Source organism: Musa acuminata, chromosome BXJ3-11, assembly GCF_036884655.1.
Source record: "Musa acuminata AAA Group cultivar baxijiao chromosome BXJ3-11, Cavendish_Baxijiao_AAA, whole genome shotgun sequence".
Classification (NCBI taxonomy): Eukaryota; Viridiplantae; Streptophyta; class Magnoliopsida; order Zingiberales; family Musaceae; genus Musa; species Musa acuminata.
The window spans coordinates 31,193,332-31,401,187 of NC_088359.1; the positions used below are offsets into that span (position 1 = coordinate 31,193,332).

Sequence of the window (207,856 nt, forward strand, 5' to 3'; positions counted from 1 at the left end):
GACTGTTTCCCAGGATTTACTGCATGATCGTTACCTCTCTCTCTCTCTCTCTTTCACGCAGACTGATACAACTTTCCCGTGCGTGGTTCGATCAAAAACAACGGGTGTCGAAACCATCAAAAGCTACAGGAGTTGACGATCTGCGAGGGAGGTCGCTGTGCAGTTGCAGCAGCGATGGGGACTGGGGGCCAAAAATGCATTCATGGTGAACACCATCACACCTCCGGCGGTAACGATGGCACCTTATCCACTGCAGAATCCTCTGTGACGCGGGCAGTAATACTGTCACGGTCGTGAATAGAGGAACTCTCGAGAGGGGGGCTGCGGCTGTCAGCCATTAACGGTGGTCTCCATCGTTACCATTCTTTGCACCGTAATCAATATCATCGTTATCGTTATTGATGTGTATCTTTTTCCAACTAGTATAGTTTCCGCTACCACAATTAATATCCACCTTCATTATCATCAGCTGACAGTCTATGTCATTGTTGTACCTTAAGTAAGATAATAATTACAATAAGACTCGCGTGATATCAGCTATCATGTCTTTATTGACCTGACATCACCTGGTCAATACGGACCGAAAAACGTCTATCAAGACACATTAACACCTTGCTCAGGCTCGATCCCTCACGTCACGCCAACGACGATATCAGAAGCTACCAAAAGTACGATCCTACTCCCTGCGGGACATACACATCAAGCAACGGTAATCCTCCCTATAAAAACCCTCGCGCTCTAAGGAAAAGGGGAGGGGTGGAGGGAGAGGACACCAGCATAGATAAAAAAACCCCTGCAATTATTCACTAACTTGATCGTCGGATGGGTCGAGCCGAGCTCCCCCGACCTGACCTTTGTGCAGACACGAAGGCGGAGGTCTCCCACTAAACACTCAAGCGAGGAGTTTCTTCCCAGAGGAAATGATGATTCCTTCCCGATCGGACCACTACGATCAACCACCTCAACCGTCACGAGGATCGTCCCTGGAAGATCCCCCCTCATCCGGACCCGAACCAAGTCACATCAGCCTCGAGGCCACGACTTAAAGTTGTTTACATCAACACTATTATTATTATTATTATTGTTATTATTATCATTATCATTACCATCATCATAATCAATATTATTTAAAATAATAATAATAATAATTCGTCAATAATATTTTAACGAGTCAAGGTTACATGTAGCATTCTTCTGACCTGTTTCACAGTTGACTTAATTAAATTAGGTAAGCTAACTACGTGTGTCTTTTATCTAATGAATCATGCGCAATTTTAGCTTGATGTGGATTGCATGATGTATTCCTTAATCAGGTCAAACAGGCTAAGACAAATTATCTTCTCAATTATGGATATATTTTATATATTACATGTCAAAGAGCTGTGTTGAAAATAATAATGTGGTTGGTTTGACAACTAAAATCAAACACCTAAAAAATTTCTCAAACACAAAACGACAAAAAACTATATAGTTATAATATTTTTTTTAAATATTATTAGAAATGTTATAATTGAATCGATCTGTCTTGGATTTATAGGAGAAGGGAGGAAAAATAAATAGATGATTGAGAATATTTTAGATACGAGATTAATATATATATATATATATATATGACTGTATAAAAGATTATAAATTAAGTGCTGGAATAAATTAAGCAAAAAAAAAACCCGCAACTTTCGCTCGACCGGCAGCCGAAAGCATCGAGAAGACAAAGGAGACAAAGAAAAGAAACGGTGGAGCTGCAATTAATGACAGGCTAAATTGTGGGTTGTGCTCAGTGGTTTGGGTGTTGGAGTCTGCGCTGGCACTGTTTAGGAGACCGGACCGTCTTTAATCCGGCATTAGATTAATGGACGCTTTCCCCAATGGTGGTGGTCTTTGGACACTGCGCGCTTTGTTCCCCACAACATGCGTCGCCCGTTGGTCTCAGACGCACTTCCGGGCTCGCTATCATCATCATCGCAAGCGCACACCGCTGAGAATGACGAAATCAGGATTCCGCTAGAGCAAGTACAAGCAGAGTGTACTGCCAAAAGTGTGGGAAGAAAGCATGCAGTAAAAGTAGGAGCTTGCTGGGTAAAAATTAGAGTTTGCCGAGGAGGAGGGGAGAGAGAGAGAGAGAGAGAGAGAGGGGGGGTTGGGGGGCAGGCTCATCTTTGTCCTGTCAAGAGAAGAAGGCGGCACCCACCTGATGTTCCCGACCTTTGAGCGACCAGAAAAACAAGGGAAGGAAGCCACTTTGCGCTACAAAAGGAGGAGGTGGATCTGAAGCTATCTTTCCGTGGATGTCGAACGGACGTGCAATGGTCTACTGTACTGCATTCAGTGTTTGAGGATCTTAATTAGTGGACAGGAACAAGGAACCAGAAGCTGGTTAGGTGGATACTTAGCTAGGTAGGTGTCGGAGTCGAGTTAAGGGGCTGGACGTGTTTAAGGTGCCAACACCTTCACGAGATCTACTGAAGACTCCACAGGAGAAGACTCCAAAAGAGCCCGAGAAAAAGAGCGAGTGTTCTACGGAAGAAGGGGGAGAGAGAGAGAGAGAGAGAGAGAGAGAGAGAGTTTGGGTGGAGGAAATGGAACGTAGAAGGCAATAGGGGAAGTACCGCTCGTTAAGGAATCCTTTCGATTGTCTCCGCCTTGGCTCTCCTCGCAAGGAGGTGTTAGCTTAGGGAGGAAAGCTGGCGAACCGGTGGTGGGCGGGGAGCGTGGCGATGGGCGGAATAGACCCCGTCGTCGCCACCACTCCCTCGACCCCTTCCCTCCATGTCCGCAACCCCAACGCCCAACTCAGCCCCCACCGCCGAGACCTAGCGGACAACCCCGCTACCCCGAACAGCAGCAGCAGCAAGAACAACAACAACAACAACAACCATGTCAAGGACGACGACGCCGGCACCGGAGACGACCACTCCGGCGGTGGTGGTGGTGGCCTTGACATGGTCGAAGCCGGATCAGGCGGGAGCGGAGGCGGTAGCGGCAACTCCGGACGCCGCCCTCGGGGCCGGCCGCCCGGGTCGAAGAACAAGCCGAAGCCGCCCGTCATCATCACGAGGGAGAGCCCCAACGCGCTCCGCTCTCACGTCCTCGAGATCGTCAGCGGCACCGACATCATGGACGCCATCGCCGTCTTCGCCCGCCGCCGTCAGCGCGGCGTCTCGATTTTGAGCGGCAGCGGCGTCGTCACCAACGTCACGCTCCGGCAGCCCGCCGCGCCGCCAGGCTCCGTCATCACTCTCCATGGACGGTTCGAGATCCTCTCTGTGTCAGGCGCATTCCTTCCGGCGCCGTCGCCCCCAGGCGCCACGGGGTTGACCGTGTACCTCGCCGGTGGGCAAGGGCAGGTGGTGGGTGGGGTCGTGGCCGGGGAATTGGTGGCCTCGGGGCCGGTGTTGATCATAGCAGCCACCTTCGCTAACGCCACCTACGAACGGTTGCCGCTCGGCGACGACGAGCCCGAGGCGGCTGCAGCACCACCGGGATCGGAGGAAATGCAGTTGCTACAGAGCCCAGGAGGAGATGGAGCAGGTGGTGGTTCGTCGTCACACCAGCTGCATGCCGGATTGGCGACCGACCCCCCTCTCTTCAATCCACCGCCGAGCCTGCTTCCCAATGGGCAGATGCCGCACGAGGTGTTCGGTGCGTGGACCTCAACGAGTTCGCGTCATCCGCCATCCTACTGAGTACCAAAACCTCTCTCTCTCTTTCACATACAACATACATTTCTGTAGAAGGAGAACCAATAGTCATGCTGCTTGTTCCATCTACATCATGCCTTCTATCTTATTACTCTTGCATCATTTTGTGAACTTTTAGACGTGTACTATTGTTAGCTGCAGTTTCTGATGGTTATTTTGGTTTGTTTCTTCTTTCTTTCTCACCATTACTCTTCAATCTATATATTTTGCCCGAGAGAGAGAGAGAGAGGAGGATTTCTGATTAATGTCCACTGGTCGACTGCATCTTTCCTGAGTCGGCTGTTTCCATTTCAAGTTTGGATGAGGATGTTGGGGGGTTGGAGTGCATGCTTCAATGCCAACAAAGGGTGATGTGCACCCATGCTCTATTAGGTTTGGTCTTTTCTAGGTAAGAAAAAGAACCCATTAGAGACAATGGTGGTAAAACGTTAGGTTGCAAGTTGCAGGAATGGCATAGTGATCCTCTTGTTCTCTTTTCCCTATCTGCCATCTGCGTGGCGTATGAAACTATAAGACTATCAGTTGACTTATTACATTTAGTTTTCTGTTTTCGCTGGGAATCAAACTTTGAGTTTGTATTTATCAGAATTAGAGCTTCATGTTCTGAGAGATTGATCTGAGATCAACTATTGTTATCTCATGTAGCCATCTCGCTTGCTACTGAAGTCTATCCTTCTGAATTGCACAAGCAGATAATCGTATTTAGTTTTCAGGGTCGATGGCTTCAGTGAGGCTACCATTAGATATGAATTCGCTTGTTTGCGATTGTATTTGAAACTAGATTGATATATTTTTCAAATGACATCGAAAAATAATTGCTTATGTTTCTAAACAAACAGAATTATCCAGCTCATAATAAAAAATTAATAACAATTATTTTTGCTCTAAGGATTTGGAGACATTATTTATATGGACAAAATCAAATTCATCCGAAACACAGAGTTGTTTTATGATTTAACCTGCAATTTACATGTGATTGAGTTTTTTCATGATTTAACCCGTACTTTACACATGATTGAGTTTTTTATGATTGTCATTTTATAGGAAAGCTTAGATATTAAAGATTATTCCAAAGACTAAATCAAAATAAATTCACTCTTTCGGTTTGGAGATAAACAAGTCATCACGCAGGAGCCTTGTGCACCGGTAATCTTGCCGGTGGGCAATGGCAGATTGCATGCATCTCCAACCATTTTACACATAATTGCTTTATAGGTTTTCCGTATGTTTATGTGCTAATATCGTGTGAATCTTTTAGCATCATATCTTATAGTTTACATGATCATATTGGTCTGCCCATATACAGAAATGTGTAGATGATGATATGAACATATGTATTTTAACAACTTAAGCCACTTCCTATGACAATGTAGAAGAAAATGATCCAAATTCATAATTGGATAAACCATTTCCTATGACAGTGCCTAGCTTTCCCTATATTATTATTAGCTCCATTCTTGAACTATTCATAATTCAAATAAGTACTTGACCAAAGCTTGTGTTTATTTATGCTATGCATGTAGGTAGCAGCAGAAAGATGAAACTCCAAATCCATGTTGTTTCTGCTACGGAAACATGAGTTCAATTTTAGGCAGCCTTCATCTGTGTCTACTAAACCATTCCTTTCTCAATAAAATACTCTACTAAACTCAAGTGCAACCTTCGTGTTTCTGTTTTCTATGTTTCATTTATCATTTGGTTGCCTATTTCCAATTAAGAGTTGTATACTATTTATTTGCAGTGATCTATATATATCACAAGGTATCATTCATTTCCCTTTGACAACTATTCATGGACGATTATTCATGCCAGAGACGACTGACGACATTCATGCAGATAACTGGTCAAGTAGTTATTTGATGAACAAGAACCGAGTATTACCTGGAAACCATCTGTGGAGGTGATGTTAGATGCAACATCCATTTGCATGATCCTTCGTGGTTGCAAATGAAGAATATGAAACCTGCTCACAGGCAATTGACGAACTCTATTACTAACAAAAATATCAACAAAAGGAAAACTGATGACTCTTCTTATCGAGGGGTAAGAGTAGTTCTGAGTCACCAGAAACCTGTTGTCTCAGTCGTCTGTGGTCAAAAGGCAATCTCCTGCGCTGCTGTCTCAGACCTTATCAAAACAATGTGAGGACAGTCGGTGGAGCTTCTCATCTCTCTTCGCTCGGTTCATTTCATCACATGGTCTCACCAAACCTTCTTTTCTGAAACATATCCTGAAAAGAAGAAAGAAAGCTAATTCATTGCATTTGTTTTGCGGTGTCATTATCAGAAGTTAAATTCAAAGGGTGGGTAAACAATAAACTTCCAACTACAGCAGTCGAGAGTCAAACCAGATGCACCCTTATCTTATGAGCGCACTTTGTCAACGAAGTTAAATACGGCACTGGTTTAAGGAATTCTAAGTGAATTTGATGTTCCAATTTATGCCACTTTGGTTTTGATATTCCACTTTAACCGAGCTGCTCTCAGTATGGCCAAGGACAAGTTTACTTCTGTAGGAGATGATAGGGCTCCCATCGTCCATGTTCTATCGACTATTTAGCTTCCCACTCTCTCCTGGAGCGTGTGTGGTGTAGAACACAACTGTACTTCTCATAATACCAACAACCTCTCTGGGTCCTCTCACCCTGTTGTTGTGAAGCAAGTCCCTGGTGGTGCTGGGGAGCAAGAGAACAGGGAGACGTGATATCAAGTAAGTACCAACTGTGTGTATAGGGATAAAAGAAAGGAAGTTGTGGTGAAGGGGCAAGAGACGGGACCTTTCCACACCACGTGCTTGCAGAATCTTTCACATCATTGAGCACAATAAAGGGGGGGGTGTCGACATCCGGCGCTTGCCGCTTTCTTATCCCAATGTCCGGTTGCATGCATCTTCACGGCAACTGCACGGCAGAGGAGCGTTGGCCCAATCTGCGCCTCCGACTCGCCATCAACTCGCCCTTTGTCCTGTCCCTGTGGTGGGCCGCCATCTCTGTTTCGGCTTTGTTGTGCTGACCTCGAACAGTTATCGAACGTGTGTAGTTTATCCGGATTTGTGTTGGACGGAGAGAAAACTCTTGGCATGGCAGATCCGAAAGGTCTCGTTTCCTCGTGAAACAGGTACAGCCACGGATTCCATTCGTTGCACGAAGGGAACATAATTGCAGTGAACCTGAAAGCATGACGATAAGTCTTTTAAGTACGATAGCGAAAATTCATAGAATTATTTGTGATGTAACTATGTATCGGCTTGCAAAGACAGGTTTGAGATACTTTAAGTGAAAAAGAGCAATTAATTTTTTCAAGTACTAACACTTACCAATGAAGTTACCTTTACCCATTTGGGATCTCAAGAGTTGCGATATGACTAGAGCTTTCGATTCTCAATACACCATATGCACCACAAGGTCACTTTTTCCTGAGGATGTTATCGAATACCAAATACTGAAGAAATATCATGCCGAGGCCCTCGCAGCTTATGATGGATGAGACTTTGAACTACAAGGAACTAGCATATAGATCCTAAAGGAAGTATCAAGTACAAGATGTGGCTAGTCGAAGCAAAGTTAAAGCCTTAAAGTAATTCAAGCTCCAACAGAAGAAAAAAAAAAAAGGTCTTTATAAAGCTATATATAAATACCAAGAAGATATAGCAGTCATGTGTGCCAAAGTTGCACCACAAATTCAACTCAATGGCATCCCTATTTTGCCACTTTAGCTGACAAAGTAAAATAGAATGCATCAAACAGTACGCTATACGAAAAGATGTGCTTAATCCTTACGGTGATTGTCTAACACAAAGTGGAGGTGATGGAGGAAAACTTTATCTATGGAGACAAACATTTAATGCCTAATGGCCTTTAATAATTAGGCATATCGGTCTCTTCAGAATCCTAATGATACCTATGAATTTGACAACATGACTCTCTGTATACCATCACTAACCGATTTATGGCATCAAATACAGAAAGTTCCACATAAGAGCTTTTAAGGACCAGCTTATTAGACACTTCTTTGGACACAGATGCATCCCATGTGGTCATCTTGGACAAATGTCATTTATCATGAGAAATACCATTTCGAATGTTCTTTACCCTTCCGTGACCATATTCCGTTTTGTTTGAAGATCCAGCAACTTGTTTTGTACATGTCTTTTCAGAAGATCCAATTGCCTATCAAAAATATGATTAATAAACATCCATACAGAAACTAGGTAGAATGCGCCATCAGCGATTAATGACTATTTGCACAAAAAATCACGAAAGCAAATAAAGAAAAAGGAGCACATCAAACTTATTTACAGTCACTAACTCAGTGATATCAAGAGCAAAGTTGACTGAAAAACATGAAGGGCAAAAAGATTGTCGTTGTAGAACTTATAAATATGTGATTCACAACAAATAAATTTATCCGTATGCAACTTTATCCATGCAGCAGTCTTTTCACCCTATGCATTTATGAATATTGGTTGAAATAAAAAGTGGGACCCATATGAAAACAAGAAGTGACTCCCAAGAATTCAATTGAACATACAACCAGCATAACCGAGTCCATCCCCAGTCGATAAACCATGTGGTGATTCAAAGCAATATGTACAGATAATTAATTCCATGGAACCCACACCAAAAATAGTGCAGCACATGAGATGGGGATGGGAAACTAACCTAAACATTTCATTGGCTAGTCCACGTTCATACAATGAGCTGATTCCGATGGAAATACAAACCTCAACCAATCGCAGTCAACAAACAGACTCGGAATCGGCAAGCAATCGGTTAAGAGAATTGGAAACATTTTACAGAGAGCTGCTGCAGCTCCCGTCTTCACATTTTTCTTTTTGCAGTTCAGATTTCTAATTGTTGCACCAAAGACTTAACAGGCTGTCTCTGCTACCTGTTTTATCTATTTTATAAAGGACCCACATGGTAATTCTTTAGAGTCATTCGAGTCACTCTACTACTTTTTTTCACTTCGCACTCCACCTTCCATCCTTGCCATGTTCAGACTTTTCCACAATAGCCATCTTATTTTCTTGCTATCCCAGATTTCTGCCATCAATTCCTTAGATCTAGTTTTCTATGACTTCCTTCTGTAACCTAAGTCTAGTGAGACCATCTCCAATTCCTTTTTTTTTGTATAAAGATCACAGTTCACGGATTCTAGTGAAATAATTAAGCCAGAATGTGTTAGAATTTTAATATACTTGCCCCCTGTTATAAGTATCATATCAAGAATATTTAAGAGAATATTCATGTCTGTTATTAGGGTTTGAAAGATTCAGGCGGCATATATCGGGTTTGATACATAACTTAAGAATCTTAATCTTTTGGATTAAATTATTGTTCAATTTCATGTATATTAACATTGGCTAGTTTGACTTTAGATTCATTGTTAAGTTCAATATGATATCAAAATTCAAAACCAAGATCCTCAAAGGAAAAATAAGTGAGTAAAAAAAAGAAAGCTAGATGTTGACCACAGTCAAGTAAAAAAAAGAGAACATGTCTAATCGCTCTTTGATATATTCTTATGAATAAAGGAAAGATGTTAAAAGAATATTTATGTATGAGGTGAAGATTAAAAGGACTAGAATAGCCTTGCATAATTAAGGATTAAAAAAGCTGTATGATATATTAGGTTTGGCACATAACTTAATAAGCTTAAACTTTTTAACTGAATTGATTTGTAATCTCATACGTGTTAATTTTAACCAGTTTGACTCAGACACATCATTGATACAACTTATCAACTGAATGATTTCTTTGAAACTATAATAACTAATAGAGTTATGTCATCTCAGAATTTGTAAGTGGTCTATGATCACTTCAATTAATCAAAAAGTTAATTGCTTTGCTGTATAACCAAAAAGGGAGATAGGGAAATTTGTTCAAAACATAAGAAAGATGTAACAATGCAATTGACAATAGAATAGCAGAAGTAAAATGTTGATCACCTCTTACGTTGAGTTTCCTTCCTTTTTAAGCTCATGTTTGCAGAATGACCTCAGGAGCCTGGAGACTGATCGACAGATAATCCATCAAAAGAATACTCTTCACGAATGAATTCATTAGCATGGGTCCTTTGCTTTCTCATACCTGCTGCAGAATTGTTACCATTCATCGAAGACACATTCTCCCCGAACATTAGAATCAGCATGGATGCAGAGATAACTTGAGAATCAAGTTTGACATTAGAGAAGATAAAAGAATGAACTTAACCTGACATGGCTAGCTTGTTTCCCCCAAACATTTGTTATTGGGCTGTTATGCCACCATTCGAATTGTTCTGTGAACTGAGCAGAAATCCCCAAAGCTCCTCAAGAACTTCTTTTCCAGAAATCCCGTGAGTTGGATCTGAATCCGTTTCCCATCCACCACCTGCATAACAACTTAAAACTAAGCATCTGCATTCTGCACAACAGTGATATACTTAAAAGCATAGACAACGAGAAGTCCATAAACGAAAGCCAATGAGGGCTTCATCCTCAAACCCAAGAAGGTCGCCCTACTCGCAATCCTTGGCCTTATCACAGTAAATCCATTAAAGACCGAATCGGTTCCTTCGATCGCGAGAAAGAGGATTTCGCCCGGCGTCTTCTTCCCCTTCCTCTAGGGCTTCGATGCGAGGGCCACGAGCGGGTGCGAGAGCGCAGGCGGCAAAGATGGTTTCGAAACGCAGAGATCGCGCATTTATAGTTGGGCTCGCGCGGGGAACATCGCCGTGTGTTGGGCCTCATATTGGGCCCACTAGTGGATTAAACGGGCCAAGAGAATGGGCTGATCCGTAGAAGTAACATAAGCCCATCGTTATCTCCTAAGGACCTCATAGTCTAAGAATACGACTCTTCCATGTATTTGGCATTACTGTCACTCGGGTTGGCTATACGACCAATAATAGATTCGAATTAAGTAATAATAATCATATATTCCCATGTTTTTGGACATATGGTGACTTATTTTATGACATAAAATAGAAAAAAAATGAAATCATATTATTGGTGATGAGATATTGATCGAAAAAGAAGAATTCATCATTGGTAATGATCTTATAATTGCATATCTAAGAGTCCATATAATAGGACAGATGATCATAAAAATTGAAAGAGTATCTTAAGAATCAGGGTTGGAGAATCACATATTGTTAAGTCATCAATCCGAAGGTGTATACCACATGTTACTGAGGTATCGACTATATATCGTTGTGTCTCAATTTTTTTTATTTCTAATGGTTATTTCTTTTTATTTTCATTCTTAAGTTTATAATAGTATAAGACAGCTTTCTATATACTCCTCACTTGCTCCTATCATTGCTTTCAACTGCAATCTTCATAGTGGATGAAAGGATAAGTCCAATTTAGAAGAAGCTCTTCGTGTTGAAGTGGCTAAGTGTGGTTTGGTAGTTCAGACAGCAGGAGGAAAAGTAGAGTATGATGTGCACCTTCTTGTTGATTTGCATGTCCTTCTCAATTGTTTTTAGCTTAGCTTATCATCCACCCACTGTTACTGAGCCAGATTGAAGTTGAAGTCCCAACTCTTACTAACTTCACTGGAAAGCTTCAATAGAAGAACCTTGAAACAAAAGCTTTCTGGGGAGGAAGATGGAGAAAAATTGTTAGGACCTTTTGTGCCATTTCGTTTGCTGACCACACAGATTTCTTGCAAGAATTCCTGGCTCTCATTTCTTCCTCAGGCTTATCATCTGCAGCTTCTTGACCAAGTAAGAGAAGACAAAGTTTTGGTGTCTTGTGATTCTGAGGATTCTAATTGGTAGTAAGGCAACCAATCAAATTTTGTGTTGCCACAGTCCTGCAATAATGACAATTGTTTTGCTGTCATGGCCTTCCGAAATATTTTGCACTCCATTCAATTCTTTCGGGAGGAAAAGGATGCACAAGAAAACATAGGGCCTCTGTTTTCTTAATGCCTTCTCTCTTGCATTTTATCTGGTGATGAGCACCCAAAGAACATCGGGTGGCAAAGAAGACATCTGCGCTCACAGCCACACTCCGCTCTCTTCCTCCACCGAAGCCACACGCATCTGAATGTTCTGATCCGGACGCTGCTCACGTAACACAGTGTTATCGGCTGCGGCGGCGACGCGTGTCCCGACCCTAATCTCGAGCCTGTGGCCCTTACAGTCCATCAAGACGATCCACAGGATCATCATGAGGAAGAAAGAGCTCGGAGATTGCACTCCACACCATGGTTCAGTCCACAGCTTCCCCATATAAAATTGCTCCCACTTCCAACAAGTTTGGCATTCGAGTGGTGCGGCTCGTCTTCCTCGATCTCCGTCCGTCGAAGCTTTTCGTCTATCTGTCTCGCTCTCTCCCTCGGCTTCCAGATGGCTGCCGCTGTCTCCACCGTGGGAGCCGTCAACAGAGTGCCGGTACTGCTGTCTTCCGCCCACCTTTCTCTTCGTCCTTGTCGAGAATTCTTGGTTATGTAGATCTGTTTCTTGCTCCAGTTGAGCCTGCATGGCTCCAGTTCGGGAGCCCCGGTGCCGAGCTCGGCTTTCTTCGGGAGCAGCCTGAAGAAAGTGAACTCCGGTCCGAGCCATGGGAGGAACTCCACCGGCACTTTCAAGGTCTTGGCTGCTGATCTCGATGAGTCGAAGCAGACTTCCAAGGACAAATGGTCTGGGCTTGCCTACGACGTCTCCGACGACCAGCAGGACATCACCAGGGGAAAGGGCCTGGTCGACTCGCTCTTCCAAGCTCCCATGGGCGACGGCACTCACATCCCCGTCATGACCTCCTACGAGTACATCAGCCAGGGTCTTCGCCAGTAAGGAACCATTCGATATCTTGATCTATCATAGCTTTCAGCCTTCTTCCTCGTCGGTATCCACTGAACCGTTTGGTCTCAGATACGAGTTCGACAACACCAAGGACGGCTTCTACATAGCTCCGTCTTTCATGGACAAGCTTGTCGTGCACATCACCAAGAACTTCATGGCCCTCCCGAACATCAAGGTAATCCCATCCTACCTCATCTCATGCAGTCGCTGCCATTGATTTCTGGTTGATGTGGATTCTAACTGGGCGGTGACAGGTTCCCCTCATCTTGGGTGTCTGGGGAGGCAAAGGCCAAGGGAAGTCATTCCAATGTGAGCTCGTGTTCGCCAAGATGGGGATCAAGTGAGTGCTTCCTTGAGTTCATGACATGTTGTTACGGCTCAGAGGTCTTTGGTGTCTCTCGTTCATGCTCCGTGTCGAACACTTGGCAGCCCTATCATGATGAGCGCCGGAGAACTGGAAAGCGGCAACGCAGGTGAGCCAGCGAAGCTGATCAGGCAGCGGTACCGTGAGGCAGCAGACATCATCAAGAAGGGGAAGATGTGTTGCCTCTTCATCAACGACCTCGACGCAGGAGCGGGAAGGCTCGGCGGCACCACCCAATACACCGTCAACAACCAGATGGTGAACGCCACGCTGATGAACATCGCCGACAACCCGACCAACGTGCAGCTCCCGGGAATGTACAACAAGCAGGAGAACCCTCGCGTTCCCATCATCGTCACCGGCAACGACTTCTCCACTCTCTACGCGCCTCTCATTCGTGACGGCCGTATGGAGAAGTTCTACTGGGCGCCGACCAGAGATGACCGCATCGGCGTCTGCATGGGCATCTTCAGGACCGACAACGTCCCCACGGAGGACATCGTCAAGCTCGTAGACTCCTTCCCGGGGCAGTCCATCGGTAAGCTTCCCAAAAACACAAGATTCACATGATCTGTCACCGACTCATCCGATCGCATGTATCTCCATGGCCAACGTGCAGACTTCTTTGGTGCTCTTCGGGCCAGGGTCTACGATGACGAAGTGAGGAAGTGGGTGGGAGACATTGGAGTGGACAAGGTTGGAAAGAAGCTGGTCAACTCGCTCGAAGGGCCACCAACCTTTGAGCAGCCCAAGATGAGCTTGGATACGCTGATGGAGTATGGCAACATGCTGGTGAAGGAACAGGAGAACGTGAAGAGGGTGCAGCTGGCCGACAAGTACCTGAGCGAGGCTGCGCTCGGAGACGCCAACGCAGATGCCATGAAGACTGGCTCTTTCTACCAGTAACTCCATGATGGTTGCAGGCAAAGCAGCCCATCCGTCTCTTACGATCCTCGATGAACGCAGAGCTGCATGCATAAATTCCAGGCTTGTAGTTTGTGTGGACAAGTGGGCGAATATTATTATCAGCCACTGTATCGGTGATACATATATTATGTGCATTTTCCTCAGTTTTGGAAGGCCTATTTGTTTGTGATCACAACAATGCATCATCACGGAATCCATCTGCCGCCCCCAATTGCTTGTATGATGGTAATACTAAATAAAATCACATTAAAGTAATGGAGGATTAATTCCATCAAAATTAGCCCAACAACAAGCAATCGATGAAAAGGTAGCAATGCAAATCAAGGCTGATTGGGTCTCCAAGTCAATTTTTCTTCGAAGCACAAATCTCAAAGAAAGACACATCGGAGAAGCACACATCTCAAAGAAGCATCCGAATTTGTACCGGGCCTTAGCGACAATAACGTCGGCCCATGACCCGGCTCGGGATCTGACTCGGCGGTTCAGCACCCCATTCGGAAATTTAGGTCCAGCCCGGTCGATGAACGAGTCGGCTATAACGATCGCTTCGGTCGCCGCAGATCGACGCCTTCGCGAGACTCAGGTTCGGTTTCTCTCCACTCTGGCTCATCTTTCTCCCTTCTCGTGCTTGCCGTGTTCATGTTTCTAGGGTTTGCTTCGCCCGATCGTGCGCTAGGGTTTCGTGGTGTCTTTGTGGGGAGTCTGTTGGTCAATTTGTCGTCGTTGTGACGGATCAAACGAATGGAATGATTAGGTTTAGCAACCTTTTGGCTTCAGATCGTGTTGTGTCTGCTAAATGTAATATGCTTATTCACTCTATCGAGTAATTGATGATGGTAGTGTTAGATCATTGAAACCTTCACCTGTAAATGTACACGGATATTAGGATATTGATTAGGGTATGTTGTTTATAGTTGAATCTTTATTAGAGTCTATATGGAATTTCAATAGAATTCAGAGATTCTTTGAATTCTTCAAAGAGGATTGTTCTGGTTTGGCAAACTGCAGCCTTCTATAGAAGCTTCAGCTGAAATTTATCAGTGATTTTATCAACTACGATAAAAGCCTATTTTCTTAAGTATTGAATTAGCTGTATTGGAAACCATGTTGTGAGTGCTAAAAACTTTAAGTTGCTCATATGGTTTAATCATGTTAAAGTGTCCCCATTCATGTACTCATGCTGGATGCTGAATAATTTACAGAACTAAGCGCATATTCTCAAGAAAAACAATAGAGATAGTCTCCTTTGTTCAACTAAGATTGTTCTATACATCAGCATTGATGTCAATGGGTTGGACCATTTGCCAGTCTTGTATGTAGTTATTTCTTCTGTCGCCTCGTATGCTTAACTGATTTAAACGGAGAGAATTTAACTAATACCTTTTTATGATATTCTTGTGTCACCACCTTGATGGGCAATGCTCTCATTTTTTATTCCTGGAGCTTAAACGGTCTGATGTCCTAGACCAAGTTTGGCTTGAATGCCAAACCTATAACAGGATTTGATGAATATTTGGTGCCTAGAACCTATAGTTTTAACCGTCAGACAATCTTCTAAACAAATGACTGTTCACCTATTTGGCAATTGACTCGACACTATGCAAGTGATTACTTCAGGTGGAGTGGTGTCGCATATCTCAATGAAAAATACTTAGAAAGTTAGAAATATGGTTATTCTATAGATTTCAAGCTGTTGTTGTCTTCAGCTAAGCCGTGTAAACCCATCATCTTGACGCATGTCAGACATCGAAGCTTCTGAAGATGCATACAATCAATTCTATCATTTTAAAGATGCATAGGCATATTATAAAATGAGGCGAGGCAAACTCATGAGAACTATGAAGTGAGAAAGAGAATTACTGTACTATGAAAGCTTGCAAAGGATGATCTTGTAAGCAATAGCTCTTAGGCTCAATCTTGCTAAATGAACAAATGTGCTACCACAGTTGGCGTGGTCTTACCCTCATGAAAATTTAAGACATTTGTATATGATGATACCCTGCTACGGATGCTTCGTGCTCATTGATATACTGCATATCTACCTCCTCAGCTTGTGTATGCTCGAAGTGCCCTTCCATCTGTTTCGATGCATTTCGATGAAAACTTCCAACACTTTGGAGTCTAAACAGTCACTTAATATGTTGTGAATGTACGCACTTGTGCAATTTTCCTACCTGAGCGAGGATCAGCAAGTGGTATGGGCTCTTCCTTTGCCATTAAAGAAGAAACTGGTTCCTTCCTGTTTGATGCAATGCCAACATCAGCAAAGCTATGCCTAACATTCCTTGGGGTTACTGCATCGGTGATGACATCACGGAGTGCTTTGTCTTCCTCCCTGGGCTCCAGCTTTTGCATCAGATACTCTTTCATTGAGACTCCCTTATCCCATACTTGCTTTGCAGTAGTCTCATACCTTGGCCCTGATTCTTGGATCTTGGAGCTTAGTGCTTGGGTTGCCTTTGAAATCATGGTGTAGACCGGAGCAAGCGTCTCCGTTACCGTCTCGCTCAGGGTCTTGTCATTGTCACCACCATTGCTGACCGGTGGTTGAGGTAAGTACTTATCCTTCACCATTGTCTTTTCATTGGTTGGAGTTATCACCGTTGTTTCTGGTGGTGCAGGTATAACCTTTACGTCACCACCATGGTCCGATGCTGGTTGCCTATGCCCATCATTAGCTTGCTTCATCTCTATTTCTCTATCAAAAGCGCTGAGCTGAGTGATTGTTGAATTTTCGCTGGGACTGGGGTAGTGAGTTGTTGACTGATCATCCGAAGCCGAATCTTCATAACTATCAACTGCCATCTCTGGTTCGTACTCTGACGTCACAGGTAAGAAACATCTGATATGCTTAGATTAAGCCATTATGGTGAATGAGCCAAACACTAAGTTCTCTTAGATTTTGGTTTAAATGGTGCAGGGTGTGGCTAATTACTTGGGGCTCCTTGGTAATTAGGATCTTCCTCATCTGCCTCGTCCAAGCTAACTCCCCAGGGCGGTGTGACACTATTTTCTTTGCCTCCATGTCTTTTCTTCACAAGCATCTGCCTCCATTTCTTTGCCTTCTCCTTCACCCTCACCATGATCGACTTCTTTGCCTGCTGTTGGTGGTGACTGAAATCATCCTCATCGTTGTACAAGTTTACCAGTGTTGGTGTTGTCGGCGCCAACCAATGTCCATTTGGAGATGATTCACCTTCACATACATTGAATTGCAATGATGTAGCAAAATAAGAAGCAAACGTAGAGATGAGCGGGGAACTATCATGTCAAGTTTTGAACCTTTCCGGGAGCGTAGATTCTTGTTTGGAATAAGCTGTTCTCGTTGAGGGTAGACCGGATATGATCTGCTTCGTTCTGTTTGAGCCATCTGCTGTCCTTCCTCTCTTTCTTCACCCTATTGCTTCTGTTTCCTGGCTTCTCAGGAACATGGAAAGGTCTCAGGAACTGGCAAAGGAAGCATCCAGGGGATTGCTCTGCATTTAACCAGGGTGTGGTTGCAGAAGATCACCAAGTTTGTAGCAGATTTGATGGTCGGGACGAGGTGCAACTTCTTGACCACCCTTTGCTGAGGCGCCTGTAAGAGTGCCATATGTGTGGACCATTGGAGACCTCGCATGAGCTCAGCACCGTATCAAATTCGAATAGGAGTTTGCCATACGTGTAAGCTTGTATAAATCGTGAATGTGTTGAATAGGAGTTTTTCCCTTTTCTTGTGGGAGATCTTTGATTGAAGTTGTGCATTTTATTGGTCTTCTAAGGCACGACATGTTGATGGACTATTTATGAGAGATGAAAAAAAAATTATGGCTCCTCAAAAGAGAGGAAAATTCTATTATCGAGAAAAAAAAAGACATTGAAAATTGTATCGTTATTTATTATCATTGCATGATGGAACATATTAAGAAGTATGTAAAATAAAAAAAATATATTATATGATGATAGAGGAAAATATTGTTGAGGAGTAGGTTTTCTAGTCATACAAGTGGTGGGTTTTCTACTAGTGAGATTTTGTTGGTGAAGCAAGTGATGAAGTTCAAGTGTTTTCTCCTCCCTTTATGAAAGTTCGAGAAGAATTATCGCCTATGGTCTCGGACTTACATTCTCAAGAAAGTGAAGCTCAAATTTCCTTATGAGTTAAGCAAAAAGTTAATAAAGAGCGATTTTGACATGACTCATCGCGTACCATTTTCGTGTCGAGCCTTTTAATATTGTTAGGAAGGCATGACACATCAGGACATCTGAAGTATCATATAATGACATTTGGGTATGAAAAATAATGATGCGCTCCAACGGGTTGGTACTGCCATTAAAGGCCTCCAACGATGAGAGGCGAAAGTTGGCAATGATTAACTCCTCCTAAATATCTTGAGTCAATGACAATCGACCCGAGATAGTGTTGGCAAAGCCTTCCCTTTCGCATCATTGAAATTCTCATCGTATCTTCTCTAAATATTGGTTCATTTGCCAAAGTTAGATCCTCAAGGAATCATCCATTGAATTTACCGATTGGGTTTAGGATTCAGGTAGAGTAGAATAGTGGTGTGGTAGTCCGTTGAACTCCACAATTAAGGAGTAAGGTGCTTCCTCAATCAAAGATTCGAAAGGCCTTGGAAGCCCTTGAGATGTCGGTATTGCATCGAGTGGGAGGACCCCAATGGGTGCTGGTGCCTATGGCGATTGAGCTACTGATCGTAGCTGAGATGGTGGCATCACCTGTTATGATAGATGGGGCAAGAGTGGAGCAACACCTTGCATTATGTCCATTAGCATTTACACATGCTAGGTAAGGTTCAAAAACGATTCGATAGGGACGAGCAAGTAGCTCAAGGTCACCATGAGAACGAGAGACCCAGGTAGTTGAACGGACGCTAACATCGCATCGACATTTGTACCAATGTGGATTCATCCATGTGCGAAAAGAGTGGTTGCTATCCTTTGAGTGAAAATATTATTAGTCGAAGGCATGGCCTTCTCGATATTCGTTCATTGAAAGAGTCGATAGATAAACGCTCCTGTAACATCAAACTTTTCTTCTAGTATCAAAATAATAAAAATATATATTATTGACGTCTTAATCAGCTCGACATGGTTCGGACTCACATGCAGGGTTATTCGAAGTGCCTCCACGATGAAAATATCGAGTTTGCAAAGCACCACCTGTATGAAGATCAAAGTCAATGGAGGTTTCTCAGCTCAATCCCTTCGACGCCCAAGTTAATAATATGAAGTGTGTGAATACAAATATAGGTGATAAAAAAAAAGTCCCTGCTTATTGTGTTAAAGATGTCATTTTATACATGATTGTAGGAAGGTAAAATATTTCACACGAGGGCAAAGAATACTCTTGTAGAATATTCTTCGAACTTTTATCCACGTAAGCAAACGAATAGAAGATGATCATAACTCCATGTGATGATTAGTTAATAGATTATTTCGTAAGATATGATAATTATAAATGCAATGCAAAAAGTTAAGCCTTAATCTAATAAACTTATTTGATGCTAATTGCATAAATTATATTGCACGAGAATGCATAACCCTATACTTTTCCTTAAAAGGTTAAATTTAAAACCAAAAAAATGTTAATTAAAAAAAAACATGTCAAGAATGGGATTCAAACCCATGCCCTTGAGATGTCGGTATTGCATCGAGTGGGAGGACCCCAATGGGTGCTGGTGCCTATGGCGATTGAGCTACTGATCGTAGCTGAGGTGGTGGCATCACCTGTTATGATAGATGGGGCAAGAGTGGAGCAACACCTTGCATTATGTCCATTAGCGTTTACACATGCTAGGTAAGGTTCAAAAACGATTCGATAGGGACGAGCAAGTAGCTCAAGGTCACCATGAGAACGAGAGACCCAGGTAGTTGAACGGACGCTAACATCGCATCGACATTTGTACCAATGTGGATTCATCCATGTGCGAAAAGAGTGGTTGCTATCCTTTGAGTGAAAATATTATTAGTCGAAGGCATGGCCTTCTCGATATTCGTTCATTGAAAGAGTCGATAGATAAACGCTCCTGTAACATCAGACTTTTCTTCTAGTATCAAAATAATAAAAATATATATTATTGACGTCTTAATCAGCTCGACATGGTTCGGACTCACATGCAGGGTTGTTCGAAGTGCCTCCACGATAAAAATATCGAGTTTGCAAAGCACCACCTGTATGAAGATCAAAGTCAATGGAGGTTTCTCAGCTCAATCCCTTCGACGCCCAAGTTAATAATATGAAGTGTGTGAATACAAATATATGTGATAAAAAAAAAAGTCCCTGCTTATTGTGTTAAAGATGTCATTTTATACATGATTGTAGAAAGGTAAAATATTTCGCACGAGGGCAAAGAATACTCTTGTAGAATATTCTTCGAATTTTTATCCACGTAAGCAAACGAATAGAAGATGATCATAACTCCATGTGATGATTAGTTAATAGATTATTTCGTAAGATATGATAATTATAAATGCAATGCAAAAAGTTAAGCCTTAATCTAATAAACTTATTTGATGCTAATTGCATAAATTATATTGCACGAGAATGCATAACCCTATGCTTTTCCTTAAAAGGTTAAATTTAAAACCAAAAAAATGCTAATTCAAAAAAACATGTCAAGAATGGGATTCGAACCCATGCCCTTTCGGACCAGTACCTGAAACTGGCGCCTTAGACCAACTCGGCCATCTTGACCCCGATGTAAATGAAGCATCTCAAATTATAATATTGTAGAATATATTTCTGTCATTAACGACACATTCCAACGGACCAAGAAACAGGAAGCTAAGTCTGACTAATGATGAGAGAATGTAATGCTCTTTAACTATGCGGTGGACCAACCCTTGCTCGACTAATCCTAATTTGACATTGCTAGCTGAGATATTAACGCATTCATCTTCACCTTTCATTCTTCCCACCTCAAATAAACGATCCCAATCATAAAAGAAAGCACGCTTTCTCATGTAATGCGAAGGCTCTTAACAGCAGAGGCCGCCGCATGGAAGTAATCACGATGCAAATCCTGGATTTGACGTGATCCGAGGAGGAAAGCCATGGGTTTTGTGGAACCTTACTACTAATTAATGTGGAGGAGAGGAGTGTTGCCAAAGGAATTTTTTTGGGCCCCTCAGCACATTATTACAATTTCGAAAGTTACAGATCTATGAGGTTAGGAGGAATAATAAGAGTCATTGGTTTAGCATTTTTTTTGTTTTTTAACGACCTATCTAGGCAATACTTAACTGAACGTAAACCCACATCTAATTCAATGTGTACTGCAATAAAATTTAAAATAAAATATATTCCAATGTTATATATATAATTAAAGAAAAAAGTTCACATGTTATGCTATTAAAAGAACAAAAAAGCATCTTTGATAAATAATATTAAAAAAAATCATACTTAGATGGTCTATATAGTGGATCAAGAAGATCTAATTTTTTATAACTATGATTTTGAAATTAATGAAAAGTTCCAAGTCAGAAAAACATACATCAAAATTAACATGAAAATCTAAGCTTGTTAATCAAATCGACTGTATCTCGTCCTACTCTTTTAAACTTTATATACGTGAGACTATTCCCTTAAATCTTTTTCAATTTCTGTCTCTCATACAAAGGAATATTTGCTTTAACAATCTTTTATTTATAAGGTTAAGGTAAACTATGATTAGATCTATTTTTCTTCTTCACTCACTCGAGCAAGATCAACATTTCACTAGTTCATATTCTTTAACCTTGACTCAATAGCATGTTGAAATTAATCGTGAGTTAACATCAAAGTAGTTCAAGTTTTTCTCTTATTCTTTTGAAGTTCTAGATTTCTAACATTCTTTTGTTTCTTTTTCATGAACAAACGTACGAAAAAACCTTTCACGAACAACACCCATTATTACTCAGCTTGATTAGGTTCCTCTCTCTCCCTTCTTTAGTACTCTTTCTTAACAAGAGTTGAAAAGCTCAGTTCTCGTCTCCTATCAATCTTAACCGATCTAAGATTCCTCCGCTTAGACACTGTTGGCAGGAAGATGGATTATATTGGCATCTAACAACTGTGGACATGGTGGTTTCTCCATATTTGTTCTACTTTGTGGCTCTATATTTCCATGACCTGCATTATCTAATCTTGACAGCAATGTTTCTCTGGATGTGTAGCAATACCATGTGAGATTGGAACGAGCATCAACGGTTGCACATCACTGTATTTTATTCACACAAGAAGAGAAGTATGGGGAAGAGAGCGGAATAACTTCATGGAGGCCTCTCTTCATAGCCCAACCGCGTCTAACTCCATCTATGGCTTACCGGTATGGCTTCCCGAAACGTAACTCGTTGAGTGCATGCAACAAACAAGTGATATGCAATGCCATCACAACACCCGCTTTCTTCCATCAGCAAACTCTATCGATCCATTCGATGATATCAAGAAGAAAGAAGCAAGAGTCGATAACAGCGAAGCATATGGATCCTAAATGACTCTGCTGAGCAGCCGTGAGCTCACTGCTCATTGCAAAGTGCAGTGAAGCTGTGAGCTCACAGATCCTTACGTAAAACGTATACACAAAAGAGAAGAAACCTACTACTATTTAACTGTGTACTTCTTCTGTCAGTGGTAGTCTCGCCAGCAAACGAGCATCGTGACACAGCGGCGCATGATGTATAACCTCGCCCTCTGCTCCTTCACTTGGTTGGCACACCGGCTGGAGAAGGACCGCGACGTCTTTATCGTCGTCGTCCTCCGCCGGCCTTCCCTTGTGCTCGCCGACCGTTTCAAGAACGGCCCCCCTTCCTCCTCCGCAGCCGCCACCACTCTTCTGCCCCCGCTGCGGCTGTTCCTAATCTCCTTATTCGCCGCCTTCCACTTCTCGTCCATGTAGATCTCGACTTCCTCTCCCACCACGTCTACTATTTCCGATGGAGCAACTAGGGGTATATATAGAGGGAAGGAGGAAATTGGTGTGGATTCGTGGTGGGCAGTGGCCATCACCACCTGGGGTATCACATTTTTATTTACCAAAGAAAAATCTAAATATATGACCTCGATACTCTAATACAAACTGTGCTTTTGACATCAGCACAGAGAAAAAACAAAGATTTCAATCACTCGCCTCCTAAAATTCAGAAAATCTAATTGACCTTTAGTGCATACAAAAATGTGATAACTTGCATTCAGAGAAAAGGAATAAACTATCATGTTCAAGATCTTGCAGCATCCACTTCTAATTAGGACCTTAATTTGGAAGCACAATGCTAGTAGCCTATGAACTGTCCGGCTACAGCTTTCAAGATGCGTACATTTTGTTAATAATATATATTCTATGTAAATAGAGCTTTTATATATATATATATATGAATCATCATGCACAGAGGTTTACTGCGATGAGTTCAAGGATAAAGATTCCTCCCAAGGTTGACCGGTCAATGTTGGGAACCTTCTCACGCAAATGCATGAACATAAACAGGAGAGATGAGATTCCAAAGTTAATGCAGCCATGTGAGATTTAGGCTGGTCTGAATCATGCACTCTGTCAGTGCCTGTATGGAATCTTTGATTGCTTCCATATGCTTAGAAGTTACGAGTTCCCTGAACCATTATTGAGGCACAAGGTTTGAACCTCAGAATCTAGCTATCATGCATGTACTTTGGGAAGGTAATATAGCGGCAAACTAGGTTATAGATCATACAAAACTTAACAAATGTGATTGTACCTGATAAAGGGTGGCCTTCTCTACCTTAATTTTTTGGTTCACTTCAGCATAAACAATACTGTGTTCGCTCGGTAAAAAAAATAAAATCAAGTTATATTTGCGTATTAAATTTGAATTCTTATGGACATATTTCTCTATGGAAGAAAGCTCTTTTCCGACTTTAAGCATATAAAGAAATATTTGGTTTCTACATTGTTGAACCAAATTTCATCATTAAATAGTCACATTTTTCAAACTTGGAATATCTTAGAATGCTATTGTTTTTTTTTTTTGGTCTTTTTCATTTAGAACTCCTTTGAGATTCACTAAAGCTACAATAGCTAAGTATCTTTTAAAAAATTGAAATGATAATAAGAATTATTTTTCCGTCTCGCCCTTTCATTGTCAGCTTGTCATAAGGTTTGAACCCATCTAAAAGTGTTATCATGAAGCACTTGTTGGCTCCTCTGTGAGTTGCAAGAAGCATGAAGCATGTTAAATGCATGCCCTAATACAACTAGGCATAGTCAGGACATGAACTCTTTGAGCCACAACATGTATAAGCGAAGGGCTTCATATTTTATGACTGCTTTGCATGTGGCGGCCACGATGCACAACCTCAAAGCCAGTCAAATCTAATCAATTATATCAATTACTTTGGTCCTTAGATCAAGTTGTAGTTCTTAAACAATGCAAACGCATCACCCTCGGGGAAGTTGCTTGCTCTTCAAACAAAAATCATTTTCTATCTTCCATTTTACTTACTCTAGATTTTGACCTGCCAAACCCGTTGCAAAACTTAGTCTTGGGCCGATAGGGTTTGATGGCTTGGCTTATGCAATGGGCTTACAGACTCCAGGTTGACACAAAGAGCCTCTTTTTTACCTTACAAACCTGAACAAGTCTTATACAGGCAAAAAACCAAATAAGTAGAATGCAACTAAAAGCTTTTTGTTGTATAGGTAATCAAAATGGACATGCAATTTTCAGAACTTTGGGGTATAATTGGGGGGATAGACTTACGACAATTAGGCTCGTTTTAATAAAGCAGTAAATTCTTTTAGATTACCCATCGGAAATGTGAGACTAGCAAACATGATTTGGTTAAAATTGGGTTGATTCAAATAGTAAATGATCATCAAACGAAGTGCGGGTCTTTATGTTCCGTGAATTCTAAGGGGAATTAGAAACGAGAGCAGCAGATCGAATAAAAGAATATGAACACAACGAATTCTCAACTGAAGGCGACGAAACGACAAACCCTAAAATCCAAAAGGAGGAGAAGGAACTGACCTCGATCCGCTAGGGCTTCCTCCACGAAGGAGCGGAACGAGTGGAGAGAGTGGCGCGGCCGGCCTTCTCCGGCTGGATCTGGATTTCACGGCGCAGCTCCGCCATCCAGCCGTCCATGGCTTCCTACGGTCCTCGCGCAGCATTGCTTCGCCAACGAAAGACCACTTTGGAGAGTGTTTGCCGCTTTAAATTCGAGCCACGCCTCCCGGGAAACCCAAACGTTTACTGGAGCAGGTCGCAAACGGATCTTATCAGTGTGATCCGCATCCGAATTCCCCATTCCCATTGGCGTGCTCTACTATTGCAATTCTTAGATATTAAATGTGATGTGGGATTATTAGTCATTGATATTTTTATAATATAATAATAATAAAGAAAATAATAATAATAATGATATGATAATAAAAACTTTAATATCTAAAATAAAAAATGACATTTAAAATAACACTTTAATTTCATTTAATTATATCATTTAAATGAAATTAAACTTACTATTATAGAATCAATAAGAAATATATCATTTAAAATAAAAAATAACATCACATGACTCACACAATACGAAAAAAACTTAATTCATTGATTCTTTTTTATTATCTTATTACAATCCTTTGATCTTTTTTATATATTTTAAATAAAGAAGAAAAAATAATAAAAATACAAGCATATCAGAGCTAAGCAAATAAATTATTTTAACCTTCATCTTGTTAAGTAATTTTTTTTATATATTTATTTTTACCATAATCAATTTAAAAAATAAAATGAGGAATAATCCTGATGTTGGCATATGACAACTTACAAATTTTGTAGAATTTTCTAAAACAATAAGAAACATTTGAAACTGTCGGATATATCTCAACTTCACTCATCTTTCATTACTACATGACATATCTGTAGAAACCTAAACATCCATGTGTTCTACCAGATATTAAACATATATATGAAACCATGGACCATGAAAGATATCATTTGGAAGCTTCTAAGGAAATATTTAGTCCCTTGTACCTCAACACTAATCTTGCAAACAGTCTCAGCATATCATCAGATTTACATCTAGCACAGCACAATGATGTAAGAATGGAAAGGAATTTCTTGTTTCCATACACAATCATAAACATCTCATAGGTTACTTTCCGTAGATTATGATAATTAGAAGTTGAAACCAACAGGAAAGCCTCTGAAATAGTTACATGCACAATGTTGAATCATACAAAGAATAGATTTGTCCATGCTGGTGTCATGTGATTTACATAACAAGCACATCAGAGAAAAACCCGTAGTTAAGACATTTTACGATCCGAGTCGCTTTCGATGATTAGCTTAGGTCTGTTGAACCAGGTATACTCGACCATAAACCCAGCGCTTACCAGGCACCGTGAAGGATTGCTGCATTATAAAAAAAACCAAAATTACAAAGAATCAATAATTGAAAATGAGAATTTTAATCGTCACGGATCGCAACTAATGAAAGTCTAGAAAATGGATTTGGATGGTATCTAATGCTCTACCAACATTGCAGTATCTGTTGATGATCAGATTATCGCATGACCATCATTCTTAAAAAAGAAATGTATCATCAAGGAAACATAAAACAAACTGTGCTGTAAATATATATTATTGATCTCCAAGTAAAATGTTTTCCGTTCCAATAACTCCCTAATTACACATGCCAGAGCGTAAACTTTCAAAAAACATTACCATTACAAAACTTAATAGTCAATCTTCAGCTAATCAGAAGCTTGATATTCTGTATCAAAATCTAAAATTAGATGACCAGATACTCTTGTATGAAATGTTGCAATAACATGAATTTGAGAATCAGAATCAGATGTGTATTTGGATGTCTGGTTCAGCAAGGAGGGACAAAAGACATGGAGACATACGAATAAAGTTTATGATATAAATTAACTACATTTTAATTTTATATGATTGTGAAATCTCAAGAAAAAAAAAATGCCTTCAAAACAAGGGAGATTAATTTCCGATTTCATTATGGTATATCATCCTGATCATTATGATTGTTTCACTCACAAGTTGACATTCAATTTCTACATTCAAAAACATGGACAGGAATAAGTAAACCCACAAATGGATATGCATCTCACACATTTCGGGAGGGTTAATGCATCATTACATAACACCTCACATGATGATTCATATGATGGCAACAAGAAATTAATACAGTAACAATGAGAATAGAGAGTGCCAACAAGTGCATTTTCAGTTTAGAAGCACCCATTCATATGATACAAAGGGAAACTACATACCTCCACCTTTGTTTGAAACTCCAAGGAGCACTCGCATACATGACAAGCTGCACGGTGAGGACGTCCGGTCGAGTTTTCTGCCCTAACAAAAGTAAAGACCTGCAGAGCAATAAGATGGATTATAGCATTACATAGTTTTTCAAGCTAGCAGAGATTATGTATTCATAGACTAAGCAAATGATTTAATAGAACCCGACCTCCTCCCCACAGTTCGGGCATGAGCCTTTCATTGCAACCAGTTCATTCCTCCAAAGACCTTGCAATGCTTGGACTAAAATAAAGAACCAGATTTAGCTAGTAGCCTCCCAAACATTAAACAAAGAAAGCTGGGAATTTAATAAACTTAAATCATCTAGAAAGTACAAAGACAATGATGACTGACCTACTAATATGCATGACACATAAGAAAGCATTCGAGCAATGAACACTCTAATGCTGATGGATTTTGATTCATCATTACATGCTTTTCAAACAAGCTAATAAAGCCACAAAGAACAATTTGGTTTTTGACAAACACTGGCTAGTGTGTTCATTCTGTCGAGATACAGCAGGTTGACAAATGAATCCTAAATTTACATAACCTCATCCATCCAATTTCAATTTCATTTTTCTCACTTAATCAATAAATACTAGACAATTTCTTTAACACCTGTAAATATAAGCATTATATAATTATAAACACAATATTATAGATAAGAGAAATGTTATTGGAGGACAGGTTACATAATCAAAAGTTTATAACACAATCAAACAAAAAGGTTTTAACAGGTATGCTACACAACTTTGCACTCTGCATTACGATCTGTGCTTGAACTTTGACCGTGAAACATGCATCAACTTAATACTACCTAATATATGTAACTTTGGATTTTTTTTTTTTTTCAGGTTGAGGTGCACCATGTTGTCTGCAATATGCTGTTTTACGTATTGCATTTTTCACCATAAGTAGGATTGTCTCCCATCCCTATCAGCATCCATCTCGACCCTCCAGCATGTACAACAATGTTCGTATTTGGAAATTTCTGTAAAATTAACTTCTGATGATTGCAGAAACTTTTTTGCAACATCGCATAATTTTAATCTATACATCGCATAATTTTAAACTTTTTTGCAACTTACTTGAAGCAAATGCAAGAGGATAACCAACCAGATGTCCCAGTCCCAATATTAGAGTTTTGTTAACCATCATAAGCGATCCAAATGTCGATCTTTCACTGTATAAGTAATATCTTGAGTTAATCGCATCAGCAAAAGCCAGAGTGATGATACAAATGACAGGCACGAGAATTGCTGATGATCCAAATGCGAGTAGCACCAACCAAACACTTGCTAAAGCAAAAGCTTGTGAAGGATCTTCCTGCCCTAAACACAAGTCAAATCAAAACCTCAACCAAGTAAAAGGAAGTGCCCATGAACCAGAAATAGAGAGGGAAAAGGACACAGGCTAACAAGAATTTACCTCAGCATCTGCATAGGTTGATTGTCGCCTGAGGCTACATCGAGGATACTTAACAACAGATTTTGAACCATACAGCCGCAACTTCAACTGTTATAGAAAATACAAATGCTAAGCAAAAGATAGTGAAAATGGACATGAAGGAAAGACAGCCACTTGATTATACCTCAATTTTATCAAACATCGCATCAACAATCAAAGGTTTACCATTGTAATATGAATCTCGTGCCTACAACATAAAAGCAAGATGAACAAGTAGATGAATTTACACATCCAAACTTCCTAATTCTGAGGAGAACTTCCAAAGATCATAAATAATGGACATAACCATAAATAACGCTTTGCCCAATGTTTCATTTCTTTTGATCAAAATAAAAACAGAGCTCCAGATTATGACTTAAAGTGACTGCAACAAGAAAAAGTAGTTCAATTCATCTCATAGGCAAATTAATTGAATTTCATGCTTCCTGGTACAAAAGAAAAGCCAACGAAAATCATAAAACTAAAGTTCATCTACTTGCAGAAACCTATCAATTAATGAACTCCAACTAAAAATGGATGACAAAAATATTTAGCAAAAGAATGATGATATGACCAAACTTACTTAAATGTACTATGAGGCAGAAAATTATCGAACCATTTTGGAGCATGAAGGTAATTAGAAGCTTTATGTGGTTTATTACAAAAACAATGAAGCTCATGTTGCAAATTACTGATCTCCCTGATCTGTAGAGCTGAATCTGAATCCTATATAGACTACAAGATTTATAGTACTGCATGTTAGTAAATTTTACAAACACATTTAAAGAAAAGGGAGTTCCAAATATGCACATCAGTTCTTGTTCTTCTTTATTTAACATCTAGCACGTTTGAAGATTGCAGAATCTCTTCATTGTTATCCTCGAATAGTCCAGTGTGTTGTTTGCCTCTTACAGGATGGACATCACAACAAGAATGCTTTTACCTGCTGATAGAGGGCCTCCAGCATCTCCTTACTGGCGGTCTCGATAGGGCCGACGTAGAGGCAGGAGGGGGCATCCGCCGCGACCGCGAGTATCGGGGAGAACGACCTTCGGCCGCCGCCGCGCGGCCGCGGCCGGAGCCGGTCGTGCGCGGAAAGGGGGCGGGCGCGGAGGACGTGGAAGGCGGGGGCGGCTGCCGCTGCGGTGGACGAGGACGACGAGGAGGACAGGGGCATGAGGCCCGCTGGCGCCTCCGCGCGTGGAGGCAGCGGGCAGCGCGGTGTAATCGCGTCCGTAGACGCTGCGTTGTGGCCACCATTTAAGAAGCCACGTCTCTCGACGCACCACCACAAGACGATCGCAAGCGTGAGTGGATGTGTGTCTCTCAATGGATATTTCTCTTTCAGCTTTGCGCGGCCAATCATCGAATATATAAATATACATATAATAATATCTGTTGGTTTTGTCCAAAATAATATGTCCAATTAATCTGTGAAAATGATCTTATTTTGGTCTCCCATAAAATATATAAAAGATGAAATTAAAAAATTACCCCACACAAAGAAATTATAATAACCTTTTTTTTTTTTACTTTACTCAAGATATTAGGAAAACATACAAAGTGAATTATCCGATTTGCATCGAAATTATTAACTCATCCATAATTTCTTATCTCAAACGAAACAAAAATAATATTTTGTTTAAAGATTCATTTAATAAAATCTCACTAATATTTTAAATTTTGATTCTATATTAAATTAGACTACACTTAACTATGTCAAATCTTATGAACATGAATCGACTCAAATTCAATGCATGTATCATTAAAGCTATTGGAATTTATACACCGAAAACATGAGCAATATCAAGAGCATCTATGAAGAACAGATGATACTGAAAGAGAACTTGCAAGATACAAGATTATGCCTTTGTGTTATTTTTATCCCCTAAGTAGGGAGCGAGGAAGCCGATGGCCTTGGATGAGCAATCTTTTTATTCCCTACGTCTTCCCAGCTTCTCCAACGAGGCATGGCGGGCCGTTGGCCACTTGAGTTCTGTTCGGTCTTGGGGTTTCTCTCGGCATCCTTGCCATGCTGAAGCTGCTCCAATGCCACCACCACTTGATCCATGGTTGGCCTGTGCTTTGTTTCCATGGACAGGCACCTGTCTGCGAGACCGGCTATTTTCTGAGCTCCTGCCAGTGAGTACTGTGCTCTCAATCTGGAATCCAGGATGCTGATGATCTTCCTCTTGCTCGCAAGATGAGGCTTCGCCCACTCCACCAATTTGTACTCTCCGGTGGGGCGGTTCTTGTCGATGGCACGTCGGCCAGTCAATATCTCGAGAAGAACAACTCCAAAGCTATAGACATCACTCTTGGCAGTCAAATGTCCTTTGAAAGTTTATGATGCAAATCAACAAGTCAGCACGTCTCAAGCATCACTTTCATTAAGAATGTATGCTCACCAAACCTACCTTCTCCATGTAATGTGTAGAAGATTACAATCTATAAAGATGAGAGAGAAATAGTTTACCCAAGGTTACACGAAATGACTACTCGGAGGCACCCTTAAATAATATATTTATTTCCTCATTGACTTGACTAATATTTAGCTTAAATAACTCCAAGGCTCTAATCTCATGTAAATCACCAATATAGTAGTAATCGGAATGGCAAATAAAGGATGAAACAAGATGCCTAATCACTATATAAGCTACAAGGCCGACCATCTCCAACATTACTTGTTGATATTTCGCACAAACCAAGTAGTAACAAAAGTATTGTTTGAGATGATATGTGCTATTGCTTTTGTGGCAATAGTTTTAACCATCACCTTATGTGCAGATTGCATAATTGATCCTATTTAAGAGTGAAGCATTCTAAATAGATATACTAAAGCCATGAGAGGCCAAGTTGGATCAAGATAAACTAATGGTAAGTAAAATGATAAACGATATAATTAGTTTAATAGACACCTGACCAACTCATGTGTTCATGAGGAAATTGCAAATTTTATGTGACTTAAATGACTAAACAGATGAGGGGTTTTTGTGAATTACAAATCAGATGACAAGCAAAAGTATTCCAGGCTGTGAAGAAGACACATTCAGCATTTGCAATAATAAAGATGCAACAAAATTACCTGTTGCAAGATACTCAGGAGCAGCATATCCATATGTCCCCATGACCCTTGTAGAAACATGGCTTTTATCACCGGTAGGACCATCTTTTGCCAATCCGAAATCAGAAAGCTTTGCATTATAATTCTGTACATAAATCGGAAACATCAATTCTGAAAGTTGAATGAACGTCCATTTCAATGTTGAGAAACTAGATGACTACATACTGAATCAAGAAGCACATTGGAGGTTTTGAAATCACGATAAATGACTTTCGCCTTGCTGCTATGCAGAAAAGCAAGTCCTTTTGCAGCTCCCAGAGCAACCTTCATGCGGAGGTTCCAGGAGAGTGGCTGATAGTATGAACTCCCTGCATCACCATAAGAGCATACAAACTGAGATTCATACAGATTGAAGTAGAGTAACAGCAAACAGTAGCAATCTCTTAGAAAACAATTCCTTCAAGTAAAACGTGAAGAACACATCCGGTATAATATCAGATACAGTCCATGAAGAACATACTCCTGAAGAGATGATTCTCCAAGCTTCCCCGAGACATGAATTCATACACAAGAAGTCTTTGTTCATCCTCCAAGCAGTACCCAATAAGCTTTACAAGGTTAGGATGAGACAGCTGACTCAAGTAATTAACCTCCGCCTACAAGATTTAAAGAAGATGCTATTGAGACTACATGTATCTGGTAAGCTACAGAAAAGAATTTGAAATCTAAGTTACCAGCTCAATATACATATCATTCATACATGAGGTGGATCTCAACACTAAGAAATCAGAGAACAAAAGAGAGCAAAGATTTTGCAGGAATCAATACTCACCAACCATTCTTTGTGACCCTGGAAACCTTCCTGGTTGAGTTTCTTCACAGCGATAACCATTCCAGTCCCAGGCTTAGCTGCTGCCAACGTGTGCTCATTGATCCATCCCTTGAAGACTGAACCAAAGCCTCCCTCTCCCAACACACTGTCTGGCCGGAAATTCCTGGTGGCAGTTCTGAGTTCATTGAAGGTGAAGCTCTTCAGATTGGATGACGTCAAGATCTCACCCTCACTCCGTGGAGTCAGCGGCACGGAGGACGCAGACACCCTGCTGCCGGAACTGCTTAAAACGTTTCCCTTCCTGCTCCCATGTGGAGAGTCCTCTCCTAGGCATTCAAATACAGTGTCTTCTAGTAAATCAGACTCACAAGAAAAAGCCACAGACAAGGCTGTTATCATAAACTCTTGCATTAGCCAATTAATTGAATCAAGTAATACAACTTGGCACAATTCATCACCTTACTTAACATTGTGGAACAAAAATACGAGCAGCATACTTTACCAGATAAATTAGCAAAATTGAGCCTATGATTCAAAGGAATGACTGCTAATAGGCAATTTCCACAATGGAAAACTTACACGGGAATAATTCCAAGAGAAACACAAAATTCACTCTTCCAACACTATATATATGTGTGTATATATAAGGCAGTAAAACAACTCTTAGCGAGTTGATCAATATGCCGATCCTTCAAATCGATACCTCTTCCTACCCCTCCAATGACAAACTGAAATGTTGTTTGCCCTAAATTATTTCCAAAATTAGAAATTTAATGATCTCTAAGAACAGATTCAGAACAACTTACTCCCTTCAGGGATGACAAGGTGGGATCTCTGATGTGGTAATAGGAAATTGTGATATGTCACTGCCGTGTTAGCATGACATCAGATAAATGCCCCATATTACTGGTCCACATTAATTAATGGATGACATACCTGCATCTGCATGTCTCCTTGGTGCCAGGATCATTCATCGTGCCACCACTCATCACCTGCGCGGTAGCACATCTGACACCTCTTCTTAGAAGGTTTAACACTAGGCATTAGTGGACGACGGAAAGGGGTCAGGTAGGCTCCTCCGTCCGCCTCCGAACGACGACCAAAAGTGATTCATTGACAAGAGAACGGTGGATTCCCTAATCTACCATACTATCATTAGTAATCCCTCAGAGAAGACAGTTAAATATTGCAACTTTTTTCACTTAATCCACTTAAAAACCATTCAATTTCTATGGAAAACGTCCCAAGGTTATAAGCTATGATCGAACTCAGAAGCGGGATAAAACAAGATGGAACCTTTAGTACCTGAAGCGAAGACGTCGTGGGAGGGGTTCTCCGCCTTGACCTTAGCGCCCCAGCAATTACCCATCGGAGAACAACCCAAGCGTGACGACATCCACCGCCTTCAATCTACTGGCAACCCCCGAAAGCTAGGGTTCTCCGCGGCCAAATCTGTGACGCAAGAACCACCGGATCCGGCAAGGAAGCAGCCTTTTGGCGCAGTAATGCAGCAGGAAGCCGAGGTTAACAGCGATTCGGCTTGCTCACCAAGAGCGGATCTCCAGTTGCGGAGCTCCAAATGAAAGCTGGGATTCAGCGGCGAAAAGGAGCAAGCTTGAATCGAATGACGAGTGGAGAGGGCGCATAAAAAGAAGAGCGAAGAGGAAGAGAGAGACTGAAAGGTGCTTCTTTTTGCGCTTTTTGTGTTCTGTGTTACTTTTTATTAAGTCCGTCACGAAGGTTGACTTCAGAGTCGTAATCAATAGCGACACAAACTCTATATATATATATATATATATATATATATATATATATATATATATATATATAATGTCTGATAAGAGAGGAGACGAGTGTATGAATCTTCTTTCATTAATATAGTCCGATAATGGATCATTTGATCGTGATAAATTATTCACTTTGAACTAAATATAGGATTTAGAGTTTTTATTCTCCTACTCCTCAATCAATGTAGGACTAAATGATCTTATTAGTGCTCTCTTCCGAGGAGAGCCAAGGACAAGTTTGCTTGGCCGAGGTGCACGCATCGGATCCTCCTTTGATCGATCAATGATCCATAGATTCACGAGGAATTATCTGTTTTATGCAATGAGCATACCCGTATGGTTTGTCATTTTGAAAGCATGTGAGCTCTTTGATCGGTCGACTATTAGTATGGCCCGTAGGCTTACAAGAAATTATGACAATGAGCGTATCTATACGATTTTATCATTTTCGTATGAGTTTCGATAAACACTTCTAAAAATAAGAGAGACCTAACGGACTTATAAATTCTTATATTCTCATATTTCTTAATTAATATTGGACTAAATGATCACACACATATATATATATATGTATACATACATATATACATATATGTATATACATATATACATATATGTATATACATATATACATATATGTATATACATATATACATATATGTATATACATATATACATATATGTATATACATATATACATATATGTATATACATATATACATATATGTATATACATATATACATATATGTATATACATATATACATATATGTATATACATATATACATATATGTATATACATATATACATATATGTATATACATATATACATATATGTATATACATATATACATATATGTATATACATATATACATATATGTATATACATATATACATATATGTATATACATATATACATATATGTATATACATATATATATATATATATATATATATATATATATATATATATATATATATATAAGAGGAGAGGAGATGAGTGAATCTTCTTTCGTTAATATAGTTTATTGTTTTGGGGAAAAGAAAAAGGTTAAGCATGAGAATAATGAAGAAGATGAAAGGTTGAAAAGAGTAGCAGAAAAGCTTCAGCACTTGATCACTGTCCACAACTTTTCCATGTGGTTCATCGATCTTTCGTCTTTGATGTCAATTCCAGCCTCTATGCCAGTCTAGAAAGCAATAATACTTCACGTAAATAATGGCAGGAGCAGCTTTACAAGTACGATTACAGTGGATCTGCAATCTTATTTGAAAGCCTTGGAAGTGGGTTTACTCTCTGCTACGTGACACCGAGATAATATAAAGCTTGATAGGAATTGATATATAGAGGAGAGAGGCTTAAGGTTTGGCAACTGTGTTGTATCACTGTCTCCATTTATTGGAGTTTGCTCGGGGGAAGAATGAGGGAGGTCAAAAAGAGGGCTCTGCAACTTGCAGCAGCGGCACGAGATTTGGCTGTGTCCGCATGCACGTAAGTGTCGACCAAAAGCTGTGGTCTCAAACGAACATGAACACCTCACGAGAATGACATGAAGGATTCGGCCATGGTTGAAGTATCTGCAAATCATAATCTTAAAGATATCGAGATGACAAAATCCGATTACGTTCAGATGCAATGTCCTTGATAAATCCGATGAAAGTGCCCTATATATATGTAAGAGTCGTGAAGGAAAGCTGCGTTTGGATAGAAGTGGGGGCAGACAATAATAAAGAGGGGGGGGGGGGGGGTCGACTTCGTAAGAGGTTGAGCTGTGTCCCCATGTGAGGGAGCTAAACCTTTTCTTCCTCCCTACTGCAGAGAGGCGGAGGGAGGAGGCAGCCCCCACTTTGACTTGCTCGATTTCTAGATGACGGACAAAGAGCATGCACCATTATTACAAGGATGCTGAGCTGTTGAGATGAGATTGACGACTGGGGGGGGGGGTGGGGTGTGGTGAGAGGAGACCCCTTGCTGTTAAGAGATGAAGGATAACAAGGGAGGAGCATAGGCTGGGGAAGATGATGTGCTTCTCAAGGGGGTACGAAGTGGGGTGATGACGTCTCTAACGTGTCTTGGATTCGTCATACTGTGAAAGTAATGAGCAGAACATGTCAGACTACCTCTGTTGGGTCATATCAAATATGTTGTTGCCAGGGGAAATATATTACGAGTTTCCAACCTGTGCCGGTGTTTTTGAGGAATAAGTGATAAGCTTGCAAGAAAGAAATAAAGAGGCGTTTAAGAAAGGGAGAAATCACTGTCGTAGACATTAGCTATAGGTTAATGGTTTTAGGGTGGTTGAATTATCCAAAATTAGTGCGTGTTTAAGATCTAATTTAACTTATTCTACAGAAATTAATTCTTGCAAACAAATAATTAGCATAGAATTATTTGATATATAATTTTTAAAAAATTAAATTTGTTTCAATATAGTTACAGTTTAAAATAATTAACTTTTAAAAGTCGCATTTGGATTTTTAGAGTTTGAAATTAAAACAATTTAATCTCCAATAATAATAATAATAGTAATAGTAATAGTTAACATCATCAAATCCCTCCTCATAATTGCTGTCAGTGTGGAACAAACTCGATCGCACATGGCATCGAAGAAGGAGCTGTGGAACTCGAGGGTGGTTACACAGAGAGAGAAGGTCGACTAGCTTTGAATTACCTCAAATTTCATCTCCTAGTGTTTTGATTTTTGATGCAAAGACTTCCCCTGCTACACATATTTGCACGTAACCTAATTGTTCCTCTTTGTACCATCGATGAAGAACGTATAATTTTCCCTACAATTCCCGCATGCAAGAAACTAAACTTTCAAGTCTAATCCCTAAAGGCAACGAATGGAAGAAAGAGAAAAAAAACAGAGGGGAGAGTATATTATAATACATTAATTGTGAATTAAAATGCAATTAACTAAACGAGGAAACTATTTGCCATTACTGCATGTAAACAGATATAATAAGACAGTAATTCTCATGGCAAGTTATTTTAATGATCCACTAGCACACGTGAAAGATGGATGTGTCATGAAAGCATCTTATTGCTGTCAGCATTGCCAGCTAAATGAGGTAAAGAGCAGGTCTCCCAAGTGGTGGAGAAGCTGAACTTCCAATTAGTTGGAAATGATAATTATCACAAAGCAAATAAACAAGTTGTGCCGATTTTTGAGAGTTGCAGAATCTGAAATATGGCTTATTCATTCATCCTTGAGGTGCTTCCCTCACTCGGTTCTTAGCAAGAAACTACGAGAAAAACCCACGGATTCTCAACACAAAATTCAGAGGTCAATACATGAGCCTCGACTTGAGAGTTAGGATTGTGTCCTCAGGCAGACGACTTGACTGTAGCAGCATTGATGATGTCCACGAATTCCGGCTGTAATAAACAAATATAGAAAGGAAAGAATATGAGATCTATAGCCAACGTAACCAACAAATTTAGAGTCAACTTGCTAATTGCAGAAAATTCCAAAGCACATTCTCTTCAGTACTCATGTCATGTAGCCACCGTCTGCGACATGCCAGAGATAAAACATGCATCTAGCAAAGGCAATGGGACAGCAAGCATCTTCATAACGTGTGAGGATCATGAAGTCGTCAACTAGTAGATGACTGTTATTCATATTGTGGTTGTCAACCCAACCCCCAAAAAACAAGTCAATCTTAGTGCGAGTTGAAATCCAAGCAACTTTTCCCTCTGAAAAGGGTACCAGACATGTTTTTGTGGTCATTCTTCATGCCAGAAAAGTAAATTATCACTCTTGCAGATTTCAGATAGTGACTAATGACAGCCAAGAATATGTAATATATTTAAGGACATGCAATTCTAGACAGACATGTAGGAAATATAGACACATACCTTCAAAGAAGCACCTCCTACGAGAAATCCATCGACATCAGGCTGTGCTGCAAGCTCTTTGCAGTTAGCCCCACTTACAGAACCTGCAGGAATTTCATTTCTCATGTTAGCAAAAATTTCACAAGTAATATATAAGATGTTACTCCATACGAGTCTCATCAAAAAAAGGAAACACAAATAAAAGAAACACGTAAAGAATTACTCCCAGTTCACCATGCTCAGTGCAACTCAAAGTGATAAAAGTATATTCGTCTGGAACTTATGGAGACAAGAGGAGAAAGGAAAATCAAGTTGACAATGAACATTTACCTCCATATATGATCCTGGTTGACGCTGCAACTTCAGCACTCACGTTTGTTTGAAGCCACTTCCTTAATTCCAAGTGGACCTGAGAATCATTGGAACATGTGGCAGAAATGGATCATAATGAACTCTGAAAGAAATGTCTTGGGAAAAATCAGTATCACAAGACATCCTTGTGAAGCTAACATAGCTCCGCATGGAAAACATGTCCACTGGTGTAAGCCTTATGTTATCATAGTGCTGTTTTGGCACACCCCTGAACTTGGTGCCCCCGGGTCTGTACTAACAGGTATGGGTGGGCATGACCAACATATGAAGTCCTTGGTGTTACTGAGAAAAAGTTTTTTCTAAGCTGCACCATGCATGAGCATTAAAGATGTCTGATGTCACATATCTAGGAAAAAGAATAATTTAACCCTATGAAATTCAATTATACGTGGTGATCATATGTTGCTAAATATAAAAATGAACAGCATATTTTATTTTACAGGAACTTAGTGACCAATTATATTCGAGAAATGGTGGCCGGAAACTTTAAGCACATTTAGATTGTTAGGTTAGAGACTTATAGGAAGATCAAAAACTTGCAAATAAATAGGCTAGGTTCAAAACAGAATCACTTAGCAACAAGCCTGTATTGTGTTACTATGGCATCAAAAATGCAGAAAATCTTTAACAAATTTTTTTTGATATAACACATATAGCATGCCAACCTATTTTGGCCACTTTGGACTAGACAAATTTGACTAATGAATGTGAATTTTACATAAAATTTGACAAATAAATGTGAGTTTTAGATCTGCCGTTGAAGTAGCATATGAGACATCACTGTGATCTCCAAGGTAAAGACCTCATTGTCCCAGTAGTCTTAGTGAATATAGATGCAGATGATGGCATATTTTGGTAAATATTTTCCAAAACCATACACAAGCATTATGAAGTAACATCCACAGAACTCGAGAGTTGACATGGAAACATGTGCAAAGAACCTATACCTCCTGGGCCTGAGCTGGGGTAGCAACCTTTCCGGTTCCAATTGCCCAAACTGGCTCATAAGCCACGACCACATTGGTCCAGTCAGAAATCCGTTCTGTATGAGAAAATTTTAATTAGACAGGGTACCTAATAGTAAAAAATATTTGGTACAGATGTTTCATCCTACAAAATCAGTTAGACCTACTACATAGAAAGGATACATGACACCCAAGAATGACAGATGACCCTAAAACTTTTTACAGTTATTAAAGTTTATATCATGATTCCACAAGTACAAGAAGGTGCATAGCTCAATTGAACCAACAGGCAACAGCTTTAATTTATGATATGCAAAGCCATAAATACTGCTCTAGCTATATACAACACTAGGATGTTTGTTGTGTACTTGAAATCTATTATTATCACATTTTCTTCTACATAGGAAGGGTTAAATTGAACTACCATTATTATTTAAGTCAAAGAACATTCTAATTCATCCATCGGAGAAGAACAAAATTGTAACTCATGAGACATCCAAGTTATGTAGCTAAAGCATTTGCTTGTTGTGTCAAATTCAAGATTGTGAACATCATACAAAATCAAAGATGACAAAGAAGAATTGAATTCTTGGAATTTATTCTTCTACTAAAATATATTGACTGTGCTCCTATTTGATCTAATGCAATTTAGTCAGATAAGGGCAAGCTTGGGTACAACAATAAGATTGCTTCTTTGGGAATGGAGTGAACAAAGTTTGCCCATAAGGATAACGTCATGTACATTGATACACCCAGGATCCCACAGTGCCGAGAGACTGCATTAAATTTGCCCATAATTCACTCAGATAGAACTTTCCTTTTTCACACAAAATAAAGAAAAGTATACTTTAAAGTAACCAAAGACCTAAAACAACTACAATATTAACAAATACTAGCTCATGCTCTTCCTGGTTACATGCATCAGATCTGGACACTGATGACCACTTAAACATGTGGCATACCTAAATGTTAAATGTAACCATCTCTTATATAGAGTCACAATGTGATTGATACCTAAGCCATGACCTAGCAATAAACTTGAAACCATACTGGAATATGACTGAGACACAGTTACTTAAAACTTCCCATGCCAGCAGAATTGATGTAAAAACACATGATACAACACTTTCTTTTTACACTGGATGTGTACACAAAACTCAGCCCACAAGTTAAAGTGACAATAACACGAGGCATGCAGAGTACCTGCAATAGCTTTTGTTTGTGCAGCAACTACATCCATCGTGGCTCCTGACTCACGCTGCTCAAGTGTCTCACCAACACAAGCAATCACCTTCAGGCCTTTAGACAGTGCATATGCAACTTTATCTCCAACAAACTGCCCAAGAAAATAAAAAATGTGAATTAGAAGGTATTGAATATCTAAAAAATTTGATGACAACTTCAGCAAATTTCCTTGATAGGCATATTAATGGGGAAGACAGCTAAAATATATGAGATAAAATTCTAGTTGCTTGCTGGTAAAAGTGTATGATCATTTCCATCACAAGTTGTTAACCAAAATATACTAGCATATTCTACCAAATTACATTGTATACCAGAAGCTAATACAACTTCCTTTTGTTCCTATAAGTATGCATTATATCGTAGGCATCCATAGTTAAAATATTATGGAGAACAAGATCCTATAAGTATAATAATTTGATTAAAAACTAGCATAAAGCTTAATCCAGCACTTAACTGATTTCATCGAGTGATAAAATGTGCAACTAAATTTTCATGTCGATGCTAACTGCTGTCTTTTTTGGAACATGCATAGAAGTGTAACAAGATCCAGAAAGCAAGATATATGGCACTTTAGCAAGCTACTAGCTAATTGTTAATGCAGCACATGTAGGATTTGCATATAGCCTTTTAGAACATAGGCAACTTACCTCATTTGATTCACTCAACAAAAGCCTTCGTTCAGAGTGTCCCAGAATGACCCATGGAATGTCAAGGTTGACAAGCATCTCAGCACTGCACAAGGAAAAACAAATATATTCAAATTAGGAGTGCTCAATTGTTTTACAACATTGTTATAACTTAAAGATGTGCAAGTAGGCAATGAAATGGCCATTCAAATAAAAACACCATCAAAGTTGAAAAACCTAAAAATATACTACAGAATGAACCAAAAATAGAAACCTTAAAAATCAAAAGTTCATAACATAGTAAGAATTTGATGAAAAAAGGCCCATAAAATGTGATCCAATGATAAAAATATAAATAAGAGAAAAAGTTGTTCTTATTTGAACAGAGAGCATGAACAAGTTCAAATTCATCTAGGGACAAAAATGATACCTAATCTCACCAGTGTAAGCACCTCCTTTCTTAACCCAACAATTTTGTGCTGCGACATGGAATTCAGGGCGCAATGAGCTTTTTACGAGCGGAAGAAAAACAAATGAAGGGCTAACCACCACATCTGCAGAGATAATAATACATATAATTTAATGAGTTTACAGTGGTTGTACATCGACAACTAGCCTATCTAACAGTTATAAATAGATACAACATGTAAATGACAGCATACATATTCTGATTCCACAAGACAGTTTTGCAGAACATGTGAGTAACTGGAAAAGCAACTCAGCGGATAACACCAATGAGTATCAAGAACTAAAGGTTTAAAAGGCGAAGATATAATTCTATCTCTCAGTCAAATAAAATTGACAATCACTAAATCATCATGAATTTCTTGAGAATCTAGTCTCGTTAAAACTGAAATTTGTGAATCAGATGCCAGAGGGGAGGGAATAGAAATTAATGTTCAGAAACCATCTGAATAACGCACTGACTAAGTTTCACATCAAACCAAACAAAATTGTTGGTTACCAACCACTCATCTAACATCTCACTAATCAAGCAGCAATGACCTGGAATCTTAACTAAGGATCTTAGCAGTTAATACCGACGATATAAAAGACAAAAATATATGAGGAAACATTGAAAGAAAAAAGAAAGCTCAAGTAGATCTGACAAGCAAATGCATAGGATTTCATTCGTGATTAAGTCAAAATAGCGTATAATCCATAAGAGTCTAAACAAATAGAACAAACAGTATGTGAATATTTCCAAAACATATCCCTAAATATTCGATCAAGATCATAGGGTTCACAACCATACCGACAACATCAGCCGATGCAACTTTGCCATCGTTCAGGATGCTGACAATTTTCTTGACCTCCTCGCTGGTCCCATTCTGCGAATACGGCCCAAATAAAAACACATTTAGCATCAGAGTTCCATGATCTTATATTTTTTCCCATATTTAGTAGGCAATCAAAATCAAAGAGGGCTAGAGAACATGGAGTGGAGACATAAAAAAGGAAACAGAGGTGTCCGAATCCAGTATATCAAGAAGATCGACTCTAATTAGTTAAAATTAGTGGAAACGAATAAGATTAATATGAATCAGAGAAGAACGAGAGGAAGCAGCAACAAATCATGCCGATCGATGGGATCGGATAACTTAAAGCTGACGATCGATGAAAGACGAGTAAATCGGAGAGATTTCCAGCAACAAGGACTGGACAAGACCGCAAATTTCACCAGCCAGGCTATTAAGATCTGCAAAAGCGGCAGTAGGGCAAAGTACCAAGCGCGATCTAGAAAAAGGAAGAAAAGGGTAAATGCGACGATTACGCATTTCCAGTTGCCGCCGACGAAGAACTTCCTGGCCATGTCTGAGGAGATAGGCGACGATGCTCAAATCCAAAAGACCTTTCCCTTGGCTTGGTCGAATGGGAGGATGCGGAGGTCTCGGCACTCATATATACGGCGACTGAGACGAGAGGCGATGGAAACAAGGGGATGCATTGGCACGAATCTCGAACGTGCCATTGGCTCCGATGGGTGTCCGCGATCGATCCCGCCCGTCGAATCATAAGGATCAACGATCTGCTGTTTCCACTTGACGCAGCGAATAGTTTTATCATGGATAGATATCTAGACACGTAGATAAAGCTTCCGGGACAGGACCCACATACGTGCCGTCGTGCACAGCTGCCGGCGAGCTGACGGTGCGAGTCCTGCGTGGTGATTGGGTTCTCGGGACATCGATTGCAGCCCGTCGAGGGCAATATAATAAGATCCAGGCACTTGTAATACAGGAGGAGCCCATCGGATGGTACATCTGTGGGTTGGATGAACACAGCTCTCCACGATCATTCTATTATTATTATTATTATTATTATTATTATTAGTTAAGATCAAGATACAGTTAACATTTTTAGCAACTAAGCTAGTAAACACATCTTTAATTTCTTTTAAAAAATATATTAGATGATACTTTGACCTTTAATATTTGGTAAGAAAGTATAATATATCATCACTATATTAATATTTAAGATATTTATTGTAATATTAATATTATTATTATATTATTATGAATTTATGTATCGGATAAAATATTAAAATGTTCGGTTCGATGCATCATAATCAAGCAAAACATCTTATTGGGTATGATATATCGTGTATGATATATATATATATCTACAAGATACATCGATCCAAAATATAAGCATTAATGTATAGGATGAACCATAATTGGGCAAAGGATTTCTTATGAAAATTAGATTGAGAAGAAAACAAACAGGAAAAAGAATTTTTTGTATTGGGAAAAGACAGCTACTTCACATAACATAAAGCACCGAATACATCACTGCTATCGTATCCGGAAATCATACATACTTAAAGGTAAGTATGATCGACATCATCTCTAAGTCTTACGGAAGGATACTCCCTATTTATGAGCAACAACGCTTCAGCAACTCACGTCTGATATCTGCAGTTCCCGTAACCTGCCACAGTCAAATAATGATCAGCGCTGCAGGAATCAGGAAGAACAGAGAGGGAAAGCGTGAGATCAGATAAAACGCATGCGTCCACTTACTTGGGTCGGTCGAGGTGAGGACGCCGCTGCCGCCAAAGTAGCAGTTGAAGTCATGGCGGCCGGCGGCCTGGTAGTAGGCGTTCATGGCATAAGAGGCGTGGGCCAAGAGCGTGTTGGGGTCGAAGCACGCGCCGCCGTTCTGTATGGCCCCGCAATCCGCCCCGCCGCTGCCGCACGCGTAGTCGATGTTGCTCTGCAGCTCCGCTAGGCTCGCGTCCGCCGTTGCCACGCACCACCTCCAGGAATCACCCGCGGGTGCCGGCGCCTGCAGAATACCACCGTCACTCAAGTATCGAACGGAAGCAAAACTCATTTCTAGAATGGCTGTCCCAACCATGTTATCTAGCATGACCGTCCGACCATTATGTATAGTAATTTTTAGAATGACGTATTTACCCTCAATATAATACGTATACTCCCCAAAAAAACAGTGTTTAGTGTCGATTAATAACACGGATGTTTATGATAAATTTAAATTTAGAAGGATAAATACGAATACGTGTATAAGTATAATATACGCAATTTTATTCGAAGTTGAGGTCTCAAAAGTAAAGTAAAGAGGAGGACAGGACTCACATTGTCGCTGTCGCGCATTAGGCCGACGTCGTACGACGGGGAGAGGTCGGCGTTGAAGAGCCCAAAGTGCCGCTCCGCCGTCGGCCCGGGCTTCAGGTTCTCGTTGAACAGCGCGAACACGTACGTCTCGAACCGCCGGCCCGGCATCATCGGCGTTCCCTTCCCAGAGTTCACCAGACGTATCAGGTTGGCGTTGTAGGAGACTGCGTCCTCCACGCTCACACCGAGCTGGCCCGGGTCCCCGGCCGACGGCCACCCCGTCTCCCCCACGGCGATCTCTACGTCTCCATACCCCAGTCGCTGCATCGCCGCTTGCACCGCGTCCAGCTGCGCCACGAACATGTTGGTGTAGTTCACCCCCGTGGCCGGGTCGAACACCCCTGGGTTGGGGCGGAAGAGGGCGTAGTCGAGAGTGCGCGCTGTGTAGCCGAAGTAGGGGTAGGGGTTCACCACGAACGGGGTGCGCGTCCGGCGGTGGAAGTCAAGCATCGGGGCGAAGATGACGCGGTCGTAGCCGGGGCGGAAGCGGCCGGTGGAGGGCGGCTCGGATGCAGAGAGGATACCGAGGGAGTGGGGGGTGGAGACCCTGATCTGGGGGAAGCCGGATGCGGCAAGTGCCGCGGAGAGGGAGCGCATAGCGGGGACGAGATGGGCGATGAGGTTGCGGTCGGAGGTGGCGAGAACCTCGTTTCCGACGGCGATGAGGGAGATGTTGGTCGCAGGGTAGAAGGGGGCGACGTTTATGGCAACCCAGGCGGAGGCAGCAGGGGATGGGGCAGAGGAGCGACGGGAGGCGAGGGAGGGGATGTCCCCGTTGGGGACCGTGATCATGAGGGAGATTCCGGTGCCAGCGAAGGCACGAATGATGTCCGGGTTGGCGTCGAAGAGCTTCACGCGGTCGACGAAGGTGCGGTCCTTGAGGAAGGCGGCGACTTGATCCGGCGGCGGGAGATTGTCCGCGAAGGAACCGTAGTTGACGCCGACGGAGAGGGCCGCAGACAAGGAGAGAAGGTGGAGTAGGAGTAAGGGGAAAACGACGAGCTTCGCTGGTTTCGTTAGAGAAGCCATTGCCGAGGGATTTGGGGCTTTTGGTGGTGAAGCGAGACGGCGAAGGGGGGTGGATTTAACGAGAGAAAAAGGTGTGCGATGTTCCACTGACGCCTGCGGGCGCTGTCACGTGGCGACGACTTCGAAACGGGGAATACGAACGTTATGGTTTCAACGAGGGCTGCCGCGATCCACATTCAAATACGTGGACGGCTGATTGGGGGGGTCCAAACAATAGCTTTATGGACTATGATTTAGTGTACATAAAAGCGTGCGTTATAAAGATTACCAATTCATTTCCAACGCAAATAATCCACGATGATTGCAGATATTAAATATATAAACACGCAATTGTATATATATATTTGGTAATAATTAGGGGTTTCTTTAATTGGATTAATTAAGGTATTAATAGCAAAAGAAACAGGAGCAAGAGAAAGAGCTTGATGGGCCCAAAAGGAGCATTTGGACCTACCTTTTATGGGCTGTAGAACTGCTCGATAGAAGCCTGTCAAAATGTGAAGCTGACGAGAACCGTTAAACCCTAACCGGCCGACCGCTCCCTCTCTCCTCCTTCTCAGCGCTCCGTGCTTGCTGGTGACGAAGGTATGACCGCTACAGCTCGCTAAGGATGCTGGCCCGATTCGTTTCCCATCGCGTCCCCTTCCACTTCGTAGCCCTAACCACCGTAGCTTCCTCCCATGTCCGCCGCGCCCCGTCCTCTCCCCCTCCTCTCCGGCCTCCGCCCACCTTTTTTGGTACTCTTACTCCTCTCCCTCTCCCTCCCTCCGATCCCAATTCCACTTTCTTTCCGTCTCTGAGGTCATTCTCGAGCAATCGAGGTGACGATGACGATGGCGACTGGAAGTTTACGCCGCAGTCCGACGAGGTCGGCTCCGTATTCGGGGAGGAGGAGGGCGACCTTGCCGGGATCGCTGATGCCGCAGAGGGCGGATCGGAGGCGGCCGCCGCCGGGGCCGACGTTAAGGGCGGGGATCTGTGGGAAAAGGGTATTGTGACGGAGGGTAAAGGGGATATTTTTTACGGCATCGATCGGGAGTTTGTGGCCAAGGAGGGCGGAGTAAGAGAAGGGAATGAGGAATGGGAGACGGCGGAGGGGTACAAGCCGTGGACGCTTGGTGACGATGATGAGAAAGGGGACTTGTTCGGTGTCGTCGAAGAAGGGGAGGCAGGGATTGAGGGAATCGATGACGGTGGTGTCGAGGATTTGGATAAGGCAAGGGCTGATGAGCAGAAGCAGCTGGAGAAGAAAGAGGAAGAACTTTTAGCTGCTTTGAAAGGTAAGAATCACAGAACACATCTCAAGAAAGGATCTTCTTGTTTAATGTTACTCGATTGATGTTAATCTCAACAGTCAATGCTTATGTATGTACCCATTTTCTGCAAGCTGATTTGTAATTATCATTGATCTGGAATTTTCTATGTTGCAATATTTATTGAAAAGGTTTGAGCTTGTCTCTTCAATAATTTGAAGCTTATCCTAGTTGTTTGTTGTCTTGTACTGTCACCTGTGCTGATATTATGTTTGGGAAAGAAACTGCTTCTTTCTTTAGGTTTCTCACAAATGACTGGTCATGTTTATTGTTGGTTTGATGATGAACTTTCTTGCTGTATCGTCTCCCATTCCAATTGTTTTGGTTCTCAAAATGTCTTGTTCCTGTAGCAAGTGGCATGAATGACATATGGCAAGTAGCAGTCTCTATTCAACAACAACTAATGTCAAGTTGTCTTGCTCCTACAACATATAAATATGAAAAAAGCATGAATAATCTGAGACACAGGCTTTGCCATCTTTCTAATGTGTACACAAGAGAGAGAGAGAGAGAGAGAGAGAGAGAGAGGACTCAAAATATATTTTATGTGTTAAACATCTTTGTTCTATGGTTACATGTAAATCCATTGAAGTAAGATTATTGATTTAAACCTAATACCTGTGTGAAGGAATTGTATGTTTATCTCATCAGATAATGTTGCTTCTTAGTTTCTATTGTTGTTGTCTTTTCACTATTTCTTCTTGTGGAATGATATATTTCTATTTCATCATGGAATGCTGTTTCTTACCTTCTTTTGGTGTTATTGGTGCTCTTTCTTCTTGTGAAGTAAATATGATAAGATTATGAGAATTAAAATGAGAAATAATATATGTTTATTTCATCATAGAACATTGCTTCTTAGTATCTTTTGTTGTTTTCTTTGCTCTTTCTTCTTGTGAAATAAATGTGGCAATGTTGTGAGAATTAAAATGACATCCGAGGAAAACATAATCTATCTTGTTTTTAGCTCGTTTTAGCCCTTTTTTCTTTAGAGTGGTGGAAGTTCTTGATACTAGTTTTCTCTGAGAGATTTTACTCTTCTGTTTTGGTGATCGTGCTTCTTTGTCATCTTTGTTCTTTTGGTTATCTAGCAGAACTTTTTTGGTAGTCCAATTTCATATCTTGTTATTTTACTTCTTTCTTTTAATTTAAATATCCTGAAGATAGTACAGGATAACTGTTAGATAGTTGAAGATGTTTGGGTTCTGTTGTATTGTATGTTGGTACTTTCAGAGTAGGACCAATGAATAGATAAGAAGCTCCATTCATGTTAAAGAGACATTGATTGCTTGCATCTTGTGTTTCTCCTTAGTACACAGCAATGCAAACTGCTTAGGGCTAAATGTTTAAAATGGCAGGTCCAAATCGGGCATTTGGAGATCTCATTGCAGCATCAGGAATCACGGATGATATGATTGACAGTTTGATTCTCTTGAAGGATGTAAGCGATGTCAAGGGTTTGCCTCCCCTGACAGAAATTGAGGACAAAGCTATTGCAAGATTAAATGAGACATCAACAAGAGTTGAAATTGAGCGGAAGAAACAGGAGGAAGTAGCAAAAGCTCGGGTTAGAGTGGTGGATGAGAAGGGGAGAGCTTATGGAACAGGAAGACGAAAATGTAGCATAGCTCGTGTATGGATTCAACCTGGTGACGGCAAGTTCATCGTCAATGAAAAGCAATTCGACGCTTACTTCTCAATTCTTGATCATCGAGTACAACTTCTTCAGCCTTTCACTGTGACAAAAACTCTTGGTCTCTGGGATGTAAATTGCACCGTCCAAGGGGGTGGAGTTTCTGGTAAGCTTTATGACTACGAAATTATCTTTGTTTTGAGAATTATTGTAGATGAACGATCCAATTTTAAGTTAGAAAGTAACAGTGATTTAAAAGGGTGCTTGAGCGCTCGCCTAGGTCTCAGGCAAGACGAGACGAGGCTCGAGCCCCTCATTTAAGGGCCAGGTGGCGCGCTTCAAAGAGGCGTCGCCTGGGCGCTCGCTCCAAACTAGGCACCGGGTGCTTCGGGCAAGCGCCCGGTTTAAATAAGCAAATCGAACCAAACTTTTAAGTTTGGTTTGGTTAAATAACATAGTTTCTTACCTCAAGCCACCCTTCACGCTTGCACGACCCCAAGGAACCCTAGTGTTGCTTCTGCCTTCGTCGTCGACACTTTTTGTCGTTGCCTCCACCACAAATACAAAGGACCAAGCCTTCCTTTGTCGTCAACTGGAGAGTCCGACGCCCCCCGTAGCTTCCTTCCGCTGTCGCTCCATGTGCAGTTCCTTCCATTGTCGAGGGAGTGGATCGCAAGTTCCTTTGCCATCGACGGACACCCTCTGAAGCTTTTGTCGCTGCTGCTGTTGCTGTCTGTAACTTCCTCCATTGCCGTTGTTGTTGTTCGCAACTTCCGTCGCTATCACTGCTGCTGTTCGCAACTTCTATTGTTGTCGTTGCTGCAACAATTTTAAACTAATCCTCTGTTATTGTTAACATTTTTTTCTCCCCTCTAACTATTGTTAATAGTAAATAATATACTGTTAACAGTATATTTTTAATTTAATATCATATTTTATTTAAATATTTTTATTATATTATATATTTTTATATTTTAATATTTTATAGCATTTCGTTTCGCTCGGGTGAGCGCCAAGTTTTGGGACCTTGGTGCCTGACGCTTTTTAAATCACTAGCAATTACATGTGTCGTGAGACATACTCCAGCATTGTTATAAATTCTGTTTTTCTTAGTTGACGAACTGAAAGACAAAAATTACCTTTGGAGATTTAGAGAGGCTATCTTTTCTTGTTTTTAGCTATGGGACTGATGCAACCAACCTCTTCGCTATTGCAGGTCAAGTTGGTGCCATTCGCTTGGGAATCAGCAGAGCCTTGCAAAACTGGGAACCAGGGCTCCGGCCTTTCCTAAAAGCTGGTAAATACTCTTACCAAATTAGTATTTAAGATATGCTGTGATAAAATTTAACAATCCATTTTAAATCCTAGCATTGCAGTGTAACCTCATCCTCATTGTGCTTCTCATGAACCCCCTCTTGGATTTAGTAACCGACCTACCTTCATCGCCCGTGTTTAGATTCGAGTAGTGTGGCATATAGTTGTGGTACTTATTATCCAACTGTTGACATGGCTTGTGTGCTTCATTTAGCTGGCTATTTGACGAGAGACCCACGTGTAGTCGAACGGAAGAAGCCTGGAAAGGCCAAAGCCAGGAAGAGCTTTCAATGGGTCAAGCGATAACAGGTGTGGTTGTCATTCCCTTTCTCACTGGAGATACACTACCCTGTCACCATTTAGGGGCTTACGATGTTGATCTGGAGATGTATCATTTATAATGTGCAGGTTCTTGCACATCTGCTGCTCTCAGCTATTTGGTATCGCTGGCCCCAGAGTGATGTTATACCTCTGCTTGTTTTGTAGCCTGTAGCCCAAGAGATCTTACTACTTGCTCATCCACTTGTGATCATATAATTAATTTATTTGAGCAACTGTAGGCATCCATCTATCAATCTTTTGCTTGTCAGCTTTTATGTGGACCTTCTGTGTTTCAGAATAAAGCGAACCATCAATTTTTCGAAGAGACATCATTACTGTTCCAGAATTGAATTGAGGAAGGTAGTGATGTCTTGTTGTTTTTAAAGGTAAACGGTGTAAATCCTTTTATCAATAATGTTTCTTTAGAAAATTATAAGACCTGAAAGTGAATCAGATTATCAATTTATATTTTACATTGGAAATTGTGCAAAATGATATGTTGAACCTCATTTCCCTTCTATCCATCTCTTCCATTTTCTCCCATTTGACAAACTTATTGGTAATATTGATCTCAATTTATTTTTATATCTGAGTTAATGACCTGACAAAGATACACTTTTAGATTTATTTGGCGAGGATTAAAGATTCAATTATCTTTTTTGATTTATTTGGCAAGAATTTAATAAATAAACATTCAAATATTATCAATATTTTTTTATACCAAAAATATTGATCTTCTTCTTTATCTGCATAATCCACTTCTCTAAAATCACAAGCTCAGAACAGGAAAGCGATATGCATCACAGGAAGAAAACTTGCTTCTTTTTCAAGTACTAAACGACACACAACACTCGAAACTAACAGCAGACGCACACAAACCACAGACAACAAGATAGAAGCAAGAGAGAGAGAGAGAGAGAGGGAGAGGTCTGTTCTCTCTCTCAGCCATGGTGACGAGAACAACATCCTCCGAGGGAAGAGGGTTGAGACAGTAAGCCATGGCCTTTTATTTCCATCACCAAGTCCGAACACAAGTCACTAACCCCACAACACAACCACCGATGCTGCTCCTCTCCCTCTTCAAACTCTATCATCTCCCTCATTTGCAGTTGCAGGGATCGCAGGTGCAGTTGGATCCGCACTTGCAGCCATTCTCGGACCCTTCAGCTGCCATGTCCAACTCCTCAAAGTTCCTGCAACCAACCCCAAACAATGTTGTCCATCACTCGTACAGTAATCATGTCAAAGATCAACGTTTTCAGAGTTAGGAACAGACCCTTTCTGAGGAACAACCCCCATAACCATGGTTTGGGCGGTGGTATCCCTCTCGGTCAACAAGTCAGGGTACATCTTGCATCTGTCATCCACGATTCACAAACACATATATTAGGAATTTGATTCCGAGGAAACAAAATACAAGGAAAACAGATCTTCCTACCAAAATCAGAAGAAGTAGAAGAAGAAGAAGAAGAAGAAGAAGAAGAAGAATTCTCAAATGTTAGAAATATTTTATGAGATGGTGTTAACTGCTGGTGTTTCGTTACCCTCCGCAGCCGCTGCCGCACTGGCAGCTCGATCCACATCCGCAGTTGCCTCCGCAGCAAGACATCCTTCTTCTTCTTCTTCTACCTTCTTCTCCCCAAACAAAGCAAACCCCTCTCGACAGCCTGTGATGGGAGAGCGACACCACCGCGTCTGATTTATAGTGGGAAAACGAGACATCCACCGTTCACGTGTCGAAATCAAGTGGCCCTCGAGGTCCCCGCCGTGCGCGTCGGTCCCACCAAACCTGCATGCAATCGTCGTCTCCCACGTAACTCTATTCCCGTCTCACCCCACGCGAACTCCTCTCTCTTTCTCCGGTTTCTGCAGTTGGAGATGGCAGATTGCGTGGTCGACATGAATTGATGAGAGAGACTTCCTCTTCACGACACAGTACTGTCTGCACTCCGGAAAAGAAGAAATGGGCACCTCAATTATCCATGGACGATCGAGCGTGATGGAAGCGATCCGGCACAGTGAAGCCTCCGACCTGAGCTATCCACACAACTGTATCATACATCATCTGATAGGTTCAGCATCCTCCGCAACACAGCCTGAGAGAGGACTTGTCTCGATCTCATACGTCGAGAGACAGCGGATGATGGTGTGTGACACGATCTGAGACTCAAGCCACCAACACATCACTTCATCCGAAGACCATATCGATACTTGCAATGAGTGGTATCGTATTAATATGATACATCTATTCAACGATCATATCCTTTATAATTAGTACATATAGTAATCCAAATTAGGTTCATATTTCTTATTAATTCCAACATGCTATTCCACTTTTTCCTGTTCTTTTCTCGAGATTCATAGAAAATGCCACTCAGCTTTTGGTCCACATTATTGTGGGGAAGATGATCTGCCCCTGCATAGCACCTCGCGTCCTTTTTCTTTTTCGTTGCTGTTCTTGTCGCCTACAGTCACACCCACCAAAAGCTTAACTCGTCAATTTTATCTTGTTGGATTGAAGAGTTCAGAAGCCGATAACGTTGACTTAGATCCATTCGATAGATGCCTATCAATCACCTAATAATTAGAATATTATAGTAATTCGTTTAGCATCATCGTCGAGGACGGATGAGTCAGCTCAATTGATTCTTAATTAAAAATGTAGATCCCTTCTATTGGCTCCTCGCAATTGATGTGGAGAGTGGGTGTTATCGGTAGAATGAAGGAATATATAGGGATAGGCGGTTCACTAGGAGCGATCTAATCTTCGAGTAATGAAACTTGATTTAAGAGATGAGTGATCCCTTCTACTGGGTAGCCTCTTGGCCATGCCTCCGAGCTATATCGATGACCATACATAACAAGACTATGTCATGACTATCTGGCTCGACCCATTTGATGCTTAAATAAAAAAAAAAAACAAAAGGAGGAGAAAGACAATAGTATCGATTGTGTAATCAATAGAGTAAAAAGTCTCTTTTTGTCCGCTTATCTTGGCTTAGCCTTTGACTGACTTTTATACTTGAGCGCTATGTAGAGCAGATAGACCTTCATCAAGACCTCCTAATCCTACGTGGTGGACATTTAATGTGGGCGACTTGTCGGCATATGCTCCGAGGGACAACGTATGAAGACTATCGAGATGATACCTCCGATCTGATTTTCTTGCTTCCTAGAGTCAACCATTAATGTAGAGCCAGATATATTTTTTCGATTACGAGATCGATGAGTAAATTTTGTAAACTCATTTCGGAAAATCAAGACAAGTGACGTGATATCCTATCCTATCGACAGTTTTAGATAGTAATTGATTCCAAATTTTTATTTAGGTGTTGCTTAGAGGAAATTAAAAAGTTAAAATTAATATTTAAATTTACTAGTCCGTTAGCCATATAGAACTTTTAATTATCTTTGTGGTATTAAATAAAAAACAATTAGTAAAAACAAAATAAAAAAGCCTGCCATTTCTGAACTTTGAGGGAAGGCTTGCAGAGGCTGCGAGAGGTCTGTCCGCAGTGATGTGAATGGAGTGTTGAAGGATCGAATTATCTAAATGGGAAAAAGAGTTTATGTTGGTCCGTCTGATGGAGGGATTATATAATGTCTTTGGAGAAACTATTATTAATGAGGACCAATTATTTTGAGCAATGGATCAATAATTTCATTGGAAAGTAGCGAGGCATTGAATTCGATTCCTCATCATGTGCAGGAAGGCCCACTGTGAACAGTGAGCCGTCCTTCATGTTGCCCTGTTCGACAATGAAGAGTCGCTGAAGTCTAAAAAGCTTCGTGATATGATTAGATTCCTCCGTAAGCTGCTCATCTCTTGCCTGCTACGGCTGACAACAAGTTTTGTTCCTCTCTGGTGGCAAGTGGTGTGTGTGTGCCATCAATAATGGCGTTGGCCGCCCCCACCCTTCCTCTTCCTGTTGCTCGTGGAAGGTAGTGCCTCCTTTGTCACCGGTACGCTTTCGCCAAGAAAACCCCACCCCTTCGCTTCTGGCCCTCTTCTAATGGTTCCTCGCTTCAACGTGAGCTGGCCATTCCTAAGAGAAGAAACAGACGATACCGGAAGCAATAAAAATCTTTGATTTTTGTGCTTTTCTTTAACCATCAAATTTGATGATCAGCTCGTGTGTTAAGTTTATTTGAGACAAGAGAGTATGTTCGATGATAGATCATTTAACCTCATTTAACCATCAAATTTGATGATCAGCTCATATGTTCCGAAAGAATAAAATCGTACGGGTACGTCCAAAACGAATAATTCTTTTAAAACTGATAATTTTTCGATCAAATTATCCCTTATCAATATATTATCTTAAGTTCTTATTTCATTATGAACTATAAAGTTGTTGATATTTTAAAAATGATGCCTAAGTTTGATTAGTCTAATAATAAATAATATCTTAAAATTTAAGTTTGTTAGATTGTGGATCAAACCTATGTATCCATCTCGTTTGACTCATTCAGAAGATGATAATGTGAGAGACTATCTTAGTCTCTTTCCATCTTTGTCTCTCACGACTATTCCAACCTACCTGTCTACCTACCATCAAAATAATCAAAGATTTTGGACTGTGCATAACAGTTACTTGATTCCATGAAGGTGGCATTTTAGTACTCATACAACAGAGCAGCCATCTGCACATAAAAGCTACTGCCACCAGCCATGGAACCCAGTGAGATCACTGAACGAGTAGGCCTTCTGTTTGGCAACCCACAACTCAACTTCGATTGCCGATGGCTTCCCACAGTTGCACTGCGCATGCTATACAGAAGGATGTGGATGGATTGGTTGTGCACAATATACTTGGTGTTTCGCCAGACCACACAACTTCCCCCTGACCTGATCAAAGTGTTTTACGGAGACACGCATACATACAAAAGACCTGATGAGGTTCTTAGCAGGCAATGGGATAAATACCATATGGAGGACTCGAAAGAAATGCACGTATATGGCCTCCTGCAAGCACTGGCTCTGTTAAGCGGCGAATTGATCTGTTAACAACCTTTCTCGATTAAAGGAGAGATGGCGGAAAACATACCATCATAAGCTAGTCACTCACAAACCTCAGGACACTGATACAAATGGTGGTTGGCTGGTCCAAGAAAAAGAGAAAGCAAGGAACAGAATTCAGTGGGTCGGGTAATAGTATCCACCTGCAGTACCATCAAAAGCTGATGGCATCCCGTATGGCATTGCGGGGTTGGGCACGAAGTTGCTGTTGGGCTTGTTAGCTAAGCCGGCCTGGCCCTGCATCCCATCCCTGGCATACTGCTGCCACATGACCTGCTCCTGTCGCAGCAGCAGCCGTTTCTTCTCCGCGTCTGCTATCTGCACGAAGGCAGGCGGAGGGATGCTAAGCGACGCCGCGAATGGGTCCTGCCCAATGGTCTTCACGGTGCCATCAGGTGCAGGAAGGGCGAGCACGGGAGGGGCGCCGCCTCGTCCAGGCCCAGGCAAGGCCATACTGCTCGCGCTCCCTCCACTTGCCTGGGCGTTTACGTGTTGCCTCACCGCCCCTTGATCGTACATGCCGTTCAGTAGCAATGGATGGAAGCCTCCGCCTAATGTTGCCTTCTGCTTCGAGAGATTGCTGGCTGTCTCCACGAGCATCATCTCCCAGTCTGCTTTCCCTGTTTCGGCTGCAGGGTTTTGCCACGCGGAGGTCACTCCTGTCTCGCCATCGGATGATGGGAATGCTTCCCAGGAACCATCGGAGCCATTAGCTGCCACCGGGGCCTGGAAAAGAGCCAGTTCGAGATTGTCCACAGCGGACGCGCTATCATCTCTTAGATCCACCAGGTCGCCTTGCTGCTCGACAGGTTCCGCTGCGACCTTTGCTGGCTCCGGCGCCTCTTCCTCGTAATCGGGAGGCGCTGGAAGAGCTTTTATGCTGTTCATGGTTTCTTCGGGTTCTTCGTCCCTGGTCTCCGTGGGCGCAGCAGGGAGGGCCTCTCTAGGGGGGCTCCTCGTCCTCGTCGCTCTGTTCCTCGTGAACTCTTCCAGTAGCTCCAGAAGCTTGTCGGTGATGCGCTCCACCTCTGGGTACTCCGACGACCTGGCTACTCCTGTGTCCTTGGACCAGGCATAGAAGACACAAAGTTCATCGATCAGCTTGGCGGCACGAGCATAGGCCTCGAACGACTTGACGCAGTCATGGTAGTCCATGTCAAAGAAGCCGTCGAGAAGTATGGCTAATATCTCGGCTATGTCTGCATATAGCTGGAAGCTCTCGCTGAGGAGAGGATAGAGCGCAACGAGGATAATCCTGCTGTGCTGTGCATTGCCTCTGGGGCGGCAGCCGAGGAAGCTATCGAGCACGTTCAGCAACTCGTGCATCCTCCCCAGAACACTCTCTGGCTTCATGCCCTTCAGCGGTGTCCGCGGCTTCTTGTCTTCCCTGTTCCGCCTTCCTCTGTACTCGCCATTGCCATTACCCGGAGAAGATGAGTATGAGGAGCTCACATAATTTCCGTAGGCATATGGATCTGGCAGCGGAGATCTCTGGTTACCACCGCCTCGCTTCGTTTCGTAACCCATCCATCCCAGGCGTCGATCCAGATAAAGAGCGTAGGTGCGGACGAACGTAGAATGGTCCCAGGAATTGGAGTGTGCCTCGTCGCAAAAATGGGACATGCAGAGGAGGCGGGCACCCCTGCGGTTGGCATAGAGAATCTCATGTTGGAACGCAGGATCCCCATCAGTGAGAAGACGATGGACGAGCATGAGCGCCTTGAGGGCCACGACCCAGTCGCGCGTTTTGGCGAGCCTCCTCGATACAGAAGCGACGCAGGCAATGACGTAACTGCCGGAGTAGGATGTCATGTTGAGGATCTCCCTCAGGTACTTCTCGTCGGCGGGTTCGTCGTCGTGACTCGTTGCCTTGACGATGGCCACATCGAGCTCAGGGGCCACGTTACTGGACATCATAGCCAGGCCAATGCTGGTCTGGTCCTTCACTGCCCCCAGAGCCTTCCTGATGCTGGGTGCCATTATATGATCTGCAAATGCCAATCTCGTTCAGTATCAGAAACAGAAGGCCTAATCTGACTCACAAATCTCTCGAACAGAATTGACAACAACTGGTAAGCAATACAAGTTGATGTTGCTATCTATGATTCATAACTATTCAGACCAGTTGTAATGTTGTCATTGGAACAAGGAACTTCCCATGTTAGAGATAAAGTGACAATGTAGCAATTCATCATCATTATTATCCTCTACAAAAGATAAACTACGGGTTGAATTGATACAATTCAATTCATCATCATAAGAGATAAGAGATGTAGAGGAAGACTTAAAAATGACTTTGACTTTACATAAGAATTATAAATAAAATTTTATTCATTGTAACCCCAAAAAAAATTGTATATAGTCAATGCTGTATGGTTGAAACATCGTAGCTTATTATTGTATATCCTTAGGACTACGGTTTGAATTGTGGTTTGACATGGTTCAAATGCAGTACCATGTTTGACCAAAAATGTGGTGCATATAAACACCATTAGCATGACGAACCAAAAGTTGGACAGAACTGAATGTTATCTGAACTATGGACAATTTGTCGAACAGTTAGAATTCGTCAAAAAGTCTATTCTAGATTAGTCATCGCATCAATTTGGCATTCGAACATGTCATGCACATTTTGAAGGAACGAAAAGCACATAAATTTCGTGGATACGGCGCATCTACTTTTAGAGATACAACTGTGGACATTCAAACTGTGATGTGCTGATAACATAGCTTTGGAGTCCATGCAATTCGTCGAACACCTACAATGCATCTACAAGTTTATCCTAAATCATGGCATGCATCATCTCTTATCACAAGTCATTTGATTCGATTAAGATAGATAGGAAGATAAATCAGCAAGACTTGCGATCAACAGTGAATTGGACCAAGATTTTAAAGCAAATCGGATTCAGAACCGATGTTCTGCTCGAGTATCTTCCTACAATCTGATGTCAATCTTTATCTAGAAGATGGCCGGTGGAATCCAAACAACAAGATCTGGATTTTAAAGCTTGCCAACTCGATCTTTGAAAGATGACGATAAACCAATCGAATCAAAAGAAGAGATGCAAGTCACCAAATCGAAACAACTGACCGGATCCTCCTCCGCCGGAGCTACTCGGACGCACCGATCTGCCGCCGGTCCAGCACTCCTTATAGGTCTCTCAGTCCTCGCCCTCGTTGTCTGCTGCTGACGAAGAAGACGGAAAAGACTAAAGGAGAGGGCAAGAGAGAGAGGTTTCTCCTCTTTTCTCGCTTCCCTTCTTGTTGGATTGGAATCAAAGGCGATGGGGGCGGATCGGAACGAGAGATTTCGGCCGATAAATATCGGAAGGGAGAGAAAGAACGTTACGAGAAAGAGAGGGCCTTTTTTAATATTATTATCGTTATTACTTAACGCCCTTTATATATATATATATATATTTATTTATTCTTACAAATTTGGAAATTACATAATTGCTTCTATATATTTGATATGATGTGATCCCCATATATTTTTTCCTTAATATCATCAACCCACATGGTAATAAAAATATTAGGACGGTTCTCTTTTTAGATTTTTTTTTCGGATGATATTTCTTTTTATAATTTCTAAATAGTAATCTTAATTTCTAATATTTCAAAAATTATAAAACTATTATTTTTTCTTGTCTAAATCTTAAAAAAATTCATCAACTATTTATAATTTTTATATTAGTTTTTATCTAAAATATTGTGATAAGTAAAATATCATCGATCAATCGTCATTTAACATATGACCTTTCGCGTAATGTCCCCATGGATTTGTCCGCATGGACAATGATTACTGTATATTATGTCCTTCTCATATCGCTTACGTGAAACTAAAGTCAATAGTGATTGTCATAGATGATCGAAGATTATCACATCGTTCAATATTTTATAAAATATTTAATCCCTTTGTGACTCATTTTAGCGCAATAGTAAAAGATTATTTTTTGCTGCTTACATTCACATGCACCAAAATTGGAAAGCCTCTCATAATCTTGGTTTTCATTCGAGTAATACTTTATGAGCTCAATGTTATTACCTGGAAGGCATCTTGGATAATTTTATACATATAGGTCTGGATCATATTAGACTGATTCGAACATCAATGACATCTTCTCATAATAAAATAAAATATAATTTTAATAAAAATTTGTTAGATTTGAATGAGAAAATATATGATGATTTTCTAGGGATATTTTTAGAATTTTTAAAATAGGAGTGACTGTTTTAAAATTATGAAAAATGGGCATCATTAGAAAAAAAAAACCAAAAAAAAAAGAAATTTTCTAGCAATCACCCAAAATATTATAATCAGGATAGATTGATTGAAAAATATATAAATAGCTAAAATACTTTTAGTATTAATGTGAGTTGATATAAATGTTAATATACATTAGAACGGCACCCATTTCGAATGCGACTGTCTTATATAGAACATAACATTATTTACAATGTAAAGCCAATCCAAACAATTAAGAATTTTAGAATTTGCAGATTTATATTAGTTTAAAAAAATGAATAATCCATGCAATCAATCTCAAATAATTTAAACATGTTATTGTCAGCTTGAAATAATAAATTAGAAGTTTCTTCTTTGTTTACGTTTTTTCTGCGTGAGTGACTGCTACACTTATTTTTGTTTTGTGTGCTGATGTCGAGATAGAGAATGCATTCTTAGTTCTAAAGTTATATATATATATATATATATATATATATATATATATATATATATATATATATATATATATATATATATATATATATATATATATATATATATATATATATATATATATACTTTTTTTGTGTTTTTTTTTTGTGGGAATTCAAATCCTTCCATATTCAAAATTTTAAATTATAAAAAATATGCTACCTAGATTGATTAGTAAAGACCTTATTAAATCATTACAAACAAGTGGAACCAAATATCCATCTTACCATATTTTTTTTTGTAAAAATATTAATTATAAATTTAAATCAAATTGCTTAAAACACCTTTCTAAAATTATGAATGACACATGAATGTCGATATGACTCGGTCGATATATGTCACGTTAGTATCAATAGAAACCAAAAAATATTCTATAAATTAAAAATGATTGAAAGTATTTTTCTAATCCTAAGCACTGAATAGAATATTCTTTCCATCATGATCTATATGTTTTCCCTCTTTTTCACTCTTTGTATATATAAAAAGATTTATTCGACTACCTTTAACATTAAAATAATCAAATAAATAATATTTTGAGCAATCCTTACATAATTCAATTCAATTCCTAAAAACCTGATATGATCTCTTCAACCAAAATACATATGAATGATATATCTATTTTGAGCAAAAGGAATGATATATTTATGCACCTGATGCATTCAACTTGAGCAAAAGTATAGTCGCTTAATTTGCCGAATTATTTTCATGTATTCAATGAACCCCCAATATTATTAGAAAGCTACAAAATCAGTTGTTTAATCTATCATATCATCATATTACATGCATGTTAGTCTTGATTAGTTTCACCTAGGCTCACCCATTGCACTGGTATGCCTTTTTTGGGGGGAGAGGGGGTTCTCTACCAAATGGAAAAGTAGGTAATACAAGCTAATTATTTCTTTTTGTAAGGCTCAATAATGGTAAAAACAAGTAAATAAGTGAGCTGACTGATGAAACTTTATGAATTTGACAACCATAGTATATTTGTTTTCCCTTTGTTTTAGATACTACTTCAAATCCTTTTTAGATACTGAATTGACAGTGGCAACACTGGATGATGAGATGAGGCTTTTCCCAACAAAGGTAAAAAACAAAAATGGAATAGTTGACTCACACCAAATTGTCAAAAATGACAAACCTACATTGTCACCCATGGAAAAGTTGACCATGGTTTGACTTGTCTTCTAAATTGTGCTCCTGTCTCCGGCTGCTTGTGTGCCTCCACCTTGAAACATCTGATCTTAACATGGGATACTCTTTCTCATCAAAAATAGCCACTGTATGTGCTCCAAGAATCCGTGAAGCATAGCAAGTGTGTGGTGAGAACTTCAGATGAATCCAAGCATCAGAAATGTAACGAAGGATATGGAAACCGCAGCAAAGAGTCTCGATGATGATTGACATCGGCGTGCAGTCGATATGGAAACTGCAGCAAGGTGGTGAAATGATGAGTCGTGGTCATCTTCTTTCTCCAGAATACATGCAGTAGGAGTCCATCAGTTGTGCGGAGGGGGTTGAGGAAGCAGCGTGGCGAGGAATGGCACCACGAGAACTGCTCCTGTAATGGAATCCCGAGTCTACATCATGACATGCCTTTAGATGAACTCTCGGGCGGAGGAACTGATATGATCTTAACCGAACCAGTGCTACTTTGTTGGTCGTCGACTCATTCAAACACCACATGGCGAATCAATCGTCGAGTACTTCCTTTTCCTTTTTCCCCCGTCTTGAATTCCCTGCAACTTTTGCTTTTCTGAGACCAGCCAGATCTCGCAGCAGATGCAACCACAGGTCGCTTTGGACGCAAAGGGAATAGGCGATGAACAGCGAGTATGTGTGTGTGCAATGGCAAAGCGTTTGCTCTCCGTCTGCTCCTGTCTTTTCCATCTCCAGAGTGATCATGACTCCATGGAAATCCACTCGACCTTTAGACTCTCCAACACCAAGTATATGAATTGCATCATAGCATTATAATATGAATCACATGAGGTGCATGAGATATGGAAATTCTGATTCCCACAACCGATAGGGAATACTACTAATCGTCCCGAGTGCCTGAATTGGAAGCATCTGTGTCAGGGCTTGTGAAAACTATATTGTTGGTGTAGGCCAGTGGGGGATGATGCAAATGAGGCCAACCATGCATCATTCCGGTAAACAATGGAAAAGCTCACGCATCCCATCAGCTCCCACACCCTGTGCAATCAATCACACCGTGTGGGCTCCTTCCGAGCAACCCCAACATTCCAAGATTCCACCATCAAATCAAACAATGACAGCAGAGCTGTCCTAGGAGTCGATTGATATCCACTTGTCCACCTCTTCTTCTCCTCTCCTTTCTTCACCTCAGCACACACAAAATCTAGAGTTCTGTAGCACTAATTGGTACTGTCATTCACGGAAAATCCTTGTCATCTTCCTCTTGGATTGGCCATCGTAAAGTTGGCGGTGGGAAGAGTCATTAAAGTTAAGCCGGAAGAGTGGTGTGTGTGGGTCTCTGTTTGAGGAGTATTGCCTCTGCATACCGTGCCTTGGCGTAATCAAACTCAAAAGGTGTATTCATGGCGAAGGCTGTCTCTTTCAGCATCATTTTCTCAGTGTCCGGGTGCGGTTTAAGACGAAGCTGGGTTTATTGACTCGAGAATACTTGGAGGACTTCTCATGGTGGCGGCCTCTTCGCCCTCCACCACCACCACCACTCGTAAAGCTAAAGCTGCCCTCTCGTCTTTGCTCTCCCTCTCTCTCTCTCTCTCTCTCTCTCTCTTTCTTAGACACATATGTATGGCATTAGGATTGCTGGCCAAACCAGACAATTAAGGCTTGCACTGTTGACATACATTGTCATGCACAGAATTCCGAGCTCCCACACAGTGCACACCTCTACTGTGGATTGCACTTCTCGTGCTTGCCCTTGTGGTGCTTTTGCGACCTTGGCTTTCTCCATTCGCTCACACCAACACACAGTCTCTCTTAGGTTTCCACTTCTACCATCTGACAACCAAAACCCAGGGAGGCTTCTCTCTTTTCTCTCTTTTCCTTTTATTTGTACATCGTCTCAGACTCCCTTTATTCTCTTAAGGGCTACGAAGAGGAGGGGGAGACCGCCTTGGTCTTCGGGAAAGCGACGAGAACCCAGATTCCCTGAGGCATGCACCCCTTAAGCTAAAAGGACATGGATCTTTCGGCCATTTCACCCTTACACCTTCCTTTACCTCGCATTTTCTCCTCCTCTCTCTCTCTCTCTCTCTCTCTCCCTCCTTCTCGTTTTCCATCGTTTCAGTGCATGACTGCGTGCTCTTCCACTCTTATCACTAACGAATTCTTGGTGGGATGCATGGATTTTAGTGAGATCTTGGCTTCTTCAGCTTTGTTCTATAGCACAATCCTACATACATCAATATGTGTGACGCTGAGGAGTGCAAAAAAGGAGAAAGAGAGAGAGAGAGAGAGAGAGAGAGAGAGAGGGGATAAATAGTTGTGACGTGTTCGAGGAAGAACACAAATCAAATCCAACACCACACTGCGCAAAATAAAGTTCATGTCTCTCTGTCTCCCATCTGCATGCGTGCAGATGTTCATGGATCCATGTATGAATGAGAATACACATCAATGCATTGACATACTCGAAACATTAATATGAAAAAGATATATATATATATATATATATATATATATATATATATATATATATATATATACATACATATATATACATATATATATATATATATATATATATATACATATATATATATATATATATATATATATATATATATATATATATATATATCCATCATAAGATCACACATGTGAGAACCTATCATTTGCTGATACATAGCACTTATGACCACTGATTAATCCATTGAAATGCAGAAGTTAAATGGACAAATTCCTTGTATGGAACGATTGAGGTTGTCAAGCTTACAGTGGATGGCAATGCATGGGAAGACATGAATACACATGGATTCCTGCATGGAATGTTGGTCAAAAGCTGTTCTACTTGGCTATATCTCAAAAGGTGAGAACTAATGCTTCATAAGAGCTTTAATCTGAATGGAATCACACAGAAGTGCAGCAAAAGGCTTCAATTGGAAACACTGCCACTTTAAGCGATATAATAGATCTAGAAGTTGAAGAAGATGAGAGCTTCTCAATGGAATTTTCTTGGTTGTGGAGATCGATCATCCAGGTGTTGAAGTTCATGAACAAAAGCATTGTCATGAGTTTACATGTAACTTCATTTTCCATATCGACTTCTAGCAATGACATATATCATGGCATCTCTGTGCCTAAATGAAGTATTATTGTCCATGCCAACTCAGGATCGAAAAGCTTCAACACTTCATGCATTAAGATTCTATAAGCGGAGTGTAAGATACAACAGCACATTAATTAGAGAACATGAGGAACAACACCAATCCAAATAATCTGAAACAAGAAACCTACCTACCATTGCTAGAGCTTCTTTTACAGAGGTTTTGCTAACAGATGCATGCCATCCACCATATCACAAGTTAAACCGGTTTTTAGTACTCTACTGCTTCATCTTCTTCCTCCTCCAGTAGGTCTTCTTGAAGCCATTGCAAAAAAACTAAGCTTCCACGTTATAGAACCATCAGTGCAGAGGACATCGCATTAGAATATGTTGCTAGAAGAAGAGTTGAATCCGGAGAGATCTGTCATCCATCCTCCGGTGCTACTGCTGCTGCCTCCGCCGCTCCAGAATTGGTCGTTGCGAGAAACACCAAGATACGGTCTCGGAAAACCAAGCAGCTGTTGGCTGTCATCCATCTTCACCGAAGCCAGTTGGGTGATGAGTCCGGAATTGGTCGGTTTTGTTTGAGCTTGCCCTGTCGATGAACCACCGATGAACCCACCACCATCACCGACGAAAGAGAATAGCCCGGAAGCCGGTGTTGGCGCAGGTGCCGGCGGCTGTGGGAGGTCCAGTCCGCCTATCAGAGAAAACTGCTGCATTTGCTGAAGCCTCAGGTTCTCCATCCCGACGCCGCTGCCTGGGGCGCTGCTGCCGCCGCCACCTAGCTGGTAGTCCAACGTATCCACGGGTTGGATGCCTGAGAAGCTCACACCAAAGTTGGTCGCTGCGAAGTCGGGAAGCGGGTGCAACGAGGCCATGAACGGCAGCTGCGAAGCGAGCAGCGTGGTGGATGCGATTGCACCACCTACGCCCGACGACGTGGCCGTGGAAGACGAGGAGGAGGCACCGGTCTGGGTGGTGGTATTCGAGGACTTCGAGGAGCTACCACCGGCGGTGGACTTGGTCCTCTTGTTGCGCCGGCAACCGCCGCCGACGGGGACGTTTCGGAGGGCCCCCCCTCGCGTCCAGTAACGCCGGCATGTCTTGCAGAAATGGCGCGGTTGCGACAAGGAGTAGTTGTTGAAGTAGCAGAACTTGGTGTTTGTGGAGTCGCAACGCGGGCACTTGAGCCCTGGCTCCGGCTGCGGTATCTTTGCCAGCCGAGCTCGGTCCGCCATCGACCCAGGCCTCATCAGGCCAGCCATACCACCGTCAGGGCGCGGCGCTGCCAATCCTGGTGGAAGCTGGGAAGCCTCACCGCCACCGCGGCCGCTGTTTCCCTGCTGGTGAGCCTGTTGCTGCGGCAACGAACAAGCAGAAAACAGAAAGAAAGGGATAAAGCACCAAATCGGAGCCACCGGTGTATTCAAGCAGAGATTTCGAAGCAAAAGGATGAGGATTTTTGGGCTCTTTCGTTATACCTTTTGGACATGGAAGGCGTCGGAGGAAAAGATGAGACAAGGAAGAAGAGAGCTCACCTGGTTCCAATTAGGTGGATCAAGAAACACAGGAACTGATGGGAAAACCATGGTTGCACTCCGTTCCTCCACCACACCTTCTTCCCTGGCGATCTATTTCTCTTTTGTCAAAAGGTTGATGGGGTTAAGAAGTGGTGGAGGGAGTTGCAGAGAGCACAAAGGAGGAAGGGAAGGGAAGAGAGATAGAGAAAAGGAGAGAGAAAGGAAAAGGAAGGGTCTTATTTCTCTCCTGAGTGGCTTATATATTATAATTGTCATGGTTGTGTCTGGTTGGTAGAGAGAGATTCTTAGCCTTTAAGCTTTTAGGGTGATGGCATATGCAGGAAGGGAGAAGGAGGGAAGTGGTGGCCGCTTCATGCATGACAAAGGTGAGGTAGAAATGAGATGAGAGGGCTACATCCTCACTGTAAAAGAATATAATGGAGAGACAGATGGCTATTCTACATGTTCTAAAGAGAGAAAAAGGTGGGAGGGGAGGGGGAGGGGGAGGGGGAGGGGATTAAAGCTTGTTCTGTCCCTGGTAGTAGTAGTATCTGTAGGTAGAAGATAAATGAAGATGCAGGAGTCTTAAAGCTTGACATGTATATGTGTGTGTGTCTCCACATGTCATGTGGGTGTCAACAGCTCCACAGTGTAGATGATTGACATGCAGTCGATGATGTGTTCCATTTATTCCACCGTACATGATGGATTGCTTGAGTGATGAGCACTTCAACCTTCTCCGTCTGTCTCATTAAAGTGGATGGTAGAGTTTCTTGCGGAAGCTTTTAGGGTTATCTTCCACTTCCACTTTGCACATTCTATTCATCCTCTTGCTTGTGCTATGATCGATCCTTTTTTGTTGGTTCCAATTGTATAAGCTCAAAAAGAAAGTGATTAAATGACATGGAGAAGCATAAAAGACGTAGATTCGTAACTCATTTTGTAATATCTTATGATAAATATCTTATGATAATTTTTTTCTATTTTTTTTTATTTTTAACACATAAATAAGTGATTTTGGTATATCGAACTCACTTAACATGCCTTCACCACTTATCTTTTAATCATATTTTGACAAAAATATTTTTTTAATCAAGTTTGATAATATTTTTTTTCTAACGAATTAACATTATACTATTGTCTATAAATTTATAAGTTTCTCTGGATAAGTGTACTTGAATAAGAAGACGGTCGAAGAAAATAAGAATGATAAGAACCAAAATAAACCAAATAGGAAGAAAAATATGACTATTTGATGTTTTCTTTCCTTTTGTTTGGTTTTATTATAATTATAATGGGTTAGTGAAATCATAAGAGTTGGGGATCTTTGGCTTCTATTGTGTGACCTTCTAAGATTCATACATCCCATGATGTGATCGTATGTACCACATGCAGTTGATTGATCCTCCACCCACAATGCATGCCTTATCCGTAGTGATACCCAATTATGTGATCATACTAAAGAATCGGGTGATGTTTCATTGGGTAGATATAAAAAACAATTATTGTTCTTTTGTATTAGTGACGATAATTATTTCATTCTCAATTTCATTTTTATCGGACAAATTATCTTACGTTACCAATCTGTACAAATTGGAAAGACGTGGGGGACGACTCCGCCCAACGGTGGGCCCCACGCCGCAATTATGGGCCGGGCCCACGTTATGATCCAACCAAGTGATGGCGCCGCGTCCCCGCGGGGCCCGTGCGACGGTACGTACGTGCTGCGGAAGTAGTGGGTCGGCGGATGGGGTCCACTAAACGGAGGGCCAAGATGCACTGGAAAAGCACCCCCGGCTCCTACGGGCTGACCCGTACGTGTCAGGATCTTACGGTGATGATGACGTACATGTAGATTTGTGCACCAAGCAATCTCATCCGTCGGATTCTATTTTCGTGTACCGGTGGATTTTTAAACCTAATTCAAAATCTATTTGGAGTTTATTATTATTTCAGAAATTATCGTGATATATATTTAAGCAAACTAAAATATTAGATAGAATCTTTGAGTGATTTATCTAAAAAAAACTCTTTTTTTCTTTCTTTCCCAAATAATATCTTTAATTTTCTCAAAAATATCATATCTTTAGCCTATCGTCACCATCCTCCTTCCTCACCCATTGCCTTTGTCTCTTCTTTGATGCTCCTATCTCAAATGTAACGTCTCCATTGTGTTGCCTCATTTCACGCCCATCACCTTTCATTATGCTCGCTTATCAAATCCTATATATTGTTTTCATCATTTCTGTATTTCTTTATTTTTACTGATCAATTATATATGCTATCTTCGCCTTTACTCTTCTTTATGGAACAAAGCCGATTGAAGTGATAAGCGAAGAAGATAGTCAACACTAACGATATGAAGACGACAATGAGAAAATATATATATTTTTATAATTATAGAAATTAGAGATATTATCTTAAAAAAAATATGCTATATGATTAAAAAAAACAAAAAAGAGAGCTTTTTTTTTTAATGAAAATCACCCTTATATTTTATTATTTTCATATAATAAAAAGCCATATAAATCTTTGGTGGATTATGTTTTTTTTTTTATAATTTAAATTCAATTTTGTATTTTTTTTTCATATAATTTGAAACCCAAATCCATCTTATTTAGGCTTCGACGGGCGGGAATGCAGCTAACGCTAGTAGCGTCATCGTTCATCCGCTTACCAGACGAAACAACATATTACAGTGGACGCGATCGGGAAGAGCGAGTCGACGCATCATCTCCTCTGCTTCTCCGACATATGACCCAGAGAAACCCTAGACCACAGATCTCCGGAGCAGAGCTGTGATGGCGGGATTCCTTTCCAAGCTGAGACGGATCCACCACTCGGTCTACACTGGACCCTCTTGCTCGGATGGTAATCTCGATCTCTCGCCTTCATCCTTGTCAAATTTCTCATTGAATGAATTGGTGTCTCAAAGATTATATAAAAAGAGTCGCTTTCTTCTTATTTTTTTTCGTTAAGAGGTTTGGGGAGAACCTGGTGTCAGCGACCATTACCATAGCTTGGATCAAGATTATGTGTTACTTGGGCGTTTTTATGAGGTAATTGATTGAAGTCCTTTTGAACCTTTGATTTCCTATGAAGCACCGGCGAGAAGGCTTTTCTTTTAGGGGAAGAACTTCACTTTTCCCCCTTCTTGAGAGACACGGACTCATGTTCTTGTAATTGGTAAAATGGATTTGGTTATCGGTACTCATAAAGACCGATTGTTGTTAGTATTATTACTGAGATAGGATAAATGCCAGAAGAGCTTCTTCCCATGCTTATTCCTCTCGGCTCTTGACACATGGTAAAATGCTTATTTCTCTTGCCTTATGCACTACATTGTCCATGCCTTATATTGAGTTAGGTAATTATTCTCTGGTTTCTTATAATTAAGAACAAACATGTTACACTGGAATCTTGGAAGAGACAAAGGGCTAGATGGACTAAACAAGCTGATTTTGTCCCAAATAGAAATAAACATAAATCTCAAGTACACAGCGAGAGGATTTATGCTCTCTGTGTGATCCCTATGCTATAATATGCGTTCTAGGCCATAAATCTCATGTGGGTTAGTGCTTTTCATCCAATTTTGGTATTGGATTTTATTGTTGATCCTGCAGCTTGTTCTAAGGTGATTGTTTTGTGATCTTCAAATCAAATACATTCCATAGGGTACTTCGGATATTCATGCATACAAAAACCACATGATTTTAGCACGTCGTACCATGGACAAAAAAAATTTAGATTGACTCCACTGCTCATTGGAAATAGTTGTTTATGTATGATTGTCCCCCAACTTTCACCTTAAGAAACTGATGGATTTGTTTTCCTTTTTACCAATTTTCTACAATTATTGTCATGAGACATGAATACTCGAGTCTATTGGATAGGTATGCTTGGCCAACCAATATCGAGGTCAAGTTACGTGAGTGAGTAGGAGTAGGCGCTCATGTTATTTTCTGCATTCAATTTTTGTTGTAGATATTTGAGGGTGCAGTAAGTGTCAAAATTTTATGAAGATGAGAAAAGTGATGGAATGATTGAAAGCATTTGGGATGAGAAATTCAAAATTTGAACTGATGGAACACACACCATGTGGAAGAGTTTGCCAATATCATGATTATCAACTTTTTCGGATATGTAAATTCATTTTACTTTTGAGGTTGCTATTGCTGTGTAACCGAATTCCAAAATTTGATTATATTTTCTAACATATTGATTTTCTTTAGACATGATACAGAAACAATATGCTGCTACTTTAGTTCAGTCATATTTATCACGCTTAGCACAATGCAAATTCTACTTCACTTGACTGGCACTACGTTGTTCTTAAGCATATCAATAACACTAGTTTTCTTGAGCGTAAGTATTAGATTGTTCCGTTCAGTCTACTATAGCCACTGAACTAAACATTTTCTCCTGCACCATTCTCTTTACAGATCATTAGGTGTTCTTTCTTCTGTAAGCAAGAGGCATTTGGCTTTGCACCTTTCGGTTATTATGGTTTAGGTATGAAGTTTCCAGTTAGATATGATGTGTCAATCCCTGCCCCTGCTACACTTACATGATCTATTTATTTGTTATTTACAATGTCCAGGTACAGCACCTTTCAGTTACTGTGCCCTATTGGCATCACAAGTGAGGTTGCCGAATGCATTGCCTCACATCAAGGTACTCAAAACATGGGAATCAATTTACCTGTTTCAAGTATGTTTGTATCTTATGTCAATTTTAAATGTTTTCTACCTTTGAAATCAATACTTATTGTGTCACATCAAGATACTTAAAACATGGGAATGAACATAACTTTATAAGTCCTTTTAAACCTTTAGAATCAATATTCCTTGGTCATTTTTTGTACATGATCAAAGTTTGAGAAGTTATTGTATTAGGATACCCAACACATGGGTGCTGCTTGGTTTAAAGTAAAAGCTGATTACCTGTAATGCCAAATTTATGTACGGTTTATCCTAAAGCTAGACACATAAAATAATATTGATAGATCAGTAGTTCTCTGGCAACTGACATATACAGTGGAACTCCCAGAACCAAGTTTTAGTTTTTCTTGCCTTGTTGATTTTATATGCGTGGAAAAAAGATAAGAATCTTCTAGATAAGAATGAAATTCATAATAGGGGGCCTACTCTTGTGTTAAATAGGACTCTGTTGATTACCCTTTAGTGTCACACCGACCTCTACTCTCCTTGATTCTCACTTTAGTGGTTGTTATCAATATTCCTGTTGGTCTGTTCCTCATAGCTTGTTCACATTAGAAAAAGGCTAATTATGACAGGTTATACTATATGTAAACAAGACACAAACACACACATGAAAATCACAGACTTTAATGCTTTCAAATAGTATATCCAATTGTGTGTCATCAGAAGTCAGAAAAAATTGAAACAGAGAAGTTCTAGTAAATGAGGTCAATGTTGTAAAATTTACAAATAGCTATACATGGAAAACTTTGTTTCAAAAGCTTCTCATCACTCCCATTTTTTGCTGGAAGAGAGTGCTCTGACATTAAACAATATCCACAAGACAATGACTTTATTTCACTAGATATGTGAGTGTTCACATGACAGAGTAACTTCTGTCACTAGTCCAATACTAACGAGGCTTTTTCTATTTCTTTCTTCTTCTCGGGACATCTGGAGGTTTGAGAATGATCATCAGGGTTACAATTTTAACCAATTTCTGTACATGTTAAATGGTTTTTTGCTTTTTGGTTAGTGCAGGTATTGCCATTTGACTAGCTTCAGTAACACAAGGTTTCCACTCTTCTTTTTGCTGAAGAATTGCTGCATTATTTCTGCTTGCCTTGCGTAATTCTGAAACTCCCATCTTTTTCCCCCCAGAATATAGTACATTCCCGTGCCATATTTAAAAGTTTGGCATAATTTTAGACTGAAATTTTGGCTAGTAACAGACAGGAAAGAAGTACTGCTTGGTGTTCATCTGATAGGATTCTTGCTGCTTCCAGTTGTGTGCTATCCAAGGGAAGTAAAGCTGATTGGAAGATAAGGATTTGTCGGTTCACTGGCTCAATCTCATCACTGAGGACTGAGACAAAGTTGGTGGTGGCCAAGCATTTCTGTGGGCACTCTGTGTGTGGAGCTCCCACCCCCATGCTCCGCACCTTCCTGGTAATAGAGATGCGAGGTCATGGTCATCATACGTCTGGACTCTTGCAAGCCACATACAAAAGCAAGATAGTTATGTGGGGGAGCTCCACATTCACAGTCGAAACTAATCATGCACGGGCCCAGAAAAGTATCTGCAGAGACGTATTTGATTCTTCCTCTTCTGTTTGGTTTGCGACCTGCTCTGCTCATCAGGATCAGTAGATAACTGTACATGGGTGTCAGACGGCATATGCACTCGGAATATTCATCTTCATTAGCATATAGATATGAGTCAGTATCTCGATTACTTTTTAGTAGTATAATTCAATGGTTGCAACGTTCTCATCCACATATTTATTTGGCTCTACGTTTCAGATGCCCAGGACATGAAACACAGACGCTGCATGTAAATAATGGACGAAGTCTGCATCCAAATGTGCAACAACAGAGGGCAAAAAGGCAAGTGGTCCAGCAAGAAGCTTGTCAAGACTTCAAGTTCAACTTGTCTTTCCCTTCTGTATGCTTCAGCTGGTGGTATCTCAACTTTATGTTCTCCAAACCAACTCGGTGAGAGACCAATATGATCCATCATAAGACTTATCTAATAATAAACATCTTAATGATTATATTGACTTCCTCGTAACCATAAGCAATGTCATCCGTCAATTCATAGCATTACAAAGTGCACCAGACTATAAAGGAAAAGGACTCTGTTTCTGTTCCCTTCCATGTGTTGCCCGGTGCCTGCCCATAGTTTAGAATCCTTGGATCTAATATGGAGATACAGTCCAAATGAGATGATGTGGAACAAGTGGTCGTAGCCTTTCTTTTTTACCACTCTAAGTCAGTAGTCTCCTTTTAAACAATGACTTAAGGATAGGCTTTTAGTTTCTTCCCTTCTGGGGATATTGATATTCTTACATTGCACCTTTATTCATGGTCATTTTCTTGAATGCTGTGACTATTGACTTGTTTGGGGATGAACTGCATCCATGGATCTCACTGTGAGGAGTTGTTGGCTCTGCTTTTGAACTGTCAAAGCTGATATCCAACATGGAGAGTGCAATAGATATAGGTCTACTGGCTCTGAATAGCCTACAGATTCTAGACCGGGTATCAATTATTGAAAAGTGCACCAATGATTCACGAAGCTTTTTCGGGGGTGGATAATAATTTCAACTACTCAACAGTGATTGATTGATCACACCATCATCAGTAAGCTTTTTTGCAATCTTTCACTGAAGGGTCTCTACAGTCTTTTTTTTTTTTCACTAGTGGTGTAGTTCCCAGCATGTTCAATTTCCTGGGAAGACCAGATGACTTTTGATTCCTGTTTTCTGAATTATTCTTGTGTCTCTGAAACTCTGTGGAGATCTTATGAATTCATCACTTCTTAAACCTGTCCAAATTAGCTATGCTACTGATGGTCTTTTATACATGCAGTTACATGAAGAACATTCAACTCTGTTGATTTCTAGTTCTCATAAACTTAGATGCTCACAGAATTATGATTATGTCATAAAATTTTAGCATTATAGTGAATATGTTAATCATAGATTTCTCATTTAAGGTGCTGAGCCTTTGCTTCAACTTTGAACTTGCAGATTTTGTTGGATTAAAAGTAAGCTGATGTGTGCCCTTACAACTATTGCTTGCACTAGTTATCAAACTGCTTGTTGCATCCAAAAATATTCTTTGGTAGGTACAGAAGCACAACTTTGAGACACCAAAGGTTGCTAACTGCATGCAGCTTATCTACTTCGCAGTTTTCAGCTTATATAAGCAGCTGGAGAAGTTGGAATAACACTACAGGCATCTTAATATTCTACTCTTGTCTTAGACTGAGAGGACTGGTTCTCTATTCTATTTGGAAATATCTTATAGTTTCTATCAATAATGTTTAAATACCAAGGTTTTTGTTTTATTTTATTTTCATTTTGTGAATCTCCCTTGGTATTGTGTTGTGTTAAATCATTTATTTTCTTTTATGTATGACTAAAAACCGTGTGACTCGATACGAGTATTCAAATACATAAAATATTTTTTTTTCAGTATAAAATTAATCCTAATTTAATCATCATAGAAAATTCACTAAGCAAACATTCTAGGATTATGGATCATTTGCATCGTTAAAAAATTACATAAAAAATTTTCATCATAATTTGTGTCATGAAAATACGACATTCAACATTATTCTCTTATGGGATCATTCACATTGCATCAAAAATTTTTATTCTAATTCATACCGTAAAAATGAGAATCCTTATCCAACACTAGTTTTACAAGATCATTCGCATGAAAAGAAAAAAAAAATCTGAATTCATGGACTGATCATCAAAATTTGATACTAGCAGGATTTGAGTAGTATATGTTATTTGTTGGGGGTGTTTAAGAGTTAAGACCTCATCGCTCATATCCATCCTGCTCTACACTCCACCAGCATGAGTCCCTACCAGCGTATGAAAGCGTCCTATCTATTGCTCACATGCCGAGAGATAGGCACATTAGACCCATCTCTTTTTGACCAACACCTCTATAATTGAAGAGAAGGCCACGCAAACCGACCCAAGCCGGCGTCGCAGTGACACACAGACTCTCTCTCTCTCTCTCCCTCCCCCTTTGCAGATAAACCAAACAACGAGCGGAAGCAATAATAATAACTCCCCCCCTCTGATTTTTGCAGCACACCCCTCATATGGAGGCGGCGAGCGCAAAGGAAGCTTCAAGAGGCATCCTCCACCACCCTTCGCCGCCGCCTCCCTCGATCTTCCGAAGGTAATCTTCTGCGACTGATCACTCTAACTGAGGCGCGCTAGGGTTAGGGTTTGGGCCAGGCCTCCTCTCGATCGGTGGCTGGGAGAGGATGGGGTCGGATCTGATCCTACTTAGTCGGCTATTCCCTCCCGTTTTTGGAGGGTTCCGGGGGGTTTATTAGCGGCGGATCCCGGAAGTTGTCGACTTTCTTTGTCTTTTGTTCCTGTTCGATTCCTCTTTCCTTGTTCTAGGGTTCGCTCTTTTGATCGTGAGTGATAGTGGATGATAGAAAGGGTCTTCCTTTTTGTTTTTTCGAAAGGGAGAAATTTGTTATAGTTTTTTTTTTAATTGGTGGTGGGATTTATAGGATGGAATTGTGAGGATTTCATGTGGTTGTGGATCTCGAATCTTGATAGATAGATAGGAGCCGAAGAGGAGAGAAGAGGTGATCGAGGGAAGAAGAGACGGAGAGGGGCGAGCGAGAGCACGCCATGGGGGAGTCCCTTCTTACTGCTCTCTCCATGGACCATCACCACCACCACCACCACCACCACCCCTCGACCCTTCTGTCCATGGACCCCAGCGGCGTTTCTCAGCCGTCACTCGCTGCAGCTTCCGCCCATGACGACTACGACCATGAGCTTCTGGGCCAGCAGCGCCCGCAGATCACCCTCTCCGGCCCTCCTGACATCAATCTTCCACTCGCCGGTGACCGCTCCCCTCCCCAACAGTCGTGGAACCCTGTCTCCTGCGACATGTTGGATGTCCGCCTCGGAACCCAGGTGTATGACGCTGACACCGCGCTCAACCTCCCCAAGGTTGGGATCATTCCTGCTGGGGGGCGCAAGTGTGCCAAGCGAGGGGATAGCATTTGGGGTGCATGGTTCTTCTTCAATTTCTATTTCAAGCCTGTGCTCTCTGAGAAGTTCAAGGGCAAGATCATCCATGATGCAAATGGCTTCTCGGGTTTCGATAAGTCCGACCTGTGTCCTGATGTGTTCCTTGTTCAGCATGACATGGAGAATATGTACATGTGGGTGTTCAAGGAGCGACCGGAGAATGCACTTGGAAAGATGCAGCTGCGGAGCTACATGAACGGGCACTCGCGTCTTGGGGAGCCTCAGTTCCCATTCAGCGTCGACAAGGGCTTTGCAAGGTCACATCGGATGCAGCGCAAGCAGTATAGGGGGCTGTCAAATCCACAGTGTGTCCATGGAATTGAGGTCGTGTGGTCACCAAACCTTTCTATGGTTTCCGAGGCGGATTGCAAGAAGTGGGTGGATCTTCTTGGGAGGGACCTGAATTTCTCGATTCCACCGGAGGCTAGTGATTATGGGTCATGGAGAAATCTTCCGAGCACTGATTTTGAGCTCGAAAGGCCACCACCTCCTTTAAAGAATATTTCTTACCTTAATTCGAGGAAATTGCTTAATGGCACAGGCCTTAATCTGTCAACACAACCATCTCATGCAGGTGGAGATTGTATGGACCTTTCACCAAAATGCAGCAAACGCAGGAAGGATTTTTTCCCCCACGGGACAGATGAGGACTGCTGCTTGAGTAACAACTCATACTGCCAAGATATGGAAATTCGCCCTGCTGAACCGTCATGGGTAAATGAGTTTACGGGTGTTATGAGGCATGCGTGTGGACCGGTGACTGCTGCGAAGACAATATATGAGGATGAAGAAGGGTATTTGATCATGGTTAGCTTGCCTTTCTCTGACCAGCAGAAGGTGAAAGTCTCTTGGAAAAACAATCTTACTCATGGAATAGTAAAGATATCATGTGTCAGTACTGCTCGGATGCCTTACATAAAAAGGCATGATAGAACCTTCAAGCTGACAGATCCTTCCCCGGAGCATTGTCCTCCAGGGGAATTTGTGAGGGAAATACCTCTTGCTACACGAATTCCTGAAGATGCCAATCTGGAAGCATACTACGATGAGACGGGAACTGTTTTGGAGATTATGATCCCTAAACATCGAGTTGGATCTGAGGAACATGAAGTTCATGTGTGCATGCGCCCTCCTCATCTTGGATCCAATGAACTTCTGTTATCTTGAATACGGTAATGTGGTGTGTAGTTGTGGCTATGGTCAGTTTCATTGTCTACTAACACGTTTATGATAAGAGGAACCGATGCATTAAAAGTTTATCCTTAGCATGCATGCGGCCTTCTGCAACTGGCTTTTGCTGATTGACTTGGTGCTGTCTTTTGTTTGTTTGGAAAATAAACTGGGATAAGACTGGAGCTGCAGGCATACAGTATATAAGAAAAGTGGTATCGTCTAATTATAACTTTGTGGACTTCTCACGTCTGGACTGGGGAATTAAGACAGATTATGAATTCTTCTGTTTCACTTTGCCCCTTACCTGATTATTTTGTGGGTAAAGCTCTGCTTTTGGGGCTCGTCAATGTGTTTACATCCAAGTCACACTAGTCTCCACAGAACATGTTGAGTCAAAAACTGTATAGTTATTTGTATTCGGTACTTTAAGGTGGTAGTATTATGATGTTGATTCATAAAGGAACTATCTTTTGTATTTTCTAATTCTGAAACTGTCAATAGTTTGGTATCATTTAACAGAAACTTTTCTAAGTGAAACCACTGAGTATCACTTTACAGTATGTTGCTTGTTTCCTTCTTGCGGTGTTCATAAGTTTGCCGTCGTCGTATTAACCTTGGTACATGGACATAGGTTTATGATTTGCAAAAAGATGCAATTACTGTTAATCAGATCTGAGAACTCTACAGCACTTGCTAGCTGGAGTTTTTCTGTCATTATGATATATGATGTTCAGTTGCTGCAGCTTTCTTTTTTTCCTGTAGAAGTATGCCAAACCGGTGCCTGTAATTTGTGTGCCTTTTTCCTGTACAAGTGTATCAAACCAGTGCCTGTAATTTGTATGCTTCTTTTTTTTTTGGGGTAACCTTCCTGACTATTGTTTGGTCACTTGAGATTTCTTTATAGTTTAATGTTTTTGTTAGAATTGCTTGTAGTAATGACATGACTTGTAGAGACATTTCATTGTCAAATGTGAGGTTACAATGAAACATTTGCATTCAGATCTTACCTATACTTTGTATTCCTTATTAACAAACGAAGGATCAAACAAGTGCAGAGCTTTGTTTTGTTGTGTTTGGAATCGAGATAACTTGTCGATATTTGGGACCCAACAGATGAGTATCACCACCATGTTTAGTAGGGTCTATTTTCTAACTGTTATACTCTATACAAGAAAGCTTCCTTTTAAATATGATTTGGTATTTATAGTGTGGAAATTAGGAATGAATATAATGTGCCAACTCTCAAAGAATTGCTAATATTGCCTTTAGTTAATACATTGATTTGTTACATGTGAAATGCAGATACATTAACATCAAAAGTAGAATGATGAATGTGCTGGTTTAATGGTATGGAGGATATCATGGTGGAGCCTGACTTTTCTGCTTCCAAGCAGAATCAATGATATTTAGAAAGTAATTGGCAAGATGGATCACTTTCTTCATTTGCCTAGGTATGTGATCTTTTATGGTACAAGCTTTTAGTGTCTGGTTATTGGAAATCTTTATATTGATTTAAGATCAATGTAGTTGTGCTAATAAAGGTAGAAACCATAATCTTTATTTCTTTTATGAGTTTGCCTTGGAAGCAAACTTATGATGCCATCATGATGAAAATTGATGAGAAAAAGAGGGAGAATGGTTACTAAATTCTTAATTATGATAGACCACATAGCAACTGAATGTGGCTCTGCAGGTGAGCAAATACAAGTTTCATAAGTGCATTGGGATGGCTTGCAGTATTATGATCCGAGTTTGCTGGTCACAGGCAAAGACTTGTGTGGTCTCATTTTGGTGACGCAGTCTGAGATAAGATGGCCACCGAAGCTTAAAGATGGTACACGAGCAAGAAGGTTTGATGACATTTGTACTACTGTATGTAGGTTGTTTGCCATTGCCGGCTCTCATCCTATTTCTCATGCTTTGCCGTTCCCTGTCTGCCGTCGTGGCGCTGTTGTTTGTTTGCTTTGGATTACAGCGATGATCGTCTCTCCCGCTAGGACTGAGATTTCGAGAAGACGAGTGCTTCAAGATTCGTGAAAGAAATCATACGACTAGCGTTTGTGATGAAATCTGTTAGGACGTTTAATCAATACCCTCAAACAGTTAATCTTTTTTGAGATTTTGAGAGGAAAAGCGCTTCAAGATTCGTGAAAGAAATCATACGGAGCCTTTGTGGATTAACTTTGTTAGGTCGTTTAGTCAATACCCTAAAACAAGTAATAATTTCTTTTTCCCAAAGGATAGGTAGTGAAAATTTACTCTCCTTTTTCATGAATTTTGTCATCAATCGTTGATATTTTTTCATGAATATATATATATATATATATATATATATATATATATATAGAGAGAGAGAGAGAGAGAGAGAGAGAGAGAGAGAGAGAGAGAGAGAGAGAGAGAGAGAGGTTGGCATTTAGATGCAACAACCCTTCCAACTCAGATACTAATAGAAGTAAGTGTATGACCATGGATCAACCATGTATATAATCAATTTATCGTAAGGATTTGGTCTAAGTGGATACAAAGTAGGTAGATTTGATGTAACAAATCCTCCCAATTCAATGGAATATATATATATATATAAGTTGGTAGAGGATGGGTATCTCGTGACCTACCTTCCTAATGCCTCATGCTCGCTCGCTCTCTCTCTCTCTCTCTCTCAACTTCTCTGCTATAAATGACTTGCTTCCCTCGAATACATCTGCTGTGTTCCTTTCTTCCTCTTAATCGCTCCCCCTAGCTCCTCAACCCAAAGGCTTGCTTTCATGGGAATATTCTCACTAGTGACAGGGTTACCAGGGCCAAGCGGCTTCGGATCGTCTTCCACAGCAGAGCAGGTGACCGAAGGCGTCGACGCATCCAACATCACCGTCATCATCACCGGTATGCTTCCTTCTCTCCATGATAAGCTTCCACTGGTTAACCTCATGCAGGAAATTGTCACGTCCACAGGCGGTGCAAGCGGCATCGGCGCAGAGACCGCAAGAGTCTTCGCACTTCGCGGTGCCCATGTCATCATTGCAGCCAGGAACATGGAGGCTGCCACTGATGCGAAGCAGCTTATCCTAAAGACCACTCCATCTGCCAGGGTGGATCTCTTAGAGCTCGATCTCAGCTCACTGAAGTCTGTGCGTGCCTTCTCGGACAAGTTCCTCTCCATGGATCTTCCCCTCAACATCTTAATGTACTCCCCGTCTTCGTATCATGAGTTACCCCTCGTAGCTTTGATGTTTCTGGCACTGACTTCGATTCCGCACTGTGCTTGTAGAAACAATGCCGGCGTCATGTTCTGCCCTCACCAGCTCTCTGAGGATGGAACAGAGATGCAGTTCGCTACAAATCACATAGGTGCTCTACATCTTTTCTCTCAAAGCTTATCACAGGGAAGTTTGAAATGCTTTGTTCCCTCAATCTTTTGCCATCAGGTCACTTTCAGCTGACGAATCTTCTTCTTGAGAAGATGAAAAGCACTGCGAGGAAGACAGGAATCGAAGGTCGCGTTGTGAACTTGTCGTCTGTGGCTCACATATACACCTATGAAGATGGAATTCGATTTAGTGAACTCAATGAAAAATATGGGTATGTTAATTGGTTATTAGAATAATCTTTTCGGAGACGACTGATTTGGTAAATGGACTGTTGTCAGGTACTCCAGCAAGAAGGCATATGGGCAATCTAAGCTGGCCAACATATTACACGCGAATGAGCTCTCCAGGCGTCTACAGGTACTGTGGCGATCAAATGTTCTTAAGCCTCCGCATTTGGTACTCCAAAAGCTGAGCAGAGCAATCTGCTGTGACAGGAAGAGGGAGCAAATGTTACAGTCAACTCTGTTCATCCAGGACTCATCATGACGAACCTGATGAGGCACACCTTGTTCCTGATGAGTATGTTCTTATACCAAGCTCTCGATCATGTCCTCCTCTTTCTCTGAGCCGTCCTGTTTGCTTGCAGGGATGCTAAAGATGGTCTCATACATCCTGTGGAAGAACGTGCCGCAGGTACGACCCCGCGGATCGCTGAAGCCATGTAGGGACCTGTGGCTGTGTGCTCACATCGTTATGTTTCGGCGGTGCAGGGAGCAGCTACGACTTGCTACGTTGCGCTACATCCGAGCGTGAAGGGCGTGTCGGGGAAGTACTTCGTCGACTGCAACGAGGCGAAGCCGAGCTCGTTGGCCGGAGACGAAACCCTTGCGAGGAGGCTGTGGGACTTCAGCGAGAAGCTGGTTAATGCCAAAAGTTGTGACCGTCGGTGATGAGAGATGCAAACAGAGTTTGCGGTCTTCAACTATTTCGTGGGACTATAAATGATGACAACGAGATTTAAATGTAGTATAGGATCACCAAATCAATATTTCAAGTGTATATCCTTGTAATTATAACTGTGTGGGTCTAATATATTAAATTAAAATAAATAAATAATATATAAATTCTTGAAAAAAAAAACTCGTAAGCTTGAGAACTTTTTATATAGCATCTCAATCTTTTTTTTTTAATTTTAAAGATTATCATTTTGTTCTTGTCGATCATTATATCCTGTCTAATATTATGATTCTTACGTTCAGGATATCATTAACACTAGAACGCTTTGTAAGTGAGTTAGCATATGTGCGTTTGTACCCATTAGTCTTATAGAAACCCTAAGATGATGTATTCATTAGTTGTGACGATAAACCTTCTACTTGAGGTTCAAGAAGGGACACTGATACCTTCGCCCTCCCCGACCTCCCTCTCTCCCTTTCTCCTCCTCGCTAATCTTCGTCGTCCGATGTTAAGACTTATGTTTGGTCATCAGTTTAACCCAAATCCTATTTTTCCCTTCAGTAATGTATTACAAAAAAATAAATAGAATAAAACCCTTCATTAATCCATTTTCAGTCACTTGCTTAAATTGCGGTTAATTCTGATACGGGGATGACAAACCCATGAGAGCGAGAGACGACAGGCGGCACGAGTTCGAGACACGAATCACGACGACTGCCGCTGCCGTCCAGCGCTGGCCCTCCTTTCCCGCCGCGATCCAACCACCCTCCTTCTAAGATGCGCCGGCGACCTCACCATGCGCCAGCTACTCCAACTCCACGCCCACCTCATCACCTCCCCTCCGCCCCCGGACGCCGTAGACCCCAACGTCGTCGCTGTCAAGCTCATCTGCGCCGCTGCCGCGCGCTCCAACCCCCGCCATGCCGCCCTCGTTTTCTCTGCTCTCTCCGCCCCCAACCTCGTCGCCTGGAACTCCCTCCTCCGGGCCCTTGCCCTCCACCACCTCCACCCCGTTGCCCTCCGCCATTTCCGTCGCCTCCTCGCCGCCGGCTCCCCCCTGCCCGACGAATTCACGTTCACCTCCGTCCTCAAGGCCTGCGCTGGCCTCCTTTCCAGGTCGGACGGGGAGATGGCCCACGCCCTCGTCCTGACGCGCGGCTTCGAATCCAACCTCTTCGTCCGCAACTCTCTCGTCGACATGTACTTTAAGTTCGGCCGGCCCGACGATGCACGACGCCTGTTCGATGAAATGATCACGAAGGACGTCGTTTCTTGGAACACTCTGGTCTCAGGGTATTGCTCTTGTGGTGACATCGCCATGGCGCGGAAGGTGTTTGATCGGATGCCTGAGAGGAGCATGGTCTCCTGGTCTGCGATGATTGCAGGCCATGCTCGGTCTGGCGACTTGGGCGCTGCTCGTGAGGTCTTTGATCGAGCAAATGAGAAGAGTGTTGGTTGCTGGAATGCCATGATCTCGGGGTACGCTCAGAACGAGAAGTTCTCGGAGGCCATTGCACTGTTCCGCAGGATGCTGCAAATCCCGATGGTGCAGCCCAATGAAGTTACACTTGTGTGTGTACTATCAGCCTGTGCCCACCTAGGTGCCCTTGATTTAGGAAGGTGGATCGATGGATTCATCAAGAGGAGAGCCATGGGATTGAGCCTCTTCTTGGGGAATGCACTATCGGACATGTATGCCAAGTGCGGGTGTGTAGCCGAGGCAAGATCAGTGTTCGACAAAATGGCAGAGAGGGATGTGGTGTCATGGAGTATAATCATCACTGCATCGGCCATGCATGGCCATGCCGATGATGCAATATCTGGTTTCCACAGAATGTTAGAGAGTGGCGTGAAGCCAAATGACATCACATTCATGGGCATTTTATCTGCTTGTACTCATGGTGGCCTAGTGGATGCAGGGCTTTGTTATTTTGACATGATGACTGAGGAGTTTGAGATCATCCCAAAGGTTGAACACTATGGCTGTGTGGTGGATCTTCTCAGCCGCGCTGGAAGGCTTGATGAAGCTGAGGACTTGATAAATTCAATGCAGGTGGCACCCAATGTCATCGTCTGGGGTGCTCTGCTGGGTGGTTGCAGGATCTACAAGGACATAAACCGAGGGGAACGAGTAGTTCAACACATACTGGAGTTAGACCCTGGGCACTCGGGCAGCTATGTGTATCTAGCAAACGTGTATGTTTCGATGGGAAGGTTGGAAGATGCAGCGAAGTTTAGATTAATGATGCGAGAGAAGAGGGTGGTGAAGACACCTGGTTGCAGTTGGATTGAGATAGACAACATGGTACATGAGTTCTTCATGGGCGATCGTTCGCATCCACAATCTGAAAAGATATATTCAATGATCAGTACATTGAGCTTAAGAATGAAGCTCGCAGGATATGTCCCCATCACATCCTTGGTTTCACAAAGCATAGATGAGGAGGAAAAGGAGAATGTGCTGTCGATGCACAGCGAGAAGTTAGCTGTAGCTTTTGGGCTCATCAGCACAAAGGATGGTACCACAATTCGAGTTGTGAAGAATTTGCGGGTTTGTAATGATTGCCATGAAGCCATGAAGGTCATCTCAAGAATTGTCTCACGGGAGATTGTTCTGCGTGATCGAAGTCGGTTCCACCATTTCAAGGAGGGTCAATGTTCTTGTAAAGACTACTGGTAGTGATCCTTAAAGACGGGGCAACAATTTTCCACTTTGAAAGAGGGAAGTCAATTGCTGTGCCAGAAAGTTAAAGATTGTTCCAAATTTTGATGCCTACAGATGTCTGCAAAGCCACATTTCACGTAGTGATGAAAGTGATTACTGACTTGATGAAGGGAGTGCCAATACGGTTGAAGGATCTTTGAGAACAGCCATGGAATGACTGGAGTTAGATCCTGGACATTAGGGCAGCTATTTATTGCTGGCACAAGTGTGACTTGGGTGTATACTTAATGCAAGCGGAAAGAGTCACCAAGATACCTCCTGGTCGCAATTAGATCAAGTTAAGATAAATGCGGCACATGAATTTGTACAGGGATCTATTTATATCTCATGAAAAATGATTAGTTCCCAATATGTTGGAAGTTCCTCAAAGCATAGGCAAGGGTAAAAAGAAGGAGTATGCTCGATTTGGCTGTGATGAGAAGATCGTGTGGAGTTCCGGCTCATCAGCATGACTGCTGAGAGATGGCTACCGAATTGAAACATGAAAGATGTGTCAATTTGTAGTAATGACTTTGACGGTTGACTCAGAAATTAGTCTAATTGGAGCCTTTTGGTTGAGATCAGCTTTCAGCATCCAAAGGAGAGGGAATCATCCTGCAAAACGTTACTGGTAATAATTTTAAAGATGGATCATCTGTTCTACCATCAGAAAAAGCAGAGGAACTTCTGTTATTGTAGAAGATGTTTAACCTCTGAAGTTACACATCCATCAGGCAGTTTGGCACATCTTTACTGCTGCTCCTACGACACAGCAATGAACTTAGTGCTCGATTTTGTGATGAGAAGATGGTGTAGATTTCCTGCTCATCAGCATGATTGCTGAGAGATGGTAACAGAGTTGAAACGTGAAAGATGTGTCAAGTTGTAGTAATCACTTTGAAGGTTGACTCGAAATTAATCTAATTGGAGCTTTTTGGTTGAGATCAGCTTTCAGCATCCGAGGGAGAGCGAATCATCCTGCAAAACATTACTGGTAATAATTTTAAAGATGGATAATCTGTTCTACCATCAGAAAAAGCAGGAACTTCTGTTATTGTGAAGATGTTTAACCTCTGACGTTACACATCCATCAGGCAGTTTGGCACATCTTTACTGCTGCTCCTACGACACAGCAACGATCTTAGTGGTGGTATCTTCGGCCTCCGTTCACATCACGCATGGAAGACCCATGACCGACTGGAATATTAAATTAAACTTTATGATTATTAGTATTTTAATTTAAAGTTTTAGTCAAGATAGGTATCATTATCATAATTGAAATCATAACTTCGTGACCAGAGATTGTAATATGAGCCTCTAGTTTTCAATTTTTTTATTTTTCCTCTATAATTTCTTGATCTTCATGAACTTTTGGAGAAAAATTGACGAGAAATGGTAATATGAGCCTTTAGTTTTCAAATTTCTTTGTTTTTCCTTGATAATTTCTTGATCTTCATGAACTTTTCAAGAAAATTTTCAACATGATATTGGTACAATTATTTTTCCTAATAGGATGGATTTATACATCAAATCTTATGGCATCTTACCATGGATGGTCATAACGTATTCGGATCGTTTATTATTTTTTTATTTATTTATACGTAGGTTTGGTAATATGTTTTATCTTGTTTTTATGTGTTATTGTTTAAAAACTATAAGCAAAAATAGTTTGCAAAGCTCTGGAGCAACCGTTCACTATAACAAATAAGATTGCCTCAAAATAGCTCAATTTTTGTTTGTCATGATCTATTTTCTATAGGTTGCGAGGTAAAGAAAAACATCAATCATCTCAGTATCTCAAAACCCTTTAGGTAGTACCTGGATGGTGATTTGGGATAGTATTGGGCATTGGTTGAATTCACAAGGTTTCACGTTAGGTATGGAGCGTTCAAGTTATTAGTAATGCTTTTCAGCTTAACCAATGCTTTAGCCATATTATGCACTCTCATGGACCAATTATGTAACGAATATCTGGACAAGTTTGTGATCGTCTACTTGGACGATATCATCGTTTACAGCTAAACACTTGACTAACATGTCAAGAACCTTCGAATAATTTTCAATGTTTTTAGGGATAACACTTTTTTCATAAAAATGGAGAAGTATTATTTTGCTCAAATAGAGATTTTATTCTTAGAATATCGAATTGACGAAGGTTCCATTCGAATAGATAAATCAAAGTTACAACATGTGGTGGAGTAGCAAACACCATAAAAGGTACTAGAGCTGAGATTCTTTCTTGATTTCATTAACTATTATTTGTGCTAATGTAGCTGTGCGCTCAAAGTGCACAACTCTATTGATGAAGTTGCTAAAGAAGGAGTAGCCTTACCGATGCTTAAACAAATATGAAGCGACATTCTAAGACCTAAAGGTTATTGTATTGAAAGAACCAATACTCAAATTGATGGACTATAGGAAGCATTTTAAAGTCTATACAGATACTTTAAACTTTGCTATTTGGGGAGTACTTATGCAGAAAGGTCAATTGGTGGCCTACGAGAGCCGCAAGCTCAACGAGATCGAACGGTGGTATCCAATGCACGAAAAGGAGATAATAGCGGTGGTTCACTGTCTACAAGTTTGGCAATACTATCTTCTCGAAATGCAATTTGTGCTAAGAATGAACAACATCGTATTGAGTTACTTATAAACTCAAAAGAAGTTCTCCCTAAAGCAAGCATGGTGGTAGAACTTCATGGCTGAATTTGATATGACAATGAAGTACGAGCCCAAAAGAGCAAATGTGATAGCCAATGCATTGAGTAGAAAAGTGGAGATGATAAATGCCATGCAATTGAAAGGTGGAGCCCAAACAAGTTATCTATATCTAACTTCCTTGTAGTAACCCTAATGCAACTAATCAAACAAGATAAGTTATAACGATTTTGGGTCCAAAAAGGACTCATCTACACCAAAAGAAGTAGAGTTTCATTTCCTTAAGTGGATAATATAAGACATGAACTTTTGAGAGTGTTATAGTTTCCTTTTGGCAGGACACTTGGGTATTCTCTAAACATTTACTCTTGTAAAGAGGGCATTCTATTGATCGGAAATGGGGACTAATATGGAAGAATATGTTCAAGCCACTTATTAATAAGATAAGGCAGAGCGACGAAAGTTGATGAGACTTTTGGAGTCGTTGCCTATACCAGAAAGGATGCAAGAGAGCATTTCCTTTGACTTCATATCTAGCTTACCGACAATAAGGGAGAGTCAAATCGATACTCGTGGTGATTGATCAATTTTCAAAATATATAACATTTATTATTTAACTCCTACACTACTCAACAAAAAAGGTGGTTAAATTGATGATGAAAAATGCGATTAAGTATTGAGAGGTCCCACACAATATTATTAGTGTTCGAGATGTGTGATTCTTAGGGTGATTATAGATTGAACTATTTAAATTACTGAGATCTAAGTTATTCTTTTTCACAAATCTCCACCGGATAACCAAACTATAAAAATTAAATTCACTCTTTTGAGCAATATCTTTAGCACAATGCGAGTGCCAACTAACGAGATTGAGTGAAGCTGTTTGACATAGTCTAATTCTCCTATAAGTTGCAATAGAGATCTATATCTAACAATAGCCCTTTCGAGATCATTATGGGATAGCAGTTGTTGATTTTTCAAACCTTAGCCATCAGTTATATCGGAAGTAGTCTGTCAGCATATCACTTTACTTTCATGGAGAAGATGACTAAAAGTTGAAGAAGTGGGTATATTTAAGAAGGTCTATAGGGGTTTAAAGTCAATGACTCTTTTGAATTATCAATAGGGTAAGCAATGTCTTCTACAAGTGTTATTGAAGCTCCAATCATAAAGTGCACAAGGAACTCGTGCAATGACCCTTCTGAATTATCAATAGGGTAAGCAATGTCTTCTACAAGTTGTTACTATCGATGTAGCTCAAAATTCATAATATCTTTCACGTAAATGACTTAAAAGCCTACCACTTAGACCGACAAGATATTTCTCGAAGCGTTCCAACTTGGCTACCATCGACTTTAGCCGCCTATAAAAAGTGAGTTGAAATCATTTTAGTAGATCGTAAGACAAAGCTACCCAACAAAGCAAAGCAGATCGAGTACTTGATAAAATGGTAAAAAATTCCCCAAACAAAAGCTAGTTGGAAGTCTGAAGGCACCTGACCACATGAAAAAACTGTCATCAAGGACTACTAGTAAGTGTCGACAAGGGTATTGACAGTTTAAATGGGAAAAAATGTCACAGACGGTTATTGCACACCCATAATGCCTTTGTCAATAGATTAATTGTCGTTTTAATCTTGTTTTTATATGTTTTTGCTTGAAAATTATAAACAAGAAAAGTTTACAACAGTATAGAGTTTGCAAGACTATAGAGTAACCACTAACTATAATTTTAAAAAGCCATAAAATGACATAGTTTCATGCGAGCCTAAAATTATGAAGAAAAATATCAGTTATCTTAACAACTCAGAACCCAGAACCCCTGGCATAAAATGACATAGTTTCATGCGAGCCTAAAATTATGAAAAAAAATATCAGTTATCTTAGCAACTCAGAACCCAGAACCCTGGCACCTAACTAGATGAAGATTTGAGATAGTGTTAGGTGTTAATTGAAATCACACGCTCGACACCCGATGAAAAGTTTTCTTCTTTTTCTCTTGTATACTAAGTGTTTATTGAATTGCTTATAAGACTATCATCTTCATGATACATCAAAACTTGTGTATCGCTCATATTTGAACTACTCAATTTGCTCTTTCCATATCATACCTAATCTTTTATGATCCGATAATGTAAAATAACAATGCCAATACTTTTGGAGTGCGTGAACAGATCAGACAGACACCCGTTTGGGTGCAAATCCACGGGCTTCTATGATTGCATTAGGAGAACTAATAAAATCAAGATATCATAAACATCTTAGTTTTACTATTAATCTTGAAGATACAAGAAATTTTTTTTTTTCAAAAAAGGACCGATCTATAGGCAAATCAGAAACATCAAGAACAGATTGTTCCAAGCAAACCGCAAATTGGTGAGACATTAAGGTCTCCAAAACATGGTCCATGACCAAACAACAACATAAAGGCCTCGGTTCTTAGTTCCTGGAACTCGAAATCACCGTGGCATTCTCGTGTTCAACCCACGACAACAGGAGATGCAACCAACGACAACCACAGGCAAAGAGAAAATGGAAACCAACCGATGCATGCTTGCACTTGACATGCTTATTTATCTACAATCATCAGCAATATCTTGTGCGAAACATTACGGTGGCGAAGGCCTCTCATGTAGCCTCCGCCATAGATATATGCACTTTAGTAAGCGCCTCCCTCAAGAAGGTGTTCCCGCACTTGGAATCTTGCTTACTGACTGCATACTTCAAGACTTCCATGCTGGAATTGTCATATCCATTCGGCGGGGACATATCCCCAGTGCTTTGTGACCTGAAAAATATAGTGATTTAAATCTTAATTTCAAGAGCATTGATGCATAAATTCATGCCAAAGTTGTCATCATCTACCAAATGTAATCAAGAATTAACCTCATATCCACAGATTCAGCCATATTGCCTGCGCTGCTCCTGTTTGTACTCCTCCTCTCGGTATTGCTTCCCCGTGCCGATTTGCCCTTGTGCTTGTGTTTATTGCCATCTTTTTTCTTTGCTCGGGGGCGTTGGTGATGGCTCTTCTTTACAGTGTGCGACACTGTGGTGCACGGTGGATCATAAACCTCGGGGGCCCATTTTACACGTAACTGCACATTCGAAGGTGATCCATTCTTCGCACGGCTTCCCTTTACGGCAGAAATGAGTTTTGAAGGAGCCTGGAAAAACACAGTTCAATCAATATAATTAGGAAGTACTTCTACACGAAACATTATCATCATATGAAATCTTTTAAAGTGAACCTCATCCTAGAAGGCATCAACCAGAAAAGTAGGAATTTATATAACCAAGACAGCATTGTTTGAAATTGTATGTAGCGCCATCACTTGCATCTAACGCCAATCCTAATGAGACTACTACCAGCAGAACATTCCATAAATACATGAACAATCATATTTGCATGCATAGAGTATCTTCTCCTGGGACCAACAAGGAACCCAGTCCAAAAGGAAAAAAGTAATGACCTTTATCATCATAAAGAATTCTCTGCTAATATTTTCACCATATGAAAGTAAATTTCCTCAATATGATTGCTCCCTAGGAGCAATTTGTTCTTCAGTGCAATATTCAGGATGTAATGGCAGCAATAAATTGGCAAGTTTAGTAATGATACATCATCAAGAATGCTTGCATAGACTAGGACCAACTGATACTCAAATTATTTAAACAAAAGAGACTCACAGGGAGAGAAACTGAACGTGCATATGTAGGATTATTAGGTGCAGAAGAACACTCTTGTTGAAAAGCACTGCACGGCATCCCACAACCACCATCTATAGAGAGATCAACAGGGTCCACCTCCACTGAGGAAGGAAATGTTGCAGATTTAGTCAAGGCTTTCTGTTTCTTCACATCCGACGAAGCAAAATGATGTAACTCTTGGTAACTCTCAAGATGCTTTGCTTCGAGTACTTTCTCATCTGAGGTTGCATTATCAGATAACTGTGCTTGAAGATCACCAACAGGCAGAACCAAAGAAGGAGCAACATCAGCCTCTTGAACTGTTAACACATCATTTTCGCTAATAAAAGGATCACTCGGGGTCCCCTGCAATGTAAGCCTATCAGTTTCTTCTTTATTCCAGCAAACACACACTTTGTTTTCTACATTTGATTTCCCGTGGCTAAGGCCATAGACATATAAGCCACAACTAGTATCTCCAAGAGGTGTATCAGCATTACAGACACTGTCCATCCAGCTGCTATTGTATCAAAAGCTGACAAAGAGTTCATATTAATGGTTTCACCATATGTATATTTTATATCAAGAACAATAGAACTACTACAAGAAATTGGCAGGAATATTATGCTACACAAGTTTATTTGCTAAACATGAAGCATGGTGTAATGTACATACATTAACTCTCTGTTCAAGACTACAAAAACTCATATAACTACTATTCAGTGCAAAATTGATTTTTGCTTGGAAGAGATCAATATAATATAATTACATTTACTCATAGAAGCTCCAACACTCAAACCTCAATCAAATAACAGAACCAACCCTCACCTAATCGAGAAGATGCAATGAGCAACCTCAGAATAAACTGAAACATGTCAGAAATAAAATCCAGTAAAAGAAAGCAAATAATGTTTCTGTTAACCAAAAAAAAAGGAGTACATGGCGTTGATCAAAATCAGGCAACCACAAGACAGAGGCTTGTGACCGAATCATACTTCTTGTGTCTAGAACATCAAATTTACAACACATAGGACCATAATTTTACATGAACATAGCAAACTAGGATTTTAGAAAAAAACACAAATGACATTTAGTTTTGGTTGGTAACTCTGAGTTTCTTTGTCATGCACTAAATTATACAGGCAGTTTAGGCTGGACTTGGTCCAAACATTTGGCACAATGATCTGGGAGTTTCATTTGAACAACCCAAAATCCATTGTGCTTATTGTTTATCCTTTTCTGGCAACAGTTTATCATGAAAGTAAAGCTCAATCTTGTCCAAGTAGGAGAAACATGTGAACATTCTGTACTCAAAATGTATCTACTTACCACGCAACCTGACAGGATTTAGGCACACATGCTGACTAAAGTAAACAAGCATGTGAGAGAAATATCATAATTAAAAAATTAGACTGGTTTTAAACGCTCTCAGTCATAAAAAAAATCACTATATCATAGATATATTCACCAGACTGGGAAAACAGTATATTTAATCTATACTTCTCACTAACAAGATATCCAGAAATCACCTAGTAAGATAAACCAAAATCAAAGTTGAGTAAACTAACACATTTTGGAAAAAAAAAAAAACTGTAATAATAATATTGAAAAAGTTTATTTATCAACATCTTCATGTCTAATAAATGTACAAAGAGTAATTCATAACATGCATATGCACATATAATCAGTCACCTTATCCATCCCGGGATTTGCATCATCAAGTTTGATGTACTGATATCACAAAAGACCTTTCTTGAAGAATTAAGGGCAAGTTAGCAATGACTCTTCACACAATTTTTATCTTGGGCAACAAAACAACTCCAGTTGTTTAGTGTATCTGTGCATATTCTTAATAAACGAATACTAATAGACCCATGATGAACCATTGGACCACTGGAGGCCCCAGTGCAGTGACCCAGATCATTAAGTCGATCTCCTGTCCGAGGCTGGATAGAACACTTCCTCTTGAGAAGGTAACCTAACAGTTATTTTTCACATTCAACAGGACAGATATGCTACATACTATTTTTAAACATCACTGATCTTTCATATTCAATATATTTCATTAAAAAATGTATTGATTTTAGTGAAAAAAGATGTAAATATCAAAAATTATTCCTATTCAAGATATTTGACTAAATCTAGCTGTATGCTAAATACGACTATGACTAGCACACAAACATATCCAAGAATCAATTGTACTGGGAGCATCCTAATAAAGGACAGTTTAAACCAAAATAAAGGCAACATTCCAGTTGAAATAGCTGTCTCTTTGTAATTTATTTAAGTTAATGCCAAATAAACAAATGGCCAGTGGAAGATTAGCAAAAGAAAATAAACAAACAAAGTTTCATGCACATGCACCTTCCCTTTGTTGTGGAAAAACAGTGTGAGAAGTGAGTGTGTGTGTGTGTGTGTGTGTGTGAGAGAGAGAGAGAGAGAGAGAGAGAGAGAGAGAGACAGAGAGAGAGAGAGGTTGGGGGGGTGGGGTGGAGGAAGACAGTTTAATCAACATCATGAACCAGCTTGCTGAACATATCTTTTTACCTGTTGTCATGAAACAAATGTTTGCTAATTCCATTTTATTTTTATTTAGTTCTACAATAAGCAAGTCAACCAAATTCTTGGTAACAAAGTAATCATGAACAGATGCCTACTCAGTTTCAATATGCACCAACTACTTACCTGGATGCTGCACTCAGAAAGGCGACATTTTGCGTTTTGCCTCAAGGAAAAACGCATGTGAGAGACATTCGTTATAGAGAAAACAGAAACGGCCTAAACAACATACCTCAAATGGAGTGAACATAACTACAAGATAATTACATCAGTGCTAACAGAGTCTGACACCAAAGAGCTAAAATTGAACGATAAAATGAAGCCTGCCGATCATATATACCAAACAACAGCAACGAGGACAGATCATCTGCCGCGGGAAATACAAATAACCCGTAAACAATACAAAAGAAGAAAGATCAGGAGAATATCATCAGTTACCTCAGCCAAGTTAAGAATCCAGACCCGGTCAAACGCTCCTCCAAGTCAGGATTCGTCGCCGACAACCAGTATAGGAAACGATCCAAGATATGAAAGAAAACCCTTCCAAATCAAGCAAAAGGAAGACACCGAAAACGAAGAGAGCCAGGAAAGCAGAGAACAATGACCCTTAATCGACCGCGACGTCGCACTCGGACCCTACTATTGACTCAAATTACCGCGACGACTCCACTTCTCGAGCTGTTTAAGGCGATGAGAGCAGGAACCACCGTTGAACGAAGTAGCCGATGGGATCATGGCGGCGCGGCGATGGAGAAGCCCTCCAAGCACCGAAGGCATGGTCGATGCCCGCGGAGGGAAGCAACACTCGATCGAGATCCGACGAGCCCTAATTCGACGGCACCCGATCCAAATTAGCCCATTCAACGACAGACTGAAGCCGAAGGGATGGAAGACAATTGGGGCAAACTTTGTTATCTTGATCGACGGAAGGGAGCTTTTATGGCAGGCTTAGCGTCCCGGTCAAGACCACCGGCAAAATGGGGGATCAGCTGTTACGTCTGACCGACACGTAGCGTTTCGGCTAAGACGAGGAATAGTAATAGGCAATCCTGGAGGCCGAAGTCTTACACGTGTACGTTGCACCGTGGTGGCTTCTGCCTCGAACGGGTGTTTTCTCGGCCGTTGGTTTCTTGATGTGCGGCGGAGGTAAGACACGCAGAGAATTCAGATATTTTGGGATGGTGGTAACGTTTGACGAATCGAGATGGAACAGCGTCCGGATGCGAGGACGAATCCGGACCGACCACAGGAGATGGAGTGATAAGTCGCGGTGGGCCCCATCTGACGCTGCAGGATGAGGGCCGATAACAGCTCTTCTCCTCCTCCTTTGCCCCCTCAGCTGACTCTGAGATCAAGCAAAGCTTCGCGTATGTATCGGCGTCGATACCATGCTTCACTTAAAGTCTTACTTGGGGTGGCTGTTCTCACCGTGGCAACACGAAGCTTCTAAAAGTGGTCGCGCACCGCCGACTCGATCATCTCGAGCAATTTGGGCTTAGAGTGAAGTAGAGCTACAAAATAAGAACGAGGAAAGAAAAGATCGGTCTTTTAGCAGCCTTCTTGGGCGCCCGACTTGGGTTCCTCGGAGGCATCGTCCGTCTTCTTCGGCAGCAACACCTGGTTGATGTCGGGGAGCACTCCGCCGTGGGCAATGGTCACGTCCGCCAGAAGATCCCAGTGAAGACGAGAAGTCGAAGCTTCATGAATCCACTCATCTATCACATGAAACGCGAGACCGACGCGTTGGGCGTAGCGGCCGTCCGGGAACTGGATGCCGTCCTTGACGGACCGGGAGACACGCTTCTTCATCGGACTGCCGCCCCTCCTCCCACCAGCTCCCTTCTTTACTTTACGTATATGGTCGATCTCATATGTTGATCTATAAACTGATACACTGAGCTCTAAATCAAGCCTTCTTCACTTGCGTTAATGACTGAATCCTAGGATTAGGTTAGCAGGCTTATCTTGACCTTTGAACTCTTATCTGTTCATCAACTATCTATGACTTTGCAGAGCAGAAAACGTAGTTGACGCGGAAAGAGATTCAGACCACGTTTCCAGACCAGCAGCAGTGCGTTGTATGCATCGAAGAGTAGCGTCTTTGACGTAGGGGACAACACATCAACGTCGTGCATGCATGAGGCTGACGAGACTTACGATCTCGTCTTCAGAAGCTTTGTATGTGAAACGATGGAAAGGTTTTAGTTCAGTGCATGTTGTTATGTTCGTGAGGTCGTGCGACACACATCCAATTCCATGGCGTGTTCTGCTCTTGCATGAAAAGAGTGGCAGTGTGAATCCCGGTTAGGGAGGCAGAGGAGAACACAGCGGGAAAAGTCGCAGGCAAAGAACACATGCAACATTGCGTGTCTCTCAGTCATCACCAAAGAAACATTACACAGCAAAGTAAATGAAAGAAGCATAAAGATTCTATTAAAGATTGAGTCTGCTTACAATAACATTAGATGTATCTTTTATGCTATCTGTAAGCCATTCATAAACCCAATTAAAAGGCGGAACAGCAAATTTTACCTTTACATATCTCCGCATGACAACGAGTCATATATATGTGGCCATTAACAGTCAGCGAAAGCAAGCACCCGCCGTGGCTGAGTCCATGGTGGACTGATCTCAAACCCAAAGATCTTCTACCGGCAGTCGCGCTCGCCCTCGGACGGTGGCGCGTTCAGATCCAACCACAAGGCCTTCTCCTCGCGCGGCTTCTTCTCTTGGAGGCAGGAGCCCTGCGGAAAGCTGTTGGCCGTCGCCCTGTGTCTCCGCATGTGACCGCCCAAGGCCTGGCCGATGGCGAACTCGAGCCCGCAGACGGAGCACTCATGGACCCTCGCCCTTGCGAGTTCCTCGCGCCCGTTCCCGGCGAGCCGCGGCTTCTTGTGGCTGGCCCGGTGGCCTCCGAGAGCTTGGAAGGACGGGAACCGGCGGTTGCAGGTCTTGCACTCGAAAACTCTGTCTGCAGGGGATGTGCGCGCCGAGACGTCGACGATCTCCTCTCCGTCGCAGCCGCCGAAAGAGAGGAGAATAAGGACATTAGCCACGTTCATGCTCTCCGTCTCTCCTTCCTCCCCTTCTGTATATCTCTTCATATCTGGTTCTACTACTGTTCTCAGATGGAAGAAGGGAAAACAAGCAGTCGCTACTTATAGGCTCTACGAAGACGAACTCTTTCCCGTATGTAAGCGCTGACTATAGCAATTAAATAGGGAACACGTAACGATGAGATGGTGATGACAGCAGCATGGGAGACGTCTCTGTCCTGCGGAGTTAGATGGACGAGAGTGACGGCCAGCTAAGGAGACAACAAGCCAATTGGAGAACATAAGATTCGATTTGAACTACCATTACAATAGGAAGAAATATATGATTCATGACTCTTTCACTGAATTGAAATCTGGAACATGATCTATTGAGTGACATGATTGTTATGAAGCCATGCTTACCGCTCAGACTACAAGGGTTTAGCAGTCGGACATGAGAGAGAGAGAGAGAGAGAGATCAGACTGTGGACTTGATGTCAAAAGCAAACCAATGCACGCGACATCAAGCAGCTGGATATTAATGCCACGCCTAATCATGCTCAAAACCATCTAAAGATGTTTCTCGTGTTTGACATTGCGCCATTCCAATTATGATCCATATATACTGCACAATGACGACACACAATGGCATCAACCATGGAATCACAACGGTCGAACAAATGTCTCCTCTTCTCCATTAACCAATGAGATGGTTCCTTGCACTCGTGGGCTTCTCAATGCTTACACTACGGAAGAGGAAAAGATTCATCGCAGACTAAACGAACAGATTAAATGAATGGTTAAAGTCTTTTTATATTACAACCAGCTGGCAGATGCTGAAGCAGCTTCAGTTCACTGCTGCTGATGCATGTTGCTTTCTATTGGTACGACGACTCGGTCACCATCAAGCAAGTCTCTCTGCATTGATTCATTGCATCTCATCACAGGAAGTGCTGCAGGTGTCATTGAACAGCATCAGAGTAAATGCGCTTTCTCCCATTAAAGCACAATTTGACAACTTAGTCAACGGCAGCTGAGAAGGTTTCAAAAGCCAGGATGGAGAGGGAGAGAGAGGTTGGACAAGATAAATCTGTAGATGACATGACTGGAGGAATACATATGTGTGTGTAGGGAGGAGAAGCTCTGCACAACTTTGCTACTCTGAATTCTGTATTAAATAGGGGAATGTCAGCAGGGCCATATGGTGAGGAACAGATATTTCACATGAAGAATATGGTGTTACTCTCTTCCGATTCCTCGCCAACCAGCAGTAGGTAGCTAATCTTGGATGCTACCGTCCATCTGTGTCTTGATTCGTCATTCTTAATGCCTTCTATAATACAGTAATATCTGCTAAAAGGTTAAGAATGTGATCGAGATTCCAACATCACAAAATCGTATTGTTCATGTAAAATATGAGACATTTAGGTTTTGACTAAAAAATAAATAAAATGTTAAATAATAATTAAAAAAAGTGAAGTTTAGAAAAAAAAAATTGAAGATGCCTAAATGTTGCCTTAAGGCGAAATCTCGTATGTACATGTGAAATTATATCAAGATTTTCATCCTAAGATTCAATTTATATTATCGATCGTATGAATACGATCCCGAAGTGATTTGATTAGCTTGTTGGAAATCAAATAATAAAAATATATTTAAATTTAAAATTATATTATTTTATGAATTGTTGATTGTCTCAAAAGTCAAAGGACATATCTTTTCATATATAACCATCAAATTATAATATTAAAATCATTTCATTTATATCTTTTTTTTTTATGACAAAAGTCATTTCATTTATATATTTATGAAGACTATCATTATGTATTATATATTTTTTTTAATTTTTTGTTTAGCATCCATGATAAGAGTAAACATATAATCATAAATCATGCATTTAAATAATTGGCATACATACTCAAAATTTCAACAACAAATATGTCAACAAACGTGTAAACAAATTCATATATACCAATATGATATAAAAGTCACCCACATTTATAATGAAATTTAATATATCAAGAAAGTATATTACATGATATGCTTTGCTAATATGCATAACATTATTTCATAATGCATGATATATATATTTTTTAAATCTTGTAACAAGACTTTGATAGACATAAAAAATTATTAAAGTCCCCACAATTCTAGAAAAATTTAACATCATGAAATTAACATAAAACTCATGATATGCATTGCAAATGATATTTTTAACATTTTTCATGATTTTACAAATGCATAATATTTATCATATTTTCATATGTGTATGTGTATGATAATTTGTCATGAAAAATATTTATTTATTTTTATAGACCATGGTTCCCCACATTTCAAAGGGTTATTGTTAGAAAAATATTATAATCTCAATGCCATGCATCAATAATAATTATATAATTAAGAATATTGCATGACATCTGTTTCGCGAACCTTGGGCCGGGTGGCTGACACGGGTTGGTCCGACTGGCAACGTCTAGGATTATCCTAAGGGTGAAGATCTCGATTGTCAACCCAGTGATTAACTTAAGTATTCGAATAGAAATACTCTTGACATAATTTTACGATCTGTAATGTAGAACGAGATTGACATGAGACTAACAAGTGATTTTCAACTCAAACAATTAATTTTTTTAATATATAATTAATAATTTAATTGTCCTCTTTTATTTGAGATCATATATGACTTAAATTTATGTTTATAATTTATATTAAGAATAAATCATTTTAGACTGTGATTGTTCGAGGTTCATGAAGAATATATTTATAATTTATATTATTATTAAATAATTTTTTAAATAAATTGATTGTTATATCCCCAGTTAAATATTATATATCTTCTTTTTTATAGATTTTTAAGAGACCATAACAAATTTCGAAGATGCTGATAATTTATGAGCGGATAATAAAGATGTTGTACGAATTAAAAAAAATCAACTAAATCCGTAACAAAATTTTAATATTAATGAATATTAAATTAAATATTAATTTAATTAAAAAAATAATATTAATTTCATCAAGAAACTTAAATTTATTTATAGATTAAACGCTATCATTTGCCTAAGTTGAAGATTTAACTTAACCAACAACAAGCCGGAGAGCTAAACACCTAAAGAGAAAGAGACGGTGGTCACAGAGCAACAACGCGGTCGACCAATTCCATGTTCCTCGATGCAAACAAAAGAAACAAGTCATGCAAGCAAGCACATTACTTTTCCTAGAATTCCTCTCCGGTTGGCGTAACTACGTGCCTTCATCGGCACGGCAAACGAAAGCATTCACAGACATGAGACGAATGCTCCTCGGTTGCAGCCCATGTCTTCTTTTTAGGCCGATGCCCATCGTTTCTTTCTCATTCTTCTTCGTACGGTCGCTTCAGAGTCGTCCATTACTCCTCGTGGGGTTCGTCCTCGATCCGCGCGCACACGCGCGAGATGGGGACGGTAACTTCTCGCCGCTCCGTGGGGTTCGTCCTCTTCCTGGGGATGCATTTGGCACGTACGCCCTCGATTTCCTTCTCCGTCGGCTCCAGTTTCGAGCTCCTGATCGCACGTTTCGACAGCATTACATGCCGATTCAAAGAGATGTTGTTGAGGTGACGCAAGCTTTTACCTGCACGCGTTGTAGGAGGAGGACCTCTTCAGGGCGAGGAGCTCGGCGCGGCCATCGCTCGCCTTCTTCTTCGTCTCGATCAGGCTCCCGCTGAAGTACTCCTTGTCCTCCAGCCTGATCCCCGCGAAGCCATTGCTCGCCATCAAGCCGTCCGCCTCCAGATCGGACCCTCCACGGGGCGCCGCCCTCTCCTTGCACTGCGACGCCGGCTGCGTTGGCGGGGACAGCGAGAGCCCCTGCTGGTCCTTCACGTTGATGGAGCCGCAGGAGAGTAGGTGCATCAGCACCGCTGACGCCCGCATCCGCCCGCTCGCGTATCTCCCCACCGTCCGGTCGTGGTCCTCCGTCCCGACCGCCGCGCGCCCGTCCGCTTTGATCAGCGTCTCCAGGGTCTCCGGGCTCGACGACGACGGAGGCGGCGAGATCTCATCGCTATCCAGCTCCGTGATCTCAGCTCGGCCCCCGGCATCCCTCGTGGAAGCGGCCCGCCGTCTGATCCTCCGGTCGTCCGTCTGCGTCGACGCGTCCGCCGCCATGAGGCCGCCGGTCTGGGCCGGCACGGCGGTCTTGTAGACCTTGTATTCGTTGATGTCGAAGGAGCCCCAAGGCGCCTTTTTCCTACTGATCTGCAAGATTTCGGGGTCTTCATCGACGGATTTGCGGATCGACAGGGTCTTCTCGGAGGCAATGGTGTCCTGGGAGCTGGGAGAGGAGATGATCTGAGGGAGCTCCGACCCCTTGAGGACGTACTCATGGCCGTGCGCCGGGTGGATCAGATCGCCCTCGGAGAGATCGTGCCACACGAATCCGTTCTTGTAGCTCCTGCAACATCCCAAATCATCCAATGAGAAGAAGAAATTCCAAGAAAAGGGGGCCAAAGTCGTGGAAGAGAATGGCGCAACGGTACCGCTTGGAAGACCAAGAGTAGAGATCGGCTATTCCCTTGCCTCTCAGGAAGTTGAGACGATCGATCACATCTGTCGACGAGAGACGAGACGTCAACAAACAAGAGAACACCAAGAACAGGAAAGAAATTGGGTTTGTGGGAGATTTGGGATATACCTCTGAGGTAGAGACCGTCGCCGGTGGAGAGGGTGACCTCCATGAAGTGGGGGTGCTCCAGCTGGCCATTCCTGGAGAGGTAGTACACCACAGGGACCTTCTTCGGCTTCGGCTCCTTCCACACTTTGGTCCTCTCGGGACTCGTCTCCCGGTCCCTCCACTGCCGCATTGTCTCCATCCTCCCTCGCGAGGAAGCCACCGCCATCGCTGCTCCTAATGCAAATGTAACAGCACGAAGAGGATTCAGAGGTCGAACGCGAGAGGGAGTAACGAAGAAGAAGGGAAGAGTGACCCTTTTATAAGCATTTGGGTCGTGCACCTGTCGGGAGTTCGGAGAACAGAGCTTCGGTTGCAGTGAGCAGGAAGGAAGGGGAAGGGGAAGGAAAGGAAGAGGTATTATAAGCAGGAAGAGGGTGCGAAGGGAATAAGGATCTCGTGCACCACCGTCTCCTCTCCACCTTTCCCTTGCCCAAAACGAGGCACGAGGCGACTTCAACGGCAGCAGCGAGAAGCATCAGTTTGGAAGGAGCCGCCGCGACCACCGCGCATAAAGGCGGACGTCACTCCCTCCCTTTGACCATGGCCTTCCGTCCATTGAATTCTGCGGCCACCATTAAACTAGAAGACACTGCTGCCGCTTCAGCTCCGCGCCAGTTGGCACGTCGAAGCCTGCGATGGCGCTGATGGAGAGTCGGCACCGGTCTTCGGACGCTACTCATGTGGTCAATAGAGGGTCACATTGATACACACGGGGAGGAGAAGCCGATTGGAAAAAGGACCGGTCGGTAGTCAACGATGTCGGCTATGGGTCCAAGAAGTCGTCGCTGCTTGTCGGCGTCTCCATCTCTCACCTCTTCTTTCCCCCTGCGACACCGTTGACCGCACGTGGAAGGCCATCAACGACTGGCCCGACATACGTGCAACTATCCTTCGCTGCTTTGCATCCATATGCATGCAGGTGAAGTTTAAATAATAGAGTTGGAAACTGTAGAAATTATATGAGAGTGAAAATAATAGAATATATACTTAAAAACTAAATATGACAATTTATAATATCTCATTCTGTATTTAATTATTTACATAAAATATTATATGAGTTTTTTTATTATTTCTAATTATAAAATTGATTTAATATTCTAATAAGAGCATTGTAACATAAGCCGGGATACCTGTCCTAACGTAGGCCGACAGCCCAATCCAATATATGGCCCGGTAAAGCCTTCCATCCATGCCAATCGCGTGTATATATATATACTTTGTTTGATGTGACTTGGATTGGGAGGACCCTGCCATTAATGACGAGGCACGTGGCTCCGACTACAAGTCGTGCAACGCGCATCCCACGGCTCGAGACACACCATGTGGCCACACGACCCCGAGCCAAAATGTGGCACCATCAAACCCACTCCTGAAGCATCTCCCCGACCACGAAGTATGACGCCGATTGGGCAACGACGTGCGGAAGGTTGTACCTCCGTGAAGAATTCGTGCGTGTATGGCCAAGGGGGGACGTGGGTCCCGATGATAGAATGGACCCCACCGCACCGCGTGGCCATCGCCCGATCGCTCCTTAATCCAATCCGTAATTAGAACAGGCGTAGGGTTAGCTGCTAAGACAGAGACCGGTAAAGCCGTTGGGGTGGTATCATAACGCATGGGGATCGGAGATTAAGGAGGCTAACGTCGATTGGATGCATGAGGGGAGTTGGGGTGTCCTAAAAGCGTGGGGTGTGGTGGACCATTCGGCCTCTTTTTAGTGGGCGTGGTCTTGCGCTTTGGGGACCTCAGCGCGTGAGCCGAGGGACCATTGGATCAGTGGTTATCCTCCTTTTTGTCGTCGAGGCCCTACTGCTCATCGCACTCCAACGCTAGCTCGCCAAAATGCAGTATGGGCGGAAGTAGCATTGCAACAAACAGCTTGCGGGCAACATGGAAGTGTCAATATTTAGTTGGCATTGCAAAGACTTCCATCGTCATCTTTAATGAAATATATTATCTGCAAGCCAAACAAGCCATGACTCAGAGTGACCGGTTGTCGCGATTCGGTAGTTGAAGCATAGTATCGTGAGTTAAAGCTGAAACCATCAATCATCATCGCGGCAATTATCACACGAATCACCTTTGAATCAAAGGTGTGGAACAAAAAATATGACATATATATATATATAATTAATGCGTTAGTCTCCCATGCCACTGTAACATGCGTAGGTGCTATCACTAGGCTCCATTAAAGAGAGAGAGAGAGAGAGAGAAGCATCAAAGATGGGAAGATCCAATTAACAAGACGACCCGGGATCTGGATGTCTCACGAGGCTTGTCTTCTTCTCACCGGAAACTGGCCGCCGCCCTCCCCCTCCCCAACTTTACCCTACACATCAAGCCATGGCCCCAATGCAAGACAAAAGCCAAATAAACTACAGCCCTTTGTGTAGTATCTCATGGCTATTCGTGCCATATGAAGGCAACATAAGAGGGAAATATTCACTGGTGGGAAAAGTATAGAAATGCTACTACATCCACACCACACCATTGTTTCTTGTAGACATTGCTTTCCAGTATAAAGTGACCTAGCAATGGCTAGTTGGAGACCCAACCAAAAAGAATATGGTACTGGAGATATCAACTGGAGGATTAAATCTTCCTTGGACATAGTGGCAGTGTTGATTACCTAGTCAACAAGCTAAGGAATAACCTGATCTATACTCAACTTATTGATTGAGACAAAGAAGAGGTGAGACCTTGCCTACTGTGTAGACAGTGGAAGAGGTCATGTGTTCATATGTAGGGTGAGAGAACTCCCACATAACATAGTCACATACCTTATACGTTACATCTCAAAATAAAAGCTCTTCCCGGACGAGTACTACATATTCTTTTGGTCTGTGCAAACTTGCTGCCAGAGACTTCACATGAGCAACAAGAGGCCCACGGAGGGGCAGAAGTAGAGTGTACGAGGAGCAGCGGCAGATTGTGTGCATCCCTGTGACTCTTGAAGAGGTCACCATGGATGCAAGCTTGCCTTCTGTTTGGAGTTCCCATGAGGTCAGCCACTCTCTCTCTGTGCCTAACATGTTTTGAGACATGGGTTCTCTTTATTTTATGGATCAGTCCTTCTGAAATGGGATTTAGTAAGTGTTCATGGGGTTGCCTTGACATGGCCACCGGACCGGCGACGGAGGAGGTGCGATCTGCTGGCGGCTGGTCGAGCGGCTACAAGGGGTTCCCTTTGTCGTAGAACGCGCGAGTAGCCGCTGTTGCAGTGCTGTTTCGTGAGCTTTGACGGAGAGTGGAGTTTGGTGCTCAAGTGTTCGACCGATTGACCCCTAACTAGCAAACTACGAATCCCAAAACCTGTTAGAATTATGCTGGCATTAGCCGTGTGATGCCAACCGGTGAGTGAAACATTGACCTCGATCATCATTAGCCCGTGGCCTCTCTCTGCAGGAAAGATTCTTCCTATAGAACTATTCTATGTGGATGATGTGAACCTGTCGAACACCGTAGCTTTAGATATGTTGCCTGGTACAAGAAGTTGGTGCGAAGTCCCTTGTCATAGACCAAAATCCATGTTCTGCAATAGTTGCTTTGATTCATGAAAGTTTTCTTCTTTCAGCGGATATCTGTTCACATCACCCAACGAATGGATTTTGCTTGTTGGGTGATGATGAAGTCGAAGCATCAGATTAGAAAAGACCTCCACTGAGTCATTCTCTGCCATCTCTTCTGCTGAATCTTCTTACCGTACTTTCTTTGGTCAAACAGATCATGGAGGACCTCAAGCACAAGCTTCTGCTTGCCACCATGGAACTGGAAACGCAGCGGGCCAATGCCAAGGAAGAGATGAGAAAGAGAGAGGAAGATATCGGTCACTTGATCCACCTCCTTCAGGTGATCACCAGAGAAAGAGATGCAGCAAGGAATCAGCTGCAGCTTCTGCTCGACAGCATCACGCGGCCTCACACCGCGGAGCTCTCTCCGATGCTATCCGGCACTCTCCAAGAGGCAGCAACGGCATCCGATAGCCTCTCAGGAACTCCCACCCATCGTTCCTATGGCGCGTCCCCTGTTGCTTCTCCAGAACTGTCGAGCATGAAGATGGCCGATCCTTCCAACATGCCGAAGAACAATGGGGAAGCACTGAGAGCGAAGGAAGCTTCTGCGGTAATCGACGGCCTTGTCATAAAGAAACCACTGCCGGAGAAAGGGAAGCTGTTGCAGGCCGTTCTGGAAGCAGGTCCTACGCTGCAGACGCTTCTCTTGGCAGGGCCACTCCCTCGGTGGCGCAACCCTCCGCCACCCCAGCCATTTCAAGTACCCCCGGTGGGTGTCAGTGCCCACAAAGCTTCGTCACCCAACCCGAGAATCGCACCTGCCGTCGGCTTGTGCACGATCAAGAGACCACTGACCTCGCCATGCATGAGCAACTACGGCAACCTGGTGCTGAAGAGACAGAAGACTCGGTTCACCGGGGGGTACTGCACGATGTGAAGGAGACGGTCTTCTTCCGATTAGGAATTCTGTATCTTGACATGTTCATAATGCATGTAAATAGCACGAGTTATTACAGGTGAATCGAGTCGTGCTGTAAAGCTGCCCTGTTCTTTCATGGATCTCAGACTGCGGTTTGAGGGAGGAAAAGCTGCTGTGTGTGATTGCCACCACCTTCACGATTAAGGGCTGGATCGGAAGTGTCCTTTAAAGCAGCTTCTCGGCCTCATTCTTGTTCTTTTCTGCCTGCTTTCCCTTTTGCTTCAACACGCCTTTAGGCTCTTTTAGCTCCACGTCCTCCGTTGTTGAACTCCTTTTTGAGGGACCATGGCGGATGTAATCATTATGCAGCTCCCCAGCAGAAGGTGAACTATTCTTCTTTTTTTTATGTATTTATTGTAAATATACTTAAAGACGAAGAAGAAGAAGAAGAAGAAGAAGAAGGTGTACGCAGCATCTTTGCATCACTCCTATGGCGTGTCATATGACACACAACTCACGTAAAATAAAAGAAGACAAAGATAACTTGCTGCATTTTACGTAGAACCAAAACGCGCAGAGAGGCACGATAGGATGTGCACGTATATCGCAGGGCCTCATGGATGGCATGCATGCTCTCAAGGCACAGCACCGGCACCACCACCGTCTTCGGAGACGACGACGACACCTTCTTCTCAACTACGTGTCTCTACTTCTTGCATGCGTCCGCCACGCAAAGCATCTTCTTGTCGGAGAGCGAGTTGGCGTTGACTGCGTCAGAAGTCAACGCGAGGAATGACATCCAAATAACTGCTCGGTTGATTCCTGATGAAACAGCCGTTGATTGTTGCGTAACAAAAGATACACAACCCGAATACGAACACGCACACACAAACACGATTGTGAACGACTCTAATAGATTCCTGACAACCATAAAAGGAGCTCTTATTTAAGGTTCTACACGGGATAACGAAGTAGCTAAAAGGTGAGAGACAGAAACAAACAGGGGAACACGCAGCAGGAGGCCATATTCCTGACAAACACTACACAGATCAAGCAGTAACTTTTGGTGCCCATCCGGCAATCACGTGCTCCTCCTTTGCAGGCTTCGTCTTCACAAACGACTCCCGGTCGAAGAGCAGCTGCAGAAATGTCATTACCACAATCAATTGATACGACAAGCTTCTGATGTCTCATCAACAGTGTTAACAATATCAATTAAGTTCGATCTTATCAACCAGAGATCAAACAGCAGTTGTAGGTAAGTATAACCCCTTAAAGGAGCCTCTTCTAACCATGTTATCACTCACCTAAGCTTTCTTCTTTTGTTATCAACCTAATGTATCATCAATTTTCCATGGCTATGTGGAACAACACATGAGGGTCGAGTGATCTAAGATATGAACCATGGATCTCTTTTGCCATCCAGCAATTAGAAATGACCAAAAGAAAAGTGTACACCCCGTAGATGAATGGTACCATGATATTTTGGGTTCAAGGTTGTGGTGAGGTACTCTTCCGGCAGTAGAGCTAACAAAAATAGTGTTTAATGTGCATTTAAATTAAACAAATGAACTGGCTATTCACGCATTTGAAATTTAAATGCCATGAGAATAATAACAGGGCTTAAATTTCAAAAGAAAGATGTGATCAAATAATCAAGTTACGGTGCAATCTTCCCAAGTTGCACCTTCCCAAGTGAAACTATACGGTTGCCTGTGCATCAGCTACCAACTTGACATAATTATTCTACGTAACATGCTAGTCTCCGTGAATACTAATTTATTGTAGAAGATGCTTCAGAGAAAACCATTTTCCAATCAAGGAGGTAAGAAAACCAAAGCAACTTATCGACTGGTAGACTCCCCAAGCAACAAACACAAAGGCCTTGCAGTTCCCCATAAATCCTTCGAAATGTTCATCTTACAAAAATTGCTTGACTACTATAGAACACTAATAAGCCGAAAGAATCTAAGGCTTAGTCACACTAGAAATTCAATCTATAAAGATGCTAAAAAAGAGACACAAAGGTGAAGATTCTATAATCCAGTGTAGAAGAGAGAATAGCTTAAAATAGGGTGTAAATTGACTGATTAAATGCAAAATATCGGAGAAGCGAACCACACAAGATGAATCCCAACTCAAAATGGTTACCTTCTACTTTAGCACAACAGTATATGCAGAAAATGTCACATTCGAAACTGCAAAAAGAACACCTCAACGTAGACGGCAAACTTAAATTGTACCTTAATGTAAGCATGAACATAGGTAAGATTCTCTGGAACCTTCCATCCTTTGAAATGATCAAGCACAATTACGAGATGGTACAACTTAGGTGCCAAGCTCAAGTCCACAGCTGATACGTTCTCGCCATTGACATATGGGCCCTGCCAACAAAACATATTATCCATGATTTGAAGAATTAGAGACAAATATAATTGAATGAGATCTTAATGTGGAAATACATCTCCCAGGAAGAACCAACTTCAATTCAACAAACTGGATAGAAAATTTTCATCGTAGATGCACATAGATATGTAGAAGCCTAGCAAACATTGAAGGCTCTCTTTCTACTCACATGCTGTTTCAGATGCTCATCCAATGCATGTAGCTCATCAAGAAGAGCTTGTTCCGACCCATCATTAGCATCCTTACTTTTCAAGAACTTTATGAAAGAGGAAAATATTTTTGATCCCCTGAATGAGAATAATCAACAAAAATTTAACAACTGTAATAATAGAATAGTTACTAAAAAGACCTATTTTCTGAAACAACTAGCATCACAAATGTTGCACACACACCATAAGGAAAAGAAGTTACATAACCACTTGCATAATTTTGAACATAAAAAACATAATGAAATTACCACAAAACAGACTAAAATCCTTGGAGGTTAAAAGTGGATTCATTTTTAAAACGAAAGAATGGGAACACCATCATGTAAGTTACTATCAATGTTGACTTTATTTTTGCAGTCAATACGTAAAGGAACCATATAAATTAATTACCCAACAATTCCTTCTTTTTTTTTATCTGTCTAGGATTCCACAGAAACTTATATAGCAGGCATCTGAAAGTGAAGAATTTCATGCTCGTCTTACATCCTAAAATTTACCCCTTTGGTCTCTTCTTTCCATTACTCTTTAATAATCCTAAGGTTTGTCTATATTCTTCATCCACTGACTCTGAAACCTCTCCAATTCAAATCTGCCAAAGATCTGAATGGAACTGAACCAGCCAACTGAAAGATTAAAAACGAAGTTCAAATCATCTGTACTTAAATACTCGATAGAACTTGGTCGTCCAAAACCAAGTCCCACAGAGATCGGTATCCTAAGGGATATCAAGGACAAAATAGTGAAGATGCTATGACTACTCCTTGTTCTGCAGATTGACCAGGGAATAAAGATCTTTAGTAAGAGCTCCCCTTCCTTATGGCAGGAGGTCTAGTCAATTTTCTCCACTTAGATCAGGTTCATTATCCATGGAAAACAAGGGAAAACATTGTGCTCTGAATCAAAAGTCGTTCCAATAAAGTATAAGAAGACAAATAAAAAAATGCAACTCTGAATCAAAGGCCGTTCTAATAAAGTATAAATAAAAATTGCAGCTTTAGGCTTAGACTGATGAGAATTCCCGAGGAGTACAAACGAAAGGTTCAGATAATGCGAGGTAAAAGACATCGATCTGAATCAAGCCATTGAAATAAAGTATAAGAAGCCAAATAAAAATTGCAGCTTTTGGCTTACACTGATGAGTACTCCGGAGGAGTGACGAGAGAAGGGTTCGGATATTTCTCCTCTAAGAATTGGGTGATCACATCGGAGTCGGGAACCCACTTTCCGTCATCCAACTTCAGCACCGGCACCTTACCCTCCGGGCTTATTTCCAAGAACCTAAGACGACATCACAGATGAACCACGGATACCTTCCAAGACACAACACAAAAACCCTAGTTTTAATAGAAAGCACGAACAATTTACCAATCCGGCTTGCTGTTGACGTCCAACAACTTTATATCGTAGGGAATCTTCTTCTCCTCCAGCGTCAGAAGAACCCTCTGGCTAAAAGGGCCTATTTTTTCCGTCGGATAAAAAAAAAAGCGGTGAGCCGACGGTAGAAGGGCGCGACGAAAGAGAGGCTAAGAGAGGGGAGAAAGAGTTTACAGTCGCCGAGGGAGTCAGGATCGCCGACGGCGGCCTTGACGCAGACCTCGACGGGCTTCTCGGCGGCCATTACGGTGAGCGGATGAAGCAGCAGCGCGAGGGTCGCAGGTACGGATCACCGCGATCCGGAGACTTCGATGGCTATTTATTTAGGAATTCGGTTGTGGTGTTCCTGCGGAACACATTGGGCGAGTGAAATCACCACACCGATGGGCTATCGAAAGGAAGACGATCAACAGAAATCTCTTTTCTTACCAGCGGGATCTGTCCACGATAAAAATAACTGCATCGTATTGGACAAACTAGTGGCCCCGGATGGAGACCTCCAATCACAAAGCAGGTAGTGATTAATTGTCGGAGAAGTGAAACTAAATTGAGGGATGCGACAGGAATCCAAAGAAAGCACGCGAAAAACGTGGGTCGATCTGCGCCACGTGAAATGAAATCTAAACAACAATTCTTTGGACCCACCCTAAGATATCCCGTCCTACATTATTAATCATCATTGGTAAATTACAAAGGATTGGTGAATGCTGAGACAAAAAATATTTAGGAGAAGGTGGCATGCTTTAATCCAATGATTTTTGTCAAAACTTGTAAGTTTATATATTACCCTTGTGATTCTGTCAAAATTGGTCAAACCCCATCCAACCAGAGAATTCAGTGTAAAGATTAAGCAGAGAGTCCGGTTCTACAGCGCATGCTAAGATAACTCAGATAAATCTCCTTAGTACAAATGGATGGCACGAAGCCATACAGCCGTAACGTAAGTACGACATACATTAGCTGGGATTCTTCCTAGTAGAGTACGTACAGTAGCGAAAAGTAGTCGAAGGCAGCAATTGAGGTTTAATCACGAGGCAAACCCGATTCAGATGGCATATATTCTATCGATCTCGGAATCAGAGAGCTCAGAGTTGTGATGCCACGAGCTCGAGGCGCTCCTCCTCATGGATTTCTCCCTCTTCCTTATTGATCGGGTCCGCTTTGATTTCACCACATAGAAGGTCATGGTGCCGAGAACACCAGCCATTATCACACCACCTATCAGTGTCACGAGAATGGCAGCCCACTGGAAATGGCGACCCACAACAATGTATGATGAGGCAATGAAGGCAACAGTAGTGCAGACGGAGGCTAACCACATCAACTTGTTGATGATCTCCACCACTCGCCGCTCCGCCTTGGTTTCTCCCCGGACAAGAGTTATCTGAACCACCACCACGGCCAGCGACGTGAACAGTGCGATGGCATTGAAGATGAAGAATACCTTGAAAGACCCCTTCTGCACGACTACTGCCACTCCGGTGTCTTGGGTTCCACCAGGCACTGTAAAAATGGCCGCGAATGCCACCGTCGCAAAGAGCACGGCAACCACAGTAACGGAATTAGTGGCATTGTTAATGCCCTCTCTGTGAAGTTTTCTGAGCTCCTTGGCAATCCCATGGACGTTTTTGTTTGTTTTCCTTGTCTGCTCAAGCTGTATGTGAACATCCTGTTTTATCTCGGTCACAGTCTTCCGCAGCTCATCTCGTGGCTGATTCAGTTCATTGGCCCTACATGCTCCACAACGAGATAAGCACTCCTTGATATCAGCAGACTCTTCAGAAAGAGGTAGACCTTCGACAATGTCAAAAGCAGTTTTATGATCTCTCGTCAATGCATTCACATTTGTGTCTGGGAGGAGCAGTAGAAGATTTACAATCTGCAACAAACGAGAAGGGTTTGAAATGTGTGAAAGAACGCAATGTACTTGCTTATGAAGTAGTTGATTATCTGTACTAGAAACGATGCTCATAGTGCTTTTAACAGACGTATCAACAAATCTCTCAATAAGACAAGACTGCAGAGACAACTAAATTAAGGTCACGTACATGTAATAAGAAGAATAATTAATTACTTGAGAATTTTCCATACCGATAACTGCTCGACTAATCACGATTTCCCCAAGGAAGATAAAAGTTTTTCATAAAACTCACTAGCAGGTTAAGTACATGATGTATATAAATAATTGACAGGAAGTAATTGAGAAAAAATGGACAGTTTTCTTCAACAAGTCTTAAGAGTGTTGGTCGCCATCCGAGTATTTGGCCCAGGAGAGGCATCAAGAAGGATCCACGTTGCTCTTGTTCAGGTTACACCCATATCTAAATTACAAAAGCTTCCCAAAAATATTTGACCATTGCTACCACATAGTTCACATCAAGTTTTACTTCTACGTCAATGCTACCTCATAGTTCATATCAATTTGTGCTTCTATGGTCATTTGCTACCACATGGTTCACATCAAATAGATGCTAATTTTCACCAACTGGTCTTGTTCTGATGATCGGTTCTCTCCATTTTAAAGAGGTTCTGGGTTGGAATCCTTGTGGAGGTGGTCCCTGACCTAAGTCTCTTTTATCAATTTTACGGAACAGGATGGACCAATGGAATATCAAGTTATACTAGCTAATAGGCAAATAAAATAAAACTTCAAACTACACTGCCTTTAAAATGCCTTGAGAGTTACGATAAGACAAGAAAGTGCATGTGCCAAACACACATGCAAACTTGCACAAGCAGGTAGCAGAAACATAGGCACACAAACATATACATGCATTCACACACACATAATAGGCACACATACAGCACATAAACTAGCAATTTAATGCTGATTAATCCACTGTCTCAAGATTTTGTCACCCTGACTCACTGACTGCTTCCTACAGGTTTTGAAGAAAAGGCAATTTTCTGTAGAGTTCGTAGTCAGGAGGTAAACCTACTACAAATGTCCTATAAAGGTCCTATTTCATTCCTTTAGAAATGCCACAGGAGGGGTTACTCCATCACAAGTCAAAGGAAACAGCTGTCAAAATAAGGAAATAACCAATGAAGCCAATCCAAGAAAACTCAAACAAGCACAGAAGAAAAGAACCAACATATGCATTCACATAATAATTCAGAGAGCAACTCAATGCAAACGCAACCAAAAAAGCGCACCACAAGGTAGTACCTCTGCACGTTTTTTTCTTGTTGCAACATGTAATGCCGTGTTCCCTGCTCGGTCCGGTAGCATCACTATAGCTGGATCAGCATCCACAAGGGCTTTAACAACTTCAGAACTAGTTCCCTTCACTGCCATGTGCAAAGCAGTTTGACCCTTCTTATCAGTCCTTCTGGCAAGCTGTGGATCCTTCCCAAGCAATGCTTTTACTATTTCGACATATCCCTGTCGTGCAGCAAAGTGCAGAGCATTTTTTCCATTGTTTTTTGATAACTCGATTAAGCTAGCATCCTGTTCTAGCAAGAGATTCACAACTTCTGTATGTCCTCTTGTTGCTGCAGTTATAAGGGGAGTTGCATTTGATTGACCAAAAGTTTTGATGAGAGTTGGGTCATGATCCAAAAGTATCTGTACAATTGCTGCAAATCAGGTATTAGTTAGATCTGCTAATGTAATGAACAGAAACTGAGAGAAAAACCAACAAGTGTAGAGTGATAAGAAAATAGCATGTGACAGCACTATCTTTGCATGGGAACAACTGAAAGTAACAAAGATATTATAGAAATTAGGAAACCAAATATTACACAAGTCATATGTTCATGGAGACTTAGAAGAATACCAAAGTATCTTAATGGAAAACAGAAACATAAATGTATCCGTAAAACAGTGACAAACAAAGAACAATCGACTTAAATGCTGATGTCGAGTTGAACTACTCGGGCAAGGACCTTCAAAATTATTTAGATCATTGTGCGATACATGTTTCAGGTGTTGCACCATCTTGAGAATACGATAGAACCAATTGCTCCAGTGAAGTTACAAATGCACTCCAATTTAAATTGTTAACAAGTCTCCACATATCAGAAACCAATGAAGGGCTTATCACCAGCAAACCACACAATAACATCAAAATGTCATTCACATGACACCAAAACAATTGTGCTTCTCCTAAAAGCTTTCCTGTTAGTAATTTTCTTGAACAGTCTTAAACAGTTGAGCATGAATCTTTCCGAGTTTCAGAAGCAACTGATACGAGTTGACCTCCCTCAACCCATGAAGAAAAAACCTTTTGAAGTACACGAAGGTGATTCTTTCCAACACATCCCTTTCCATAAAGCACATCCTTAAGAGTTCAGACTGTAAGCACTAAAGACTCATGTAAAGATGAAGAGAATATTTGTCATCTGTCAGTGTTCAGTAGAATTTCCTTCCTACATACTTTCTAAATATCAGTTGTTTAGAGGGTTGTCTCTTTGTACCCAAAAAATTGCAAGAAGAAACAGCTTTACCAAACCTAGGGCTGCACGATAACAGCATAATCGAACAAGATTTAGTATGGAAAGCACGCCTCACCTTGGTGTCCTTGTCTAGCAGCGACATGGAGAACATCGAATCCGGATCTATTCTTCCTGGTGAGGCTCTCCCGATCGGAGTACTTGAGCAGCTCGACGACCACATCAAGAAACCCCTTCTCGGCCGCGGTGAACAGCGGCGTCTCCTCCACCTCGTTGACGTCGTTCACCACGGCCGCCCGTATCTCCGCCAAATCGGCGTCGAAATCCGCCCCCATCGCCGTCCCGGTCATCTGGGCGTCGATCTCGCCGAGGATCTGACGCACGGCCGCGAGGTCGCCGCGCTGCGCGGCGAGGTGGAGCTCCGTGTCGTTGTGCCGCCCGGTCACCTGCTTCACGTACTTCTTCTTGCCCAACGAGTCCATCCGCTTGCCGGAGTTGGAAAGCACCAGCGACGGCGACGCCGCCTGGTCCATCCGCTTGCCGGAGTTCGACAGCACCAGTGCGGGCGTGGCGGGCGCCGACACCGAGGGGGACGCCGCGGCTTCCCGGTCCATCCGCTTCCCGGAGAGCGACAGAGACAGTGCCCGGATGGGCGACGAAGACCGATGGCTAGGGCTTCCGCAGGCCAACCCCGATTCGAGGTCCCTCTCCCCTCCTTCGTCGAGAAACAGACAAATCAAGATCCGAATAAGGGCAGGGTAATAAACGAACGGAGATTGCGAGAGGCACCTTTGTCGGTTTGAGGCGCCATCATCGTCGTCGACGCCGTCCTCCTCCTCCTCCTCCTCCTCCGGCCTTCTCCTCGCCAGCACTAACGGGCGGAACCCACGCCAAGGAAAACCGGCATGGCGAACGTTTCCTAGCTAACCACCTTACGCGATAGAGTAAAGTGGCGAAGGGAGGGGTGGCGACGCGTATAATTATGGAGTTCAATTTTGTCGCTACAAAACGAACCGAGCGTCTCGCCCACCCGGTCGAACACCCTCCCTCCTCGCCCCGAGAGAGTAAGACTCACGAGGGCCCCACTGTTTCGTCCACTCGGAGAACAAGTCAAGTCGACGCGGCACTGGACAGTAAAATAACATCTAGTTCTCCACGGACTACCGAGGCTTCTATTGGAAAAATAGATGGGATCCACCCACGGCCTGTTCTTTCGCGCTGGGTACGGTTCTGGGTATGTATCTGTTCGCCGCCTAAGTATATGATCGCCGCCGAACGTTCCACATGGCCGCCTCAGGTGCATGCACTTGGCGTCGGGCTCGTATTGCTACGACGAAGGCACCCTCGGCGTCATAAGACGAAGCCCACGTGCTAAGCATATCTTAATTAAGGTAATGCAATTGGCTTAATATAAATTAAGCTGCCGTACCAAATCATTTACCCCTATTTCCAAATTATTTATTCCTAGAAAAAGAGGTAAAGTCACGACTTAAAGAACAAATCAGATGGATCGCATGTCATCTAATATTTGGCATTTGTTTTTTGTTGGTTCACTTTGAGTCTCAAAGTACGTGGAAACACAGTTTACATGACATGATCCAAGTCAACGGAGTTATAGAAATTAAGCGAAGAAATAGAAAGATAGAAATTGTAGAAGAAACTATGAAATGTATAAGATATAATTGTCTAATACATTTTGATAGTGAGTTCTTGACAGCCATTTATACACACTCAGTAGGGAAGTTATACACATTCAGCATGGAGGATTTTTCTTAACTGCTGAGAGATTTCCTCAACTGCCTTGAGAAAATCTTATCTGCTTCTCAACTGCTGAGAGATTTCCTCAACTGCCTTGAGGAAATCTTATCTGCTTATCATGCCCCCGCAAGATTGAGCTTCCATCAAGGATGTCGATCTTGGACCGATGAGATGAAAATAGTTTACGGGCGAGAGCCTTTGTGAGTGAGTCGGCTAGTTGATCTGCTGTATGTACATGAGAAACTCGGAGTTGATGTTTGGCAACTTGATCTCGCACAAAATGGAAGTCGATGGCTATGTGTTTCATGCGGGAATGGAACACTGGATTGGCACATAAATAAGTAGCTCCAATATTATCACAATATATTGTAGGAATAACCGTGGAGTTGACGTTGAGTTCCTTGAGCAAATTTGTGACCCAATTGAGTTCAGCAGCGGCGGTGGCGACGGCACGGTATTCAGCTTTAGTTGTAGATCGTGCAACCGTCTTTTGTTTTTTAGAACTCCAACTGATTGGAGTAGCTCCAAGGAAGACAATGTATCCGGACGTAGATGTTCTATCATCAAAGTTCCCTGCCCAATCAGCATCAGCAAAGGCATGGAGATGGAGTGAAGTATTTTTGCGAAGAAAAATGCCATGATTAAGAGTCCTTTTAAGATACCGCAAAATTCGTTTGACCGCAGACCAATGCGTAGTAGATGGTCGATGCATGAATTGCGATAACTTATTGACGGCAAATGAAATATCTGGACGGGTGAGAGCCAAGTACTGTAAGGAGCCAAGGACTTGTCGATACTGAGTCGAATCTGTAGCAGGACTTCCATCACATAATTTAAGTGATTCACTGGTAGAGAGAGGAGTTGTAACCTCTTTCGCATCCTACATGTTTGCCTTTGATAATAAATCTTGAATATACTTTCTTTGTGATAGGAAGAGACCTGAAGAAGTAAATGTTGCTTCCACTCCCAGAAAGTAGCTTAAAGTTCCTAGATCTTTGAGGGAGAATCGATCGGCCAAGTGCTTTAGAAATGCCTGAGTCTTCAAAGGATCATTTCCTGTGACAATAATATCATCCACATATACTAAAAGATATATTATGCTTCCATTGTGCTGGCAAATGAATAACGAGGTATCAGACTTTGAATTGATGAAGCCAATTGAAGTCAAAAACGAGCCAAGCTCGTTATACCACGCCCTTGGAGCTTGACGAAGTCCATAAATAGCTTTTTGAAGTTTGCAGACATGCCTTGGATATTGAGGATGAACAAAACCAGGAGGTTGTTGCATAAAGACATCTTCAGTAAGTGACCCCTGTAAAAAGGCATTGTTAACATCCAATTGTCGTATGTGCCAGCCCTTTGAGATAGCCAAACTCAGGATAAGACGGATTGTTGTGGGTTTAACAACGGGACTAAATGTCTCTGTGAAGTCGACACCAGGTCGTTGATGAAACCCTTTGGCGACTAGACGTGCTTTGTATCTGGCAATGGATCCGTCTGGGTTCCGCTTAATTCGAAAGACCCATTTACACCCGATGATATTTTGTATATGATGAAAGGGTACTAAAGTCCATGTAGAGTTATGGAGGAGAGCATCATATTCGTCACACATGGCTTTACGCCAGTGAGAAGATTTTTGAGCCTGAGTGATTATAGTGGGTTCACTTGCCTCAGTGGAGGAATTTGTTATAGCATGTAAGTCAAGGACTTGACGTGGTTTGAAAATACCACTTTTGGAGCGTGTTGTCATTGGATGTCTAGGGGGGGTGGAAGTGGTAGATTGTGTTGGTGGTATAGCCGAGGGCGAGTCACTGTCATGGACCGGGTCAACCGTCGGCACAACAATGTCACTAGATCTAGGAGAAGGTAAAGCCAGTGGCAATGTTACCGAGGGTATGACTTCATTAATAGGAGAAACTTGTGAGGAAGGGAGTGGAGGAATAGAGGGAGTGAGAAGCTGTTGAACTGGAGTAATAGTAGTATGTGAATCTTGAGAGTAAGGACTGGACGGTGTCATTGGAGGTTCGTGTGATGAGATCGGAGGGATATTCCAGTGATGTATGTTTATTGGAGTAGTTTGCATGGTAGGATTATTTTGAAAAGGAAAGACAGACTCCTCAAAGATAACATGACGTGATATAAAGACCTTTTTAGTTTGGGGTTCATAGCATCGAAAAGCATTATGTTCAAGAGAGTAGCCTATAAAAGTGCAAGGCTTAGATCGTGGTGTTAGCTTATGTGACGCATAGGGACGGAGCCATGGATAATATAAACAGCCAAAAACTCTGAGTTTATGAAGGTTTGGAAGTTTGTGGAATAATTTTTCAAATGGTGACTGGTATTGTAAGACTGGAGTGAGCATACGATTAATGAGATAAACTGCAGTTTGAAAAGCTACTGACCAAAAAGATGGTGGCATGGATGCTTGATGTAGAAGGGAGAGACCAGTTTCAACGATATGCCGATGTTTGCGTTCGGCAGAACTAACCAATTGGGGAGTATGTGGGGGTGACTTGAGGTGTTGTATACCACAAGCAGAGAGACAGGATGTGAGGGCTTGATATTCGCCTCCACCATCAGAGTAAACTGTTTTAATGGAAGATTGAAAAAAATTCTCGACCAACTTTCGAAAGTTGGTAAATACAGTAGAAACATCAGACTTATGATGGAGAGGATATAACCATGTGTACTTAGTAAAATAATCTACAAAAATGACATAAAAACGAAACTTGTCAAAAGAAGGAATTGGGGTAGGGCCCCACATGTCGGTATAAATGATTTCAAACGGTTTAGAGCAAGAAATGGAGGTTGTCCCAAAAGGCAGTTTATGACTTTTATTGCAAAGACAAGCATCACAATGATTAATAGTGCTATTGATTTTCAAGGTAGAAAGAGAATAACGAGAAAGTAATTTTTGCTGAATAAAAGGGGAGGGATGACCAAGACAACGATGCCATACATCAACCGGAGCTGCGATTGAGGAGTGAGCAGTAGGAAGGGTAATTTGTGAAGTGGATGGCCACTCATAAATGTTGTCTTTGTTCTGGCCCTGGACCAAGGATGCCCCCGTGCTCAAATCCTTGACAAGAAAAAAGTTAGGAAAGAATTCAATTGATGTATTATTTTGTTTACAGAATTGAGAAACGGAAATGAGGTTTCTTTTAATGTTAGGTGCACATAAAACATCATCGAGTGTAAAGGTTGTGGTAAGTGAACTAAGCGTTAAGGAACCAGAATGAGTAATAGGAATTCTTTTACCGTCACCGATGATGATATCTTCATTTCCGTCATAGTTGTTGTGGATGGACAAGTTTTGAAGATTAGAGGTGATGTGATGAGAGGCGCCCGAATCCACAATCCAATTAGGTTGAGTAGGAGTTGGAATAGCCATGAAATTCGCCTGAGGCCACTGTGATGGAGTAGGGAGTCTGGGACGAGACCGACAGACTTTCGCGGAGTGTCCAACTTTATCACATAGTTGGCAAACAACTCGTTGGCGGCCTGTGAAGTCAGGACGCGACGGCTGAGTATTATGAAAGTTACCACCTTGATATGGGTAAGGAGGGTTTGGTCTGGGCCCCATAAGGCTAGGAGGCAGCTTAGCCAAATCGTTGTTGACGTGCTTATTGTACTGGTTGCTCTTCCTCTTGGATTTTTGATTGACCTGAGCTGTAATAGGTGGTCCGGGCAACTTATCATCACGCTTCAAGTACGTCTCATAGTCGATCAACTTATCATAAAGTTCTTCGAATGATATTGGTGAGTCACGTGCCCGAAGTGCTGCTGTCAGTTCTTTGTACTCGCCTCCTAAGCCATTGAGGGTATGGATTAGGACTTCTTCATCGCTGAGAGAATGACCTATTAAAGCTAAATCATCGATAATAACTTTGATATTTTGTAGATAATCAGCAATAGTACTTCCCTCTTGTTTCATTTTCATCAGATTGGAGAGAAGTCCGAGCATGCGAGTACGCGAGCGATTTGCCAAAGTTGTTTGTAATTTGCACCATGCTTCTGCAGCAGTCGTACATGAGGATATCAGCGGGGCAATGAATCCAGCAACGGAAGCTTGAATAGCTTGGAGGATGAGGCGATCTTGACGTAACCATAGTTGGTGGGCTGGATTTGGCACTGGATTGGGTTCGCTTGGGATGTTGATCATTTCAGGTGGACACTGGAGAGATCCATCAACGTAACCTAAGAGATCATAGCCAAATAAAAGATTAGAAAGTTGTGCCCGTCAAGATGCGTAGTTGCCGCCTTTGGATAATTTGAAGGGAATGAGTGCTGCAGCATTGATGGTGATAAGACTTTGAGAAGTGCTCAGAGTCCCTGCAGAAATAGGGACAGGAATATCGGAAGAGAAAAATGAAGACATCTCAGATATTTTGTGGCGGGTCAAGTGATCTTTATAGAAGATGTAAAGATATAGGAGGAGAAAAGCAGATCGATGCGCTGCAGAGTAGGCTGCAGCTTGCAGCGATTTCTGCAGCGATGCTGGAGAAATCTGCAAGGTTGGAGATAGTTGCAGTAATGCAGTATTGGAGTTTGGTGGCCAGAAGAGCAGCGGAGTTTTCAGCGGAAGACTTCGGTTGGCAAGGGAGTAGCAGCCGGCGGTAGAAACAAAAGCTGTGACTGTGCTTCCTTTAGGATCTGATATTAGCAGTCGCAAGTGCTGCAGTAGGCTGCAGCGAATGGCTACGGCTAAGGGGCGAAGGCGTCGCCACGAGAGGGATGGTTGGACTCCCGAGAAGAGGGCTTGCTCTAGGCAAACTGCTCTGATACCATGATAGAAATTAAGCGAAGAAGATAGAAAGATAGAAATTGTAGAAGAAAATATAATTGCCTAATACATTTTGATAGTGAGTTCTTGACAGCCATTTATACACACTCAGTAGGAAGTTATACACATTCAGCATGGAGGATTTTTCTCAACTGCTGAGAGATTTCCTCAACTGAGGAAATCTTATCTATTTCTCAACTGCTGAGAGATTTCCTCAACTGCCTTGAGGAAATCTTATCTGCTTATCAATCATCCACTTATGCTAGTCTTTATTGCCGATAGAAAATATAAAATCAGTTAATTGATGTCAATACCATATCAAATCAATATCTTCCTATCCATAAAAATAGAAGCAAAAAGGTAATTGGGCTGTCGAGCTGTGTAAAATATTTATAGAAATATTTTAATTAGAGGTTTCTTTTAAACAGTAAATATGAATAATTGGTTTGGACCATTTTAAATGAAACATAATATAGTTTATTTAAAAGAATAATGAATGATTTTTAAAATCTTAAAATAAAAAATATATGTTTTTATATTATTAATGAAAGACAATTAATTAGATATGCAAGAGAATGAATTTTAAAATGATTATACATATATATATATATATATATATACAAATCACCAATAAAAGATTATGGATGAAATTTAGTGGGTTTGATGTCAACAATGGAACAACCAATTGATGTCACCAATAAAAGATTATGGATAAAATCAAGGGATAATTTTTATTTGAGTATGAATTATTAATCTAAAATAATTAGAAAAAAAAATTAAATATTAATAAACATATTGCATTTGATAAATCTATTCAAATTTTATATATAACCTCCAAGGCGAGAGTAGAATGGAATATCACGACTTTTCCATCCTATCTTTTCATCGTCAACTTGTTGTAGTGTGTTTTTCTTGATCGAGGGCTGCTCCCTTGACCAAGAAATCGGGTAGATGTGGAACGAACGAAAAGAAAATTTCAAGTCCATCGAAAGCTTCCATCCACCGTTTGATCGGAAGCCCACGGGAACGCGATCGAAGTTGCTTGTTTCGAGTCAAAGTAAACGCGCATGGTAGTCTTTTCTTCCCACGCCACGTCTAAAAGGTGGGCGGTGACATGACCTGTCATCTTTTTCTTCCCAGGAAGGGAGGCTGTGATCGACTAAAGTTAGAACTCTCGATGAAATGGACTCGAATCTCGAATAAATATTCTTTTTGGGGACTCAACTACATACTCCTTCCAACGGTAATCAATGTCTTTCCGGTCGCCTAGAAGATGAGAGCTGTCACTGTCTTCTATTAGAATATTGAGTTTTGATAATGTAATACAGATTTTGACAGCAATCCATACGAAGAATTATCTTTTCGAAAGAAGTCGTTTTGAATCCCAAATCGAAGTCGAGGGGGATTCCCACCGACGAAACTTATGCCACTGTTGATGGTTACTAGAGGCCATGTACATTTGATTTTGTCAAGGAATATTTTGTTTCCATGATGATGCAGTAGTCACTATTTGATGATGTAGTGGTCAGATACTTTTCTATCAGATACTTATCATGGACAAAGAAAAGAAAGATGATGCCAGCCCTGTCTTAATAGCGTTGGCAAGTGATCCTGTGTTATTGTCCGACCGGATATTAGAAACAATTACAAAGACTGAAGATGACTGGTTAGGCCATCAAAACGAGGAGGAACAGAGAGATCACAGCCTCGAGTGCGACAACCAGATTCCTCCTGCTCTCTTTCAAAGACGTGGAAGAGGATTTGGTAGCCCGAGGTGTGCTAGGCTTACCCATGGAGCTGTCGCATGGCTTCTGGTCGGAGGACGACAAACTCGGGTTGCCGCAGATGCTACACATACAAAAGATTCTTCAATCATCTCTATCAGTTTCTCACTACAATGAGTTGCAGGTTTACTTACGTCAACTTGATCTTCTTGTTTTCCGTGAGCGAGGAAGGTACAGCTCCGCTTAGTTTGTTATCGGCCAGGTTCCTTCATGAACAAGCAGAAGAAGCAATGGTTGTTATCTCAGGAAATCAAGTGAAACAAAGAGAACACATGCAGGAGAAAGAAGTGGCATGAAGGCTCACAGCTCCTTTAGATCTGGTAGCTTGCCCAGGAATTCTGGGATTCTTCCAGTGATATTGTTGTTGCTCATATCTCTGTGAAGCAATGGAAACTAAGTCAACTGATGAACGGTGTTGTCGATTACAGGATACACCATTGCTTACATGGTTTGGAGGGCGGTCAACGCGCTGAAGTCAGGAAGATCTCCCGAAAGCCCATATCCACTCAGATATCTGCAGTGGGAACGATCAATATTCTACATGCAGTGCATGAGGAGAGGGACAAAACTGAGTTGCCAACGACAGTCTTACAGTGCTGTGATTCGTGGAGTCGGATCCGAACTGCAACCCACCCAATCAGCGGTATACTTCGCAGGGAGGCATGGATCGCCGGCCCAGTCACCGAGCACCTCGAACTTTTGCTGCAGGACTATTAGAGCCCCCACTGATGCATCCATGAATGGTGGAGAAGACGTCAGCCTTCGGTCCATGCATGCGTTCATTCACGTAAGACAATTGCAGAGGTCACGATGACTGACCGTCGGATTCGTCGGTTCCGTTGCTCAGCCCACCTCGAACGACGAAGACCTCCATGGCGCTGATTAGAGGCGGAACCGTGGCTTCCGGCGTGGCCGTCAGGGTGATCTTGGTGCTTGCCGAAGCGGCCTTTAGCCCGATGAGATACTCGGCCACACTTTGGTAAGGTGGATTAACTGCATCGATTAACGGATCGCCGTCGACGTAAACCTGGAATGTGTTGTTGTCCTTGGAGCCCAGGTGGCTCATCTCCGCGAAGTAGAGGTTGATGTAGGCAGGGACGGGGTCGGTCGGCAGCAGTTCGGAGAGGAACAAGACGACGTCAGTCGACACGTTCGCAGTGGTGATGGCCTGCAGCAGCACGGCTGCCGGAGGCTTGTCCTTGACGGCGGTCGGGTCCATGACGGTGGTGTCACTCTTGGTCGTTATCAGCTCGTCGGAGGCGGCAACTGGATCCCATATGCGATCGTATGCATCACTTGGATACCTGATGATTGCTTCTTGCTCGTCAAGGTTGACTTCAGCAACATTACTCCATGGGAAGGGGAAAGCTAGAGGCGGCGGCTTCGACACGTACCTCACGACTCCGGGAGCGCCGAACGCCAACCTCCCCTTCAGGAGCAACGCGAAGCTGGAATCGACGCCCTCGTACATGTCCGTCTCCAGCGTCCTTACCTCGATCGCGGAGACGAACGGCAGCTGACCCTGCTCCAACTGGGCCACGCACACGGCCGTCCCCTCCGCGAACACGTCATATATGGCTTCGTGGAAGACGACCTGGTCCATGGACGTCACCACCGTCTCCCAACTGTTGGCGTCGAACTGGAGAGCAAAAGTCGGCGGCGAGGATTTCTCGTCGTAGTTACCGTAGTAGAAACTGGCCCGGACGAGGACCCGCCCGCCGCCGGGGACGCTCACCGGGTAGCAGTTCTTCTTCCTCGACGAGAACACCCTCAGTGTCCTCATCGGCTCCGGCACCGAGTCCGGGTTCTGCACGACTCGGTTCTCGCCATTACTGACGTACGACTCGTCGGTCTCCCATGCGATGCCGTTCTCGTCCTTGTAGGAACCAGACGCGCCGCAGTCTATGCTGGTGAAATCTGTGATGCATGTCAACCAAAACACGGTCAGTACGAAGAAGTATGGAGACAGAAGTTACAGTACTTACTGGAAGCTGAAGCTGATAAGGCGAGGAGGAGGAGGAGGAGGAGCGGGGGAACAAAAGGAAGGAGATTGGTTGCCATTGTAGTGCTCAAAGCTCACAGGTTGCCTTCATACTTATGCACTGGATGAATGGGGACTTGATGAGAAGTCAAGCTTAGAGCTCTCTCAGCTACGTTAGCTTCGAAGACCTTGACTTGTTTTTATAGAGCAAGTGGACTTGATGAGCGGTAGACTTCTCGGTACCGTTGACTTTTCTTGCAGCAGAATTGGCGTAACCAGGCGTCTCTGGTCCACAGTCTATGCCGCCCATCGGGCCATCGAGTACCATGAAACCTGCCTCGTGGAGTGAGGTAGAGCTCCACATTGCACATGCCTGCATTAATGATCTGCCCATGTTATTTTACTTAGTTCACAATCTATTACGAACGGAATCAGCCAAAGCAAGCTTAGCATCGAAGGGTGCCAATCCTTCTTTGCAACTCAAATCATGGAAATATAATCTCAAATCACAAGCATGACAATCATCATAAACTATCAATCCGCTTTAATGCTTCCATTCGCATGAAAGTTATGTATGCATCCATTCATAGAAAAATTCATGAGTTAAATATACTACTTGCACCTCACAATGTTATATAGTCAAACATATACATAATCCCACGCAATTTCTTCTATATTGCATGTCACCAGGTTCCAAGTGGTAGTATTTGGTAAATACTATTCCACTTGGCTATGATAGATAGTATGTAATCATCAGTATCCATAAATTAACAAGCTACAGTAGCTCAAATAAAAGACAGCTCGAGTGTTTTCGTAAATAAAAAAGGGATAAGTATTCCAAAATGACAGCATAATGGTCTACCAGATAACCTTTTACTACTCTACATACAGTGCTTGAGCCTGATGACCTACGGGTACCTGTATAAACAGAAGCTAAATGAAGTCCACTCCATGTGATGCCAAATCATTAGGCTTCCACAACATGCACACTGACTAGTTGCGATACTGTCATCTGTACAAAATCATATGTATTTCGCAGGAAAAAAACCAAACACTTTTGAGACTCGAGCAAGATGAACAGGAAAAAAACTAATAATGTAGCAAGATGAATGCCAGGAGAAATTCTTACAATCGCTTGAGAACAGGAGAAATTCTTACAATCGCTTGAGACTCGAGTGACATAGCATCATCATCAGATCTAGCTGCAGCCTCTGAGGATCTACCGTAAGTAGGAGCGCTACAAACTGATGGATGGGATTTGTCTTGGTCTCTATGTTCATATATTCAACAAGCCTGCTAAATGCACATTATAGCAGTCAGCAAAAGCAACCGAACAGTCATAGAAGATTTCTGTATTGTAAGAATTACAAGTGCTTATAGAAAATTGCATAAACAATTCACCATATATTCAACTCCAAAATCATCGTCTAGGAACAAACAACGATGTTACTAGGTCAAATATTTAGATTGACTTACTTTGTTGATTTTCCTGTGCGATGAACTCTTCTACATTCTACATTTCCACTGTTTGCAGTGAGTAATCTGCCTCTTGGCTCTGCACTCCTAGCCAAGTGGTGTGAAGCGTCTCTTATGCAGAGCTTTGTTTCAAGATTCAACTGCGATCAAAACCTTCTGCGGTGAACCTACTTATGAATGTGGAATTTGGAGCAAGAAAAAGAGAGGTCTATGATGTACACACACGACAAGATTATCCGTCAGTAAGAAAGTGACCTCTGACTTCACAGAAACAAACGAAACTATCCATATAAGTTGCTTCATTTCATACATAGCATGCACATATAATGAGGCAGCAGGAGTTGAATTCTTAATGTTAAAGAATTATTTAATATGATACAAACAGCAGGATGCACAAATAGATTAGGGCAATACAAGCATATAAAACAAGTTACATTGAAACTATATTGATAAACACAATACCTGACATATGACATCCTGAAGTTGCTGAAAGCTAATAGCTTCTTTTCAAATATGATCAGAGAAAACAGATGGTATAGATGAACTTTTCTCCACAGAGGAATCTAAATCCATTGTACAAAGATCTGGCCCTATGTTATATCTGTAACTACCAATCTCTTGTTCAAGATCACCATGCTGCTTCTGAACTGAATTAGCCACCTCCAACGATCCCGTGCTTAGTGCTTCAACAACTTTCAGCTTCACATAAGGAGACTTTGACAAAGAATCAGGTAAACTTTCCATGCTAAATGACTTGTTGATGATAACATGAGCTGGAACTTGCTCAGAAGTTGAAGGAGATTTTGATCACATGATGCTGTTTAAAAGAGTAGATCTTGCTTGTTAAACGATTTTTCTTTTGAGAAGTATAAGATTCAAGACCTGTGAAAAGTTCGCAAACACATTTTGTATCAATGTGGCAAGAAACAAGAGCATGATTCACAACTTGTCTAATTGAAATATAACTGTATCTCTCTGCTTCAGATGATTACTGACTATCAAGCTGCTGCATCTGCGTCTTAAATTAGAGAGGCTCAAACCAACAAACTAACCCAAAAAAAAAAAATCAAACAATATCCATAAAATAGTTTATCATTTAATTTTAGCAATATATGATAGTGATATGCTGATGAGCGCAAAAAGAGAACCACATGGTTGCATTATGATAAGATGGCAACATTCTCGAGCCAAGAATACAGAGAAGACGGCAAGTACCTATGATAAGATTATGCTATTGCTTAGTCATGAGAAGAGTAAAAACAATCTATCGGATCTCAAAATAATATTTGGAGTAAAACAAAGTTGCTCCAATAAGTACCCATGAAGCATCTTCTTCAAATCCTGCCCATCAATACCTTAATTCATGATGGTTAAGAGATAAACATGATGATAATTTCTGGACCATCTCAAACATCTTCTACCCAATGACCCAAAATCAAACAACATAAGAACAAGATCAACAGAAACCCTAACCCTGAATCGTGGAGGAGAAAGGAGAATGAATCGCTCCTCGTATCGCCCGCTCCACCGTCGTCCCACCAAAACCCATCTCCCCTCCTCGCCTGGTTTGCGGCTGGCCTGCCGTTACAACTGAACAAGACCGAGTATAACAACCATCGTAACGGTTCTTGGGAACATCCGATGTGTTGTTTGTTGTCGGTTGTGATAGTGCGGCGGTGGAGAGTTATTTGTCGTGTGACATCGGCGTCTGGCTTGCGATCACTTGAATTGCTGGCCGTGGAGTTGCACTGCGTTGGGGAACACGTAGACGGGACATGAAATCCTGCGGCACAACGATGGGGGATGGATTGTGATCGGACAAGTGGCTTAGCACAGCCTACCGATTAGGCTCAGTATATAATACCCCTTTAGTGGACGACATAGAGATATAAAACATAAGGATTGTTATTTGCTATATAAATAATAAAAATATATACCAAACGTTATGATAAGACATATTTCGGATCTTAACCACGTTGTGATCCATGCTATGTCACACCCCTGCAGATTCAGCACAAGGGCTGTCTTTCTCCCACGTCGAGCCGGAGCTCGGAGACGTTCTCTCGGCAAGTCCCATCCTGGAAAGCTCAGGACGACATTGCATGACGTCATTCTGCGTATACCAGGCGACAGTCGTACGAAGGTATGAACTCGTCACTCGGGGGATTGGTCGTCACGCTAAATCGGCGTACGATCGATCCTCGAACAATAGTATAAAAGCCTCTGACCGACATCTGATCAAGGGACGAAAAAAGAGAAAAAACAAATGACTTAATCTACGAGGGGCCCAAGTCGGGAATCCCCCGACCCAGGACTTGTGTGCAGGAACGTGACCATCCCGACCCCTGATCCAGCTCGGTCTCGATGCTTCCTCTAATCGATCGAGAGACGCACTCCCAAATATTAGGAACTCTAGACATCGACCTGGGAACCAAGCCATGCTGACTCTTTGACCAGGATGCATGAGTTCAGACACATTCAAATGTATTTAACCTCCATACGATACAATAATTGATTCAGCCTTATGAAAATTAATACACGGATCCAACTCAATCGTGTCTTTTGGTTTGATGCTACATTATCATATGTAATATCAAAGGAAACGTATAACTCTTATAAGCATTAAACTATGATATCCAATACAACAGTCATAAACTACATTATAGAAACACCTCTTATGTATGTTCCTTAGAAAAACTTTGTCAGAGCATTTTATTCTCAAGTAGACTTGATGCCTAGTCAAATCTTCAAAACTTTAAATACATCAAAGCAACTTTATCTAGAACACCACCTAGGCATTTTTTGCATAATTCAACCTGAAGAACTGACATTATGTCACTCTACATATGGTATGACTTCGGTTAGATCCGAATGAGTATCTAAATCAAATCATCATAATTTGAACTAACAATGTTATAAATAAATATAACTGTGGTTATGCAATCCAACCACAAGAATTTGGATGACAGCTTTTAATCGTGACATGGATATGTGATTCAACTAGACAATTTAGTATGAATGTGTGGTGTTTCTGAATATATATATATATATATATATATACGAATTTCTGAAAAAAAATAATAAATGTTTCAAGTTTCAAAAATTTATGCAAGCATCTTTATTTTTCAAAATGATAATATTCCACCTCTACCTATCACCATTGTTATCATGAAACTCGAGCTTGTGTTCCTCAGTATCATTTTTGCCCATGTCACATGTGGTCACTGGTCCGTCGTCCTAACTCTCTTCTCCTATGTCTCATCAGACATACCACTCACTATGATGATAACCTCCTCCACTTGTGCTTCCATCGCTAAGCCCTTTTGTTATGGGTAAGGATAATAAGGATAAAGTGTACAAGGTGAATTCAACAAGGGTCCATAGAGATAAGAGCAACTTCAATGAAGTAAATGAGAAAGGAGTTAGGACGATAGGGTCAGTTGTTACCTGTGCCATAAGCAAGAACAATAAGGGTGAGACATGTAAGAGTGAGATATGTAGAGATAAGAATGTTGTAGGAAGATGAGAGCAATGATACAGGGTGAAAGCGATGATAAACGTGTGGTAGTACGTAGCGCTAAAAGCCAAATGCTATCTGTGCATGAGAAGGCGACACCAATTTCTCCGGTATCTGCGATGGCAACCAATATCAATATCTCAATCTCCCTCTCTCCACCGTCGTCATCACCGAACCACATGGGTGCATTGGGTAACGAAGCGAGAATAAGGAGAGGTTGCAGAGGTCACGCAACCGCGTTCGGTGCGTCGTCGCCATCTCGCCTGCATCCCGTTCTTTCAGGCTTCTCGGCCTCCCTACCTAAACCTTTCGTACTCAAAGAAACAACAAAAGAGGAGAAGCTCGGCGTGGCTTCTCCTACTTGCTTTCACATGATATCACTCCAAGGGACTAAGCTGGCAGCCACCGCATCCATGTTGTGTGCTGGTCTGATAGGTTGTCATGGGCTTCCGGTCACTAAATTATTCATGAATTCGCATATTTTGACGGTGATGTCCTTTTCAGATTGTCCCAAATTTTCATGACGGTAATGATGATGGTGTAAGATCCGAAGCTACAAAAACGCAAACAGATGGTGGGCACATTGGAGGAGAGAAGAGAAGGTCAATGCTTACCTCAGTTTTCTGTGTTCTCTCTGGATGGAATATGACAGCTTGATCCTGAGAAGCGCAATCAATGGTCAGAGAGATGCAACAATGGAAGCCAGACATTGACCATGATACACATCTACATGCAAGAGTGGCAACCCACTCACTGGGAACACCTACTCCCCTTTTCTACTAATTAGAGAAGAGGAGTGGCTGGTTATCCTACTCCGTCTTCCAATTCAGCCTTCCTTGAATCCAGCTTTGGAGCATTGACACGGCTCTGTTCACCGCTACTTCTCTGAACACAGGCCCATCGGATCCATCATGGGAAAGGAGCGATCTTTGTTTTGCTGAGCCACTGTGTTGCAGATCTGCTGAGACTCTTGAGCTCCAAAGGTGTCACCTTTGCTTCTGCTTTTCCGGTATAATCCTCGCTGTTGCTCTTTTCTGAGTCCGATTCCGATCTTCTTCACCGTAGATCGTAGCGCCCCGCCCAAGATTGGTTCTTTTGGATCTTTTCGATGTTCATTATCATGAATCTTGGTGCCATTTGATGTTTCGATCAAGAAAAAATGGGTTCTGATTTGAAGTTGGATTATTAGGCTTGTCCTGTTCTCCTCCTTTCGTTTCTTGCCCGTGAGTTGGGCTCTGCGGCTCAATTACATCTTCTTCTTCCTCCGCCTTGACAGCATTGGCGAAAGAACCCCCATCTTGGCCACCGTTGCTTCGTGATGGCCCTTGGAGCGATCGAAGCGAGTCTCATCTTCTTCATGATCACTGCGATTCGATGCGTTCACTGCACATTTACCCCCGCAGACAACTACCTGATCGACTGTGGCTCGTTGACCAATACAACCATCGGCAGCAGAGTGTTCGTCGCGGATGTCTCCCTCTCTTCCACCTTGACAACCTCCTCGAACAACTTAGCCAACGCCTCGCTGAGCTCGATCCCTTCTTCCTATGGCGCCGCCCTCTTCCAGACCGCCCGGGTCTTCACAGCACCCTCCTCCTATTCCTTCCAAATCAAGGCGCATGGAAGACACTTCATCCGCCTCTACTTCTTCCCCTTCGTCCACCGGAGCTACAACCTCTCTGCTGCAACCTTCAGCGTCTCGGCTCAAGACGTGGCCCTCCTCGACGACTTCCAGCCGAAGGCGAATGCCACGGCCGTCAAGGAATTCTCCCTGAACATAACCACCGACACTCTCATCCTTACATTTGCACCAACAGGAAGTTCTCCCCTTGCTTTCGTGAACGCCATAGAAGTCGTCTCCGTTCCCGACGATCTGATCGGGGATGCCGCAAAGACTGTCCAACCTCAGGGCACCTACCGGGGCTTATCAGGGCAGCCATTGGAGACGATGTATCGGATCAACATGGGCGGGCCGCAGATCCTCCCCAACAACGACACCCTGTGGAGAACATGGGAAACCGATGGGAAGTTTCTGCTTGCCAGTGGTCTCTCCCAGCAGGTCATCTACTCCGGAAGAATCAATCATGTGCCGGGGGGAGCCACCCAGGAGACCGCCCCTGATGCCGTCTACGCCTCAGCTGCAGAGCTGTCGGATGCTGCCCAAAACACTTCGAACTCCCTCTTCAACGTCACATGGCAATTCGATGTGGACGCCAAGTCGAGCTACCTGATAAGGTTTCACTTCTGTGATATCGTCAGCAAGGCGGCCGGCGACCTGCTGTTTAATGTCTACATCAACACCTGGCTTGCAGCTAATGATCTCGATCTCGCTACCATTACATTCCACAGCTTGGCCACAGCTGTCTTCATGGACTTCGTTGTGGAGGCAGACGTCGGATCTGATAAGCTTAGCGTCGGCATCAGTCCTTCCACCTTGAACGGTGACGTGCAGAACGCCATTCTCAATGGCCTTGAGATAATGAAGATCAATGGCTCCGCTGGTTCTGCCGTGGTCGTCACGCCGCCCGGTTCCAAGAAGCACTTTGGCGTCATACTGGGCTCGATCCTCGGAGCAATCGCGGCGGTGGCCATCGCCGCCATAGTTGTTTGCTGGGTCCTGAGGAGGAGGAAGCTCGCGAAGAAGTATTCCAAAACTTGGGCTCCTTTCTCCATTAATGGCTTCACTTCTCATAGCGCAGTAAGCGGGACGTCCAATGGAACCGTCTTCACGATCGGGCAGAACGGAAGCCTCGGCTATCGTTTCTCCTTCGCGGTGCTGCATGAGGCGACCAACAACTTCGACGAGGATTGGGTGATCGGGGTTGGAGGTTTCGGGAAGGTATACAGGGGAGCGCTGAGGGACGAAACGAGGGTGGCGGTCAAGAGGGGGAACCCGACATCTCAGCAAGGCCTCAACGAGTTCCGCACTGAGATCGAGCTGCTGTCGCGCCTGCGCCACCGCCACCTGGTTTCTCTCATCGGGTACTGCGACGAGAAGAACGAGATGATTCTGGTTTACGAGTACATGGAGAAGGGAACGCTCAAGAGCCATCTCTACGGCTCCAACCTCCCTCCTCTCAGTTGGAAGCAGAGGCTGGAGATCTGCATCGGATCAGCGAGAGGACTGCACTACCTTCACACCGGTCAAGTCAAGGCGATCATCCACCGCGACGTGAAATCTGCGAACATACTGCTCGACGAGAATCTCCTGGCAAAGGTGGCTGACTTCGGGCTCTCCAAGACCGGCCCTGAGCTGGATCAGACGCACGTCAGCACCGCCGTGAAGGGGAGCTTCGGATACCTGGATCCCGAGTACTTCCGGAGGCAGCAGTTGACGGAGAAGTCGGATGTGTACTCGTTCGGGGTAGTCTTGCTGGAGGTGCTGTGCGCGAGACCGGTCATCGATCCCACCCTCCCGAGAGAGATGGTGAACCTGGCGGAGTGGGGAATGAAGTGGCAGAAGCGGGGGGAGCTGGAGCAGATCGTGGATGTTCGGGTCGTGGGATCCATCAAGCCTGAGTCGCTGAGGAAATATGGGGAGACGATCGAGAAATGCCTTGCGGACTCGGGCGTGGACCGCCCCTCCATGGGAGACGTCCTCTGGAACTTGGAGTACGTGCTACACCTGCAAGAGGCAGATGCCGATGCTTCCCAAGTAGACAGCATCAATGGCATTGCAGAGCTTTCACCACGGCTTCAAAACATGGATGCCTTGGAGAGCACACCGGCAAGGGAAGCTGGTACGTCACCGCTCAATGATCTGACGGAAGTCTCCATGAGCAAAGTCTTCTCGCAGTTGATCAAGTCAGAGGGGAGGTAACTGGATTAAGATCTGTCATCACCAAAGTTGTTTGTACGAGGATTTGATCTTTGTATCCTTTGTTCTTTCTTCTCCCTTGTTTTTCTTGGTGTTAATGTATACAAGATTTGTAATAGTAGCTTCTCGGCGTCGTATATGTTCAATTTGGTTGATTGTTTGCAAGTAGACCATTTGTAATTGAGTGATGCAGTCTCACAAACTCCTTCAGCCCCATAAAGAGAAGAGAGAAATTTAGTTAGGATTTACCTTTCCATAGAGCTCCTTAAGTCGGACAGATGCCCCATCATGAAAGGTAGAGCTCCTTAAGCCAAGATCGGCTTCCTACTGAGGAGGATGGAGGGTGTATGGAGGGTGTTGGAAATGATTCAGCCATGTCAGAAAAAGACTACTATAGAGCCCAGAAGAAAAGTGCGGATTCAGGCACATCATGGTCGCTACTCGGAGACATGTCCACTGCCATCACTGTGGTCCAGAACTCATATGCTTGATGAGAGTATCCAGTTTAAGGTACTAAGCTGCTACAGGTTTAGTCAGTCCATGCTGCAAGTCTATCCAGTATCTTCTTATAATGCTGACAATATTCAATAGAGCTTCCAATAAAGAACCAGTAGTCTGTAGAAGATCTGGTTCTATAGAAGAATGACAATACCGGAAATTATGCATGATTGATTATGTGGCATGAATTTATTATATTAAAATCCAGATATATACATATGTTGCAGGTGCCAAGTCAAACAGAAAACTATCTGCTCTATTCCTCTTTTCCTCCTCTTGAGGTTAATCCAAATCAGCTAAAACATCTCTTTTGGATAATCCAAATGATTGTTACAAGCCTTAATTGTGCGACTCAAGTAGATTAAAGAAAAATTAGGATTCTGTAGATGTATGCAAGATATAATATACCGAGTCAAAAGACAGTGATTCATTTTCGCTCATCTTCTGACCATTAATCTTTGGCAATGAAGCAAAAGAGCTCAAGTATATTTCCCTGCCAAGTTCCTTGAAAAGGATACGATAATACTGCTATGCCATGTCTCGACATATATTTTTCCTTGGTACCAACCAATATTTTTCTTTTATTTTTGCAGTAATGCCAACCACGTTGGTGCAACATATTAGTCCACCAAGAAGAATTAGGATGATGGCTTTAATACCCAAACTTGCTCATGCTGATAAATGAGCATCAATAACTTACCAACTGAGTCATGCTGATCGCCTTCTATTCGCACCATTCTCCATGAAGGACCAAATCTGGGCCACCATAAAAGAGGGAAGTCAAGCCGAAGAGCTGGCAACCAGTTTTCTTGGCATACATGCTAATACCCTGAAAACAACCCACACTATTAGAACTTTCTCCTTTTAGGCCTCATATCATTGAAACCACCTTCATGCCATCCTTGTTTTCTATGATATCTGTAATCTTCACCCTGCTCCTGTGTTCGTAATATGTTAGTAGCATTTCCAAGTCGGTTCCTTATGTGACTGTCGAAGTCCCTTGAGCTGCCCCTAGCAGGAATCACTTCACCCACTGGGCAAAACCTGATAGGCCTATGACAACCATCATCATAAGGAAGAGCATCCTTTCCAATGTCACCAGGATCACAACCTGGATACAAAGGTTGAACAAGTTCACGCCTATCATAATAATCCCTTCGATCAAAATGATCAGCAAAGTCTGGAGGTCCAAGGTAGTCCTCAACAGTATCATGTGGCATCATGTCAAACCTCCTTAAATTCCTCTGAAGAACCCCACCAGGCCTGTGAAAGTTAAGATCATCAACAGGAAGCATGTCTCTCATGTCAGCAGGAAACTGAGGATAAGGAGGCGAAACATTCCTTCTGACTATTCCATCTTCAGGAAAACAAGGTTGTGGATGGGGTGATCTCGACATACCAAACCTGACAACGGGTGATGGACCATGTCTTATTAGCTCTTGATGTCTATCAACTACCATTTCAGGTGATCTTCCAGGTGAAGGCCACATACGAGGTGAGTGTGCTCGATAGTACTGTACTGGATGGAGTCTCCTCCGGAGAGGTGAAAGGCTCCTTCCCCTTGTCATGAGATCATTCTCAGTTGGCTCATATTGCAGGTTCGGGTGTGAATACAATACTTTATCTATCATTTCACCAGGTAAATTCCCAATCATATTGTCCTCGTGAGCCAGTAGAGTGTCATCATGGATTTTTCTCCCAATGAACCTGTTTGACATAGTGTTCTTTGCTGGGAATCCAGCACTTCGGGCACCCAGCAATGATGGTACCTCTTGGTGCCCTGGCAACTGCCTCCAAGATGGAAAACGAGATGAATTATTTGGCTGATCATTTATTGGCTTTCTCAATAATCTACCAGCATTCCCAACAGAGCCAAATGGAATTTCCAACCGTTTACTCAGCTTCGGGAGATGGTGCTTCCCTGGATTATTAAGTTCTGGTGCATACTGGGTGTCAGAATCCCGATCAAAATACTGGTTGCCATGCCTTCTGGTGCTTTTGTAGTTAGAATCACATTTATCAATACGCTGTCCTTGATTCTTCCTACTTTCAACTTTTGAAGGCCTACAATATTGAAGAAAAATAATAAATTGCAAAAAAAAAAACTAGCAACAACAACAAAAGCAAGAATTATCACCTTCTCCCTTCAGAATACAATCTGTCTTGCCTCTGCTTAATAATCACTCTCTCCTCAGTCCCTGATGGAACTGTCCAAGCAGAAATAGGCCTCCTCTGGCCAAATGACTTAATAGTAGGTGAACTTACCTTTTCAATCTGTCTATTCTTACAGCTAGCATCGGCATTCTTAATGTGGTTATGCCTACCTGCATCATCAACATGTTTATTTACAATGCCACTGACATCAAAATCTCTCTCTGGCAATTCCGGATGCTTAATAGATGCACTGGCATACTTACCGCTAATCTGCGATTTGCCCAAGTTATCCCGATTGGTTTTTGCAATCGCATCGAAGGAATTTGACTTCATCTCTGAGACCTTGTCCTTTCCAAGGCGCATCTCTATTACTCCATGACAAGGTTTTGTAAGCCTCTTACTAGAAGATGCCCTTAGCACTCTAGTGACTGATAATTCATACACATCTGTTGTCAAGTCACAACTTGTCTGCTTTTTATCATCTTTCATATTCCCATCAATATCTTTGGCACTATGACCACTCCTTGCCTCCTGAGAAACTATTTGTTTTCCTTTTTTATCCAAATGTACTTCCACCATGATGGGAACACTGTTTGAACTAAACAAGGCTGTAGCAACATCTCCCTGTACCTCCTTTACATTCTTGCATGGAACCTCATTGGCACAATGTGACATATATCCATGTACTCTTTTCTCATCATGGGCACATGAAACCTCATTTGCACATTGTGGCACAGGATCTCTAAGATCAGCACCTTTGTCCTCAAGATCACCACCTTCAGATCTACTGATCTCATCTCTTGAACACCTTAGACAATTAGAAGCATCCAACTGTAGGTCATCGTCATTAGGCTGCTCTGTCTGAATCTCAGCAGGCAAGTCCATGCTGTCGTGGTCTCCACCACTTGATACACCACTTTTGTCACTAACATGAAGATCATCTCTAGCAACTACTTTCGGTGAAGTATAATATTCACCACCTGAGAAGTCCATTTCAGCACTACCTTCGGACATACCATCACAAGCCATGGGTTCTTCAAGATCAGAAACCAGAGATTCATGATGCATTGTAGAAGCTACCTCAGCAGTTTCAGAAATTTCTGTTTCATTTGTAATAAATCCTTTTGCATCAGAAACGACAGAGTCTACAACCATATCCAATGGTTTAACAGTACTTTTTTGTGAATCATGGTGAGTGCAAGTGTCTGTAAGCATAACCTCAGCTTTACAAGGCATACTAGCACCTGATACTGTGGTGCAGTCTAAGGCTAGACAAGTGCTTTCACCTGATTTTATCTTTAAATTATCAGGGATAACTGGGCTACCATCATGAAGCACAACATTAGAGTTCAAAACCACAGCTTTAACCTTACTTAATGGGATGTCTGTAGTTGTACAACACGATGTTAATTGATGACTCTCCAACTCCAGATTTGATGACTTTCCCTCAAGTTCCTGAGGTGCTTCTGATTTCCTCATTCTGCCTGCTGAAGGTTCCTGATCAAAGGGAACAGCTACACTGGAAGCTTCACCCTGAGAACTTTCATCACATGGTTCAGATTTCACAAGGCTAATACCCACTGGTTTTAGACTACTAAGTTGAAAATTTTCAGTTTCTTTATGACTGTTGTCCTCACATGGTTCAGGTTTCACAACTCTACAAGATGCATCTGAAAGATTCCCAGTCAACGACAGACTTAGATCGGGAGGCACTATCTTTCCCCATTTAATTCGTAACTCCGGCCGGCTAGGTGGTCTAAGCTGCAATTCCAAGCCACCTTCATACTCTCTATTGTCATCAGCAGGCATTCCCAGATCTGTCAATCTGGGGCTGCAATGATTTTTCTCAACCATAGATGTTCCTAATGTCAAATCACTCCCAATGGTCCCTAGAGTAGTTTGGAAAAGGCATCTGTCAATGATTTGCTGGTGCATGGCCCTCTGATTTAGCCTGTTATTGATGTCGTGTTCTATAATTGAATCATTTATGCTGGCATCCCATACTTCCATCGGAACATTCAAATCCCAATTTACTCTGTTCACACAGTGATGAGCAGAACCATATTTTGGATCCAAGTCATTGTACATGGTTGGATTCAGATGTTGCGACCCCTTGACCGGAGGCAGATCCATTGAACACATTTCAACTTTCTCTCGCTCCAATGAGTTGTAACCATGATATTTCTTATCATTACATGATGTTAAACGCATATTGGATGTTGTTTCAATGCCTCTAAATGCAAGCACATCACTTGAAGCAATTTTCCCTTCAATATGCCTATCACCTATAACCATTTCAGATATACCGAGTTGTGCTAATTGTTTTCCTTTTTCCATACTCAAGCTAAGGGATGATCTGTTATCTATGTTCGGATCTTCCACCATATTCGATCCCTTGAAAGTACTTGTGGCTTTCTTGAGTTCCATGTTCTCATGATCAGCTTGGACAGCACTTGAATGAAACATTGACATGTTAGGACCATAAAAATAAGATTTCTGACCAGATAATGTGGAGGAAGACTTTAGGAAGTCTTTAGGAATGGTATTGGTGTCTAGTGCTAGAGCAGCACCATTCTCTGAAACAGAAGATTCTTCTTCGAGAAAGAACTTTTTAGGTTGCCCCCGACAATTATGGGGCATTGTACATGTTTCTTGGGACAGAGAAGATGAGCACTGTGACAAATGAAACAGCCTTTTTTTTATTGGCATACCTGAAATAGACTCACCAGAGTGATGATCTGAATGGTCAGTTTCAAACTGCCAAAATAAAATCCAAAAGTTAATATTCAACAGGTATAAAGCCTACTTTACAAATTGCATAATATCAATATAACAAGAAGAAACACCTCTTTATGTAGCTGCATTTGCTAAGATTATGGCTGACCAAGAGATAACCTATCTTAATTCTCTTAAACGGAGTGAAACATAGAATGATCTATGCTGATGCAGTATCAACTAATCTATTATCAGAATGTGAAGGTGCACCACCACCAACCCTAAAAGAGTACACAAACATGAGCAGATAAGTATTAGATACAGTGATGAAGCCAAAGCTGACAAGAGAAATATAGACAAATGATGTCATTTAATGTCATTTCAATGATGCCACTACAATATAATCAGCTTCAACAGAATTATTGTACCAAATAACTATACAATGATGATTTGTAATTTTAGTAATACTAAAAATAAATGGATGGTCCTATTAAGATGAATAAAAACTAAGTTTCTATAACTAAAAAGTTTAGGAATCTTGGATTTAAAAGGAGAAATTGATGATAAGGTGGGAAAATAAATCAAGAGTGTTGCATGATCATCATGTGCTCTTTAAATTAAAAGAAAGTTTTAATAAGATAGCTTTTAGACAACTTATGCTCCATGAAACACGATATTGAACGGTTAAGAACAACATTTATGAAAAATCAGTATAGCCGGATAAGAATGTAAAGGTGAAACTACTAGAAAAGATATAATAAAAAATATTTTCTTTGGGTGAATAATTGGACGAAGCTCCGAAGTCCGAAAGAAGATAAAATGAGGAACAATAGAACCATGGTTTCAAATATTGTCCCAACTGGAATTTACTGGTCCGGCAAAGCATATAGTTTCTCATCTCAGTCCAATAACCACTTTAAATCTTATGCACATAGTTTTACATAGATCTATAGCAACAAGTAAAAGCCACTCAAATGCTTTCCAGGCAGAAGACAGTTTCAATCCAGATTCTGAACAAAGGAATTATGATATAGTCTTTAAAACCTGATCTTCCCCATGCCTCTCCTGCAATTGCCTAGTTACCTGTTATAACCACTTACCCAGAAAAGGCATTACACAAGGACACAAACTTACTAGTGCTGATATCTGGAGCCTAATTTAATGCAGAACTCGTTTTCCACTCCTTATGCAACCCTGTGGACAAAAGCTGGGATACTCGATGAGAGCAAGAACGGAACACTTGTCGTCAAGATGATCAGGAAATTCACCTGCTACTCTCTCAAACTAATGCATACAAGCTAAGATGTGGAACAGGACTCAGTATCCAAATTGTTACCCTCCATAAAATAGCGCATATTGCTTCACCACTAAATTAGATTTATATAAATAAAAAACAAACAGTTTCATGTGATAAGTGGTTCAACAAACCAGTATTAATCCATAATTTCTGTACATTATCAGATCTACCAAAGGCACAAATATCCATTACTCAGTTACACAAAAAAGTTATGCCTGTCAAAACAACCAATAACCTTATAGTCCGTCAAGATAACACGATCCATTTAAATGAATGTCAACTGTCAATTAGTAAATTTTGTAACATCTGCCCAAAAGTTCATGATGCTGAAAAACCATTCCTTAAAATACGTGTCGATTCTGGAAAAAAAATGAACAAGATCACAATCCAAATTTCACGTTCCACATAGGTCAGGAGTATCATGACTTTCATTTTTCCTGACCAACAACAGTGACTTATGTTCCTGCCAAAAATCTTGTATTCATGGGACCAAAACCCAGGGCCCAAATTATTTAAGATTCCTTGACTTGTCAAATGAAGTTTTATTGTCCTCTAGATTTAACCAATAAGGTATAGCAAAAAGAAGGCCAGACATAGCTTCCTCGGCACGATTCCTCAACAGCTAGCTACTTAAACAGTAGCAACAATAACACCATGAGAAGAAGGCGAAATAAAAATATGAACCCGATCTTCTTTCCATTTAGCTAATTAGAATTATGAACTTGTTGAAAGCTTACACAAGAACCATCATAGAGCTCTTGCAACGGCCACCAAAGCTGCCGATTCCCCTTCTGCCTTAAAAGACTATCAGATCATTGCTTTTCTCAACTCAACTTTCAAAAAGATGAAATCGTAAGACCAACAGATCCGGCGTAGATTCCCAGCCAATCGCTTGAACCATAACAAATTTCTCTTCGGCTTAGGTACGGATTATTTTGAATCTCACGCCAATACAGCATCCAGTGCATCCGAGCCGTTTACTAAACCCAAAAAGAACCCCAAACCTTCCCAGGGAAGAAACTGCTCATGCTCGATCCGCCCGTCCTCCTCCGCTGTCTTTGTTCCATGCAGATCTCCCCCACAAACTTCTCCGAAACAACTCAAAGACCCCCCCAAAAAAACCCGAAAAAAGAAAGTCACAGACGAAAAGATCTGCACCCGGCACGACTCTTACCTGATCGGATCCATCCGCGCGAGAAGAGACGGAAGAGATCGATAGAGAAAAAAATAGGGAGATGAACAGCCGTGTAGAAGCGGCAAAGAGAGAAGCCAAGACGTCCCCACCTCTCAACAACTTGCCCTCGCCGTGGTGGTTTTCAATCGCTTCCGAGCTCCTGCACTCACCACGTATCTAAACGGGTGGCTTGCGTCCACCGTCTCGTGTCGGTTCCCTATTGGTCTGGTGGGGGATAATATATACCGGTACGGGTCACGATATGGAGGAATGGATCACCGTTATTGCGGTTATGAGCCTTTCACGTGGATTAAGGACCACATCAACTGCTAGATGAGTCTAAAGACGGTTAATTAATCACCAATTGAATGATATTATACGTATCGCATGTCCCCACAAAATCGAATCTTAATTCATTTAATTGCCTGGACACTTGAAATCTATAAGACACCTTATTTCACTTGAAGCTATAAATAAAAAAGCTAATTGTTATTATCATTATTGTTATATATAATTAGATCTCTTTAGTATTCGGATTTAAAAAATTCATACTAAAATCTCTATAGTTACAAAATAAAACATCTAATTCTATTTAGTATAATATCATCAATTTTATTAAAAAATAATGGACAATAAGATAATTTCACTATCTTAATTATATTTTGAATGATAACACACGATCGAAGGGGGTTCTGAATGACTATTTGGGATGATGAAAGAATGACGACAAAAGGTGACATTTTCGGTACTTATGAATGACTATTTGGGATGATGAAAGAATAATGACAAGAGGTGACATGACGATGCATATATCGACTTTTTGCATCTTCGTCAGCGTCAATGCAAATGTTGAGCGACACTTTCATCATTCTGCATCTACATTGGCGTCGCTTAACAATTGCATCGGTGCTGACGTAGATGCGACGAAAGGATCATTCGACATCTACATTAGCACGATGTAAATGCAAAGCAACAACATCCTTCCCCAAATCGTTGTCAATATCAAATACAAATATAGAACAAACTGCTATTCTACATATGCATATGCATTTACATCAATTACATCAATTAAAGTATCGATATCTATATCATCACCTCACCTCTCACAACTACTCTCCCTCGTCTATTGTCATCATCCAAAACGTAATTAAAATATTAAAATTATCTTTTTGTCTATCATTTTCGTAATTCTATTGATAAAATCGATGACTTTAAAATAAATAAAACTAATTTTTTTATAATTATAAAAATTATAATATAAATTTATTAAATCTAAGGACCCAAATACTAAAAAGATTTAAGGGGGTACTTTATAATTAGCTCAAATCAAGATCTCTGCTTACCTGCATTTATTTACATATGGGGTAGAACAATTCTAATATCAAATCAATAGCTACATGACCTGTAGGGAATATTTTACCTGCGCACTCTCAGAAATACTTTATCCAAATTCTCATGCAATTAATTCAGTTTATCTTTTGTCTAAATAAATTTATTAATTTAGAAAGTAAATATTAAAAATACAAAAGTCATATTTGAACTTGATTAAAAATTAGATTTAGAATATAAAAATTTAAAGGATCTATCTCCATAAAGATCAAAGTCTCCACAAATGATAGGTATAGGTATGTAGATTACCTTTCTAGCTCTAGCACACCTCTAATTAAGAATCTGGAACAGAAGATAAGCAAACCCCCAGTCTCAAGCATAATGCTAACCTGCAATATTTCCCCCTCAAGACTGCAACTTCATTAGACCCATAGATACAAACCTGTTGTTTTAAAGCAATACAGAGAACGAAAGAGCAATTCTTTCAGACCCATGGGATTTACTTTGCACTTACATCAATTCTCAAAAGTCTTTCCCAATCGCATTCCTTTGTTGTAGACACTCCCAGTATTCCCAGCAGAAACCTGGAAAATCTGGATGAACTAGGGTTTTAGCAAGATGAAGATTCAGCAGGATGAGACAAACCTAAAAATAATCTGCATTTTGTTGATAAGTACATGCCACAGAGACAAGACAGAAGAGTTACAAACGATCTCTAAATGAACATTCAACTTAAATGCAATATGCTCATCAACTTCCTCAGTAACATATGCCTGTAAGTGATAGTTCTACTAAACTTCTAACACAATGATAATATTTGTTTCTGCAGCAACAAAAACGATCCAGAAACTAGAAGCAATGTTGGTGTGAAAACAAGAGATACAACAGCATAAACAAAGAATATAATAAGTCGGAAATCAGAGTAGAAGAGCACAAGTAATGGTTCCTTCAGAAAAGGTTGTCCTTCAGAAGAAATACCAAAGAAATCAAATATGTTCATCTTCATATCGGCAAATAACTACTACCCAGAGAAAGCCAAAACGAACAAATCAGTCATAATCAGCACTGGAAAAAGGAAATAAGCACAAATTAGCCAGACCTTCAACTAGTGGAACAACATTGTTTGGAAGAGATACAGGCCCAAGTACATCGTGCCATAACCATTGGCTATATCCGCAACAGGGCTTTTCTTACAGTAAGTGATGGCACAATGCAATTGGATTGGAAACAGAATAAGCTGAACTGGCCAGCATCTTTAGATCTTATGAGAAGAAAATTCATTCATGGTCTTAGCCAGAGGTCTTAACCAGACAGTGTCAAGTACACTAGTCAAAGAGAAGCAGCAAAGTAGAGAAACCGATAATTCTGCTCAATTGCAAAATCCAGCACTAATTCTGTTCAACTAGCATCGGAGTCATGGCTTGGCAAGAATAGCCTCAAATATTCATTTGATCAAGTTAAGCACAGCATCTAAATGAAGAAACGAGAAAATATAACAAGGAACATTCAACTTTTGCACCTACATGTATTTAGCAAACAGTGCATACCATGAAAACTACCACAGCAAAAATTTAGCTAAAGTAGCTGCAAATAGTGAGACATTTGCATCCACAAATACCATGGAAACTTAAAAAGGCAAATTACCGAAGAAATCTAATAAAACTAAGTGCTCATATTGCCAGACAATATTTAACAGCAAGATCAATGTGATAAGTAAATCCTCAACACCCAAGCCAGAAAGACTATACCCTTTCCTATAAAGACACACACAACATCATGACAATAATAGTTATCCTGCAGCATAGTCGTGTAATGGATGTTGATCACATTGATGGGAAACAGCCTGAGACCTTGAGTTCTTTCATTGATTAAACCACTGATATGATTCACACAAGTGGAGACTCAGACAGTAAATGACCTGCACTACATGGAGATAAAGAAATTATGCATCAGGTATTAACATGTATTAATTTCACTTTCTCCAACATCTTCTTCTCATCATTGGACTATTTTTTATAGAATTGGAGATATCAACATAAGTAGTCAAAGCATTCTTAGAAATATTTTAAAAAGCATTTCAGACTACTCAACAAAAACATAATTAAAAGATTGTTGCAGACATAATCAAAATGATTTATATGCAACGATATACATACCAAATATCCATGAAAATAATCAAGAGGATACACCAATGAATCAAGAATCCACCACAACAGATCAATTCTTGCAGCAAGAGTATCATAATTGTGTACAACTAAATCACAAAAGAAAATATCAGAAACTTGAGGTTTCTGATCAATGTCAAAGTAAAAACACAGAAACAATCCACATGAACGTATACTTGATTCAATCTCACAATTTAACCTGAGAAAAGACAGTAACACACATAGCCTAATTAACAAGCTTAAAAATCCTACAAGAGATCAGAGGCACATTTATAAGCACTCAACGACAGCAAAGATACGTCAACTATAAGACCTCAAAAAGAGTCATTATCATTCACCAGAGGCAATAAGACGTTTGATAAAGTTGAGAAGCGATTCCAAACCATTACTTACACAAACCACTAGATAAGTTATTCTAACATATGAGACCAACATAACCTCCCACCCAATCCTTCGTTCCCTGTTTCTTGACAGCAAGACTTCTAGCAGAGATGAAGCCCTAACCACCAAAACCATAGAGAGTCCTTCCCTGCCTCTTCAGAGCGTACACGACGTCCATGGCGGTGACAGTCTTCCTACGAGCGTGCTCGGTGTAGGTGACAGCGTCACGGATCACATTCTCAAGGAAGATCTTGAGGACGCCGCGAGTCTCCTCATAAATGAGGCCGCTGATGCGCTTCACGCCGCCCCTCCTCGCGAGGCGCCGAATCGCTGGCTTCGTGATACCCTGGATGTTGTCGCGGAGCACCTTACGGTGGCGCTTCGCGCCGCCCTTGCCCAAACCCTTGCCGCCCTTTCCTCGCCCCGACATAGCTACCAAAACGAAGCAAAATCCACAAGCTCCTACAGCAAATCAAGGCACCGTGACGTTAAATTTGAAGCAAGGAGGAGGATTTAGAATGACATTCGAGAAACCAGCGATCAAACGAAGAACGAGACTTGAGTTCGTCGGCTCACCTGAGACCGCAAGAATTGGACAGCTCGAAGCGACGCCATTGTGTTTAGGTTTCGGTGGGTATTTATCGTGGAAGAGAGTAACGAGGCTGAGAAGATGAATCGCGGACATCGACGCATTTCAACCGTTGATCAACAACGAATGGACGGATAAGGATGGATCTAACTAATAGACACGGATTGCTGAGATGGCGTGTGGAACGTGATGAGCTGGGCGTCTGCGATTGGCTGATATTGACAGAAACGGATCTCTGAGTTGGAAGGGTCTTGTCACTGTAATAGAATTATAATATTTGTCTATTATCGAACCAAAAATAATGTAACTTTATTCAATCATAATATAACTTCCTCTTTTTCCCTTTTTTTGCCGTTCATTAAAAAAAATAATATTTAAATTTAAGACCATGTGGAAAAAAATTAGTGACTATATTATCTTTTACTTTGGAATATGTCAAAACCTTTATAATTCTTATAAAACTACTAAAATTATTATATAAATTATATTATAATATCTCAAGACCTATAATAAGGTTGATAGTTATGATTAGTATGAATTTTTAATTAAATGAAATTTCGATGTAATATTTTTAAATAAAATCATACTGTTCCAATGACAAAAACAAAAACACTGCAATGTTAGTTTAAAAACATGAACAATCAAAAATTTAATTATTTCCTAGCATTTCAACCATAAAAAATTCTTGTAGGGTGCTCAAGAATCAACACCTATCATAGTCATCTTAATCGTTTGTCGTAAGCATGAGCAAACCGACGTGCAACGGTAACCAATAGCATCACGGGGGATAAGCAACTCTTCGGGGTAGAAGGAGGTGATCGATAGGGGTAGAATGATCTTTAAAAAAATATTTTAAGAATTTTTTTTAAAATTGGAGTGCTATATCAGAAATTATTAAAGTTAGAAGCTTTTTCAAAAATTTTGCTATAAAAACTTTATAACTATGAATATTTTTTATCATCATAAATTTTTAATAAATAAAAAATATATGAGTAATTTTTTAAAAAAATTATCTTTGGGTTTTTCTCATAAGGCATCATAAGTTAAAAAAAATTTATATGAAATATCATTTTCTAAATGATAATTTTGCCCCTACCGATCACCGACCTCTGTCGTACATCTACTTATGCATGCTAACCATCCCCCTCTCCTCCCATTGTCGCACGTGTCTTCATGCACGGATTAGTCCTATTGGGCAATCCCCTCCCACGAGGGTTGGTAAGCTGACCAGCCAAGCATGACTAGGGTTGGATCTACCATAGATTTTTTTTTTTAATTACAAGGTAAAATGATATTTTCAAACTACCAACTAAACTTTACAAGAAATTTTCAAACTCAGAATGTTAAACTCAAAATTACGAGTTGAGAATTTACCCAACAAATATTATAAAATTTTAAATTTAAAAGACTTACGCTAAAAACAAAAGAGGATTTATTATCTAAATATCTTTATTTTTATCCGGTGTCAATGAAAAATCCTAATTAAATTATTTTATGAAGCATAAAATCATATAATAAGGTTGATAATCAAAGTTGGCATGAATTTTTGACTGGTTCATCTCTCTCAAGGCAGTTTGGAAATATGAGACATGATATAGAAAAAAAAAACTCAGAATTCATGGCTTTTCTTGAGAAATTATATTTATTTTTTTATTTGAACTTTTAGATCATAAAAGGACAATTGCAATAATTCATAGTAATTACTCAAGATGAAAATACTTTCTTTTACTATTCATTCATATTATATTATCACGTTTCATAATCATTTGCTACAGAGAGTAGGCAGTCATTTATTTTACTCTTTGAAGTATGACAACAAGAAATGCTTTTTTATATTTTTATTTAAATTATTATATCCTTCTCACCCTTCCCATCTCTTTAATTATTTTTATGGGTGATCTTATATAATTTTTTTTTCATTTTTTATGCAGAGAATTTTCTTTAGCAAAATTTCAATAAAAGGTGCTAATTTTTCTCCCTCAATGAAAATGTTTATGTATTATTTTCCTCATTTTCTCGACAAATGAAGTCATGTATATGGGCTGAGGGGGAATTTTGATATTATAAAAGAAAGCCTCTCTACTACAAATTCAAAATCCACCAAAAAAAAAAAATGGAGAGAGACTTTTCCAAAGAATTTACTTTTCTTTAATCTCATCGATCCTAAATATCTTAATTGATCTGCCTTTGTATACGTAATGAAATATATCTTCCCATAAAAGAAGAAGAGGAAAATACATAGGAGATTAGAAGGAAGAGAGAAGCAATGTGTGAGTTTAGGAATTTTAACCTAAATTATTTTGTTGGTTTAAGAAAATTTTAAAGAATATATTTGATTAAAATATGAAGAAAAAAACAGAATTTATATAAAAAGGAGTGATCGATAAATTTTGACTTTGGTATCAATTTTGACTGTTAAGATGCATGTATCAATTGTCAAATTCGGAAAAGATCATTTTATCAGATATTATAATATCGATAAAATAAATAATATGAAATGAATGAGCTAATTACATATATATTATCCTCTTGAGTTAGCCATATTTAGTATTTAGTATTTTTATATTTTAAAAAATTATATTGACATCCTAAAACATTTATGTTTATTTATTCTAACGATATTAGTTTTATTAATAAAAATATTTAAAAAATAAATAAATTTAATATTTCGATGGTGCCATATGACATCGATGGCGGTGGCACTAGTGTTAGACACTGGTGTAGTCGTCGCCCTTCGCCTCCTCTCCCCCTCGTGCTCACCCCTCCCATTGTCATCGTCGGTTGTGAGGGCTATGATCAATAATGACAATGAGAGGGGTGAGCATGATAGGGAGTGGAGGTGATGGTTAGAGCTCTCGTGGTCACCTCTGTCTCATCCATCTCCTTAAGGGGTGAGTGCGAGGGGGAGAGGTGGATGGGGCAGAGGCGACCATAAAAACTCTAGCTAACGATGATAACTATTGAGGTGAGTACGAGGAAGAGAGGAGGTGGAGGGTAATGACAAAAATTGTTCGACAAGTACATTGATGTTAATGCTAGTGACACTATCATCTATCACAATCAATATTGCCTGTTATTATTAGAATATTAAATTTATTTATTTTTATTTATATTTTTGTTAGGAAAATTAAAGTAGATGATTTCACATTCATAATTATAGATATATTAATATATATTTTTTAAATATTGGGACTGAAATACGAAGGTGAGTAACTTAATATATAATTAGTCCGAAATGAATATATATAATATATATATATATATCATTTCTAATAAATACCGAATTAAATAGAAATAATAATGAAAAATAATTGCCACTGCGATAGCGTCTCCGTCCGCATACCTTTCTTCTCTCCGCGCGGCCGTTGCGGGCGCCATCCAAAAGTAGTGTCAGCAGATGCGAGTCGGCGTTCGAATCGCACGGTTCTCTACTTCCCTCTTCCGTTCTCCCCACTTCCCGCTTGTCTCTTCTACCTCTCGCCGTCTTCGCTGCAACCTTTCCCCTTCCGCCGCCTCGCCCGAGGTTCGTTTCCCTTACCTCCTTCCTCCCTCTTCCCATCTCCTTGCCTTATTCCCCTGTTACTCCGTACCTTCTTTCTGTATTGCGCGCGCGTGATGTGTGGGCTCTCTTGGATCAAATTTCTCGAACACCCATCGCCTCTTGAGTTCTGGCCTTTCTAGAAATCTGGGATCAATGTGGTGTTTCTGTTGGATCAAATATATACAATAAGCCTTCAGGATTCCACTTGATACCCGCCATAGCAGCTGTCCGAGTACAAGTAAATTGGTTTGGTTGATTAAGATTTAGGGTTAGACAAAGGTCGCATAAACTGCAACTGATGTTTCTTAGAAACTATATATATTTTTTGGATTACAGCATTATGTAATGAGTTACTGTAACCTTTACTTTCCCTTAAAGGAATGCGAGTTAAATGAAGAAAGTGACAAATTCTTGCGATGGTTGAGACAGAAGGCAGGTTCTGAGATATCCTCAGTGTTGTCACTTGAAAATTCCGTCCATGGCAGGTTAATATGGAGTTTTATATATAAATTCTTTAACTTTTTATTTTCTGGCACATATAATTTCTGCATTTGCGAGTGACAAAGTTACTTCTTTTACTTATCACCTTGTCGTGCTCCTTTATAGGTTAATACTTTGTACTATATGAAAGTGATATTTTATGTTGCTAAGCAGGCGCAATTAGGCTTAGGTTGCAGTTAAATATTTAGAGGCAGTAATGAGTTGTAACTTTGAAGACATTATTTGAAATTAATGATTTTTTTAGAAGCAATAGCAGCCAATTAGGAATGTTACCATTATAATGGGGTAGCACTTCTTGGTTCTGTGCATTTAGAATCAGAAAATATTTAGGGTCTCATTCACTCTCTTGTTGGACTGGTTCTCTTTAAGGATTTTTATCAGTAGATGCTCATTTATTTAAAAGGTTGTTCTTTTAATTTCAGGTCATTATTTGCTTCAAAGAATATAAAATCTGGAGAATGCATATTAAAGGTTCCTTATATCGCAGTATGTTCCTGCTAAACATAATATTATACTCAAACTTTCTTTTTCTGAGGTTTCTCTCTTAACATCTTTCCTTGTCAATATGAAGCAAATAACTTCAGAGAACATCTCTGGGAAAATCAAACTGTTACTTCCTCGTGACATTGAAAATGTATCACGACTTGCAGTAGTTCTTTTAGCAGAAAAAAAACATGGAGAGGTATCAAGCATTAAGTCTTTATTATGATCATTTATTTTTCTAAACTTAGTTATGTCACTATTCTTTTTGTCATTGCAGTATTCTGGATGGGCGACCTATGTCAATAGTCTTCCTTCCGTAGATGAGATGCATAATGCAGTATGTACTTTTGACTCATAAGAAATGATGACTTGGGAGAAATAGCTACAAACCTATTTGCTTGCTTAATTCACTTATAAGGCTATAGAGTGACCTAATCATCACATCACTTCATTTGCTTAATATGATTTTGGTCTTCATTTTTAAGTAAAAGTGTTAATTCTACTCAATAGAGGGATGTCTTTTTTGGCTATGGATATGGATGCAGAATTTGTTTCATCATTAAAGGTAGTTACAAGTTATCATTTAAGAGGTGTTTAGTATATCATTTCTTTTTAATCTCTTCTGTTCACCAAGGGAGACGACATCTAGTCTGAAAAATTTGTGTCCTAGTCCTTATATATTATATCTTCGTTTCTTGGTGTCTTGACTCCCTGATGTCAGTTTTTTGTTGAGAAATAATGATATCTGCAAGTGCTCATTTTCGATTGGCATTCGCCGGTAAAAGGTATGCTATTGAATTTGCAATGCCTGAGATGTTTAAGACCAAGGAATATTGTTACGAGGGATTATTCTAGAATGAATAGAGTGTCGAATATGCTCGACTGTAATTTAAATATTCAGCTAAATATCTCTTGTGTTTTCCATGTTGAGGCACGAGAAGCATCTGATGTGATTCTTTTTGTCTAAAATTAGTGCTTAAAAATGCAGAAGTTGCCATTGCGTCAGATGTCAAACACAAGATTTGATCATTAGAATGAAATTTCTTGCTTTGATCAGTTAGTGATCTGTCTCTTTCTTCTTACCTAGCATATGAATTGAAAAACTATCCTCTACCTCTTCCTATTTTCTTTAAGCACTAAACAAATATACCAAAATTTGATCTTTTTTGCTTTCATGTGACCGCCTAGTAAGGCAAAGTCTTAATTACATAATTATATTCCAGATTTTTTGGAGCAAAGATGAACTTGAGATGGTTCAAGAAAGCGCAATTTATCAGGAAACTATCAACTTGCAAGCTCACATTAAGAAGGAATACTCAGTGCTTGGACCAGTTTGTATCCAGGAACCTAGTATTTACATTGTCGATAATATGTCATGGTTGTTCTCTTTTTATAAAGTTCAAATGGAGATGTTTTAGCTTTATTTTTTAAATGGTTGGTGCTCAAACATGTTCAATCCTGTTTTCTGCTTAAAGCTTTTTCGTGCTTATTACCCACCAAAGATTGAAGTGTGAAATAGTTGATGTTCACTTGAAATCTTCTGATTATAATCATTGCTGATATATTATCCTTAAAGCTTCCCCATATTACTAGCATATTTTCTCAGTTAAGTTGTACTAGAAATGAGAAACTTAACCTTTCCTTTGTCGTTTTCTTTTCCTGACTGCTGCTGGATAAGAGAAATTAATATGTTTTTTTGTGAGATACTATAGTCATTGCCCTGTATGTCTGCTGGTTCAGTAATGTAACTACTAAAATATATTGTCATTGACTGCCTATGCCTTTGCAAGATCTGTGTTGAACAACAAGAAATGATACTATAGTCATTTCTGACTGACAATAATCATTTAAGTAAAAATAAAAAATCAATTACATTACTATTGTCATTTCTTTCACTATACTCATTAGCTTGTAATCTTTGCAAGATATGTGTTCTAATTGATTTTGAATATCATTCTGCTTGTAAAATGATTGTGTCAAGGTTTATTTACAGTATGCAGTATCCATCCTATTCTATGGTCATTAACCTTTTCACTTTTCCCTTCTCTAATCATAGATGGACAAGAGACTGACAGCCACACATTAGATATGATCATATTCATCCTGTTTGGGCTTTATTTTCAGGTTCTAGAACAGTTCCCTTATGTTTTTGGTGATGTTCATTTGATGGATTTCATGCACGCGTATGCTCTAGGTATGTTCCAAATAGAGAAGGAAATTATATTACCAGAAATAGTTTGAAATGACTCCATTATTTTGGAATGTCTGTTTAGTATCTACAATCTCACATTCTCTTGCTTTTTTTTACTTCAAATTTAGATTTTAGGTGTGAATTTTCTTAATTTTTTATTCTGATATGATTCTTTAGTAGATACGTATATGGAATGATTACACCATCAATCAACACACTCACATTCTTTGGGAACTTGATTATTTGTGTCATGTTGAAATTTCATGTATTTTTGAAACATCTGAATGACTTGATTTTCTTGTCAAAGGTTTGTGATTTGTAAGTTCTAGGCATTTATTCTGCAATTCTGCATTTGCAAAGGCACATTTTTCAAGGAGCAAATGTGCAGTTCTGCTACTTGAAAGGTGGTTCCTACTTTTCTATTTGTACAAGAAGCATATGATTGGTGAAACAAGATATGCACCTATATGATCCTTTTCTCTTTTTCCTTTTTTTTTACATAATAAATCTTCCACGCATACATCTGAAGTCACTTATAGAACTCTTGTTTTGACATGATCCAGTACTACTGGTACTTTTTATATGCTTAATGTTCTTGTCGTGATGTCGATCTTTGGAATCTGTATCACAGATTTCTTTAATCCCATGCATTGCATTTCATCTATGCCTGCCTTGTATATCATCATAGCTAATATACTGTTCAGACAAATTTTCAGAAAATGTTGCTGTGACCTTAGTTTTATTCCTTTCTCCTCTTCATCTATTGGTTTCCCTTCTATTATACAATGTATATCTTTTCATTGAATGTTCAAAGTCTTCAACTATTTATTAGCAGATTCTTCAGGCTACTGGCATTGGGTTTAGTTTCTTGCCTAGTCTAGTGGCCTTGTTTTATGAGTTTGTATAACCATGGCACATAAGGTAATTAATTCTTGCTTTCACAACTTAATCTTTGGATGTTTGTAGTCTCTCTCAATAAACCATGACTCCTTGTGTGAGCAGGCTCTTGTTTCTTAAAAGAACATATTTTATTCCATTTATTCCTACAGAGTTTGGTGTGAGTATGAAGTTTGACTTTGTTGTTCTGCATTTCCACTTCCCACTTGTTAAATGATCAGATGACTGACAATACATCCTAATTATTTGTAGGTTGTCAGCATTTTTCTGGTGCAACTTTTTTGGACATGTTCATCTGCTTGTGTCTGAATCTCCATGTGATTTTATAATTTTTCCTTGTAGTTTGTACCACCTTTCTTTTTCCAATATCTTATATCTCTTTTGATTATTGGTGTTGTAAATGTTCTTTTGTGTTGCCCAAGCTTTATTTTGAATGCCTTAGTGTTGTTTGGGCAAGTAGGATTTCAGGCTGATATGGCAGACCTCTTTTGCAAACCTCTTTGGGTTAATGTCGGTTAAGCTGGGTGGCACTTGATGAAATCTACAATTCCTGACTCATTATTCGTTTCACACTTTCTTTTTCTAGGCATCTTATTGCTGCTTTCTTGTTTTCTGATGTTCTAAATTCTGAGGCTGGCAATATTAATGGACTGTTGCAGTTACCTCACGGGCATGGGACACCTCCAAGGGTGTATCTTTGGTACGGATTTCACACTGTACTTATTTTTAGAAAATGGTATTTTAATTTACATAAGTTCATGTTTGCTTCATTTTCTGAATCTGAAAAAAAAAAATTTTAGATCCCATTTGCAGATTTTCTTAATCATGATGGCACGTGTGATGCAGTCTTACTAAGTGATGTACACAATGAAATTTCTGAGGTACCTCTGTCCTGTTGCTCAACTGCTTGTGTAATATTCTCTGTTATAGTTGTCTATATCATTTTTCTGCAAAATTCTAGACTTTGTGAATCAATGGCTCTTGGAAAATTAGGAGATTTTTGGGAATGAAATGTCTTCCTGCAGAATTTAAATTTAGTTAACATCCGAGATCAAATAACCATGGTTTTTAATTTCTTCTGGTTCCGTTGGTATTTATTAACCCAATCAACCATTCGGAGGTGGACCATTTGGAACAGAGTGGTCCGCCTAAGACTGGGTCATGAGGGCCTTCTCTCCGCTACCACTGCCCACATGCCCTCCGCCTACTCCTGCTTGCATGCCCGGCGCCAATTGCTGCCCATGTGCCTGCTGTTGCTTAGGTGCCAGCCACCTACTGCTGCTCATGTGCCTGCTGTCCACTGCTGTGTGCGTGCCTGTCATTGCTCGTGCACTTGCTACCTGCCACCTGCTGCCAGCACATCTCTTCCTCCACTACCTCTCGTCCTACTTCTCTTCCTACACCGCCTCCTTTCTCCTTCTCCTCCTTCCTTCTTTCTCTTCAGAACGTTCCAATGTACTATGTATCTGTATTCTGCCAGAAACGGACCAGATTCGTACTGGTCCAGCCATGGACCAAGATGAGTCTGGTATTCGAAATTAAAAACCTTGCATATACTTTTTCTTTTTATCATCAATTAGGTCATGTTTAAGATTATCAACTTCAAGAAGATCTACATTGGAAACTTCTAAAATTCCAGAGTAAATATTTCCTTTTTAGTCATTTGAAGTTGGTGAAGCTTCTCATAGAATGTTACACAATTTTTCTGTTATTGCTCGTACCGAATTCTGACTGATATATTTGGGCTATATTGTCGTGCAGGTTATTGCTGATCGGGACTATGCTGTCGGTGAACAGGTCAATTGTGTTCAATGTATTAGTTTTTCAATTTTTCATCTTAAATTATCATTAGGTTTTGAGTTTTGACAATGGTATATGACCATATCGGTGAAGTATGAGGAGATCAACTTGAGTTAGCCTTTATCCCAGGCAATAGTTTACCTTGCTTTGGAGATTTTTAAAGCAAAACTCAGTTGTAAAATGTAGCTTTCCTTGTTTTTTAAATGCTGCAAGCAGTTTGTTCTTTCTTTCCAGGTTTTTATCTTAAAAAATTGTATATTTCCTTCTTGTTTTACAGCACAATGTCTGTTTCTTTGCCATCCTCTGCATATGTGCTTCTTTGCCATCTAGAATTCAACACCACTTGCCAATGCAGAATGGATGTACCCAAATTTTCAGTAGTTTTTAGTGGTAAAATAAGAAGAAAATTGATGATGTCTAGATGGGGAAAAAAGGAAGCAAATGGATTCAAAGGCTTCTATGTATGTTCAAAGTTGTAGTTAGTGGGTAACAGTAGTTTAAATAAGCGCTCGGGTGCTCGCCTAGGTGCTCCGGTGAGGCGAGACGAGAGTGCCTCAAGGCTTGCTCAGGTGGCGCGCTTTAGTGAAGCACTGCCTGGGCGCTTGCCTGAACCTAGGTGCCGAAAGCCTCGAGCAAGCTCCTAGTTAAAGCAAAAATCTAGCTTAGTTGGTTTGATTGAGCCAACTAAGCTAAATAGCTTTACTAAAGCTACACATGCAAACCCAACTTCGTGCGCAACCGTTGCCTACTTCGTGCGCAACCGTTGCCTACTTCGTGCGCAACCGTTGCCAATCTCGACCCATTAACCCTACTTCGTGCGCAACCGTTGCCTTTGTTGTCGACACACAAGACCGATGCATCCTTTGTCGTTGACAGACGGGTTCGAAGGTCTAGCTTTCGTGCACAGTTCCCTCTGCCACAGCTGTTTCTATGTGCAGCTCCTTCCACCGTTGAGGGAGAGGACCGCAACTTCCTCCGCCACCGACGGACACATTTGAAGCTTCTTCCGCCCACGATGTCGTCGTCTGTAGCTTCCGTCGCCACTGCTGCCACCATCCGAAGATTTCTCCATCATTGCTGCTGTCGTCTGTAGCTTCCTCCGTCGTCATTGTTGTCGTCTGAAGCTTCCTCCATCGCTGTTGCTGCCATCTGCAGCTTCCTCCATCATCGCTATCACCGTTTGAAAGTTCCTTCGTCATCACCGTTCTCTCCCTTCCTACTTTCCATCGTTGGTGGCTCTTTTCTCCGCTCTAACTGTTGTTGACAGTGTTAATAGTGGATTAAATACTGTTTATCAATTATATTTTATATTTTTATATTTTTATATTTCAGAGCGTTTCGCTTCGCTCAAGCAGGCGCCTAATGCCTTAGGCATTTTGGGACCTTGGCGCTTTTTGGTGCCTAGTGCTTTTTAAATCATTAGCGGGTAAGACCTGCCTAAAGTAATCCAAGAAGAGTTTGGAAAGTTTGCTACTTTGTTAAGAGTTTGATGGAAAGATAGATGGAGACAGATTTGGGCAGTCATTCATTTCTTCATTTTTGTTTTTTGTTTCTGTGTCTTTGGATTTTAAGCTATTAGATTTGTAATAGTTGCTGCCGATAGAAAAGCACATTGGTTGATGCTAAACCAGCAATCATGTTTATAGCGTATATTTAGGTTCTGATCTTGAGTTATATTGTACAAGCTGAATTGTCGCCACCTGACAGTGGAGGGACTGTATAGCTCTATAATGAGGACATGATTTCTTGCTGGATCATATCAATTTTTCCTAGATGCACTGTCACTGACTGAGAAATCTCTTTTCACTGCCCCCTCTTTTTTTTCCCCCTTCCGCTCTCTTTGCTAGTGGATTCAACCACATGACATAGCCACTGCATCAGATCAAGTTGACTATGATATAACATGTCATCAAGTGAGTGATTTGGTTATGGCAAGCAACAATCGGAAACTTGTTTATGTTTACATTCCTCAGTCTTAGGATATACATGAATCTTTTAGCCAAAGAAGATCAAACATATGAGTGGTGAAATATTATCAGTGGATGTATAAAGCTGCCTCAAAGCAGGTCCTTGATGATGTCTTATTTCGTTGATTAGACTGTTTAACCAATTCATTGGCTTTACATAATATAATGATAGAATGCTAATAATCTCATCATTGCTTGCTATAACCCTTTTGCTGGTATTTGATTGTACAATTTCCATGACATGCAAAAAGCTTGAGTACATGAAACTGTGTTAATTAAATCAACCAACCTAACTTAGCGACTGATTTCTTAACAGGTGCTCTTTAAGCAGTCTTTATTTCAAGTAACAATGGACATCCTGTAACATGACTCTTCAAGATTAATCTTACTTTTCTATTAATGCTCTATGCTGTCACTTCTATAAGTAAGATGTTCATTCGCAATATATTTATAAGCTGTTTCTTGACATGTTGCAAACTGAGGGTGCTTTAATAGGTTGGTGATAGGTAGTACAACCAAATGGGGTCAATAGGTTGCTTTGGCTTTTAATTTTACACCAACTAATATTTGATAACCCACAAAAGATAATTTCTTTGACTTTCAGGTGATGATTAGATATGGCAAGTTTTCTAATGCTACACTGCTTCTGGATTTTGGTTTTACTCTTCCATACAACAAATATGATCAGGTTGAGTCTTTATTTTCCATTGAGACATATAGTGGGCCATAATTTAAGTCAGAAACTTGGATTTGGTTTGGTTTATAATGTGTTGCTATGTTTTTTCCTTTATTTCATAACTAATTTGTATAATTGATCTGCCTCATCAGAGTTAGCTGGCATACTCGGTAACTGTTGTTTTTTTTTTCTGGTAATCATAATAGGTTCTTTTAAATTTAGAAACTATGATCCAATTTGTTTAGATACAGAAGTTTAACACTTAAATTTCCTGCTAAAGAAAGGAAATGCCTGTTTAACTTAAAAAACAAAAGAACATGCTTTCACTAATATAACTGATAGATATCAGAGTATGGGTGAAGTTGCAGTAGTTTTCCTGAAAACAAACAGATTGAATAATTGTTTTTGTCCCCGAGTATCATAATTGTCAGGATTGGGCATACTAATCCCTCTATAGAAGTAGTTTTTAGTGGTCATAAATCATATAATTTGAGAAATTCTTGCTTGGTCAGTTCATTACATCTTTAGTTGATGCAGAGCCTTTTTTTCCTCAACCTGGAGAAAACATATGATATCAAATTGACAAAATGTAGTAATAAGAATTTAGATGGAATTATACAACTTAAAAGCTAAATCAAATGTTATATGAGAACTCCATGGTTGCACTTTTTCTTTTGATGGTTGAAGTTATCCATTTTTTTCGCCATCTCTTCATCAGAGAAGTTATCAAATGAAATGCCTGTAAGATGTTCAATTTGGATGACTGAGGTTTATTTTAATATTTATCATCTAGTCTAGTTATTTCATGCCCATGATGGCAAAATAAGGGTTGTGATACTATTTACACATGAGGAGAAAGAGCTGGTGGCAGCTGTAAACTGCTAGTGGTGGCATTAGTAAGGCTGAAATATGTGTCATGCAAAAAACTAATTAGTTTGTGTGAGGAAAGCTGAACTTTGTTTGATGGATAAAATATTAGAATATGTGGAACCACTTTAAAAATGCCATTCTAGTTCTTTATTTTATTTCTAGTGAATTCTGCAAACAACAATGAAACACCCTCCTGCCAACTCTTCTCTCTTTCCCTCCTTTTATTTCAATTTGTATCTGTGTACAACCATTGCTTTTCATTTGAATGCAGAATATTTCCATACAAAGTTCTATTGTGAATGAGATCAGCTAAGAGTTCAGATATCAGGGAGTAACTAGTTTACAAGTTCCAGATGCTGTAAATCTCAGTGCCTTGTAACTTCATAATTTCCTGGACAATTTTACTTAAGGAATCAAGGTTATTTCGAACATCGATGCAATAGTAACCACCATGAAAGTATTACTAAGTTTCAGCATCATTGTTATTCTTTGTGACAATACTAAAATCGGCAATTATGTTTAGTACCCAAAGTAGCCCTTACCATTGTCCATATTATGAATTTGTTCCTAGATTAGCACAGAGAATAACAGAAAAGTGCTTACTGATTTCAGGTCCAGCTTTTGTTGGATATACCTTCACATGATCCCTTATATGGAATGAAGTCTGAGATTCTGAAGAAGCATTGTTGGCCAAGGACGACCACAAATGCTGATAAATCCAACACTACTGGAAATTCCTTTATTGTCAAGTTAGTGATTTGGTTCATCTAGTTATTTATCAATTCTTTTCGTTTGAGTGAATCATCGTGTTTACAATTGTTTTGATGAAAAAAAAGGACTTATCAGAAATATAACCCAGTTAATAGTTGAGTGGAAAACATCATCAGTTAGATTTCACACATGGAAGTGATGAAGAACATTACTCGGGAGTATTCCATACACCACTGGACTGAGCCTCATGTGGTTTCTATTAGGGTATGATTTTAGGTTTTGCATTGATTCTTGGGTCTTGGCAACACCAAACCTTTGGTGGGAGAGGATAACATTCCAGACCATCTCACTTTTGGTTTGGGAGGATAATTGTGTTGGTTTATAGGGATAGATGAGTTGCCATTAATTTATGCCTAGACATTTCGGTTCACATGGTTTCAATCCTTTAATTTATTAGGTTTTAAATTATTCGGTTCAGTAGGAGATCTTATAAATGATTCATTTATAAGGTCTTAATTGCTCCTCTTTGTAAGAGTGAATTTGATATTATACCCTTTATGGTCATATTGCTGATTCTACAACTCTGTTGTTGGTCATGATGATGCATTTTAGGGCTGTCTTATATGAAGGTTTGTTTGCATAGCAGTTGACATTATGCTTCCACTCACAAGTGCATATGTCTCAAGGTTACAAATGAACAATAGGCAACTCAAAAATTGATCTCATTGTCTACATTAGGGAAGTCAAATCTGCTAATGGAAAAGGGAAGGGTATTCCACAAGCCCTCCGTGCATTTGCCAGGGTTCTATCTGCTACATCAGTTGAAGGTCATAGTCATCTTTTACCACAAAAATGTGGATTCCCATTAGAATTATTTCCTTCTGCTTGATGAAGTTAATCTTTATTTCTTGATAAAATTTGTATCTGCAGAACTACAATCTCTGGTCACTGAGGCTACCGAAAATGATGGTCGGCTAGCTCGGCTCCCTTTAAAGAGCAATGAAAGGGAGATTCAGGCACATCACATCTTGTGTTCTCGACTTCTGCACATGATTCATGGTCATGACGTTGCTCTGAAGGTAAATTAAATTCCAGTATACAGCAAGTTATTGTATGATTGGAAGTTGGAATGTTTATCCTCCACAAATTATGTCTGCATTAACATTTATGGACTACATAACGGCATATGGATGCTACTATTAAGAAAAAAGAAAATTTGTTCCTTCACAAACATATGCACATGAAGTTAAATAATTAAACTCCAATCCTCTAGGTTGAAAACAAAGATTACCTGTTAAAGATATGCTTGATTGATCATTTGCATGACCATGATGTTCAAAGATCTCTGTTTGTTCTGCAGGTTGTCAAAAACAGATGATGGTAGGTTAGCACATATAAGCTTTCATATATTTTAGGATTGATTTCTTTTTTCCTTTTATTATTTTATTATTAGCAACATACTATTTCTCCCTTTGTTACATACAGTGTTGGCCGATAGCTTCTTTTTTTCTTGTTGGTTCTATAAAGGCTTCAATTGACATGGAAACTTGGGTCCTTATAACACACGGGTTAAGAATTACATTAACAGAATCAATGATGCCATCATTCTGTGTAAGACCTCATAGTCCAGTATAGCAAAGTCCCAATCTACTCCTGACATACTTTTACAGTCTGTGTGTTACTTGTTTTCTGTCGAGTCATTACTAATGTTTACCTGTTTCAGCAGGAACTTAAATTTGTGGATGCTTTTGATTGTAATAACCAGCAATCTCTTAGGACTCGAATGGCAAAGGATCTTCTTAATGGAGAGCTTCGAGTGATGAAGTCCGCCTATGCCTGGTTGACAAATTACTGCACAAGTTTGTCGGTGCCTAAGGAGGTAAGCTTGTGTGGCAAAGAATTTTCGTTAGCCTCGTTGGGGGACGGTGAACTTGGCTAATTTTCTCACATTCAGTTACAAATTTTTTTTTTTTGGGTCTCTTTTCCAGATATATACTTCATCTTGAGAGTTGCATGATCTATGTCGACACGACACTTGAGTCCAGAGTTCATGGGCAGAGAGTTCCTGGGCAGTGATGTATGCATCTTCATTCCGTTTTTGAGAAACGAAGAATTAGAGTCATTTTGTTGCTGTATATTTTGAAGGAAAAAGAAAGAAAGAAAGAAGATTGTTGTGCATTAATGGATATTTATTTGGTTTTTGTTTTAGATGACAACTATTTGTTTGGAGGTTGCTAAATCAGATTTTGATTGTACGAGGTGAAAATTCATTCAGATATAATTTGATTCTTTTTTTAGTCGGTCTCGAGCCAAGTTTTATGAATTCGATCCAAATCCTGTAAGATTGTATAGAGACATTCTCGACAATGCCCTTATGATGCTAAGTTGTATATACGGATAAAGTTGTAAACAAGGTATTCGATGTAATGCTCTTATATGTCTTTGTCTTTAGTTTTGTTCATGTTTTGCTAAAGGGTTTGCAGTAGGCTTGACGGTTTTATTTTGATTAGCTTTTGTGGTTGTTTTAGGCTTGTAAATACATGTTGTGTGTAGTCATCGCGTAGAGATAAAATTATCTAGAAACAGGCTATCCAAGCAATTATTATGGGAATTCTCTGGTTTCGTAGAGTGGTGTGGAGTGTTAGCCAGAACAATACCTAGGAGCTACCCAAGTGGCATAAGGTTGGATGGGCTTTTGAGTAGTACTTAGGGTTAGTTTGTTGCTTTATTCTGCAATAGTGTCGTGTGGGCACTTATGAGGATTTTTGGTTGTGGTGGACTACTTTAAACCCTTTGTTTGGTGATTGTTCAGAGCTTGTGAAGTTTATGTTTATAATTTGTATTGTCTATCAAGTGTTTGCTGAAATGGTTATTTGTGAATCCCGAGTTAAATTCTTTCTCCGATTCTATCTTTTCTTTTGTATGTCCTTAAGGAACCATAAGAGGTTTTAGAGATATTGATCCTTTGTAAATGAATACGCAGGAGTATTGTATTGTCACAAACGGTCATCGCGCACTTGTAACAACTTCGTTTAACAAATCGTTCGTCGCTTTTATATGTTCGAACAAGTTACAGCGCACAGTGCGATCGCTCACTGTGCTGGGCCAAAAAGCCATAAAATGGTTTTGTTTTCGTGTGCCACAGGCTGTTTTTTACAGCTCGCTGCATCGCACGAAATGTCAACCATCTCAGCACCCTGGAACCCCCTAGGTGGCATAGGGCTGGGTGGAGCTTCGGTATATAGTTGGGCATTGAAAAATCTTCACAAGTTCGCACGTTGACTTAATGGGAACTTGCTTTCACGCCCGGCACCCGGTGAGCAATTGTCTGTGGACTTGCAACTGTTCGTTCTACCTTCTAAAGTCATTATTTTCCTCCATCCTCTCTTTTCTCATATGCACACGAGGTGCTTGCTGAATTGCTTGTAAAGCTTCCCTTTTTTCAAAATGTCGGGACTTGTCCGTCGCTCGTTTTCAATCTAATCAATTTTTTGTTTTATAGGTCCTTTGGGACCTGTACGAGGTTGCAACTAGGCTAAACCTTTGTGGACGCATATGTCGCAAGGATGCCTCAAGACTTAGGCAATCCCAGCTAAGTCCGAGAAGTTGGCGCAAGGGTGCGTCGCAACTTAGGCAACTTAAGCTAAGTTCGCGTCTTGGCCGCAATGGTGCCTTACGACTTAGGCATTCCAGTTAAGTCCGTGACAGTATGACTTAAGCAAAATTAACTAAGTTCATGACAAATGGTATTAGAGCATGTTAAATATACTGAATAACACTTGACATGCAAATAAAGGAGATTTAGCGGGGTTACGTTAAGGGCAACCAATACGCATGACCATATGGGAGAAATAAGCATTGAGATATAAAGAAAGGAATCATTCAAAGGAGTAAGATTTGAGATTGACATTTAAAGGAATGATCAATCTTCTATACAAGAGACATGACAAGCGAGCCGGGAAGCGAGCCGGGAAGAACGCAAGCAAAGCACACGAAGAATCATTTCATTCTTTAAAATTTTTATATTTTTAATTCCCATCGACTGTTTTCATGAATCCTCGATCGGTGTGCTCGATGATGACGGCAGGCATAGGTCGAACTCTTTAGAAATACCATATAATTAATATTATTTTTCATACAACGTAATTCCGTTGTAGTCTAGTTGGTTAGGATACTCGGCTCTCACCCGAGAGACCCGGGTTCGAGTCCCGGCAACGGAATGTTTGTTTTTGCCACTATTTTTAAATAAATTATTTAAAAAAATTGAAGAATTTTTCAAAATAAATAACATTGATATATAAAAAAAAAAAGAGCAACAACAGTGTACAACTCTCAATCCAATTCCCATCACACAATCAAATACAATATATAACAGGAAGACTAAAAGTTCCCTCAAAACACTTGCCTTGACAATATACATGTTTTGATTTCATCTGTTATTGTAAGTTCAATCATTTTGTGAACCACAAAACCCACTCAAGTCACTCATAATGCCTGTGAAGTCAACACACCAATGCCACAAACCCAAATTCTTGAGCAGACCTGACGGAAATCTATACTCAGGTCTTCCGGTGCATGTCAACCGGGGTATCGGAATTTGTTGAGGTCTAGTGGAATGTCTTGCAGCATAGGGGTGCTCGATGGAAGTCCTCCCTTCCATCAGCAAAAAACTCTGTGGAAGAGTATATGTCAGCCCTCCTCCCTAAAGCCTGCAGCAGTTGCTCTTTGACATGTCTCAGTGCAAGAAGAACACACTGCACTGTGCTCTTCATCTCTGGCTCACCTACCTCTATTATGTCCAGCTGCTTGCTTACTGGAACCAGAGCCAGCATGTTGTCTTCTTGCCTCCCATCACTGCCAGTAAATTCAAGCTTCAAAAGATTAGCAAGAATCACACCCGGAAATAACTAGTAATTGTTCAAAACTAGGGATAAACCGGTTCACAAGACTCTTGCCGATGCGGGATACGCGATAATTTCTTACACATGATTCCTAATTGTCTATATAGAATTTCTTTTGATTTAATATTGCTACTGAATAATAGATTCAGGATATCTAAAACTTTTACTTGTATGAACTTCTTGTTCATTCTTCTTGCCTATATCGCCAATCTCTACTTCCTACACTTGTCTGATCAAGCAAAATACCGGCACTTGTTTTTCCACTACTAATTACACCATAGTTGTGGACAACCAATTGGAATCAGACGTCAATGTACACAGGAATGGAAAAAGCAGACCAGCAAAACAGAGAAGTATATTTGTGGAAGAACATTGGATATCTTCCATAAGGTTCCTCCTCTACCCTGCCGAGCCTCAAACAATACCCAATCCGATAAGCTTTATGTACCAAAGGGAATCATAAAGACGAAACATACCTCATAGCAAAAGTAGTGCATTCTTTGGGACTAAAACCTTCATCTGCCTCAACAATGTTAAGCTCTTCCTGATACTGAGGTTTCATAGTCCAGCTTCCTTGCAGAGAGAGCAATCGATGATCCAGTTCCCCTGGCAGACTCCCCAAGACATCATCTCCAGGAAGGTCCTCTGATCCTAAAGAGCTCGGCATTGTTTTGGCATCACTTAGCAGACCACATTGTGCCGTATCACCTTCTAATCTCTGTTGGCCCAGGAAGGACTGTGAGGATGTGGAACTCACAGAGCTTAAAGGAATGTCCATTTGGCCCCTGCCATCCAAAAGCTTCAGAGACTGCAGTTTCTTCATGGCATGCTTCAGCTTCTTCTCTGCCCTGTTCATGCATTTGATCTCTTCAGCAAGCTTTCTTTCCAACTCTTCCAACTGTGACAACAACCAGTTACGCAAAGACAGTACAAAGAAAGATCAAAGCAAAAAGGACCTGGTGATGTTTCTGGCTGAGACACATATGGCACGTACCCTTTTGGCCAGTCTCTCAGCTTCCTCCTTGGCAGCCTTGGAGGCCACTCTCTCGGCCAGCAGCCTCCCTCTCAAACAGTGTATAGTCCTCAACCTGCCAACCTCCGTTTTCTCCATCACACCTCGCGTGATGCTAAAGAAAAAACGAAGCTACCGTCATCTTCTGCCACCGGCATTGCCTGTTCCATACAAGCAACATGCTGTCCGTTCGACTCAAACTCCACTTAGTCGAGTGACTTATAGTAGCAAATGGTGGGGGAAGGGAAGACAATTAATAACAGAGGTCAGGTAAGTAGGCCTGGGAGTGTCTTTTGCCCTTCCACGCTTAATCTGGGACCAGGAACATTTAAGAGACACAGGGCATATGTGCTTTACAGGACAAAGAGCTGTGTACTTTTTGGCTGAGGAACACACAAATCTACACAATCTTGGCCACAAAGGGTTCAGAGACCAGTGTGATCATGTGAGTAGAGTCCTGTAGTTTAATCCAAACTGGGATCAATATGCTTTAGTACTACTCAATTATCCACTTGCTCGCCCTCTGCTGCTGCTCTTTCATTACCATGCCATATTGCCACTTCTTTTTTCTCGAGCTCAAATGACAGGCACAGGAAATGAATCATGATTAGAATTGTTGGATGAGGATCTTACTTTACTGGCTTGGCTTGCGGTTGAAGCAAGGGGCCACATCCTCATCACATCCTCCTCCGGCAGCAGTTCATTCCACCTTCCTTTTTAACCTCTCAATCCTTGGCCTGGTGCTGAGCTCTGCAGTTACAGGGGATGGCGTTACCCGGAACAGTGCGACCATGATGTGGTCTCGGATCTAGTGGACCGGAAAGGCCGGACAAGGCCAGGTTGCAAAGGCAGTCTGCAGGAAGAAGCCATGAGACATGTTGTTCACGGGCTAGGATGGGACAGCAGCATGTGATCCTTGCAATGCAAAACCATCTCGCACTAGATTGACAAAGCAATGTCGTCGATGATAGTGCATTCAATTTGTCTTCGAGATACAGCCAAGATTCAAATGCTTGAACTTGGATGTGGAATGATCCGACAAAGTTGCAGCCGACGAGTTCTCACGTTAGCCCCCATTAGGCCACTACTGCATTACTACAAACAACATCCGTGCGTGCATTAATCTCCGCTCCATATAAGCAACTCGCCTCCTGATGAACTCGTCGCAGTTCTGCGTTCCATTTGCTATCGCTCGGCAATGAGAGTGCCAAGTTCATGAGGAAAAGGGAGGGCAGGCGAAAGGTAGGGTCACGGAGAACAGGGTGTAGCCCAGACGATGTGGCGATCCATCTACGAGGATGACTCGGTCATGCGCTGCTCCACAGACGCATCCTTCGCGTTCCATTCGATCGGAATGATCCTCTCGTTGTGCTTCGGTTCCTCGCTCCCTTCCGACGCCAAGGCAGAAGCAAGCGAAGCGTGAGCTCCATGTCCTGTTCCAGTCACGAGATGGTCGCCGCCACCAGCAGCAGCAGCAACAACGCTCGTGATATCCTCTGTTACTGCGTCGGGTCGGCGTGAGTCAACACGTTTCGTCTTCTGATAGAATGCCGCCGCGGGACCCGCCCTGCGGTGCTCTCGCCACCGCCCCAATCGTTTGTTCCCTCGACGCCTTCACCGAACGCCCAAACTTTGACCGGTCAACATCCAGTGGGGCCCGCCGGATGTGATTAAACGCTTACGTTTCGTCGATGCATGCATACGTACGCAGTCCTGCATTCCCTCTGTTCGAGTCTTCTCTGCTCTTCTCTCCCTCCTCTGTCAGTGCTTCTTCCCTGTGTACAATTTAATATAGGGGCTGAGCGAAGTAGCAGAGTCTTCCTGTGGGCTTGCGCCATCTCCGGAGGAACGAAGAAAGGATTGCACGAGCTCATGGAGGTGCCCAAAGCACATCACCAGGCAAACAACATGTAGCTCAACACTATTAATTGTTGTTGAAAGTGTCGCTCTCTTTCTTTGTGAATTAGCATGTAAGTTGTGAAGTGCTGAGGAAGTATCGCGGAATAAGGTAATCTTATTGGCATGCCTTTGATACACGATTGGCTCTCCCACAGGTAGCTATGGCGAGCATTCCACCACCAGAAGTTGTGAGGGGTGCCCAAAGGGAACAACAGCTGTCGCAGAAGCACTGCAGCAGGAGGAGATGGTAAGGCCACCGGTACCGGAGCCATCCCTCGAGTGCCCCAGATGCGAGTCCATCGACACCAATTTCTGCTACTACAACAACTACAGCCTCTCTCAGCCCAGGAACTTCTGCAAGGGCTGCAGGAGGCACTGGACCAAAGGAGGCTCTCTGAGGACCGTCCCCGTTGGAGGTGGCTGCAGAAACAACAAGAAGTCTTCTTCTTCTAGGGGGGCACGAGGGCAGCAGGCCTTCGACACCGACTCCACTCCGCCTCTCTGTAACGCTCTCCTACCCTCACTCCTGGCCATAGCAAGTCTCCTGAAACAACAGAGTGCCCATCAGGCTTTCCTTCTTGGAAACCCTACCCCTGAGCCCGGATGGTCTGCAGGGTTCCCTGACATACCGACGACTGCCTTTCTCGACGGCACCGGCGACCCAAGTGGCTTTCTTTACAGCATCAACCGTGGTGGGTATGGTGATGCGGATAGCAACGAGGAGGAGCAGCAGCTGCTTCTGCCCTTCCGTGGAGGCTTGGGCGGTGCAACCACGACAACTGCTGCAGCGTTTGATGTAGAGGATGAGGACGACAAGACGTTAATCGGATCATTACTGCCATAGTCGCATCGACAGACGTGTTAAGCCATGAATCAATGCGACTCCTTCTTTCATGCTCCACGACACATTATTTTGTCCTCTTCACCACATATCCCACGCGATTCGAAGGGGAAGGAGACATGCATCGACAGTAGTAGTGGGTCGTGGAATCGGACACAGGACGATGCACGAAACCTGAGCTTTCGGTGAAGTGACTTGGAATCTTGCAGGGGGTAGACTCCAAGCAGAGCAAACAAGATACGCTACACAGATCCGAGTATATTTTGTCGGTCGGGTGCAAATCTCCATGCACGTGGGAAGAGAATATTTGCATTTGGGGCCTTCCCATGCACGTCACGCTGCCATTCTTCCAAAGAGAAGCTCACTAGATAGATGCTTATGATGTTATTGGGGACATGAAAGTTGCATGCACCACTTTGATTTGACTACAACCATCAAAAGTTCACCACAAAATAAGCTGGTAAACGAAAAATGCCTTTGTTACAGATTGTGCATCTTTGGATGCAGGTTAGAGGAATCAAAGAATCCCAAGACCTAATGGTAATAATGAAAGAACCCCTTCATCAGATGTGCAGGCTGTCTCAGGGCCTCTCTCTTCCTGGACCTCTTAGCTCCCTCCTTTGACTTGTCCCACTGCCACACAGCAGACTGCACAGGTATCACAGTCGAGATGCAGCTCACGTACGCTATGCGCTTATTAGATCAGCAAACAGAGATGAGACTGTCCATGTGTACCTGCACTGGGAGGAGGGATGGCAGCAGGCTCGGAGATGATGGTGGGAATGGTGGCCACCGCAGCAGTGGCGGCGCTGGCGGGAGGGAAGAAGTGGGCAGGTACTCCCATGCCCGGAGATTGATGGTGGTAGAAGGGGTGGTACATTGGCAGAAACCCATTAGGAGCAGCCATTCCTCCTTGTGCTGGATAAGAAGAGAGCTGTCCCTGGAAGTGTCCTTGGCTCATCAGCTTCTGTCACCAAACCAGGGAAGTAGCAGCAGGTCGACATACATATAATATTTATCAACACATTATTGCAATTATCATTTTGTTTAGTCAGATTTCAAGTCATTAATTCTTGCTGCCATGTTCATCTTGTTCTCCAATGTAAAATGAGATGCCAAGGAACATGTGAATGCATGCTGGTGGAAGGGTGTTCGAATTACCGCATCGTAGCCCAAGTCTGTCATGTAGTTTGGGGAGTACCTGCAAAGATATATACAATATGATAAGCTTCACATCCAATACATTAGATTAAATGGCTTATCTCATTACATATATAAGGGGGGAGAGAGAGAGAGAGAGAGAGAGAGAGAGAGAGAGACACCAAAATCTCTCTTCTGGAAAGCGTAGTGAGGAGCAAGTAGTGCATGTGCAAGGCACGTGCAGGACGCTGGGGGAACCGAGAGAGGCTTCAAGCACTCTGGAACACGATAACCAACGGAACTCCGGCAATCCACTGAAAACGGAGGGGGTCCCAGAAACTGGTACCCACTTTGTGGCATCCACGTGGTCAGCTAGATAACGAGAGGTCCGGATCTGCTACGTGTCGCTGGGCCCCGCTTTTAATGGAAAGAACGATGCTAGTTCTGTAATATTCGTAAGAGTGAGGGGCGGACTCGGGGGCGTACCCGTAGGCGGCGGTGGTGGCGTACAAGGGAAGGAGGCCGTGGTGGAGATGGAACGGCGATGGCAGCGGCGGAGTTCCCGAGGGGTGGCGGTAGTACCACTGTGCTGCCGGTGGCCCCGACGACACGGACCTCGATCCCACCGCCATCCCTGCATCGCCTCACGCGACAAACACCAAACACCACAAGATCACATCACTAACAGAGCATCACAAACAAGAACGCTGCGGCCGACGGCAGGGAGTACGTACCAGGTGGTTGGTGGTGAACCCCGGAAGGGAGCGGCGCCGTGGTGGAGGGGGGAGAGGGGCGGAGGCCGCCGCGCTTGGCGCCGAGAGAAGCGAGGTTGCAGTTGGCGCGGCGACCGCTGATCACGGGCGTCGCGTCCTCGCACGCCTTCTTGGCCGCCTCCGCTTTCTTGAACGTCACCTGTTCAGACGCGCATCCCAAACCGTGACTTCCAACCCAAACGAGGTGAACAGCCGCGCAAGCGTACGTAGATCGAACTTACGAAGCCGTAGCCCTTGGATCGGCCGGTGACCTTGTCGGAGATGATGACGGCCTCGAGGATCTCGCCGTACTTCTCAAAGTGCTCCCGAAGGGCATCCTTCTGCGTCTCCCACGCCAGCCCGCCCACGAACACTTTGGTCAACGTCGTCTCCGCAAACTGCTGCCCCATCGATGTCTTCGTCCTACTTTTCCCCTCAGCTGCCGATGACCAACCGAGAGAGGAGCAGCAGTGAGAAGAAAGAGGAGGAAGGAGGCTATATAAGAAAGAGAGCTTCGGAGAGTGTTACAGCAAAAGGGGTGGCATGTCTTATGAGGATTGGAGAAACGACAGACGACGTGGGAAGCGGGGAACGACTCGGCACGGCGGGCCTACCGACGTGCCACCCTCTTCCTTCGACTCGAAAACCATTGCCACCCACCATTACGGAGCCAATAAGCTAACACGAGAAAGACACGCAAGCCGTGATATGCGGTGGGATGCTAAATATCCGAGACCGACGGCTGTGATGAAGAAATGGCGATGAAATTAAACGTCGAATCCTCTCGAGTGTTTTCGTGCAGCCTTTCGGCCAAAAGAGGCGACACAGTAAACAGAGGGTGTGCAGGGAGCATCAAAGCATTATCCATGCGTATTCTCTCTGTGGGTGCTCATAACGTGGACGACTGTACGGCGGCGCAATCTACAGAAGGGAAGGCAGAGTTAGTATCGGAGAGAGTAGTGACTTTGTGAGGTTTGACCGAGAGAGGAAGACGGTGCATGCATGGCCGTGAGTTGGCTGGAATCACAGAGAAGTGGGCTGGCGGAGGGGACAAAAATAATGCATTATTAAACGAGGAGGAAGCTTTCTGGATTATAACTTTTAATCCCATAAATTATTGTATCCTTTGTGGGGTGTGGTGAAGGGCAAGACAGCCTCGTGCCACCGCATGATGGCTCCCGGTGGCCTCCTCTTCCTCGATGATGACCAACGAGATGCTCATCGTCCTATGTCCCCAACTCTTCTTCTTCCATCTCTTTACTCGGTCGCAAACTGACGTGATACTGGTGAGCGTGCTACTGACTCCTGGCACATGCCCAGCATGTGGCCAGGAAACCCTTTTCAGCTGTATGGAGATTAATTAGTACCAGCTTGCACTGGAAGAAAGGCGATGGTTCCGAGTCGCAGTCCCAGCAACATGTGACTGAGAACCACGTTGTGGAGTGCCAACATACTTAGTTGTCTGCCACACGGACCTCATCGGTGAGATCACGCTGCCCTATACCTGTGTGCCACTAATGGACTCTGTTTGGTGCGGTAAGTATGGCTTGCATAAACTCATAACAGCTGGTCATCTCCCGACACCTGTGAGTGATGCGGTCACGTCCAAAAGACCAAATCTTTTGGAGCAACGGGATCTACAGATTCCTTCTCTCTATTTCTATTTCTGTAGCCGTTTCAGATAGCATGGCTGGTCAAACCATGCCTCGGTGCATGGTTTACTTACATGGTACGGTGACAACCAGGCGACGAGTAAGAGAATGCATCAGAAGCCAACTTGTTACTAACCCGTCCAAGTTTTCCATGTATGCCCAGAAAGTTAGGAGCACCAGTCACTACCCAAGCAGGTGTCCTATGACGATGAGCAGAAGACACAAATATAAAGATAAGGTTTTAAATGGAATCGTTCACATATTTCTGAGGCTAGATTACGTTGATGCAAGCGTATCATAGCACCATGATTCAAGTGAAACGAGGAAAGTAAATTATATATTTACATTATGAAAATTCCGATACATATCATGAAATTTTATGAGGACGGTATATCTCAAAAAGAAATATACTGTGCCTCAAGCAGATGGTATTGTGTCCTGCACAAAACTGCAAAATTTAGAACTGTTCAACTTTAAATTGGAAACTGGAAAAGCTGCATAACAAAACAGTAACAACAACAAAAATTCATGTTTTCCGTTGGTTAATGCACGTACCACTGTTGAAAAGGAAGTCACAAAAGAAAAAGGAAAAGAAAACCAACACAAGCATAGTTGCGCAAGACAAATTAAAGAGTAATAAGGCTTTTATCTTACAAAACAACTTAAACCTGGGGACCTTACAAATGATATATATATATATATATATATATAAGACATTAGTTGCAACAGTAAGCATTAACACCAAGTACAGACATTTGTCCCTCGCTTTTGCAGACAAGAATTTTTCTCTATGCAAAAGCAGCGATGCCGAATGGTAGGAAGTGTGGAGCATTATATCCTGACAAATAATTTGTGTCCAGTCAAACTTCAATTAATAAAGGTCGCTAACTTTTATAGCACCAAGTAAAATAATGGTAGTTCACTACAAGTTTATTCATAAACTAACAAATCTCAAACTATAAGTCTAAGAAACGAATTTTAAACTGTAATCATTAGTTAAACTTTGTAAAGGAAAAAAGGACCTGCACAATCTTTTTTCTGCGGAGAAGTGCTAACTTCTTTTTAAGAAGTTAACAATATTAAAATTTAACTTTGCATGAGTACACATCTTTTAAAGAAAATATTAACTTTGCCATGAGTACACATCTTTTTAAGAAAATATTAAAATTTAACTTTGCCATGATCTCTAGAGAAGGAAAATGAAACCAGAAACTTCATCATTTTTAGTCTTATTTGCAGCTTGAGTAACTCCATTCCTAAGTTAACACACAGTTTAAATCGAAAACATTACCTGCATAAAGAGGCTCTCATGGAACATAAGCAGATAAATCTCCAAGTTCAGAGATCCCCATTATGGAACTACATTGTGTAATACAAAAAAAAAAAAATCAATTTCATTGTCTCAGGAGAAGTTTATATTTGGTGGAACATGAAAGCTGCAACACAAGTTTTTATCTTAAATCACCAAAACCTTCCAATTTCTAAGTATTACACATTAAAAATATTACAGCCACAATTCTCCAAATAAGTCACACAATCAATAGCATATATAATGCACATAAACTCAAGATATTGTCATAGACAATTTTCTGTCAAAATTTGAGATGAAAAAGAACCACAAACACATGTACAGCATGTCCTGGTTTATGATAATTCTAATTATAATGTCATTCCTAAAGCCATGTGGTATCAATCACCTAAAAAGAGACTGATCAGAAATCCAACAGCTTGGTCATGAATCCATGGATAAAAAAAAATGAATTAACTATGTTGCAGCAGTGCTGTTTCATATCTTAGGATAAGTTGCAGATTCACTAAGAAGTTGTTTCACCATATGAAACTAGTGTTTACACATGCCACAATATGCAGGCGATTACTCACTAGGCTGTCTTTGTCCAAACTTTAGAAAACAACAGGTTTCGTTGTATAAAAAGGAAAGAACTACATTGCATGTAATGGTTCTGGTGATGTGTGAGGACAATGAAGTCAGGCACACATTAACTTACCTCACAGGCCACTCAGTTACAATAGTTAAGGTGAAGGGCCTGAACAAGTGGTCAAGAAGGCCTCACAGAAGCATTACGACACAGATTTCAAAAACACAGATTTAAAGAGGAAGGAATTGGATTCTATGCCAGGTGGATGAAACATTAAATTAGATTTATCTTCTCACCTTATTTAGGCCATACAGAATTAAAAGAGACCAAGGAAATCCACAACCAGAATCACATGAATAAGAATGAAATTAGCCCTCTATAATACTTTAAAAAAACACGTACACTTGACACTGGATAACGAATGTTACTCTCTTGACATAGACCCTTTCTTATTTCTATGCTTCTAATCACCACAGAACTTCAGGATGTTTATGTAAATAAAGAAAACACATGGAACAGAGACAAGAAAGAAAGGTCCCAAGGTTTTTAAGACTGTTGTTACTTCTGATTTGACAGCGAAGGTCCTTGATTAAAGAAGATTTTGCATGGCCTTGACATGAAAGAAAAGATAAATAGTCCCAACTGGAGTAGATTCAATGTGGTCATCTATATTTATCGAAAAAAATCTTGTTTCGAACAAAATTCACTTGAACATATTATTGTCAGTTTATTCAAAATGGAGGACCAACAACTCAACCATTACCACACCTCAACTGAGATACTAGAGACCAAACTTTTAGAATGATCCTTGTAGCAAGTAGGATGACAATATTTATTGTAGTTTTGAGATGACTAAGGCACCCAACATACAAATCCATATTGAGGAAGAATGAAGCGACTGACTTTCATGTAAATAATTATTAGAAACAAGTATAGCAAAAAAATGAGATTTGATGCCCCTAATGCGATTAGAGATGCTGCAAATAAAGAACTCAATGGAGAGAAAAGATACATGTAGCTGGCCCAACTAGTTGGGATCCTTGGGCATATAGTACAGCTCATGATTCTTGTGTTGAAACAATTAAGCACATGAGCGATTAGACACACACCTAAACAATGACTCTGGTTATGCAAGACTACATATATCATTAGCAGTTACAAGGTAGGAAAAGAAATTATAAAGGAAGATCTCCACTAGATTGTCACTCTTAACACACACATGTCCAAAATAATGCTCCCAACTTGCAAATACAAGATACTTTTGTTAGTTGATTGGTAAATTTAAGCTACAATGTCTCAATCTCATCTGCAATTATTTAGCCTGGTCAACATGTAACTGCACAGTTGCAGCCTTGCAAAGAGGTAATTAGACAAAGTCCAACAAGAATGATCAGCCAGTAATAGATGACTTTTTCAATTGAAAGGAAATATATATGATATTAAATTCAAAAAATCGAAGAAGCAAGATAAAAATGGTAGTCCAGTGCAAAGACTCCAGCCAATACAGGATTCTAGAAGGATTAGTCTTGCTCCTGCAAGTGGAGAAAATGCTTCAACAAAAGGATGGCCCAAGGGCCCAAGTGGAGAAAATGCTTCAATGTGATGTTTGAAGAGGGTTAATGTATGCAGCTTTACCCTTCAAGTAGAGGGTGTATTCCCATTATAAATATCTGAAAAGCAAGATACGATCACCAAATTATCAAGCAAGACTGAAACCAAGTGATATAGCCCCCAATAGTAGCCAAATCTCTAGCAAACAACAAATACACAAGTACATTCAAGTATTGCGTGCTAGCATACCTAAAACTAGCAAGCATTAGTCAGTAAGTTGCTCTTCCGATCAAAAAGATCATTTATTTCCAGTGTGTGAGAAACTAACGAAAAGAAATCACTTTTTGACTCTGCCCAGTCATTGACCTCAAAATGATCATAACTTCATGTGAAATGTTCACCCATAGTACTTGGTCACATTTAACATCCATTAACCAAGAATGGAAAATTGTCAAAGAGATTATAAAGACCTCAATGCAATAGAAGCCATTGTTGCACACAAAAAGTTCATAATGACATATTAGTGACGAAGCCTGAAGAGTCCAAAATCTTAATATAACGAATTTTTTTAACACAGATATAAATTAAAGAGCTTTAAAAACTTTAAACAGCCAAATGAATGAAGTAATGACCTGAGGATTCATGTAATCCATGCCTTGTGTATAAGAACCTTGTTGAGGAAGAGCCTACACATAACCATTCATAAATAAGTTCAAATTAGTACTACAAACAAAGCAATAATCCTTTAGAGAAGCAGAAAATTAAATCAGAAGAAAAAGTACCTGGTACTCCATTCCTGTGCTTGTTCCAGATTGTTGAGCCCCTCCTAATTCTCTCCTGACAGAGCCCTCTCCGCCCTGGGCAGACAATTGACATATCATCGGAAATAGATCTTCATGCAACATAATGAAAGATAATGCTTCCCCCTTTTCCGATCGGGAGAAGAACACTCAGGTTAAGGGAAAGAAATAATTACCTCCAACTATACCACCATATCCGCAGCAATGAAATCCATCCAACGGGCCGAGAAAGAACAACACAAAAGATTATCAGGTCAAGAATGATCTCTAAATCCACTTAGAAACGAAATGCAATCCGAAGGAAGCAGAGTACCTCTCGGTATTTCTGGAGGTATAGCTTCAGCGGCTCGATGTACTCCTCAAACCCCAACGTCGCCATCGCCCAGAGCAGATCGTCCCCATTGATCGTCTTCCTCTTCTCCTTCTGGCATCTATCGCTCGCCCTACATCACCACCGACCAGCACGATCAAAGGCAAGCCACCGAAATAAACGAAGGGACAAGACTCGTCCGATCTCACTCGCTGGTGACGAAGCTGATGAACTCGGAGACGCACTCCTGCATCGTCTCCTTAGCGTCCTTAGCGATCTTGGCGTTGGCGGGGAGCGCCTTCTTCATGATCCGGATGATGTTGGCGATCGGGAGGAACCGATCCTGCTCCCGTACGCCAGCCCCCGCTCGAGGGCTATGCTCGCCGCTCTCGTGACTCCCGCCTCCGCCTCCGGGGCTCGCCGGTGGAGCCTCCGCCATCTGCAGTTAGGCCGGAACCCTAGATCCATCCCAAGAAGAAGGTCAAGGAAAGAAACCCCAAGAAGGGGAGAGGTCGGTGGTCGTGGCGGTGGTGGCGAAGAGAGGAGGAGTGCGATTATTACCTTTATTTGGTTCGTAGTTGGCGCGTGGAATTTTTTTTTTTTTGCCTTTATATTTTCCTTTTCCTGATGCGTCTCTCGCGTTCTCTGAGAGGCGGAGGGTGGAGATCGGACGCTGGAGAAGAAACGGGGAAGGAGACGCCAAGGATGAGCGATGGGAACGAGGGGTGGCTTTATAGTTGGCAGCAAGCATTGTAATGCCCGGCAATTACGGGACGAAATCCCCTAATAAAATTATTTTAAAGTCGTGCCCATAAAAAAAAAAAAATATATATATATATATATATATATATATTTTATTTTTTTTTGCTGAATAAAATAGAAACATACTATCTACTGTTTCTAATAATATGTTACCAGGGGACCCTACATGCTTCGCACGCGTGGCTCTGCAGCACCACAGACCACGTAGCTGACCAATCATTGCCGATCCTACAAATTTGAGCCTTACATTACACACAAGTCAAATTGCATCTTTCACAATTTTCGGGCAAATTACATGTACTACCAAATTTGGAATTATATTAGATTAAGAATATAAGATAAGCTTAATAAATCTATGAGCATAAGATTTTAGATGAATTAATAATAGCAAGGAATTGAATTTGGTCTGCCTTTGTCCACGCCTGAATTATCAATATCAAATATGATATCAATGAGCTTAATATTCTAAACATATTAACAGTAGGAAATTACATATACTAAGCATCCAAACAAAGCATTAAAGCCCATCAGTTTCTCCAAATCTCCAACTCTATCAGAAGAGTATAGCAATAACAAATGGTAAATTTCTAGTACCCAAGTCATAAAAAAAAAGGTTTTAAGAGAAAAAAAAAAAACAATATGCACCAGGAACACAGATGAATCAAGATGCAAAGTGATCAACCTCAATTAGAAATCAACAAGAAATGCCATCTTGAATAGGTCACCCACATATTAGTGACATCCATAAGAATCATGGAAACACAGCAATATTCATATATCTATCCAAATGAAAATGAGCTCTCAGTTGCTACAGCTTCCATCAGACTTTAGTTTCTAAATTACAGACATCTTCCCTACATGAAACAGCTATTCAAGAGAAGGAAATGCCACTTCAGAACTTAGTCATGACAAATTTCATGATGAATATATCGTTAATGCATTTGTATAACTCTGAGCCTATAAATTCCACAGAACAAGTAGGACAGTATGACCCCTCAAAAGGACTAAAATATTAAAAAAAAAGTATTCTATTAGAAAGAATGACTCTGCCTAACCAACTAATCAGGGGTAATCCATATGCTTCAATGTGCATGTTATCAGAGACTTGCTCCATTGTCTCCTTCACTGATACCACAGCATACGCGACAATGGAAACATAGGTAAGGAATGTGATGCCATGACCTAAGATATTTGCGTTAGGTTGAGTTTCAACAGGGAATACATCTTATTTGCAGTCGCTGAATGGTGCTACTTCGAGAAGCTTTTGATTCCAACTCAATCTTAAGCTTGAAGCTAACAAGGGTGGTTCCAAAGATGTTATATTTTCCTGCACTACGTAAAGCAACTTCTGCATCACTGAGCCTCTTGAAGACAAATTGGAATGATTTTTCAAACTTTATAACTTCCGTTTCTGCTTCCCTAAGAGATCCAAATTACCCAAAAGCCTTGTTGAAATCAGCTTCGGTAGGAACATCATCTGACCCACTAAATGTCAAAGCCAACACAGTCGACATGCACTCATTAACTTCTACCTTCCAGTTATTGCACGTTATTAGGATTTGTGCCATCTAAAATCTGTCCATTCAGTTTTTCACTATCTGCTATGTGCATGTAATTAGGATTTGCAGAGTCATCCTGTAAATGCTGTCCCTCTTCTGATATAGAATTCAAGGCAAGGTGAGGTGCCAATTCATCTACAGGCTGCTACTTCTATTGCAGCTTCCCCTGTAATTCAACTTCTCTTTTTTGCTTGGTTGATACCACTTCTTCCCCTTCAGTAACGACGACATCAGACCAATGTGATTCCTGTACATGGTCGGATACCGTTTCCAAAGAGGCTGACTTGATATCTGTGGATTTTCTTGTGCCCCTCTTACCTGAACTACAAAAGACTCGGCTTCTAAACTCAGTGAAGAAACTGAACATTACAGGTAGAGAATTGTACTCCTCAGTCGGATCGCATGCGGCTACAGAGAGCTCGGCAAGCATCTCGCCTGAAGAGGAATAGTCCCTTGGGACACTTTTGATTCCTCTTCGAGTCTTTTTTTGTTTAGAAGCATCACCAAAATCATCTTTTCTACCACTTGCTTTAGTTGAGCTTTTTGTTAATGCATTACCATTAGACTTAAGCATGGGGGGTGACCCTGTCATCTGTCCTGCCACTTGATGCATGCATTCTCCAACCTTCAACTGTTTTCCATGTCTGGAAGTCTGTGACTTGGTTCCCAGATCCACTAAAGAGTCAAGCTTTTTCTTCTTGCCCTTCCCTGAATCAGCGGGATCAAAATTGGCACCCTTATCATTTTTGTGTGAAGAAGCATTTCCTTCATATCTAGTGTTCTTATCCACATCATGATGATCATTGTTCTTTTCCAGGAGCTCAGATAAGCTTTTCTTTTTCCTACCATGCTCAAAGATGTGTTTCTCCTTTCCATGTGAACTTCCTCTAACTCTTGATTTTCTTTTGCCCGAAACAGCATCTGAAGAAGTTGGAGTTGAGGGATCACCGATGTCTTCACCAGATATCCTTTCCATGGATGGTGAGCCCTCGATATCGTTCTCCAGTTCTTCAACAAGAACAAATACAGGAAGCTCAGCATATCCCATTGAGTGATAAAAGGCCTTCAACTGAGACTTGACTACCACAAACTCCAATTTATCAACCCCACCATGTGGGAACTGTGCTAATGTTTGGATATAGTCAACAAGTCTAAGAGGCTCAAAAGAGGTTGCAATACAACACCTGTCAACAGTGGAGCCACATGTTCCTTCCTGAATCCCAGCATTCTCAATCTTTTGATCCTCGAGGCTAGCATAAATTTCATCCATAAAACAATGGCATGTCATTCCCATCTCGACACGCCTTGATACCTCTTGAAGTGCAGCACTCACAGCAGTTACAAATGCATTCGAACTGCTCTGATTCTCCATTTGTGAAAAGTATGTCCCAAAATGCTTCAATCGTGACTCATCACACCAAGCAAATGTCTTGTCTCCAAAAAATGCAACCAGATGATGATCTTTCTTCTGAATGTTCGACGCCATTTTGGATGCATCACAAGGATAAAAAATCTGACCAGGACACCAAGGATGGCTCCTCACTTTACCCCACACCAAATCAGAACCGGCAAACGCAGCCTTCTTCTCGTCTTGGAAGGGAAAGAGGCAACCAGCATGTTCAATAAGTTCGACAATGGAAGGCCGAGGCCTTCCTCTCTTTCTCCTTGCCTTGGATTTCTGGTCACTGAGTGGCACATCTTGATCCCCACAGCTTCCTGTCACTGCACTAACATTGAGATCAACCACCGGACTAATAGCATCTCCTTTATCTATTGATTTCTGAGGCCTTCCCCTCTTCTTACTTGCCGCCATCTCTTCTTCACCGACCTTCACATCTTCGTCTCCAGGACTGCTCATCTCCATGCCAACATCCGTAACGACAATATTATCCACCAGCTTTACATCAGCTACAACAGCGTCTGCATGCCGAATTCCAGCTTCCACATCAACCTTCACCTCATCCACATCAGCCATAGCACCATCTCCTTTACCTTCTGCGTCCTTCTTATCGACAATATTAGTTTCCCCACCAGGTGTGCCAGCCTCGGTGACGACCTTCACACTGCCAGCATCAATTAACCCTCCTCCAACAACTTCGATCGATTCTCCGCGATCTGCATCCACCGCATTCAATTGCTGTCCAATAACGTCTGCATCGCCTACCACCGCTGCATCTTCCATCGCCCCACCGTCCGACACGCATTCGACTCTCAACGCGTCCGAACCCAAATCCACTGCATCGGTTAGGGTCTCCGTCTGCTCGCTGGCGATCGCGACGCAATTGAGGTCGAGGCTGCCGCGTCCGGCCTCGCCCTCGGAGGGATTCGAATCCATATGGACAGGAAAAGCGAAAACCCTAGAAAAAAAATCCGCAATCCCCTAAATTCCACAAACCTGGAGAAGAAGAAAGAAAAATCACGATCAATTCGAGAACAGAAGAACCACCGAGGGGGGGATTCGGTCTTTGATTTACCTCGGGATTGGTTTCGCCGCCCCAAAACGAGAGGAACGGGGGATTAGTCGGGACGACGAGAGACCCGAGGAGGCCGGACGAGAATGGGCCGAAGAGAGGTCGGTTCACGGTTCGTTACAGTTACCGCGCTGACGAGTGGCTTCTTGTAGAGCACAGGTGGGTCGTGGCGGGTGACGTCACTGGGTATCATCACCGCCCGCGGTGGTAATCCTCGTTCAAACTTGTCCTGATCGCCGCCAAAACCAGCGCTTTAAATTTCGCGCATCCGAGTGCCTACGTGGGGATTCCATTGTTGCATGACGTGTAGTTCGCAAGTGCCAATCGGGTCGGATCCACATATGATCCCAACCGATAAGATCAAGACTCGATACCTGACAGTTTCGGGTCGGATTCTAACGATTCATGGTGACGTCTAAGAAGAAACATAGAAGCTTGTCTGGTCAACCATGCCAGCTGTGTTTTAGGCAAGAAGGAGAGACATGATTAGGATGTGTATGAAGGCAGCTGGCATGACAATGACCATGGCATCCCCATGGTTTGACCTATAGACATTATTCTACTTGGGGCTTAACAACACCATGGTCAAACATATCCATCGAATCGAATCATCCTAATTGACCATGGTCAAAATCAATTGGAGTGCTGTCATCACATGTCGATCCAATACAAGTCTTTCCTAATCCTTCTCTCTATGTAATAATTGTGATAACACTCGCGTGACATCAGCTACCCCAGATGACACCTCCCGTCTCTATTGACCTGATAAGGCACCCGATCAAAGCGGATCGGAACGCCTATCAAGGCGCATTAACACCCTGCTCAGGCTCGATCCCCCACTCTACGCCAACGGCAATGTCAGACGCTACCAGAAGTACGATCCTGCTCCCTGCGAGCAGGCACATCATGTAACGGTAATTCTCACTATAAAAACCCTCGCGCGCCGATGAGAAAAAGAGGCACAAGAGAGAGAGAGACAACTTGGCCGAAAAAGAGCGAACCCCCTACGACCACTCACTAACTTGATCGTCGGAGGGGTTGGGTCGAGCTCCCCGATCTAACCTTTATGCAGGTGTGAAGCCGAAGGTCCCCATTGAATGCGCAGGCGAGAAGTTCTTGCTTGGAAGGAATAGGAACCCCATCCCAATCAGAACACCATGATCGGGTACCTCAACAGTCGGAAGGAGCGTCCCAGGGAGATCCCTATTATCCGGACCTGAACCAAGTCGCGTCGGTTCCGAGGTCACGACTTAAGGTTGTTTACACTAACACTATCATTGAAAGTGTGTTTGCTAAATCATTTTGAATATTAAACAAAATTGTGTGTATGCCTACTTGTTGACTATTTTATTGTGATTAGTCAATAAAACTCGAATTTGGATAGGAAAGGAGGGAATGACCAAACACTTTGACTTGACGAACTCCACCTAAAATTTTGATGCTGCAATTCCTGTTAACTATAGACTTACGTAATGGTCCCATTGTGATTACTCTCTCTCTCTCTCTCGTTCTAAACAGTAGAGAAGCATTTTTAATCTATAGACTTACGTAATCAAATAGGAATTGACTTCCTCGCAAGAATGCTCGGTGATTAGGCACATTTAGTCAGCATCGAGACATCAAGAAATATTAGGCAGTCACCCATTTGAATACATCCCATAGTCAACGCATCAAACGGAGAGGAAATATTGGGTAAGAGACTTTTGTCATATTCCTTAGAATATTCTTGTAATCACGTTAGATTAATATAATCATTTAAATATTATTTTATTCTTTTAATTTATTGGGTCTCCCTTACCCTTAAATATGATTTTTGAAACTCATATGTTTTATTTTGAAACAGACAAAATCGTGTAGGTACGTTTATCGTCCAAAATAAATTTCTCCTAAGCCTACAGAACGTATCAATAACTAATTGATCATTTAGCTATGAACCCTTTGATCTTCTAAATGATCTTATCAGTGTTCCCTACAGGACGTACGAGAGCTAAAATTTTATATCTCCCCCAGCAATCTTATATCGACATATTATATATATATATATATATATATAGGATTATAAAATTTTACATCTCCCCATCAATTCTATATCGACATATTATATATATATTTATATATACGTATAGAATTATAGTTCGTATTGTTTTGGCTTCGGTACAATTGCATTCTCCAAGTCGTCTACAACGGGGTGGGAGATGGGATCGGTGGATCGACCCAAGAAGAGGGGTCGCCTGTGGAAGAAGGCGCTCGTGCACTTCGCTCTCTGCTTCGTGATGGGCTTCTTCAGCGGCTTCGCGCCGCGCAGTACCGCCATCCTCTTCTCCGGCCGCCACGCCGAGCACCTCGTCCCCGCCGCACGCACCAAGTCCGTGGAGCGCCTCGTCGTCAACAGCACGGTCGAGATCCCGGGGTCTTCTTCTGGCCGGGGGCAGGGCAGCCACGACGAACCTCCTCCGCCCCTGGAGGTGGCGGGGGCGCGCGAGCCGCAGTCGCCGTCGCAGCGGCTGCTGATCGTCGTGACGACGACCCGGGCCGGTGACCGGCTCCAGGGCGCGCTCTTGCGGCGGCTGGCTCACACCCTGCGCCTGGTCCCCCCGCCTTTGCTGTGGATTGTTGTCCAGGACCACGCCGACGCCCTCGCCACCGCCGCGATGCTGCGGACCACTGGCGTGATGTACAGGCACCTGACCTTCAAGGAGAACTTTACCGACCCGGTGGTGGAGGCCGATCACCAGCGCAACGTCGCCCTCAGCCACGTTGAGTACCACCGACTGTCTGGGATCGTGCACTTCGCCGGCGCATCTAACGTCTACGATCTCCAATTCTTCGACGAGATCAGGGAGATCGAGTATGACCCTTTTTTCCCTTTCCCTTCTTCCTCTTTTGGTTATCTCATCCATACTAGTCTGACCTAATTAGCTGCAGGGGAGTAGTTTACGTCACAATGGAACCTAACTCGATTAGTAGTAAGGAAAACTAAATGACGGAATTAGTACAAATTTCTCCTGCATCGAAAGAGAAGTTTCTGTCTTCATCAATTATACTGAAGAAAAAGAAAACAAGTTTGTTTCTTTCTACTGCTAATCATCGAGAGAACTTTGCACTTTAGCTCAAATATCTCATGCTCACAATCTTTTCCTTTTCATGATGACAAGGGGATCAAGTGTGATGATATCATCATCATCGAATCCTTCTTCTAATTTGTGCTTTTTCTCCTAGGAATTCTGCTTCGTATCCCGAATTAAAACAAGGGGATATGCTCCTTCATCGATGAGATAACCCTTGACGTCTTTCACATGCTCCTTCATTGATCCATCAAAACAGAACATGATTTTGCATGCATTCCTGCCCTGTCAGCTACAAAAAAATGGTAGTATCGAGTCTTCATCCATTGAAGAATACAATCTTAGTCCATGTTGACACCTCTTAGTTTGGAATTTCATTTGAGCTTGAGATCCAATATGTGGAATGACGAGTTCCACGAATTCCAACTCCAGGAAATCATTTCTGTGACTAGATTTGCATGTCCGAACAAATCTGGATGGATTTGCAATTCCATCTCCTGGTCTTACAAAGTATAAGAGCAACAAGATTTGCACTTTCTTTCTGAGTCCTAAATTCATTTCATGTCTGGTTGTCTTTCAAATGTCAAAATTGGATTCTGAAATCTGATTCTACTGATTTGACATGAAGATTCTCAATGGAATTCCTCTGTGGAATTGGTTCCAATATTCTAGCTTTTAGTTCAGCATGTTTAATGTTATAGCTTTCAATATTCTTCACCGGTAAAATTCCAAATTGTTTTACCATTGTTTCATTGACACATTCCTTCTGTGTCCCTCTCCCTCTAAAGCCATAATATAATTAGTTTCTAATTCCTTGTAAGTCAAAATTTCAGGTCATTTGGGACATGGCCAGTAGCAGTGGTATCAACAAACAAGAAGAGAGTGGTGGTGGATGGTCCAATTTGTCATTCATCGAAGGTCAAAGGGTGGATCTCGAAGGACTTGAGCAATGACAAAAGGTTGCTGGTAACTAGCACAGACATGAATCCCAAACCTCCAAAGATTAATATTTCAGGCTTTGCATTCAATAGCTCGATGCTATGGGATCCTGAGAGGTGGGGTCGCCCTACCTCATTGCCCGACACATCCCAGGTTAGTCTCTAGCATGATCTCATAAAATTCACAGATCATTATTGTCACAAGAAGCTCCTAAATTAGTTTCGTGCTTCCTAATTGGTCGGTTAAATTTCTTATTTGTCCATTTATCTACCAAAAGCACCTAAGATGGAACATTGTGTTATCGTATACAAGAACTCTGCTTTACCCTGGCTTTATGGTCAAATAGAGGAAAGGTGGATTTGTGTTCTGGTTGGTCCATCTTCAGTGAAGTGCAAATAGTAGGTTTAGATGTTCTTTCCTGCTTTGCTATCTGTTGAATAAGTTAGTGACTAATGACACCATGTCTGTAACTCCATGCATTACTTGTATCTCTTTCATTCATCTTATATTGACTTCTGTTGTCCCATTTTGGCACATAACTGACACATGTATTAGATTCTTTTCAGCAGTAAATCACACATTAGTCCTCTAATATCTGAAAGGTTATCAAATGTCAACTGCCTAATTGACAGCAACCTTTCTCAATCATTAGCCCGAGAAAAATGGTTAACAAAAATTTTACCCTTTCTTTGAATATGAACAAGTCTGGCATAAGGGGCCTCTGATTAGGACCAGCAACATGGCTTTTGTCCCACTTGATGGTAGCCAATCCACTCAAAAAATTCTCACACCTACTACTACACTTGTCTCTGCAGCTTGTCACTTATTTCTTTGGTGATTAAAATTTCAGGATTCAATCAAGTTTGTCCATGAAGTCATCCTAGAAGATGAGACCAAGTTGAAGGGCATTCCTGCTGACTGTTCTAAGATCATGGTGTGGCACATGACCAGAGGAACTCCTCTGCCCATACACCATTAGGATCAAAGACCAAAGGTAGGTAAGGTGAGAAACCCAAAAGGTGGGGTTGTGTAAATTAGGAGATGAATTGTTGTTAGTTGTGATATTAGTAACTTTTTCTTTTGGGGAAGGCTAATTGGGCACCTCCCCAGCAATATTAATTATCATTACTTGTTGGTATTGTTTCACTTGGTTAATGCAAAGCTTGCACTTGTCGGCAACTCAACTTCCGAGATAAAGAATTCAAAGCTGAGAGACATGAGTTGGGACATGAGTGAAGTCGCGACCGGCTCATGTGGCGCGTGCGACAGACAACTCAGCTCGCACGGTGGGCATGACTCATCTATGGGAACCCCGATACGATCATCGTAGAGGTAATATTTTAACGGGAGGAGTTGTGCGTGTCACGAATCAAAGTCGTGATCACCACTTAACTCGTTGTAGTGTTAGGTAAAACAAAAGAAAAAATGAATAATTATTTTTATATTTAATAGCCTAAGAGCTCGGATTATACAAAATGCACAAAAACAAAAAAAGAATATAAGCAATTTTCCTAAAATTTATCAGCATTTTTGGGTTTTTATCTAAAAACACCCCTTCGATTTTTTTTTCTTTTGAAAGTGCTCTTAAATCCAAATATCTCCAAACAACCCTTTCTCTTCTCACTCCAAACTTATGAACTTTTTTTTTGAGAATTTGTCCTAATTAATTTGACTTTATATTTTATATTTATATTTAATAAATAATATTTAATGATAGCTTGCAAAAAAAAGTTAATTAGTACATGGGTCTATCGCGGTTTTTACACTTTAAAAATCTACACCGGAATCATTTTATTTATGAAAGTGAAACAATCTATCTTATTTTTCAATTAGTGCTATATTAAGCTTAATAGAACATATTCTAACATCGGCCCCATGGACATGACGGTTGTCACGACGGACTTGGCATGTTATTCCGAAAAGATGGTGCGTTAAGCTATCTCGACATTCCGATATTGAATAAGATAGTCACTTGCCATCCGTACCCCCAACACACGACAACGAGTACAGAACCCATTCTCGAGAATAGTGCTAGGGGTTAGCCTTTAAACATTTACGTACGGAGATCCCGACAATCATTAACACCTACGTCCATCAACACACGGGTATAGAAGTCATCCCTAAGAACAACATAGAGGGTTGGGACTTTAAACATTTACGTATAGAGACACCAACGATTATTAACACCTATGTACATTAACACATGACAACGGGTACAAAAGTTATCCCCGAGAACAGTCTTAGGGGTCAGGTCTTTAAAAACCTACTTACGAAGGCATCATCAATCATTAACAACTGCGTATATCAACACACGAAAACAGGTATAGAAGTCACCCCCAGGAACAACACTGAGAGAGGTGAATACACACAACCACACCCCAACCCTATGCAGCATATAACCTTTTTAATTTAAATGTCAGAGGGGTAAAGTCGAGGATCTTTTTTCGATTTCGACCTATGTGCAAGCACCCAACAAACAACCAAAGAAGAGATATTCGACCTCCGTCGGAAAGAATAAGACCTATGCCCCCTCGATCAAATCTTAGGTTAACGTGCTCCAATGTGCTGACACCTTGGCCACAGCCTAAAGGTTCAAAACAAAGCTGACATTTAGACGTTGAAACCTAGCGTGAGCCTTCCTTTCCGTGTGATTGTGTGCTTTGAGGATGATGCCTTCATTCGTAGAGACATGAATAATGAAGCCCAAGTCCGCTTAGCTGACGATATCCGCTTAGATGGCCTTACGTCATCTTCCCACAAGGGAAGCCTTCGCCGCATTGTCTTCCTTTCCTCGTGCTGTCACAATAGATCAAATCAGGTAGGACACGGCGGCCATGGCCACACTCAACCTTTGCTTCTCAGCCACTCTGGTCTACCGGCGTCGAGGCGAGAGTCGGTGATACGAATATAAGATTGCAATGTCACAGGAGAAGACTCGCCTGATGACAGACGACACTGACCTTCTTAGTTTACTCCTTTTGAGGAGTACGGCGACGCGTAGCCTCTTCTTTCCGTAGCCACATGGTTGTCTCTTCTTCTTCTTCCATCCCTAAAAGTGATGCGAACACACTATGGATTCCCTTTCCCTCGATTTCCACTTCCCTCGGTCAGCCGAAAGAAAGCAAAAGCTTTCCTCTCAAGTATCTATGTGAGCACAAGCCACATCAACATCAAATTCATGGTCTCAAGAGTCTTTAAGATTCGCGCCCAGAGGGGGTTACAGATCAGTGAAGGCCTTGGAGTCTTTATGATTCGCGCCCTGGGTTACAGGTCAGTGAAGGCCTTGGAGTCTTTAAGATTCGCGCGCCAGGATTACGCGTCGGCGAGGGAGCCCCGCTCCTCCGGAGAGGGGCTCGGGCGACGACGCCGGCCGCCACTGCTGTTGCTGCTGGTCCAGAAGCAGTACGACGCTTCCGGGAGCGCTAGCTTCGCCGACGTCCGCCGAGCGGGCTCCGACTTGCTCCTCGGCAGCACCAGCGGCCGCTGCGACTCGGATCCCCTCGCTTCGACGTCGTCTTCCGCGTCCCCCTCTTCCTGCTGTTGCTGCTCCTCGCCTCGGCCACTCGCTTCCGTGGCCACCTCCTGCTGCTCCGCTGCGGGAGGTTCCGGGGTCGGAAGGGGGGGCCCCGCGAATCGAGCGGTGGCGAGTGAGGACGCCCGGTTGTGCGGGGCGGATCGGCATCGCATCAGTAGGAGTGCGTTCTTTGGCGGTACGAATACCCTGGTCTCCTCCTGCTCGGGCGCAGCTGTCTCCTCCACGTCCTCAACCTCTTCTCGATCCGGCGTCGCTTTCCCATCTCCGACGAACTCCGTCGGTGGTGGCCGCCTGACCGGTTCGGGGTTCCGCTGCTTGTACGCCCAACTCCCGCCGGTTCGGATACGAGCCCATCCTCGCCACAGCGACCGTCGGCCTCCCCCGCCGCTTTTACCCCCCGTGGGCCTCTTCCGGACGGCGAACAGGCTGCAGAGAAGAGCCCCATGGAAGCACCGGCACGGCATCAGAGACGACTTGCTTCTCGCCTTCTTGCACTTGGGCGTCTTCGGCTTGGCCGACCTCTTGCTCCGAATCCGGACTTGACCGATGCAGGTGACCTTGGGCGACGAGGGCTCCCCTTCCTCCGCGGCCGTAGCCGCCGCCGAGGACGAGCGGCCGAGGCTCCCGCTGCGGGACACGAACATGGGGCTGGACCGGGCGGCGGAGGCGGAGCGGCCGCGGCTCCGGCTACCGCTGGCCTTGCGGGAGAGCAGGCCGGGCGGCGCCGGGAGCTTCTCCCTCCCTGGGCTGGATGAGACGATGACACCTCCGGGCTTCATCATCCCCGGAGAGACGAGTAGCGAGGGTAGCTCGAGGGCGAGTTGTCGACCGACAGGGTTGGGGAAGGCAGCGATGGGGTGGTGGCGTGTAGCGTGTACGAGCTTTAAGGTCTGTGCTTGCTGAACTGTTAACTGTACCAGCTGCCCTCTCTCTCTCTCTCTCTCTCTCTCTCTCTCACGGCCCGCGGTGGAGGAAGAATACTAACCACACGCGAGCGTGAGAGCTTTAAGGATAGTGCCATAACGAGAGGCAGAGTCGGTGCACGAGTGGGTGGCTCAACTTGGGGTTATTCTATTCCGAAGCACCCTTTTCTCCATAGTTGATCATATTAACCATTAAGTCCACTGTGCACTTGAAATATTTTATCTGTTTTCTTTGCTCTCTAACAAATTTATAGTAATAAATTTTAATTAAACCCAAACTTATCCAAATAAGTTGAATCATCTTAAAGCTTCAAAAATAATTATCAATAAATACTAGATGTATTTTATATTGAGTCTCAACTTTGTGATCTCCAGCCTAGAGAGAGAGAGAGAGAGAGAGAGAGAGAGAGAGAGAGGTGATTGTGGAAGTATAATTTATTCCGTACTCCATTAGCAACTTGGAAGTGGAACTGTTTATCAACATTGCTTGCTTCCCAAAAGTGGCTTTTTGGTGTGGTAGCCAATGCTACTTTGTAGTTTTAGGTCTCTCTTTGACCTCCAATTTGGACTACATTCTTTGAGCTCCATGTCTATATTATTCATGTCCTGCCTTGCTCTGTGCAAACATTTCCTTTTGTCTATGTTTTGTCCCACTGCTACTGACGTGCTCAAACTTTGCATCTAAATTCATCGCTCGGAGAGGGGATGAATCACTATGCATTCAGATTTTGTTCTTGCTGGATGAATCATTGATCAATCATGAATGATAAAAGATCATGATTTTGATAAATATAAAATGATAATTTTGTTTGTATACTCTAATCCTCAATCAATCTATAATTTTAAAAAATAATCATGAATACATAATTTAAATATGGTATATAATTAAGAAAATATTTTTTTCAAAACCTTTATAGATATACATTACCCCCAATGAATAAAATTATCTATTTTAAAATAATTCTTTATGGTATTAAAGTTTTTTTACTTTAAGAAAGACTCTCTTCGTCTCTTTTACAACTTTCGATTTTTGCTTCTCGCTTTTAGATTTTGGCATTGCACCGAAGACGAAGACTCATGACTCCTCCTTGTTGATCTCCTAGTGCGACTCATCTAAAGCATATTTACTTCACCTTGGTGGGCATTCCTTCTACTCTTATCTACTACTCAACATCTTTACCAACATCTTCGTTCCTTTCTCATCAAAAATTGAACTCACTGGCACATCAGATCTATAGTAGATTTCTTGACAATAGTCTATTTATCTACCACCATGCTCTTGACTATACCATCACTCTCTTTGGATAAAATCTTCTCTTATGTATTTTTCAGATAAGTGGTCATTTTACTCTTTATCACCGAGTCACTCAAATTATATAATGACAGCCTTACTACGGATCCCACGTGGTACATACAAGTATTTGATTTCTTGTTGCTCTTATACGTCTAAATATTTCATTTAAAATCTAAAAAATTATCATAATTTAAGCATCGACCCTCCAGTATATATTAGTTTGCACTAAAATATGTTATGTAATATCTTAAATGGACTTTTAATCATAATTTTTTTTCTTTGTAAAAGCTCATCACTTTATCTTCATGCCTTCATCGATGTTACTTGGGTATCTTCCATAGAGCCAATCTAATAAGTTGGAGTTCTAAAAAATAAAATACAGTCTCAAGATTCACTACTAAGATTGAAAATCAAATCATCGCTACCACCACTACAGAACTCAATTTGGTCACCGATCTACTATATTAACTTGGCATCACCTCCTAATCTACTCCTATAAATACTATGATAATGTCGGTGCCAAATACTTATGCACTAACTTGATATTCCACTCACGCATAAAATGCATTTTCATCGACTTTCACTTTGTCAGATATCAAGTTGTTAGACATTAACTACATATTTCTCACATCTATACTTCTGACCAACTAACAGATTCCTTCACAAAGCTTCTTGCCCGTAGAATATTTCAGTTGCATAAATCCAAGATTGACATCCTTGATGAAAGCTCAATCTTACAAGCGTATAATAGAAGATCATGATGTAGATAAATATGGAATGATAATTTCATATTCTTGCATGTTTTAATCCTCAATCAATCTATGATTTGAGGGTCAATCATGATAATGTCATGAGTACTATATGAGTCGACATGGTTGGTCCACTATCGAAGGTGCAGGCTCATCTAGGTACCTCTTCCTGGTTAATATGGGAGACTTGGTGAGGTAAGATCAGATAGGCTGACAAATCAAAAGTTATTCTATTGGTGAGGACCCGGTTCAGGATGGCTTGATAGGTAGATCGGGATTTTTCTGGTTGCAAAGCTCCTTCCTGGGGTTGGATTGTCTGAGTGTCCTCGGACGCCGACAATCCTATATGATAGACCTGCGCCGGATGTTACCCGGCGTCGCAACTCCGATGCTTAAGTCAACAAAGGAGAGAAGATAATAGTTTAAACGGTATGACTAAGTTAGTGTGTATAGAGCTCCCCTTCAATGTTAGTGTGTACAAAAATATCTTTTTATAATAAATCATTTAATCAATGGTTGAGTTAGGAAAGAGTAATAATATCATTTAAGAAATACAAATGATATAAGCCTCATCCGATTTCTTTTCATCGATTCCATCAGATCAAATCAAGTAACTAGACAGATCGCCAGTACATGCAAAAGCGAAAAAGGTCAACCAACCATCAGCGTTGTTTTCGGGTCGGATTCGAGGATTATGCGGATCGCAGCCCGAGAAGCTTACGGATCTAAAGGAACGAGAACCATGCCCCAAATTTAAAGTCGGATTCAAGTGGGACATTGGGTCCCATCCGATACAAACGCTTATTGGATCCAAATTGAGGATCAACCCGCGCCCGCTAACCCCTTTTCAAGCCCTTCGAGCCTCCGCTGCGTCACGGCGCTCGGATGGCGGCACTCACCACCGGCCATCATTCTTCGCCTCCGCTGCCACCGCAGCCGCCTCTCTATTCCTTCGGCGTACCGTGGCCTGACCTCAACGAGGGTTTGCTATACACCGACTTAGTCCGATCCACCGGCAATGGTTTCAATCTCGCATTCTTCGACTTCCTTCCTTTGCCGCTCCTTGGTGCTATGGATTTCTTCTAAACTTCTTGTTTCGTTTCTTTTGTTCACCTCGATTCGAATAGCTACGACTCTGATTGAGTTCTACTCTTCCAAGTACAAGAACTCGGCTCCGTTGCAAGGGTTTGTCGGCTGTCGAAACCCTACTCGTAGCTTCTCTTTGTCCTATTGTTTTGGGATCGGGGCTAATATGTTTTCATCTATTATTGGGCAGCTGGCTTCAAAGAATTCGCAATCGCCAGGTTTTGGTGACCTTCCCATCGTTATTTCAATTGATTCATTTTTCTGTTTCTTTTGCATTAAAAGTATTTCTATTATGTTTGATTTTTTGTTCAATCCTTTGGCTTCCAGATAACAGTTGATGGTGGAGTAGTAACGGATCCCTGTTTCGCACTCAGGTAATTATTCTTTACCACTTTGCTTCTTGATTTATGATCCATTTTAGGCTTGCAGGGAAGTATCTATCCTCTTGAGTACTGCCATTTACCAACGAAATATGATTCGTTCTTGTTTTGTGAGTACATACACGCGTGTTCCTGAAGATTAGTTTATAATTTCACTCATGACCTTACTTGTTTAGAGATGGTGCTGAAGTTGTTTATCATCGTCTTCCTTGGAAGGAGCCTTTTGCGCCTTACTTGCTAGAAGTTCTCTATGAAGATAATGACATGGTGAGCACTTCCAAAGTTTTATAAGGGAGTAAATTTGATAAGTTAAACTAGTATTTTTTTCCTGAATTGTGGGTAAAAATTAACTGGTAACTTTTTGATCAACTCTACTCTGACTGCGCTAGTATATTCTGATGACAAATGCACAGTTGAAGCTGGAAGCTCATTGGGATCTGGAATCGGTCAAGATCATTGTGCTCATACAGATAATGAGATTGCAAGACTTAATGCACAAGAAATCATAAATGATAAAGGGGCAGTAGTAAATGAGCGATAGGTGTGGCTGTTTTTGAACCATGTTCTTTTCTTCTTGGATTGTCATGCAGACATGGCTATTGAAATGAATTAGTGTCACTTGTGTGGTATTATTATTTCTGATAGCTGCCAGATTTGTCATATGCTGGTGTAGGTTTAACAAAAGAAAGATATGTGTTCTCCTTTCTACTAAGAGAACAAGAATATCTTTTCCTCTAACAAAAAAAATTATGTATAAGAGCTTTCATGTACCCAGCACCATAGCAGCAGCAGCAAAAACAACAACAGTTCCAAAGAAGAGCCCTAATGTCATATACAAATTAAATAAGCTGCTTATTCTTTATGATTTAGAGTTAGATTGGATCAAGAGTCTTATTAGGAAAAGCATAAGATAGAATTCTGGAATTTTGGATAGCAAAGAGGGTATAGGTTATGGCTGATGGGTCTTAGAAGTAACCTTGATCTTGTGAAATCATAGAATGAGTAATTGATGAGTGTTGTATTCTGAAGTCATGTTTGGCTGCCATGCATCCCACCTCACCTCTTTATAATCTCTTTTATGATTTCCATGTATTCCTTTGATTCTTCTCTGTGTTAGATTTAATTTAATTATCCCTGTTCCTAAATAAACTTGTTTACATTGAATTTGTTTAGATCTGATTGTTCTTGCTTGCTATTGATAATAATCAGTGCAGCCATGTGAGCCCTTCCAAGTTCATTTGAACTTAGTTCTGTTTTTAACTTTGTTTTTCATATACGTCCAGTAGTATATGCTTGGTTTTTGAAGTTTTGATCATTGGATTTTCCTTGATATCTGATAAGCAGTACTCCCAACTGTTTCATATGCTGTTAAGAGGTGCTTTTATTGCTGGTTATTGAATAAGGCATTTGTAGATCTAGTTTCTTGTTGCTTCCTGGACTAAAACAAGTACCTATCTTTCTTTCTATACACAATATTTATTTTTGTCTTTGATAATTTTGGCAACAAGGCAGTTAGCCATAAAGTGTAACAGGTCTTATGATGTGCTGTGTAAACAAAACTTGTGAAATGTCAGCATATCAATTGAGTATTTATAGACATTTCCAATCACATGCCTAGCCCTTACAGGTGATGACATGCACAGGTCTTGTTGATGGATGTTGAGCATGTACTCATGCGATCATAAATTAATCAATAGAGAAATCATTTTGTTTTCTGAGTTGTTATATAACTATTGGAGTTGTGATTTCTGGTTCGAGTTGTAGCTTCTGTATTAAATTGAGAGTAATTGTTGAGGACACTAGTACTAACTTCAATGAATCATTAATGTTTCCAAAGATTAGCTCAGAAAGTAGCAGCTTTACATTCAATTGACCTTTAAAGGATGGAGATGTCATCTGCTACTCTGGTTTGGAGTATGCTCCAACTTCCAACAGGAGTTTCACTTATGATGGCATTAGTTGGTTGCAACAAATGAGGGAATGTAGAGTTACTAATAATTAACCCTCAATGAGTTAGAACTACATATTGAGTAAATATAAAAGGCATGAATGCTTCTCCTGTGCAGTTGATTTATCACAAGAGAGGAAATCGCCATCATGCTCATTTTAAACCATCTTTGGTACAACATTGAGCAACTATGTTGATTAGAGAAATTGGAACTTTGAGATATGAGGGGATCTATTAATTATAAATTCCTTTTTTTGCTTAGGTTGCTATAAATAAACCTTCTGGTCTGCAAGTTTTACCTGGAGGACTTTTTCAGCAACGAACAGTTTTAATGCAGCTCCAATGGAAAGAATGGAATAAAGTTTCATCTGATTGTTCCAAAAGACAAATGACTCAAGAAACACATCCTGTGCCTGTACATCGCTTAGGGAGGGGCACGTCAGGTTTGGTTTAATAGCTTGTACCTGTACCTTTTAGACGAATTTATAAAGTATTTTGATTCTAATTCTATGTTTCTTTTTGTTCGAATGATCTCAAATAAAAATGAACCACAGTCAAGTTCTACCTTTATTATTGTTCTAGTCTCCGTTGTCAGTTGAAATCAGCTTTTTAATTTAGTTTCTTAAGAATTGTTGCTGCACTTCAGGTATATTACTTTGTGCAAAGACAAAACTTGCTAAGACTCGCCTTTCAGCTTATTTTGCTAATGGCACTGCATTTGCGGGAGATGATGGGTTAAGCAGATCTTTTTTTTTATGGATTTATGGTTTGCATTTCTAGAATTTTTTTTCTAGTTTCATGTGTTCTTATATCATGGAGTATTGCACTTGTAGAGGCGAAATGGAGCTTAGCAAAGCACGAAGAATCTCAAAAGTTTATCGAGCATTAGTTGCAGGTGTAATTGAAAGAGATGAGGTAAAGTCTTTCCTTGTGGGCTTGAACATTCCTACGAGATTTATTTCCCTAGACTAATCGATTGAGACAAGAGTCCAGTTCCAGATTACAATTTTGCTTAGGTTGTAAATTATTTCATGTTTTTTCTTATATTTTGGACAGTTACTTTTCCATTTCAGTTTGTAATCAAGCAGCCGATTGGAACAATGCATTATCCTGGAGTGGCAAAGGGGCTATATGTAGCTTCTTCATCAGGTTATTTATCTTTCTAATCCTTATTTGATTCTCGTTATGTAGGAAACAAGTTTTTGTTTCTCTATGTTTTGAAACAATATAGTCTGTCAAAGGGGGTATTTCTATGTCCTAGTTCTATAGTCTTGTGAGAAATATGTATACATACTATTGTTCATTGTAAATTGATTTTAATCCAGGGAAGCCAGCACTTAGCAAAGTGCAAGTTCTTGAGAGAGATGCTCAGAGAAACCAAGCGGTGGTCCAGGTATATTGGTTGGTGTGTTATGATATTTGATATTTCTTATAATTTCTTTTTGTTCTATCCTCCAACATCAAGAATAATTATATTAATCTATTAGAACTACATGTGGAGAGGTTTAGTAACTCTTTTGTTGATTTCCTTTTATGTTTTAACATTCATTTGTGATGGCTGTCCAGTTTTATTTCTGGACTTCTTTTCATCTTATTTCTTTCCTTTTATCAGTCTTCTCACATCAGAATCATAGTGCATATAAAGAAGCTAAATGGTTTCACAATTGGGATAACAAATGTTTGTCATTTGTTTGGCACTATGCCTTCATTAATAGGTTGAAATACATTCTGGAAGACCGCATCAAATCCGAATCCACCTTGCATTTGCGGGGCATCCTCTTATAGGTAAGTTCATGTAGATTTTTGTTTAAAGTAAAAGAGATTTAGTCATTTGTTCTTCCTTTTTCAAGTTTCTTATATCAGCCACTTAAATAGGAGAAATACTGTTTGCATGTAACATATGATCATATTTGGACAATCTGTTATAACTTTATCTGTTAGTTTTTGGTGTATATGTTATACGGATTTCAGTTTACAGCAAAGAGGCATGCTAATAGGTCCATTCAAGGTTTGCCTTATCGGTCCGAACCGGCATGCCTACCCGCCAACGGCACGATACGTGCCACCCCATACCGATGTGCCGAGTGTGGGCATGATGGGATAGAAAAAAAGGCCAAAAATTGGTCCGAAATTACCTGAAAAATAAAAGGAAAAAAAACTTAGATTAGGGTTTTTATGTTGGAAATAAACATAAATTTAGTATAATTTCAACAAAAAACTTATAAATTAGGAAATAATAGTGGCATATATCTTTTTTAGGCTTCGAGGAGTGGCTTTGTGGCACGTTCCAGATCGTCCTTCTATTGATATTGAATTATCTAGAAAAATAATTTAAATTGTTAGATTTTGAGTTAAACTTTAAGATTTATAAATGGATCGATCGATGGATATACCTAGTTCTACCACCAAAAAGTATGACGAGACTTCATGAGCAATGGATCGAGGTCCTCAATCCTATGTATATATGTATCAATATAATGTTTGATGGACCCAATCTTGAAATTGATCTCACGACATATTATACTAATATACTGTATGTCATTGGTGCATCAATGTGATGATAGTCATAGTCTAATCATTGTGAACCACATGTGTATGAGGCGGCTCCTAAGGCAAATATGATTATGACATGTATTGATGCAGAGGTCGGAGAATGTCAGAACTTCTACTTTCACTACTAATCTGTTGCTTCATATTATAAGATCGATTACCATATTGCTGCTTAGAGAAGAATGACTAATTATCACCATACTGTTGTTAGCAATAAGATTTTTCATAATACGATGGTTGGGAATACGACGAGCTCCGTTTTGTGTCTACATCATGTAGGCTCTGTCAAATTTGCTCTAAATAATCCACTACCTCCCCATTTCCTTTTTGTGTATAAGCATGACCGGTGCCTCATTAAACTCCATGATCTGAATCTTGGGTAGTATGTGTAAAATACTGCTCGTACGTTCATAAACCACCTTCAAATTGTGTAGATGTGACCATCGACTCCTAGGTGTCGCTGCCATCGTCGATTGAGGCATTGTCGTCCACGTCATTGTCATGTCTACAGACCGAGTAGGTTGCTGAATGCGATTGAGAAGGTGCCTCATCGCCCGACTCAATTCTTTCCAGTGGTGTGACTGATGCTACTACCTTTGCATGTTGGGCGGACTACTGTGACGGTTGGGTGTCTCTAGTTCCTCGAGTAGTCTGACTCGATGTTGTCTAACTCTTTCCGTCACGCTCTGGCCGAAGGGGATCTTCCTCCTGTTGGAGATGTGCAAATGTGAGAAAAAGAAAAAGATGCGAGTAAGAAAGAGATTGAGAGAGTATAATACTTTGAGAGAGTAAAATAGGAGTGAATGAGGGGGTATAAAGGGTTTAAAAACTCTTAGATCTGGTTTAAACTATCAAACTGACCATTTGAATTCAACAAATCTTAGCTCTTCATCAGTAACGAGTGTAATCTGATTGTTCTGCTCGGTATAGACCCTGTATCGCCCGATATGGGATCCCTTGTTATGGACTGCCCAGAACAGGGTGGTCTGCGTGCTGATCCCTTGTCGGATTAGCATGTGCCGCTTGTACCACCTGGTATAGGGTGGCAGGGCAAACCTGGTTCCGTATCAGTGTAGGTGCTGGTTACTGAGTGCTATGTTCATATGCCCCTGATATGGTACGAACCACATGCCTATATATTAGGGAGCCCTGTGCTGATGCATTATGAACCATCATGTTGGCATGGTATAGGGTGATCTGGTAGTTCATGATAAAAGAACTGCTACGTATTATTTGTGTATATTTTTGGGTGAAAAGGAGCTGCAAATATAACTTAGTTAATCTACGTCAACATAGTCGAGGTACATCAAAGTAGCAATCTGGCTCTTAACCTCTGTTAACATGATCAGTATGTAGATAGTAAAAGGGTTTCTGTACACTACAATGGTTACAGATGCTATTATTTCAATGTTGGTTTCAATATGGATTTGTCTAATACAGTGATTTAAAAAGGCGCTCGCCTAGGCACTCGGGCGAGGCGAGGCCCGAGCGCCTCGCTAAACTTCCAGGCGGTGCGCTTCAAAGAGGCGTCACCTGGGCGCTTGCCCGAGCCCAGGCGCTGGGCGCTTCGGGCAAGCGCCTGGGTAAACCAGGCGACCGAACCAGGATTTTAGGTCTGGTTCGGTCTTCGATAGTTTGTTGGTTCAATCGAACTAACTAAAATCGATATCAGCTGTCGCTGCCCAACCCTAACCCTACTTGTTGCCACTGCCGCTCCCGCGCCCTATGCTCGCCGCTCTTGCTCCCTCTCTCGCTCCCGCTGTCGCTGCCTCCTTACATTCCCGCTCCCGCTGCCTCCTTACATTTCCGCTCCCGCTGCCTCCTTACACTCCCGCTCCCGCTACCACTGCCTCCTTACTCTCCCGCTGCTGCTGCCTCCTTACACTCCCGCTCCGGCTCCCTCTTCCTCTTTTCTCAGTCAGCAGTCAGCACCCCTTTATACTCTTCCTTCTTCTCCTTCTGTATACTGTTAACAGTATACTGCTAACAGTATACTGCTAACAGTATACTGTATACTGTTAATATTGTTAGGTTCATTTGAAATTATTAATTTTTAATATTGTTAATAGATTATTTTTATTTAAAATTTTAAATAATTATATTTATTAATTATATTATATATTTTTATATTTTAGCGCTTCGCTTCGCTCGGTCGAGCGCCTAGCGCCTCGGGCATTTTTGGACCTTAGCGCCTTTTGGTGCCTAGCGCTTTTTAAATCATCTAATGTATCTTATCGTAACCCCTTTGGCACCCTCTTCAATAGCAGAGCTTCAGAGGTTACCAGGAATCTGTGATGAGTATCATTAGGTTAGATTATAGAAGAACCTACTATAAACCCTGGTGACTGATATAATCTGGTGCAAGTAAGAAGCTCCAAATTTCTATGTATTATTCTAATGCGTATAGAAACTCTACTAGATAGAAAATTACGGATTCTATCTTATGACAACTATAGAAGTTCTTGTTTGCATATTAGTAAATGTTTTATTTTCATGAGGAAAATATACCATATAGAAAAATAAATTCCTGTTGCAGCATTACGGGTGCATGCTGATAACTTGCTGGTATTAAATGTGTTGGTGCCATGTCATGCTCATACTTCAAAATATGGCTGCAATATAAGGTTGTCAAAGTATTGCATAATGTATCTGCAATAATGTGGCTGCATATGTGTGGCTTGTATCAAATTATAAATGCAATACACAATTAAGTGTAAAGTGTGAACAATGAAATATAATGTTAAGTCTAAATAATAAATATGTAAATAAGTTTAGATCAAGTCAGAAATGAATATATATATATATATATATATATATATATATATATATATATATATATATATATATTCATTTAAGAAGCAGTTTATGTGATAAATTATAAGAATCTAATAAAGCTGTGTGATAAGATATATTGTCAGGAACCAAATTTTATGGCATTAAAATACAAGGTCTGTCATACCGAAGCGTACTGCTCGTACCGGGCGGTACGTTTCGGTCCGACAAGTTATCGGTATGCGGACCGTCCGGTACCGTTACAGTGCTACAGTATTATATTGTAGCATTGCTACAGTATGAAGAAGTATAAAATTGTTCGGTACACCAGGGTGTACCGCTCGGTATGTCCTGATATACCGCCCGGTACCGTACCGAGCCCGAGTCCGGTATGGTATGGTACGACGAACCTTGTTAAAATAACAAGGCAGTGAAATAATGTTAGTGAGGAAAACACGGATAGGATACTAATGTATAGATAATAAAACAAAATGGATTATAATAATATTGATGAAGCATAAAGCATACATGTGACTGCATTTCATATTTATGTGGTGGACTACATCTGCAGATGTATTTTCATGTTCTGGAGTTGGTATTTCTCCGTAATTATTGTTTACATGTGCTCATGAAATATTTTGTTTCTCAATGAGTAGCTTTCCTTTTTTTTCACTATTGATCTGTACTTGAAATTATTATGCTACATAAAACACTCGAATTCAGGCATAAATATTTTCATTATTGTAACATGAATTTGACATAGTTGGCTTTTTAATCCTTTCCGTTTGAACAGGTGATCCTCTTTATGATATTGGTGGGCAACCTAAAGCTTTTGAGGCAGTGTCTTCATGTGATTGTGCTGCAGATGATGGGTATATCAGCCTATTTTCTAATAACATTGTGATAAACTGAAAAGATTTTCAATTAAATGGTATAATCTGTATTGTTGTGTGGGTCACATGTTGCCCAAATAAATGAAAGATTATACATTAACATAATCATTGATCCTTTTTTAACGGTTCCAAGAATTTGTGACTTAGGCAGGATGTTTTTTTAACAACTCATCATTAGTTTAAATACTATTTCTAAACTGTTAATTGACATTTTTCCTCCATTCAAATCAAGATATCTTTGTTTGCATCCTATGTATTTTTGAAGAAATATTTAATTCTTGTCTTGATTTCACTACTATTATTCCACTTTCAGAGGTTATCAGAAGCCAATTCAAGCTGTACCTGGAGATTGTGGCTATTACTTGCATGCATATCAACTTTTCCTTTCTCATCCGGTCACAAATAAGGTAACTGTTGAATTATGTCTTTTGGGCATTTAGTAGCTTGAAGATAATTTTCATGGTTTGAGTAACACATTCTTCATCTGGAACTAAGTGTCATTTGTAGCTTGAAAAGAACTCAAAACACGATGCACTATAGAAGTTTTGCTTGTGAATGAGGTTGTACACAATAATTATACTGTCATATACCAAGATGATTTAGAAATAAATTCAATCCTAGTTTACATGATATAGTGGAATATATGTGGGAAGGAATCCAACACTGGTACTTGCCTCGGTCATGAACCTTGTCAAAATAGATATGATACAGTGCAATAATTCATATTTGGCTACCTTGGGTAGCCTGGTACATTTCCAGACATTACCAAGGCTTAGCAGGGTTCAACACAGGAAATTGTTTAGATTGTGTGGAACCAGGGTTGGAACATGGTTAGACCAGCATGGCTCTGTAGGGTGAGCATGGCAAACTGTGGTTATTATGTCCAACCAGAATTTGTGAGAATGGCATAGCTGTGCAAGGCACAGCACATTAAAGTGCATAGTGTCGACCGAGGGTTTGCACGTGGCCAGGCATATTTGATGTGTTGCATATCCATTCTTGATTTCAGAAATGATGTTTTTCGTTTATTGCACTTTGAAAATTAGGGAAAGCATCACATCAAAAGAAACTGCATTAGTTATTTGAGAAGTTCGATAAGTTTAAAAAAAAAGAAAAGAGGTGTAAAATTAAGCTAACTCATTGATTCATTATGATTTTGTTTCATCCAAGATTTATGGCATGCGATGCTTAATAGATGGGGTACCTTTATCATTTAGGATTGACAATCATGTGGTAACCATATCCGGACAATTTTTTTTCTCTAATTGAGTGAATAAAATAAGGAAACCGCAACATTTCTGAAAATATATATTGTCAGCAACCGAATCTACCTGACTTTGCAATTGTACCCCATCTATTCTGAGACATTTGTTTGAAGTGGTTATGTTGATTATTTGATATTAAGCTAAAATCAAGCAGTTAAGTTTTCCCTTATTTTGAGACTTTGATTCATTTTACGATGATTTCTAATGCTAGTCAGATAGAAATCACGAGATCTAACTTATCTGCGTTGGTTTGTTCATGTGGTCTTTCATCAGAGAATAGAAATTACTGCTTCGCTGCCACCCATCCTCCAAACACAAGAAGAACGGGATCAAGAAAACCTGCAGAGATAGCCATGCAACCACTGCTGCTGTCGAGGAAGGATCATTTTTTTTATTATATAACTTACCATTTGTAACAATCCCTCAATAGGTATGTTCTGTATGTGCTTTTTTACATCATATCTATCCAACTTGTTCATGCTGCCATACTAATCAGACTTGCCTCCCTTTTGCTCCCTGGTTTTTGGTCTTGCAGGCTAAGTGAGCTTAGAGACGTGTTTTTTATCTCTCGGAAAGGTTGCGTGTGTGCGTCTCTCTCTCTCTCTCTCTCTACTCTAATAAATTGAAATGTATCCGTTCTTTTGGAGTATTGTGGTTGTGACTTCTGGTCCATGTAAGCTATGTGTGTGCAGCAACCCACATGGCAACGGAACGTGGCATGATCATTACTCGTGGATGATGATGGGGTTGGACCATTCGACCACCAAATGGGGCGCTTCATCCACTCCTTTGTCGTCCCACCGACCACGCCACTTTGACCAGCGTGTCGTGTCCCTTCGCCTTCGCCTTCGCCGCCGAGAGGTCACGACGCTGCTCTTCCGCATTATTAGTTATAGTTATGTGAAGCTAATCTCTCTCCAGAAATCAACAACTTCCCAAATATTAATCGATGATATATTTCTTAAGGTATATGATAACAACAGAACAGCTCCTCGTCGGGGCCAACTAATCCTCGTTTCGGCGCAACCTACGAAATCAATGCCCCTCTTCGGATTTCCAAGGTATAGAATTAAGCATCTAAATTGAAATTTCCAGTTTACGAGAAAACTTTATAGCATCGGTAAGCCAGAAAAGAAAGCACGGTCGACGACATGAAGAAACCAACTCCTGCCATTTACATCATAAACATTATATATATGTATATATAATAAGCTGAAGACTAGTGCCTCCTAACCAGAACTGGATCTAAGCTACTTGGAAAGCCATTGTCATCATCTCCTTCACGTACATTGAGTCTTTTGCCTCTTCACATTCCAGGTGTCGTAGCTTCCCATGCATGGCGAGGCCATCGTCCTCTTCGTCGTGAACGAGCCTGTGCCACCTGATGTGTTCAGCACCGCAGAGTTGATCTGATCCGGTACGATCTTTTCGTCGAACAGCGACGCGTTGTGAAGTCTGACAGCAGCCACCGGGGGAACTTGAAATTGTTGCAGCGGCGGAGGATTGCGCCACTGGGGGAGCGGCCCTGCGAGGAGAACCGTCTGCAGCAGAGGGCCTGCTTCCAGTACAGCTTGCAGCAGCTTCCCCTTCCGCGGCAGCGGTCTCTTCATCGCGAGGCCGTCGATTATGGCGGAACCCCGGTCGTACTTTTGCTGCTGCGGGACGCCCATGTTGATGCTCGGCAGTTCAGGGGAACCAGGAGATGCGCCGCCGCGGCCGTAGGAATGATGGTTGGGAGTCGCCGAGAGGCTGTCGGACTCGGTCACGCTGCAGCTCCCTCGAGTCTGCGTGGGGGAGTACTCCCCCGTGTTAGGCTGCGAGATCTTGCTGAGCAGAAGCTGAAGTTGATCCCTGGCCACATCTCTCTCGTGGGCGATCACTTGGAGGAGGCGGATCAACTGATCGATGTTCTCCGCCCTCTTCCGTATCTCCTCCTTGGCGTTGGCCCGCAGCGCTTCCAGCTCCGAGGTGGTGCACAGAAGCTTGTGCTTCAAATCCTCCATGCTCTGCTCGAAGAAAGCAAGCACAGCAAAGAAATCCGTAAGGCAACGACTCATCCTTCATCTACGGCAGCCGGCAAGCAAACTCCATGGAAGACCTGGCAGAGAGAGACGTACTGACCTCATGAAAACCCCAGACGGAAGGAAAGCCAGCATCCATGGTGACCGCTTCGAGAGTCCAATGATCCAAACCCATTCCCGGCAGGATCTACAAAAGCACCGGCCTCCTATGGGACCTTCGATTTGCAGGGCGAGGGGGAAGAGAAGATAAAGACTACTACTACTACTACTACTACTACTACTACTACTCAGAAAGGGAGGAAGGGAAGAGGAGAGAGGAGGGATTCTTGTGTTGCTATTTGAAATGGGAGATAAAAGGTAATGGGAGGTTGCCATCCAATGATCCTTATATAGATGAACTCAGGATTCCACTCCGTCCTTTAAGGCTGCCTGTCCCACGAGTGTGACCCTCTCTCTACAACTATGGACCCGAATACATGGCAGGAGGCAAAGCCTTCGTAAAGAAACCCAGTATTCTCTGTGGGATATGATGGGATCGTAAATAGATTCCCCACACACAGCATTTTGACATGGCATTATGATGGCCGCCATAACAAGCCCGAGAGAGGGTGGTGGAGTTGGCGTACCACCGTCTTCCCATACGGCAGAATGGGACGCGGACTTCATATCTATCCACCGTATACTTCTTTTTGACTGCTTAGTGTTGTCATGTATCCCAAGGATTGATTTGATGGTGGTGGACAGCAGCATTTGTATGTTGCTCCGGTAGCCATCAATTTAGTGGTGCCATAATTCTTCTTTGCCTGTATTTTCTATAATAAAACGTGAAACACAATTTTTGTTTCTCTCATTAGCTCATCGATTAGATGAGTACGAGTGTTCCATGGTTACTTGCATAAATCATGTTTCTATCTACTGGCTTAAGTTTTTAGACGAATAATATTTAATAATTGATAATTATTAATCTCGAAAGCTAAACTAATAATTTATTTTGGTATCATAATAGTAATTATGAAAGATCAATGCCTGGCTTCTAGAAGAATTTTAATCGAGAAAAAAAATAAATGAACAGAAACAAGGAATTCCTTGAGTTGACCTGTGTATTCACTGTGCATTTCTTTTCCTCGGGTCTCTACATAGCCAATACTACTACTAGATCACATTAAAGAAGCAATTCAACGCACAGAAACAGAGAGAGAGAGAGAGAGAGAGAGAGAGAGTTCAATACGAAATGTTTTCTTGTGGTTGATGTCGTTGGCGTTGGATCATTGAGGAAGGAAGAGACCTCAAGGAAGCCGACAAGATGCGTGGGAGAGCGCAGCATGTGGGTGTAGGGAAGTAAGGGTAGGGCTCTCGCCATGGCTTTGCTTTTGTTTATGTGGGACAAGCGGCGGATGCAACACATAAGATGAGAAAGAGAGAGAGAGAGAGAGCACAGGCACCGGGTAGGGTGGGGTGTACTTTTATTCGTTTGTCTTAGGGCTTCCGGTGGGGGACACCGGTTGATGTGTAAGTGTGAGGGGAGGTGGAGTGCGGTGTGGGAAGAGGACAAGCTTCGTGAGACATCAATATCCGGGGGGGTCTTGTTCATTGGATCTCGCCATGCTTGCCTTGGCTCTCTCTCTCTCTCTCTCTCTCTCTCTCTCTCTCTCTCATATTTTATGGGGTCGTGGATGTGGGCGCCGGTGTTGCACCTTCCCTATGTCTCTTGTGGGTTACTATTCTTGGCTGTGGGCAGGATGATGATGAGGTGGTGGAGGAGGTTTAACATTCTGCATTTCACCATTTCTAGGTTTAAAAAACTCAAAAAGTTAGTCATTGTTTCTTAGTTCTATTATGAATTAACAATAATTCATCTGAATCTATTTGTTCGTATCGATTTATCAGAATCCAATCTTATCCTTTTTTTCTCATATTTTTTTCTGATTAATCTAGTAGATCAAACAGAAAGGAAAGGGATCTCACGAAGAGAAGACGAAGAACATGAAGAACTGGTCCACTGCATGGGGCTTACGATCACCCTGAAGGTCGCCACATCACCCCTTCACCCAATTAAAGTGACGCCGAGTGGGAACCCACACACACACACACACACGCACGCTTCCCATGGACCCCACATCGCTCGCGGAGACCCGGCGCTGCGGTCGACCGGAGAGGGGACGCCTTCCGCTGCCTCGCCAAATTTAACCTCCCAACCGCTTTACCCGTCGACCTAATCATGCCACCCACAGCCCTCACGATATAATACCGCCACCTCGAGGCGGAGACAAACGCGTTTACGTATCATTTCGACGTGCAGCCCTACCATTTCTTTTTTGGCTCCTAAAAAGCCTACGTTATAAATATGTTTTTGGATTCTTACATGAAGCACTCCGGTGACCGTCCGGTGGGGCCCCGAGGTTGGCTTGTGGGTGGGGAGAGCGTTTTGGGCATAATTAATGGGTGGGCAGCGGTACACGTCTTAATCATGAGGCGGCGCGATGTATGCGGTTGTCCGCTTCTGGGATCACATGGGAGAGGATTAGATGCGCCCCATGTGGGCTCGTCCAATAGCATCCAGCCACGTACCCCCTACTCCCTGCGGCGCGCAACCGGACAAAAAGGGGGCGGGCGGGGCATCACACGCGTCGAGACGACCGGATTCTGCGGCACGTGCGCGGCCGGATCCGGCAGCACGTGCCTCGCCGTTGAAGCGCGGCTGCGTCGTATTTATTATGCTGCATTGGTTCGGCCGGTCCGACCGTCCCCAACCGCAAAAAAAACCGGAAAATAGACACTTAATTGATCCAATCAAAATATTTATTGTTTATTTGATGCTAAGAACTGTGCTCAGCTCATCTATCTTTTTCTTTTCTCATGTTGTTCTTAAGTAATCTTTTATGTTTATTTGTTGGATTCGTCTTCTAACCCTTTAAATCATTTTTTTAGGGGAGATGGGAGTGATGGTGAACGTGCATAATCCATGGAGGAAGACAAACTCAACGCCTCTGATGGATCGTTCAGCCCATGGGCCTGTTGGGCTTCCCTGAATATATATATATATATATATATATATATATATATATATATATTGGGGACTCCTAGACATTTGTAATTTAGCTTAGTATAATCTTAAATATGTTGGGATCATAAAATATTTTTGGAATTTTGGAGGTAGTATCATCGAAGATCAAAGAATTTTGGAGGTAAAATTATTTTTATATAAAGAAAAAATAATGGTGGTAAGTTAAGATTTATTATTAAAAAAATATCTTGTATACCTCTACGTTTTAATATGAGAGTTTTACGAAGACAACTAGCAATATAATTTTTCTAATAATAGAAAAAGAGAAAAAGAAAAAGAAATATAATAATCAGATGATAATATGAAAAATAAGGATAATTGTTATCCTAAAAAAATAATGCTCCTAGAATTAAGGTCTTATTGTCTGTGATGGAATCTTCGGATCGGGCTTTGCATCCGTTAAGGTGAGAAAAGAACTCAATTCATTGGTTCGTGCATTATAGAATAAAGTATAAAAAGATATAAAGATAATAAAAATCACAATTGCATTAAATCAAACATATGATATCATCTTTCCTTCGAAGGAGTTAATATTTTTTATTTGATTTTTTAAAAAAAATTAATTTTCTTTGGTTGATATCGTAGATCGATAATTTTCTATCTTTAAATAGATAAATATTTAACATATTCAAATACCTTTTTTTTATATTTACTTCTGTTTCGTCATCGTCGTCGTTGTTGTCGAGCAGATGCAAATATATTTCTAAACTAATCAAATTTATTTTATTAGTAAACTAACTAAATTGATCCCACGAAATAGAGAATATTATTTTCTAGACTTATAATTTATGATTGATTCGTGTCTTTTCGATATCACACGAAGTAAACTCAATTCAAATCAAACACAAGACCAAGTTGGAGTTCCTCACCTTCATGTTGTTATTATTATTATTAGTAGGCAAAGCCTGCTTGGGAAGCTGCCGGGAAATTTCGCAAGGGTTAAAATAGGTTCCAAGCCGGAGGAAGTAAAGTACAAGTTTCGGGTAGGAGATAGCGGGCGGTCGCATCTAATCCATCTGCCCAATTCTTAATCACTTATATCAGCCACTCTCCATTCCATCATCCATTGCCAAACAAAAGTGCACGTCATTGTCAACCATTATCATACTACAAAATGTGTGTCAAGACAAGCTAGTCATTGCCAGAGTCCACCACGGGAAGCTTCTTTGCATGAGACTACCATTTGCAACATGGTTTAGGTAAAGCAATACTGTCGAGACCATCGAGTCTAAGCTTTACGAACTATCAGTCACCTCGCGAAATCAATCTCTCTTCTTTACTCTCTCTCTCTCTTTTTCCTTTTGATGTGATCGATCTTATGTATCAAGTTGCTTGTGCACTAAGACGATCGATCTTGTTTGCATGGAAGAGAGAGGCCTATCTATCTCTCA

General features: G+C 41.5%; 35 protein-coding genes, 3 long non-coding RNA genes and 2 other non-coding genes across 69 annotated transcripts; 15 read left to right on the forward strand and 25 right to left on the reverse strand.

Moving 5' to 3' along the window:
• The first annotated feature begins 2,163 nt into the window (after positions 1 to 2,163).
• On the forward strand, positions 2,164 to 5,471 carry LOC135652108 (AT-hook motif nuclear-localized protein 23-like). Of its 2 annotated transcripts, none has more exons than XM_065172810.1 (2): positions 2,164 to 3,683; positions 5,440 to 5,471. In XM_065172810.1, the coding sequence occupies exon 1, from the start codon at positions 2,715 to 2,717 to the stop codon at positions 3,681 to 3,683; it is 969 nt and encodes a 322-aa protein (XP_065028882.1). In that variant the 5' UTR covers positions 2,164 to 2,714; the 3' UTR covers positions 5,440 to 5,471. The 2 variants fall into 2 exon arrangements, with proteins under 2 accessions (XP_065028882.1, XP_065028881.1); XM_065172809.1 differs by lacking the exon at positions 5,440 to 5,471 and adding an exon at positions 5,222 to 5,377.
• On the reverse strand, positions 3,598 to 6,179 carry LOC135652109 (uncharacterized). Of its 2 annotated transcripts, XR_010502052.1 has the most exons (4): positions 6,046 to 6,179; positions 5,770 to 5,928; positions 5,580 to 5,661; positions 3,598 to 3,725 (listed from the first exon to the last, which is right to left on the reverse strand). It is a non-coding gene; the product is annotated as an uncharacterized LOC135652109 (long non-coding RNA). The 2 variants fall into 2 exon arrangements; XR_010502051.1 differs by having other exon boundaries at positions 5,770 to 6,098.
• An 18-nt stretch (positions 6,180 to 6,197) lies between these two features.
• Positions 6,198 to 11,463, reverse strand: LOC135652110 (uncharacterized). Its single transcript, XR_010502053.1, has 4 exons — positions 11,132 to 11,463; positions 9,648 to 10,071; positions 6,475 to 7,866; positions 6,198 to 6,372 (listed from the first exon to the last, which is right to left on the reverse strand). It is a non-coding gene; the product is annotated as an uncharacterized LOC135652110 (long non-coding RNA).
• A 92-nt stretch (positions 11,464 to 11,555) lies between these two features.
• LOC135652107 (ribulose bisphosphate carboxylase/oxygenase activase 2, chloroplastic-like) lies at positions 11,556 to 13,927 on the forward strand. Its single transcript, XM_065172807.1, has 6 exons — positions 11,556 to 12,082; positions 12,161 to 12,480; positions 12,563 to 12,668; positions 12,748 to 12,833; positions 12,923 to 13,395; positions 13,477 to 13,927. The coding sequence occupies exons 1-6, from the start codon at positions 12,038 to 12,040 to the stop codon at positions 13,761 to 13,763; spliced, it is 1,317 nt and encodes a 438-aa protein (XP_065028879.1). The 5' UTR covers positions 11,556 to 12,037; the 3' UTR covers positions 13,764 to 13,927.
• A 2,415-nt stretch (positions 13,928 to 16,342) lies between these two features.
• Positions 16,343 to 17,519, forward strand: LOC108951760 (uncharacterized). Its single transcript, XR_001976333.2, has 2 exons — positions 16,343 to 16,615; positions 16,705 to 17,519. It is a non-coding gene; the product is annotated as an uncharacterized LOC108951760 (long non-coding RNA).
• Positions 17,520 to 20,397: 2,878 nt separating this feature from the next.
• On the reverse strand, positions 20,398 to 20,478 carry TRNAL-CAG (transfer RNA leucine (anticodon CAG)). The gene has a single exon. It is a non-coding gene; the product is annotated as a tRNA-Leu (tRNA).
• Positions 20,479 to 25,833: 5,355 nt separating this feature from the next.
• Positions 25,834 to 29,753, reverse strand: LOC135585161 (PGR5-like protein 1B, chloroplastic). Of its 5 annotated transcripts, XM_065173013.1 has the most exons (8): positions 29,449 to 29,752; positions 28,651 to 28,713; positions 28,488 to 28,574; positions 28,348 to 28,385; positions 28,148 to 28,242; positions 27,226 to 27,299; positions 27,029 to 27,127; positions 25,834 to 26,147 (listed from the first exon to the last, which is right to left on the reverse strand). In XM_065173013.1, exons 1-8 carry the CDS (start codon positions 29,680 to 29,682, stop codon positions 26,082 to 26,084), a joined length of 756 nt encoding a protein of 251 aa, XP_065029085.1. In that variant the 5' UTR covers positions 29,683 to 29,752; the 3' UTR covers positions 25,834 to 26,081. The 5 variants fall into 5 exon arrangements, 4 of the variants coding, with proteins under 4 accessions (XP_065029085.1, XP_065029086.1, XP_065029083.1 ...); XM_065173014.1 differs by lacking the exon at positions 28,651 to 28,713 and having other exon boundaries at positions 29,449 to 29,753; XM_065173011.1 differs by having other exon boundaries at positions 28,148 to 28,385; positions 29,449 to 29,750.
• A 496-nt stretch (positions 29,754 to 30,249) lies between these two features.
• LOC103972303 (receptor-like cytoplasmic kinase 176) lies at positions 30,250 to 34,076 on the reverse strand. Of its 5 annotated transcripts, none has more exons than XM_065173585.1 (7): positions 33,707 to 33,846; positions 33,338 to 33,537; positions 32,402 to 32,727; positions 32,090 to 32,225; positions 31,795 to 31,937; positions 31,591 to 31,714; positions 30,250 to 30,839 (listed from the first exon to the last, which is right to left on the reverse strand). In XM_065173585.1, exons 2-7 carry the CDS (start codon positions 33,369 to 33,371, stop codon positions 30,394 to 30,396), a joined length of 1,209 nt encoding a protein of 402 aa, XP_065029657.1. In that variant the 5' UTR covers positions 33,372 to 33,537; positions 33,707 to 33,846; the 3' UTR covers positions 30,250 to 30,393. The 5 variants fall into 5 exon arrangements, with proteins under 5 accessions (XP_065029657.1, XP_009384874.2, XP_009384873.2 ...); XM_009386599.3 differs by having other exon boundaries at positions 33,338 to 33,542; XM_009386598.3 differs by lacking the exon at positions 33,338 to 33,537 and having other exon boundaries at positions 33,707 to 34,076.
• Positions 34,077 to 37,218: 3,142 nt separating this feature from the next.
• LOC135652183 (triosephosphate isomerase, cytosolic) lies at positions 37,219 to 43,175 on the reverse strand. Its single transcript, XM_065172960.1, has 9 exons — positions 43,016 to 43,175; positions 42,497 to 42,572; positions 41,672 to 41,795; positions 41,263 to 41,347; positions 40,574 to 40,706; positions 39,353 to 39,447; positions 38,364 to 38,442; positions 38,055 to 38,137; positions 37,219 to 37,571 (listed from the first exon to the last, which is right to left on the reverse strand). The coding sequence occupies exons 1-9, from the start codon at positions 43,052 to 43,054 to the stop codon at positions 37,521 to 37,523; spliced, it is 765 nt and encodes a 254-aa protein (XP_065029032.1). The 5' UTR covers positions 43,055 to 43,175; the 3' UTR covers positions 37,219 to 37,520.
• Positions 43,176 to 43,968: 793 nt separating this feature from the next.
• LOC103972305 (glucan endo-1,3-beta-glucosidase) lies at positions 43,969 to 45,991 on the reverse strand. Its single transcript, XM_009386603.3, has 3 exons — positions 44,841 to 45,991; positions 44,265 to 44,529; positions 43,969 to 44,172 (listed from the first exon to the last, which is right to left on the reverse strand). Exons 1-3 carry the CDS (start codon positions 45,906 to 45,908, stop codon positions 44,144 to 44,146), a joined length of 1,362 nt encoding a protein of 453 aa, XP_009384878.2. The 5' UTR covers positions 45,909 to 45,991; the 3' UTR covers positions 43,969 to 44,143.
• Positions 45,992 to 46,396: 405 nt separating this feature from the next.
• Positions 46,397 to 50,816, forward strand: LOC103972306 (small ribosomal subunit protein uS9m). The gene is made up of 5 exons (XM_009386604.3): positions 46,397 to 47,188; positions 48,580 to 49,020; positions 50,071 to 50,151; positions 50,383 to 50,477; positions 50,577 to 50,816. The coding sequence occupies exons 1-4, from the start codon at positions 46,519 to 46,521 to the stop codon at positions 50,472 to 50,474; spliced, it is 1,284 nt and encodes a 427-aa protein (XP_009384879.2). The 5' UTR covers positions 46,397 to 46,518; the 3' UTR covers positions 50,475 to 50,477; positions 50,577 to 50,816.
• A 478-nt stretch (positions 50,817 to 51,294) lies between these two features.
• MWMT2A (metallothionein-like protein type 2) lies at positions 51,295 to 52,191 on the reverse strand. Its single transcript, XM_009386605.3, has 3 exons — positions 52,034 to 52,191; positions 51,766 to 51,846; positions 51,295 to 51,682 (listed from the first exon to the last, which is right to left on the reverse strand). The coding sequence occupies exons 1-3, from the start codon at positions 52,096 to 52,098 to the stop codon at positions 51,589 to 51,591; spliced, it is 240 nt and encodes a 79-aa protein (XP_009384880.1). The 5' UTR covers positions 52,099 to 52,191; the 3' UTR covers positions 51,295 to 51,588.
• A 3,294-nt stretch (positions 52,192 to 55,485) lies between these two features.
• Positions 55,486 to 58,820, reverse strand: LOC135652448 (putative clathrin assembly protein At2g25430). The gene is made up of 2 exons (XM_065173380.1): positions 58,604 to 58,820; positions 55,486 to 57,497 (listed from the first exon to the last, which is right to left on the reverse strand). The coding sequence occupies exon 2, from the start codon at positions 57,487 to 57,489 to the stop codon at positions 55,627 to 55,629; it is 1,863 nt and encodes a 620-aa protein (XP_065029452.1). The 5' UTR covers positions 57,490 to 57,497; positions 58,604 to 58,820; the 3' UTR covers positions 55,486 to 55,626.
• A 5,734-nt stretch (positions 58,821 to 64,554) lies between these two features.
• LOC135652912 (dof zinc finger protein DOF5.1-like) lies at positions 64,555 to 66,413 on the reverse strand. Of its 2 annotated transcripts, none has more exons than XM_065174240.1 (2): positions 66,029 to 66,413; positions 64,555 to 65,842 (listed from the first exon to the last, which is right to left on the reverse strand). In XM_065174240.1, exons 1-2 carry the CDS (start codon positions 66,077 to 66,079, stop codon positions 64,868 to 64,870), a joined length of 1,026 nt encoding a protein of 341 aa, XP_065030312.1. In that variant the 5' UTR covers positions 66,080 to 66,413; the 3' UTR covers positions 64,555 to 64,867. The 2 variants fall into 2 exon arrangements, with proteins under 2 accessions (XP_065030312.1, XP_065030311.1); XM_065174239.1 differs by having other exon boundaries at positions 64,555 to 65,848; positions 66,029 to 66,409.
• A 2,265-nt stretch (positions 66,414 to 68,678) lies between these two features.
• LOC108951738 (uncharacterized) lies at positions 68,679 to 73,944 on the forward strand. The gene is made up of 6 exons (XM_065173460.1): positions 68,679 to 68,881; positions 68,990 to 69,069; positions 70,453 to 70,522; positions 70,611 to 72,429; positions 72,514 to 72,705; positions 73,743 to 73,944. The coding sequence occupies exons 1-4, from the start codon at positions 68,812 to 68,814 to the stop codon at positions 70,763 to 70,765; spliced, it is 375 nt and encodes a 124-aa protein (XP_065029532.1). The 5' UTR covers positions 68,679 to 68,811; the 3' UTR covers positions 70,766 to 72,429; positions 72,514 to 72,705; positions 73,743 to 73,944.
• A 968-nt stretch (positions 73,945 to 74,912) lies between these two features.
• Positions 74,913 to 78,405, forward strand: LOC103972310 (uncharacterized). Its single transcript, XM_018820592.2, has 2 exons — positions 74,913 to 76,963; positions 78,267 to 78,405. Exon 1 carries the CDS (start codon positions 75,384 to 75,386, stop codon positions 76,956 to 76,958), a length of 1,575 nt encoding a protein of 524 aa, XP_018676137.2. The 5' UTR covers positions 74,913 to 75,383; the 3' UTR covers positions 76,959 to 76,963; positions 78,267 to 78,405.
• On the forward strand, positions 78,279 to 81,342 carry LOC103972312 (short-chain dehydrogenase TIC 32 B, chloroplastic). Of its 4 annotated transcripts, none has more exons than XM_065173730.1 (10): positions 78,279 to 78,415; positions 78,730 to 78,814; positions 79,755 to 79,847; positions 79,917 to 80,148; positions 80,233 to 80,312; positions 80,390 to 80,543; positions 80,611 to 80,689; positions 80,767 to 80,851; positions 80,919 to 80,965; positions 81,043 to 81,342. In XM_065173730.1, exons 2-10 carry the CDS (start codon positions 78,796 to 78,798, stop codon positions 81,220 to 81,222), a joined length of 969 nt encoding a protein of 322 aa, XP_065029802.1. In that variant the 5' UTR covers positions 78,279 to 78,415; positions 78,730 to 78,795; the 3' UTR covers positions 81,223 to 81,342. The 4 variants fall into 4 exon arrangements, with proteins under 4 accessions (XP_065029802.1, XP_065029803.1, XP_018676138.2 ...); XM_065173731.1 differs by having other exon boundaries at positions 79,764 to 79,847; XM_018820593.2 differs by lacking the exons at positions 78,279 to 78,415; positions 78,730 to 78,814 and having other exon boundaries at positions 79,390 to 79,847; positions 80,620 to 80,689.
• A 416-nt stretch (positions 81,343 to 81,758) lies between these two features.
• On the forward strand, positions 81,759 to 85,283 carry LOC135652674 (pentatricopeptide repeat-containing protein At1g08070, chloroplastic-like). Its single transcript, XM_065173800.1, has one exon. It carries the CDS (start codon positions 82,026 to 82,028, stop codon positions 83,907 to 83,909), a length of 1,884 nt encoding a protein of 627 aa, XP_065029872.1. The 5' UTR covers positions 81,759 to 82,025; the 3' UTR covers positions 83,910 to 85,283.
• A 3,659-nt stretch (positions 85,284 to 88,942) lies between these two features.
• LOC103972315 (uncharacterized) lies at positions 88,943 to 93,749 on the reverse strand. Its single transcript, XM_009386613.3, has 4 exons — positions 93,278 to 93,749; positions 90,281 to 90,815; positions 89,477 to 89,757; positions 88,943 to 89,378 (listed from the first exon to the last, which is right to left on the reverse strand). The coding sequence occupies exons 2-4, from the start codon at positions 90,791 to 90,793 to the stop codon at positions 89,219 to 89,221; spliced, it is 954 nt and encodes a 317-aa protein (XP_009384888.2). The 5' UTR covers positions 90,794 to 90,815; positions 93,278 to 93,749; the 3' UTR covers positions 88,943 to 89,218.
• Positions 93,750 to 94,387: 638 nt separating this feature from the next.
• On the reverse strand, positions 94,388 to 94,648 carry LOC135653025 (probable histone H2A.6). The gene has a single exon (XM_065174434.1). The coding sequence runs from the start codon at positions 94,646 to 94,648 to the stop codon at positions 94,388 to 94,390; it is 261 nt and encodes an 86-aa protein (XP_065030506.1).
• A 738-nt stretch (positions 94,649 to 95,386) lies between these two features.
• Positions 95,387 to 96,034, reverse strand: LOC103972316 (zinc finger protein ZAT11-like). Its single transcript, XM_009386614.3, has one exon. It carries the CDS (start codon positions 95,941 to 95,943, stop codon positions 95,488 to 95,490), a length of 456 nt encoding a protein of 151 aa, XP_009384889.2. The 5' UTR covers positions 95,944 to 96,034; the 3' UTR covers positions 95,387 to 95,487.
• A 2,972-nt stretch (positions 96,035 to 99,006) lies between these two features.
• On the reverse strand, positions 99,007 to 101,447 carry LOC103972317 (protein SOSEKI 5). Of its 2 annotated transcripts, none has more exons than XM_009386615.3 (5): positions 100,865 to 101,447; positions 100,546 to 100,758; positions 100,391 to 100,460; positions 99,484 to 100,305; positions 99,007 to 99,413 (listed from the first exon to the last, which is right to left on the reverse strand). In XM_009386615.3, the coding sequence occupies exons 1-5, from the start codon at positions 101,058 to 101,060 to the stop codon at positions 99,260 to 99,262; spliced, it is 1,455 nt and encodes a 484-aa protein (XP_009384890.2). In that variant the 5' UTR covers positions 101,061 to 101,447; the 3' UTR covers positions 99,007 to 99,259. The 2 variants fall into 2 exon arrangements, with proteins under 2 accessions (XP_009384890.2, XP_018675671.2); XM_018820126.2 differs by having other exon boundaries at positions 100,546 to 100,752; positions 100,865 to 101,244.
• Positions 101,448 to 103,399: 1,952 nt separating this feature from the next.
• Positions 103,400 to 105,151, forward strand: LOC135653405 (uncharacterized). 3 transcript variants are annotated; one of them, XM_065175349.1, is made up of 3 exons: positions 103,450 to 103,587; positions 103,679 to 103,937; positions 104,308 to 105,151. In XM_065175349.1, exon 3 carries the CDS (start codon positions 104,311 to 104,313, stop codon positions 105,031 to 105,033), a length of 723 nt encoding a protein of 240 aa, XP_065031421.1. In that variant the 5' UTR covers positions 103,450 to 103,587; positions 103,679 to 103,937; positions 104,308 to 104,310; the 3' UTR covers positions 105,034 to 105,151. The 3 variants fall into 3 exon arrangements, with proteins under 3 accessions (XP_065031419.1, XP_065031421.1, XP_065031420.1); XM_065175348.1 differs by having other exon boundaries at positions 103,452 to 103,587; positions 103,675 to 103,937; XM_065175347.1 differs by lacking the exon at positions 103,679 to 103,937 and having other exon boundaries at positions 103,400 to 103,587.
• Positions 105,152 to 105,912: 761 nt separating this feature from the next.
• LOC135653406 (probable glutathione S-transferase DHAR1, cytosolic) lies at positions 105,913 to 109,337 on the reverse strand. The gene is made up of 6 exons (XM_065175351.1): positions 109,179 to 109,337; positions 108,996 to 109,086; positions 108,762 to 108,908; positions 107,591 to 107,708; positions 107,259 to 107,399; positions 105,913 to 106,154 (listed from the first exon to the last, which is right to left on the reverse strand). Exons 1-6 carry the CDS (start codon positions 109,246 to 109,248, stop codon positions 106,065 to 106,067), a joined length of 657 nt encoding a protein of 218 aa, XP_065031423.1. The 5' UTR covers positions 109,249 to 109,337; the 3' UTR covers positions 105,913 to 106,064.
• Positions 109,338 to 109,828: 491 nt separating this feature from the next.
• Positions 109,829 to 114,347, reverse strand: LOC135653115 (ankyrin repeat-containing protein ITN1-like). The gene is made up of 4 exons (XM_065174613.1): positions 114,189 to 114,347; positions 113,518 to 114,114; positions 112,174 to 112,583; positions 109,829 to 110,883 (listed from the first exon to the last, which is right to left on the reverse strand). The coding sequence occupies exons 1-4, from the start codon at positions 114,211 to 114,213 to the stop codon at positions 110,050 to 110,052; spliced, it is 1,866 nt and encodes a 621-aa protein (XP_065030685.1). The 5' UTR covers positions 114,214 to 114,347; the 3' UTR covers positions 109,829 to 110,049.
• A 7,166-nt stretch (positions 114,348 to 121,513) lies between these two features.
• Positions 121,514 to 126,787, reverse strand: LOC108951739 (putative leucine-rich repeat receptor-like serine/threonine-protein kinase At2g19230). The gene is made up of 13 exons (XM_065174615.1): positions 126,655 to 126,787; positions 125,644 to 126,063; positions 125,182 to 125,321; positions 124,864 to 124,998; positions 124,624 to 124,717; positions 123,710 to 124,078; positions 123,119 to 123,641; positions 122,544 to 123,028; positions 122,317 to 122,449; positions 122,170 to 122,238; positions 122,029 to 122,100; positions 121,859 to 121,930; positions 121,514 to 121,788 (listed from the first exon to the last, which is right to left on the reverse strand). The coding sequence occupies exons 6-13, from the start codon at positions 123,783 to 123,785 to the stop codon at positions 121,608 to 121,610; spliced, it is 1,611 nt and encodes a 536-aa protein (XP_065030687.1). The 5' UTR covers positions 123,786 to 124,078; positions 124,624 to 124,717; positions 124,864 to 124,998; positions 125,182 to 125,321; positions 125,644 to 126,063; positions 126,655 to 126,787; the 3' UTR covers positions 121,514 to 121,607.
• Positions 126,788 to 129,270: 2,483 nt separating this feature from the next.
• On the forward strand, positions 129,271 to 132,683 carry LOC103972322 (receptor-like protein kinase HERK 1). Of its 2 annotated transcripts, none has more exons than XM_009386623.3 (2): positions 129,271 to 129,707; positions 129,975 to 132,683. In XM_009386623.3, the coding sequence occupies exon 2, from the start codon at positions 130,017 to 130,019 to the stop codon at positions 132,516 to 132,518; it is 2,502 nt and encodes an 833-aa protein (XP_009384898.2). In that variant the 5' UTR covers positions 129,271 to 129,707; positions 129,975 to 130,016; the 3' UTR covers positions 132,519 to 132,683. The 2 variants fall into 2 exon arrangements, with proteins under 2 accessions (XP_009384898.2, XP_009384897.2); XM_009386622.3 differs by having other exon boundaries at positions 129,271 to 129,681.
• Positions 132,684 to 133,173: 490 nt separating this feature from the next.
• Positions 133,174 to 140,491, reverse strand: LOC103972323 (uncharacterized). 3 transcript variants are annotated; one of them, XM_009386626.3, is made up of 4 exons: positions 140,354 to 140,491; positions 138,014 to 138,163; positions 135,151 to 137,924; positions 133,174 to 135,077 (listed from the first exon to the last, which is right to left on the reverse strand). In XM_009386626.3, the coding sequence occupies exons 2-4, from the start codon at positions 138,029 to 138,031 to the stop codon at positions 133,862 to 133,864; spliced, it is 4,008 nt and encodes a 1,335-aa protein (XP_009384901.2). In that variant the 5' UTR covers positions 138,032 to 138,163; positions 140,354 to 140,491; the 3' UTR covers positions 133,174 to 133,861. The 3 variants fall into 3 exon arrangements, with proteins under 3 accessions (XP_009384901.2, XP_009384900.2, XP_065030146.1); XM_009386625.3 differs by having other exon boundaries at positions 139,917 to 140,480; XM_065174074.1 differs by having other exon boundaries at positions 135,151 to 135,337; positions 135,431 to 137,924; positions 138,014 to 140,480.
• A 3,656-nt stretch (positions 140,492 to 144,147) lies between these two features.
• LOC135652819 (histone H4-like) lies at positions 144,148 to 144,936 on the reverse strand. The gene is made up of 2 exons (XM_065174077.1): positions 144,805 to 144,936; positions 144,148 to 144,690 (listed from the first exon to the last, which is right to left on the reverse strand). The coding sequence occupies exons 1-2, from the start codon at positions 144,911 to 144,913 to the stop codon at positions 144,347 to 144,349; spliced, it is 453 nt and encodes a 150-aa protein (XP_065030149.1). The 5' UTR covers positions 144,914 to 144,936; the 3' UTR covers positions 144,148 to 144,346.
• A 3,202-nt stretch (positions 144,937 to 148,138) lies between these two features.
• Positions 148,139 to 160,751, forward strand: LOC103972325 (fructose-bisphosphate aldolase-lysine N-methyltransferase, chloroplastic). 5 transcript variants are annotated; one of them, XM_065173267.1, is made up of 17 exons: positions 148,139 to 148,340; positions 148,737 to 148,843; positions 149,282 to 149,345; positions 149,431 to 149,541; positions 149,620 to 149,679; positions 150,566 to 150,673; positions 151,467 to 151,536; positions 151,863 to 151,937; positions 153,090 to 153,130; positions 153,231 to 153,311; positions 154,192 to 154,227; positions 156,802 to 156,885; positions 158,356 to 158,492; positions 159,193 to 159,281; positions 159,385 to 159,533; positions 160,181 to 160,333; positions 160,443 to 160,751. In XM_065173267.1, exons 1-17 carry the CDS (start codon positions 148,215 to 148,217, stop codon positions 160,458 to 160,460), a joined length of 1,509 nt encoding a protein of 502 aa, XP_065029339.1. In that variant the 5' UTR covers positions 148,139 to 148,214; the 3' UTR covers positions 160,461 to 160,751. The 5 variants fall into 5 exon arrangements, with proteins under 5 accessions (XP_065029339.1, XP_065029340.1, XP_065029341.1 ...); XM_065173268.1 differs by having other exon boundaries at positions 160,220 to 160,333; XM_065173269.1 differs by lacking the exon at positions 156,802 to 156,885.
• A 1,850-nt stretch (positions 160,752 to 162,601) lies between these two features.
• On the forward strand, positions 162,602 to 162,674 carry TRNAE-CUC (transfer RNA glutamic acid (anticodon CUC)). The gene has a single exon. It is a non-coding gene; the product is annotated as a tRNA-Glu (tRNA).
• Positions 162,675 to 162,776: 102 nt separating this feature from the next.
• Positions 162,777 to 165,996, reverse strand: LOC135652576 (uncharacterized). 2 transcript variants are annotated; one of them, XM_065173598.1, is made up of 3 exons: positions 164,350 to 165,996; positions 163,832 to 164,253; positions 162,777 to 163,308 (listed from the first exon to the last, which is right to left on the reverse strand). In XM_065173598.1, exons 1-3 carry the CDS (start codon positions 164,464 to 164,466, stop codon positions 163,062 to 163,064), a joined length of 786 nt encoding a protein of 261 aa, XP_065029670.1. In that variant the 5' UTR covers positions 164,467 to 165,996; the 3' UTR covers positions 162,777 to 163,061. The 2 variants fall into 2 exon arrangements, with proteins under 2 accessions (XP_065029670.1, XP_065029671.1); XM_065173599.1 differs by having other exon boundaries at positions 163,832 to 164,203; positions 164,312 to 165,996.
• Positions 165,938 to 167,335, forward strand: LOC103972658 (dof zinc finger protein DOF5.6-like). The gene is made up of 3 exons (XM_065173595.1): positions 165,938 to 166,070; positions 166,163 to 166,337; positions 166,422 to 167,335. The coding sequence occupies exons 1-3, from the start codon at positions 166,059 to 166,061 to the stop codon at positions 167,108 to 167,110; spliced, it is 876 nt and encodes a 291-aa protein (XP_065029667.1). The 5' UTR covers positions 165,938 to 166,058; the 3' UTR covers positions 167,111 to 167,335.
• A 141-nt stretch (positions 167,336 to 167,476) lies between these two features.
• LOC103972327 (probable RNA-binding protein ARP1) lies at positions 167,477 to 169,549 on the reverse strand. 4 transcript variants are annotated; one of them, XM_018820203.2, is made up of 6 exons: positions 169,242 to 169,549; positions 168,982 to 169,159; positions 168,734 to 168,881; positions 168,269 to 168,308; positions 167,843 to 168,074; positions 167,477 to 167,740 (listed from the first exon to the last, which is right to left on the reverse strand). In XM_018820203.2, exons 1-6 carry the CDS (start codon positions 169,407 to 169,409, stop codon positions 167,715 to 167,717), a joined length of 792 nt encoding a protein of 263 aa, XP_018675748.2. In that variant the 5' UTR covers positions 169,410 to 169,549; the 3' UTR covers positions 167,477 to 167,714. The 4 variants fall into 4 exon arrangements, with proteins under 4 accessions (XP_018675748.2, XP_065029669.1, XP_065029668.1 ...); XM_065173597.1 differs by having other exon boundaries at positions 167,477 to 167,755; positions 167,843 to 168,047; positions 169,242 to 169,545; XM_065173596.1 differs by having other exon boundaries at positions 167,477 to 167,755; positions 167,843 to 168,071; positions 169,242 to 169,544.
• A 1,612-nt stretch (positions 169,550 to 171,161) lies between these two features.
• LOC103972329 (nuclear transcription factor Y subunit B) lies at positions 171,162 to 175,909 on the reverse strand. The gene is made up of 7 exons (XM_065174435.1): positions 175,751 to 175,909; positions 175,399 to 175,647; positions 175,165 to 175,322; positions 174,862 to 174,971; positions 174,712 to 174,765; positions 171,943 to 172,010; positions 171,162 to 171,489 (listed from the first exon to the last, which is right to left on the reverse strand). The coding sequence occupies exons 2-6, from the start codon at positions 175,626 to 175,628 to the stop codon at positions 171,990 to 171,992; spliced, it is 573 nt and encodes a 190-aa protein (XP_065030507.1). The 5' UTR covers positions 175,629 to 175,647; positions 175,751 to 175,909; the 3' UTR covers positions 171,162 to 171,489; positions 171,943 to 171,989.
• A 793-nt stretch (positions 175,910 to 176,702) lies between these two features.
• On the reverse strand, positions 176,703 to 180,084 carry LOC103972330 (PWWP domain-containing protein 5). The gene is made up of 2 exons (XM_018820166.2): positions 179,985 to 180,084; positions 176,703 to 179,867 (listed from the first exon to the last, which is right to left on the reverse strand). Exon 2 carries the CDS (start codon positions 179,843 to 179,845, stop codon positions 177,662 to 177,664), a length of 2,184 nt encoding a protein of 727 aa, XP_018675711.2. The 5' UTR covers positions 179,846 to 179,867; positions 179,985 to 180,084; the 3' UTR covers positions 176,703 to 177,661.
• A 2,026-nt stretch (positions 180,085 to 182,110) lies between these two features.
• LOC135652854 (probable beta-1,4-xylosyltransferase GT43A) lies at positions 182,111 to 185,140 on the forward strand. The gene is made up of 3 exons (XM_065174156.1): positions 182,111 to 182,829; positions 183,880 to 184,138; positions 184,836 to 185,140. Exons 1-3 carry the CDS (start codon positions 182,177 to 182,179, stop codon positions 184,962 to 184,964), a joined length of 1,041 nt encoding a protein of 346 aa, XP_065030228.1. The 5' UTR covers positions 182,111 to 182,176; the 3' UTR covers positions 184,965 to 185,140.
• A 1,992-nt stretch (positions 185,141 to 187,132) lies between these two features.
• LOC135652877 (uncharacterized) lies at positions 187,133 to 188,564 on the reverse strand. Its single transcript, XM_065174180.1, has one exon. It carries the CDS (start codon positions 188,300 to 188,302, stop codon positions 187,298 to 187,300), a length of 1,005 nt encoding a protein of 334 aa, XP_065030252.1. The 5' UTR covers positions 188,303 to 188,564; the 3' UTR covers positions 187,133 to 187,297.
• A 2,771-nt stretch (positions 188,565 to 191,335) lies between these two features.
• Positions 191,336 to 202,122, forward strand: LOC135653379 (RNA pseudouridine synthase 5-like). Of its 2 annotated transcripts, none has more exons than XM_065175303.1 (16): positions 191,336 to 191,507; positions 191,614 to 191,671; positions 191,763 to 191,790; positions 191,900 to 191,946; positions 192,129 to 192,219; positions 194,163 to 194,343; positions 194,547 to 194,634; positions 194,734 to 194,815; positions 194,974 to 195,049; positions 195,226 to 195,293; positions 195,616 to 195,685; positions 200,016 to 200,094; positions 200,429 to 200,522; positions 201,654 to 201,810; positions 201,916 to 201,965; positions 202,059 to 202,122. In XM_065175303.1, exons 1-14 carry the CDS (start codon positions 191,372 to 191,374, stop codon positions 201,729 to 201,731), a joined length of 1,176 nt encoding a protein of 391 aa, XP_065031375.1. In that variant the 5' UTR covers positions 191,336 to 191,371; the 3' UTR covers positions 201,732 to 201,810; positions 201,916 to 201,965; positions 202,059 to 202,122. The 2 variants fall into 2 exon arrangements, with proteins under 2 accessions (XP_065031375.1, XP_065031374.1); XM_065175302.1 differs by having other exon boundaries at positions 202,073 to 202,122.
• A 336-nt stretch (positions 202,123 to 202,458) lies between these two features.
• On the reverse strand, positions 202,459 to 203,641 carry LOC135653380 (uncharacterized). The gene is made up of 2 exons (XM_065175304.1): positions 203,502 to 203,641; positions 202,459 to 203,386 (listed from the first exon to the last, which is right to left on the reverse strand). Exons 1-2 carry the CDS (start codon positions 203,574 to 203,576, stop codon positions 202,661 to 202,663), a joined length of 801 nt encoding a protein of 266 aa, XP_065031376.1. The 5' UTR covers positions 203,577 to 203,641; the 3' UTR covers positions 202,459 to 202,660.
• Between the last annotated feature and the right edge of the window lie 4,215 nt (positions 203,642 to 207,856).

Coding starts and splice junctions, on each gene's coding strand:
- LOC135652108 (XM_065172810.1), top strand. CDS start 2,715: ATGGGCGGAATAGACCCCGTCGTCGCCACCACTCCCTCGACCCCTTCC.
- LOC135652107 (XM_065172807.1), top strand. CDS start 12,038: ATGGCTGCCGCTGTCTCCACCGTGGGAGCCGTCAACAGAGTGCCG. Junction 12,669..12,747: donor TGGCCCTCCCGAACATCAAG/GTAATCCCATCC, acceptor GGGCGGTGACAG/GTTCCCCTCATCTTGGGTGT. Junction 12,834..12,922: donor TTCGCCAAGATGGGGATCAA/GTGAGTGCTTCC, acceptor AACACTTGGCAG/CCCTATCATGATGAGCGCCG.
- LOC135585161 (XM_065173011.1), bottom strand. CDS start 29,682: ATGCCCCTGTCCTCCTCGTCGTCCTCGTCCACCGCAGCGGCAGCCGCC. Junction 27,300..28,147: donor TCCTCTTGCATTTGCTTCAA/GTAAGTTGCAAA, acceptor TCTTTATTTTAG/TCCAAGCATTGCAAGGTCTT. Junction 27,128..27,225: donor GCCCGAACTGTGGGGAGGAG/GTCGGGTTCTAT, acceptor ATTGCTCTGCAG/GTCTTTACTTTTGTTAGGGC.
- LOC103972303 (XM_009386597.3), bottom strand. CDS start 33,797: ATGTCGTCACGCTTGGGTTGTTCTCCGATGGGTAATTGCTGGGGCGCT. Junction 31,715..31,794: donor CCAATGTGCTTCTTGATTCA/GTATGTAGTCAT, acceptor ATTTATGTACAG/AATTATAATGCAAAGCTTTC. Junction 30,840..31,590: donor TCCTGAGTATCTTGCAACAG/GTAATTTTGTTG, acceptor AAACTTTCAAAG/GACATTTGACTGCCAAGAGT.
- LOC135652183 (XM_065172960.1), bottom strand. CDS start 43,054: ATGGCCAGGAAGTTCTTCGTCGGCGGCAACTGGAAATGC. Junction 41,348..41,671: donor GCTTACACTGGTGAGATTAG/GTATCATTTTTG, acceptor TTCCTTGTGCAG/TGCTGAGATGCTTGTCAACC. Junction 38,443..39,352: donor CCCCAGCTCAGGCCCAGGAG/GTATAGGTTCTT, acceptor AATGATTCTCAG/GTCCACTTGGAATTAAGGAA.
- LOC103972305 (XM_009386603.3), bottom strand. CDS start 45,908: ATGGCTTCTCTAACGAAACCAGCGAAGCTCGTCGTTTTCCCCTTACTC. Junction 44,530..44,840: donor TAATGCGCGACAGCGACAAT/GTGAGTCCTGTC, acceptor GGTATTCTGCAG/GCGCCGGCACCCGCGGGTGA. Junction 44,173..44,264: donor CCTCACCTCGACCGACCCAA/GTAAGTGGACGC, acceptor TGACTGTGGCAG/GTTACGGGAACTGCAGATAT.
- LOC103972306 (XM_009386604.3), top strand. CDS start 46,519: ATGCTGGCCCGATTCGTTTCCCATCGCGTCCCCTTCCACTTCGTAGCC. Junction 47,189..48,579: donor ACTTTTAGCTGCTTTGAAAG/GTAAGAATCACA, acceptor TTAAAATGGCAG/GTCCAAATCGGGCATTTGGA. Junction 49,021..50,070: donor CCAAGGGGGTGGAGTTTCTG/GTAAGCTTTATG, acceptor TCGCTATTGCAG/GTCAAGTTGGTGCCATTCGC.
- MWMT2A (XM_009386605.3), bottom strand. CDS start 52,098: ATGTCTTGCTGCGGAGGCAACTGCGGATGTGGATCGAGCTGCCAGTGC. Junction 51,847..52,033: donor TGCGGCAGCGGCTGCGGAGG/GTAACGAAACAC, acceptor CGTGGATGACAG/ATGCAAGATGTACCCTGACT. Junction 51,683..51,765: donor GGGGTTGTTCCTCAGAAAGG/GTCTGTTCCTAA, acceptor GGTTGGTTGCAG/GAACTTTGAGGAGTTGGACA.
- LOC135652448 (XM_065173380.1), bottom strand. CDS start 57,489: ATGGCACCCAGCATCAGGAAGGCTCTGGGGGCAGTGAAGGACCAGACC.
- LOC135652912 (XM_065174239.1), bottom strand. CDS start 66,079: ATGGTTTTCCCATCAGTTCCTGTGTTTCTTGATCCACCTAATTGGAAC. Junction 65,849..66,028: donor ATCCACCTAATTGGAACCAG/GTGAGCTCTCTT, acceptor TCGTTGCCGCAG/CAACAGGCTCACCAGCAGGG.
- LOC108951738 (XM_065173460.1), top strand. CDS start 68,812: ATGGCGGGATTCCTTTCCAAGCTGAGACGGATCCACCACTCGGTCTAC. Junction 68,882..68,989: donor TGGACCCTCTTGCTCGGATG/GTAATCTCGATC, acceptor TTTTTCGTTAAG/AGGTTTGGGGAGAACCTGGT. Junction 70,523..70,610: donor TTTCGGTTATTATGGTTTAG/GTATGAAGTTTC, acceptor TACAATGTCCAG/GTACAGCACCTTTCAGTTAC.
- LOC103972310 (XM_018820592.2), top strand. CDS start 75,384: ATGGGGGAGTCCCTTCTTACTGCTCTCTCCATGGACCATCACCACCAC.
- LOC103972312 (XM_009386609.3), top strand. CDS start 79,730: ATGGGAATATTCTCACTAGTGACAGGGTTACCAGGGCCAAGCGGCTTC. Junction 80,149..80,232: donor CTTCCCCTCAACATCTTAAT/GTACTCCCCGTC, acceptor CTGTGCTTGTAG/AAACAATGCCGGCGTCATGT. Junction 80,690..80,766: donor AGCTCTCCAGGCGTCTACAG/GTACTGTGGCGA, acceptor CTGCTGTGACAG/GAAGAGGGAGCAAATGTTAC.
- LOC135652674 (XM_065173800.1), top strand. CDS start 82,026: ATGCGCCAGCTACTCCAACTCCACGCCCACCTCATCACCTCCCCTCCG.
- LOC103972315 (XM_009386613.3), bottom strand. CDS start 90,793: ATGGACAGTGTCTGTAATGCTGATACACCTCTTGGAGATACTAGTTGT. Junction 89,758..90,280: donor CACGTTCAGTTTCTCTCCCT/GTGAGTCTCTTT, acceptor GTGTTTTTCCAG/GCTCCTTCAAAACTCATTTC. Junction 89,379..89,476: donor GCTGAATCTGTGGATATGAG/GTTAATTCTTGA, acceptor TATATTTTTCAG/GTCACAAAGCACTGGGGATA.
- LOC135653025 (XM_065174434.1), bottom strand. CDS start 94,648: ATGAAGAAGCGTGTCTCCCGGTCCGTCAAGGACGGCATCCAGTTCCCG.
- LOC103972316 (XM_009386614.3), bottom strand. CDS start 95,943: ATGAAGAGATATACAGAAGGGGAGGAAGGAGAGACGGAGAGCATGAAC.
- LOC103972317 (XM_009386615.3), bottom strand. CDS start 101,060: ATGCTTCTCGCTGCTGCCGTTGAAGTCGCCTCGTGCCTCGTTTTGGGC. Junction 100,461..100,545: donor CGACGGTCTCTACCTCAGAG/GTATATCCCAAA, acceptor TCTCGTCGACAG/ATGTGATCGATCGTCTCAAC. Junction 99,414..99,483: donor TCCTCCTACAACGCGTGCAG/GTAAAAGCTTGC, acceptor ACGTGCGATCAG/GAGCTCGAAACTGGAGCCGA.
- LOC135653405 (XM_065175347.1), top strand. CDS start 103,549: ATGGATGCAAGCTTGCCTTCTGTTTGGAGTTCCCATGAG. Junction 103,588..104,307: donor CTGTTTGGAGTTCCCATGAG/GTCAGCCACTCT, acceptor TTGGTCAAACAG/ATCATGGAGGACCTCAAGCA.
- LOC135653406 (XM_065175351.1), bottom strand. CDS start 109,248: ATGGCCGCCGAGAAGCCCGTCGAGGTCTGCGTCAAGGCCGCCGTCGGC. Junction 108,909..108,995: donor GTCAACAGCAAGCCGGATTG/GTAAATTGTTCG, acceptor ATGTCGTCTTAG/GTTCTTGGAAATAAGCCCGG. Junction 106,155..107,258: donor ATGTTCATGCTTACATTAAG/GTACAATTTAAG, acceptor ACATTTCTGCAG/CTGCTCTTCGACCGGGAGTC.
- LOC135653115 (XM_065174613.1), bottom strand. CDS start 114,213: ATGATGGCGCCTCAAACCGACAAAG. Junction 112,584..113,517: donor TGCTAGACAAGGACACCAAG/GTGAGGCGTGCT, acceptor CCTGATTTGCAG/CAATTGTACAGATACTTTTG. Junction 110,884..112,173: donor CAAGAAAAAAACGTGCAGAG/GTACTACCTTGT, acceptor CGTTTGTTGCAG/ATTGTAAATCTTCTACTGCT.
- LOC108951739 (XM_065174615.1), bottom strand. CDS start 123,785: ATGGCAACCAATCTCCTTCCTTTTGTTCCCCCGCTCCTCCTCCTCCTC. Junction 122,239..122,316: donor ACTCCACGAATCACAGCACT/GTAAGACTGTCG, acceptor TTCCCACTGCAG/ATATCTGAGTGGATATGGGC. Junction 122,101..122,169: donor TTGACCGCCCTCCAAACCAT/GTAAGCAATGGT, acceptor ATTGCTTCACAG/AGATATGAGCAACAACAATA.
- LOC103972322 (XM_009386623.3), top strand. CDS start 130,017: ATGGCCCTTGGAGCGATCGAAGCGAGTCTCATCTTCTTCATGATCACT.
- LOC103972323 (XM_009386626.3), bottom strand. Junction 135,078..135,150: donor TTGTATTCTGAAGGGAGAAG/GTGATAATTCTT, acceptor TCAATATTGTAG/GCCTTCAAAAGTTGAAAGTA.
- LOC135652819 (XM_065174077.1), bottom strand. CDS start 144,913: ATGTCCGCGATTCATCTTCTCAGCCTCGTTACTCTCTTCCACGATAAA. Junction 144,691..144,804: donor TCCAATTCTTGCGGTCTCAG/GTGAGCCGACGA, acceptor GATTTGCTGTAG/GAGCTTGTGGATTTTGCTTC.
- LOC103972325 (XM_065173267.1), top strand. CDS start 148,215: ATGCGAGTCGGCGTTCGAATCGCACGGTTCTCTACTTCCCTCTTCCGT. Junction 148,341..148,736: donor CTTCCGCCGCCTCGCCCGAG/GTTCGTTTCCCT, acceptor TTTCCCTTAAAG/GAATGCGAGTTAAATGAAGA. Junction 159,282..159,384: donor ATCTGCTACATCAGTTGAAG/GTCATAGTCATC, acceptor TTGTATCTGCAG/AACTACAATCTCTGGTCACT.
- LOC135652576 (XM_065173598.1), bottom strand. CDS start 164,466: ATGGAGAAAACGGAGGTTGGCAGGTTGAGGACTATACACTGTTTGAGA. Junction 164,254..164,349: donor CTGAGAGACTGGCCAAAAGG/GTACGTGCCATA, acceptor TTGTTGTCACAG/TTGGAAGAGTTGGAAAGAAA. Junction 163,309..163,831: donor TGCACTACTTTTGCTATGAG/GTATGTTTCGTC, acceptor ATTTACTGGCAG/TGATGGGAGGCAAGAAGACA.
- LOC103972658 (XM_065173595.1), top strand. Junction 166,338..166,421: donor CTTTCTTTGTGAATTAGCAT/GTAAGTTGTGAA, acceptor GCTCTCCCACAG/GTAGCTATGGCGAGCATTCC.
- LOC103972327 (XM_009386631.3), bottom strand. CDS start 169,409: ATGGGGCAGCAGTTTGCGGAGACGACGTTGACCAAAGTGTTCGTGGGC. Junction 169,160..169,241: donor GATCCAAGGGCTACGGCTTC/GTAAGTTCGATC, acceptor GCGTCTGAACAG/GTGACGTTCAAGAAAGCGGA. Junction 168,309..168,733: donor GCCACCACCGCCGCCTACGG/GTACGCCCCCGA, acceptor ATATCTTTGCAG/GTACTCCCCAAACTACATGA.
- LOC103972329 (XM_065174435.1), bottom strand. CDS start 175,628: ATGGCGGAGGCTCCACCGGCGAGCCCCGGAGGCGGAGGCGGGAGTCAC. Junction 175,323..175,398: donor ATCAGCTTCGTCACCAGCGA/GTGAGATCGGAC, acceptor GTGGTGATGTAG/GGCGAGCGATAGATGCCAGA. Junction 172,011..174,711: donor TGGATTACATGAATCCTCAG/GTCATTACTTCA, acceptor TACACAATGTAG/TTCCATAATGGGGATCTCTG.
- LOC103972330 (XM_018820166.2), bottom strand. CDS start 179,845: ATGGATTCGAATCCCTCCGAGGGCGAGGCCGGACGCGGCAGCCTCGAC.
- LOC135652854 (XM_065174156.1), top strand. CDS start 182,177: ATGGGATCGGTGGATCGACCCAAGAAGAGGGGTCGCCTGTGGAAGAAG. Junction 182,830..183,879: donor GACGAGATCAGGGAGATCGA/GTATGACCCTTT, acceptor TCAAAATTTCAG/GTCATTTGGGACATGGCCAG. Junction 184,139..184,835: donor CATTGCCCGACACATCCCAG/GTTAGTCTCTAG, acceptor TTAAAATTTCAG/GATTCAATCAAGTTTGTCCA.
- LOC135652877 (XM_065174180.1), bottom strand. CDS start 188,302: ATGATGAAGCCCGGAGGTGTCATCGTCTCATCCAGCCCAGGGAGGGAG.
- LOC135653379 (XM_065175303.1), top strand. CDS start 191,372: ATGGCGGCACTCACCACCGGCCATCATTCTTCGCCTCCGCTGCCACCG. Junction 191,791..191,899: donor AAAGAATTCGCAATCGCCAG/GTTTTGGTGACC, acceptor TTTGGCTTCCAG/ATAACAGTTGATGGTGGAGT. Junction 200,095..200,428: donor GATTGTGCTGCAGATGATGG/GTATATCAGCCT, acceptor TTCCACTTTCAG/AGGTTATCAGAAGCCAATTC.
- LOC135653380 (XM_065175304.1), bottom strand. CDS start 203,576: ATGGGTTTGGATCATTGGACTCTCGAAGCGGTCACCATGGATGCTGGC. Junction 203,387..203,501: donor CCGTCTGGGGTTTTCATGAG/GTCAGTACGTCT, acceptor TTCTTCGAGCAG/AGCATGGAGGATTTGAAGCA.